At 33.2% G+C, this 288358-nt stretch overlaps 4 protein-coding genes and 2 pseudogenes across 10 annotated transcripts in view; 2 read left to right on the top strand and 4 right to left on the bottom strand.

Annotated features, from left to right (window-relative positions):
* Nucleotides 1-14955: 14955 nt before the first annotated feature.
* LOC143235685 (glutathione S-transferase theta-1-like) lies at nt 14956-18675 on the bottom strand (annotated as a pseudogene).
* Nucleotides 18676-21535: 2860 nt separating this feature from the next.
* On the top strand, nt 21536-58033 carry LOC143233881 (THAP domain-containing protein 3-like). 4 transcript variants are annotated; one of them, XM_076470731.1, is made up of 7 exons: nt 21536-21751; nt 22514-22712; nt 24453-24648; nt 24774-25133; nt 25394-25587; nt 36038-36232; nt 55778-58033. In XM_076470731.1, the coding sequence occupies exons 4-6, from the start codon at nt 24911-24913 to the stop codon at nt 36221-36223; spliced, it is 603 nt and encodes a 200-aa protein (XP_076326846.1). In that variant the 5' UTR covers nt 21536-21751; nt 22514-22712; nt 24453-24648; nt 24774-24910; the 3' UTR covers nt 36224-36232; nt 55778-58033. The 4 variants fall into 4 exon arrangements, with proteins under 4 accessions (XP_076326846.1, XP_076326845.1, XP_076326848.1 ...); XM_076470730.1 differs by lacking the exon at nt 55778-58033 and adding an exon at nt 44170-46820; XM_076470733.1 differs by lacking the exons at nt 36038-36232; nt 55778-58033 and adding an exon at nt 29841-30885.
* An 11946-nt stretch (nt 58034-69979) lies between these two features.
* On the bottom strand, nt 69980-115720 carry LOC143235457 (epithelial sodium channel subunit gamma-like). Its single transcript, XM_076473651.1, has 15 exons — nt 115130-115720; nt 114367-114444; nt 100701-100802; nt 93939-94013; nt 91420-91482; nt 90956-91170; nt 89458-89576; nt 82110-82270; nt 81319-81429; nt 80469-80586; nt 78912-78990; nt 78700-78748; nt 75756-75808; nt 73345-73420; nt 69980-70885 (listed from the first exon to the last, which is right to left on the bottom strand). Exons 1-15 carry the CDS (start codon nt 115481-115483, stop codon nt 70697-70699), a joined length of 1842 nt encoding a protein of 613 aa, XP_076329766.1. The 5' UTR covers nt 115484-115720; the 3' UTR covers nt 69980-70696.
* A 38026-nt stretch (nt 115721-153746) lies between these two features.
* LOC143233880 (5-hydroxytryptamine receptor pseudogene) lies at nt 153747-210045 on the top strand (annotated as a pseudogene). The gene is made up of 4 exons (XR_013018371.1): nt 153747-153826; nt 200214-200393; nt 203782-203864; nt 206202-210045. The product of XR_013018371.1 is annotated as a 5-hydroxytryptamine receptor pseudogene (transcript).
* Nucleotides 210046-219339: 9294 nt separating this feature from the next.
* Nucleotides 219340-275880, bottom strand: LOC143233878 (bestrophin homolog 15-like). Of its 3 annotated transcripts, none has more exons than XM_076470727.1 (10): nt 274936-275880; nt 266508-266642; nt 262505-262671; nt 260391-260560; nt 239520-239597; nt 238653-238811; nt 230022-230102; nt 228144-228295; nt 227476-227733; nt 219340-222243 (listed from the first exon to the last, which is right to left on the bottom strand). In XM_076470727.1, exons 1-10 carry the CDS (start codon nt 275112-275114, stop codon nt 221331-221333), a joined length of 2292 nt encoding a protein of 763 aa, XP_076326842.1. In that variant the 5' UTR covers nt 275115-275880; the 3' UTR covers nt 219340-221330. The 3 variants fall into 3 exon arrangements, with proteins under 3 accessions (XP_076326842.1, XP_076326843.1, XP_076326844.1); XM_076470728.1 differs by having other exon boundaries at nt 260391-260548; XM_076470729.1 differs by lacking the exon at nt 266508-266642.
* An 11250-nt stretch (nt 275881-287130) lies between these two features.
* LOC143235456 (basic helix-loop-helix transcription factor scleraxis-like) overlaps nt 287131-288358 on the bottom strand; it is a 3043-nt gene continuing 1815 nt past the window's right edge. Inside the window, exon 2 of the mRNA XM_076473650.1 lies at nt 287131-287516. Coding sequence (XP_076329765.1) covers nt 287487-287516 — 30 coding nt within the window. The 3' untranslated portion in view covers nt 287131-287486. The remainder of the gene's footprint in view (nt 287517-288358) is intronic.

Here is a 288358-nt window from a genome sequence, read left to right as displayed (position 1 = left end):
GATAAAAAATGATAAAAACAAACCAAATATCCAACTGCACTGATGTCTTAGTCACTACTTCGAAAAAAAACATATTATGCCTCCTATACCACACATAATAACAACATTCACAGGTTACCTACTGACAACATAAAATTCACAGTGGTATATATCAACATCCAAGGTGCACTAGTTTCCAAGAAACACGAGATCGAAAACGTTATACAAGAAACTAACCTCCACATTATGATACTAAGTGAAACGTTAATATACAACAACAATAGATTTAAGATACCAAACTACGCAACAATAAAGAAAGACAGAATAAATAAAAATGATGAAAATAGAGGCATAACGTTGCTATACAAAACAGACCTCTCGGTCACCGAAATCAGTATGAGCAGTAATAACGATCTGTGGATATCCTGCTGGTAAATAGAACAAAAGTCACAACAGCAGGAACCTTTTTTCTTCAACCAAAATTCCATTGTCATTGAAGACCTAAACAACCAAAATATTAATTTTGGCTGTAACTATACAAACCCCAACGAAAGAAATATATTACAGTTTATAAATAATAATAATGTAGCCCTGCTGAATGATAACATCCTCCCACATACAGCGTATGCTACTAACACCAGTGACATACTAAATTTATGTCTTAACACATACAATATGAGCTAGAACCTAATTAAATTTCAGGTGAGAAAAGATATTGATAGCGACCAATTACCAATATGTTACGCCTTCGATCTCGCCCTCCACAAAAATGCAACCTATAGAAAAAAGTTTGATTACCATAAAACACATTAGCATGACTATCAAAAGGAATTAGACAATCAATCACCTAATAACACTTTAGAAGGAGTAAAAAGCCAAATAGAACTGGATAACAACTGTCAAGCAAAAACAGAGTGCCTTCAAAAAACGGCAAATAAAACAACACCGAAACAAAACTATAAAACAACGAATAACATATGGAAACCAAACACTTAAATAATATCCCTAATCACAAAACGAAGACTATTCATGATAACAAGAGACAGAGAAACCAAAACACATAAACAACATAAGAAATCACATTACAACACAAATAAAACTACTTAAACAAGATAAATGGGACAACTTTTGTTCAAAATTAAATGATAAAACTGACCTGAGAAAATTCTGGACACACTTTAGACGACTCACCAATGACAATTCAGCCCCAAAAAAATATCCTACGCTTGAGTATGATAACATAGTAACTTACACAAGTAAAGAAACAGCCGAAGCTTTCAAACACCAACTACAGAATACATTTAAAACACATATTGATCCAGATATTAAGACTTACTTTTTACAACAAACTCAAAAATTATATAATAAAGAATAATTCGAACCAATTTCCCCAACAAATATATGTGAGACAAATACAAGACACATCACCAACTACGAAGACACGATGCTAACGAAAGAAATATCGATACATGAACTCCATGAAGCAACAAAAACACAAAAAAAACAAATCTCTGGGTGAAGATGAGATACAAGCCATCCTCCTTAAAAAAGGGGACTACGAAATTATTTGACCACTTAAGAGCACTTTTCAACTTATCATTATCCTCTGGATACAAACCAGTTTCTTGGAAGCATGCTAATATATTAATGTTCCATAAGGAAGAAAAGTCAGTCAATAAACCTAATAGCTACCGACCAATCAGCCTGTCCAGCTGTGTAGCCAAAAGTTTAGAACGCATAATTAGTAATAGATTGTCCACATACTTGGAAATAACCTCTTAGTTACCTGAAGAACAAAATGGCTTCAGAAAATTTAGACAAACAACTGACCACTTAGTCAGATTAACTGAAGAGGTAATAGATAGCTTTAATAAAAAACAATGCACTCTCGTCTGTTTTCTTTACGTTGAAAAAGCATTTGACACCGAATGGCACAATGGTCTACGGTTCCGCATGCATCAAATGGGACAACCGCGTGGAATTATTCGCTGGTTATCTAACTTTTTGAAAAACAGAAAATGTAGAATAAATGTAGAGGGAATCTTTTCTGAGTGCTTTACTCTAGAAGCTGGTGTCCCTCAAGAAGGGGTGGTTAGTTCTATACTATTCATCATGTATGTAAACATATGTCATTGAAGGATCCTAATCATGGATTCTCCTCACAGTTCGTTGATGATGTGGCAGTCTGGAATAGTGCTTCAACACCAACAATAGCAGCCACAAACATACAACCACAATTAAATAGAATAAGTGAATACTGACAAAAATATCAAATAAAAAAAATCAAAATAAATACAGCAAAAACACAACTAGTCGTATTTACCAAACTGACAAAGCACAAACAAGTGCAGCCTGTAATATATATAAGTGGAACACTACTTCAGATTGCCACATCAGCAAACATTCTCGATCTAACCTATGACTCAAAATTAACATGGATTAACCATTTAAATGAAATCAAAAGTAAAGTCTGGCGAAAAATCAACTATGCTCGGAGTTTAACTGGCAAGAACAGTGGAACATCAACAGAAAATATACCAAAAATTTACAAAACGTATTTTAGACCAGTAATTAACAATACATCTCCAGCTTGGATTACTGCAAGTGACAAAATAGTCAAAACCAAGTTACAAACAATATAAAACTCCTCACAACAGCATACAGAATTCCCAGAACCACATCATCTAGTTTCATACACAAATATTCAAACATTCCAACTACAGCAGATAGACTCCTACATCGTACAATAACGTATTTTGATAAACATTAGATGAAAAAGGATTATTGTGCGAACTAGACAGGTACCTCACATATTATGAAGATAGTCCTAAATATTTCTCCTTGATCAATATATATTTTAAACTCAAAAATAAATTAAAATAAATAATAATAATAAATACATATATACGGAAGGAAAAAAAGGCCACCATCAAACTAGACTTCCTACTGATAGAGCAAATAATATCGATAAATGTACGAAACTAGTACATGGACATTGCCCTGGAAAGGGTCGGAGTAAACTTAGACTACTCTGAGCATAATGCAGTAGCCACACCAACCACCACTACATATTCATGTAAGCAAAGGAAGGAGGAAGTGGTCAAGGTATACCTGACCCTTCAGGGTACATAAGGTCACCAAAATCCCGAGAGAGCGAAAAGGTGACACAACAACAGTAACAATGTCTCCAACAATAATAAACTTACCAATTATATTCCCGCTAGAACTCCATCCTTGCTTGAGACATATTTGCAGCTTTAAACTTTACAATAAAATTTCATCCAGCGTAGAAAACTGTACAAAAACACATGGAAGATTCGAATGATTTTTTTAAAGCTGAAAAGTACCAAAGTATTGAATAATTTATTCTTCCCACATGTCAAAGAGTTTTTGAAAATAGGCCTAACTTAAGACCTATTTTTTTTGTAGACTTGTCGTCACGACTTCATAGTGTTTATTTAAAAAGAAAAAAGAAGAAAAAGATATAATACTCTTTCGCTAGATTACCTGAGGTACCAGTATCCTGGATGGAAGTTATGTAAATTCATGATTAATGAAAGATTATCTTCGGACATGAAAAGCTGTTTCCTTTACATATATATATTAAAAAAAAACAGACCAAAACGCTCATAAATACAGCAAAACACAAAATGTGAAACGGCAAATTTGCACGTATCTTTTCATGTACCCAGCCAAACCTCATGCCAAATTTGGTGAAGATCCATCAATAGAGGGCAAAGAACTGGTAAAAAAACACGCAAAATACAAAAAAAAATAAAATTCATGAGTATTTCTCCATGGACCTAATGAACTTCCATATCTGTTTTGGTGAAGTTCCTTCTACACCCTGCGAAGGGAAGGAAGCTAGACAACATCACGACTAATATCTCTTGAGCTACTCTTTTACCAACGAAAAGTAGAATCAACCAGACTATATAACATCATCAAAGCTGAAAGGGAGAGCATGTTCGATGACGGGATTCCATATCCATAGCTCCCTTAAATGTGTTGAATAAAAGGATAATTATTATACACATTAACAATTATTATACACATTTACTATGTTTTAGACATATGCAAAGCTCCGTCATATTAACAAATAATTTGTCTCTATGGCAACAGGTGCCACTCGCCTTCTTTCGTGCATTAAATTATAAACGCAAACGGTTCCCATAGAGACAGAACAAGTCTTTTGTTAAGATCTAACGTGAGTAACAAGTCTGCCCTAAAGTTTTAGCAAATGCCTTTCTCTCCGCAAGGAAAAAATGCAATTCCGTAAATAACTTCTACTTTTATTAAATTATATTGTTAGAGAAGGCAAACTTATGTGACCCCTCTTCCTTCCCACTATGAACTACTATTTAATCACAAGAAACAAGAACTTCTCTTTTACCAAATTTATGTAATCATTATTACCAGCTATTAAACAATATATTACTTCTGACGAAAGTAGAAACTAAGACAGCGGGTACTAAAAAAGAAAAAAATTACTACATGTATGCACTTGTATTTCGACCTTAATTATTTGTATAACCACGTACCTCTGGTTAGAGTTAAATATAATCGCGACGTTTCGTCTAGTACGATGTATTAAAACTTTGTTATACACTAATTTTATGGCAAATCAAATGATTGCTTTGGTTAATTGTGTACGTCGCTACCACGCGATTTGTGTGTGATAACGATGCTATTTTCTCTTCACTTCTATTGATCATAAGTTTTGTATTTGCCCATATCTTTGATATACATGGAGTGGTGTCATGTGAAAGGAAACTGTCGCTTCCATTGATCAACTTTAAATAATTTAACTACTTTGCATTATTTGTATTAAAATATAACACCAAACTTTTTAATTAAAAATTATAAATCGATGAGGCAGTAATCACGTCTTTAACAATAAATACATAATAGGCAAGGATCATTCGTATTTCTAATTAAATAATGGAAGTTGTTTTAATTTCAAGTCACATGGCCACAGGTAAAGGAGACCACAGCGAACTCTCTTCTAGAATCAGTTAACACCATTATGTGTATATGCATTTGTTTGTTTTTGAATTTCGCGCAAAGCTACTCGAGGGCTATCTGCGCTAGTCGTCCCTAATTTAGCAGTGTAAGATTAAAGGGAAAGCAGCTAGTCATCACCACCCACCGCCAACTCTTGGGCTACTCTTTTATCAACGAATAGTGGGATTGACCGTCACCTTATAACGCCCCCATGGCTGATAGGGCGAGCATGTTTGGTGCGACGAGAATGCGAACCCGTGACCCTCAGATTACGAGTCGCAGCCTTAACCCCCCTGGCCATGCCGGGCCTTTCACACCCTTGGTTTATCGTTTCCTCTAGAACGTAGTACACCAGTTATAATGAATAGTGAGTACCTGCCAACAAAGTGCTACATATTGTAATCAAAGGCTGGATATAAATTCACAGAATATTAAAAAAAAAAAAAATCTAACTGGCCATTTCTTTTTGAAGGTAAATGAAAAGAATTAGCAAAGTTGTTTGGAGTTTCTCAGAGAGATTCCGAGTGAAACAAAAGTACACCATGGATTAAAGGTGGTTTGCCCACTCTGATATCGAAATCAATTGTCTTACTGTTACAAGCCTTCAGACTTGCCGCTGAGTCAGGACAGAATATAGGCCCTTGGAGGACTTCCATACAGTACGGCAATATTGGAACCCCCTTCTTGTGGAATTCGAAACCATTGTCCAGTTGCAAAGGCTCCACTTCCGACACTTCAATGAGCCGCCTGAGTGCGTGGTATTTGATAGAAGCCCTACAGTTGCATGGTTCTACACATATTGTGATAAAGTTCTGAACTTATAGCAAAATAAGTGTCACCTAAACTTACTGAACACAAGATATCTCCACTTTTTACCAAAATGTGGCTGATAAATGAGGATATATCTTCTCTTTTACCTACTGCGATTTTGGTTTTATTTATTTATGATAAAGGTTTTTTCTCATGGTGGGTGTGTGGGTTTGGCGCTTTTATGGCACAAAGCAATTAAGCTATCTGCGCCACTTTTTCTGTGGTGTAATTATTTATCATTTACCAAATGCTCTTATTTCTTTTCACACTTTTTTTAACCTGTTTACATAACATCCAATCAGAAGAAAGATAGAAGTAATCAAATATTACAGATGTTTTATGTCTAGACTAGAGCCAATAGATTCAATTCTCAAATAAACTAGACAAATTAAACTCCCGAGTGAGACGCACTACAAAGAACAGAGATATAAAGAGACATGTCAACCTAAACTATTATACAAATTAAAATGTGTATGCTGTGAACTCCAAGTTTGAATAAATATTACTAGTTATTAATAAACGATTAATTACTGAACAAATATTCAACTGTAATTCAAAGAGGTTCCATTTTAAGATGCAAACTCGAGTCCTTGTTTTTTTTTTTATCAAACTATTTTGTTAAATGAGTTAAGTAAAAAAAATTGTAAATAAAGAACAGTTTGGCAAGAAAGAACGATTCCATTTTCCTTATGTAGTTATAAATTGTTATTACTTATTTTATTGTAAGAGTTATTAGTATTTTACCATACGTTTTACAAATACTTAATGTACTCCCCAAAAAAAATTATCGTATCGACCGATAACAAACTATATTTTTAAACGTATTTTTCTAAACAATTTATGCACCTTGTTTAATGTAGGCAACCCAAACCAATAGCATGGGTTGTGACGTAACTTTGGTTTTAAAAAGGGGAGGGAAGTTTTGGTTTGTTTCAAATTTCGCGCAAAGCTACACGAGGACTGCGCTAACCGTCCCTAATTTAATAGTGTAAGATTAGCGGGAAAGCAGCTAGTCATCGCCACCCACCGCTAACTCTTGGGCTACTCTTATACCAACAAATAATGGGATTGACCGTCACATTATAACTCCCTCACGGCTGAAAGGGCGAGCATGTTTGCCAGCAATCCTGGGATTACGAGTCCAGTGCCTTAACCACCTGGTTGTGCCGGTCCAGAGAGGGAGCAGTACTTTCTGTGTGTGTTTTCTTAGCCACATCAGGTTATCTGCTGAGTCCACTGGTGCTGGCTGTGCACACAAAATATTAATATCGCAGTTGTTCCTTCCAATTACTACTGATGTTTTACAGAGACAAATACTGATTTAGCCTTTATTTTTTCTTTTTCTTTTTTACAAGTTCTTTACTCCAACTGTTTCAACAAGCAAAAATGTATTACCCATTATAATTAAATATTTTGACCCCTGCCGCACTGATGATTTTATAACTTAACCAGTGGGAAAGCGAAACTAAAATAAAAAAGACCCATACGGTGTAAAGTTCTTACACTAATAAAACACGTGTTTCTAATACATCTTTAACATGCTTCACCACCTCTTTAATTATAATTTATGAACCATATGTTCCATAATAAACCGTTTACGTGCGGTAGTGTGATTTCAACAATAACCTATTTTAAGATTAATAAAATATATTTCTATTTAAAAATCATTTTCTAATATATCACGAAATTCAAGTCCTACACGCAAGGTAAGATTTTGTTGTTGTTTTTTTGGAATTTCGCACAAAGCAACACGAGGGCTATCTGTGCTAGCCGTCCCTAATTTAGCAGTGTAAGACTAGAGGGAAGGCAGCTAGTCATCACCACCCACCGCCAACTCTTGGGCTACTCTTTTACCAACGAATAGTGGGATTGACCGTCACATTATATCGCTCCCACGGCTGGGAGGGCGAGCATGTTTGGCGCGACGCGGTCGCGAACCCGCGACCCTCGGATTACGAGTCGCACGCCTTACGCGCTTGGCCATGCCAGGCCCTACAAGGTAAGAAGTGAAACAACTAGAACAATCCTACAAAATAGTTTTTTTAATTAAAAGATTCAAAACAATTGATATATCATGATAAGTTAAAGATATATTTTAGTATACTTGCTCCGAGTTTTATTGGTCAGTTACAACCTCCACGAAGAAATACTCACTTCGCAGGTTATCTACAACTAAAAAATGGTGGCCTACATTGAAAGAGTACAATGTGTTTCGTTTAGATTTCCGACTTCTGCTATTGCTCTTTATTTATCGACAAATGACTCGTATAAAATTATTGTACCAACAGAGGGCTTCACACATATGACGTTTAACGGTTATGTCATATAATGGTGACAAACATCGTTGGATCAAATAGCGAATTGTATTTGAGAATAGCGTATTCAGGGAAGTTGGGTAGTTTATCACAATAGAAAACGATCGTTCCGACTTGAAATTATTGTTTATTCACCATCTTCTAAACTCAGTAGCTGATAAAGCTTAATTAGATTAAACAATAGTGAATTATTAACAACGGGTCATTTGAAACGTTGAAATGTAAAGTACGCCTGTGTCTTTTCAGTATTGAGTTCAAACTTGTCTGTGAATTCAAATGCGACAAGGCCTGGCATGGCCGAGCGCGTAAGGCGTGCGACTCGTAATCTGAGGGTCGCGGATTCGCATCCCGGTCGTGCCAAACATGCTCGCCCTTTCAGCCGTGGGGGCATTATAAGTGACGGTCAATCCCACTATTCGTTGGTAAAAGAGTAGCCCAAGAGTTGGCGGTGGGTGGTGATGACTAGCTGCTTTCCCTCTAGTCTTACACTGCTAAATTAGGGACGGCTAGCGCAGATAGCTCTCGAGTAGCTTTGTGCGAAATTCCAAAAAACAAACAAACGAACAAATCGAAATGTTGATGTCTGCTTTATTATCAAAAGGGTTAATACCCATACCAGCCGTTTTGAGATACATTGGTATATTTTATCATTACTAGTTATGTAATTTAAATGTAAATTTTATGAAAATGCAAAATAAAATAAAAAAATAAAATAGTAGTTTCCTGTATCCCCTCTCAGAGAAAACAAATGCATCTTGGTTGTTTTTTCGTAGTCATAACTCGATAAGCCTTAACAACAACGTTAAATTAAGCCTGTTTATGCTAATATTCATCCAGCTTCGAAATGTCTTGTCCTATCCGGCTTCTAAGTTTATTCAGAATACAATCCATGCCGCTGAAAGAACGCTCAACTCCAATAGCCGAAATTGGTACAAACCACCAGGTGTTCAGTTGATTGTTAAGATTTTCATAACCGATGTTTGTTTTTATATTCACCTCATTGTTTCCTTGCAATGTACGACTTCAAGACAACCAACACAACATCAGCATCCTCTCCATCAAAAAAGCTACGTTCAATCTTCACATCATTATATGTCAAACTGCACATTAACTTGGAGGTATCACGTGCGTTTGTAAGGGAAATAAATGAATCGGTACTCAATTTTCAAAAAGTCATAACGTCAATAAGTTGTTAACGTTTCTGAATGTTTGACTTTCAGGTTCGTTTTCAAGATTTCGTTTCAAGATCTTCTACAGCTGCAGGAATAGTGTCATGATGTCATAAAAACACGAAGTCTTGATGCAAAATGATAAAACCCCTATAACTCGAGCGCTTTCGAAAGATGAATGTTTCTTCTTCAGGGATAAACTGAGATTATACTGAAAGACAAAATGTCCACATTTCGAAAACGCTCGAATTATAGGGTTTTAATCATTTTGTAAAGATATCAGTAGAGTTTGTTTAACTTAAATGTACACACTGAGTCTATATATCACTCAAAATGTGCTATCATAGGTGCCACAAGTTTAGGAACTAAATAGAGGTTAATGTTTTCCTTTTGCTAAACATTGCTGACATTAGATACTGTAAATAATGTGTTAATTAAAACTGTTAGGGTAACAGTAACACTAAATTTCTCCATTTGCGTGTTTGTATGTGTGTATATGTGTGTTTTTCTTATAGCAAAGCCACATTGGGTTATATGATGAATCCATTGAGGGAAATCGAATTCCTGATTTTGGCAATGTAAATCCGTAGACTTACTGCTCTACCAACGGAGGATTTTCCATTTACATCAATATATCTCCTGCTAATGATGCTATGTCTATACCATCTTTATTTAGGTGCTCACAGAACATCATAGTTGAGCAGTAACAAGTTACGATGACATGAAAAGGTTTATAATGATTGACCCAGAACGCATCGACTTATCATAGAATTTTATTTCTGATTCTTCAATTGATCACTGAAACTTGTGCAACAAGTGCTCACGCGTTTATGATTTGTAGAATAGTAAAAATATGTCTTTGACATGAAGAACCCTCTTCACAGACACGATTTTATTTCTTCCGCTGTTTAAGGCGAAAGATAAAAGTTTGGCTTTACGATGTACGTAAGGAATTTTCTTTCCCGCTTTCTCTGATAATCATTTTATTACACCACTTATTGTTTCTAAAACATTAACGACACCATTGAAAGCACAGGAAGTTATTTTATTGTAACCCAGGTTCCTTTTCATCAGCCTTTATCAAGTAAACTCATAATGGTTACAGAATCAGTAGTTACTAAATCGGTAATCTTCAAGAATGTTTATTTTATTTCACTACAGTCAGTCATGAAGCCAGTAATGTTTATTTTACTTCACCACAGTCAGTCATGTAGCCAGTCAGATTTCACAACTGGCATATATTGTTGGTATCTGACGATTACAGAGTGACATTTGTTATTAAATTTCATCAAAATGATCTAGAACTTCGGAAATACTGGTCAACAGTGTGCAAACTGTGGCTTTGCTTTCATTTATCAACCGATCATCTGATTTTCCATTAACTGTTTCAGAGTCGTCTTGTAGCATAAGAAGATGAGACACAAAACATTCGTACTTCGTGGGATTTTTCTTTTGCTAAGATGTAGACATTTTGTACCCAGGCATAACGTGTATTTATTGTTTGTTTGTTTTGAATTTCCCGCAAAGCTACACAAGGGCTAGCCATCTCTAATTTAGCAATGTAAGGCTAGAGAATACAGCTAGTCATCACCAACATCTGCCAATTCTTAGGCTACTCTTTTACCAACGAATAGTGGGATTAACCCACACATTATAACGCTTCAAGATTGAAATGGCGAGCATGTTTGGTATGACAGGGATTCGAACCTGCGACTGTCAAATTGCTAGGTGAGCACCCTAACCACTTGGCCATTTCCAGAGTCGACTATTGAACAAGTAAAGCTTTATCTAGTCTTTTAAGATCCACCCTCACGAACTTCATGTTTCTAGGATTAAGAATGTTTGTTGAGTTTTTTGTTGCTTTTCGAAAGTTAATAAACGGAGTTATTATAAAAACACCACCAACATCTAAATCAGTTTTCAAAAAGTCTCGGTGGCATTTACAAAGCACCCCTCCAAATGATGTTTCAGGAAAGTAGCCATTCATTTTCTATTCTCATCACTTCTGGTATTTAACCAAAGTTGATTAAGATGGTGAAGAAGTTACAGCAACAATAAGGGTTGACTCACACAGGTTTTCTTCTAAGATTCATCTGTACTTTGTACCATAAATCTTACCCTCAGTCCTGACAAGCTTCCAGGCACTGATGATGAAAAGTATCCCCATAACACGATGCCACCACCATGTTTGACAGGTGGAATGGTGTTGCCTGGATGATGTCCAATGTTACGTTTGCCCCAGACATAACACTTTGAATTTACACAAAAAACTCAATATTTTCCATGCCTAACCACATGACCTTTTGCCTCATGTCTAAAACATGACTTACATGCTTTGTCACAAACTCCATACGAGTATCAAAACGATTATTTTTCAGTGATGGATTTTTTCTTGTCACTCATCCATACTGGCCAACTTTGTGTAGGTATCGATATGTTGTCGATGTAAGAACATTGACTCTAATCTCAGACATGGAACTTTGCAAGCATTTCAAAATCACTGTTGGCTTCACAATGACATCCCTAACCAGTTTCATTAATGTATGGCTGTTTAGTTTGGAAGATGACCTAATCTGTGTGGTGAATGGGTGGTATGAAGAACATTTAACTTCTTAATGATGCACTTCACTGTACTCAAAGTAATAATCAGGAACTTTTAAATTTACTTGTAACACCCTCTTGTTCTGTACTTCTCTACCACTTCATTCCGGACTTGTTCAGAAAGATCCTTGGTCTTCATAGTTGGCTTGTCGTATCATTATGTGAGTTGTGACTTGAACAGATGTATTTACTCTAACGCCAAATTAAACCACTTTGATTACACGCTGACAGAGACCATTACACTAATTTTGTTACCTTTACAACTAGCCCAACATGGCCAGGTGGTTAAGGTACTCGAACCCCCGTCACCCCAAACATGCTCGCCCCTGCAGCCGTGGGGACGTTATAGTGTTACAGTCAATCCCACTATACGTTAGTAATGGAGTAGCCAAGAGTTGACGGTGGGTGGTGATGACTAGCTGCCTTCTCTCTAGTCTTACACTGCTAAATTAGGGACGGCTAGCTTTGCGCGAAATTCAAAAACAAACAAACAAAATGTGGAAACTTTGCAGAGAGTGAATACTTTAGCAAGGAAATTAATGACTGTTAGACTCAATTTAGACAAAGTTCCCAGTGAAGCTTGCAACCGATTGTTCAGTGGTAAGATAAATTTAGAGGCTTGATCCTTGCAGTGAGCATCACGTAAGTAGCCCATTGTGCAGCTTTGTGCTTAAATAAAATATTACACAAATTGTCAAATATAATTACATCCCGACGTTTCAACGACTACTGGTCACTTTCAGAAATATATGCCAACAAGGGACACGCATATAGTGGTGGAAGAGGGTTGTTTGAAGTTAAGTTCAAAGTTACACAAAACGCTGTGTTCTGCCTACAAAGGGTATCGAGAGCTGGTTTCCAGTATTGTAATTCTGCAAACATACCACTGTGCCACTAGGGGTAAAAGTATTTTAGGAAAATAAATTGGATTTGTATTTCTTACAGAAGACTGTCAAACTGTATTACTATTCATTAAATATCTGTCGTTTTAAGCATTGTGCCAACATCCGAGAAATTCACGTCTCTTACTATTTCAGAAGGTGTCCATGATTAAAATTTTGTTGCAAACAATGTTATTATCGGCAAGAACAGTGCAGACACCAGAATTCCTAAAGTGGAGAGGAGAAGAGATGTAGACAGGTTAGTTGGGAGTGAAGTTTTTTGTTGTTGTTGTTTTATAGCAAAGACAAATTGGGTTATCTGCTGTGTCCACCGTGGGGAATGGAACCATGGATCTTGGCGTTCCCGTATCCGTTGTCTTGCGCGAATCTCAACGACAAATGTCTAGCCAATTTTGGTCACTGTTTAAAATTATTTAATACTTTTAGTGTATAGTAGCATATTTCGTAAACTAGTTGAAAAGATTTCTCTTTATCACAATTTACTTTCACCGTACTTTTAACGACACTAACTTTGAAGGGTTTATTGTAAAATTGCATTACAATTTTAAACTATTAGTTTTGCGCACGTTCATAACGTTTATGCTATTGTTTTAGAACTTGTAGACCCGGAGTGGCCAGGCGGTTAAGGCACTCGACTCGTAATCCAAGGGTTTCAGGTTCAAAATCCCGTCATACCAAACATGCTTGCCCTTTCAGCCGTGGGGGCGTTATAATGTAACTGTCAATACCACTATGTGTTGGTAATAGAGTAGCCCAAGAGTTGGCGGTGGGTGATGATGATTAGTTGCCTTCCCTACAGTTTTACACTGTTAAATTAGAAACGGTTAGTGCAGATAGCCCTCGTGTAACTTTGCACGAAATTCAAAAACAAACACAACTTGTAAACATATGATGAGATAATTTTAATATCAACATAAACGTGAATTGTTTGCTGAAGCCATATAAAACTTGTATATTTTATTTATATTGTTAGATTTATACTTTTAAGAACGTTTCGGTCACTATCTTTCTCTATGTTTGTTAGTCATCACCACCAACCACTGGGCTACTCTTTTACCAACGAAAGAAAGAGATAACTCACCGATAATTGGCCACATGTTTGAAGGGGGTTGTGTAACAGAGTATAGGAAAATAGAGGGCGTTTCCTATATGTTTCATTATATTTGTTAATTTATGACCTGACGATGACCGAAGAAGGTCGAAACGTTGTTCGCTCCTTTACATAAAAAATTTTCTCAACCCATGTCAGCCGTTATTACATATATATTACTCTACAAGTGGGTTTTCTTGTTATCACTAATAAACTGATTGTAATCGAGGCGGTTTTTATACCACAATATTTAATAAATAACGACTGCTATGGTATAAACTAAGTAAGTTATAATGGTTATCAATTTTATTCACGTCATTGACAAATTATATTTAGGGGAGTAAGGATTATTAACTTAAATGGGTAAAAATTAAAATTCAATCGACGTAAGGAAGTCTGGTTTCGAACACAATGCCTCGTAAGCAGTCCTGTCTACATTCTATGTTTACGGTTAAAAAACTTTAAACCTTCCTTACTTAAAATCAGCGCAGGACCAAAAAGGTTTTACGCCACAAGTTTTGATGTTTTTTAAGTTGTTTTTCAAGGTAAGATCATTTATGCAGCCAGTTCTCGTTCAAACGGTTGTTTGATTATTGACAGCGTTAAATGAAAGACCGATTTCCAGCAAATATCCTTACTTCAATTTTTACTTCTGACACAAAAGTTTGAACATTAATATATGGAGATCACGTCTAAACTATGTGCGTAAAAGAATGAAAATAAAGGAAAAAAAAAAAACCAAGGAGGTTGCACATTCACTTTTCTAGTTAGTGATTTATCAATTGTACTTCCACGCATGAGCATTCTGGCAAATTACAGCAAACTTTTGCTAAACACTGCAAAGTTGAAAGGTATTAATATGGGCTATATAAGGTAACAATCCAACACTTTACACCTGGTAGACGTTTTACTGTGTTATTGTTTTAAATATTTCTTAAACTAAAAAAAATTAATTTGTTTAAAAAAAAGGTCACTTATAAACCCCAGATAAAGTACTGAATTTTATAAAATACACCAATAGAAAATGGTGTAACCATAGTCCAAATGAAAACAAACATACTGGACTATCTGCCTATCTAAACAATTTAAAATTTATTTATTCACTTTTATTTTATCAAATTATAACCCAATTATACAAAAACTTTACCATATTTATCATCATTTTTTTGGTTTTTTTAATAATTTCCAAACTTCTTAAACCTAAACTTAAAGGCAACTTTGCGTTACATCAAACAAATGTCGTAAGCTACAGTTTGGACTTCTCCACATAATTTCTAACCTCTCTACACACTTGATGGGCTTCATTGTAGTGAGCAGCCAGATAGTTTCTTACATTTTCAATTCACACAGCCACGACTGGCTTATCCTCTAACAGGTCAAATCCCGCCGCACAAGGCTGCTCCACTTCACAAGATCCCAGCAAATCAGCAATGGTGATCTTCTCTCTCCACAGGAAAGGATGGTTTTTCAAAAACACAGTCTCTGGTTGTTTCAGATTTGTTTCAAGACTTTCAAAAAACTGGTTCAGTTTTTTTCTCATTAACTGGAGTATCTGTCATCCTAGGCTCAATGACCTGTGAATTTTTCAAAGAATGTTTCTCATTGGTGTATATATATATATATCAATGAGAAATCAATTGTTATATATTTTACCTAACATTTTTTGAAAAGGGGACCTTGCAGCTATTCACAGCTAGACAATAAAACTGTTCAGTTAATAACGACTTTCATTTTTTACTGGTACACTTTAAAATATTCGACAGATTGATACTGGTAGATCAAACATCAAACTATGATTTATTTAACAGTTTTTACGTGGGCAAAGATAATTATGTGGGAAAAAAGTTCCAGATAAATGTTTACAACTGAGTGGAAAATTATAAGATTTTGTGAATGTGTGTGTGTGAACATATTATTTCTATTTAAAAAATAAGAAACAAAAGAAAATCATCCCAAAATAAATGGCTGATTGGACTCCAATATATTTATTGGAGTTACACATGACAAACTATCAATAGGTAATCAGGATAACCAGATACTATACGTATTTCTCTTTGATTTCAGAAGTTCACAGACAAGACAATAAACATCAAGATAAAAATCCAAATCTATTTAATGATTAAGTCATCAAATTAGCAATAATATTAACAGCAATTAAATATTTTATTGAGTTCATATGTGAGGTTAGCACAACGTTGATTTTAGAATGTTTGACTTGTATTAAACTTCAAGACAGACTTGGTTGTTTTTTTCATATAAAAAACAGTTCCTACAAAGTAAAAAGTATTAAGTTTCCAAATACCTGTAAAGTTCATAAAACCATAATTATAGGCTCAGTTACGACGTTATAATAGAGGACGTTGTTTTATTTCACTTATATGTGTTAAAGAACAATGAATATCACATGGTTGACTGGATATGAAATGCATAACAAAGTGAACTCTTAACTTGGTTTGCCAATTAAATAAAAAACAAAATAAGTTGTCTATAATTTTGTTATTATGAATTTACTGTTAAACAGTAGTTCTTAGCTGTTATGTTCCTCAAACACCTGAGAGTTTTTATTATCTTGACTGACAACAAATTAAAACTACCAATATACTAGATAAAGTAATTTGCAATACTTTAGTGGTAATATACTAACTAAAAGAACAGTTCTCTTTAAAAGCTATAAAACCAAAAATATTAGAAATATTTGCCTTTCATTTAGCAGTAATTCTTTTTTCACAAAGTAATGAAAACAACTATACACCTTAGTTGGAAGACCATAGAACCATTAAGACTAAGGTTTAGATGCTGCTAAGCTAAAAATTTGTCCACTTGAGCCCAAAGCTTACTATCTTGGGGGTACCAGTGATCAGGGGTACAAAATTCTCGAGACAAATACTTCAGTATAGCAACGATATAACTAGATAATATGCCCAGTTAAGTATTTATTCTAATTTGTGATAAATCATAAATGTTTTCCCCTTTTGGATATTAAATTCTCTAAAATGAGTTGTGTGTACTGTTGGTACAAATCATACTGAACATAACTGTAATTTAATGGTTTAATTATTTGATTTCTGCTTATTTTGACGATAAACCATAGCTTATTTGATCAGCTTAACATCAAATAATACAACACTGTTTAAATTGAGAGGGGCATACTATTCTCATTGCTGAAATAAATATCTATTTCAACACCTCATTAACAAAGTTATGCATCTGGAGCAAATATTTTCAGAGTGAGACTTCACTAACTGTACAGCTATTGTTACACTGGTTCCTCTATTAAATGTTATCTATGTCAAGCATTGGTAAACTTAGTTTTTTAGTTAATTCTTAAAGTTTGTTTCATGCAAAAAATGTTCATGATGTTAGGTTCAAGAAGTCAATTTATTACAAATTTCTGAAGAAAAAACCACCTTTCAAAACCACACAGATTACAAGTTATTGTGTTTTTATGTGAAGTTACTGCTACTGATAATTTAATCTAATTAGTGACTGATCAACAAAGTAATCAACAGTATATTTATACAAGAGAAAGTAGGTTTACAATCTATGCTTCCTTCTTTATGGAGTTATCCTTGTCAAGTTAACAGCAAGCATTGAAATATACATACATACATGACTGTAGTATTTATTTTTTAAAATAAATCTTTATTATTTTGAAAGTTTGGAAGTAAAACTGTGTATTTTTTACTAAGAATTCTGTGTAGATAATGAAAAAACCTTATCCCCTGTAACTTTATGTCAAACACCTGTTTAATTGAACTAATGTTTCAAATTTCTGAAAAATATTGGTTATCTTTTACTACTAAAGACAAGTTTGAAGATAAATTATATACATAAAAAAGAATGCATTTAGAAATATAAAAAGACAAACACATCTGTTCACAATTTCCCAGTGACTAAGTGTAGCATAGTTCTGATTACAATTTGTAAACACTGAAGTTGGATATATATTACTTATTTTGCTGATGATAATTCAAAAAAACTTTCTCCTTCAGGCCTGTAAGTTAATGTGCTTATTTCTGACTTGAGAGAGAAAGTTTGATTGAAATGTTACTTCGAAAAAAAATGTTTTTTTAAGTGATATCTCTCCACATATCTATTTTTTTTATTTTAACCCCTTTTCAATGTTCTACTTATTATTATAAGTGTCTTTCTGTAAAACAAAACCCATTGTGGTCAATTACAGGTACACTCTGTAAGGGATTTATTTTGGTGAACTCTGGGATGAAGTGCTCACCTAGATTTTAGAAACAAAAGTTTTGTGATACTTTCAAGTAAAGCAGCCCTGAATATATCACTAAAACAAAATTCTGTGGAACTAGTATGAATATCTTTGAAGATTATAGAATTTCCAATATCATAAAACACTATAGAATTCAAAAACAATCTGATAATTCATGGTTAAATAATCTTTTTTGGAAATTTTTTCTGATTTAAAAATTAATTTGAGGAATAATAAAAGGTTGTCATTATTAATACTTGAACAGCTGACTTGTAACTCAATCAAAGTTAGGTAGATATCTAACACTGATTAATACTGTAACAGCTGACTGGTGACAGTGAATTGGGGTTAGGTTGATGACTAACACTAAGAGAACAGGTGTAACAATAACTGCATACAGCATTCACAGTTTTCTCATTAAAGAAACATGTATCTACTACAAATAAGCTCAATATTTAAGACTACATTGATTCAACAAGAAAAGTGTGTGATAGGAGTCTCACATTATGAGGAGCTAATCATGTTAAGCACTCCTTTTGGACTGGGGCTTGCACTTGATGCCCAAGCCAGCCGTAAGGTTAGCCATGGTCAAAAGTTTCTAGTTATTTAACCAGAAAGTATTTTCTTTGAGTAGAATTGATTTTACAAACTAATCATAACATCACCTGATGAGTCCATGTGCTCACAAAGTACAAGATAACTTCATATTTATAAAAAACAAGAGACTTTTTGGTCCATCTTGGCTGTCCAATTCTCTGAGACAAACTAAAACTATTAAATAATAATAAAAAAAGCCAGTTCCTATTATTCAGATATTTATCAAACTTTCTTTCAAGCTTGCCTAAATTCACTACCACAACATCCAAAGACAACTCATTCCCTAGGCCAACTACTATATTTGAAAAATAAATTTTTCTCATCTGAAGATGGCTTCTGTCTTGCTTAAATCTATATTTGTGTTCACTAGTTCTATAATTATTGCTTATAAGTATAAATCTTTTACAATCTTAAATACTTCAATCAGAATCCCCCAAACTCTTCTTTTTTCAACAGAAAACAAATTTAAGGATCTTGTCAAATGCTTATTTGTAGCAACACTAGTATCAGAGACCAGAGGTTTCAAAGCTTTCCCCAGTCCCAGATCCATTTCAAAATTTTCATCCTATTCCCAATTACCATAAACGATAATAAAACATAATGTTGGCTGTTGACATCCTGCAAAAATCAAGAACTGACACATGGAACCAAAAGCAGGTGAATAAATGGTAGACAGATTTTAATTATAATCAATAAACTGGATTGCTTTAATATGTGGTGGATGCAGTTAATTTAGCTTAAGGCTTGAAAAGCATTTGAATATGGATTGGATTTAAGTATTATATTTTTAATATTTTCTTTAATGGATGGAGTGGCCTAGATAGATCAATAAGTCTCTTGCTATCATGTACATGATATATTGGAATATGCTCTTAAATTTCTTCACAAGCCTAAGCGTTCCAAGGGTTGATAAATAGTTAACAAAATATAAATTTACATAAAAAGATAATTCAGTTTACGAAGACAAAGATATAAATTTGTCATTTGTTCATAATAATACTCATAAAAGTCTATTCTGCCTTGATCTTATATATCTTTTTCATGAAATATAAATGTTTTGAAACTTTTTTCTTAGACTATTATTAGTAGTAGTAATAACAACAGATTTTTTGACAACCTGAACCTACTCCAGATCTCTACCCTTCACCCTTATTCACTTTTCACTTGCCACTCACTGATCAAACTAATGCCAGAGATGGATAGTTTACCATTCTGCAGAGCAATAGGGCATGGAATGTATGATATGTTGTTTGTTTTTAAAAATAAAATAACACCTCGAGCTGGTTATGACATCAAATCAAAATAAACTTTTAATCCTCCCACATTGAAACTATTAAAATCCAACTTGCTTTCCAATTAAACTTTAAAAAAAGATCTTTTTTGGTGGCGCTACTAATACGATCACATTAGCAGTTGATATGTTTGTTTGTTTGTTTTGGAATTTCGCACAAAGCTACTCGAGGGCTATCTGTGCTAGCCGTCCCTAATTTAGCAGTGTAAGACTAGAGGGAAGGCAGCTAGTCATCACCACCCACCGCCAACTCTTGGGCTACTCTTTTACCAACGAATAGTGGGATTGACCGTCACATTATACACCCCCCACGGCTGGGAGGGCGAGCATGTTTAGCGCGACGCGGGCGCGAACCCGCGACCCTCGGATTACGAGTCGCACGCCTTACGCGCTAGGCCATGCCGGGCCAATAAATATGGTATAAGAGCTTTGTATATCTTGACAATCTCAAACTCAAAGAAATGTAGTTTAAGAACATTGTATAGCTTCAAAGTCTTGATCTGATACACATGTAGTGTGAGAACATTGTTTTTCTTCACAGACTTGAACTGATATAAATGAAATATTAGAACATTGTATAGCTTGATAATTTTGAAGTGATATAAATGTAGTATAAGAACGTTGTTTATCATTATATTTTGTTCTGATATAAAAAAGTAAAAGAACATTGTATATCTTGATAGTCTTGAAGTGATATAAATGAAGTATAAGGCTTTTGTAAATCTTTACAGTCTTCAACTGACGTAAATGTAGTACAGGAACATTATGTATGTGATATAAATGTGGTATAAGAACAATGTATATCTTCACAGTCTTGAATTGACATATATGTACTATAAGAACATTACATATCTTTATAGTCTAGAACTCGTAAAAGTGTAGTATAAGAACATTCTATATCTTCATAGTCCTTAACTGAAGTAAATGAAGCATACGAGCATTGTATATCTTGATGGACTTCAACTGATATAAATGTAGTATAAGAACATTGTATATCTTGATAGTCTTGAAGCGATATAAATGGAGTGTAAGGTCTTTGTATATTTTCACAGTTTTCAACTGATGTAAATGTAGTACAGGAACATTATGTATCTGGTATAAATGTGGTATGTCTTTTTAAAGAGTTATTCTACGCATAAGTTTATGCGTAGTTACGATAACTATTCAAAATTTAATGGTAAATGAACACAGTTTATTGGATTTAGTACGAAATAAAAGTAGTTAAATTTTTTTCAGGTGGGCTCAGTTGACAGCCCGATGTGACTTTGCTATAAGAAAAACACACACTCTCTCTTTTCAAGTGTTTCACTTTCATCTTTTTCATGTATCACGTAGTTACAAACCTGTGTCATTGTGTTATTGAAAGAAAGTAAAAAAACAAAAACGAGACAAGTTTCATTTAAAACCAATAATAATATGTATTGCTGAAATAACACACTCAAAATAGAAAACCTATATTTACGATACAAGATACCTAGAACTACTTAATTTTACATCCTCTTTGGATGATTGCTATGCGCTGACACTATCCATTTCTAAATTTGCATCAAGCACAATAATTAGTGCGTCTGCATCTCTCGTGAAGTCACCGGAAAGTTGCTAGCGGCCACATTGAGGTTCTCAAAGCGAGATCCGTGTGTGTTAGGTTGTGACGTGATCCAATTAAAGAGGAAAATAAGCAACAAAAAGTGGGTGAAATGCCTTCATGTTCTGCTTTGAACTGTAAAAATCTGGTAGGAATCGTTAGCAAGAAGAAAAATATCACATTTCATAGGTAAGTCGAGCAAGTTATATTTATAATCTACACTTAAATAAGTTATAGCAAGTATAAATCTAGGTTTTGTAAGTCTAACTTGGACTAGACATTAAGTACGCCCATATATGCCACATCCGTGATCACTGGAACCCATTTCTATCAAATAACTGGATATTTGAAAACATGGTCAGATTTCAAGTTAAATATTTTGATGCCATGCATCGTTCAAGTTAGAATACCAAATTACTTTGTACCTGTTGACTTCATTAAGACTGAAAGCAAGATTTAGGACCTACGTTAGATCTAGATCTACTAGTTGAATTTGTTTGGTTGGAATTACCCACGAAACTACACCATGGGCTATCCGTGATGTGCCCACCACAGCTATTGAAACCCGGTTTCTAGCGGTGTGAGTCCATAAACATACCGTTGTGTCACTAGGGGCTATTTTGCTTGTTAAATGTTATATAAAGATGGTGAAAAGGTATCTTAACAAAATTTTCCATAAAAATGGTGGTAACTAAGCTCTTAAAATTAAAACATGACGCATTAAAAGATTTTTGTTTGTTTTAAACATTTAAACATGTTTTTTTCACATTTTAACTCTTCACTGTTGTTGTTTATAAGTTTATGAAAATGGAAGGTTTATAGTTTTTGCACCCTAAATTGCAACTTATTTAATTTATTGAATGATATAGAAGATTGTTAAAATTATTTCAATAACATATATAGTGCTCACCAATAAATACGTTTGTACCCACGATAATTTTTTTTTTTAAGATTTCCCACAAAAAGTGATCCAGAATGCTCAAAGAAATGGGTGATCAACATGTGCCATGATAACTTAAAGCCACATTCACATTCCTTATTGTGCTCTGTCCATTTTACTGAAGAGTGAAATAAGACTGGACAAATCGTTCAACTTAAGACGGGTGCAGTTCCAACAATCTTTAGTTTTCCACGTACTTTGCAAAGAAAGGTACGAATGGGGGAATAGTGAAAGAATCCAACATATAATTATCTGTTGTAATATTACAATGATCCTTTTCTCAACTGTTTCCTCTTTACTATGTCTATATAGTTATATATTAATTACTTTTACTATTTTTATTTTTTCTCTTGTGATTTTGTTGTATGTACAGACTTACAAGTTAAAATATGGGGATTCGATTCCTTGCAGTAGATACAGAAGACTGCTCTGTGTTGCTTGGCCTGAATGGCAACACTTTATGCAGGTTATTTTTTAACAGCAAAAACCTTATGTTTGTCATTTACCATGTGTATGTTAATAATAATAATAATGTTATTTTTATTGCAATTTCTTCTCATTTAAGGTGCTTTGTTGACAATAATGCTAATAGCAAATAATAATATAGGTCATGAGTTAATCATCTTAGTGCATGTGATTTATGATAATATTAGTATGTTATAATAATAACTGATAATGATGGTCATATTAGGGACTATGTTATGACAAAACTGAGGCTGGTATTGTATTATTCCATGAAAATGCTGACTTTCTAAATGGGGCAGTGGTGAAGCTAAACGGTTTCAAATAAAATATGTTGGTATTAACTCTTAATGGTGATTGTAAACCTATTAGTAAGCTTATGGCAATGGATGTCTAAGTGAATGTGACTAAATCATTATAATCGAATGGAATTATAAAGACAATGGTTACTAGTGTAGGCCTGTTATAAGGTTCGGGTTCGGCATTAGCAAGGAGTTTCAAGAATGAAGTTTCTCAAACGTTTTTTAAGGGGAAGAAACATAACTTTGCTTGGGCCCCCTAGTACAGATAGGGGCTGTAAGTTGTGACATCATTAGCATATGTGTTCAATCAACCTGACTAGAAACGTTTCACAGTAACTGTCATCTTCCCCTAAGTTTGGAGATTGCCTTCCTAAATACACACCTTGAGAGTTTTACTAAATATTGCAATTTTAATATGTATTATATTTATCTAATAAATAAGTAAAAAGTGAATTAAAATAAGCAAAATAAACAAAATAAACAAATAGAAAATAAATGAATGTTAAGTCTATTGTTTTCACCATCATTAACTTTCCATTCTTATTTGTTTCAAACTTGTTCTATTTTTAAAAATGTTTCCTCATTCAGAAGGAGCCATGACGAAACCTCTTTTTGTTTCGACTATGATATGACTGCTCACTGGCTTCAGTTTGACATAGATTTGAACCATTCAGCAAAATATTAAAATTGATGGTTAAGTATCAATTTAAGCCGCTTAACAAAATATGAGAATCGATAGCTAAAGTAATACAATCACTGATTATTATACTGAACTGGATTGAGTACTAACCTGTTTACATGAAGTCACCGGAAGTTATATAGTGCTCATCTTGTTGGTCCCTTATTGTACTTAAATTGTTAAGATGTATTGTAGAGGTTAACATGTATTTAATGTAGAAATGCCAATGTGTGTGGCATGGAATTGTCACAACGGACCAAGAGCTGGCCCTGTGCCATTTCACTGGTAAGTTCTTTCTTTTTTCCTCTGTGTGTAAATAAATTACATTGTTAGATGTGTAACTTCGTAAGGCCTAAGTAGTAATGACAGTAATGTCATTAACCAAGTAGAACTTTTCATTTAAGCACATATTATGAATATCATATTTAAGCTTGGAGTTTTCTTTTTAGTTTTAATGTGATGTAGTATTTGCAACTGTGCAGTCAATGGTTTTCAAATTCCATACAGTTTCCCATGGAGACAACCTGAACTGCTGAAAAAATGGATTGCAAATATTTGGAGAGACATTTGGTATTCTACTAAAGCCTCCAGGTTGTGCTCTGTTCATTTTAAAGAAAAATATTTTTGTAGAACAGGACAAAATGTTCATCTGAGAGATAATGCCTTGCCCAATGTGTTTTCATTTCCTGAACATTTACAAAAGGTATGCTATCATTATGACTTAGTTTTAGGAGTATTCACTCTTGATTACTCAAGTATTTATTTAAAATTGTTGAAAACTGGGTTGTTTATTACGAGAAAATTTTTATTATAATTTATATTCAACAGTTGACTCGTACTATCGTAGTTCTGACGTAATCACAGAGCGACAGCACAGTCAAGAGGGTCTAAGTGTCCTATTTGTTTGTACAGTTGTCTGGTTGTTTTTGGTGTTTGACAGTGTTAGTTTAACAGAAAACAACAGTATGCTGCAAATAGAATGTTGCGTTCCTTTGTGCAAAAATCGTGGTGGGCACAGATTTCCGTCTAATACCAGTAAGGAAAGAGATAGTGTTCGAAAACGCTGGATTCTCGCCATCAGAAAAGCTGATCCGAAAGCCAAGTTTCATGTGTGGGAACCTGGACCAAACTGTGTCATATGCCATAATCACTTTGTACCAACAGACTACTATGGTGCAACATGTTTTGGTAATTATCATTCCAGTATATTAAAACAACAACTAACAATGACACCAACTACTTCCCCCTACTACCTCAACCACCACACACACACACACACACCACCTGCCACCATCATTATGCAGTTTTTTGTTTGTTTTGCTTCTAGAGCTTTCATGATTTCATAATGAACCCAGTGTTGTCAATACGTAAAAGTTATACATCATAACATGTACATGTACAAGTGTATTTTAGTAATAACATATTTTTTATAAATAGTTCTCTTTCAGGTTATAAACCTCAAGTGAAACGTTTGCGACCAAATGCAGTTCCAAGTGTGTTTCCGTGGATGGCTTCACAGACATCAGAAGTCAAGGAGAGGACAGCTTGCAAAACAAAACTCCTGAATCGGACTGCAACAGTGATGTCAAGCCAGAGTTCACCAGGATGTTCACATTCAATCCAGGAATGCATGGAGTGCGAGGTAAAATAACTTCAAAGCTGTGCACACTATAACATCTTTTTCATGGCATACAATTTCTGCTCAGTATGATATATCTTTTTAACTTATAACTAAATAAGCATAAGCTGTCCCTGGCATGCTACGATGAATTAATCATTTTCATAATTAAAATACTTATCTGTGACAAAACCCTAGCCTTAGTAAGCATAAAAGTCAAGGAATGTCACAAGCTCACTATCACTATAAAACTGACATTGTTTTGTTTTGTCATGCACCTGCTATATACTTGTTTTTTGTTTTTTTATAGGCCTAGATGACATTGAAATCAATAACAAGGTCTATAATATTGCCCATTTATATATTAGTTATTTCAGGTTCCTAAATAAGTTACATGTGACATATGAAGACCAAACGTAGTGTGTTTACCCGGTAATAGTTCACGTCCAGAGAAAGCAACAACAAACAAGATGAGGGACCCTGACGATTGTATTGCTACCGTGCAAATATGGAAATGTGCTAGTTATGACCTTCCCTCCGTTAAGTTTTATTTGAATTCGTTGCTACGTACGTAATAATAAATTATAAACAGAGTAAGCTATATATTTAGATTACAAACAAACTTCATTCAAGACTAGAATGCATTGTTTCACTAGTTGAGTAACCTTGCTACTAGCAGTATTTTTGGCCATAATCCTAGTAATATTTTACAAAGGTTAGCCAGCATGGTAGATTTTTGCAAGCTATAACAATGCATGTTATGCATAAAGTTTGCTGTAACAAAACAAACTAAGTTAATTTTGTTTTGAATTTATGGTAAACCTACACAAGGGTTGTCTGCTTCTAATTTAATGATGATAGATTAGAGGGAAGGCAACTAGTTAGTATCTTGCACCACCAATTCTTGGGCTTTACTTTTTACCAATGAATAATAAGATTGATTGTCATTTTATAATGCCCCCATGACTGAAAGGGAAAACTTACTTGAGAGATTTAAACCTGTGACCTTTGGATTGGGAGTTTAGCATCCTAACCATTACACCATGCTAGGCCAACTAAATAATCGAAAGAAATAAACTTATTTCAGATAGGTCTGTAGAACTGTCAAGAAACTAACAAAACATTTTTGGCATATATGAAATCAGATATTTATTGTAATGTATTCTGTATCTTATTAAGTGAATAACAAGTCTGTGAAGTTGGTGAGAATATTGTAAATTTACTAAGCATGATATGATATGATACTACTGCTGTTTTTAAAAATATTTGTATATGTATCATTTCTGTAGAAGCTAATAAGAAATATAATAATTTCAGTTGTCAAGTAATAACGCATATTGCCCGTGTAATGAATATTACTTATATTTTGTCTCTTTCTTAAAAAAAGCAAAGCAAAAGTGGCTTTAGTAAATTATTCATTCACTGCAATCTTATTCCACCAAAGCCTCTGATTTTGTGAGGAATAGTTTCAGTTTTGTTTTACTACATTTATTTCTTCTTTTAATGTATTATAAGAAGTGGTAAATAAATGAAGGAAACAGTGAAGTTACTTATACTTTAATATCGGATGAAATGACCTTTAGGAAACATATAAAGAAATTTCTTGGCTATGTTAACCTTGATGCACAAGACAATGCAACTCCTGTCTCCAGTGGTGTTTGTGTATTTTTGGTTGTTTTTCTGAACAGCAACTGGAAGATATTTGTTGGAAATTTGTTTTTTAATTATATGACAGAAGAACAAAAACATTTGGTGAGAATGTATCTACGAAAATTGTCAAGTGGTGAGATTACAACCATGACACTTGTATGGATGGTCCAAGTTGTAAGTTCTCCATGTTGAAAGAAATGGGTGTCAATATTCAAATGTTGTTAGAAAACTTCCACCTATTGTCTACTTCATTTGTGACATGTGCTAAAGCTCCTTCAAAACACTTGCACATGAAAAGAAAAAAATTGGAAATGGTGCATATATTAAATAATAGTTCATTACCATTTTGCACTAACTGCAAGAACAAGAAGGGTTCCACTTGAGAAATCAGCAAGGATCTATGCATTCAATAGCAGGGGAAAAAAATAAAACTTTAAGATGCCATAAAAGTGTGCACCAAAGATGTGAAGCTATGTTTTAAAGGACAGGAACCTGAGATTTAATAGGCCTTTTGGTTTGTTTAACTCCAGAAATCCATTGATTAAAAATTGAGTCCAAAGAGAATTTTCAGAGAGTAAATTTGTAATTTTTGTGATACAAATAAAAAATTATATATTTCAAATAACTGTATGCAACTCAACATGAAAGAACTTTTATTGGTTTTCTGACTGCAATGTAACCTGTGCAGGAATTATAAAAAAAAATAAAACAAACTTTTTTCATAATCTTCACTCTCTGTGAAATACCTTTTGACATAGAAAGTAAGCCAGGATTACTGGAATATTTTGTGTGTATGTGGCTGTTAAGTTGTCTTGCAGTAATTTAACAGCTTATATCTACATATAAATCATTACACACATGTTATGAATTAAAAAGTTCTGTTTAAGATGAAACGTTTATTTTACATGTCACAGAAAGACCATGTGGTATATCCCATTGGTTCTATGGATGTGTGTATTGCATGGGTATGGTCTTGAAGTACACAAGCCTGTATGGAATAATCGTGGTTATGGAGATACTCCAAACCTAACACCAGTTTCTCTGTGAGAAACCAGTTTTTGGATACATTTCTGGTTCTCTTGTCAGCGACACAAAACAGTAAAGCACATACATGTTATTTGGAGGCATAGATGGATGAAAATTGGAGGAACTTGTAATGTTTGTAACAATAAATAGTTTGTTTAGTGAAGAAAAGAGCAAGTGTAATCAAAGTATGTCAGAAAGTATAAAGTTGTTTTGAGAAACTCAAGTTTTTTGTACATGAGAAAATAACCATGTTTACAATTTGATGAAGTGTTTTTGTATGTTATGTAAAAAAAATTGCATATTCTTGCTAAATACCACTATTCATAGGTTGCAGGTGAAAAATCTTTCTAAACTAATTTCATTAGTTTCAAATTGAATGATGTATGAGAGTGTATGGAGTGCTGTTTTACATTCAACTGTATATAATATATCTATCAACTACTTATAATTTGTGACATTAAATGTAATAAAATGTATAAATATATTGTAAATTAACTTAATCTAATTCAGTAGTACATGTATTATATTAGCATACCTGTGTTAACATGGTACTAAAAAGAACTTTATCCTTTATTGATAAATAACTACAGCACTTGATTATTTTATATTATTTCAGTATTGATATTTGCAGTGTGTTTATTCTTTAGCAGAATTGTTTAAATTTATTCAGAAAATTCTTACTTCATTATTAATAAAACAGCACTGTACATCAACCTAGTATTGTCACTTATTGCTGTCTTTATTTTAATAATGTCAGTTCTATAAACAAGTATTTTTTTTTCAATTTACATTGTTATTTTCTATTTGTAGTTACTATAAAAACTAAACAAGCAATGTATAAAGTAAAATGGTCATAGTGAAGTGACAAAAAGTATCATAAAAGTTAAGTGAAAGTGAGTATTTATTCATCACTTACTTGGATGTCCTTGCCATTAATGCAATTACAATGGACAATTTAGAGACAATCAGTGGGGCTACTGCTTTACATGAAGTGTTGATACAGTAACATTAGCCAATACACAATCCAGTTTGGTATAGATCAGTGATTATAGCTAAATTAAGCTGAGCCTAGACCATTGAGTATGTGAAAGTGTTAACACTAAAAATTTTAGCATTTGCTTGTTTGTTTCACATGTGGTCAATTTGCTCAGATAATTCTCATATTGTTTGGAACACACATTGTAAAATTTAGTAGTGGAAAGTTTTGTGCTGTTTATTACTGTTCAAATGAAGAATGCAAAATTAGTGTGAAAAACTTGTGTGGAACTCTGGCATCGTGATAAATATGAAGCAACATGTGTATATGTCATTGCTGTGTAAGTTGTTAGTAGTACAATATCACATGACACTCATAGAATCAGACTTCCTTTTTAAAATTTAAAGATGTAAAAAAAAAATTCTAGCGTGATAATTCCACTTTATGCTTTGTGCAGTAAATATACCAAATACTTTCTCACTGTAAAACTAAGAGAACTTTATTGGTCTGTCCCCAGTATATGTATATTTTACTGTATTGGTAATTGCAGCTATGGTATTATTCTACTATGGGGGTATGCTTAATCATTGTTTTGAATATGTGATAATTTCTGCTGTCTGCATAGCATTAAAGTGACTGGGAAGTCAAAACACTGTTGCAGACTTTTTCCATTTGTCCTCAATGAAGAGGTAGTGTAAAAGAAACTTGGACTGAGGAATGTCATCAAGATGGCAATGAAAGTGTACCAATACAGCTGTGGACTGAGGAATACCATCAAGATGACAATGAAAGTGTACCAATATAGCATTTGCTTACACTATGCAGATTATGTTTGGCAAGTAATACTTCTCTACCCTTATGTGCAGTAGTATTGATTATATGATGATAATATTTTTCAAGAAACAATAATTATCCCTGAAAATAAACCTTGGACTGTTTCATTATTACTTTGCTTAGCATTGTCATCATCATTAAGCTCTTATTTAAACAAAACACAAGGAGGACAGTTGTTTAGTATTTCATTTTGAATTTTTTTTATTCATTTAGTAAAAAAAAACAAAAAACATTTGGACAGGTGAATCATGTATACTAATGTATTGCAATACGAGTAAGAAGAAATATAGCATATATATTTCAATTCATTTTGGTGTGGATGCATAGAATGAGCTATGAAGTAAATATTCAGATAAATAAATAGTTTATCATACACATATGTAAATAAATGCAATACTCCCCTGTGAGTTTACTTATACCCCCTGCAAACATTACACAGTGTACTGTAGACCTATATCATTCAAACTTGATGAAGGATGTCTGTACAAAACATCACAAAAAAATAGTTTTCATTTATTTGTATGATAATCTTTTAGTTTTTCTGTATACTTCATAAGTGTTTTGGAAGATTGTTTACACATATGTGCTTTGTTGTTTAATCAGTTACTTAAAATTTACATTTCTGATTTTTAATTATCTGCAGTTACAAGTATATAGTACTGTAAAGTTTCCACATCCCTAAATAATTGATTTTGAGGTCTAAGTAGGCCTACATTTATAATAGTAATAGCATTTTTGGTGATATGAAACTTTAAAGATATCATAAATGTGGTTATGGCAAACACTGTTGTAAGTAATTGTAGCAATAATAAAAAAAATTATTGAAACTTGAAATATACTCCGTGAGGACAGTCTGTTTACATATAGTTAAACTACATTGCTCATATGAGAACTAGTTGAAACTAGTGAACATTGTATCAAATTTAACATGTGATGTGTAATAAACTTATAAAAGGTATTGTGTTATAATTTGTACATGTCTTGAGAGTTTATGCTATATAATCATCTATGTGTTACTACTTATGTTAGATGGTCACCAAGGTTGTCCAATGATCAGTACCAAGAGATTGCTTAGGTCATCATGTGGATATATATTTACTGTCACAACTAAAGTCGTAGATCTTTTAGCTAGCATTTGAACATGTCTCTACTTCACAGTCCCAGCAATCACTTGAAACCTGTTGGACAATTTTAATGAGTGTATAAGAATATGTTTGGCATTCTCTCTCAAGACTGACAAATTCTGTGTATTTTCTGAAGTACAGAACTCTTGATTGTTTCTTACCGTATTGAATTTGAGACACTAATTTCAAAATATTATAAAATGTTTTAATATAGCCTGAACTGCATACCACTCAAATAACTGATGTGCCTATTATTAATCTAATCTTTCAACACCATAAGAAGACATGTATACATTCTGGTAAAGCCCATAAACTTGTATAAAAGTGGATTTCAAATATACCTTTGTTCAACAGTGTTAAGTTATATGTATAATAATGCCATAAGTACATGTAAGATATTTAAATACAATGTAATACTATAAATAGCTACATGTAAATGAATAGTGAGATAAAAGCATCATATATGTTTAAGCAGCATGCCATTAACAGTGACAAAAATTAATAGCAAATAGAACAGAATGTTAATAGTCCACAGGATTTCAAAATTAAACAGACTTTACTCTTGCTGTATGTTGTTATACCGGTGGCACTTGCCATGGTATTTTTTTATTTAGGTCAAAATTAAAACTTTAGCTTTAAACTACTTATCCAAAATTATCATATATTTTGAAGCCTAGATCCAGGTATTTTTACTAATAGTTCAAAGTTTTTAATCCCAGCATTTTATTATTTAGTAATTTTTTATTCTTGTTATTGCATTCACTTTATTAGCTTTATTGTGAGACAAACATTGGACACAGTATTCAAAATAAATACTGCCTAAAGTCTTCTTCAGAATCAATTAAACTCTTGTTATTTATCCCATCTAAACATTTAGCAAAATGTTTACAAGGTTTATTAGTTTAGTCAGTTAAGCTCTTTTCTTTCTTTAAGAATTGTTTGTTCAATATGTGTTACAGAGTGGGATTGGTAATTTTGTTTGCTAGAAGTGAGTAGAAGCTTTCAAGTGGGAGATATTACTGGAGTTGTAAAAGGTTCAGAGTGTTAAGACTGATGTTCTTGAAAAAAAAGTGAAAACAGTTGTTTCCTGTGATTTTCAAAATTTCCCTATAATTAATGTGTTGGAAATAGACAAATTTGTTGAGCTAAAGGTCAGAGAAAGCAAGTTTCTCAAAATAATTTACTGTGATATGTAATTTACTCAAAATACTAATTCCTTTAATCATTTTGTTGGAAACAGGCAAATTTGTTAATCTACAGAGTAGAGAAAGCAGTTTTCTTAAAATAATATATTGTGGGATGTAATATACATCAATATCTATTCTTGTATTTCATAATACAGGTTCCATATTATTTTTATTTTGCTGTAATCAGTGGTCAAAAGTGTAAAAGGGCTTGCATGTTAAACTTTAAAGATTAATTAACAGATAGATTTTTTAGAAAGTGATCTACTATAGAGTAGGTTTTATGTGTTTTGTTGTTTGTTTTTGGGGTAGTTTTCAAACATTTGTAGGCACACAGTAACAACTAGGCATAATGTCTGAAGGTAAAATTGTTGCAAAGTTGTAACAGTTTTATACTTCAGAAAATTTCGTGTGTTCCTCTTATTGTGGTAGCTAAACATATACAAAGTGGTGAGTGTGTTTGGTATCACCTAGAAGAAAAGTATGTCAGTAAAATATAGAAAATTGGTGGCACCATTCTCATTGTACAGTTTTGTTGTGATTGCTTGGGAATTATTTGGAAGAGTTTGAACAATTTTTTCAGCATATGAATTCATATTCAGTCTAAGAATATAATTGTTGATCAACTAACTTTCCAAATGAAGAGTTTTATTTCTTACATATTTTTACTTATAATGTGTTTAGTGTGTTGAAGACTGTAAAGTTGCAGTAATGCCTAAGTCATTGAGTGTGATGTAGCCTTGTAGAAAACATCTCCTAAATTATATTAAGGATATTCCATACCTTCATTATTCATCCAACTGCATATTAATTAAATTATTTAAGAAATGACATCTAGATTTTTTGGCACACAATAACCTGAAACCATCTACACATCCACAATATGCATTCAGCTGTGGGCATGTAAGTTAGCCCTTATTACCAATTAATACAGAACTATACTGTTCACCAATATAGGTTAAGACAATACAGTATAGTTTGATTAACTACTATTATACATCTTGTAAGGCTTAATTGTTTTACTCTGACTTGAGGGTTCAAGATAACTTTTTTTTCTCCCTATAAGAATAAAAATTATTATTTATAATGTTAAATATAACCAGTACTTACCAACAGAATATGGTGTAAGAACTATTTTATATTTTGTATACATATTGAAGATGACAATCCTATGTACATGTGCATGTGTTTAATAGTTAAGATGCTCACCCTATGATTAATGTACTGTTCAACTAGTGAATATAATTCTCCCACACTATTGGTTTTGAAAAATGTACTATTCATTAACTGAGCATTTATGAATATAAAACACTATTGCTTTGTTCTTCTAAACATAAATTAAGGTGATCAGTTATTAAGCTATTCCAGATTTTGTAAATCAAGGGTAATAGCTTGGTTTACTTCTGAAGAGTAGTGGGAAAATTTGTAGTATTTTGAGGTTTTTAAAAAATTACTTATTGTCCTGGAGTGTGAGGGGTCTCAGGATAAAATATGGGTTTTGGAAATATGTATCATAAAAATCATTTAATACATTTACAGTCAGATAGTTACTGTTCCATGACCATGACATAACTTGTGAGGATTGGCCTTTTCTCTTAGAGGAAGAATGTAGAGATCTTTAATTTGATTCTAAGTGAAATAAATATGTATACATTGTAAAGATACTATTGTGTCACTGATAATGACTTCAGAGAGATTTATAAATTAAAAGGTTCAGGATTTTAGTTTATGAAATAGTCTGTGTCACAGTTTGACTTGTGTACTTAAGGTCAGATTTTGTCAAGTAGTGCTATCTTCTATAGCACGTGTTTGATGTGCAAGTATTATATATACATGTATTTATCAAATGTTTAAAACAGCTAAAATTTGAAGCACACACCCAAGTCATAAGGTAAATTAACCCATAAATATGTAACACTAACCAAATGTCAATTATGCTAAAGAAGTTTGCACCTACACTTTCAGAGTTAGTAATGGTGTTCTTGTTTCAATCTTTTTCATTCCATAAACATACTACTAGTAGGAAGACTGCAGTGATAGCTCGTGCATAGAAAGATATTGGAACACTTCCCTTCAAGTTACTTGAACAAGATTGTTTTTGTGTAAGGAAAATTCAGATTTCCATAGTAGATAATTATTATTGTTATTAGGTCCATATCAAGAAAGTTGTTCATTAGAAAACTGTGTATCATACAAACACATGGCAAAAAGCCACTTGCAGTTCTAGCAAATTTATTGTAGAAGTAGAGCATTCTTTTTATCAACAACAATATATTCACATTTCATTTTACAGGTGTTTTAACATATTGTAGAGACTAAGCATTGGTATAGAGAAAGGTCTGGGGAATTTGAAGTGAAATTACATTATAAAGATGAAAGAGAATTGTCTTCGAATCCAGGTGTTCGTAGGCACTGAATTCTCGCAGATGGTAACATAATGTTTAAGGACAATAAGGGGCCAATTGATCCATCTCAAAACTAAATTAAAACAATTTTTTAAAATCTTAAAGCCAACCTCTATCATTCATAAAGTTCTCAAACTTTCTCTCAAAGTCACTTAAACATGCTGCTTTCACAAAATCTGAAGGCAACTCATTCCAGAGTAAACCTCCTGTTAGAAAAATAAAACTTAGTTGAAGGTGACTGCTGCTTTGCCAAAATTCATATTTTTGTCCCATAGCCCTATTATTATTCCATTAATTATAAAAAAAAAAAATTATGAATCAACATTATTCATTCCCTCAACGATATTAAACACCTCAGTCGGATCCCCTCTAACTTCTTTTTTTCAAGAAAAAATTTCAAAAATCTTAATCTCTCCTCATATGACAACTCTTTATTACAGGCACCATTCTGGTAACTATTTTCTGAATCCTTTCAAATGATTTCACATCCTTCCTAAGGTAAGGAATGTAAAACTGAACATAATACTTCAACTGTTGCCTAATTGATAATCTATACAATGAAATTACAATCCCTTTAGACTTGTAAATATAACCCAAAATCCTATTTGGCCTGCCACTTTGTAACAGCGCATTGCTTGAATGGCTTAAGAGAGTGATCATTCATTATACCAATATCCAATTCCTTCACAACACTGTTAAGGTTATTCCCACCCAAATTATACCTATAATTCAAATTATGATAACCCACATGTAAATGAGCAGCATCCTATTCACAGCTAGCAACATCAAGACCTTAATATCACTTGCAAAATTAAATAATTTATTAACCATTATTTCATTTACATCATTGTAAATCAAAAAAGAGCAAAGGTCCTAAGACTGAGCCCTGAGGTACCCCACTTATAAATCCTGTTTGACTGAGTTCATTTGTAACAGTCACCCTTCTGTCTAATTAGCTAAATTATCTCCAACACCTTTGATAATTTCTTTTACAAACCTTTTGTAACACCTTCAGTCATATTTGTTAGGAGGGTGGGTTATACTCCTCTTGGTAGAGAGCTGTCACACAGTGATTTACATGCAAGATGTAGTTGAACCATGTTGATCATGTGGGGTGTGAGAGTTCAAGTATCTATTGAAAATATATTTTCAGTGTAGAATAAAATTAAGTTGTGTGCTATTCTATGGGAATAATTAATATGTTGGTTTATGTGACTTGTTATTCATGACATTAATGTTAGTTATCTTAAAATGTTAATTATTTATCACATTCAGAAGCAGAAGAAATTTAATGTGAAAACTGTGAAAGAGAAGAAAATTATCAATATGCAGAGAACACACAAAAATGGAAAGAAGATTACCATGTCAAAGAATGGAGAAAGAATTTCATCCCAAAGATGCAAGATCTATCACTGCAATGAAGGAGAGAGAGAGGCAAATAGTAGTACATGTAGAAAATAGTTTGTGAAGGTAATTGAACTTGTAATCAGTTATGTCAAGAAAACCCACTTGTAGAGAAATATATATGCAAAAACGGCTCATTTGGGTCGAGAAAATATTTTACATAGAAGAGCGAATAACGTTTCGACCTTCTTCGGTCATCGTCAGGTTCACAAAGAAAGAGGTAACTGACTGGAAGCTGACTACATGTTTGAAAGGGGTTGTGCAACTGAGTGTTGGAACGTAGAGGGCGGTGTTAGATGTTTGAATATATAATTTTATTTATTTTATTATATTAATATAGGTATAAAGGCATTCCTTTATATTGGTTTATTTTGGGTTTAAGTTGTTGTATAAGTAAGGCTTCATTAATTTTGCATTTGTTTATGTTTTTTCTTTATTTAGTATTTGAGTGTTTTCTATGGTTATGTTGTGTTTATTTGACTTGCAGTGTTCGAAAACATGTGAAGGTGACTTTTTGTGTTCTTTGAGTCTGGTTTCCATTTTTCTACTTGTTTCTCCAATATAGAAGTCGTGGCAGTTATCACATTGTATTTTATAAATAATGTTGGTGTGGTGTTTGTCAGTGTAGTTTTTACAAAGTATATACCTCAGTTTTGTGACTGGTTTTTGAATAAATTTGGTATTAACTGGAATGTCATATTTTGTTACTAGTTTTTGCCAAATGTTGGTTATTTGTCTGCTGATGTCTGGAATATATGACATGCAGCAGTATATGGTTTAGTGATTTTTTAATTGGTGGGATATATTTACTTTTGTTGGTTGATTTTGCTTTCTGTCTAGGTGTGTGCGTATAATGTTTTCTACGGTTTGTGGAGGAAACTTATTGATGTTGATGAAGTATTGTTTTATTTTGTTTAATTCATCATTAATTTTATCTGGTGAGCATAGTTTTATGGCTGTGTTTATTTGGTTTCTTGGTATGTTGAGTTTTTGTTTTGGTTCATGTGCTGAGTCCCAAGGAATGTATAGTCCAGTGTGGGTGATTTTTTGGTGGATTTTTGTTTTGAATTGTGTGTCGGTTTTTGTAATTTTTAGGTTAAGAAATGATATTTGATTGCTTTCTTCCTGTTCACATGTGAAGTTAATGTTGAGATGTATAGAGTTAGTGTAATTGAAAAAATTAAGTGTGTGTTCTGTAGATTTGAATCCCGTAACTGTGTCATCTACATATCTGTACCAGTATAGTGGTGGATGTAATGCTGTGTTAATTGCTTGTGTTTCAACTTGTGTCATAAAAATATTGGCTAGAACTGGTGATACTGGGTTGCCCATGCTTAGGCCATTTGTTTGTATATAGTTGTGGTTGTTGAACATGAAGTTTGTCTTTATCGTGGTGAATTCTATGAGGGTTGTTAATTGGTTGCTAGGAATGTCTATAGTTGGGTTAGGGTCTCGGATATAGAGTTCTAAGGCTATCTTGCAGGCTTCAGTGGTTGGAACTTCTGTAAAGAGGGATATAACATTAAAACTGGCCATTAAGGCTTTATGATTAAGTTGATTTTAGATTAGATTTGAAATTAAAAGAGTCTTTGAGGAATGAGCTGGCTGATGTTACATATTTCTCCAAATCATTATTTATAAAATACAATGTGATAACTGCCACGACTTCTATATTGGAGAAACAAGTAGAAAAATGGAAACCAGACTCAAAGAACATAAAAAGTCACCTTCACATGTTTTCGAACACTGCAAGTCAAATAAACACAACATAACCATAGAAAACACTCAAATACTAAATAAAGAAACAAACATAAACAAATGCAAAAGTAAAGAAGCCTTACTTATACAACAACTTAAACCCAAAATAAACCAATATAAAGGAATGCCTTTATATCTATATTAATATAATAAAATAAATAAAATTATATATTCAAACATCTAACACTGCCCTCTACGTTCCAACACTCAGTTGCACAACCTCTTTGAAACATGTGGTCAGCTTCCAGTCAGTTACCTCTTTCTTTCTTTGTGAACCTGACGATGACCGAAGAAGGTCGAAACGTTGTTTGCTCTTCTATGTAAAATATTTTCTCAACCCAAACGAGCCATTTTTGCAAATATAATTGAACTTGGTTCAGTCATTTTTATGATGAAAATGTTTTTAGCTGTTGAAATATATTTATCAAAGCAAATATTTCTTAATTGTATGATTTTGCTTTGAAAAATAAGAATTATACAAAAGTAATGAAAAGGTTTAATGTTAAGCAGTTTATTTTCAGTGAAACTAATAGAAAGATTATTATTTGGTGTAAAAACAACAGTCTTTAAAAATCCTAAAAGGTACACATCTACAAAAGGAAAAGTAGTACAGAAATACATTTTCTGAATTTTGCAATTGAGAAAATGGTTCATTTCGCTTTAAAACACAATCAACGGAGATCTGTCATGTTATAATGTTATTAATACGGCTTAGAATAACTTTGAGTTGAAAATATAATTCAAAATCACATGTAAAATATGTTGCGAGGAGAGGAAATTCATTATACACTAAATGAAAGTCCAGATGTGCAGGTTTTTAGTGGATTGTTCATTTTTGTTCAACTTTATTACAGTGTTTTGACTATTCATATGGTTATTAGGTAACTATCATCTTTTGTGTGAAATATAGCATGAGCATTTAGATCTGATTTAGTTAACATATAAGGTGATAACCTGTGTTTTGATTTGATTTAGTCTTTAGTTCACAGGTAATTTTCCCTTCATTTATTTTGCTTTTAGTAATGTTGCTTTCACTCCATAATATTTTAGAGTTGCTAGTTGGATGTTAATTTGTTGTGTTGTGTTCCTAAGTGTTGATCCTAATGTTTATGTTGTATTCTTTTACACCTCTGTAAGTGCCTCTCAGTATGGACTCCTGTACGTGGTGAGTGGATCTCCCAGAGAAGGTCCTGTTCTTTCATTTTACCTCCTCTGGGATCTAAACATCTACCCACATGTTTGCTGGGCATGGCAGCCTGTGAAGGGGAGGAGAGGATCCTGGTGACTGAGGAATCCAACTTGAACACACCACTTTGGCCTTAAATTTCTGTAAGCAGGCAGTTTTAGGGTGGCCTCCCTAGAGTCAGTCAGCTGGTCCACTTGGGCTAGGGTCAACCAAGTACCAGTGTTGGGTGTTCTCGGTGGGTGTTGCATACATTGTATCTGTTGCTGGTGTTTGGGTATAGTGCTCATGAAAACATGGCCTTGCCTTCTTTGGCACTGTAGTGTGTCCTTTTTTGGGCTCCATGGTGGGTGGGGCTAGTAGGCACCAAAATATTCTTTTTTTTTTATTATGGATCTCCCAAATAAAAACTTTAAAACAGTGAAAAACAGTCCATAGGTAAAAAACCACATCTTCAATATTCTGAACAGCAATCTTCAACATCTGTAACACCTGTACCTCATTTTCTTATACTACATTCTCTTTCAGACAAATCTTTAGGGCAATTATCTCTTTTTCTTTCAGAAGGGACTACAGGAACTTGCTGGCTCTCCAAAGGCAGTAAAAAAGCTTCGATCTGGGACATATTGGTGGAAACATCCACCTCTAAACACAGTGAACTCCTCTTGCATTCAAAGACATTTTGGGATGTATCCATTGAGGTTACTCCCCATGCTACTTTGAAGAACCATGATACCTATGAGTGTGAAAAAGACCCTTATTGCATTAACTGTAACAGCTCTCACCCATCCTACTTTTGTTCTTGCCCCAAGTGGTTGGAAGGAAAAAGAGGTACAGTATTTGAAAATTATTCAAAACATTACCTACTCTGAGGCTTGAAAGTTATTGTCCACCATTTTATTTTGGATGTATGCTGCTGCACTTTGTTCCACTACTATATTGGGCACGCAGATGGATCTCTGTGCCTCTGAAAAAATCATTCTCAAACCATATGAAAAGTCTTTTGACCTCCATGGTTAAGAAAGTTGATGAATCAATGCCAACCCCCTGTCTCTTTCCCTACCATTCATGCCAGCAAACCTCCAGATCCACTTCCTTTGGTTTTGGATACAGGCATTTCTTCAGGTACATCATCTTCTCCAGCCCCAAGATGCAAAATAATCATTTGTTCACATCCTCAGTTGCTTGAATCTTCTTCCTCCCTCAAGTAAAGAAAATAAAACAGAGGTGGGATTGAAAACAGAAGGGCTCTCCACTCAATTCATGTGGACATAAATAAAAATGGCCACTTTGTTGCAATGGAAGTGTTGAGGTTTACATTCTAATCCAAATGACATTAAAGCACTGATTGCTTCTTGCCATCCTCTATATCTTTTCTTACAGGAAACTTTTCTGAAAGTTGCCAATACAGTCTCCTTTTGGCAGTTTTCTTTGTACAGAAATGAGAGTTTGTGTGATGGATGAGTGTATGGAGGGGAGGGGTGGCAGTGTTGGTCTATCAGCATGTGCCCACCTTGTCTTTGCCACTCAATACATCCTTGGAGGCTATAGCCATTTGTGTTTCTTTGGTTCACACCATCACTGTTTGTTCTCTCTACATGTCTCCTGAAGAGACCCATGATCAATCAGACCTTGATGCACTAACTGAATATTTGTCATCTCCCTCTGTAATCATGGGGTAATTTAATGGACATAATCCCCATCTGGAGAGGAACACATATTGATGGAAGGGGTTGCTCCATAAACTATATGCTTTCAGATCACAACCTTTCTCTCTTCAATACTGGTTCTTATACTTATTTTCATGCACCTAGTCAGCCTACTGCTGTTATTGATCTCTCAATTTGCTCCCCTTCACTATTCTCCCACTTTTCATGGAGGGTTGACAATAACCCACAAGGCAATGATCATTTTCCTATAATTTTGACTAACCATGGTCAGTGCCAACTGACTCACATATGCTGGTGGAAGCTGGATCACAACAAGTGGTCGACTTTCACTGCTCTCACAGAACTTGATACTGCCATCATCTGTAAGCCATTGATAGATGACTGTGTGGCAGCAGTGACTGACTGTATTATACAAGCAGCTGCTTACAGTAACCTCGACACTTTTTCCATGATATTCTTATCCGTGGTGGAATCCTGCCTGCCACATGGCACAGAAGGCTCAAAAGCAGGTCTAGGATACCTTTCGTAGGTATTCCACACTCTCAAACTGCATCACTTTTTAGTAGGCCCATGAACATAGGGCAGGTAAGATGTCAAAGTCAGAAGGAATCTTGGAATAAATTCACAACCAGCATCTTTTCTACCACCAGTTCCAAAGTTTTATGTGGGACAAAATTTGAAAGGTCAGTGGGCAATATAAATCTGTCCTCCTTTTGATCTTGCTTTCTAATGGTCAGGAAGTAACTGATGCTTGGAGCATAACTGATACTCTTGGTGAAAGCTTTAGCTGGGTATCTAACACTTCTGCTTCATCCTACACCTTTTTAGCCATCTAGACTTGGGCAGAGTGATCACCTCTTTTATTTTGAGCTGATTGTTTCTATGACTATAATTGTCCCTTTACACTGGTTGAACTCAAACTGGCCCTTCATCGCTCTGGCAGTTCATCAGTTGGACCTGATGATATACACTATGAAATGCTGCATCATCTACTTCCTGCTTCTCTTGCTATTCTTCTGATTGTTTTTAATTGGATCTGGCAGGAAAATGTTTTTCTTGATGCATGGTGCCAGGCTATTGTTTTACCTTTCTCTAAGCCTGGGAAGGATCCCAAGATTCCTTCAAACTACTGTCCAATTTATTTGATAAGCTGTTTCTGTAAGATCTTAGAAAGGTTGGTTAATGCTCATTTTGTTTTGTTCCTGGAAACAAACAACCTCCTCTTGCCTACTCAGTGTGGGTTCCAACAACAACACTTTACCACCGACCACATGATTTGACTTGAAACATCAATCAGAGAAGCTTTTCTCAAATGCCAACATCTCATGTCAATATTTTTTGACATTGAGAAGGTTCAAGATACTACATGTAGGTATGGAATTTTGTGAGACCTCTACTTATAGGGGTTACATGGCCATTTGCCTATTTTTATTAAAAATATTTTAATTAGCAGTTAATTCCAAGTTTTTGTGGGCTCGACACTTTCCCATTTTTTTACTACAGGGCTGTGTTTTGAGTGTCACACTTTTCAGTGTAAAGATTAATGTCGTCACTGAACAATTCCTTCTTACTGTTGTGAACGGGTTCTATTTGGATGACTTCCACATCTCATGTCACTTGTTGAAAATGAGGTTTATTAAGCGGCAGCTACAGACTGCCCTCATTCGTTTACTGAAGTGGGCCACAGCAAATGGTTTTAACTTCTCTCTAAAACTGTTTGCATTCACTTTTGCTGCCAATGGGGTAATCAATTTGATCCTGAATTCTGTGTTGGTGAAGTTGTGCTCCCCATGGTCCCTTAGACAAAGTTCTTAGGGCTTATCTTTGATCATAAGCTGACATTTATACCACACATCAAGCAGCTGCGAGTCAAATGTATAAGAACACTGAACATCCTCCTTGTCCTCTTTTCCACCACTTGGGGAGCAGATTGATATTGTATGTTAATGATATATTGTGCTCTTATTTGATTGAGACAAGACTATTGGTTTCTGGTCTTTGGCTCTGCCAGGACCTTGACCTTGAAGATATTGGACACCATTTATCGTCAGGGACTTTGGCTCTGCCATAAGGCTTTTCCCACTTCCCCTGTCTAGGGCTTGTACACAGATTCTCGTGAACCTCCTCTACACCTCTGCCATTTGCAACTGTCTTTACTGTGTGCTCAAAACTTTGACCTTTACCTCAGCATCCCACCTGGGGATGTATTTTCCTCTCTCAGTGGGCCATGCTTTTTCAGAATAGACAATCTGCCATTGATCCTTTAGTCCTTTGTAACTGGGTGCAGTTGGATGAATTGGGTCTGTCCTTGGATAACATTGCTGTATCCACTGGTCAGCCCATCCCACTATAGCTTATTACAATCCCCAAATGTGACCTTTCTTTAAGTCATCTTAGAAAAGCAGATACTCCTGATTGGAAGTACCATCTTTTATTTACTTAACATCTTTTGAACCATCCCTCCATTCACATATTTACGGGTGATTAAAAATTAGGTGATCTGTGGGTTCTGCAATGGTTTGTTGTGGTTTGGTGTTTGTGCACAGAATATCCTCTGCAGTTTCTGTGTTCACTGCCAAACTGTATGCCATTTCTTTTGCCTTGGATCACATTGAAGCTAAGCAGTACTCAAATTGCACTATTTACACTGACTCACTTAGTACTCTGCTGGCCCTGGTATCCCTTTATGTTAGTTCTCACCCTGTTCTCAGTGATATTTAAAACTGACTGGTGCATTTCTCTTTAACATCAACTTCTATCCAGTTTTTCTGGATACCTGGCCACATTGGTATTCACAGGAACGAGCTCACTGACACCGCAGCTAAGTCTATCTGCTCTGGTGCTGTGACTGCTGTGTCTGTTCCATACTTGGACTATGGTCCAGTATTCAAGGCTCGGCTCTGTGCCAGCTGGCAGTTGACTTGGAGTGAGCAATGAGAAAACAAGCCTTTCCAGGTAAAACCCTTTACTGGACTTTAGCTATCTTGTTTCCTAAGGATTGGAAAGAGGAAGTTGTTCTAACTAGCCCACACATTGGTCCCAGTTTTGTTTAACTCATTGTTTTCTTTTATCTGGGTCTGATGCACCAATGTGTGGTCTGTGTGACACTCAGGTCATAATAGCCCCTATTTTACTTTCATGCCTTCATTATGACTCTCAACAACAGCACCATTTTAGACATGTTTTGTCCCAAGGTTTATCCTTAACATTGGACAGTGTCATTGGCAATGGTGATACTCTCCACCTTACGTATGTTTTTAGTTTTTTAAAGGTCATTGGCCTTTTTAATGCTATTTAAGTTTGTAATTCATAAATTAGACATGATTTTACATGATTATTTTACATGATTCCCTTTTACAAATTAAAGTAAAATTAGTTCTATACGAAATTAGAAAATGGCTGTGATGTCAAATATCTCGAAACCAGGACTGGAAAGGCCAACTTCAGGTGACTAATGCTTATGTTCGAACTTACCCATTAGACATCCTGGTGAGTTATAATAATTAAAATTATGCTACAGAAAGTCCTTTACAACTTATATTACTGTAGTTTCTCTCTTTCTGCTGTAAACTAGATATCAAAATTGAATTTAACACAATTTGTTTTTAATTCAAAAATTAAATGAAATTTTGTTTTGTTTTACCCTGTTTCCTTTTTACAGATTTTAAGAATTTCACTTTTAACTTTTTCACCAGTTGTATTGCACAGATAACCAAGTTGCTTTGCACCATAAAATACTAAACAACCAACCAACCTGTGTAAATGCTGTCACACTTCTTTGGATGCTTTCATCGGTTGTTTATTTTCTATTGCTCATAATTATCTCTTTCCTGTTCAATGTGGGATCTTAGTTATAAACGTAAGTGGAGGTAACATACTGATCAGCAGTTATTAGTTTTTTATAATGAAAATATATTTCTGATAGATACCTCCAGTCACACTTTCTCCCCTTCCTTTCCACTGAAAATCTGTGCTTTTCTATTTCATCTTGAAGTGATAGTTTGGTTGAATTGAAAAGAGTGAATTACATTTGTTAGGAGGGTGTGTTATATTCCTCTTGATGGAGAGCTGTCACACAGTGATTTACATGCAAGATGTAGTTGAACCATGGTGATCATGGGGTGTGTGAGAGTTCAAGTACCTGATGGAAATATATTTTCAATATAGAATAATAATAACTTTTATTTTAGTGCTTAGCTTTTGCTGTTCACACTGTTTTTTTTTGTGCTTAATTCCAAATGTTTATTATATTTTTGGTTACATAGCCATGATATTGTAAATACATTTTAGTTTCTCAGTTAGTGCATTTTCTTTCCTTTATGAAGTGCATGTTGTTTTTCCTCTGTTTTTTCATGTTATTGAGTTTGTTTTTATATTTGACAAACATTTTAGTAACAATATGTTTAGGGAAGTGATATTTGTCAATAAATGTAAGAGATATTGGTTCTAGATCATGTTGCAGATTACTAATACTGTATATGTTAAATGTTGAGTTATAAATGCATGATAATGTGCTAGGTTTTTGTTGAGTTGAAAGGCCTAATTCCCACTTTGTATGGTTGTTGTTGTTACCAGATCTGTGTAAGATTTTTGTGTTAAAAGTGTTGGAGTTTTTTATATTGTTGAGTTCATGTAATATAGAACCTGGTTTTCATTCTCTTTTTCATGAGTGAATTTAAAGTGAACATTGTTTCCAACTTGTAGAAATGACTGTTGATGGTTGTTGTGTTCAAATCCAAAAAATACATTGGTTGTGTATCTAAACCTGTGTGTAGGAAGTTCTTTCATCAGAAAATTCTGGAATTGTGCATGCTTGTGATTATAGTTACCATAAATTGAAAGAATGGGGTAAACATCAAGTTTTTCTGAATCTTCAGAGCATCAAACAAACAAGGGGTACATGGTTTGTGACATAAGTTATTGCATGTGTCTTCTGTGATGTCATTTTTCTTTTAAGTTTAAAAAGCAGGTTGTTTGATTGTCTTCATTAATGTTAGTTAAAGATTTTTGGATAGTTCTTTGAATTTGGTTAAATTATTAAAAACACCTAAATAGCAAATAATCCACACAAAAGCTGTAACTCTGAACTTTTATATTTTTGCATTTTATTTAGAAAAAGCATTGCAGTTTGTGAGATGGACAAAACTGTAGTGTATAGTATTGGAGTTTTAAGGTTCTTCATAATGACCATTTTTAATAATGCTTTACAGAAAAAAAACAATAGAGAATAAACTAAAACATGAAACTGCACAGAGCTTGTGAATTTTCTCTATTTTCCAATGTTTAATGTGTGTTATATCATATTAATTTCTGTACAAGAACTTAGAAAACTCTCTTACACAGTTTAAGATGCCTTATATTTAGAACCGTGTTTTAAACAGGAGAGAGAAATCTTTTGGTTATGGGTTTGGAAAACTTCAATCCTTGGTTGGTAATTTCTTCATTAATTTCTGAACCAGTTTGTTTACTAGATGTTGATATTATTAAACAATTTGCATTACCTAAGGATTCATAATGTTCACATGTTACACTCTTGCAACTAAATGAAAGATTTTCCATATATTTCCTTTATGCATAATTATTGTTTTAGAGAGGCAGCATGTAAAATATGCATTTTTCTTTTACATTACACTTATTGAATAAAATCACAAGGTATTATGATTTTGATGTAGGTACGAAAGAATAAGAATTTTAAGAAACTTTCTCTAACAAGACATTTACATCACTTTCATTTTTACTGGTAAAGACCCACAAAACATTTATGTGAAAAGTGTATCTTTACTGCAACAGTACTTTTTTAATGTACAAAATTCCTGGAATACGAGCAAATCATAATCATAGACACTGAAATGTGAACTCCACTTGTCTTAGGTCTGTAATGTGTGTACATTATTTACTGTAATTTAGTTAGGACTGAATTTTACTCTATGTAATACAATTGACAAATAATCTTCTAATGCTATTGTACAGCCTAACATCATATAGTTTTGTAAACTAAGATTGTAATGTTGTACAAAATGGTGAGTAAAGTGTATTTACATAAGTTTCTTGTTATTTCTTCATACAGCAGTTCTAGTGGCTTACTTACTAAGCTTTGTAGATCTTTGTCACTGGCAGGCTGTTTGTTGTCAAGTGCAAAATGTACATGAGGATTGGTTTGGGTAAAATTCATACTGTTCATGCTTGTAAAGTGTATTGACAAGCAGAATTACATGGCTTGATTTTGATTTTTATAAGTTGTGCCAAGCTGTGACCTGCAGGTTAAAATTTTAGTGAGTGAGATTGTTCAGATTAGCTGCTACAGGACCAAAAGACAAGAGAGTAAACCCTTACAAGCCCAGATATTTTGGGTTGCATTAAGAAAAAATTTCTGATAACATTTTGATGATGACTACTGTGTCGATACTTCAGGAACAAAACTGAAATCTGTGGCTGAGTTCTTGATTTCCACATGCATCTATTAAGTTGAAGACTTTAAAATTTTATTTTGCAGTTCAATGCAATGGCTTGGTCCCCAGTTTTACATTTTCTGATGGGGTAAGGACAAAAGCAACCTGGTGCTCTTTGCAAGCATTTTAAAGTTCCCCTCAATAACTTAATCTTTGAAAATTTATGGTAGAAAAGAAGTGGCAGTACATTAGATAATTTATTTACTTACATATTTTAAGCCTAGAATCCAGTTAATGCTATTGGGTGGGTCAATCCCACTATTTGTTGGTAAAAGAGTAACCCAAGAGTTGGCAGTTGGTGGCAATGACTAGCTGCTTTCCGTCTAGTCTTTCACTGCTAAATTATGGATGGCTAGTGCAGATAGCTCTCGTGTAGCTTTGTGCGAAATTAAAAAAAAACGAACGAACAAACTAGCAACGTACCATACTCTTCTGTTATAAGCATTACAACCACATGCTTTTTCACATTTTGTAAAATTTGTAGTAAATTACAATATTGTATTATTAATGTTTAAATATTAATGCCAAAATTGATATTTAATTGATTTAATAAAGAAACTCTAAATAAAATTAATGTATTCTGTGATAAATGTAATAATGAATTAAATAAATAAGTAAAAATTAAGGAATTTTTTCTGAAAATTTCAGTTTAGTATTTTTAGTTTTTAGTAAGGTCATTTTAATAAATTAGCAGTACTTTTGTGCAAATGAACACCTTATTGTGTTTAAAGGCTTTTTCAGAGTCTGAAAATTGGTAATTATAGTTAACATAACAATAAGAGATTGGGAATTATACTAGTTAGTTTAGATTATTGGTTGGGACTCTTTATACTAAAATAATATTGCTACTGGGCTACTAATTAGGACCTTACCACCATAATATTGACTGGAATGCCAACTTAGGAGATAAGTATATTTTTCTTAAACCCAAGTTATTGTACCTTATCATTATTATTACTTCTTTCTCTTCTTCTTTACTTTGGAAAGCAGTCACATTCCCACAAATGTTTGCAGATAGTGAAGGGTGATATAGATGTGAGATGTTGTGGATTTGAGCACCCACATCTTGCTCTCATAATTTCTGGTTTTTATTTATTATTTATGAAGTTATTCATGTGAGACTGATGAACAGAGGTTAAGACTGGTAGACAGTGTATCCCCACCACAATGCGAGTCCTACCAGTTACCTCCAAAACCTAGGGTATATTTTAGATTGCACATTATAGACTGTACCACAGGATCCTTTTGATTTGTGCAGCATTTTTTATTTATATTTGTGCTTGTTTTTATTTATTTAAATATATCATTAGTCAGAAGTCTGGATTTGCTGTTTTTAATGCAGTTTTTTTCTTTTGGTTTTATTTTACTTGACTGTTATGTATTAATATTCTATGTAAAACAGATGATGTGCTACTTTGGGCATATACAGTCATGTGAAAAAGTTAGGACACCCTATGAAAGCCTGTGTATATTTGTAACATTTTTCGATATATAGATATTTAATCTCAATTTTAACAATACTGAGAGATTATAGGAATATAACTAAACAATTAAAACTGAAGAAAAGACTTTTCAAGATCTTCCATAAATGTAATTCTACAAAAATGCATATTCTAACTGAGGAAAAAGTTAGGACATCCTACCCCCTAATAGCTAGTGTTACCCCCTATGGCTGAAATAACTGCAGTGAGATGCTTCTTGTAGCCATCTACCAGTCTCAGACATCATTCTGAAGGAAGTTTGCTCCACTCCTCAATGCAGAATTCTGTCAGCTGTGAGATATTTGAGGGGTTTCTTGCATGTACAGCCCATTTCAAGTCACCCCACAGCATCTCAATGGGATTAAGATCTGGGCTTTGACTCGGTCATTCCAGGACTTTCCATTTATTAGTTTTCAGTCAGTCCTTGGTGGATTTACTGGTATGTTTTGGGTCATTGTCATGTTGCAGGGTCCAGTTCCATTTCAGCTTTAATTTTCTTGCAGATGGACTTGCATGTTCCTCAAGTACCCTCTGATGCACAGTGGAATGCATGGTGGATTCTATGATTGTGAGCTGTCCAGTTCCTGCTGCAGCAAAGCAGTCTCAAACCATGACACTTCCATCCTCCATGCTTCACAGTTGGTATGAGGTTCTTTTCCTGGAATGCTGTATTTGGTTTACGCCACACGTGTCCTCTGTTCTGGTGTCCAAATAATTCAAATTTGGACTCATCTGTCCAAAAAACATTATTCCAGAAGTCCTGGTCTTTGTCTACATTCACTCTGGCAAACTTTAGTCTGGCCTTGATGTTTCTCTTAGAGTACAATAGTTTCCTCCTTGTACACCTCCCATGCAAGTTAAACTTGTGCAGTCTCTTTCTGATTGTAGAGGTATGAACTTTCACATCAACAGTAGCCAGAGCTTGCTGTAGGTCCCGTGATGACATGTTAGGGTGTTTGGATACCTCTTTTAGCATCTTGCAGTCTGCTCTCGGGGTGAACTTGCTTGGACGACCAGACCTGGGCCTGTGGGCAGTTGTATTGAAAGTCCTCCACTTGTTGACTATTTTCTGGACAGTGGAATGGCTGATTTCAAAATCTTTTGGGATCTTTTTAAATCCCTCACCAGACTCATAAGCTGCTACAATTTTCTTTCTGAAGGCCTCAGATAGATCTGTTGCTCTCACCATGGTGCTCACTCTCACTTCAGTAGTTAGGAGCATACCAAACTAAATGTCTGAGGTTTAAATAGGGCAAGCCTCATTCAAAATACTGAGTAACAATCTTCTAATCATGTGCACCTGGTGTGATACACCTGTGTGTGAGTTGAGCCATTTTAAGTGGGAATAAATGTGGGGGTGTCCAAACTTTTTCTTCAGTTTGAATATGCATTTTTGTAGAATTACATTTACAGAATATCTTGAAAAGTCTTTTCTTCAGTTTTAATTGTTTAGTTATATTCCTGTAATCTCTCAGTATTGTTAAAATTGAGATTAAATATCTATATATCGAAAAATGTTACAAATATACACATGCTTTCATAGGGTGTCCTTACTTTTTCACATGACTGTAATTAGATTTAAGGGTACATTAATAGAGATTGTAATGAGTAATAAAATTGAATGATGGAAATGTGTGACCTAGGTACAAAAATCATAATCACTCACTTGTTGAAATTCTTTGTTTTTTTGGTTGTCAATGAGACTCACTGATGCAAAATCATCAAATTTTTTCTTAAGTCAGAAATTTTGACTACAACATTAATATTAATGATCCACATCATTTACTCATAACACGTTTGAATTTTAAAAATGCCTAAATTAAAATGTGCTTCTTTAGCTCTGCAGGCTAACAAAACCAGAAAGACAGTCCAAGAAGAAGACCCAGAAATTCATAAAAATTCACTCCCTTTACCATTACAGTTAATGATTTGCAAGGTCAAACAATTTCAGTGTATAAGGGGTTATCAAAAAGAACAAAACTGAAAAAATATATAAAGTCAAAGTGCTAATCAAACAATATTTATAGATGATGAAATATACATACATGCAAAAGTTGTGAAATACTAGAAGTAGGATAATCATCCTACATACACAAATTGTTATTAGATTATAACCAGTTTGTTGAAAACAAGTTTATAAAACATTTTGTTAATTATATATGTTATGATACATCACAATAAATGTATGTAGTAAATTTCTAGAAGGGAAACAAAGAAGAACCAATTACTCAAGCAATAAGCATCAGAAATGAGGAAACAAGGCCCTAACTCAAGAGAAATTAAGAGTTACTATTAATGTTTCATTCTCATCTGATGTTGAACAGCTTGATTCTTCTCTTTTAGTGCTTCTGACAGAAGATGCATATAACAACAAATTGCTAGAAAATCTCAAATGTCCTATGGACAGATTTAGGATATAGTTGTTGAAAGACCATAAGATGAGACTGCTTCTGAATCTCCCACATCAAGTAGGTCACACATATAGAAGAGGCAGGATAGGAAGGAAAAGAGGGATGGGCAAAACTGGAGCTTTTACATATGTGGCTAATGTATGTGAATATTTTTTTCATGAATAATTTTTTCAAGTTATAATTAGAAATCAGAAATATGAAAACACCAACTGAAAATACACAAGATTAAGAATGATAATTATGACAATTTGTATTCTTTGTACTCGGATTACTGAGTACAGTTGCAGAATATGAACAACTTCTTATCCTCTTAAAGTCCTGTCCTGACAACATTTAAAAATGGAATATGTACATATGAGGACAGAAGTACCATTACGGCATTTTGAGGTGAATTCAATGTCATTATGCAAAGAGTATCAGAATCGTTCTAGAAAATTTACTGGGAGAGACTGTAGAGATTCAATGAAATCAGTAATAAAGACTGATAACTAAGGTAAAATTATTGCTCAACAGCATACAGCAATCAGTCTACTGGAAATAAATCCAGAAGGAATCAAAACAAGCACTGTTCTCCATTTTGATGCTACCACCAAATTGAACAAGCTGCAACAACTCTTGGATAAATACTCTTTTGCAATGTTTATGGTTGGAAGTTCAGATACTAGAAATCTTATGGATGCATTTACAAATAGGGTGGAAGATCTGCTCGTACTCTAAATCCAGATCTTAGACAAATGCAAGCCAAACTTACTTACTGTGTTAATATTCTTTTTAACTTCTAAAATAGGAATACGTTATCTAAAGTTATCTCCATATGCAGCAAAACATCAAACCTAATATAGCAATGGTCACTTGTACTTAGATGTTCCTTTGTTTCCACTCTATCCATCATTTCTATATTTGAAGTTAACAAGAAATCCAAAATAGCATTATTTCTAATGGGTTCCTTGAGTAATTGGTGAAGAAGTCCATCTTAAGCAATTTTTTCCTCACGGTTTGACTCTTGCATTTCCCAATCTATATGCCTGGAATTAAAATCACCTATAATTTTGCTTTATGAACAGCTGAAATCTTAATCTCATTGTAAAATTTCTCACTAATATCATCAGTTTTATTTGGTGGTTTGTAACAACTTTCTATTAAAATATTTTTTCCTTTCACATCTGCTTATAAAATCCTTGATTGATTCATTCAATATTCTTGCTATTATCTTTTGTATCCTTAACTGCAACAAGATGTAACTCAAACTTTACATATAAACCACTTCTTTTCCCTTTTTAGTACTCTAGCCCTAATAAATAGCCCATAACCTTGTATTTCAAAGAAATTTATGTAATCAAAATTATTTACATTTAATCATTTTCCAGATATTCTTATTATATCAAAATTTTTTTGTTCCTACCAGTGCTGTAAGTACATGTTTTATTCTTATACTTCAAGCCTTACAAAAGTAACAATTAAGTTTACCCTTATTATTACTGGTATACTCATTTCCTATTTTAAACTTTTCTCTGACTCATATTCATTTTGAATTTAGTTTATCTTGGCCCACACCACTATTTTGTCCTAGTTTAAAACTTTCCTTACAGCTGAGTTAATAGCAGTAACAAAGAAGCCAGCCCATAACCTATTAAAATGTAAACCATGCATTCCAAAATGTTCCATTCTTCAGCAGGGTTTACCCATAAATATAGTTGAGGTTTGTTTTAAATTTTACCTGTTGTCTTATTTCCATCATCAGTCTTGTTGTGTATAAATTCAATTTTTCTTGCAGTCAGCAAGGTTAAACCGGTTCCAATATTAGAAGGTTAATAACTCGTGTGAAAGAACGTACTGGGGCTAGGTCATTAAATCTAACATAGTGACGTCCTAGATGAACGTAAAATATCATTCAGTTATAATTTTTTTTAAGATATTGCATAAGGCCATTGATGAACAAAACCTATGTATTAAAGAGACTGTTTTGATTTATAAACTGTGGTATGAGATCAGTCTTCTTAGATAGGTTTATAATTTACTAATAAAGCTTTAAGATGTAACATTGTTTCTTATTAACAGATTCTAGTGTTTTGCAAATACAAACTGTGTACAGTATTGCTAGAGAAAACAAACTGGTTTTATAAATTATGGTGAAGCTTTGCTTGACCAACTTAGAAATCTTGTTTCAGATACACATGTTTTTCTATCTGTTCATTTTACAAGGAACTGAAAGACACTTATTACTTATTCCTTTGTTGAAACCCAATTTTAAGGTCATAGGGTAAGTAATTTACCATTGAACTACCTGTAGAGAATGGTCCCCCTTTGGAAAGCGCTCGATTTATAGGGTTTTTATGATTTTGCGTTAAGACTTCTTAAACCCACATGTTTTTTTTTCAACACCATGAACATCTTATAAATTTGAAATTCTGAATTTCAAAGGAAGTTAAAACCAAATTAAGTGTTATAAACTGATATATATATCTAAATTCACGATCCTTAATAGAAAGTCCAAGAACTTGTGCTAAAATGTTATCTAAGAGCACTGGACCTGATTGATCTTTTATTTTACAAAACGATACACACGTTGTACCATGGTTGGCTATTTCTTATCACTTGCAGGTTTCCTGTCTCCACAAATATTATTATTCACCATTACAAATATTTATGATGTTCTGAGACCAGTGGAGAAATTAAAAAAAAAGAAAAGATATTTAGCTGGGTGAAGTGGACCTGTTTTTGAAAAAAGAAAAAAAAAAAGTTATAAACACAAAAACGACAAAGCAGCTTAAATACGTCTCGGTACCAGTACCACTTTAAGAATAGGGTCTGGTACTTAGTAATGGTAGAATTTCACCACCTGTTTGAGCCTTTAACATTAGGCCTATTTTATACACTTGTAATTCTTAATTGTAAATTGACATTATTTTGTGGAAATCCTGCAAGTTGGAATGGAAAATGTTCCATTTTGTCTTTTACGCATTACGTGCGATTATTTTTTTGTAAAAACACATTATTTGCTGTCAGATGATAGTAATACAGGCACAGGTAACTTGCTTACAGTCAAGGACTAGTAATAATCTGTGATGACGAGAAAACCCACTTGCAGAGAAAATTGTGTGTAAAAACGGCTGGTATGGGTAGAGAAAGCACATAGTGCTCTCTCTACCTATATCAGCCGTTTTTATATATAAAGGACTAGTAATCTCTTCAGTTTCTCTCTCTCGGGATTTGGATAATCATATGTACCCTGGAGGGTCTGGTGCGCTTTGACCAATACCTCCTTCCTTTACATATGATCATGCAGTTTTGGTTGGTATGGCTACTGCTTTAGGGTCAGAGTGGGCTAAATTTTTCTGACCCTTTTCAGGGCAATGCCCATCTACTGGTTTCATACGTTTATAGATATTATTTGTCCTATCACTAGGAAGTCTAGTTTGATGGTGGTCTTTTTTTTCCTTTCCTTTTTTATGTGTATATATATATATAATTATTACTATTTATTTATTTGTATTTTTGTGTTTAAAATATATGTTGATCGGGGAGAGATGTTTAGGACTATTTTCATGATGTATGAGGTACCTGCCTAGTTCGCATAATAATTCATTTTTCGACCAATTTTTATCAAAATACGTTATTGTACTATGTAGGAGTCTATCTACTATGGTTGGTATGTTTGAATATTTGTATATAAATTTAGATGATGATGTGGTTCTGCGAACTCTGTATGCTGTTGTGAGGAGTGTGTTTTGTATTGTTTGCAGCTTGGTTTTGATTATTTTGTCGCTTACAGTAATTCAAGCAAAGTTGTTTTTTGTTTGGCTTGTTTTTGAATTTCGGACAGAGCTACATGAGGGATATCTGCGCTAGCCGTCCCTAATTTAGCAGTATAAGACTAGAGGCTCTTCAGTTGTTATAAATAATACTCATAAAAAAATTGAAGGATAAATATCTTTATTTTTGTATTTCAGATATTATTAAATCACCAGATGTTGTTTACGAACGTTTATTATGTTCTGTTGGAAAAGGTAGCATATAAATGAGGGTTAACGTGGGTAATATTTTTTTACGGCTACACCTGTCTAAGAAAATGAGCTAAAATACACATAATATAAAGAGTTTGCAAATATTATTTTTCTAGCTCAGGTTCTGTGATACTCAAGTTGAATTGGGTCGGAACAGTGTTTCAATTCTTTTTCATTCAGTTTTCTAGCTGTCATGGCCCTATGTTGAAATAAAAAAGTACTTGTGCAATAAGACAGCAGAACAGTTACGCCAACCTGTTAATGCTAGTATATTTGTTGCTATATAGCAGGTCGATCTGGATCAAACATTTAGTGTGTCTAATTCATCTGTCCAAGGCTTTATATTTACATTTTAAGTTTTTTTTTACTACAAATTGATATCACAAAAGGGATTACCGGCCATTACAGTTTATAGCATACAATAATGAGTTAAATTTTCAAGTCTTATACAAGTTATATGAAGCTTAAACTATCGTTTTACTTTTTCTATATCGATGTATAACTTAAAAGCACCCGGCCTTAGTTAAGACACTGGTCATTTTGAGTTAACACCTTAGACTGTACAGACCTGTAAAACGATATCAATGCCTACAGTTTTTATCGACCAACTAACCAAAGATTATTCTCTCTCAGAAATGTTAAACTTTGTCCATAGGCACAAGCTTAAGGTCCTCTTGCTTCATGAAGCTACAAGGAAACTTACGTATAGGAGGAATTCTTTTCCAACCAAAGACTCTTGAAGACCTACAATATACAGGCCAACCATGGAACTCCGATCTACAGGTGAAATGTAAACATGACTAATCCATAGCCACCACCGGCGAAATACACCAAGCACTAGAACAAGATGCATTCACATGAATCGATACAATACACAGAATTATCTAAGAAAAACAGAAAACTTTTTACATCTCATAAATATGGTGACCGCTTCCAAGGAAACTGCAGAACGTGTTCTTTCTCACTTATGCTTTTTCTGCTTCTTTCACTTTTGAGCCGAAAGATCACGACTAACAATGATTAACCCAGGCAAGCTTACAATCCAACCTTCAAGTCAAACCTACACAACACCCTCCACAGACCACGAAACTTATATGCCTAATGATGAAACTACGGCGAGAAAAAACCAACATACTCAGAAGACAACCAACGAGAAGAATAAAATGCAAGATATGAAGACAGACATTACATGAAACGAAATTCAGGACAAAGGAACATCACATCTTTTTTTTTTTTTAAATACAGTGTCATTAGATCGGCAGGATCAGACTCGAAGAACCATTAAAAACAAGAAAATTCACGCAAACATCCATTCCGAACCTAAGAAACCAACAGAGCCAGCCAGACAATCTTCTTCGCTTTCTAAACAGAGTTATGTAGTAGACGCACACAGTGCTTTTTCACGAGAATCCTTCCTGTTTTTCTGAGTGCTCTCTTCCAGTGACGATGACTAAGACCCAGTCGACCGAGGCCCATTCATTCTGGACCATCGTTTCGCCATTTGTTCAAGAAAAAACCCATCCCATTCTAGTTATTCAACGTTGAATAATTACATGCATTTCTAATAACCTTTTATTTCCTCTATTTTCAGGTCTTCTCTGGCACTGGTCAGGTGAAGCGTTCGGCACCTAACCAGTGAAAGTGGGTTTTCTTGGGATTGTCTCTTCATCTCTATATCCAACTTTTGGGTATTGGAATAACTGATCCCAGTCCAAGCATAGGATTTATAGATTTCCACCCCCTGAAGAAACATAAGTCCTGTATGGGCTGTCGTTTTGAGAAAGATAAGAAATCTATGTATTCAAGAAATAATCAGAAAGAATAACAGTAAACAGGTAACATAAAACACGTGGATTTCCCGGATTTATTGAGGCGACTTCACTTATTTTCCACCTTAATGATCAAACGTGAGAAATACAACATTTCTATTTAACAATAATGAAATTGTTTTTTTTTTCTTTTTTCACTCATCATTCCTGAAACAGTCCTTAATCACGAGTGGGGCGAAGAGAGATCTGAGGATCTCGGGCCACCCTTGGTTTTTGTAATAAACCTTAGTACCTGCCACTGATTGGATTAGATAAGGTACTGGTACATGCCATTATTTGACACATTTTATACTGTATAAGGCAGTATTTACATTGGGATAGTTTGAAACAGGTTCAGTTCAGTTCGCTTGCTTTTACGAATGTGTTTTTTGTACATACTTGCCGAGTTCGTTTGCAAATGAAATGGAGTTAGTTTTCATGGCTCACTTTCATATTTTTTTACCGATACCTTCCAGTGATTACATTAAAATATTTTAAACGAAGCAAATTCAGTTCTTTCACTAAAAGGACCGAGACCTCCAATTTTTGGTTGATCCGGTTTGTTTGCTTATCGAACTTTGTTGTTCACATTGTTTTTCAAATGAACCGAACCGTACCAAGTGTAGAAACAACAAGAAATGTAAAAAGACTATTAAACTGAATGGAGTGATGTTGATGAGTTTAGAAAACCTTTAAGTCTGAGTCACTTAACACATTTTTATGTTATTGTTAGTATCACAAATAGTATAGTCGACTACATTACGGTTTCAGAAATATTTAACTGGTACTGTGGCTTATGTGTTTTCATTTAAATTCCTAAAGGTATTTAACGCCTTTTATGAGGTATTATAATAATGTACTTTGCAAGGTCTCCGAAAGTGTTTTGTTTCAAGAGTTAGTAAAACCAAAATTAAGAGTAACAAATATTTTTCTTTCTTGCTTTTGAAATACATATGCCATACTGAGTTGCAGCCTACAGAATGAATAAATATTGTTGTGATTCATCGCATGCACACATTTTCCTAATGTCACGACAGTAAAAATTGCAACGTGAGGTGTTCCTTATGTGATGTCATTTTAACGTTTGCTGAGTGATAGACAGACAGCACAGTGGTGTATAATAGCGTTGCGTGTGGTTAAAACAGATGATTCCTTCATTTCCCTTTCGGGGGAAAGAATGATACCCGCGATAAAGGTTTTAGTAATTTTTCACATATTAATAGTTTATAGATTATCCTTTATAAATTACTTTTCTGCCAATAATTGTTTTCAAAGTAAATTTGGCTATTTCACTTAACGTAAACATTTCAATATTTTACTGTGACTTGAATTTTCGATAAATCATTGTAATAAGTTCTTGTCTATCACTTGGTTTAGAGATGCATTAAAAGAAAGAGGTGGTTTATTCACGTTTATATGTACATAAGGTTACTTTATAACCGAATCTATTTGAATATCTACCACCCACCTTCTCGAAGTATGCCGATATGTTTGGTTACAGAGTTAACGAGCCTAGTAGTCTGCTACAGTTGTTGATAGGTTTGCTACTTGTACAACAGTTATCAACATTATTAAAAGTAAAGATGAGCTGTTTAAAATTCTTTAATAGCAAACAAACTGAGGTCTGTAAAAAGTTAAAAATATATATTATGATCAACTCAAGTAATCAAATTTTGTAAAATTATAAAAACAAACATAAAGAACCAGTTTGAGTAAAGACTAAGTTCAGTAAGTTTGAGGATCAAATAATAATTGCAAAGAAATTCGGAGAGGGTATCCTCTCCAGCATATTTAACAGTAACCAACCTAAAATATACACTTAAAAATTATCCAACTCAGTATTAATTATATCAAAAAATATTAGCTTAACATTGGTTCTTTAAACTGTATATAATCATTTTCGCTACTTACTTCCCTATATAGATACCAAGCGTAAAGTAACGGAGGTAAATGTTTTTTTTTGCTTTGATGTGCAATTTAAACGACTTAAGGTCAGTCATAAAGGAACATGCTGCTGCACTAAACTTTAAGATAAACTAGTACACATTTTTATTACATTAAGAAACTTTTTTTTTATAATATTTCAATTGCCAGCCATTAAAAAATGATAACTTCCCATGGTTTTTATTTTCTCAATACACAAGGAAATTGCACAAAGTTCACACTATAATAAACAATAATAATAAATTCTAAAACGAGGCTTTAAAAAGAGTTGTTTTTAGATATTTATGCCAATTTCTTCGTTTTCAGAACTACATCAGTAAACTGTTTGCTTTTTTATAACTTGAGATTCAACCCATCTGAACTACTTCCTTACACAGAAATGATAAACATGTAGAAATATATTATAGTTGCCTTCATTGGTAGTTGCTTATAAGTGATTCACATGTACTCGAAATCTGAACTTTGAGAACTCACTCTGTCTCTTACGATATCATATTTATAATTCTTGCTATAAACTTGTGCAAGATAGGAAAGGCATTTTAAGCACTAATTTTGGTTTGTTTGTACTTTAAATATATAAAATGTTGAAGACCAGTTTAAAAGCTTTTACTTCAAATTAATTTTCTTTTATTTGTTGTATATAGATTCCAACGAGTTTTCACAATCGGACTTAATCGTTAAAACTACCCCTTTATAGATAAATTTGGAACGTGCTCATAGACCCTCTTTGTGATTTCATTAAAACAGAAATCAATAGAACAAATACAAAAATTAAACAAGAAATTAAAAAAGTCAGAGAAAACAATTGGCATAACTTCTGTAAAAACTTAGAAAAAACCAAGAACAATCCAAAAGAATTCTGGAAAAAATTCAAGAGTATTGCTTCAGACAAAAACACAAATCACATGCTACAACATATCACACACAACAATAAAATCGCAAGGACGGACGAAGAGAAAGCTGACTTATTAGCTGACTATTACAAATCCTCTTTTAGCGATTTAAACTCAGCAGATTTCGACACACAACACCAACACCATGTCAACAACTACATAAATACAAACCAAGCTTCATTCTCACCAGGATTTCCCGGCGAGACACTAGAAGCATACTCAAATTCAATCAATAGAAAAATAACCACAACCGAACTAAAGATTAATATCAAAAACTTGAAGAACACTTCCCCCGGACATGACCAAATACCAAATATTATTCTCAAAAAAAGGTTCCACTCTCCTACTACAACACCTCACAAACATCATGAACATTTCACTAGCGACCGGGTATTACCCTGACACGTGGAAAAAAGCCATCATAACAACGATCCCCAAGAAACAAACTAACAGAACAAATCCAGATAATTTCCGCCCCATCAGTCTGTTAAGCTGTCTTGGCAAACTGATGGAGAGAATTATCTCCAACCGTCTCCTCCATTTTTGCGAATCAAACAACATCCTTCCAGAATCTCAAAATGCCTCCAGAAAAAATAGACAAACAACAGATCACCTCACACGAGTCACCGAATCAACCTACAAAGCTTACAACAACAATCAATTAACCATCGGGGTATTCCTAGATGTCAAAAAAGCATTCGACAGCGTTTGGCACAACGCCATCATATACAAACTAAATCACCTACAAATAAATCCCACGATAGTCAAATGGATTTCAAATTTCCTAACCAATAGAACAGCACAAGTAAAAGCCAATAAAACCATATCCAAATTATTTAATATAACGGCAGGTGTGCCCCAAGGATCAGTCCTCTCTCCACTTCTATACATAATTTTCGTCAGTGACATACCTTTTCCAAATCTAACATACACACACAATTCACAATACGCAGACGACATCGCAATCTGGAGCACCTCCAGAAACCCAGTAATGGCCACGTCTCGCGTACAAGAATCACTAAACAACGTCTCAACATGGAGCAACAAGTGGAGGGTCGTGTTAAATCCGACAAAAACACAAGCAATCACCTTCTATAGAAAACTAAAGAAGCAAAGAAAAAATCTAGAAAAATAAAACTATCACTTGGAAACACAACCATTAACATGAGCAAAAACATCACATTCCTTGGCGTCACTTTCGACACAAAACTAACATGGAAAAAACACATAAACAATATACACTCATCAATCAGAAAAAGGATTTCATATCTAAAGACTATAACTGGTAAACAATCGAAATGCGCACCGAACACCATTATACAAATTTACAAGGCTTACATCCGTCCACTAATAGAGTACGGATGTCAAGTAACATACAATATGTCAAACAACACACTCCAAAAAATCCAAGTGCAACAAAACAGAATATTAAAATCCGCATTCAGTTTACCATCATTTACGCCAACAAATTATCTACACCAAATCAGTAATTTACCAACTATAAGAGATAGAATGACAAAACTTTCTCTCAAATATTATCTAAAAGCAGAAAATAGAAACAAACTAACGGCATCACTACACAAATTATCAAGTGCACCAACAAAATACACATCACCTTACAACATATTTCAAGAATCACAATCCACTCAACAAAGAATCTAAATAAATAAAATCCATGTTATTAATATGTATTCCTTTTTTTCAGGTACAGGGCACACGACAGGCAAAATTTTCGGCGCCTGTCGTGTGAAAGTGGGTTTTCTCGGGGCACTCCCGTTTCCCCCTACATCAAAATCTTTAGGCATTGGATTTCTAGATCCCAGCCCAGGCAACTCTTTTGCCAGACCCTGAATCGTGCCGTTTGATTTGATTTGGATTTGAATGAATTATATTCATATTCACATCTGCCCAACTTCTTCCTTTCGGGACAAGTCCCGGCCTTTCTTTCCACTGCTGCCTTTGTTAAAAACAGCATTTAGAGAGACATCCTCCACCCAAAAAGTCAAGAATAATAACGATAATAAATTTATTAAAATAATAATAATAAAATAATAAAAAAAATCACCACTTAATCTTAATAACAATCCACGAAAGGGGACGAAGAGGAACTACAAAGTTCCTGAACACCCCAGTTGGAGAGAGAACTCTTCTGATTTCTCTCTCTCTAAACTGAACCCCTGCCACGGTAGTTTAGTTAGTTTAGTTTAGACCATCTTTGTGATTTGATAGGAGTGTACAGCGCGAAACGTATGAAACTGTTAAAAGAATCAAACTTTTTTACTGTCCTAATTCACAAAAATGTGGTCTAAAATACCCACTTTAACTGTACAGTATTTTGTGTCGATCAACATTGGTCAGGAACTATAACTCTTCGGTTACAACCAGTTCTAAATACATTCTTCTTGTCTGCAACGATTCAATCCCAACTAGTTTGGTATAATCCACGAATCTTTGCATCAGTTTCCTGCCTAGATTGTAATCGCATGTGATAAACATATTCCTACGGAGATTCGAATTCAATTGCAAATCGAGCGCCAGGCTATGCTAGGGCCAGTTTATTAGATACTTTATCTCACAGTACTATCTCAGATGGAAATTTGTACCCATAAATCCAAGAGAAAAGTAAACATCATTAAAATTGCAAGTTGTTAGGAAGTGATGCTTTTAACTAGCTACTAATTTTTATACAGAAATTATAAAGCTATGTTGGTGAAGAAGATAAACGTAGTTGCAAGTTGTCATATAGATAAGTTGAATAACCTGTGCACTCTATTGTTTAAAGTTATTAACATATGTTAAATTAAACCGAATACTTTTTCAAAAGTGTTAAAACTATAAAATCTGTCTTACACGAGAAAAGAAAGTTCCCTTAGGTGCATGTTAAATTTACATATTTCAAAATACTTTCACAAATATCTGTAAATGTGAATATGTACTCCGTAATTTACGAGTTAGAACAAATATACTGATCTCGTGAAGTATCAAGATGAAAGTGAGAACAGAATTAATCCAAACGATTTTAAGAAGACAAATGTTACATCAAGTGGCAAATATATGTCATATGTGTATCACTTCAAACGACTGCATTAAAATTATTTTGGATGCTTCATAAGTTATTGTAGATTTTCTAAGAATACGACAAACAGTATTAATCAATTTCATAGTGTAAGCAGGGTTAAAAAAAATCACATAGAAGTTATAGAGTTAATGCAAAACATATAGACACATTTTTTGTATCATAATATTTAACATTCATAATTCCATTTCCCTTTATTGTTTTGCTTAACGTAATTCATTTATTTCGTCTTCCTAACTACCAGATTTGTGCCAAGCCAATTTTTAAGGTCTTCAGAGGTCTTAAGAAAATCAAAGTAGTTTCCAGTAAGATTTTACAGGATATTGATTTTTAAACACGATGTTTCAGCACTGCTGGTTGTACAAAGTCAACTTATAATCCAAGCTGCAAAATATTAATGTCACATGGGGGCTTAGGATTTGTCAGAAGTGGAAGCAATCCTAATGTGGATGGGGAGACAAAAGATTATCGGAAGCGGTCATACACCCTCCCGCACTCCCTGACCCCAGTTCGAGGGATAGCTTTAGTTATTTTCTATTTATCCCTTTTTTTTTCGCAATGATGATAGTAGTAGAGGGTTTGCATTATGATGAATTCACCAGTAATTTAGTAATAGATAAATGTCATATACGAACGTATATTTAAAATTAATGTCAACAAATAGCACAGGTGTGCTTCCTTTGTGCTGTTTCCCGCATTGCACACTTTGGTTCAAGTTAATAATTTTCTAACAAATGCATAAAGTATAAATATTGTTTTCTAGTTACTAATTTCTCTCCTATACATAGATTCGGACGTCACTTGAAAATTGGATACATTAATAGGGTTTAATACGAAAACAGAAGACTTTTTGTTAATAAACAAGTTATTTTTATCAATTATAAAACATATTTCAATTCTGATCTCAATACTAGAAAAATGTTAATATGAAAATATTTTTTAAAACATCAATCTTAAACCCCTCGGTGTGGATTCCTGTACGTGGTGAGGGGACCTCCCAGGGTTTTTCTAGTTCTTTCTAGTTACCTTCTCTGGGATCTAAACATCCACCCACGTGTTTGCCGTGCGTGGCGACCGGTGAAGGGGAGAAGAGGATCCTGGTGGTTGAGAAATCCAACCCTAACACACCACTTTGGCCTCGAATTCCTGTAGACGGGCGGCCTTTGGGTGGCCCCCCTTGGGTCAATCGGCTAGTCCACTTGGGCTAGAGTCAACCAAGTACCAGTGTTGGAAGTTCTCAACGGGTGTTGTGGACATTGTGCCTGATGCTGGTGTTTGGGTATAGTGCTCACGAAACCCTGGCGTTGCTGCATTGTCCTTGCGTGACTTTGTAGTGCGTCCCTTGTAGGGCTCCATGGTGGGTGGGGTCAGTGGGTACCGAAATTTTTCCTTTTTCCTATGGATCCTCTAAAAATTTAAATAAAATTGTAAAAAAGCAGTCAATAAGTAAGCGACCACGTCTTGAATACTCAGAACAGCAATCTTCAACATCAGTAACACACGTACCTCATTTTCTTATATTACATTCTCTTTCGGGAAAACCTTTAGGGCAAATGTCCCCTTTTTTTATTCAAAAGGGACTAGAGGGACTCGCTGGCTCTCCAAAGTCAGTAAAGAAACTTCGATCTGGTGACATATTGGTTGAAACATCCACATCCCAACACAGTAAACTCCTCTTGAATTCAAAGGCAATTGGGGATATACCTATTGAGGATACACCCCATGCTACCTTGAATTCTTCACTAGGAGTTATTGTTGAAAGGGATTTGAAGAACGTTCCCGAGTCAGAGATTCTCGCTGGTCTCTCCACTCAAGGAGTTTCTGCAGTGAGGCGCATCTCCACTCGCAAAGATGGAGTTACACTGCCAACAAATACCCTCGTTTTAACATTTACTTCACCACGTGCACCTGCCACCATCAAGGCAGGTTATCTCATTTGCAGGGTTCGACCATACATACCAAACCTTCTTCGATGTTTCCAATGTCAGAGATTCGGCCACTCAAAGATATCTTGTCGTGGTTCCCTGACATGTGCTCGTTGTGGAGGCAAGGACCACGATGCCTATGACTGTGACATGAACCCACATTGCGTAAACTGCAATGGTTCTCACCCCCTCTTACTTTCATTCTTGCCCAAAATGGTTGGAGGAAAAGGAGGTGCAGCGTTTGAAAACGACACATAACATTAGTTATCCTGAGGCTCGGAAATTGCTGTCCACAACTCCATCTCGGACATATGCTGCTGCACTTCATTCCACAACTACAATGGGAGTGCAGACAGATCTCTCTGTGCCTCCAAGAGAATCGTTTTCAAAACAAATGAAAAGCCTTTTGACCTCCGTGGTTAAAAAGGTTGATGAATCGACTTCCACACCCATCTCTGTTCCTCCCATAACTTCCAACAAACCTCAAGATCCACGTCCTTCAGTTTCAAATACAGGCATTTCTTCTGATACATCTTTTTCTCTCACCGCAAGAGACAAAACAATTATTCGTTTGCGTCCTCAGTCACTGGATTTCCCTTCCAATAACAAAAACCTGCCCATCCGACCCAGAGCAGGATTCATGGAGGTTGATAGACCTCCTCCGACTAAAGACAGTAAAGAAAAAAGACGTGGTCGTAAACCGAAGGGTTCTCCAGCCACTTCACCTACCCGTTCTTAAAAATGGCCACCTTGATACAATGGAACTGTCGAGGTTTACGTTCTAATCTGGATGATATCAAAACGCTGATTGCTTCCTACCATCCTGTTTGTCTTTCTTTACAAGAAACATTTCTCAAAACTGCTGATACTGTCTCCATTCGGCAGTTTTCTCTGTACAGAAATGACAGGTTGTGTGATGGTCGAGTACATGGAGGGGTGGTACTGTTGGTTGATCAACACGTGCCCACCCTGTCTTTGTCACTCAACACACCCTTGGAGGCTGTAGCCATCCGTGTTTCCTTGGGTCATACCATCAATGTTTGTTCTCTGTACCTGTCCCCTGGAGAGACATATGATCAATCAGATCTTGATGCTTTCGTTGAACAATTGCCATCTCCATTTCTAATCCTAGGGGATTTTAATGGATATCATCACCTCTGGGGAAGTGCTATTATTGATGGGAGGGGCTGATCTGTAGAGCGGATGCTCTCTGATCACAATCTTTCTCTTTTCAATACTGGTTCTTCCACTTACTTTCATGCACCTAGTCAGTCCTTTACCGGTATTGATCTCTTAATTTGCTCCCCTTCATTATTCTCCCATTTTTCATGGAGGGTTGACAACAGTAATCCACTAGGCAGTGATCATTTTCCGATCCTTTTGAGAGAGACTGGCCGTGGTCGATGCCACCCTACCCGCGTGCCCCGGTGAAAGCTGGATCACGCAGACTGGTCCACTTTCACTGCTCTCGCAGAACTTGATCCTGCCATCGTAAATCAGCCATCAATAGACGACTGTGTAGCAGCGGTAACTGACTGTATTACACATGCAGCTGCTCAGTGTATTCCTAAAACCTCGACACGTTTTCCACGATATCCTCGACCGTGGTGGAATCCTGCTTGCCACTTAGCACGGAAGGCTCAAAAGCGAGTCTGGGATACTTTTCGTAGATATCCCACACTTTCAAACCGGGTTGCTTTCCAACGGGCCCGTGCACATGCTAGGTGGGTAAGACGTCAAAGCCAGAAGGAATCTTGGATTAAGTTCACAACCAGCATATCTTCTACCACCAGTTCCAAGATCATATGGGACAGGATTTGAAAGGTTAATGGGCACTACAATTCTGTCCCCCCTCTCGATCTTACTCTCTGATGGTCAGGAGGTGACTGATGTTCGGAACATCGTTAACACTCTAGGTGAAAGCTTTTGCCGGGTATCTAGCACTTCTGCTTGTTCCTCCACCTTCCTGGCCATCAAGACTCGGGCAGAGCGATCACCTCTTTCCTTTCGAACTGACTGTTTCTTTGACTATAATTGTCCCTTTACCCTGGTGGAACTAAAAATGGCCCTTCATCGGTCTGCCAGTACGTCTGTTGGACCTGAGGATGTACACTATGACGTGCTGCGCTATCTCTCTCCTGCTTCTCTTGATGTCCTTCTGATTGTTTTCAACCGGATCTGACAGGAGAATGTTTTTCCTGATGCCTGGCGCCAGGCTATTATTTTACCTTTCTCTAAGCCAGGGAAAGACCCCCCAAGATTCCTTCAAACTACCGTCCAATTGCTTTGACGAGCTGTCTCTGTAAGACATTAGAAAGGATGGTTAATGCTCGTCTTGTTTGGTTTCTTGAATCAAATAACCTCCTCTCGCCCACCCAGTGTGGGTTCCGTCGACAGCACTCCACCACAGACCACCTAATTCGTCTTGAAACATCTATCAGAGAAGCCTTTCTCAACTGCCAACATCTTGTATTAATATTCTTTGACATAGAGAAGGCTCACGACACAGTGTATTGAGTGTTACACTCTTCAGTATAAAGATAAATGCCATCACTGAACAACGCCCTCTCACTATTGTGAATGGGCTGTATGTCGACGACTTTCACATCTCATGTCAGTCGTCAAACATGAGATATATTGAGCGGCAACTACAAACCGCCCTCAATTGTGTACGGAAGTGGACTCTGGCGAACGGCTTTAATTTCTCTCTCTCCAAAACTGTATGCATGCACTTTTGCCGTCGACGGGGTATTCACCCTGATCCTGAACTTCATATAGGTGAAGTTTTGCTGCCAGTGGTCCCGGAGACCAAGTTCTTGGGGCTTATCTTTGATCGTAAACTGACATTTATACCACACTTAAAGCAACTTCGGGTCAAATGCACAAGAGCACTGAACATCCTCCGTGTTCTCTCTTCTACCAGTTGGGGGGCAGATCGCTGTTCAATGTTAAAAGTATATCGTGCTCTTATTAGATCGAAACTCGATTATGTATCAATGGTTTATGGCTCTGCTAGACCCTCGGCCTTAAAGATGCTGGACCCTTCATCACCAAGGACTTCGACTCTGCACTGGGGCTTTCCGTACCTCTCCAGTTCAAAGTATATACATTGAATCTCATGAACCTTCTCTACAACTTCGCCGTTTGCAACTATCTTTACAATATACTTCGAAACTTCATTCCTTACCAAAGCATCCCACCTGGAAATGTGTTTTCCTTCCTCGGTGGGCAGTACTTTTTCAGAACAGACGATCTGTCATTGCTCCGTTTGGCCTTCGGGTGCAATTGGATGAATTGGGTCTGTCCTTGGATAACATTGCAGATTCCACAGGTTGGCCCATCCCACCATGACTTATTACAGCCCCCAAATGTGACCTTTCTTTCAGTCACCTAAAAAAGGCAGATACTCCAGATTGGATGTACCGTCTTTTATTCAATGAATATCTTTCAAACAATCATTCAGTTCCCATTTATACAGATGGTTCCAAATCAGGTAATTCAGTGGGCTCTGCTATGATTTGCTATGGGTCAGTAGTTGCGCGCAGAATCCCTTCTACAGCTTCTGTGTTCACTGCTGAACTGTATGCCATATCTCTTGCCCTGGATCATATTTCAGCTGAGCAGTACTCCAACTGCACTATTTATACTAATTCGCTTAGCTCTATACTTGCCTTGGAATCGCTACACGTTAGCTCACATCCTATTCTCGCTGATATTCGAAACCGACTGGCCCATTTCTCATTAGCAGCTACTTCAATCCAGTTTTTCTGGATACCAGGCCATGTTGGTATTCGCGGGAACGAGCTTGCACACATGGCAGCTAAATATGTCTGCTTCAGCACCATCACTCCTATGCCTATTCCGTACATGGACTATGGTGTTGTCTTCAAGGCTGGCAGTCCACTTGGAGTGAGAAACGTGACAACAAACTTTTTCAAATCAAACCCAAAATTGGACTTTGAAAAGTTCGAAAGGAGGAAGTTGTTCTCACTAGGCTACGCATTTGTCACAGTTTTTTAACTCATCATTTTCTTTTATTTGGAACTGATGCACCAATGTGTAGTTTGTGTAACACTCAAATCACTATCAGCCACGTTTTACTTTCTTGCCATCGTTACAATTCTCAACGACGGCAATATTTTAAACATATTTTTTCCCAGGGTTAGTCTGTAACATTGGACAGAGTTATTGGTGATGGTGACTCTGTCCACATTGATAATGTTTTTAATTTTTTAATGGCCATTAATCTTTTTAATCTCATTTAAGTGTTGTATATTTATTCATTATACCTTTTTAATTGTGGTTCTTTTTTTACAGTTTTAATCTCTCTCCTTCAATTTGACATTGGACAATGGCCAGAACATTAAATAACTGGACACAAGGACTGGAAAGGCCAACTTCAGGTGACTAACGCTACTGTTTGAACTATCCGTTTGATCTACTCGTTAGTCGTCCTGGCGAGTTGTTATTATACTTTTTGCTGCATATCATTTCACACTTTTACTACTTAACTTTTTAGTACTGGCCATATTGACTCATAACCCGGAACCAGGACTGGAAAGACCAACTTCAGGTGACTGACGGTGGTTTTTATACTTACCTGATAGTCTTCCTGGCGGGTTATGATCATTACCATTTTGCTAGAGTAAATATTTTACAACTTTGAAGACTGGATGTCACCATTGGTTCTTACACCATTTTCTGTTTTAATTGCTGTTTTGTTTTTACCTTCATTTACTTTTACAAATTTTACTCCATTTACTTGACTTTTATCTTTTTACTGGACATTTGGCTACTCATTGTCACAATTTTGCTATGCATCTTTTAAAACTTCTATTCTTTTACATTTTTATACTGGTTGCTATGACACATAACCCGGAACCAGGACTGGAAAGACCAACTCCAGGTGACTGGCGGTGGTTCTTGAACTTACCTGTTAGTCTTCCTGGCGGGTTATGATCATTACCTTTTTTGCTAGAGTAAATACCTTACAACTTCTTATACTCTGCCTTCTATCTTAACATTGTAGACTAGGTGTCAACATTGGTTTTATACTTTTTTGTTTCACCTTCATTTCCATTTATGTCTATTACTACATTTATTTATTTATTTATTTTTACTTTATTTTTTTACATTTTTACCGAATGTCTGGCACAGATAGCCTCGCTGGTTTGTGCCATAAAACACTAAATCAATCAAATCAATCAATCAATCAATCTTAAAACCATCACTTTATCATTTCTCATTGTTTTAATCCTAGTTTCGTTCGTAAAATCTTGAAGGTTTTAAGGTGCTGAAAGACATACAAGATAATCAGTTAACATAGCCACAAACTTCTTTACAACTTAGTTTGTAACAAAAATTTTTTAAACAATGAAGAACTATTAAATAGTGATGTTACTGAGATAATCATACTCATTTATGTGTTTTAAGTATTTCGTTGGGGAAATAAAGCTATTTATGCTTTATACATTTACGTATGCAATTATATGAATCGAAGTTCACAGCGTGTTCTCATACATGAACTCTGTTTAAATGATATCTCTCATACTCTCAGGAATATCATTCGTACTCCATATTAATTAACCTCTGAAAGTCAAAATGGCTAATTTATATTAAAAGTACATGAGTAATATATTTACTTATATATATGTTTTGAAAGTAATATAATATTACACACAAATATATATGGTTTTAATATAACTGTTCTACTGTATCGGATAAGATGTTACATCTTGCAGTTGGTCTGAAGGCTTTCAGAATATTTTGTGAAATTGTGTCTCATTTAAAATGAAAATATTGAAATAAATTAAAATTTTTGATAACCTGTGTTGTACTCTGTAAAGTATATAAAGTGAGTAAAAGTATTTATTTACTTAGTAGAAATTTCTGTCAATTTAATATCCTTTCTGCTAGTTGTGACTACTTCTAGTTTTCTCTTTTTGTGAAAGTTTCATCAGTGGAGGCTCCATTTTCTTGTGACTTAACTTGTGATCTTTTCTTTATTTTACCAAGACATGTGCGAATTAAAACTTCTATTATTTCATAAACGACCAAGAACGAGTAACCTATGTAAACTCCAAGGATTCCTCCAGCGTTACCAATTAGATTTGGAACCTAGAATAGATAAAATGAAACAGAAATAAATTAGTCAATTTTATACCAAGTATAGTGAAATTAAGAGTTCATTTTCTAAAAGTTAAGCAATCCTTAATGATTCGTATTTTAACTCTTCCGTAACTCGTTGTGTGTTAACCCTAGAATTACCGATGGAGTAAGGATTCCGTGTTTTTGTTTTTGAATTTTGCGCAAATCTAATCGAGAGCTATCTGCGCTAGCCGTCCCTAATTTAGGAGTGTAAGACTAGAGGAAAGGCAGCTAGTCATCACCACCCACCGCCAAATTTTTGGATACTTTTTTACTAACGAATAATGGGACTGACCGGCTGAAAGGGTGAGCATGTTTGGTACGACGAGGATTCGAACCCGCGACCCTGAGAGTGCGAGTCGAACGCCTTTACCCACCAGACCATGTCAGGCCTTAAGATTTCGTTGTCTATTTAAGTAAAGACACGTTTTTCAACTATTTGTGCACCACATTTTATGGCTCTGTTATTTAGAAGGCAGCTAATAAAATGAGTCATACGAGCATTTTAAACACAAATTAATTCCAATAACTACTTATAGATGTTTTATATATTTTACATAGGGAATCAGAATCAGAAATTTAATTAATTTTTCTTGGCAGTTCTTTGTACTTAGTACTGTATTTAAGGGTTTTATATATAGGTGAGGTTGAAATTCTTTTGCAGTAGGTGTTTGTGATTTGTTGGAGATAAATTCGAACAGTAAGCAGACAGCACGTAGTCCACTTATTTTAAAATAATATATGTTAAAAACAAATCAAACGTATGTATAAAAATTCTTTACACTGTAGGATATATAAAACACCGAATAATTATCTTTTCTTGTTACAATTACTTTGGAAACCAATTAAAAAGACGAACTATTTTTCTCTACTCTTATCTCAAAACTACCAGTGGATAATTCACTTTCGCTACCCCATGGGTCATCACAGTTGAATCCTGAATTTCAAATAATTGTCTCATTTTCATCGAAGTCCACATAGACGGATTTATTTACTCAGATTACGAGTCGCACGCCTTAACACGCTTGGCCATGCCGGGCCGTACGTTTTTGTATTCAGCATCATTATCTAAAGTAGAGCATTTATCGGTCACTCAAAGTTTATATCTGTCATACATTAGTATTCTATATTTTTAAGGTTCTTAACAGCATTTGTAAAAAGTAGAATGGAAGTTAGTTAGCAAGAGATAATTTTGAAAATGTATTTAGTTTTGAGAAACAGAAAAAATATCAGCGACTAAATTAGACTTAATTAAATAGTTATCAGCATATCTGTCCTCCGATTAAACGGTTAATCTAAGGGATTATTACAATAAAAAATAAGGTTTGCCTTTAACAACAAATAAATAAGTCTCCCGTTGGGACAGCGGTAAGTCTGCAGATTTACAATGCTAAAATCAGGGGTTCGATTCCCCCGGAGTGAGCACCGCAGATACCCCAAAGTGACTTTTCTATAAGAAAGACACATACACAAATAAATAAATAAATAAAAAACAGTCAAACTACCTAGTGGGCATGTGAATTGGATTAATGGAGAACATATATCTAGACAGCTAATTAAATTATATATTGACCTACATCATAACGTTTTACACAGAACAAGCACATTCAGGAAACGTTATTTTTTCATTATTAAGTACAAGACGCAATGAGCTGTCTGTGCTATAACCTCCGTAGGTATTGAAACCTAATTTTAAGCATTATAAACTCTTATACATGCTGTTGAGTCACCGGCGTCCGTGTTCGGTAAATAACTAAATATATATATATATATACATATATATATTGACCTACATTATAACGTTTTACACAGAACAAGTACAAGTAATATATATATATATTACCAGCCAGGTTAGTAAATTAAACGTTTAAAATCAAATGAAATGTTTTCATTTCATGAAACATTCATTACACTTTGATTCTACAAAAAATCAAATTGCTTAATATATCTGATTATTTTTTAGATCAGTTTGATACAATTATTGTTTGCTAACCTCAGATCAATGTTATTGCTATGACTTTATGATTAATTTCTTTATCTTTATCAAGTTTAATATTATAGAAATACAGTTTATCGCCTTTGAACGAAACTCTAGGTTATAACACGTTCAACTCTTTCTGTTTAAAAACTATATACAATAAATCAGATGTAAAGAGATCTTTACTTGATCTTTAAGTTTCAGAACATTAAAATAGTTTGTTTGACGTATAGCATTAGTTGCGCATTTAGAGATATCAAAATGTAAATATTTGATTTGACATGCAATTTTCAAAGTAACTGATGAAATAAAGTACTAAGATTATTTAAACTATTTCCTATAACTAAAATTTTAAAATGATCCAAAACATTTAGAGCTTTATATAAGAGCCAAAATTACTTTCAATTTCTGAATTATGGGATCGACCTAATACAAAGATCAAAAGTTTTACCGAATACTTCGGTTCCTGCACAATTTCTTGGTAGCTCATAGATTGAAAGTAGATGAAGACCTTGGCTTTTTCAGTACTAATAAATAAACAAATAAACAAATAACAACGTGGTCGAATAGTTTGTTAGATTTTAATAATATTTATTTAAACAACGATATTAATGTTTGCCTTTATGGTTTAATATGTCAGATAAATTAATAATAAAATTAAATTTTGATACGATTTAAACATAACTAGACAATTAGAAATGTTAGCTTAAATAATAAATTAATAATAAAACTAAATTTTGATACTATTTAAACATAACTAGACAAATGTTAATCCATGATGACAAGAAAACCCACTTGTAAAGAAAATTATATATGTAAAAAACGGCTGGTGTGGGTAGAGAAAGCACTATGTAGAGAAGCAAACAACGTTTCGACCTTTTTTGGTCATCGTCAGGTTCGCTCCTCTAAATTTTGTTACTATTTAAACATAACTAAACAATTAGAAATGTTAGCTTAAATAATAACTTTTCTAACTTTAAACAATTTTTCCAACATTTGTGCTTTTGTAGCATATGCGATATAGCTATATAAATATAATAGTACAGTCTGTTGTATGTCCATATAACTGCTTTGCACAGTATAGATAGATAGTCATCAAAATTGGTTTTGAAGTGCATGCGAGGGTACATATAAATTTTCGTCTTTGCATTTTGAGGTTTTATTGGCGTTTTTACTCTTTCTTTTACCTCTATTACCTGTAAATTGATTTTCATAAAATTTGGTATGGAGGTTTGTTGGGTCAATGCGGAGATATAAGCAAAGTTGCAGTTTGTGTTTTACATGTACGAGGTATGTTAAAAAAATACGCGGACTGACGTCATAAAACAAAATGTATTTTACTTAGAAGTTACAGATCTGGGACCCCTTCAAAGTACTCTCCTCCCCAACGCACACACTTATCCCAACGGTGTTTCCACTTGTTGAAACAGTCCTGGTACGCTTCTTTTGTAATGTCCTCCAGCTCCTTCTTCACATTTGCCTTAATCTCGGGAATCGTCTCAAATCTTCTTCCTTTCAAGGGTCTTTTGAGTTTGGGGAACAAGAAAAAATCGCAAGGAGCAAGGTCAGGTGAGTAGGGGTGTGTGGAAGAACAGTGATCGAGTGTTTGGCCAAAAACTCACGAGTTCTGAGGGCTGAATTTCGCAGCAACGCGGTGCATTTTCAATTTTTCGGTCAAAATCTCGTAACAAGATCCAACTGATATCCCACACTCTTCAGCAAGCTCCCTGATAGTCAGACGTCGATTTGCCCGCACCAGGGTGTTGATTTTGTCGACGTGTGGGTCGTCAGTTGACGTGGAAGGACGTCCAGGACGCTCATCATCTTCAATGGACTGTCAACCATCCTTAAAACGTTCATGCCACTTGAAACATGCCGTACGCTTCATATCAACATCACCGTAAGCCGTGTTAAGCATAGCAAAAGTTTCAGTCGCAGATTTTCCAAGTTTAACACAAAATTTCACAGCAAGTCGTTGGTCCTTCAGGTCATTCATTCTGAAATCCGCCAAACGAAAAAATCGCACTTCACTTAAAACCGCGTAGCTAATACACAAATGAAGATATCTCCAATCGGGAAATGGCGTCGTAATCAGCTGATCTGTGCGAACCTAGTGACACCAAGCGGATTCCCCTGGAACCAACTGGAGCCGCGCAATTCAAACAGTCCGCGTATATTTTGAACAGCCCTCGTATTTATGGTCGTTTTTGTAAAACTACATATAAGGAAAGCAACTTAAGATAACCTTTCCTTAGTCACGAATTTACATAACTTCTAACTAGTATTATAATAAAAATGAAAATTTTAAACACTGGTGGTCATATAGATTTTGTACATACTTTAATTAAACCTGTGTTTTCTGATTTTACATAGTTACATGAAATGACTTGAATTAACGTTTTATTAATACATTATCTACAAAAGACTATACTGACTGCGTTTTTTTACTATTCAAGACTAATTAACTCTTTTTGCTCGTATTTGGGTCCCCGTTGTTCAACTGGTTTCATTTTGGATATTCGTGCAAAGTTACACAAGGGCTACTTGCACTAGCTGTTTCGAAGTATAAATTGATAGGCGATAAGGAAAGACGCTGGTCACTAGCACCTGTCAGCCCTTGGAATACTCTAATTGGTCAGAGAGATTTAACCGTTACTCTTATAACACCTCAAAACGTAAAACGAGATACTCCCTCCGAATACGTAGCACGAACCGTGGAACCTTGGATCCACAATCTGATATGTTAACCACAAACCCACGCCTGGACGTTTTTAATGCAGTTCCATCAGTCATAAAATAATTTTATTTATAGTTTGAAAACCACCAAACTTTACTGTTACTTTTTATTTGTTCAGTACTTACTCAAAAACGGCCCGAGACCTTTCATTTTCACTGGAATCTTTCAGTAACTGGCACTGTAAGAAAAGATATTTAACTTCAGATCCACAGATCAGTGGCACGTCTAAACAACTTGAAGTTGTAAACTTACAAGGTGTAGGTTTTTTCCTGCTTCTTACATGTAAAATGTAATGTTAAAGATGGCCTACACTTTATCAGATATTACATACAATCTCCAATAATTAAATATATTTTATATGTTTTCGGGTGAGGTGAGAAACTTCAATTTTTTCCAATAATTTATGTTATATTGACATTAATTTCTCCTTGCAAAACCAACCATGAGATTATTATTGAATATAATAATCAAAAGGCAATTAGCATTATACAAATATTAGTGTGACAATTTGCCTATTAAAATATTTTATAAACGCCCAACGTGTTGTCGCTTTATTTCAAAAAAAAATATTTTTACAACTTGTGTAACACTTACTTCTATAACTTACATAAGCCAGTCACCATATAAAGAATGTTTTCAGATTTTAAATCTTGAAATTCAAACATTGATTTACCTGTTCACGAAGAAACGTAACACTTTATCTGAATTTTACTTGTTTTAGTACATCTTAGATGACCTAGCCTAATAAGCTGATGCCAGGGGAGTAGATCCTGGGGGGATAGAGGGTATACATCCCCCTTCATTTTAGGTGAGGAGTATGGTGCATACAATCATTTTCCCCTCCACTTTGAATTGTTTTATTGCATCACAGGCCTACAAATTGTGTGATTGTTCTTGTGATTCTCGTGTTCTTACCAATCAAATTACATAATTAAGCCTAGATGTAGGCTTTTTCAGTAGCTGAAATGTACATCTTTAATATAGGTGTACCTCTGAGCTTTTCGATCTAAGCGATAGTTCGTAAGTATCAGTTACTAGGCCTAAGTATACATGCAAGTATCGTGGCAAGAAGATTACTCTGTGACTGCATGTTTACAGCTTTCAGGTTCACGTAATCAGAGATTACCAATTTGAAAATTGAACAGTCCACATAAGTGGTTGCAAAAATCATCCCCCCATCAGGTGTAAAAAAATCTACGACCCTGGCTGATGCTATTATTCTTTTTGTTTGTGTGTTTGTTTTGAATTTCGCACAAAGCTACTCGAGGGCTATCTGTGCTAGCCGTTCCTAATTTAGCAGTGTAAAACTAGAGGGAAGGCAACTAGTCATCTCCCCAACCGCCAACTCTTGGGCTACTCTTTTACCAACGAATAATGGGATTGGCCGTCACATTATAACGCCCCAATGGCTGAAACTTTTATTTCGCTAATATAACGTAAACTGCGTTTTTTAACACACATGGAGATTAGTAATTGCACAAGGGTTTCAGTGCCATCTTTTAGTTACCGATAAGCGCGAGACTGGTTAATAATACGATTTCTAAAACTTGTCATAAGTTTTGTCAGTTACACTGTCTTGATCAATGAGTACTGTGTACGTAAAATATCCTAAGTTACGACCGTAGAAGTTGATGTCTAATAACTGAACAATGTATAGTACAAAACAGATCAAATGTACAAAGTTATACAGTTAAGAAATCATAATTCTAAAGCCAATTGGAGTAAGGTCACAATTATCAGTCGATATTCATATGCCAGTTCTGTCTTTGGTTGGTTTTTGAAGCGCAAAGCTACACGAGGGTTATCTGCGTTAGCCATCCATAATTAATCATCACGGCTCACCGTCAAATCTTGGGCTACTCTGTTACCAAAGGCTAGTGGGATTGACTGTTATTTTATAACACCACCACGGCTGAATGAGCGAGGATGTTTGGTGTGACGGGGCTTCGAACTCGCGACCCTCAGAATACGAGTCGAGCGCCCTAACAACCTGAACGTGCCTGTGAGAACTGAGTTAGCAATTAGATCAAACCGATTAGATCTTGATTCTGTTTTTTTGTTTTTTTAAGACGCAAAGCTACACTATGGGTTATCAGTGCTTTGTCTACCACAGTCATTTGAGCCCCGGATTTTAGAGTTGTAAATTCGTAAACTTACCGCTGGCTTACAGGTAAAGATTCTGAAATTCTTGAAAAAAACGTTCCTAAAATCACATGAACGGCTAAATCTTATGTATTTTAAGTCTTTGTATATTTATTACTATTTTTTTTATCATGATTAGCTATTAATCTTTTATCAGCTTTTACTAATATTAAGGGTTCAAACTACATATGTTTGTGTACTGAGATTTGTATAACAAAACAACATATATTTTAGTAGTACGATTAAACAAACTGCACATATTATTTATAATAATGAGAAACGATAATTGAAATGTCGTAGCTAAGTTAGGTAATAAAACGAAACTTAAACTAAAAGCTATCTGAACTGCACAGTCTCTGTACAGAATTCATGTCACGTAATAATTTTGTTGCAAGATTTAACGATGAAGTAATTCTACTGAAATTACCTTCAATTGATAAATTAAAAATAATAATGTATGGTAACTTGTTAGTGTAATTTATTCCTCTTTGCTTACTATTCTATATTAATAGGAAATTGTTAGACATTGTGCTCGTGCTTGCCTTTCATTGAAATATATGTGTAAGTCATGACTAGAGACGCGAATTTAGCAGCAACTTGTCTTCTCATTTCATTACGCGCGTTTCAAGCTTTTTTATGTTGCAGTTGTAAACGTTTGTTCCTATTTTGGATTTTCTTTATAAATTAGGTTCACTAAATCACTTCACACGGCTAACGACGAATATATTTGAGTCTTGTTTCGTAGTTGAAGTTTTAAAACTGGTACACTATCTTTGTACCACTGGAAATCTCGTGTAAGGAGTAAAACACTTTAACTAGTGGTTTTCTTGGTTGGAGTTACTTGCATATTTACTGGTTGTTTAAACTAAAAAAACAAAAAACGTGATCTGTAAGATAACTAAGAAAATAACATTAATAAATTTTTACCTGTTTCGTTTCTTTCCCAGTTGATACAAACTTCTGATAGGACATTTCGCTGTAAAAGAATAAAAATGTAAAACATATCTGATATTTATATATGTAGAGAAATATTATATTTTCTATTAAAATACATACATCGTCCTTCGAAAGTATAATGTTGTAACAAGACATGTATTCAATTTTTATGTTTATAGAATGCAGAAAACTGTTAGTATTACTTGCAACGTGGAGGACAGTTACATCCCATTTTCCCATCATAGTACATTTTCTTCATCTTTTCCAGACAAGTCTTGTTACCTTTAAACCAGAAATGTTTCAGTAACATGTAAAAGTTGGTAATTAAAATATACAGACTGATAAAAGACAAAAACTTAAAATATGGAGAAATAACTTAAGTATGTTAAGTAAAATCAACAAAGCTAAGTATTTCATGTTAAGAATCTCAAACATGTTTTTTTAAAACAATTTTAACAGGCTCCTCACGAACCAGTGGCAAACATTTTTATTGAAAAATACTACACAATAAGTTTTTTCTTAATTTGAAGATAAAATTTTTAGACATATTTATTGGCTAAAAAAGAAGGAATTTCCCGCACTGTTTTAGCGTTTAGGCTGCGAAAAATGAATTGAAGTGGTAAGGTTGCTGAAATTCGTCAGCGCCTCACGAGCTCAACAGCCAAGCACAAGCTGTGTTCCCTCTAGTCTTATACTGCAAAATTAGAGACGGCTAGAGCAGATAGTCTTCGTGTAGCCTAGCGCGTAATTCAAAACAAACAACACTGAATACGTAAAAACAAAAATTTGTGTGCAAAAACTTTTAAATAAAATTAATAAAACGAGACATTAACGTTTTTATCTTACACATTAATATGTTTGTGAAGTTTATAAAGTTTAATAAATGAGTTGTAAATGGCGCCACAGTAAAAAGAAACTAATTATACACGCACATAAGTTTATAAGAATTGTTTTCACCGAAAGATGTAGGATTTTTAATTTTTTTAATTTATATTTTTTAAACTTTACAAATAAATTATTGTGTAAATAAAAATGTTGATGTCTCGGTCTGTTAATTTTATTTAAAATAAGGGATATTCATGTGTGGTTTCATACTAACGTACAACCAGGACAAAAAGTAACTAGTCGACATCACCCGCTGCTACGAAGGCGTTCTTCAATTTTGTTTGTGTTTGTTTTTGAATTTCGTGCAAAGCTACTCGAGGGCTATTTGAGCTAGCTGTTCCTAATTTAGCAGGCTAAGACTAGAGGGAAGGCAGCTAATCATAACTACTCACCGCCAACTATTGGGCTACTCTTTTACTAATGAGTACTGGGATTGACCATCACATTATAACGCCTCAACGGCGGAAAGGGCGAACATATTTGGTGTGACGGGGATGCGAACGTGCAACCCCTCGAATTCCTTATACACCTGTCCATGCCGAGCCCATTATTCGATTTTTAAGTCGACTAAACTCAGTGAAAGTGAAATTATAAAAGGTGTGCGTTTTTATTCATTTGGATTTTGAGGTGATATTCCTTAATTGAATGACGTGTTTAGAGCTTTTGAATGAGTTGAAAAAATATTTCACTTCGGTTAGATAATTTGATAAAATTAAACTACCTAAACTGACAACATACTTCTCTCTCTCTCTACATATGTATATATATATCATAAATCCTATTCTTTCAGAATTTTATAAATCAAATACTACATAATTTTTGTTTTTTTTAGACTTATATTTACAATACAGTTTTTCTTATTCAGACATATTTACCTGGTATTTCAAAACTGCACTGAGGGATTTGTCCATAATAATCTGGTACAGGGGTTGAAGTAATTAAGCACTTGCAGTTCTCTATAACCTTTATGTGGTGACAAAACTTTAAACATGTCTATATCAAGAAACAAAACAAATAGATGAAACTCGTATATTAAACCTTTTCATTCATTTTTGTACAATTTCATCAAATTCTTAAATGAGACCTAATTTTTATAATGTTCACATTGTTTTAACGTAGAGTAACAAACATACTCTTCTTAGATTTGAGTACAGTGTATAGTTTGAGTAAATCTTGTGTTGTTTTTATGCAGGATTATCGTTCTGCCAGTTGGATCGACTTTAGGTTTTAGAGCTAACCATTTTTATTGCCACAGTATAATATAATTCTCATAAATGTATGAATCTGTACAATATCGTGGCCACGAGATTCAACGTTAAAACTTTTACCATAATGTGCAGTATTTTCAAAGTGCTTTACACCGGTATGTGTAAGACATTTTTATATGATTTAAATGACTAAAGTAGGTCTTAGATTCTGTAAAGTGAGGTATTTTTGCAGTGAAATGTAGAAGAAAATAAAAGCCACAAGTTTGTAAAGAACACATCAAAAATAAAATATGTAAACAGCAGTACTACTAATAAATAAAAACATGAATGAAATGGTAATAAAACGATTTACTGACACAAGAAAATACTAGAATTTATAGTAGTGCTACATCGATGTAATCAAGAAGTTTTATTGAAATATTTAAACAATTTTCCCCGCAGTTTCAATGACAATAACTACCTGGAGTTAATACAGAATAGCTTGACTTGTGATATAAATAACTGTTACTTTACTTACTTGGGCTGTATACCCATAATTCAGACTAACGGACCAGTTTTTTAATTCAGCGTCTTGCCAGTCATTACTACATTTGTCAGGGTAAGGTTTCTGTAGTCTTGTGATGTTCACCTGTAACGTATGTACCATTTTCGTCATTCTTTTTGCGTGTACTATAAGAAGTTATTCATACTATTTACTACAGATAGGGTTCACACAATGCATTTGTTTGTTTGTTTTTGAATTTCTAGCAAAGCTACACGAGAGCTAGCTGGACTAGCGGTCCTTAATTTAGCAGTGTAAGACCAGGGAGAAGGCAGTTAGTCATCACTACCCACTGCCAACTCTTGGCCTACTCTTTTATCTACTATTAGTGGGATTGACCGTCAGTTTATAACGCCCCTATGACTGAAAGACCAAACATGTTTGGTGTGACGGGGTTCGAACCCGCGACTCTCATATTAAGTAATTTAAGTTTTTCTTTCTTAAAACACTGAGTGCAAAGAACTGACTAATAAAATGGGAAAAATAAGCATTTTAACTTAACAAACACGGGAAATCCCAACAAGAATTAGTGAAATGAATTATATTATTGATTATATTTCTCTTTAAATTTGTGTGACTCACGTTGTTATGTCTTTGAAACCAACAAAGTTAGAAATACACAATAGTGTAGAAAAGTGATTTTAAAAAGCCTATCAGTAGTTAAAAAAATTAATTTTAATTTCAAAGCACAGTAATATCATTATAAATATGTTCTGTCTATACATAGCATAGATAAGTAGAATAATAAGGCGTTTATTAACACTAACCATCTTTACTCCAATATACGTCACGGCTTCCGGTGGCACGTGAATAGCATCTTGATCAGCGTCTACTCGTAAAAACGGGCTATGGATGACTATTTTGGCACCAGCTTCATTTGTGGTGGGCATATACTGACTGGTGTTGAGATTCAGTTTAAGCTCAAGACCTATTTAAGAACAGGTCTTTAGAAAAGAATACATAGGATAAAATGTTAGGTTATCTATGGGTGCCCGGCATGACCAGGTGGTTAAGGCGCTCGAGTCGTAATCTGAGGGTTGCGAGTTCGAATCCCCGTCGCATTAAACATGCTCATCCTTTCATAATGACGGAGTAGCCCAAGAGTTGGCGGTAGGTAGTCATGACTAGCTGCCTTCCCTCTTGTTTTACACTGCTAAATTAGGGACGGCTAATGTAGATATTCCTCGTGTAGCTTTGCGCGAAATTCAAAACAAATAAATAAGCTTATGCATGAAAAGCCCAAAAATTCAGTCGCGTGTTTTTCTTTCTTCCAATTTCGTGCAAGACTAGACAAGAGCAGTGATAGGAAAGGAAGCTGGTCAACATCATCCACCACTAACTCTTGGACTGCGCATTTACTCAGGAATAGTGGGATTTACCGTAGCATTTATACCCCCTCTGCTAAATGGGCAAGCATGTTACGTAACGGGGATTTGAACTCGCTATAAAGCCCCAAAAAGCTTATAACGATTAAAATGAACACTTCTCGGACGTCTATAGTGTTCTTGTAGTAATAGTAGTAACATTAGCAGGTATTGGAGTTACGAGAAAAGCAGTTCGTCTGTCTTTTGAATTTTGCACAAAGCTAAAGAGAGTTATCTGCGCCAGCCGTCCCTACTAGATGGAACGCAAGTAGTCATCAACACCCACCGCCAACTCTTGAACTACTCTTTTACCAACGAATAATGGGATTGACCGTCACGACTTAAAGGACAATTATGTTTGGTGTGACGGAAATTCGAACCCACAACCCTCAGATTGCAAGTCTAGCGCCCTAACCATCTGTACTCAATGATACGTTTTTAAAATTTAACGATAAAATTAAACACATGTGGTCGCATGTTAGTCCGCAGATATACCACTGTGACATTGGAGGTTTTCGTAAGTTAAACTTGTTTGTTGTATAAATAGTCTTCATTATATGCAAAAACGGCTCGTTTGGGCTGAGAAAACACTTTACATAGAAGAGCGAACAACGTTTCGACCTTCTTCGGTCATCGTCAGGTTCACAAAGAAAGAGGTAACTGACCGGAAGCTGACCACATGTTTGAAAGGGGTTGTGTAACTGTGTGTCGAAATGTAGAGGGCGGTATTAGATGTTTGAATATATAATTTTATTTATTATATTAATATAGGTATAAAGGCGTTCCTTTATATTGGTTTATTTTGGGTTTAAGTTGTTGTATAAGTAAGGCTTCTTTAATTTTACGTTTGTTTATGTTTGTTTCTTTATTTAGTATTTGAGTGTTTTCTATGGTTATGTTGTGTTTATTTGACTTAATTTGAATTAGACAAAATAAAACAATACTTCACCAACATCAATAAGTTTCCTCCACAAACCGTAGAAAACATTATACGCACACACCTAGACAGAAAGCAAAATCAACCAACTAAAGTAAATACAGCTCACGAATCAAAAAAACACGAAACCATATACTGCTGTATACCATATATTCCCGACATCAGCAAACAAATAACCAACATTTGGCAAAAATTAGTAACAAAATATGACATTCCAATTAATACCAAATTTATTCAAAAACCCGTCACAAAACTGAGGTCTATACTATGTAAAAACTACACTGACAAACACCACACCAACATTATTTATAAAATACAATGTGATAACTGCCACGACTTCTATATTGGAGAAACAAGTAGAAAATGGAAACCAGATTCAAAGAACATAAAAGTCACCTTCACACGTTTTCGAACACTGCAAGTCAAATAAACACAACATAACCATAGAAAACACTCAAATACTAAATAAAGAAACAAACATAAACAAACGTAAAATTAAAGAAGCCTTACTTATACAACAACTTAAACCCAAAATAAACCAATATAAAGGAACGCCTTTATACCTATATTAATATAATAAATAAAATTATATATTCAAACATCTAATACCGCCCTCTACATTTCGACACACAGTTACACAACCCCTTTCAAACATGTGGTCAGCTTCCGGTCAGTTACCTCTTTCTTTGTGAACCTGACGATGACCGAAGAAGGTCGAAACGTTGTTCGCTCTTCTATGTAAAGTGTTTTCTCAGCCCAAACGAGCCGTTTTGCATATAATTTCTCAACAAGTGGGTTTCTCGTCATCACTGATTATTGTTTCATCGCGGCGACTGTACGAGAAGTGTAAGTTTTGTGTTTTTCTCAGTGTATTTGTACTTACCTGTTACCTGTTACCATTATGTCTGAACTAGCATACCGTACACCACTATTAACAGTACACGCTCACACGATCGTTAAGAAACTAAGGAATTTAAACCAACGAATTATTAATAGAAGAAATGACATTTATTTTATTCAACAATGTAGAAAAGAACAACTAACCCCTAATTTTGTAAAGGTAAAACTTTCAAAAAATTTTAATACATACACAAACATTATTCAAAATTTACAGAAAAACTACTGAAAGCCATGTTGAACACAAAATATAAAGAACTACATGACTTACAAAACAAAAAATGAATCTAGACCATCAACTGGCATGCTGCATTAAACCAGAGATTTACGGACTTATACAACGAAACATAAACCAAATCAATACTAAAAAACGACAGAGACAAAAGATCTGCCACAACAAAAAACTAGAAAAACTAAGATGCAAACAACAGAAAAGACACCAAAACGACAAACCGTTGACTAACCTCATAATTAACAGATCCGACCGTCAATTAAACACAGACGAGATACATCTACTTAACAAAGGACTCAACTTCGCTATAGCACCTAGGCACATTCCAACCATAGAAATCAAAACATGTTTAGAAGACCTAGCCAGGAGACTTGTGATACTTTCTACAGAGAACAAAAAACAAGGAAATAACCAAAAACAACCAACAGAAAGAAGACAACTTAGATAATTTTATTGACATCCAACAGCCAACCTTCCCAGGTAAAATTACAAATTTATATTTTCCAGAAACACCTAAAAACAACATCTTAAACGATTTTTCAAAGAATTTTCTCACAAAACCATCAACATAATTTCACAAAACAGAAAACTGAAAAACAACCTTACAAAAATAGACATTAATTGCATAAAAACCTAAAACAAGACAAAAACATAAAAATTCTAAAAGCAGATAAAGGTAACGCTATAGTCATAATGAACACGAATGAATACATCCAAAAATGAATAACATCCTATCAGACACGAACAAATTTAAACCTATACACACAAATCCAACAAAGACACACGAGACGCAACTGAACAAATTACTACTACAAATGAAAAAAGCCAACACAATTTCACAAACACTTTATTCCTACCTACGTAAAACCGACTCACGCACACCACAAATATACGGCATCCCCAAACCTCATAAACCAGATTGTCCATTACGACCAATAATGTCCACATATGAATCGTTTAATTACAACCTTGGTAAATACATAGCATGGGCATTCTCCAAATATGTAACATCAGCCAGCTCATTTATCAAAGACTCTTTTAATTTCAAGTCTAATCTAAATCAACTTAATCATAAAGCCTTAATGGCCAGTTTCGATGTTATATCCCTCTTTACAGAAGTTCCAACCACTGAAGCCTGCAAGATAGCCTTAGAACTCTATATCCGAGACCCTAACCCAACTATAGAAATTCTCAGTAACCAGTTATCAACCCTCATAGAATTCACCACGATAAAGACAAACTTCATGTTCAACAACCAAAACTATATACAAACAAACGGCCTAAGCATGGGCAACCCAGTATCACCAGTTCTAGCCAATATTTTATGACACAAGTTGAAACACAAGCAATTAACACAGCATTACATCCACCACTATACTGGTATAGATATGTAGATGACACGGTTGCGGATTCAAATCTACAGAACACATACTTAATTTTTTCAATCACATTAACTCTATACATCCCAACATCAACTTCACATGTGAACAGGAAGAAAACAATCAAATATCATTTCTTAACCTCAAAATTACAAGAACTGATACACAATTTCAAACAGAAATCCACCGAAAAATCACCCATACTGGACTATACATTCCTTGGGACTCAGCACATGAAACAAAACAAAAACTCAACATACTAAGAAACCAAATAAACACAGCCATAAAACTATGCTCACCAGATAAAATTAACGATGAATTAGACAAAATAAAACAATACTTCACCAACATCAATAAGTTTCCTCCACAAACCGTAGAAAACATTATACGCACACACCTAGACAGAAAGCAAAATCAACCAACTAAAGTAAATACAGCTCACGAATCAAAAAACCACGAAACCATATACTGCTGTATACCATATATTCCCGACATCAGCAAACAAATAACCAACATTTGGCAAAATTAGTAACAAAATATGACATTCCAATTAATACCAAATTTATTCAAAACCCGGCACAAAACTGAGGTCTATACTATGTAAAACTACACTGACAAACACCACACCAACATTGTTTATAAAATACAATGTGATAACTGCCACGACTTCTATATTGAGAAACAAGTAGAAAATGGAAACCAGATTCAAAGAACATAAAAGTCACCTTCACACGTTTTCGAACACTGCAAGTCAAATAAACACAACATAACCATAGAAAACACTCAAATACTAAATAAAGAAACAAACATAAACAAACGTAAAATTAAAGAAGCCTTACTTATACAACAACTTAAACCCAAAATAAACCAATATAAAGGAACGCCTTTATACCTATATTAATATAATAAATAAAATTATATATTCAAACATCTAATACCGCCCTCTACATTTCGACACACAGTTACACAACACCTTTCAAACATGTGGTCAGCTTCCGGTCAGTTACCTCTTTCTTTGTGAACCTGACGATGACCGAAGAAGGTCGAAACGTTGTTCGCTCTTCTATGTAAAGTGTTTTCTCAGCCCAAACGAGCCGTTTTTGCATATAATTTCTCAACAAGTGGGTTTCTCGTCATCACTGATTAATAGTCTTCATTATTTGTAGAAAAAACTACGTTTGATGAACTTTTGTTCAGACACCACAACAACACCACATATATCTATAAAACACATAATTTATTCTAAAGTTATTTCCACTTAGATCAAACCATAATCCAAGTCTGTGGAAAAAATTAGATTTCAAAGTTTTCATTGACACTAAAAATTTGACATCACTAATATTAAACCTGAGTTCGCTTATTCCTTATATTTATGGGCTTACCGTTATAAGGGCTGAAATATGCGAACAAACGGACACAAACGTAGCTTGAAGAAAGTTTTGCATCATTCTTATCTCCTTCATTTTTTAAAAAAGTCAATTTTTTCGCTGAACGGTTAATAACAATTTTAACTAAAAAGATTTTTTATTAACTTGAAAATCAGAAATTTTGTTCCTTCAAACTCACAGGAACTCTAAGAACTCTAAAATGATAAAAATGCAAAATATCATTCAATTCAACTTTTTGGTCGATATTATTTGAAGTTCTCTTATATAAAGTTTTATTTTAAAATCATACCTTTTTAATAAAATTTCTTAACCTCAAACACATTTTTGAAAATATTTTTAGAGACAAATAAACAAACACATGTTTAAATATAATAATTTCCAACAACAATATGAATTATATCACTTTTATGCGTTTTATCAACCTATTGTTACAAAAGTGTTATTGTTTTACATTATTGGTGAAATTCATAATATGAATTGTAACAATTTTTACGTGATTTCTTAAAACATCCCCCAGGTAGACCAGTTGTAAGTTTACTGATTTACCACTCTTAAATCAGGGGCTCCATTTCTCTTGGTGGACACAGCAGGGAGTCAGGTGTAGCTTTGCTACATATAAACACACACAAATTCATTTAAAACTAAAAGTTTCATAACAACATGTTTTTATAAAAAAATTGTATATGCTCTTTTTACAATGTGTATATAGAACAATAACAGTTTTGTAGCAACAGGTTTTTAAAAAAAACTACGGATTAAAACCTAAGCTCTTCTTCAGCCCTTGATTTAACAATCACTTTGTCAGCTAGTCAAACTACTCAAAAACGTTATTTAATTTCTATAGTGCATACTGGTGTATATAAGTCATATTAACACTAGAAATAGACGACTTTATAACACGCTATTTTATATATATATAGACTCATCGTTTTGCTTTACAACTTATTCAGAAGCGTTTACTGAAACACAAACAGTATATATGTGGTTTCGATGTCAAATTATTTGAAGTAAAATATTCCTTTATTTTTTTCTTTACATAATACCTATAATGGTATTTTCTTTATTTTTTGTGTTTTAGTGAACGCTCTTGATGAAGCTGTAAAGCAAAACGTTGAGTGTCTAATTAAAAACAAAAACAGTATTTGGTGTTATAAGGTCCTTTACCTTTATTTATGGTATTAATACTCAAACACGGAATTTAAAATCACAGACAATACACAGAAACTTACGTAAGCACCATAAATATGTGGTTTGGATGTAAACGTATTTGAAGAAAAATATTCTTTTACTATTTTTCTCTACGTAATACCTATCATTGCATTTTCCTTATTTTCTTATATACAGGGTGTTCGGAAAGTCATTGTGCACTTATATATTTATTAACAGACAAAACTGCACAGTGACTTTTCGAACACCCTGTAGAAGCTATAGATTTATATTCTATATTCATTATAATTTTACGTATTTAAAAACTTTAATACCAGATGTCTGTTATTGTTACGAGTGTTGTGTTGCTTAAATATCTATTGTAAACACAGTTTTATCGCCCAGCACCGGTAAGCGGGCTAAAAGCTTGTAAATTAAAAAAAAAATTGTTTTAACGTAGAAAAAAGTCCGCATACAGTAAAATACTACCCACGTGCACACCATCCGAATTCCCTTAGTATATATGTGGAAAGTTTCAGGTTTTTAGGTTCTTTCCTCTCGGAGTTACGGCGCTTACTAGCTGATACATAAACACAAATAGAGGCTGTTTTATTAGTGTATATGTTGAAGTGACAGTAATTCGTTATCAATCCGAACACTTATATAACTCATAAAACGGCAAATTTGAAGACTTACTATTTTCGTTCCTTAAAGTAGACATAACTATGACACTTACGAACAAAACATATAAACTTAATCAAGCCTTACTCACCGTACTTTGGTCCTGTAAATCCTGATACCTCGACTACTTTTTGTTTTCGATTATTATCTTCATGAAAATTAAAAGTGTAACAGTTGCCGTATGATGAGTAGAACACTTCTGTAAATAAACTTTTGAAAATAAAACCCTGTATTAAAAATTTTGTTTATAAAAGGATACGTGCAATTTATTTTTCAATACAAGTAATTATTTCATTAAGCTAAACAAGCGTTGCACTATATAGAGCTGTTTATTTATTTAATCCATTACAATATTGAAGGTAGCACCGAATTTAATGTGCATACAAAATTAGTGAATTGGATAAATTAAGCGAATAAATTAATTAAGAATATTTACTTTAAAGTATAAACCTTAAATCACTAAAGTAGTAACAGAGGTTCTTCACGTACTATGTTTCTATCACTATGAGATTGGGTTGTGTTTCGAAAATATAAGCAACGTTTAGGCATAATTATACTGTTTTATTTTTAACTAAGCACTCTGTAAAATACAAAAATAACTTCACAGATTAACGCTAGTTAGCACGCTTGCTAGTGACTTTTAAAAGGTTTAACTAAAAATATATTACATGACGCTCAAGTTCACGTTTTACAAAACCATTGCGTGACGAGAGAAGTGTTTGAATTTCTTGGAGTTAAACTACGATTATAGTTTTATATGCAGTACTTTGTCCATATAATTAATGGTACTCGATCTTTATGCCTTAGAAAGTTCTGACACAAATAATACTTTGCTACAATGTACGCTGTTTCACATTCTACAGGCTCATATACTTTCTATCACACATTCAATAAACCTCTTCCCACGACCTTTTATATTGCCACGTGCCTAACCCGGAGAGACATCACATTCTGTCAAGCAATGACAGATTTAAAGATACTGTGGAACGATCATGGATATTGTAGTAAATTACAAGCAACGTAGCTTAGAAAAGAAGCATCACTGGTGTGTTGTCCTTGTTCGTAGTAACATCATTAGCTATAAAGTCACCGTTTTCGAAGTAATCCATTCACTATTATAGGTTGAATGACCAATCATTCGTATATCTAGCCACGTCATAGAATTCCAGAAGCTGATTTGTGAATGGCATTATTTTATAACAGTGGTTTAGTCTTTTCATAACTAAAATATTACACATTTCAACTGTTTTAATTCTTTAAAAAACTAAAATATTCGCTTTCTTTTAATGATTTTTCTTGAGTTAATGATAAAATACGCTTCAGGCGATGTAAAAAGCACAGACATTTTGAAGGAATGACTGTTGAAAACTTTGAAATATAATTTTGTATTATAAGTCGGGAGTAGCATTTCATTACTTTTAGTTTGTTATGAACAACAAAGTTCCTGAATTGTTAAGTGTTAAACCTCTTGCTTTATAATGATTTTCTAAAAATCTTGTTGCTGTCTCTTATGGAGCTTAAAAGCAATAAGCCTTCGAACACCCTATGTACTAGATAATATAATAAATAAATTCTTTAAAAAGTCAAACCTGCTATTTTTGCAGTCTTTCCCTTGAAACAAACACGATAAGATAAGATTTTCCCAGGTCTGGCTCAACTCTTTGGCTCTTTCTGAGTTCATTCGTTGTAAGTTAAACAGAAACGAGTTCAAAGAATCAGTCAACGCCCACAATGGACTTTTACCATCTTCGTTAAATTTAAACTTCTTCATAATAGAGCTAGTACAAGTAGAGAGCTGGTCTTTCTGTAAGTACATGTGCCAATTTGATAAGAAAAAAACTGATGGAACGTTTACTTTTAATGAATGCTAGTTACTTTTAAATTATTAACTAGTTTTCATTATACTATGTCTATTAGTTGAAATAAATTAAATTAATCCTGCTTTATTTCGTTATCATATTTGAGGGTACAAAAATACGACACCAACAATTTGCGTCGTATTGTAAAACAGTAACCGACTGTTGCACGACAATGAAGAGAACACGAAACCTACCAAATTGTTTGCAAGACTTTCAAGCACCTTTAATCCGTCAGGGGTCAGGAGACAGGCAGGATTCTGTGGGACGCACACACAAAAAAGAAAGTGCTATTACTTCGTTTATTTGTCCTTATTAAGAATCAAAGCTCATTTTAAAGAACACATAGTGCTTGTACGCATTGAAGTAATATTAACTTTCAAATTTATTTCAACAAACTCTTCATCTCATATATTTAAAATTGTTTTGAATTTCGCGCAAAGCTACTCAAGGGCTATCTGCACTATATATTTAAAAACTAATATAATCTAATAAGTTGAATTGGAAACATCATTACAACCATAATTAGATCGGCCTGGTGTTTTAACGAGCCGGGCTGAGGCTCTAAGAGTGTTCTATCTACCACGGACTCATTGAAGATCTCTTTCTTTGATTATATATCACTGGAGGACAGAAGTTTATTCCAACATGCTGAAATATTTATCATTTTGAAAAGTACTGTATCAGTGGGTGTATAATATTTCCTGGTCTGACAAAAATCTTATGGAAACATCGCGGTGTTACCATACGAAGTATTAACACATGATAAGGTCAACCTATGAGCATTCTGTAAGTCACTAGATGAACAATAACAGTTGCTAGAAACATACGCACTTACACAAAATAGACAGCAAATTCAGTGTGTTTCTCTTACTTTAGGGTGCACACAATAGTTTTGTCAATCAATAAAAGGTTTGTTCTATGTGTTCTAATTTGTGCTTAAACACTAAAAATCGGGTTTTTATACCTACGATGGTCAGAACAGAGAGAGCTATTTCTGCTTAACATTGAACAAACTATTCAGTACGTTGAATAATATATTGTCTGTTAAACATAGTTTTTGTGATCTCAGTTTTTAAATTAGATAATAATTAAGTATATTAGCTAAATGTTATAGTGGCTTTGCATAGCCAAGTGTTAAGGCGCTCGACTCGTAATGTGAGGGTCGCAGGTTCGGAGCCCGGTCACAACTAACATGATCGTCTTTTCAGTCGTGGGGGCGTTATAATTTGGCAGTTAATCCCACTATTATTTGGTAAAGAGTAGCCCAAAGGTTGGCGGTGGGTAGTGATGACTAACTGCCTTCTTTTTTGCTAAATTAGGGACGACTAGCGCAGATAGCCCTCACGTAGCTTTGTGCGAAATTTAAAGAAACAAACAAATAAACACAGGTATAGTTTTACTATTCGATCAAAAACAAAACAAAATAATTAAGGAGACTTTAAGTTTTATTGCCAAACTATTTAAAATATTACTATTCTAAACACTATGGGCCCGGCATGGCCAAGTGTGTTAAGGCGATCGACTCGTAATCCGAGGGTCGCGGGTTCGAATCCCGGTCGCACCAAACATGCTCGCCCTTTCAGCCGTGGGGCGTTATAATGTGACGGTCAATCCCGCTATTAGTTGGTAAAAGAATAGCTCAAGAGTTGACGGTGGATGGTGATGACTAGCTGCCTTCCCTCTAGTCTTACACCGCTAAATTAAGGACGGCTAGCGCAGATAGCCCTCGAATCGCTTTGCGCGAAATTCAAAACAAACAAACAAACAAACAAAACACCATGAGTTGAAAAAGAAGCCTAACCCTAGAGGAAATTTCGAATCAATCTCAAACACTATTCAACACATCCGCATGTTAAAAAAAAGGAAACCCTTGCGCTTTCGACAGGTGGATCTGTCTTTATGAGGGGCAACGGAAGAACCAACCTGCAGAAAGAACACAAAACTTATATTTCTTTCATCAGGAAACTTTTCAACTTTTTCGATATTACTTGTCTTTCGCTATCACACGTGAACATTGCATAGAAATCTATTAACCATGGAAAAATAATCTTGCAATAAAGCGGAGTAAGATTATAAACATCAATTACCAATGTTTGTGGTTCTCTGATTGAACAGTAAGATTTTAAAACGTTCAGGCCCTCAAACTTGCAGAGCGTATTTTCTCAGTACTGGAACTCAAAACGGAACATTTATATTCACACTCCGGGCACGCTAACCAATAGGTCAAGCTCGACTCCTCTTGAAAATAACCTATTTATGGATTGTATTCTCAAGACGGCTGGCATGGGTATTAGCACTTTAAGTAAAATACAGTACTAATACCCCTATCTTGAGAATAGATTCTTACTTTAAGTGGAATAATGAAGTACTTATAGATTGCATGTCGTATCTCTTGTATAATCTGTACACTTGGCAACTTCTTTCCTTTTAATGATTTTTATTTTGTCGGATGTTTAATTCTAGTGTAGACTATATGTCTATTTGCTATGGGATAGCAATCATAAAAATTTTCACCAAACAATACTTCTGTCAAGATAAATGTTTAATACTTGTCTGTATATTCGAAACAGTTATACGAATAAAAACTTACAATCTACGTATATGTTATAAATATTTATTACCTTTGTATTTACTCTGAGGTTTTTAGTTGTCTGATGTGCTTTATATCTACTTATATTTATATTTTAATAGATCAATAAAGCTTTGTGCATACCTTCATTGATGATATTATATCTTTCAGAAGATTTGTCAGTTCTTCCGGAACCTCGGTACTTCCAAAACTACATCCCTGATATATTTAAAACGGATTTAAATTATTAGCTAATAAATGGGTTGAAATTAAGATACATGTTTTTATCAATTGAATACTACATACAGATTACTTTTACCTTAAAAACTACGTAGTTTATCTGAAATATTGTTGGAATCTCATAACACAGCTAGTGATTAATAATAGTATTTTATAAACATTTTAATTATGATTTGGTATTATGCTAATATTGACTATTTTCTTAAAACAAGTGGATACAAGAGCTAAAACCTTTTCTTTTATAAGAGACCCAATTTAAACTTTGTTACGAACTTCACAAGTTTCAGTCAAATCGAACTTAACCTTCTCTAGAGGTACAGGTCAAATATTATGTAAGCACGTTTGTAGACTTACATTTACAAATTTATTGAATTATTATTTTATGACTGTATGAAAACAAGTTTGGCATCAAAATATAATTCAAACTTGAGTATTATACATTAACTAATTTTTAATTTAAATGTCAATATAAAATCATACCTAAATATCGATTAGGTGTGTTTTTCATATTGACATTTGGACATCACAAACTGTGGTTAAAACTTAATGTTTGTGATGTCCAAATACAAAGTATATAGTTTCTTACAAATAAGAAAATCAAATTAACGATATTGAAAATATAAAATATCAACTAAAATTTTCTTTCTTTTCTATTTTCTGAGGTATTATTGTTTTTAATGAATCAATCAAGGTGGCTCTGGTCACCTCTTCCATTTTTGAAATTACTCGCTCACACGCAACTACTCAGAGTAACCCCCACGTGGTTTTCTCAGTCTCAACATAGTGTTACGCAGGAAAGCATTCCTTTACATGGGAACTAAAGTGAATGGTTAAATGGCAATGGAGCTCGAAATATCGGAAGTTCAGTGCTGCCCTCTATATACGAACATTTTTTATGAATATCATAAGGCTTGTGCTCCCTCCCCTTCGCTGGAATTAATATATTCCAACGTGTCGCTCTTGCAAATCATCATGCGTCATTAATCAACCAGTAGTAGCAGAGCGTGCTCATATTATTCCCTCTATACTTCTCTGTAAAACCTTCACTGAACTACACCGAGCCACGAGTAACATCCATCCTTTCAACTTTTGTAGCCCATTTATCTCGACCAGAGCCTTCAATACCACCTCTTTACGTTTCCCTTCCTTTGATCTACCATCCCTTACCTACTCCCTCTAATCTCGACACTTTGTTCAGTTGTGGTCATTGTCAATGTATCATCTGTTGTCAACTGTACCGGTGGCTACCTAGTTGGTTTAGGGACTGTGGAGTATGAGTGGTGGATTTTCTTGCTCGCTGGCTACTATTTATCGAGAATCAATGGGTGGCAAAGGTTTTTTCAGAGGGACTGACTCTCAGATTTCGTTTCCTGCTTCTGTTCCCTTCTCCTATCGACACTGTGACTCCCCATAGTCTGTCAGAATTTGTTCAGAATTTGCTTTTGCAGTAGACTATTGAATCGCTTCACCAGCTCTTTGAGATATTTTACTGCTATCTTTTTGTGGTATCTAAGAAACCCGGGAAATGGTGACTAGTGATCGATTTGTCATACCTCAGTTATTTCACTGCATTTTCCAAGTTCACTTTGGGGTCCTTTTTCATCTTGATATCGGTGTTTTTGTTAGTTTTGGTTTGCTTTTGTGATTTTTGTGCAAAGCTACACAAGGGCTATCTGTGCTAGTTGTCCCTAATTTAGTAGTGTAAAACTAGAGAGAAGGCAGCTAGTCATCACCACCTACACCCAACTGTTGGGCTACTCTTTTACTAAAGAATAATAGGAGGACCATCACATAATAACGCTCTCACGGCTGAAAGGGCGAGCATATTTGGTGTGACGCGGATTCGAACCTGCCGGGTCTGTTTTCAATGGGATTGTGGATGACAAAAATAAATGTCTCAAATGTCCCTTTTCACATCCTGATAGCCTGCAATTTCAAATTTATCTTTGGTTCGTTCGTTTCGGGGTGGTTTAACAGTGTATTTCTCTCCCCCTTTGGACTTGTTTCAGCTTCGTTTGTGTTTTGTCACGTCGTTCTAGCCTTTGCTCATCATATTCATATCCTGGGGCTGTAATTTTACCATTAAATGGAAGACTGGTTTCTTCTAGCAAAAGTCGACCAATAACATTTGCCAACTCCTTTCTGAGGCAGCTTGAGTGGTCTGGCTGATAAAATTGGAGAATTCGATTCTTTGGCGCACCCAACATGTGATGTATTTGGGGGTTTCCTTCAACAATAATATTAGTCAAGGTTTGTCTTCTTCATTATGCCTCACTTTCATGAAACTTTTACTTCACCATGTCTTCTCAGCTTGGTCACTTAATACTTGAGAAGTTGTGTCGTTTTTGGGAATGTGATCTTCCATATAAGGTCTCTGCAGTGGACACTTCACGAATGATGAAACTTTGCATGGAACTTCCTTTCTGCTACCATTTCCTGTCCTCCTTTTCTGATATATTTTGTGGTGGCTTGACATAGCTCATACGTTAATGGGTGTTCCACTTCCTCCCCTGTGTTCAGATCTCCGTAGACACTTCCTTTCAGGAAGTGGGTTAATTATCACAAAGCCTCGGACCATTGACCTGTAGATGAATTCGTCTTCTTTTGAACTTCTGACAGTTAATAGGGCCATATCTCACCTCCTTTTTCTTAACTGTCACTGTCTGGTGATAATTCATTCAGACAACTCTACAGTTGTGGCTCATATCGAACACTAAGGGGGCATCCAGTCCAAAGATATTTGTTTCTAGACCTAGAATCTTCTATAATGGCCCCAGGCACCCCACATTCGTCTTCTTGTATATCACTGCTGATTGCATTCAATCTGGTAGTAGATCATCTTTCACGTCAAGATCATATACATCCCACAAGGTGGCAATTAGATCCTATAGGGTTCTCCACAGTTGGTTGTATTTGTTAGTGACCTCAATACCAAGTTGTCTCTCTTTTGGTCACCTGTTCCATATCTATAGGCTCTGACTGTCGATGCCTTCTGCTGTTGTTCTGCAAGTAACTTATGAATATAAGACAACCCTCTTCCATTTCTCCAGATACGAACAGGATTTTTAGTTTACCTGTTCCCACTAGGTTCATTCATTACTTTTGGATTGAGAGGCCTCTCAGGCATCTTCCATTTTCAGACTGGAACATTAATGTAGCCCTTCATACTTTTACTTACCCTCCATTTGAACCAGTTTTCTCGTACTCCTTGTTTCAGTTTTCCTTTAAGAACTTTCAGCCTGTGGACCTCATCAATCCGATTTATTTCTCACTGACGATCCATCTACCCTTTATCGCCCTACCTACCTTCTCCCCTTTTCTGATCATTCCTTTCTTCCCAAGACCACGACAATTCAAAAAGGTTGCTCCTCCTTTTCTTCTATTTCCCTAGCTTTTTGTCTCCCATCTTTATCCTCGCCCAGACTCTGATAAACTGTTGTTTCCTATCAGGGTCATACAATGTTGTATTGCATATGCATCTACCTTCCAGGTTATGCACAACCACCTTTTCATTTTCTGCCATTCCAGTTGTCTTTATGAATTTTCTTCTTCTATCCTATGGATTATGACTGCCTTTAAATCCATTTGGTCTGCTCCTATTTATGTTATTTATTGGAGGATATTCTCCCATTAGCTTCATCACATTACGCTTTTGTCCACGTCGGAATTTTGTCTTCTATCTGTGTCCATGATCTAGACTTTAATGTGACTTTAACTGAAAAGTTCTATTATTTCTTCTTTTATTGAGGGGCAATTTTTTATTCTCTCTTTTCCACATGGATTCTGCTCTGTGGCATTTGGTGCTTGACCATGTATTCTTTAACTTAAAATCCATAATTTAAGCCATGTTGATTCAAGCTTTTTCGTATATGTCTCTGCACAGTCACTGTAGAGATTGGATCCGCCACAGGATCACTGGACTGTTATTTAACCTTGCGATAGTTGCTTCATAAATGTCTGTTCTGGACCACACTACCCACAGACTGCATGCATAAAGCAGAATGGGATAGCTGCTCATCTCTACTATGTCTTAAGTGAATAACTTTGTATGAACTACTTTTCAAAATAGGGCATCATGGTCACCCATTGCACTGTTTTTAGTGATAACACTTCTTTAGACTCCAACGCATTTTCATTCTTCTTTCTTAAGTGGAGTATGAGAGGCTTTGTCACTTTTCATTTCCAAGCCACTGGGGTGGTTCATCATGGAGGCGCCTTCTTCAGGGTTGTGGTTTGGATACTTTCGAGGTTACTTACGTTATTCCCTCACACAAATCATCCTCTTTCTTAGTATATAGGATTCTGCCTAATATTGTATAAGAAGATAGGTTTGGTTTGTTTTGAATTTCGCGCAAAACTACACAAGGGGTATCGGCGCTAGCCGTTCCTAATTCAGCAATGTAAAACTAGAGGGAAGGCAGCTAGTTATCACCACCTACTACTAAATCTTGAGCTACTCTTTTACCAACGAACATTGGGATTGACCGTCACTTTACAACGCCCCTACTGCTGAAACGGTGAGCATGTTTAGCGTGACAAGGATTTGAACCCACGACTCTCGGATTACGAGTCAAGTGCCTTAACTACCTGTTCATGCTGACTCCAAATTACAGTAGAATTCTATGGTAAGGATGTAATAATTTGGGATTCTTTATTATTTCAAAATTTGTATATACACTACATGGCCAAAATATGTGAACATCCCTTCTAATTAGTGGGTTGGACTATTTCAGCCAGTTTCATTGCTGAAGCGTAGCACGTAAAAATCGTCTGTCCACAGTTGCAACATTCACTATCGAGTTCCAAACTGCCTCTAGAAGCAAAGTCAGCACAAGAAATGTTCGTCGGGAGCTTCATGAAATGGCATTTTATGGCCGAGCAGCCGCACACAATCCTAAGATCACCATCCGCAACGCCAAGCGTCGGCTAGAGTGGTGTAAAGCACACCAACATTGGACTCTGAAGCAGTGGAAACTCATTCTCTGGAGTGATGAATCACTCTTCACTATCTAGCAATCTCATGGACGAATCTGGGTCTAGCGGATACCAGGAGAACGCTACCTGCCTGAATGCATAGTGTCATCTGTAAAGTTTTGTAGAGGAGGAACAATGGTTAGGAGCTGTTTCTCATGGTTTGGGCTAGGCTCTTTAGTTCCAGTGAAGGGAAACTTTAATGCTACAGCATACAATGACATTATAAAGAATTGTGTGCTTCCTACTTTGTGGCAACAGTGTGGGGATGACCCTTTTTTGTTTCAGCAAAAAACGAGGTCCATAAAGGCATGGTTTGCCGGGGTTGGTGTGGAAGAACTTGACTGGCCTGCATAGAGCCCTGACACCAAAACAATCAAAATCTTTGGGATGAATTGGAACGCCAACTCCGAGCCAGATCTTCTCGCCCAACCTCACTAATGCTGAGTAGGAGCGAATGCCTGCATCCATGTTCCAAAATCTAGTGAAAAGCCTTCCCAGAAGAGTGGAAGCTGTTATAGTAGCAAAGGGGGGATCAACTTCATATTAATGCCCATGGTTTTGGAATGAGATGTTCAAGAAGCACATATGGATGTGATAGTTGAGTGTTCACATACTTTTGGCAATGTAGTGTATATGTATATAACCTTAAAAGGTATTTTATTTTACATTCTACATGTGCAAAATGTCACAAGACTTAGCAAATTGCAGGAGTCAAGTATAAACTTCGTAAGTAGAAGAGATTATTGTTTTTATACTATTTTGTTTACTCTTTTATATTTTACAAGAAAATAACTAAAAGTTAAGAACTTATTTGTAAATAGTAATACTATATATATATAATTCATTATAAACGAAATGTAACAGTATTTTACAAAATACTGATCTACTAGAACAAAGCCAAGACAGGTCGCTTTGTTAAGGTTAGTTTGACACTATTAGACACGGTAACATGAGTGCAAGTGCACCGCATCATTGCAACTTCTATAATGTTAGTTAGAAATGACTGAAAGGTCAATAAAAAGTAATAACTATATGTAAAGGTATAGAGCTATGAAATTTAAACTATGTAGAATAAACATTTGTGATTTTCATCAGTAGTAATTTGAGAATGAAAAAATGCGAAATTTATATCTCTTTCTCAATTTTTATAGTGGTTACGAGGTTGATCAAATCGACCAAACCCATACAGAGATATAACAGTGAAAATCACGTACAAGATGTTATACTTTCTCGAAAAAATTGTATAATTATCTGGGTGTTATTGGGAAGTTATAGAGATTGCGCATGTGAACTTTTGCAAATGCCTATTCCAAAGAAGTATTTTTAATCTTTCAATCTAAAAGGAAAAAATACAAGCGCAAATCAAATCATTACATTAAAAACTTAATAAAACAAATGCTGATATTTTACATACAAAATCCTTGTAATGTCTATTCATATTCTGTAAAATTTCGTGAAAAAACACATACTTTCCTGAAAGTTATACTACGAAAATTATAACAAGAACAAATTAGCAACGAGTCTACCTGGACCGAGCCCTTAGTGGGAGTTTTGCCGACAGACGGACATATCATTTCATATGAATAGATGACTAATAACTCTTTAGGAAAAATTGTGATATATCAGACTTCTTAATTCATGACAATCGAAATAAGAACAACAAATAAAAACATTAGTTAAATCTGAACTTACCGTGGTTTTCTGCAGTGTATTTTGAAAGATAAGAAGTACAGCCTTGACTATTTTCGTGATGTTTGTATTGAAAAGATCATTCACATCCAGTTTGTCGAAACCCTTGAAAATATATAAGAAAACGTATTTCGAATAGACATATACGTATATATTCATCTAAACCTTTAATTCTATATATGAAAGGTATTTCAGCAAATTCCCGGGTTGTATCATTTATAAAACACATTTTATGAAATTAGTGTATGACTTATTCACGCTGTATGGAAGCAACTGAATCGTTATTAATTAAACCTTCTCAACCGAATTGCAAAAACTGATATATATATTTTTTTTACCTAAGCTTAATATCGTGTTCTGTTGTGAATATTAATTAAAAACTGTTGTCAGTATGAATCGAGACGTGGCTACTCATGGCTGGAGCAGATGATTAAATTTTTGTTCAGTTTATAATTCATGAAGGGACAATTTCTGAAGTAGCATTGGAGCATTTTTCAGGTATGTATATATGATAAAATTAGTTACTTCTGGTATAGAACTTTAAACTCTTAGATATACGTTTCTCTTTCTGTGGAAGATGATATTGCAAATTACTGCAGTGGTTGCTGCTCTTAGGTGACACTCATCAATTCTCTACAGAGCATTCATTCCTGATCGAGAGATATTGTTTGGTGGCTCACAGTTTTAAACACTAATTTAAAAAAGTAAAATTATGTATAAAAGTCACTGTAGCTTACAGAATAAAGAAACACTAAAAATAAATTTACAAACAAATCAATGGAATAATAAAACAAATTAATTTAAGTAGCACCTATCAAAAACTATACACAAAAATACAATTGTATTATAAAATTACAACATATAATTACATCACCTATAGAAAGTGTAAAAATAAACAGAGAAAAAGTTAAAACTATGGCTTGTTACAATCTATTCAAAATGTATACAAGTGGAAAAAAAAATTAAAGTATAGGAATGGGTGCATCAACAAGTAGAAACAAGCACTTCGTCTGTACAGCCTCATAAGTGGACATATCTAACATCGTGTCCTTGCATATTTCGTTCATTTTATGCATCTTTTATATAAAAAGCCAGAGGACTTAACTAACCGAAATAAGTTATGGTTATAAAAGAATAACTAGATATTTCTGCCAATAGTATTAAGATAAGAGAATATATCGTTATTCTTTTTGTTTTATGAGGCTAGTTTTTCCATGCCAGTATATCTTGGTAGAAGCGCTCGTCTTGCTCCTCTAAGTATGCTTTCATGTTCTCCTTGAATTTATCAAGATGAACGTCAAGGATATGGACTTTCAGGGACATCTTGCAGCTCATTTTGCCGTAGTTTTTCACCGGAGCCTTAAACAGTTACACATAATTTTCGGCCTTGTGATTGCCTAAGAAACCCCAACTACTGCGACAAAGCTGCCCCAATCTTTCTGTTCTTTCTACTGAGCTTCTTGGGGAATTCTGTGCACTCCAGGATCTTCTTTATTTGTGGTCTAACGAAGACACCAGCTTTGACCTTTGCCTCAGACGGCATAGGGAAGAAGTCTCGCAGGTACTTGAAGACTGCAGACTCCTTATCAAGAGCTGTGACAAATTGTTTCATAAGACCCAATTTTATGTGCAATGGTGGAAACAACACCTTCTGGAGGTCCACTAGTGTCTCACACTTGACATTGTGCCTCCCCACAGACAACTCGGTCTGTTGTGGCCAGTGCTTCCTGCTGTAGTGCGCTGCAGTGTCCCTGCTGTCTCAAAGGCAGAGATAACAGGGAAACTTGATAAAGCCTCTTTGGAGACCCATCAGGAGTGCCACCGTTTTGAAGTCTCCGATAACCTCCCATCCATACTCATCATACTTCAAGGCTCCTAGCAAGGTCTTGACGTTGTTGTATTCCTTTTGAGGTGCACCGAATGAGCCAGAAGAAGAGACAGATACTTATTCCCGTGATGGAGCAACACAGCTTTGAGGTTTCTGGATGAGCTATCAATGAAGAGACGCCACTCGTTCGGGTTACAGGCAATTTCAATTGCCTCGCACAGGCCAGATACATTGTGGCAGAAGCAGAGCCCGTCTTCATGAGTGAAGAAGCTTGAAAAATGTCCGTGAGGCTTCCTCTGACTTGCGACTTGCACACTTTCATCTAACAATTCCCACTAATTGAGCCTAGATGTCAAAAGCTCGGCATTCGACTTTGTTAGACCAAGATCTCTGATCAAGTCATTGAGGTCTCTTTGGTTGGGGTAGTATGGGTTTTTCTCACCAACTGCACCTCTGAAATTGTCATCTGGATATTCAACGTCTACCTCCTCTTCTGATTTGCTACTCTCTTTTAAGAATGGCTGCTTTCTCTCTGGCGAAGTGGGTACAGGGAACTCAGGGCAATGTGGCACTGGGGCGATGGATGATGGAAGGTCCGTATACGTGATAGCAGATGCATTCTTGCTAGCCCGACGTTTGGAAGGGTCCACCATGCAGTATTAACAATTGCTTGAATGGTCAGTGGGTTCACGTCAAATTCTTGGAATAGTGAACTTCGTGGCTCTCTTTTCCCCTTTGTACCATCCTGCAAAAGAGCAAAATAAAATTGTTATTATGAAGAATAAATTTATTTTATCAACAGCTAATGAGTAAGAGGCTCATGCAAAATATTTTATACGTGATATTTTTTCTATACTATTTGAAATTTTAAAAATAAATTAAAAGATATTTACATTCTAAAAGGTTTATAATTTGTATAATATGAAATCGTACTATTCAAGCAAGCAAAAATTGTCCGTCTTACCTTCTAGAGTTTTTTGCAGTGCTCGCAGGTAAAATGAGGTGGTCAGGGTTTTTCTTCATCCCCGACAGGCATGCCGAAATATGCCTTGTGGGTTTCAGACATTTTAGCAGATGCTGTCATAGAGTACTTTTTCGCTCTTGTCTTGATAAATTGGCCACATACATAGCAGAATGCGTCTGGAGAATGCTTGCAGCTTCTTGATGCCGTCTCTGATAAAATCAGATAGGTCTATGTGTTCACTTAGGTAGCTAGAACTAAACTGAAGTGTTGAGCCCTTGTATATATATATTACTATGGAAAGTTCTAGAAAAGTCTTGTAAGTTCGTGAAAAGTCTCTATCAACTACTCAGCACTGAATCTACCTGGAATGTTCTGGAAAATGGATAAGTTTGAAAATTTCATTACCCAGGTCACAAAAGCAAAGTTTGAAGAGGAAAATAGGTATTTTCCATTTGCTTTAGGCATAAGCAATTGGGAAATACACTTTCTGTTCAGGAACAAGAAAAAGTAAAAATTTTGTTACATAGTGTAATCAGGTTATTTGCAACAATAAACAAACAGAATTTCTATAAAATAGAGCATTATAAAGAGACATCATAGAGAACACTTATTCAGGAATGAAATGTGCACATATTTTTACCTGTTGATGATATGAGCAAACAGACAAGATGATACTGTGCTATTCTGATGGAGTATTCTTTTCAATAGCCTGTATTGTAAAATAAACGTTTAGACATTTGTTTCGAATGCTATAGGGTTAACTGCATGTTATTACGGTATACAGTAATGTCAATGACAGTATGGAGTCCTCGTAGACCCTAGATAAATATTAGATTATAGCTGAGTGGCACGTATGTCTGTTTCAAAAACAATAGTGTCATATTGATCTAGAGTTTTTGTTTGACAGTTATATGAATTGATATATATTTGTAACATATAAGTAAAAAGATATACAACTGAGAAAGTCGTTTCGGTCTCTTTGGGTCCAAGATGTGCTGACGTGGGTTAATATATTAAATTAATTGATTAGTAATAATAAAATAATGTATGCTATGTTACTATACATATCAAAAGTTTTTGACACAATTTCAAAAGAACGTTTTATTTTAAAAAAAACTTTATAAAATTGGAATAAGAGAGACAGTTTTAAGTTGGTTAAAATTATATACATTAAATACAATACAAATTGTTAAAATAAACAATGTTATAAGTGATGAAGTGAGCTTAACTGCTGTTTTTATTGTAATTTAATGATTTCTGAAAAATTAAGTTTAACGAAGAAAGAAAGTTTTGCAAGAGATTCAGTATTAATCTATAATGAAAAATCTGATAATGAGGTTATAAAAATATATATAATAATTAAAATGCATAAGGTGTGATTTAATAATAATTCATTATGTTTAAATGTAAAGTTAGGATTTTTATGCTATCTTCAAACAACCAAATAAGATAAAAGACATCATAGGAAAGAATAAAGCATAACTAACAGAAGATACGGGAATTTAAAAAATAGAATGCGAATGTTATGATACTTATATTGGTCAAGTTAAAACAAATTTAAAGTAAGGACTGAATGAATATAAAGGTTTATAAAAAATAATAACAGAAACCTCAGCTATAGCCCAACATGTAAAAACTAACCAACATAAAATATTATTGGAAAAAAACTAATTTTAGCTTAACTTCATAGTAACATAGTATTAAATATAAGAGAAACATTAGTAATTATGAAATTTAAAAACAAAGAGAAGTGTTAAATAGAGACGAAGAACCAGCAAGTCAATATCTTGATATATGGCAAGATATAGTATAAAAAAAGGAGGCCAAGAAAATATGTAAATAATAGTGAAGCAATGCGACAAGAAGTAAATATATGGTTAGTAAGTGTCCTCTGAGTATCTCATGAGATGACATAGGCCATGTATAATGGTACTTGTACTAGTAAAGTGTTGTTTTAAAGCGAAAACCGTATGGCTTTTATAAAGTTTTAAATGTATAAATAAAAACTTTTTTTTTCAAATTATGTATTATAAATAAAAGACAAATTGTATCTGAAGCTGTCTACATTCACTGTTTTGCTGTGTTCATCGTAGAAAGTATGAAATTTGTTCATTCCGTGGTTGACTTTTTATCAATGTTTTATACTTGTGACCATATCTTAAGTTGTTCTAATATTCGCAAACAATAACTTGTTTCACAAAGTAGAAAAGATATACACCCAAACTACAATCTTGTATAATGTATGTGTGTGTTTTCTTGTAGCAAAGCCGTATCCGGTCATCTGCTGTATCCAGGGAGGGAAATCGAACCCCTGATTTTAGCGTTGCAAATCCGTAGACTTATCGCTGTACCACCGGGGGGCGTATAACTCAAGACAATGTTTTAAATTAGATTAGGTCTGCCAGGTGCGTGCTGTTAAAACAATTTTAGCAAAGTTTGACTGTTTGCTCTGCCATGTTGACATAAAAGAGAGCAACTGAGACCGTGAATTAAATGCCAAATTTATTTTAGTTCAATGTGACCAGACGTTCATATACTATATGTGGTTCTGAATTACATCTTACGTTAGATATGCTGCAAAGTACCAAGTTAAGTTAAGTTACTCAAAAACAACAGATCTCATTGGCGTCTGTTATATTGCTCCACGCCCTCAAACATAGACAACTTAGTAATTCTAACCAACTTTGAAAAGCAGGACACCATACGAAATTCGTCTGATATGGAACAAGCCATCTTGTTTCCAAGTATTGACACTTTTCTTGGATAACTAAACAAACGATTCAGCGAGTAAAAATCTCCAAATACATAATCTGAAATATTCTTCAATTTCGAAACTATTAAATCTCTTGCAATTCATTATTGGCTGAATCTCGAAGACATGCAAATGGAAATGAAGCAAGTTAAGAGAATGAATAAACGTACAGATATCACATGTGGAACAGTTGAGGAGAATGAAGAACACTTCAAGCCCATATTTATGGCTTTTACTGAAATTTACAAGGTTATAGATATAGGAATAACTCTGCAAAAGAGCTTTAGCAAGCTAAAACTGATTAAAAACACCCTTAGAACCAATATTGCAAATAAGAGACTGAGGGTCTAACAATAATTAGTGTGCACAGAGAGCGTGCTCTTTCCATTCATTTTGATGATGTTGTTGACAGGTTCTTTACAAAGTTTACAAATGCAAGTTTAACGTTGGTTTAAATTTGAAGAGGAAGATCGTTTTGGTTGATATCTTGGTAAGTTCATGTTTTTAATGGTCAAAAACCCTCTGATCCTTTTCAAGGTCTGTAAGAGCTGTGGGACTTCAAAACTTAATACAAACTACTTTTCTGAAACATAACGTTGGCTCAATGTAACTTAGTACGATAAAACTTGGGGTGGAGGATAATGAGTTTTTTTATAATTACACATGAGTACAAAATGTTTGGTAACCGAAATTTTGATTAACCCCCAATTTGATTTCTCAACTTTTTGCTGCTAGTGAAGCACGTCATCGCTATCGTTTACCAGTATTTCTATTTCCTGCATCTTGTCGTCACTCAAATCATAACTCTCGAGACATTCAAGCAGACTAGATTTGTTGTTGAAATGCAGCACGACATTATTTGATAGTGTTGTAGGAAATGAGAGATTCTCGTTGGCAAAGAGCTCATATAAATCTCCGCAACAATTCGAGTGTAATTAGAGTGCATAAAACTCACTTTTGGTAACAAGAAACTCTGTTTGAGGCGATAAAATTTGAAGAGAACTTGAATGGGTAATGAAAAATACTTTATCACAGGCTTAATATGATAACAAATGTAGAACTTTACCAAAATATTTCGTCATAATCATGAAATTTCTGAAATATATATAAACAAAGAATAAAAAATAACTTTAAAATATTAATTTCCTAAACTGTAGCCCAAATTTGGAACATAATTGGAAATTGGACTAATGGTTTCATTTAATTGATAGCACAACGTTTTACTTGAGTTACTGATACTTAGTCTAACTACACTATACCATTTCGAGTATAATGATAACAAATAATCGAATGTGCATCATATATGATAAACACTAGTTAATAGTATACAATACTATTGGGCAAAAGTAACCTAGTTTTGTGGAAGATTATTTCACATTCTGAATAATACAATTTACAGTAGACTAATCAAAATCATCGTTTAATGGCTATTATAACTTGAACCTTTCGTTTATTGTTTTTTTATAAACTCAAGAGCAGGAACGATGAAACAATATACAATTGAGCCATTATACAAGTTCTGTTGTACTTATTGTAATTCTAGACTACACGTTAAATTACATAAAAACCACCTTTGTGAGTTATTACATCTTTAGTCATCTTGCTGCAATGTGTTCTTGATAAACCAAATTATGTAGTGTAAACATAAGTCTCACTATAAATCTGTTACTCAATGTGGGTGGTGCTATTTTGTTGGTGTGTTATCCACGTGATATCTATATTGATTAAGTAATAATGAGCTTGACTTTCCTGGAAATACCAAGTAGACGTTTACTTTCCAAATCACTCCCACATAAATGAAATCTGTATTCAGGAATTCGCAGTAAATAAATTATAAATAAAGTCTGATTTAAGCAAGTAAAACAGTATAATTAAAATCAGATATCGTAACCTAAGAATAACTTTACAAATCAATATTATTAATTAGATCGTAAATATCTGAAATAAAACATAACGTGAAATAAAATTACAACAATATTTTATTGGTCATCAAGTTGTTAAGGTTTTAAGGACAAAGTGCAACAAAAATTCTTTTAGAAGCTGTACCACACTACATCATGATGAAAACGTACGTGCTTTACTAGCATGTTTGTATTTCTAAAAGTTATGAGCTATATTAAGAATAATTGTAAAACTGTCAAACAAAATAATAACTAATTCTTCCCTACTGGAGCAACAGTAAGTTTACAGAGTTACCAAGCTAATATTCAGAGTTAGCTTCCCCACATCGAAAGAGCTTAATATGACTTAAATGTCTCGCAGCCATACTATAATTCTTAGTTCAATAGATTGTCATATTTCTTCCGATAGTATAGAGTACTTTCAACTGTATAATAGCACAGAATGTTCTAGTATCACATTCACATAGCACAACAGTTTAAAATACTATGTATAAATTTACACATGTTCATTTTGAAATCATCATAAGTTGTGTTACGTAAGCTGGTCGCGCATTTGCTGACGTTATTATGCTTAATTAGAATAATGGCACTAACCTTAAATACTAGTCAACTATGTGAAAACATTGAGGCTATGATGGAATGATGGGTATATGAGTATATTTTTTGTGATTTTACAGAACACTGTATTTAATTCAAAGCTGCCATATTATATATCAAACATTTTCTACATAGCAATCTATAGCAGTTTACGTCAACAAAATATTGAGTGAAAGTTTACATGTTGGCAAAAAGTACGAATCCGAAAATACGGCTGTTTAGTTTCTTAAAGCACATTTGTTTATGCACATCAATGAGAAAATTTACATGATCAGATAAAACGAATATAAACAGTAAACATATATCATGACGGAGTAACTTATTAATGGTTGTATATGAAACTGATTAGACTATCAACTTGTAAAGCCATAGAATGTTGCGTTTAAACTGTGGAAGAAATTACTTTAGAAAACTAATGTCTTCTAGAATTTTGTCCGTAAAACAATAATATAAATAGCACAAAGACAGGAGATCTATTCAATATCAAAAGAAGACCCGAAAAATGAACCATTTTATACTTACATTAATAATTATAAACGTAGTCCAGATTTCTGTTTTAATGTTACAACAGATAACATTGAAACCTGGTAAGAACCAGGTTCTGAAAATAATGTTCAGAAGACTGTTGATAAAGGATTATTGAATTTTCTTCAATATTTAACAGGTAAACCTTACAAACTACTGATAGTTAAACACCCAACTGTGATGAACTCTATATGCTTTTGGTTGCAAAACTGGCGGGCGGGAAAACAGTTCAACTGATCAAGCAGAGAAGCATATTATTTCAGGTGCTAAGCAGCATTGCCGTATCAAAATTACCGTATACATCCCTTCAGAAATCGTGAAGCACTTTGCAATTACGCTCGAAACTAGAAAACTGGACGACGGAAAAACGTGGCAAAAAGCGATATGAAGCGAGAAGAAAAACACTCAGAATGGTGAACGGTGGCCAATACTTTGGTATTAATTCACAACAGCCAGATATTCTGCATGGAAGTAAAAATGAAGAGTTTCTTGACAGTTTACAGTTGAATGAAGACAAAAGAAAACAGCTGGCTGATCGTAAAACAACAACAACACAGCAACAACAATAACTTGCTCTAAAAGAAATAATCTGCTATGAAAAATATGTTTAGAAGTTACAGTTGGCAAAATATTTCTGCACCTTCTATGATATAATTTAAATATAGTTAATTTTATATAAAGACCCTTATTGCGTTATGTTTGTTTGAAGTCAAGTCTGTTTGTGCTCTGCCTGACAGGTATTGAAACCCAGTTTCTGTCATCGCAAGTCTGCAGACTTTCGGCTGTGTCACTGGGGGACTACTGTATTGTGAATTTTGTTATTATATTCTCTAAGAAGGGACATCATAAGAAAGAGTTTTGACAATAATAATTCTTTTTGGAAGACTCCACTAAATATGCATTTCAGTCAACCTAAGAATGAATATTGCGATATAAAGTTATTTCATGTCTTACAAGATCAAGTTAAGGATGAATGTATCTCAAGACTGTTGATATGGGTGTTAAAACTTTTATTAAAATAAAGTAGAGAACAACATTTCGACCTTCTTTGGTCATTTTCAGGTTAACAAAGAGAGAATTTGTAACTGAACGTTGCCGGGCACCACATGTCTTAAGGAAGAGAGTATAACGGGTGCGGGATTATAGAGGGCGTTGTAGTTAGATATTAGTTTATTAATTAGTATTGGTATAAATGTTTCTTTATATTGGTTTAATTTTGGTTTTAGTTGTTATATAAGTAGGGCTTTTTTGATTTCGCATTTGTTTATATTTGCGTGTTTCTTATAGCAAAGTCAGATCTGGCTATCTGCTGAGTACACCGACGAGAATTGAACCTCTAATTTTAGCGTTGTAAATCCGTAGGCTTACTGTTGTATCAGCAGGTAAATTGTTTATATTTGTGTCCCTACTTAGTATTAGGATGTTTTCTATGGTTATATTGTATTTATTTGAGTTGCAGTGTTCAAAAGCGTGTGAAGGTGTTTTTTGTATTCTTTGAAACTGGTTCCCATTTTTCTGCTTGTTTCTCCAGTATAGAGTTCATGGCAGTTGTTACATTGTATTTTATAAATTATGTTGGTATTGTGTTTGTCAGTGTAGTTCTTATATAGTATGGACTTTAGTTCTGTACTTGGTTTTTGAATAAATTTGGTGTTTACTGGAATGCTCTGTTTTTGTTATAAGTTTTTTCCAAATGCTATTTATTTTTTCGGGAACATATGGTATGCAGCAGTGTAAAGTTTTTTTTAGTTTGTTGTATCTTGGGATTTATTATTATTTATTTATTGTTGATCTAGATGTGCTCTGTGCGTATAATGTTTTCAACAGTTTTTAGAGAAAATTTGTTGATGTTGATAAGTTGTTTTATTTTATTGATCTCATCGTTAATTTTATCGGATGAACATAGTTTTGTGGCTGTGTTTATTTAGTTTCTTAATATGTTGAGTTTTTGTTTTGTTTCATATGCTGAATCCCAGGGAATGTATAGGTGATTTTTTTTGTAGATTTCTGTTTTGAATTGTGTATCAGTTCTAGTGATCTTGAGGTTAAGAAATGCTATTTGGTTAGAGTTGTTTCTTTTTCACAGGTGAGCTTTATGTTGGGGTGTATAGAGTTAACATGGTTGTAAACCTAAGTCTGAGTTCTGTAGATGAAAATCCAGCGATCGTATCGTCAGCATATCTGTACCAGTATAGTGGTGGCTGTAAGGCTGAAGTGATTGTTTGAAATTCTATTTGTGTCATAAAATTGCTGGCTAGAACTGGTGACAAGGGATTCCCCATACTTAAGCCATTTATTTGAAGGTAGTTTATTTGCAGTTAACCAGAAGATGACTTAAGAAGGTAGAAACGTTGTTCTCTACTTTATTTTAAAAGTTCTTGTTCTCATACCAGCCGTTTTAAGATATATTTTTACTTCATGTAAGTTTCTCGTCGTCATGAAATTAAAGATGGCATACTCTGCTTTGTTTGATATATTTTACAAAATTAATGAATTGTTTTTATTCAACAAAGATAACGATTTTCTTAGCTGTAACTTAAATATAATCAACATTTTTAAATACCTCAATAAACATTTACAATAGCCCCAGTTTAAAAAGAAAACCATGATCTCGAGGTGGAGGTGATGTAGGTCATAGCCTCGAAAGCATATTTATAATTATAGGTGTGAAGAAGTGATACAGAAGCCATATTTAAAAAAATATGAATTCATATATCTTGTAAGAAAAAGTGTTTTCCCATCCACTTTAGTATTATGAAATACTAAACAATATAATTTTAAGAAACCATATTTGATAGAAGTGTAAGATTAATTGTAGTCATATACACTTCAGTTACAATTGCTTTTGAAAAATTATGCTTATAACATCTACAGTCATGATAAAACCATCTCTAAGTGATTTTGTTAACAGTTTTTTTGTTTATATTTTTATTTTTACATAACACTTACATAACATTCAATTTATGAATTCACTCTTCATTCACATTTTCGTAAACTGTGAACTTTTGGGTGTCCTAAATGTACAATTTCAAGATGTTTTGGTCAGAATTAGTTCTTATTCAAGTTCCTTTTTTTTAGAATGTTCCTTATTTGAATTTTCCACAACATATTGTCCTAACCACTCCCTGATGTTTTGTGTTTAAAGGTCCTTTTCTCTTATAAAGTCTGTTAGTAGTGTTTTTCACTTTCACACAGTGATCTCGTCCATGTATAAAATATTTTCTTATTTCCACTATTCTCTTTTGCTAAGCCTATTAAGGGAGGTTTTCTCATCACATTTTAATCTCGTCCATATAAAATATAAAATACTTTCCTGAACAGAGGAGTCGCTAGGCACTGGAACACTGGGATCAGGTCCCGATTTTATTTGACAGTGCCTTGAATCTCTAGTTGGTGTCTTGAAAAATCAGAATATAAAACCACGTTTCATACTGGAACGCTGAAAATAGGTCCGATTCCTGAATCTTCTCAGTATTTAGCAATGTTTCTGCTCTGATCTACACTTAGTTTTATGTTTTATTTTCAGTCATTTCATGTTAGGTGTGTATTAGAGATTTTGGGAGTTCATCTGAAAAGCTAGCGAACCTCATAAACTCTCGCTTTGTGCTTTAAATCCCTCACGATCACAATGCTGTAAAATTTATTAAACGCTAAATTATATTTAGATATCATAAAACAAGGAATTAGGAATACAGTAAAGAAGAAACTAAAAAATATTAGCATTTAGCGGCAGTGGCTTATATTTGAATGCTTTGAATTTGCATATTTGAAGAATGCTTACTCACACAAACTAACTTAGAAGAAAATTAAACTTTTAGGCCAAGCTTTTAGAAACTATGACATTCAAAAGCACATATTACGATGCTAAAGAAGCAAATGCTAAACCCTAAATAATAACGTCATAAAACTATTCAATTATAAATAAATAAACACAAATGATAGCCCCTACATGACAAGATAACAAATACGAAACAGTTAGATGCAAATGAATTTCATAGCTCAATGTTTCAGTAGGCATGTTTTAAAATATATACAAATGTAGTTAAATGGAAACTAAGAAGAAATATAAAATGTATAATGTAGTTTTTATGACCATGAAGTCAAAGTTGTAAATTTAAAAGGGGTATTGTTTTCTTATTCGATGTATTTTTACTTTAACATATTTTGCATGGAGAAAGGAAGTGAAACTTAGAAATAATTTATAAATTTACGAATTAATGGGAGGAAAAGGAAGAAAAACCACCACCAACAACAACAGAGCATTTAATCGGTTGTTTTTATAGTTTAGATATTATATGTTAAAATCTGCAAAATCTGCAAATAAAAACAACAAAAACTAATGTAAATGAATATTAGCATGTACTACATGTAAGTTTAAATGATCCCACGATGTGGTGTTAGAAACGTAATTTATTAATTTAAGAGGAACGCGAATTTATATTTAAAAAAAAGACCCATTTTGTTTAACAATGAACATGAAAGCTAATCTTTCAAACCAATGACAAAGATAATTTTTAAGGAAAAATTAGGGTTATTACGAAACATAAAATTAAAGATAATCACATTTGTGCAACAAGATGTTTCTGTTAGTTTAAGTTTCTATAAATCTGAGAAAATAACTTTTAGTAGAAACTATTTACTGTTTGTTTCATCTTCAAAATGCATAAAAATCTACATGTAAATAATTGATTTTAAAAATACAAATGCATTTCTTTCATTAGTTCTAAAACTTTTGCTCCCAGTTCTCGCTAAGTGGTAAATTTGAGGGCTTATAACAACATATTTAAGAGTTTGAAACCAGTCTTCAAAATATAAATTGAAAATACTTCATTTTTAGTACGTGTTAAATAAAGCGAAAAAAATGTTTTGGCTGGATATTTGTATTCAAAAAGAGTTTTTATTATGTGTTTCACACATTGTGAATGATAGAGAATAGTTCAGGTTACTAACTACAGTTGGTCTAGTAACACATATTCATTACACTTTAGCATTAATTCAATTAAAACATTAAACAACAATATAATCCTGTTTCAAACGTACTGCTTCTGAACATTTAATAATAGTACTGAATGCAAAGGACAAGTAATATATTGGTGACATACCAGTTGCCGTTTCTTACGTTTTCTTTCTAATGTGAAAAACTGTGAACTGGATGAACAGGTTGGAGCTTCTACATTTGTCTATTGGTATACAAGAAATAATAATAATCAAGGTATTACATTTATGACTCATGCTGTTTTATTCTAGACAAAGAAGATTGTTTTAAGTAGGTATTACGAATGACAATTTTAAAATGAAACTTTTATGGAATGCTTGATTATTCAGCTCTTTATAACGTTAAATGTTAATAAGGAAATGATTTGCACAAAGATCGATTAAGTTTTAAGACCAGAAAAGTTAAAGGGAAAAATATGTTAAAAAAACGATTCATTTGTTTAGAATTAAGCACAAAGCTACTCAATGGGCTATCTGTGCTCTGCCCACCACGGGTATCGATTCATAATCACACATGTTATACAAATACAATTTCAAACAACTTTGAATTATATATATATTAGTCAGAGGTTTGGATTTGCTGTTTTTAACGCAGTCCTTTCTTTTGATTTTGTTTACTTAACTTTATCACTATTAATTTTCTCTAAAATAGATATATTTGTATATATACAACGAAAGAAAAGAAGTTTATTCTGCTATTTTTGAAAACATGGTTTTGGTTATTTTTTTATCTATTTTTGAAATTGTACATAGCTTATAGTAACAGATTTATATTTTTCTAGACAAGGCAATGAACTGTGTTTAATTGAAGAAATAAAAAGGTTTTATATAATACACAGCTGTAAATAATGAAGCACGTGTTTTGCTTACCAGTTCACAACGTTCATCTGACAACAAGTCTGTCATATTTACACACAAAAGTCTCTCCAAGGATTCCGGTTTTTTAAAGTAACGGTTTAAACAAAACTTGTCCTTCTGGACTGGGTTTAAATTACACACAGTAACAGCTGGGAAGGGTAGCACCCGCGAATCGGCTTCTCTTACTGTCACTGTTACAGGAAAACTGATATAGTCTTGGAATAATTTGAATAGATCGTGACACAAAAAGCCAGAGAGAACAATAAACACTAATAACCATAATATTCGACGAATACCCCCCGTACCAGCTATATTAGCCAAACCAGGAACACCCGATTTTGCAAATAAATCTAAGAGATTTACCATTATCAAAAGATTTATGTAAAAATATATATTTTTATACCCTTTCTTACCAGGGGTTAACTATTAAACATCCACTGTTTCTCTTTCCCTCACTTGAAGCTTAAATGTTCAAACTGTTTTATAATGATTATTTTTTAACAATAAAAAAGTATACGTTAAATTAAAAACATGCGAAAAGGTTTTGATATATTGCTTATTTTGAGGATGGACAGGCTTAACCTTTGTTATGAAATTATTGAAACCATACACTTTCTTCAGATCGTGCTTTCAGGCAATGGCAGCGCAATAAATGTTTAGAATAACTACGTCATATTACTGAATAGCCAATCACACCATCTAATTTATACATTTATTAGCAATTGGCCAAAATTTTATCCAATTACACTTTTCAGATTTAGTTACCACAGGAATCTGTATTGGCGCAGATGATTACGGCTCACGTATTTTTCACATCTATATATTTTTTTCTTTTTTTATTACTGTAAAATATCTTTTACCTATTCATATAAAAATGCTACAGCCACTGAGATTACTGTAATACGTTAATGTTAAAAAATATGATTCAGTTTCATTATTGTGTACCTTGATTGATATAATGTTATAACAAGAAGCGTTTATCTTAGTACACTGTCAATAGTGGCATATACAAATAAAAAATGGTGGTATATAACAGCATTAAAGTAATCCATCAGACAGATGGATTTACAAAAATAAAAGTGTATACGATATGAAAGTTGAGTGAAAGCTATGTCTCTTTTGTCACGAAAACGAACAATACAGCCACAAGGTACAAATCAATCATTTTAAGTGTATCAAAGAAACATTCTCTGTTTCCTCGGTGTTTATTTCAAAAAAGTTCATTCATTATCAAGTCCTACTGTTCAATACTGTCGTTTAAAATACACACACACACACACACATATTTCTATATGTAATCGTGTTTTAAATGCTAGTTCTCTGGCTGACTGTGGGAAAACAGTGACAATTTGAAATTACTTACGAACGTAATGTTCCTTAAACAATACTGTATATAGGATCCTTTACCGTTTCAGTCTCTCCCCACTTTATTTTCTTTCTTGGATATTACAATAATTTCCTTTAATTAAACTTCATAATATCTATAAACACATGCCTATTAATCAACACTGGAAATACAGTACGATCCTAACGTGGACGAATTAGTGATTTTTGACTGTTGATGTTTCTCTTTTCCTTAAAGCTGTTTCTTACAACTAGTTAAATTACATACACACATTAATTATGACAAAAATAACATATTTTGAGGCTACAAACTATCCAATTTGGTACATTCACACACGTTTACATTAACATACTTTAAATACATACTTTTGTGTTAATAATTAAAATTCTTATTACTTATCTGAACGATCTATTTCCTAATCTTAAAAACAACACAGAATTATGGATTCATTGAAAGTAAGTCTTTCTTTTCCTATACTGCGAATATTTTGTGATTGAACATATGATTATAAAAAACATGTCTCGCATTATTAATAGCAAGATTGCTTGAAGATTGTGGCGTACGACATTGGTAAAATGTGATACAATACACGAGTATTTCTCACGCTTGCTATCTCTGTTTACGAGAGACAACAAATTAAATGAAAGTAGCCGTAACCATTTCGTACACTTCTGATTCCAGTAATATTGTATACTTTGTGATGCCCACCACTATAGTGCTGCCAAATAATATATATTGACATATATAGGATAGATCTTTATGTGAAGTAAACTGTTAACATTTTCTTTATTATGTTTATTTCAACATCATGGTGTATAAAAATGAAGCTATGTACAGGTGTAAAATCCATGTGATTCGAAAGCTATAAATTACTTTTTACCTATCTTTGGAATTAAAAGAAAATATTTATTTATATAAGTAAGTGCAGGAACATTATAATTATAAGTTATGCATTACTAGAAATGCTATTACAGTGAATAGATGCTGTTAAGTCTACCTGATTATATTTGTGTTTCTGTATAATCTTGATATTTACTAGTACAGTTATAAGAACCAAATTCTGTAATTTCGATTGCTTAAAGTCTTGTGCCACAAACTAAACAATTTACTGACACACCGAAAGCTATTTTTATGTAAAGCAAAAGTATCACCGCCATAAATTTTCATGTTCGAGTCTGCAGCTAAATAATTAAAGTTAAGTGAATGGTCCCCTAAAGACAGTGAATATTCGTTTATATTGTGTTATGTGTTATAAACAGATTACGAAATTTTAGCTATTTGTATCACCTGCATGACATTATAATGCACTATAGTGCGTAGAATTTGATCTTCAATGTACTTTTGTTATGCAAAAACAGATATACAGTGTTTACAATGTCAGTTAGCGTAATGATATTTAGATGAAGAGGTTTATAGTCTGCAGTAGATATAGGAGCAAGGAAAGTCTATGAGAAATGAATGACATCTTTGTCCATATTGCTCTAGGAAAAAACTGCAATCATTTTTCTTCTAGTTACATTAAATAAAAGTAGATATTGAACTGGAAAACAACTGACACTGCAACACCTAGTTCAAGCCAATGTTTTAGAAAAAAATTGCAAAATTCATCCAGAATTACACTTTATGTGCATGTAGGTTAAGTGGCCAGCAATGTCAGAGACTACTGGGGCTCATCTAATTTTGAGCTACTGACAACCCAACCAGTAGTACCCGCCACCACAAGGGCTTTGAAAACTAATTAATGTGATAGATTGAGTGCCACTTTTTTGATGCATTCACTGTTAAAAATGCATTGAATGTTTAATGGTGGCATGTTTTGAACCTTGCAGCCATTGATCCATGGCCTTGCAAGTTACTTACTAGGTCACGCTCTGATCACTTTAAAAGGGAAAATGACTTGCGATTATTATTTTTATATATTGTTATTGACGGATGAAACGACCGTTTTCTAAACACAAAAACAACTGTGCCTTAGGTGTAAGCTGGGCGTGATTTAAGTATAAAACCTCATACCAGTTGTTGTCCATTAAATAATTATAATTTAGCAGATCTTGTTGTCTAGCTTTCTGTATTTCGAATGTGTATCAGTTCAGATCATTTAACTTAAGTAATATTCTATCATGTATTTTATAAGAACGATTTCAAGATACAACACGTAGAGCTACAGGAGATACGTATTTGAATATCTATTGCGTTCAGTAAAATATTTTTACGTAATTGAGCCATGGTGAGCTCTCAACCATTCAACAGTACAGTGCTTCTTGATCAGAATTATGGTTGGAGGAAGAGACGTTCAGTATTGAAAATAATTAGAGAAAGATTATGCATGGTACAAAAATAAATCGTGCCACAACACAGTCACATGCTGATAGTTTACACTGTTATTGGTTATAATCAGCCCAATCAGACAGAACTACATCAACGTACTAGGTATGAAAGTACAGACAATTATTCTTTTCGTATCAGTATGTGATGAATATATATGGTGAAGGCTACTCTGGAACAGGCGGAGACAAAACTCTGGAGAGGATTCATTAAACTATTACTATTAATAACAGAAACAATCCAATTAGAAAGTCCAAAATCATCAAAACTAGCTCATAATATGTTCCAATGAGGGTTTTGCAAATAACTTAATTGTAGGTATAGATGTGATTGTTACCTCTAGAACGATAAGATCTGTATTAGCACGAAGTATTCTCAGTGTAAGTGTATCCGTTAAATCTCCAAGAGATAATCAAATAACAAGGTTGAAATCAACACCAGACTATAAACAGTGGAATGATTAAGCCTGGAGGACAATTATAATTACAAACGAATTGAAATTGTTTGCTGACAAGTAACAACGACTGGCCCATGACAAAGAGAAGAATGACATTATGGTCAATATTCAACAAGTGTAGCGAAGCATGTTGATGTTCATATAAAAGTAAGGCCCGCCACTCAATCAGTAATGTTAGAGATCTCAACACAATTGACAACTAATGGCAGCTTGACTGCTGACAGCTACAGCGTATTCTTATCTATGACGTCATTCCATTAGGAACAAGACCTATTGTTTAGAGAATAATACTGCAGAAAGATAGTTATCCCTGTTATACAGTAAATACGATGAAACGACATCTGACAAAATAAAGAGGACGATGGAACACCTGAAACCATATCGTAATCTTCCCAAAGTCTCTATTAATTCGGCCAAGCATGACCAGGTAGTTAAGGCTCTCGACTCATAATCTGAGGGTCACGGGTTCGAATCCCCGTCACACCAAACGTACTCGCCCTTTCAGCCGAGGGGCGTTATAATGTTATGGTCAATCCCACTATTAGTTGATAAAAGAGTAGCCAAAGAGTTGGCCTGTGTGGTGATGATTAGCTGCCTTCCCTCCAGTCTTACATTGCAAAATTAGGGACGATTAGCGCAGATAGCCATCGTGAAGCTTTGTGCGAAATTCAGAAACAAACAAACATCTTTATTAATATTAACAAGGTTAGACAGTCTAATTTGGAAGCTTAGAATCAAACACCAAACAACTTTACTAGCAAAGAGTAATACTGAATATTTGGAACAATATTTCACAATAAACAAGGATAAACGTGTGCAGCATAAAGATAATATATGCTGTTGTATTTTTAAAATGTACAGTAACAGCGCATCGCACAGTCTTTTCGCTTTTCTTTTCTATTTTGTGAAACAATGTATTGTGCTAAAGATGACGTTACAATTTATTTGCAGTTACATACTTTTGTTCCTCTATATGTATCATTGTACATTTAAATAATTATTTCCAGTACTCTAGCGTTAAAACTCTTTTCGAGAAAGGATATTCTTATAAACGTATTGTTAGGCAATAAAAACTAAATAATACAGCCTGGTGAAGTAATTCTTGATGACGAGGAACCCACTTGAAATAAAAATGTATCTCAGAACGGCTGGTATGGTATTAACACTTTTATTGATAAGCAGAGAACAATGTTTCGACCATAGCTGAAAATAATCTAGGAAGGTCGAAACGTTGTTTTCTGGTTATAAATAAAAGTGTTAATATCCAAACCAACCGTTCTGAGATACATAAGTAATACAGTATTTTATTTTAATGAAAGGGAGCCTTTCATATGTTCGACGCAAGAGAAAAACTCCCACACAAACTCTAAAACAACGTGTCAGACCAATTATCAGGAAATGCCGTTACCTGAAAATTCAAATTCATAGCTACGAAAAAAAGTTTTCTAACCTAAACATTTATTGTGATGAAACAAGGTACATTTCATAGTTCCGTTAACTAGTGAAAAAATATTTGAAATAAACTTCCAACAACACCAGAAATAAACTGTTGTTTTTAAGAGGATATAACTCAAAAATAAAACAAACTAGAATTACAGTCTTTTTATTTGGATGAGCTTATCTGTAGTTTGTAAAAAAAATGTGTTTTAAGACTGAACTCACCGACTTTCGCAGAAGTTTTTTTCTAATAAAAAGTAGGTGGCGTACCCGTTAAATGCACGGAGAGGATACAATAAGGCGATATAGGGAATGATGGCAACGATTCGGTAGTTCCACATTTATAAGCTGACTCAGAAACACACGCGTATGGATGTGTAGTGTTAAGTTTTATATTTTCATAGCTCTTCTTAAAAAATTCAAATGTATGACGTCATCATCAAGGTAAAGATTTCATATTAAAAACCAATTTTTTATTTTTTTGGTCCATTTTAGACAAAGAAAATATATGCAGCACTAATTGTCTGAGAATACTTACATGACAAAAAATTCAATATGCACATATTACTAAGATAAAACACGCAACTCAACTGCCTTTAAATCAAGTAGCAAGGTACATAAAAATAACAAAAACTGGGTACGAAACTAAGATACTTTTAGATTTCCTTCAGTTACAATGTTAGCAAACAGTATTAATAACTTTGACGTTTATAATGCTTTGCACACCTCCTATCACGCCAACGCCAGTAACTAGGAAGAAGCAACATTCGTTGTACATTATTTAAATAATAACTCTTTTAAACATGCGTACATTTTAAACACATAATACAGGGCAATCTTGTATAGTCATGTGTTTCTTAATTTTTTAATTCAAAAGTGGTAACAAAATGACGTTAACTGATCGAAAGAAAAAAATTCACCCATACCTAGGAAATATGTTTCGCTCGAGTACTTTCGTGAGTGCAGTGAACGTCTCAGAGAAAATAATGATTGGAATTAAGCACAAAGCTACACAATGGGTTGACTGTGCTCTGCCCACCACGCGTATTGAAACTCGATTTCTAGCAATGTGAGTTCACAAACACGCCGTTGTACCACTAGGAGGTAAAAAAATAATGAAATACATTTTTTGACAGTATAAAAGATTTAAAGTTTCTATCAGATATTGTTATTTTCGGACGATAAGTCCAGACTAATGTAGAATTATCATGTGTAAAATGGTTGAAGCCGAGATATTTATAATAATTTGGGATGAGAGAGAATGCACCACAAAAACAGCCATTTCTTTGTTCTTGTGGTTTTGTTTGCTTGTGAACTTTCTCTCAGAGCTATACAAGAGCCTCTTGAAGATATCTTTTAACAGACAGACTAGAAAGAGGACATCTAGATAACACTACCCATCGATACTTTTTGTGCTGTTTATGTTTGACCAAATTGGAAAACTTGAACGTCATTCATATAGCACAGCCGCGGCATTAGATACAGAGCGTATTTTTGTGACAATCAAAGGAGAATTCTTGGATTCACAGTCCAAGCACGATAAAACTGTTTTGTCATTACTACTCATTTTAAACCTGCAATTTCATATGTACATTGGATGAAGAAGTTTGATTACACATTAATAAACAAAAATAAGTTTGTTCACTTTTCTGCTCACCACTGATATTTAAACTCGATTTTTAGCGTTATAAGCCCCTACATTTACTGCTAAGCCAATGGAAGAAGGGTGTGTAAGGAAAAAAAATCATAACAATTATTCTAACAAAAAAAAAGTGTCTGGAAAAGCCCATTAATATACAAATTCGTGCCATAAATATAGTGTAACAGTCTCTCTGTATTAGGTGTACTAATGTACTCTACGAAACTGTAAACTCTTTTTTTTTTTTTTTCAATACACGTCAGCGAAAAGTGGGGATTTAATCTCTAGGAAACACATTTGTCTTTGGAGAGTAATTTTAAAAGCATAACGTACCAGAAGGCCTAAAACAAAATAAAGATATTTGTGGATTCATTGTAAGGAAAACACGCAACATTCGAATTTGTATGACTGACTACAAAGGGATGTCAAAATATTCTCAGTATAGTAACAACTGAAGAGTAATTTCGGCCATAAAGTTAAAAAAATGTTCTTTTGTTGATGTTTTCTTTTCTACGCTATACTGTTAATGTATTACGGAAAAGGAAAACACAAAAACAGACATGTAGTGTTTTAAAAACATATGGTTAATTATTTTATATCAATTCAGAATAAAACTACTAAGGTATAATGGTTGAACCATATTCAACACTAAAATAAAGACCTTGAGTATACGTTTGCATACAACACTGTGCAAAAATGTTAGGACGAAGTCAAAAATTAAACTTAAGGCTACTTACAAAGAATAGTGGAAAGTAAATCACAGGTGAAACATCAAAATCAACATAACATAATCTTTAGGTGAAACATCAAAATCAACATAACATAATGTTCAGGGACAACAAGGAAACGGTTGGTCCAACTCGTCTATCCTATCCTTTAAATCAAACTAAAACTATCAAATAAAGTTAGAAAATTAAAGTCACCCCTTTTTATTTATATATCTATCATTTTTTCTTTTAAATTAACTCAAATCTACTGCCTCCACATCATCCGAAGACAACCCTATTTGAAAAGTAAGACTATTTTATCTGAAGACGGCTTTTACCTTGCTTAAGTCTCTGTGTCCCCTAGTTCTATAATGTCACTGTTAAGTATGATTACGAGTCGCACGCCTTAACACGCTTGGTAATCTGACTCGTAATCTGAGGGTCGCGGGTTCGCATCCCGGTCGCACCAAACATGCTCGCCCTTTCAGCCGTGGGGGCGTTATAATGTGATGGTCAATCCCACTATTCGTTAGTAAAAGAGTAACCCAAGAGTTGGTGGTGGGTGGCGATGACTAGCTGCCTTCCCTCTTGTCTTACACTGCTAAATTAGGGACGGCTAGCACAGATAGCCCTCGAGTAGCTTTGTGCGAAATTCAAAACAAACAAATGAAAGTCTTCCGCAATTTTAACTTATAAACCAGAAAAACAATTTTGGCCGAGTTGTTAATGTTTAAAATATCCTAATCATAAATATAGCATTTCGTAAAGTCAAAAATGAGTTGTAGATTGGTATGCGGCTATAAATTGCGAAATTAAAATCAAGGCTATAATAATAGCTGAAAGTTTTATTTCTCTCAAATAGTTTTTTCTAGAGGTTAGGTTTGTTTTTTTGTTTTTTGTCGTACTTACAGCCCCCCGCCAGTACAGCGGTATGTCTTCGGATTTACAACGCTACTATCAGGGGTTCGATTCCCCTCGGTGAACTGAGCAGATTGCCCGATGTGGCTTTGCTATAAGAAAACACACACCGTACTTACATTAGATATTTTATTCTCGACCTATGGAAAGCAGTGAAGGCCATAAACAAAGCTCAGGCTTCAACTGTACATTTATATTTCAACTTTATTTTTTTGAAAAGTGACACTTTTTTCATCTAATATGTACAGGACTAGTAACAAATTATTTAAAAAATTAAGAATATTTTTGAAAATATGTTTATTTATGAACTATGGAATGGATATAAGCATTTATAAACATCGAACAAATGTAAAAATGCTCATTACACGAAGTCGTGATAGTTCTAGCTTTTAAGCTGATTAAATTTCCTTCACAAACACGTTATCTTGCAACACAGATCAAACTCATTAGAGAAACGAATGGGTATAATAAAGTAATGTATAAAGACCGTTACAGTTGTAGTATTGTGAATAGTACAAGAAGTAGTACAACTCTTTATAGAAACACGTTTCTTATATGTAGTTTATATAGCTTTTGTTTGATATTAAACTCGCAGCTACACAATGGTTATGTTGTTATTTGTTCACTAATGATACGACTGTTTGTAGTAGAACTTGGAACATTTTCTTGTTACAATATACTGAAAATATTTCTAAAACTTAAGTGACTATAGAATTTATCATCGAAACATTAACGACTTACCTGACAAATAACTAAATAAAAATTTTATATGGCGTGTTTAAATCTTGAAAATACATAGTACTAAAATACATTGTAGCACCGTTTATGCAAATATTAATATTTTCTCTAACGTACGTACACGCCATCTACTTCCTAAATTACCGTAATTTATTATTACGTACTTATAATATATTTATTATAATATATAATACTTATTACATCAGGCTATCTGCTGAGCCCACCGCGGGGAATCGAACCCCTGATTTGAGCGTTGTAAATCCGGAGACATACCGCCCTACTAGCGGGGGGTAGGAGCAATAATCTCCCTTCAAATAAACTTAAAAACAACAACACTGACGCTTATTTCGTTAATTTTTATTAGTCACTACAGAAAGATGGGTAAGTTTTATGTAAATGGTTTTGAATAAGTAAACCAACAACTCATGTGAAAGCCACAGTCAATATAAAGTTGCAGAGGAACGGATGGTATCATAATTAAACTTGGGTCACCAGAACCACCTAGAAAGACACCTGCCAGAAGTCACACCATAGTCATAATAAGAAATTGTAATGTATTTTAAAAGACCCAGAATCCACAAACACATACAAAATGGTAAGCAACATAAAAACTGACACAAATCCCATATCTCAAATAGGTGGAGAACGAAACGGATGTTCATACTATCAGTATGAAGACATGTTAGTCATGTAATAGGGCACAGTATGTATGTATACTTTTGTATGAGTTAACTGTTTAATCTGGTGCTGAAAAATTGTTGTCCTCCTACAGTAGATGGAACAAGGAAAGCATGGAAAAGAAGTGGTGTGTTTTGAATGTGTAAGTCTTACAAAAGAATCATTTACGATAAAAACTACGCTATTATGAAGATATCGTATTGTCAGATATAGCATGACCTGACATAACGTCATAGGCTGTTATGATGTGGTCTCTAAATTAGTTTTAACGTAATGCCTCTTACTTCTATATTTTTAATTTACTATTTCTTAAGCTTGGTAAAAAAATAAAAGTTTCAGAATAGAAATTTCGAAATTTTTACTATACTTATAGTTTGTTTGTAGTAGTTGAGAAATGTTTGTGGTTTTTAAAAATTCTCACTCTTTTTAATATATTGATCATCATCACATTTCATTACCTCAAGACAAGGTATAACTATGATCGACAAAAACATCCAGTTTAATTATCTGGAGAAAGTACAACTTCTGGTTTAATACTTGAGCTTGCTTTTAGTGTTGTAATTTATTTGTTTTGAATTTCGCGCAAAGCTACACGAGGATTATCTAATTTACCACTGAAATACTAGAGGGAATGCAACTTGTTATTACCACCCACCACCAATTATTAGGCTACTCTTTTACCAGAGAATAGTGGAATTGACCGTAACATTATAATACCCCATACTGTGAGGTCAAGCATGCCTGGCAGAGTAGAGATTTGAGATTGCAACAATAGACGGGGAGTCAAAACCCTTATCCACTTGGCCATAGTGCTGGGATTACTTACTCTATATCCACCTTACGACAGAGACCACATCCAAGGTGGCAATTTAACCTGATTACACCTCTTGGTTTTTGTTTACAAATTGTCATTATTCAGAATGATTTCAAATTTAAAGAGTCTAAAAATACTATATTAACTCCATCTATAGCTATAATTCTAACGTGGAGAGACATGACAGTTTTTGCTTGATCTCTTTAACTTAACAGTGTCGCAATCAGTTACTTCGGACTCCGATGAGACGGAAATCTAACTTAACTTCAAAGATTGTTGCTTATTAGGGCTATTCACCATTGTTAGCTTTTTTTTCTTCTAAAACCTATATACAACCGTACCAATGAATTAAATAAATGTTTTCTCGAGATAGCAAAAAAAAATTACGTTATTAATTAATTCCTTAAAGTCGCTAATTATTATGTTTTTCATCTTAAAGTATAAATCTCATTACGGTTCAATAATTTGTCAGCGCCAAGATACGTTTTGGGCTTTGGTTAAACAATAAAAGTGATTCACAACAGATGGCAGAGATGTAATATCGAATGTTGTCGTGATAACACAATGTTTTTGTTCTTTTTTCATTTTGGTGAACATTTAAAAATTGAGTGTTCTTCTTCTCATTGTTTATAAATAGTAACATTTGATTATGACAACCTAAACACCAACTGTTTAAAACAAAAACCATCAAATGCTGACAAACATTTTTATTGCATTGTTTTAAGTGCAAAACTAAATAAGCTACGTGTCCCAACCACAGTTATCGAAACCCGACCTATAGTTTGTTTGTTGTAGTCAAGCTCAAAGCTACACAATGGATTCTCTTTCTTTTGCCAACCACTGGTATTTAAGCCCGGTTTCTAGCGTTGTAAGTCCGTAGACTTACTGCACCTTCCCAATTTAGTGCGTCATAAGCTCTTATGCTCAGAGTGATAGTGAATATAATTAGCTCATTTTTGTTTTGTTATCCGATTTTCAAATAAAAAGAAGAAATTGTGAGGTCCAGTCATTGAAAATTCACATTTATTGTTTATAGAATATAGAAGAAAAGCATGCAATTTTAACAAATTTCGAAATTGAAAATTAATTACGTAATATCTCACCACTTTAATTCAAATAAACCAATATCCGTATTATTACGTACCACTTAACTATTTGGTTTCTTCGTGTATAGCTGAACACAAAGGTATATAATCGTCTGTCTGAGATGTGCTCATCTAGAGTATTGAAACCTGGTTTAGAACATTATAAACTCTCAGACTATCTGCTGTGCTCAGTAATATCTGTAGAGATATCACTATGCTTTGGTAGTTCAGCGATATGTTTAAGTTAATGGCTTATGATGATAGACATTAGGGCTCGATCTTTGTGACAGATACAGAGCAGAAAGTATATTGCATAATTTGCGCTCAAAGAAGCAGGTATAATTTCTAATAAAATGAATCATAAGAGTAATTTACATTTAAAAAAATGTAACAGAAAATTGGAAGTTTTCTTGATAAATTCTTTTCGTCTGCCTTGATAATCGTTGAATGTGAGGTTGAAAAACGAACATTAAGATTAGTGCACATATACAGTTTTATATAAAAATAAAGTGAAATATAGAGTATTAAGTCATTGAAGTTTTGAAAAAAAAAATATTTATGTATAACAAGAGGTGTTAATTTATGAGAGTCCAAACTGATTAAAATTTATATGGATCTTAAATTACAGTGCAATAGAGTCAAAATATGTTTAATGTATGTTAATGTGATGAAATACTATCACTTTATAACGTACACGAAGTGTTGGATTTGAATTGTAAAAATAAAGAATGAAAGTTTTCTAATAGTGATGTTATATATTAGTTTTCTGTTTCTTATTTACGAAAAATATGGTACTATGGACTTAAAATGTTTCATTTAAAATTGGTTTATGAAAATGCATTAACTCAGACAAAAAAAAATTATACTTTATAGTAACATGTCAGTTGACAGCTCTTGTATCTAATGATTTCTTAAAACATAACATAAGTTTATTTATCTACAAAGTACCTGCATTAGTTCAAAGGTTTGTGAAATTCTAAGCTACATTTTATTCGATCATAAAGTTCGAAAGCACTAAACAATGTATAATATCTAAAGAGATTTCATTCAGTTAGGCTGCTTACTAAATAAACATTAACTGAATACTAATAAGTAAGATGTTTAAAATGTTAACTATAAAAACTGTTATTGTTGTACTGTAAACAGATAACGAAAAAAGAGAAATATGTGAGAAATTTATGTAATTTATAACCGTGTTCAATAATTCACTAAATTTTCTTGAATCACTAGAAAAAAATTGGTCAACTATTTTACTAGTAAAATGATGTATCTGCTTTTCAAGGAGTTAATGATTATAGCTTCAATCATTTTGCTACTGCAACTAAATATTCTTATTATTAATGGGCGTATTAAGTCCTTTTCAATCATCAATAAAAGAACCTAAGATAATTTAACTATTTGAGTATTGTTTGAGTTCTAACCTAGATCATTATTTTACATTATATGTCGGAGCAAGTATTTATTGGTTACATACATATTACAGATATCTTTTCAAGTTCACCATGGATAAAATTGAAAGAAGAATCTGTGACGTAAAGACCTAATGTTTTCTTTGATTGACAGTACCCTCTGCTGTGAACTGGAATAAAAGCTCATCAGGATAAGAAACTTTGTGGGATGACAGTTTGTAAAAGGACCTTGTTATTGGTGATTCACAGTCCCTCCACCCCATTACCGATGTCATTGAGCGTGTGTTATGTTTCAGGTAAGTTAACATTAACTGAATTCATAGATAGCACCACGTTCTTATACCAAACAATAAAAAAATACTTTATATAATTCTTCCTACTCCTGTGGGACGGCGGTAAGTTGTTAGATTTACAGTTCTAAAATCAGGGGTTCAATTTACTACAGTAGATACACCAGAGTGTCAGTCTGACGTGGCTTTGCTATAAGAACTCACACGCACACATCCATTACAAATTCTTTAACACAACATACACACAATGTGAGGGAAGGGGGAAGACACATGAAAATCTTATATATCTTAGTTGTGGACTGTAGTTACAAATCAAAGAAGTGTACCTCAGCTTGTAGAAAACAAAAGTATTACATTCATGCATAGCCTCAAGAGTCGTACCTCAAAAACAAAATTAAAGAATTATGTGTCGCCATCTGGTCTCTGAAAATTAGAACCTAAGAATTAAATCTGTGGTAGATATATATTATTTGAGAGAAATATATTAATTGATTGTGACACATTTAAATAATAATTTTGTTACTTCATATTAATAGTCCAAATATTTAACATGATATTAAACATGTGCCATAACGACTGTTTTCTAAAATTATTTCGTACAATTAACAAGTTTTGTCTAATTATAAAGAATGTATCACCAGGTTTTCTATATAATGATTTATTGAGTTTATGAGAATATTCGGCACGCATGTCGTTTGATTTTTAATTCGATCTTTATAATGAATCTGATAAATGTTCTAACCATTCAAAATAACTATGCCCATATTTCTTTATGAGTAACCCCCAGTGGCACAGCAGATTTCTAAGGACTTTCGTCGCTAAATACCGGATATTGGTATCCGTGGAGGGCGGAGAACAGATAACACATCGTGTAGTTTTATGCTTAACTACAAACAAAAACTCTGATGGGAATTTTTTCCTCATTATGGATACTAATCATAATTAAACATAATCAGAAAGAATAAAGACAATTATGAAAAAGACTGCCGAAAAGTAGTCCACCAGAATTATACGTCTTATAACTTATAAGCTGTGGTAACCATCCTTTTTCCGTGTTATGAACCAAGAAGAAGTGGAATGAATGCTAAGCAAAATAATGCAAAATTCCAACTTTCACACATTTTATTTATAACATTACGTATTATTACAGTATTCATTATTACCTCACCAAACGTTTTGCATAAACGTTGAGAACTTACTATGTATATATTTTAAACATGCAATGACTTTGTAGGAAGTGTCTTACGTGATGATGTTTTAAAGTTACAGGTCAAAGTAGAAAGTGGGTAGAACTCAGAAATATGTCCCCACATATTAGTGTTATGGTGGCTGTTGTGGTATCAACTTCATCTGAGTTTATATACATATCATTGCAATTGTGACAGCTGCCTTTTTTCATTGCTTTCCTTCACAGAGTGCTAGTGCTCTCTCTTTGATAAATAAAACGTTTGTTTGTCCTTTCTTACCGAATGTACGTTGTATTGTACAAAATTTAATAAAAGTTTTTCGGCACAAGAATGGGGCACCATTTTTGAATATAGTTAATATAAACTAACGTCAAACAGAATAAATGCTCAGTAACAACATTAATAGAGGTGTTTTAAGTCCCAACTAACATGTCACTTGTCCCAGTCTATCATCTCAGAAAGTTTGGTTAAGATTGGACCAGTGACCTAGGCTTAGTTAGATAAGGGATAAACAGAGAGCTTCACATCTTGATTCTGTTTACACGTTGATGATTTTTAATCACAAATAAAGTTAGAGTTAGAGATGATACTGATGCAAAATTGAAACAAACGATACGACGAACTGATATGAAATAAATGTTTATGATTTTTAAGTATGGAGTTATGAGGTGTTATGATTTATATTATAATAATATCTTGGTGGAAAACTGTAAAGCTGACGTAATTAAAACGCTAAAATTCGACGTTCGATTCTCTGCAGTAAACAGCGCGTATAGCTTAATGTGGTTTTTCGTTAAAACAAAAAAATGTAGTTTAATGATACCTATGATGTAAAGAATATTGCGGGTTGCAACATATTAATTAATGTGAGACAAAATCCCACATAATTAGTTACAAAAGTTAATTTACTATCAGCTTAATATTAGTCATCTTTAATTGAAAACTGATTAAAACACGATGTTCTTAAAATGCAGAATAAAACAAATCCAGAATATTATTTTGTTATATTATTATATCATGTTACTAGACCATTTTCGTTGCTTTAGTTAGTTAGTTATCACCATTAGATTCCATCAAGGAACATAGGGCCGCAATTGCTTGCGGATTCTTCAACAGGTATTTAAGTGAGTAGGTTGTTAGCCCACTGCATCGAGCCGTCCCTAATTTAGCAGTGTAAGACTAGAGGGAAGGCAGCTAGTTATCACCACCTACCGCCAACTCTTGAGCTATTCTTTTACCAACGAATAGTGGGATTGACCGTCACATTATAACGCCCCCACGGCTGGGATGGCGAGCATATTTGGCGCGACGCGGGCGCGAACCCGCGACCCTCGGATTACGAGTCGCACGCCTTACGCGCTTGGCCATGCCAGGCCTTTCGTTGCTTTAATTGAGTATTATTTCATTATAACATCAAGTTATGTGGAACATTCTAGACATCTGTCAAGGTATAAATATGCGTTGAAAATTTAATTTCGAGATATAGAGCTATACTGCGTAATTGTGAGTTTAGCCATAACGAATGTATACTGGAGATTTTTATAATGAAATTATTAAAAATTGTAATTTAATAATAGAGCAAAAAGAATGATTTATTTTTCATATTGTGTAGACATGAAAAAAATACAATTATTTAATGCTCAAGATACAATTTTTACAATTTAAAATGTAACAACCATTTCTTTATATGCTTAATTTGTTTTAATATATTATTTTCAAACAAATGGACTGCATGCTGTTTGTTTATTGTTAATATTTATCGACATCATGTCACTGAAACCTATCGTAAAGAATCGGGCTCATGTATAAAAACTGATAATTACTACTATGTTACTACAGACTAAAAATATTTTAGTAGAAGTATGCAAGGTCAAGAAAGTAAAGCAAGTAAAATAAGTGATCTAAAAGAGATTTCTCTTAGATTTGTATCTGTTTTTTTGAGTTTCTTCATTCGTTTTGTTGTTAAACACGAATTATACAATGAACCATTTGTGCTGTGCCAATTGCTGTGATAGAAACACGAATTTTGACATTGTAAGTACTCACGCTTACTGATGAGATAATGGAGTTGTTGTTGAAAGAATGCTTATTTTGTATATTTTTAACTCAATCACAAACAGTTAGATCAATAGGGTGTCGTCGAGCTTGTCATAGATGTCTAAATGTGATTCAACATACGATTGCATCAATAAACATTGTAGTTTTTATTTAATTATATGTCCTACTACGTTACAAATAAAACCAGTATTTTAACCAGACAATTATTACAACATAGTGTATTTATAAATGTCGTTTTCTTTGTACAGACTGTTTTATTTTATCCATTATTTCAATAAAACAAATATTATAGTCAATAGTTTAGTTTATATATTTTTTAAAATTATGTTTAATGTGTTGTTTTTATAATTACTGAGCGATACAGTTACAATATCGTGTTTTTAAGAATTCAATATAAACTAAATAAGTAATATTTCGGTTTGTAGGCTTAGAAAACTCCAACGAAGAGTGGTATTGATCGTGATACTATAATGCCCTTAGGTTGAAAGGGCGAGCATGTTTGGTGTGAGGGGGATTCGAACTCACGACCCTCAGATTACGAGTCGAGTGTTCGAACAACGTGGTCATGCTGGACTGGTCATATATAGCATTTAAGTTTATACTTTTGAACTTTAGGATCTAGGCATTCGGCCCACTTGTAGGTTATCCTTAATACTTTTGTCCTACCAAAACCTCAAAGTTAGTACTCGTAGCAAGATTGCGACTTCAGTATTTTTATTTCAAACCTATTTTAAATACTAACTAATAAATTAATATTAAAAAGGCGATATTTAACACATTTCATTTATGGTTTATGAATACTCTAGCCCTGTCATGTAATGAAATTTATAAAGGCAAAGAGGAAGGAAGCGAGATCTCGTTAATTAGGATTACGTTAGGAAACATGGATGTTAATATTAAAAGCTTTCAAAGGCTAATCGATGCTAAAATATTTCATTCATTTGGATTAGTCTTCTGCCACTTATCAGTAAAAATGTTATATTTTAAGCTTGGAAATATTAGTATAATTATTCATGTTGGTTCTTATTTTTGAGCAACCTATATCGCAAGGAAGATGGGTACTGATCGACTTTTTCTCAAAACAATTGTTATTATATATGGTTTCCTAAGAACTTTGTACATCTGTAATATATGTACAACTCAATAAGAATAACAGAATCAATTTTTTTATATTAGAACACAGCCTCGTTATCTTCCTGCTATAGTACGATACTTCTGTAGAACGTATTCAATATATTGCACCATTACTGCGATCGCTGAAAGAACAAATTGGACATAATATAAATCAATGTATCATATCTACTGTGTTAAAACATATGTCTTGATATTTTGTCAGGCTAATATTCATTAGCATCCGTATATTACCTGCTAAGCAGAAGAGAATCTCCAATACGTCGATTATTTTTTTTTTATCTTTCAGAAAATAATACGTAGACATGGAATCGGAGAAAGATACATCGAGAAAATATTAATCCATATAATAAGGTGTAAATGGACAGACAAACGAGACTGATCGCTATGTAAATATGTATATATACACATTTATAACTAGTACACTAGACATAAATATGGAAAGACAGTTCTTCAATAGACATGCCTTTAAACGGTATTTACTTGGGCTTAATTTTTTAAAATATCGAACCACTTAGAATTTGAAGTGCAAATACTCTGAGTAAAACTTTGATAAACGGAGATTTTCGTTTGTTTCCAAAATTAAAATGTTAGACTAATGAAACTTTCATAAGTCTTCACAAACAACGAATGGATGATTTTACTAACAGATAAAAATAATTCCAGTACATTTCCATGTTTTTTTGCAAAGCAAGTTGTTAGCATATAACTACTTATATTTTGTGGTATGTAAATACAGAGTGAAACTGTAAGCGTGCGAGTGTAAAACCATAGTTAATTAATCAGTAGTCAATGATAGGAAGCAACACCATCACTTCCAATTAAACATCCCCATCACATAATTGTGCACGTATACGTCGAGAACAGTCGTGTTTTAAGATTAGAAACATTATACATGCATGATGTGTTTCTGTTACATAATAAAGGAGCTTACTGCTTAATTTTGTTCTGGTCTACCAAAGTTGACTTCACTGCATATCATTCTTCTTCATTATAAGTATCACAAGTAATTCACTTTTTTTTTGGCTCAGTTAACAATGAGAAAACACTAAAAGGTTTTTGAAATTAGGTGTTAGGTACTTTAGAAAATGAAATCAGTTAATGAAGGATACTTTCAGAAGAACCTAGAAAGAATAACTGGAATGCGTTGCTTAAAATTCCATATGAATTGAGATTTACGCCCACCACGTTTTTAAATCTGAGCAAGTAGTACTGTATAATTAATTCTGTGTTATAAATGGCTATTAGTGAATTATTAATTACTAACTAAACAACATACGTTATTAAAATCTGACCCTTTTTATGGGAAAAGTTTAATTTTCTAAACACAGAAAAAATTTGTTGCAGTTTATTTAATTGGAATCATAAATGGATAAAAACTATTCTCTTCAATGTACATAATATCTGTATTTGCATAAATCACTGTTTTACGAAGTGTAAATTTACGTCTTCCTTACACCTGTAAAGTAATTGATTTAAGTAATGTTGCTTGCCAAATAAAAATAACGGTATCTAATTCATAATATTTTATGTGTACAAAAGCAGACATGTTAGAATAAAAGGTCAGCCATATAAAAATGTGATATCACACAAAGAGCCAAGTTATGTCTGATAAAAACCATTTTTATGTTCAGCTTGTAGTTCTAATTTGATTTCACATTTGGAATTTGCAAATACCATTTGAGTATGGTAGACGATGAATATGTGTCTAATTTTGACAATTCCCCTCTTACTAAGGTATATTTACATTTTCCCACATTATAATTTGTACCATAGTTTATTTGTACATCCTTTATGTGTTTGTATATACAACTGACATTATTGAACGAAGCTCAAGACTCTAACAAAACACGGTTTAGTTTCATTGAAATATCATTATAATGTAATAACACTCATAATTCAGATACAGTGTACACATTTCAATACTGCTAGGTGACAAATCTTATACTGACCAGTGCGTCACATTAAGGGTAAGATTCTAGTGCTGACTATATTGCTTTCTGGCGGCACATAGGGTACGTGCCAGGTTTGGTTATTAGCGGGTGAACAATTCGGTAGTTTGTTTGTTTTTGAATTTTGCGCAAAGCTACATGAAGTCTATTTGCGCTATCCGTTTCTAATTTAGCAGTATAAGACTAAAAAAAATGCAGCTCGTCATCACCACCCACCTCCAACTCTTTTACGAACAAATAATGAGAGTGACCGTTACATTATAACGCCCCCACGGCTGAAAGGGCGAGCATGGTTGGCGTAACAGGGATTTGAACTCTCGACCCTCAGATTACAAGTTGAGTGCCTAAATCACTTGGCCATGCCGGGTTAATTCGGTAGTTATAAAAAAACAATACATAGGTCATCATTCAAAACAATAACAACTGGTAGAAAAGCTAAAGTTACGCGAGATACGCAATTACTGAATAAATATAAGCACATAGGTATATCATACATATAACTTTGTGTAATTATACGCTAATATAGCTCTTGTGATATGTATATATTAATTCAAGTTGAATGTATTAATATTTGATGTGACATTACGTATAATTGAAGATGGTTTTTAAAATGTTTCTCAGTCAGTCACTTATGGATTCTCAACCAATCTGTTAATAGTACAACGTACTGCTAGATAATTATTTTAAAAACGCTTGATAATAAATTTTACTCTCAAGACTACAGATAGACACGAGTGTTAAAATTCTATACATGTACTAACACAAGACTTGACAATTAATTTATGCTTTTATTCATCCAAATATCCACCCAAATTACATAACACTATTTGTACATGATATATGACCGGTCATTTTATTGAATAAATTATTTAACATTTTATTCGATAAAATCTAAAATTCTAAACAGCAATAGCAAAAAACAGACGTTTTGGATAATAAAACATAATCAGTCCATTTGACAAATAAGTCCATTTCTTGCCAAATATTTTCAAGAAATAATACACACGATCCAGATGAAGATCGATTCCAATAATAAGACACAAATGTTCAGTACAAAGATTCAAAGTCAGAACATTTTTCATTGGAAGTTCAGCACTAAGATATGTATTAACTCTTCGCTACCAGCTCGGTATGCCCAGGTGGTTAGTACACTTGACACGCAGTGTCAGGAGTTCGAATCGCTGTCTCACCAAACATGCTTTCCTGTTCAGCCGTTATCACGTTTCTCTCAGTTTTAGTTTATGTTGATAAAAAGAGTAGCCAAAGAGTCGGCGGCGGATGGTGATGAGCAGTTGTCTTCCCTCGAGTCTTTCACTGTTCAATTAAGGGCGGCTAATGCAGTTATTCCTCGAGTAGCTTTGCGCGTAATTGAAAACAAACAAACAAACTTTCGTGTGTGTGTTTTTCTTATAGCAAAGCCACATCGGGCTATCTGCTCAGCCCATCGAGGGGAATCGAACCCCTGATTTTAGCATTGTAAATCCGGAGACATACCGCTGTACTAGCGGGGGGCGCAATCTTTCGTCGTATCATAACTTTTGTTTAGAGTTTCTCATCTTCATCATTAATGCTGAGATTTTTACTAACATATTTTTTCGTGATGTAATGCGTATTTGAAAGTGTATGAGAATATAATCAATAACTGATGTGAATATCGATTTATTTATGTGAAGAATCACCATCGGATCCGAAAGACATTTCAACATTAGGTTGAAGGAACTGCTATCGTAAAGTAATTTGTTATTCTTAAACGTTTAACATTTTTAACTTGTAAATTGACAAACAGGGAGCCTTTCGTTGGCTGCTCCCCTTACATTTTTTTAAAATGATGATTGGACTTCTTCCCCTATGAACATGTTTGTCAGAACACCTGTACGTCCCTCTTTTCTTTTTGTTACTTCACTTTTATTGGCTTGTCTTAGTCCAGCTTTCTTTATATAGTCGTATAATTTTCTGGTGATACATAATCTATATAAGCTGCTATAGCTGTTAAGCCTGATGATATCAGTATTTGTAGTCAAACTTTTTAACGATCAAATATGACTGTTAGGGTTGTAAAGCATTAATAAAAATACATGTTTACTTTGAGAATCGTGAAACTTTACGAGGTGCTTAATATTGAAATAAAAATTACCATTCGTCATCCAACCTGACCTGTGTGTTTCACAGATGCAACTGACCGATCCAAATCGTATAAAATTATCACTGCGGGTCACACGAAGAAAAATTAGCACAAAATGGAATGCTATTTTAATTGCAAATGCATAAAGCGGTTACTAGTTCTTCTCCTTCAGAAGTCATTGGCTCTACTTATTTCTCAGTATTAGGAGGTTCTTGTAGAATGATGGCACCTGTTTCATCATAGTTAATTACATATCGTGGACCGAATTCATATTTATCTAGCATACTACTCACATTAGTAGCTCTGGATTCTGAAGTATGTTCAGAACTTCTAATCAACGGAGTTCCAAGTGTCTTTTAAAAAACACAGGATCACATCTTCCCGCCTTGATATTAGTTTATCGTTTTCGTTTCTCAGTAAAAGTTAATGTGCTCATTTACGGAAATCGTAAAAAAATATTGGAAAGATCGGTTTCCATATTTTCCTGGAACACCAACATATATTTTTCAAAAACAGACATCAAAGATGAACGAAAGAATTGTTGAAGTTTTTTTTCGACATTTTCTTACATTTGTAGAAAACCTGGAAATTCTACTGCAATGTATTGCATAATTTTTGGCCACGCTACAACTAGAACTCCCATTGTACTAACTTCAAGTACAACTCCCCCATGTATTCTTTTAGATCATTATACGACATTTTTTTGTAAAACCCATGGCCTATCACACTTATCAGGTTTAGTGATAAAATGAAGAAATTCGTTAAAGATACACCAAAAAATACAAACATATGTATATACATATATGATAATAATATGTTAATCAGTTTTAGTTATTTTGTTAGAAATAATTAACTTTTAATGTTTAGGAATATTTACTTAAAATTCTTCAAGAATCCGGTTTACAAAACATGACAGAAATACGTTTTGTTTAGGTAACCTTTAGACTGGTAACTTATATTTATTCACGAACTAAAGATATTGAGATATTTTTATGTTTGAAAGGTTACACCTCTGTGTGTATGGATTGAAAATAACTGTTTCACTGGATTCAGATTAAAACTATGTTAGTTGTAGAAAATTAAAAGTGATTTTGTTAACCGTAAAAATTTAAAGCACATCTCTTTTTTGTTTATTCTAGAACGACATTTAATTAACTTTTAACTGCATACACAGAGAAAGGAAAAACATATAGCATAAATAAATAAATAAATAAAGTGAAGTCAGGTGAATAAAATTTTGTGATAATAACTCAAGGGTTAATGACATTGAAAACGTTTCAGAAGCACTGAGCTAAGATATAAAAAAATCATCAGATGATTTGACAATAAGCAAATTTAAATAATGAAGAGAGAAGAGATGGGTGTTTATAAATGTCATATCTTTTAATAACAAATAATTTGTATATGATATAAATATAGACTGTTTCATTCTTCCCACTCCGTTTTTCTAATTGGTCATAAATATTTTATATTAGTAAATTATGGTTCACATTCGATAGCTTTTAAATGTACTTGTTGTGTAATTTGTTTAACAGCAGTCATTTCACAGTTGCGACATTATTAATATTGAAAAGTGTTGACACGTGTTTCGAGTTGACCGATACAGTGGATTACACTTTTAGTTTAAGTAATTTAACATTTATGTTTATTCTCTTGATCTTGTATTTAATTTTTAATTACCATAACTGAAGAGCCCCAAGTAGCACAGCGGTATGTCTACGGACTTACAACGCTAGAATCCGGTTTTTGACACCGAAGAATAAGTAAAAATGTCAAGTTGATAATATGTCAAAAATTATATGGTATATAAAGAAATTTCGATTACAAAGTGTTTGAAAGAGTAAAGACTGAAAAAACACATCAAATACAATTATATATCTTTAAGTACTGTATAAAGTCAAAAGTCAGCGCTCACGTACATTTTAAAGAAACAACGCAATTCTCAGAGTAAACATTACCTAACTGGTTATATTTTGTTGTTATAAGAAATAACGTTATTTTTTATGTCTGCTAATGTTATACTGTTTGAATCATAACTATAATTAGCTTGGAAAACAGAAAGAAGATAAAATTTAATTATAGAATTTGAAAATATTCTTGGTCAATACTGCATCAAGGGAAACCACCATAACTCAGACCAACAAAGAACTCACACGCTTAGTTGATGAAAAAAAATGGCTGTAACGACTATGACAGCTTAAGTGTGCATTTATCATAAACTTTTGTTCTTGCTCAACTGAGAAGAACAATATGCTACCTCATTACATTGTTTTTACCAAACACTAGCTGAGGATGCCCGATAAGAAAGCAAAAATTATACAGAGCATAACATTAGATAATGTTCTCCTTCATTATTTCTTTTGTTATTAAATCTCTAATGACCTCATTGGATGCTAATTACATGTCATGCTTTATGGACAGTAATAATTGGCTTACTTAATCGATAAAACATTTGTCTTTAAACTCAAATTCAAAAGGTTATAAAAACAAATGGTAATGCCTTATTTCACACTGTTTTTATTTCCCTTTTCGTGCAAAAAATTGTAAAATAATACATTCCATTTATACAACAGTTTCTTGTTTGATAACTAAAAACTGCTCAATGATATACTTGGATTATACCCATGTAAATTGCCGTACAATTTCTAGTTACCATATAAAATATTATAGTAGTCAAGTCACTCAACTGTAGGTGATAGAAGCCAAAAGCTTATTAAAAAATTAAAAAGGTGTAAATGTGTGCTATTCCACGTAGCATTTCTTAATATAAGCATACCTCGTACAAAGTCAGATAGATTGCAGCTATGATACAAACAGTTATGAAAACGAAGCAAGCCACTATGGGTGATGCACACATACATACGTAATGGATCTTTCTATAATAAGAAACATTAGAAATGTTTTATCTCGAAACATTCTTCCTCTTTACAGCTCTAAAATTTCGTGTTTACATTTTATAAGTTTAGGGCTCTTGTACAGTGCTAGGTTTAAGGAATCAATGGATTTTTAATTTTTATAATTTGTCTTAAAACATAATTTCTCAGTTATTTGTTATTTTGGAAATATGTATAAGATGCATGTTTTAAGATATTGACAGTACAAAATTTAAATTAATAAAAGTCAAACCTCTAATATTTATTTTTTGAAACCTGTAATGATATTTTGGTATTGCTGCTACGTTTTGTTTCTAAAAAGTAATGCAGCATACATTTTACAGAAAATAATTCATAATTTTAACGCTTTGTTTAACAAACAATACTAAATACAAAAATAATATTTTGTTATTATATTTGGTAATATTTTTGCAGTTTTTAGAAGTTACAAAGTTTGATGTCCATTATTACGTTTGTACAATTTTTTTCTTGTGTTTATTTTTCTACAAGTGGATTAGCAGTAAGTTTGCGGATAAAGATCCGCGATCGATTCCCGCTGGTGTATATGGCGCAGATAAATAATTATGTAACTTTATGCTATATGTAACCCCTGCTATAAGTAATAAACCATATAATTTGAAACAGTTTCACCTAAAAGGCCTAGCTCATTAACATCTAGTTGACTTGTTGAACTCATAGTAAACAAAAGGCTTGATGGTGGTTGCTTGAAACAGATTTTTCTTAATATGTTACATGCAGTCAGCTTTTCATAAAGCTGGAATCCACTTTCGTGTAATTTCTTAAGAAACTAGCATTAACAGTTTTATTGCTGACAAGCAAGTAAGAAAAATTTATGGCTGTGATTTTATTCTGCGTTGTTATACGTAACTTTTATATTTCACCGCGCAAAGTTTTATCACTTCCTCTTAGTTGAATTAATAGGATCTTCCAATAAATGTGAATTAACAACATTTGGAAGCAATATTCTCTGTTTTATTTCCTAGATCGCTGCTGATAAGACTTTTTGTTTAATATCAGAATTCATGAGGTCGCCTGAGCTTAGAGTAGCCATTTCAAATTATTCATTACATGCGACAAGTTTTAACGCGTACAATGCCTCTACTGATGAAATATACAACTGTTAAAAGTAGAAAGTGTTTTCAAAAACACTGAGATAATAAAAAGGCTAAATACAAGGCCCACATACCAACTATATTATTCTCAAGTGTTTACTAGCAGAAATACCTCCAAGTGAAGTGTACAAATTTTTGACGAAAATTACTCATTAATAAGAATATTGCTCATTATTTGACGTCCTTAGTCCTATAGATGCAATAAATAAATAATATTTTCTTTTAATCTTCAGTCCTGTTTGGGGTATCATTATCTATCAGTTCTTTTGTATCTAATCCGATCTGATGTAGAGGCGAAGATTTAAGATATAAGAAAATGGCACTACGTAAAAGGTAGATTATCTTTGCATTATCAGGAATATCAAGTATGTCGGCAACATTTCAAGACTCGTATCGGTTAACAATCAGAGAATGATAGTGTGAGTTGAGGTTGTGATGCTTAATAAAACTAAATTTTATATCATAAGTCTGTTTTGGTTTGTTTGTTCAAGATTAATTACTCTCTTGTTTTAAAAGAACGTTTTGTTTTTCTTTTTAGTACGTTTGAATAAATCAATAAATGTTTCATATATTATTTTATAGGACTACAAATTCTTCTGCTAATTTTATCAGTTTAAAATTTTTACAAACAAGTTTATCAGTAGAACAAAACTCTCATAGTTTTTGTATTTTAGTTATATTCTGACTTATATATTTAACAACGACTAAAGAGTAAAATTCAACAAGCCAGTATACTTGGGACTTTTAAAAATAAATTTCACAAAATCGCAAAGAGCATAATATCAAATGTTTGACGCGATGAATAGGAAGTAATACAAGAAATTCCTTACAGATAGAATAGTCTGAGCTACAAGCTTTTTAAAGTGTTAAAATTACCCTTTGATAGATTTAGTTATGAAGTCATTACTATAATCAACTGTGATTTTAAAGCTTCGAATTATTGTAGTTCAAATCTTTCGATAGCAAGAAAAACAACATTTTGGTACGAGTTAGTTTTAAGTAGGATCTCGGAAAGCACTTTACGGTATTTGCAGAGTACAGTTTGGAGTGTGAAATCTTCCAGATTTTTATTCTTATTTAACTGGGATGTTTATACAACTTCATGGTTTGCTTCGTTTCTATAAAGCGACACCTACAGTGGAAAATATTTGACTAATGAAAAAGTAAATTTTGTTCTCTAGTATTTGTATTTTAATGTTAACATTTTTCAACTAATAGAAACAATAATTCTTCTTTATCGGGATAATTATAAGTCTGTGCCCATTTTAGTAAAATGAACAGAATTATGTGGCTCAAAATAATTATTCGTTTGACTAATGTGTAATCAAAACACAATAAACCCCCCCAAAAGAAATGATCGCGCGCTCGTACCAAAATAATACAAACAAAAAACAACAACCAAAAAGAAATAAAATTGAGCAATCTATTTTACACTCATCAATATTCACTATTAACCTAGATACTCAATGGTGTACAATATAACATCTATGTCTAGATACGTACAAAAAATGCGAAGCAAGATATTTTGAATTTAGGCTGATGAATTAATCCAAAGAAGAAAATGAGTGAAAACTGAAATATATTTTCAAAATGGGTCCGGCATGGCATGGTGGTTAGGACGCTCGACTCGTAATCTGAGGACTGCTGGTTCGAATATCCGTCAAGCCAAATATGCTCGCCCTTTCTGCTGAAAGGGGCATTATAATGTGCAGTCAAATCCTGCTATTTATTGATAAAAGAGTAACCCAAGAGTTAGTGGTCGGTAGTGATGACTAGCTGCCTTCTCTCTAGTCTTACACTGCTAAATTAAAGACGAGTGACGCAAATAGCCCTCGTGTAGCTTTGCACAAAGTTCTAAAACCGAATCAAAAACCATTTTCAAAGTGCGTCGTACCATTTGTGATATATAGTAAAAATTAATTTTTCTAAGAAAATGGTTTCATTGTCGAATTACCATGTTTGGTTCTTGGAAATATATATAATGGTGAGACACCTTGCGTGAATTATGCACGGATTTTAGATAAAGCCTAAAAATGAAATATTAACATTATTTGTTCGATATTGAACAAATAGATTTCAGTTTGTTTTTTCCAAATTATCATGCGAAAATTTACAAAGGGATATACCCGCACAACCATCTCAAACATTCAGTGATGTCGAGAAAACCCTCTTGTAGAGAAATATATATGTAAAAAACGGCTCGTTTGGGTTGAGAAAATATTTTACGTAGATGAGCGAACAACGTTTCGACCTTCTTCGGTCATCGTCAGGTTCACAAAGAAAGAAAGAGGCAACCACAGCTTCCGGTCAGTTACCTCTGGCCCAGCATGGCCAGCGTGTTAAGGCGTGCCACTCGTAATCTGAGGGTCGCGGGGTCGCATTCCGGTCGCGCCAAACATGCTCGCCCTTTCAGCCGTGGGGGCGTTATAAAGTGACGGTCAATCCCACTCTTCGTTGGTAAAAGAGTAGCCCAAGAGTTGGCGGTGAGTGGTGATGACTAGCTGCCTTCCCTCTAGTCTTACACTGCTAAATTAGGGACGGCTAGCACAGATAGCTCCCGAGTAGCTTTGTGCGAAATTCCAAAACAAACAAACAAACAGTTACTCTTTGTGAACCTGACGATGACCGAAGAAGGTCTAAACATTGTTTGCTCCTTTACGTAAAATATTTTCTCAACCCAAACAAGCCGTTTTTACATATGTACATCCCAAACTTTGAACTGATAGATAAGACAAAAAGTATGTAGTGAACAGTACCCACAGCTAATTCATGGGCTACCTTACTCGAATAGTGGGATTTGATTGTTATTCTTATTGTGCATCCATGGTCTCGCAGTTCGGAGTGAGTTGTTGTGACAACCGGCTGCGAACCGTGCATCATCGGATTCAAACTGAGCACACTAACCATAAGTCCACATATGTTAGGAAATTAGTAATGCTTGATTGTCGTCAACCTGAACAGCACTTCATAGCCAGGTCAATGTACAGCTGTCTCATATTTTTTTAAATACTTAGTAGATGAAACGTAGCTAGTTAGAAGTTCGCCACCACGATGGCGTTGTCTAACTTTGAACCGAATAAAGGGTTGACTGTCACTTTAATAATTCACCAAGAGCTGAAAGTACACAACATGTTAACTAGCACTTCGAAGCAAACTTTAAACTTCCCAATTCACATCTTGACATGTTAACCTTATTCCAGTTCCTGCCCTGGAAACCAATAAAGATTTTAACGTCTAAATGTACGAAGATCTGTGAAATATTCTGTATAATATAAAGATATGTCGATGATTTTTTTCTATTAGTAAAGACAAAGACGTTTATGCTTCATAACAGATAAAATAAATGTTTTCACTCACTGTACTTGATAGTGCTTACTTCAATTTGTAAGTAGTTATAATAATGAATTAAAGCCACTCTAAAGGGAAATCCAATTCAGCAAGGCATTAGTGAAGTGTACTCTAGTCAAGCGCTATCATGAAAACGTAGAGTTATGTTGAATTAAAGAAAAACGTTTTACACCACACTTAAAAAAAAGTACCTAATGTGCTGAATATATAAACTAAAATTTTGATGTCTATACTTTCTGAAAATCCTTTGATACCAAATGAATTAATCTTAATTTTATATAGACTTAACAGGCATAACATAAAAGGAAATACAAGAGAAATCTTTATATTGGCTGCTGTGATAGCTCAGCTGATATGTTATCATTTTTTTACTCTATAATCACTGTGTTATTCATCAAAGCCTATAATGAAATGACCAGTTTATTTAATTCTCGAGAGCAGTATATGGTACATGAACTGTAATTTTCTGTAACACACCTGTTAATGTTTTGATTAAATCAGAAAATACATTCAACACATAGGAGTAAATTGAACGATTTTGTATTTTCCAATTAGAATTATTTAGTAGACAATAATACACATGAAATATAGCTTGAAGAAAAAGTTCTTTATAAGGTTAATTGTTTAAATATTTAACTTCCTACTAACTTGTTAGTGCAAATAAATGAAATTAATTATTTTATGACATATAAGTAAATATTTACTAAACTAAGTTAAACTTATACATTTCGTGAAAATTCAATGGTAATGAGAAGGAATTTCTTTTAAAACTATTTTCGATGGGAAGCTATGCAAACAATTTTTTTACTCGTTATTTCAAGAAGTTAAACTTGTAAATCCCAGCGAGTGACGTGAAAAGTTTTCTGACTCTACCAGTTCCACATTAATTATTGCCATAAGAGTTTAATTCTATGACATTTACAGCCCGAATTAGGTATGAAACATCTGCCTAGTCATGTTATACGACTTGTTTTTACCTCTGGATTCCAAGTTTGTGTGGGTTCGACAAATTCCCATTCTTTCCTACAGGAACTTGAAGTCCCTCAGGGTTGTGTCTTAAGTGTCACACGTTTTAACATAAAGATTAATGCCATCAATGGACAACTTCCTCTTACTGTTGCAAACTGGCTCTATGTTGATGACTTCCATATTTCGTGTCAGTGATCGAACATGAGGTTTATTGAGCGGCAGCTACAGTCTGCCCTCAGTCGTTTACTGAAGTAGACTACAGCAAACGGTTTTAACTTTTCTCTGTTTAAAACCGTTTGCATGCACTTTTACCGCCAAGGGAGTATTTACTTCGATCGTGAACTCCGAGTCAATGAATTTGTGCATCCCGTGGTCCCTGAGGCAAAGTTCTTGGGGCTTATCTTTGATCTTTATACCACACATCAAGCAACTACGAGTCAAGTGTACAAGGACACTGAACATCCTCTGTATCCTCTCTTCCAACTCCTGGGAAAAGATTGATGTTCTATGCTTTAGAATGTGCTATAGTGCTCTCATTCGATCGAAGCTGGACTATGGGTCTCTGGTCTGTGGCTCTGCTAGGAGTTTGGCCTTGAAGATGCTGGACCCCCGTTCATCATCAGGGGGCTGTCCACACTTTCCCAGTTCAGAGTCTCATGAATATCCTCTACATCTCTGTCGTTTGCATCTGTCTTTACTGTATCAGTGATGACGAGAAAACCCACTTGTAGAACCTGTGAACCTGGCGATGACCGAAGAAGATCAAAACGTTGTTCGCTCCTCAAAATAAAAAATTTTCTCAACCCAAACCAGCCGTTTTCACATATATATTTGTCTTTACATGCTTCAAACTTCGATCCTCACCACAGCATCCCACCTGGGGTTATATTTTCCTTCTTTAGTGGGCCATGCTTTTTCAGAACAGGCGATCAGCCATTGTTCCTTTTGGCCTTCGTATCCAGGTGCATGTGGATAAATTGGGTTTGTCCTTGGATGACATTGCTGTATTCATTAGTCAGCCCATCTCACCATGGCTTATTACCAACCCTAAATGTGACCTTACTTTGAGTCATCTGAGAAAAGCGGATACTTCCAATTGAAAGCATTGGAAGTCACAAAATAAGGTGACTCTGTTGGTTCTGTTATGGTTTGGTGTGATTTAGTGGGTGCATACATAACCCACTCTGCTGTTTCTGTGTTCATTGGCGAACTCTACCTCATTTCTCTTGCCCTGGATCACATAGAAGCTAAGCAGTACTCGAACTGTACTATTCATACTTAGTTCTCTACTGGCCTTAGAATCACTTTACGTTAGTTCTCATCTTGTTCTCGACAATTTTCAAAACTGACTGGCCCATCTCTCTTTAACATCTACTTCTGTCCAGGTTTTCTGGATACCGGGCCACGTTGTTATTCGGGGGAACGAGCTCGCTGACGTTGCAGCTAAGTCTATTTGCTATGACACTATCACCGCTGTGTCTGTTACATACATGGACTATGGTCCTGTATTCAAGGCTTGGCTCCATGCCAGCTGGCAGTTGACTTGGAGTGAGCAACGCAAAAACAAGCTTTTCAAATAAAACCCTGTATTGGACTTTGGCCGTCTTGCTACCATAAGGATCTGAAAGAAGTTGTTCTAACTAGACTACGCATTGGTCACAGTTTTTTTAACTCATCGTTTTCTTTTATCTGGAACTGATGCACCAATGTGTGGTCTGTGTGACACTCAGTCACAATATTCCACATTTTACTATCATGCTGTCGTTACAACTCTCAACGACAGTACAAATTTAGACATGTTTTGTTCCAAGGTTTGTCCACAACGCTTGACGGTGTCATTGGCGATGGTAGCACTATCCTCCTTACACATGTTTTTCATTTTTGTAAGGATCATTGGCCTTTTTAACGCTATTTAAGTTTAATTAAAAAATGAGTTTGTTGTGTTTTAACATGATTCTTTTTTCACAACTTTTAATAATTTTACTTTACTTTTAATTTTTTTTACCGATTGTTTGGCGCAAAAAACGCCAACCAAATTTTTCTTCTGTCAAGATGCATTGCTTCTAAAAAGAGTGTGACGTGGAACTATAAGAAATGCATTATGAACTTCTTTGTTTTTCTGTTATCATAATGTTTAGTAATGTAAAACGTATACATTTCTTCTCTTATCGAGATCCCATTAGCAAGAGAAAACTGCCCTACCTATAGTAACTTCTTTTCAGCTTTTTAAAATAAATATTGATTTTAAAATTACAAACTGCTTGCTAAACAAACGCTAATTTTAGAAAAATAATGCAGTTTCTTAGTTTCGAACTTAAAATGAATTGTTATGAATAACTTCCTGTAGACATGTTTGATTGTTTGTTTTAGAATTTCGCACAAAGCTACTCGAGGGCTATCTGTGCTAGCCGTCCCTAATTTAGCAGTGTAAGACTAGAGGGAAGGCAGGTAGTCATCACCACCCACCGCCAATCTTGGGCTACTCTTTTACCAACGAATAGTGGGATTGACCGTAACATTATACACCCTCACGGCTGGGAGGGCGAGCATGTTTAGCGCGACGCGGGCGCGAACCCGCAACCCTCGGATTACGAGTCGCACGCTTTACGCGCTTCGCCATGCCGGGCCAGACATGTTTGAAGATCTCTGTGAAGTGTTTCTATAATGTCTAAAAACCTTACAAAACAAAATGTTTCACAATTTTGATGTTTGCTCTTTATTTGAAAGATTCCATAACATATATTTAAGTGTTAACTCTTATAACAAACTGCGATTGTAATAGAATCTCATATTGGATATTCTTGTTATTTCAATTTGTAATTTAGAAAAGAACAGTAAACACAGTAAACACAAAGTTTGGAACACACATGATCAAGAAACGTTTGTTATGATAAAGCTCTTACAGATTCTTATACGAAGATTTAAACTTGTTGAAATTAATTCCAATATGATCTTGGTATACATAAATAATATACGTTATAATAAAGGACTTTTTACTTTAGCTTGTAAAATCATCCTTTTTGGAGATGTTACTAAAATTTTCTAAAACTTACTAAAATGTTGTCATATATAAGGATTTTTCATTTCAATAAAAACTAAACTAGAATTTATTGAAATGCATCGAAATTAAATGAAAGGTAATCTCAAAATCATTTTAAGCTTGGTTAGCTTTAAAAATAATTAGTGCAACCATCAGAGTCAAATTTGCTGAAAGAAAATCAGTTAACCAAATTTGCCACCTTGGTCAAAAAGCTAACTGATTAGTATCAGACGCAATATTAAAAGCAAGTTAAGGGTTCATTTTCAAATTTAGATCACTTATCATGAAATGGAAAACTGGTTCAGAAACAGCTTTCCGAAGACGTAAAAAAAGGAAACAATATGGAAATTTATGAGGTAAAAATATTAAGACTTGTTGTAAAACTCGGTAATGAGATTGATCTGTTGTAATAACACCAAAAACGGATCCATCTGCATCACCGAAGGAAATAATTGTTCGTTGTAAAAAAAATCGTAATTTTTTCCAGCTTATCTACAAAATGAGATTTCATTGATTTTATAAACAATTGTCAAACGTAACGCTACCAAAAAGTTGATTTGCTGTTAATTTTATGAAAGTAATTAGAATAAAATCTAGATCACCATGATACCTAGTTGTATGATTGACGTCAGGTTTTCTCCAGTTTATATGTATAAAATTTGTAAATATAATTTCATTTACAGTAACTACATAATGCTGAGAACCTGTATTGTCATTATTATTAGGTTCTTTTTATCTTTGAATTTTTGGTCGTTTTATTTGAAAACATGGTCATAGGTAACGGCCAACATTATTTCCAGTCCTCTGTTTTTGAAATCACATTAAATAAAATTATGTTAACATAACTACTTTTACTAATTGTTTTCCTATAACAATTGTTTTTCTTTTGGCTCTGACTCACCACTGATTGTAACTGTAATTATTGTAATATAATAGTCTTATTTTTTTTCTTATATACTTTCATTTTTATACTATATTTAGACAAATTCTACATCTAGGCGTCGCTAGATGCTTCTAAGATCTGGAGCACTGGCCATAGGCGCAAGAATTTTCGGCGTTTCAGTATGATAAAGATTATAATTTTTCCATCCTAATTTTTCGAGGCACTAATTGGGAGTTCGAAGAAGTATGGAATAGAATCGGTGCACCGACCCCGTATGCTAGTGCCTAGCGACGTCTCTGTAACTATAGAGTCTATTTTCATATTGGCTTAAAGGTTTGAAACCACTGCAGTTAAATATACTACGCTGATAAATAAATGTAGGTGTTAATTAAATTTAGCAAGGAAGTCTTATTCGTTTAATTTGTTCACCATTGGCCTGGTATGGCCAGGTGATTAAGACGCTCGACTCGTAATCTGAGAGTCGCTGATTCGAATCCCCTTCGCACCAAACATGCTCGCCATTTCAGCCGTGGGGGCATTATAATGTGACGGTCAATTCCACTATTCGTTAGTAAAAGAGTAGCCCAAGAGTTGGTGGTTGGAGAGATGACAAGCTGCCTTCCCTCTAATCTTACACTGCTATATTAGGAACGGGTGGCACAGATGACTCTCGTGTAGCTTTGCGTGAAATTAAAAATACAAACAAAATTTTTTACCATTAAGCTAATATTGTTATCTCGTTAGGTTCAAATGATAAATCAGTAAATTCCGTTACGAATTTGTATACGTCAAAATATTTCCAAGATCTTACAGCACTTTTTTCAACAATAATATACGGTTCCGGCATCACAACTATAACGTTCGCAGCCATTTCTGAAAATTCCTAATCCAGCATTGATAGGCTCTTGATTTACCGACTCGAACAGTAGAATAAAACTTAAATCGGAGAACAAAAAGGTACTGCAAAGTCAACAAACACGTTTTTCTCTTTTGGAACATTTTTATTGACAAATGTAATGAAGACAGTGTTATATATCAGGACTATTGTTGCAGGAAATTATAATCCGAAATATTCTGTGTTTAATGTCGGGATTATTATTCGAAATATGCTAAACCCAAATTCGATTTTTAAACTTTCGAAGCAAGTGTGTTTTTTAATAATATGTTTTATTTGTACTAAAAGTTCATATTTTCCCAGTTACGCCTTCAATATAACACTTGGATCATTTTGTTTTGTTGTTTTTTACGTTACACCATACAAGGCTCGCATGGTAACTTAAAGGTAATTTTGAGGACTTATAATACTAAAGCTCAGGTTTCGGTCCTTGAGAAAGTCAGAACACAGAAAGTCCACTGTGTAGTTTTGTGCTGAACAACAAAGAAATATGGAAAATGAACACTGATTTAATCTCCAAAATTCTATTAATGCAATATCTTTTTAGCTGGTCAAAATAATTTAATAAGACAAAAACTTATATTTTTAAGCTTTATTATAATAAAAAATATCATTATTTCTACAGATATTGGCCTTAATATTCCAATAAATGAGCAAGTCAGTTTTTTCTTTTACAAATTTGTATTTTTCTGCAAATTGAACATTTTTCAACATCATAGAGGGAGTTAAATATCTTGTAACCAAGATCATTCAGTGTCTTTCTGTTTATTCACAAATGTAAACAAGAGAAGTAAATATCGATACAACTTCAGTAAAATTTGATTTGCTATTATTCTATATCAGCCACATGATAAAATACAGTCTGATTTTTTTTATTTGCTTGTTGCCATACTTAACCCCAGTTCAAACCTTCATATAAGGAGAACATTGAATGGAGAAAGAGAGCTAATTAAAATTGTCAAACCTACTGGGTTTTTAGATACTTATATTTAATGATTTTACTCACTCAACAGTGTATTTGTGCGTTTTTAATTATAGCAAAGCCACATCGGACTATTTGCAGTGTTTACCGAGGGTAATCGAACCGTTGATTTTAGCGATGTAAATCCGTAGACTTACCGCTGTATCAGAGTAGGACACACTTAATAATGAGAAATAAACATTTCAACCACGTTCTTCTTTAGCTACAGATCCAAAATTCGCGATAATTTTCAATGTTTCAGTATGATATCGATAACTGTTTTTTATTCTGATTTTTCAAGACACTAATTGAGGATTCGAGTCACTGTCAAATAAAATCGTGACACGGACCTTGTGTGTCAGTGCCTAACAACGTTTCCGAGCAAACAAAGCCTTTACTTTTTGATATTATCTTCAAATATCTTTGATATGTGGTTTGGACAATAACAAATAACACTATGTAGCACAAATTTTGTTTCTGGATAGTATGTGTTATTTCTTAATTGCTTATATTGTAAAAGTACAGAAAATAGTCATTATTCTCTTCAAACTTTGCTTTTGTGATATGGATAATGAAATTTAAAAATTAACCTATTTTCTATGTAAAAACGGGCAAATTTGCACCTTTTCATTTACATAAGGTCTGAATAAAACAACATATGAATCAAGATTTACATATATTTATACTAAAGTTATACAAAAATGTATATTAGAAGTGAGTAGTTTTTCGAGATTTGCGACTGTAATGTAAATCACTTTCACGTATCATCCAACAAATATAGTCTCTCATCATGTTTTCGTTATACGATCCCAAGTCACAAAAGCAAAGGTTGAAGAGTAAAATAGGTCTTTTCTAGTTACTTTATGCACAAGCAATTGGGAAATAACACTTTCTGCCCAGGAACAAGAAAAAGTAAAACTTTTGTTACATAGTGTAATTTAATGTGAATAAAATTGAAAATTTGCTTATTTGATTAACAGAAAAACCACATTAGACTATCTGTTCTGTTCAATACAGATTTTAACAATGTAAGCCCAGAAATTTATCCTTGTTCCACAAGAATGAAGACACATAGTGTTTGTTTGTTTTACAATTTCGCGCAAATCTACACAAGGGCTATATGCACTAATCATCCCTAACTTAACAATAAAAGACTAGAAAAAAGGCAGATAGTCACCACCAACGAATCGTGGAATTGACCATCACATTATTAAGCCTCCAAGGCTTAAAGGGCGAGCATGTTTGGTGGAACGGGGATTTGAACCTACTTCCCTCGGATTATGAATCGAGCGCCTTAACCACCTAATTCTAAGTATAACGAGGTTCCAACATTTAGTGTTATTTGTCTATCTATTATTGACAAGTAATTTCTGTTCACCCTGTAATAACGTTAACTGGAAGTGGTTTTAATAACAAATTATGATTTTATAATCACTGGTAGTTGCTAACAATTACAGAGCGATACTAGTTTTACATTATATCTTCTCAGTAGAATTAGTTGACACTTGTTTTTGTTGTTGAGTTATCATGTAATTGTAACAGAAGAAATTCAACGTTTTTGCTATAATATTTACAAACATTCTCAGAACTTGTGACTAGGTCATTGCATAGATATTGTTACAAAAGAAACAGTGTATAGTATTGTAAACTTCTGATTAATAATCTGGAGATATTTCAAATATCATTGTGATGAACAATCCGAACTATTTCTACATATGCAGTGCTGCGGCTTGCCTAATTAAACACAAATTACAAATATATTTAGTTCATAGGATGTTTCTTAAACATACTTTAGCGTCTATTATCGTAAACACAATAAATTCTATTATTTAATCCTTATAAAGCATGCTTTTTTACTGTTTACTTTTCCCATACTTTAGTATTTTTAACAAGTTAAACTGAATATACACAAAGCCGTAAGATCCGGTTCTAGTAATGATTTCATGTTACTGTTTCAAGCCGTAATTTTGATATAAATATAGTTTATAATTTTTTCACACATTCTCCAAAGTATTACACGTTATTTTATTCATGATTCGTGCATTTATTAAGACTTTTAAATAATTGTCTATTTTGTCAAATATTGATGCGAGACATAATAATTCGAATTTTACATATTGTCAAACGTAATTAAGATCAAGCTACACGTTCGCGATCGATAAATATTCTTGTTGAAATGTAGGCTTGCGCCAATCGCGCAATAGAAACCGTCTCGAGTATTATTTCATCAGGTCGCACGAGCCCACAAAATCATTCACAAGTCATGAGGAACACAAAGTAAAGCTGAATGTACTCTACAAGTAGCAGTTTTACAGGTAATTGAGATTTCACAAAATATAGTGTCTGCCTTAGCTTAGCAGGTATGGTTGTTATATTCCCCTTTTATAGAGATTACTTCCTAATCAAGCTGCAGTGGTATTATTAATATAATAATAATAAATATTCCTGTATTTATATATTTATTTTTCATTTATTCAGTGTGTATAAAATATTCCAAGTTATACACCTCACCTCCACCGCCTGGTATCTCAATAGCAAATTGAAATCTTTTGACGTTAAAAACCGGGTGGACAAAGCATTATGTAGGTTTGCCCTTCACAACAAGCTCGCAATTGAAATGTTTTGATCATATCATAAATGAAAACTTTAGTTGTTATTTTTTGCGAAGAATTTTACTTTTAAAAAATTTAGAAATTTAATTGTATTTCAAAATCAAATTTGGAAAAAAAGTTTTCTTTTTGTTACAAATAAGAAGAGCTACTCTGATAGATGTAATATTAGAAACAGCTGAGAATAGAGTAAAAAAAACAACTTCAAATTTAGAAAACCAGTATCGACATTATTTTGGTCGTTTTATGAATCTTTCAAAAGGAATTTGAACATTAAACCTTTTAGTCCACTTGTGACTTAGTACAACTGTATTTAGTATGCTCAGAGTTTTGAATATGCACTTCGGGTTTGCATGTGGATGTTAGAGTGATTGTCAAGTCTTTCTACATAATCTTGCAAGAATTGGCAATGAATATTGTCTGTTGACCACCGTCTTTTAATCTATCAGTTCAAACTTTGCGACGATTATGCGCATGTAGCCAGCCGTTATGTTGTTTGTGCGAAATTCTAAAAAAGAAATCTTGCAAAGCCATCAAGATTTTAACTATAAAATCCTTTCTTTTAAAAGTAAAATTCGTTAAAGTTATGGGAAAGGCCAAACGTGCAAATATATCTATAAAACGTATAAAATATCAGTGTTTAAAATATCTAAGTTTAAGCCATAGTAATGTATCCGAAAAAAATCCTGAAATTTAAGTTAATCGAGGAAACGCTCATCCAGCCATCAAGAAAAGACGTGGAAAAGATGTTCACTTTGGTAAACATATATCGACGATCAGCATAGTACAATATTCAAATAAAATTTACTTACAAATCGATCAGCGATCGTAAAAATAGGCACTAAGTTCTTAACGTTGTTCAGGTCAATATTAGAAATATTAAATAAACCATAGCAATAATAAAAAACGGTAAAAGATAATTTCATTCTAAATAAGGATGAAAATCAGAATGTAAATAATGACATGATTTACTTTAAATATGTAAACTAGTAGTTACATTACCATGACTCTTTCATACCAATAAGTTGAGCAGCATTTGTACATACGTACTCCCGAGATGTAGAGTGCCGTTCATACGACCGTTGATCGGTTTTTAAATAAAATTTTAATTGTATTTTGTACAATGTTAATTGTTGAGTATTTTAACAGGCCCCTCACGAGCCAGTATGGGATATTTTTGTTTTAAAAAAACTGTCCAATCCGGTTTTTCTTAGTTTTAGCTGTTTTTTACATTTCTATTGGCTAATAAGAAGGCACTCCCCATACGCCGTTTTGGCGTTTGGTCTGTGAAAAATGAATTGAAGTGGTAAGGTGGCTAAAATTCGTCAGCGCCTCACGAACTTAACGGACATGCACAAGACACGTGGAAGTTCCCAAATGACACGCAGAGGTATTCAGGAATCGTTTAGAACAACCTTGTTAGATATTGTGGAGCAAGTCGAGTACAATATTATTCTTGTAGCTACCTTCAAAGTGTTCGTGTTTGTTCATCCTACTGCTGATTATTGTGATGCTTCGACTTTCCCTACCGAATCACAGGTGAAATCGTTCGTATCTCAATTGAAAGCTAACCATAGAAAGGTGATAGCATAAGTGTAAAAGGTTGACAATCACTTAATTAATGATGCTAAGAAAGTAGCGGCATTGATATATACTGAATTTGCTTCCAACGAGTATACATTACTACTAGCTGGTATGGAGACTTGAGGATTCTGTATTTCACTTAAAAATTTATCAGTTAACAAAGAAATATTATCTCTAAAAGATACGCCTAAACCACCCAAATACGTGTGTGTACGTTCTTTCACCCTATTGTTTCGCTGCTTTGAATCAATCGTCTTTAAGCAAATTGACAAAGAATTATAACCCTTTCTTTTTTTTACTCTTAGGTAAATTTGAAGTAAAAATTTTAGAATGATAGCTCTCGTGACTTTTTGTGTATGTATGCGTACAAAGTTTCGTTTAATTAGAGAGTTCTTGTTTGAATAACTTTACACATATAACTTGTAATTAGACCAAAATCGGCACGTAATTGTGCGAAGAAAAACAATACAAATTGGAGATTTTATATCAAGTGTATTTCTCAATGAATTACCTTGAAATTTAGTATGTAAAGTAAGGGTTCAGTAGAGTACGCACATCTACTGAAAATATGTGATAGCTAAACTATCATTGTATTAATAATAATGTTTCTTGCAGGTTGTTTTTGACGCATTACCATGCGTCTTCATAAAGCATAAAAAGTGTAGTTTGTTATAAAGAGGCCTAATTAGTTAACAGTTAAAACTTGGAATGATATTAACTCGTAAAGAGAAATGTAATTATTGATTAATTTTTGAGGTACTACTCACATAAATTTAGTACTAATGTAGCGCAAAAATATTACATCCTGCTAGAATTCGTAATACATTTCGCTGTCTTCAGGGTTTAATTGAGAGTTAAACTGTAAAGTACTTATGCAGTCAGCATGTTATCACATGCTCTGGAGTTTCTAAACCATGGCTTCAAATGTTTTGTCTATGCGGGAGACAGATAGTGGGTGGTAAAAGGATTCACTGTTGCGATATATATTGCAAGGAAGGAAGGAAAACAAAACTTCTTGCAGTAAATACCTACACATAAAGGAAAGGAGCAAAGAGTGTTTGATATGATGTATACTGCGAAATGAAAGCAAGACGAACTTTTAGAGGCAAAAGGAGAAAGGGGATAAAAGCAGGCGTTATGTATTTTATTGGTAGGTGATAAAGATAATACGTCTTGTAGTATTTATGTACAAAGGAAACAATGGGAAGCGTAATTCATGATGACGAGAAAGCCGCTTGAAGTAAAAAATCTATCTCGGGTCGGCTGGTATGGGTATTAACACTTTTACCAAAATAAAGCAAAGAAAAATGTTTTGACCTCCGTAGGTCATCTTCAGGATGATTTAAGAAGGTCGAAACGTTGTTCCTGCTTTATTTTGGTAAAAGGAGGAGCGTAGTGTAGTGGTTATGATAATAGATGGGGAAGGGAGGATAATATACCTCTTATGGTTATATAGCAATAAAAAAGGAAATAAAGAATATTGTCTATGTGGGGGAACAAATAACTTTATAACAACTAGTTGAGGATATTTATTAATGGTTCGAGCACAGTTACACAAAGTACAAAATGAAAACAAATTGTATATTTATGTGAGCCTTTTATTTAATGTAAAGTATCACATCTAGTTTTCATACTGCAATATAATTCATAAATTGAGATTGTATAATATTATTTCAAGTGTTGTGTAATGCTCCCAACAATTCAGCCAAGTGGTTTGGTCAAATTTTATCTTTTCAGTTTTACATAAGTAAGTATAACCTCAAACAAGGTTCTTATTGGGATTTTATTAATGGCATGCTATAATTATATTTCTTTATTGTCTTTACCATCAAGATATCGTTTCACCACATTTGATGTATCCGTGATATGATTCTCTTTTTGGATTTTGACACGATGGGTTATATTTTCAAGGCATAATCTATTAGAATTAGTATGTACCTGTCTGCAGTCAAGGTGTCATTAATTTTGAAAAGATTATTAAAACTATTGTCTAGATATAGCCGACACTTGTACTGATCTTCCACCATATTTCATTTTAAATGTTGTACATTAAATAAATATTGTCCTTCTCTTTCGTTTCGAAAATTCTCGTTGATTGTTGACAACAATTATTATAGTCTTCAGCTCTGTTCGTACGCTGTTGTTGTTTTTGATAAGCAGTTTTCGAGATATGCTTTTTGAGACCATTTCTTGCATATATGTATATTACACTACCTGAGATAACGTTCACATCAATATTTACATGAAGGTTGTTCGCAAAATATTTATTCTTTCAAAGCATATCCTGTAAATAAGATACCCTGCGGTAGTTCACTTGCGGAAAGTTTCGATTTTGTATCTCGATCGCTTCTATTAATGGTGCCAGCAGCTTCACTATTCCTTTCCAAAGTTTGAAATAGAACTGAAACGCAGAGACTTGCCATAATATTTCGTAGGAATGGTTCTGACTATCTAAAATTTTTCCTATGTGTGTTTCTTGTGGTATTTTAGTCCTAGAAACCATAACTAGAAAGATGCATACTATTATTGTTGGATATAGTATATGAATGTTCGTACTTTCTTAGAACTTATATTAGGGAGGTGTTTTCTGATTGAGTAAAAATAAGAAAAGACCTGTGGATAGCAGGAAGTAGTTTTACAATAATTTACAAGTAATGGAAAATGGTCATTCTGGTGATTCCTGTACCATATTATATCGTTGACTCGGTTGCTTTATATGGATATGAATTCTGAGCAATCAATAAGGAAACTAAAAGAATTCGGACATTTAAACTTTGCTGTTCTATGTGAATACTATAGATTCATGAATATTCAGGAGAAGAAATAAATTAATATTTGGGAAACAGAGCTTCAGAGAAGGCTATTGGAGCTTGCACATTAGAAAAAAGCTGAACTATTTTGGGTATATTGCCTCAGGAAATAAAAGCCTGGAATGCACCATATTGATCTTGTAAAGAAAATGTGGAGGAAAGAGAAAAGAAAGACCTCCATCTATATGGAAGGACAAATTTCGAAATACGATAATATTTTTCGAAAGAGCAAGATGCATTGAAGAAGATTTGCTTGAGATGTCGTCAAATCCATTGGATACGTTGAATGAATGAAAGCAAGGAAGCAAATCATAAATGTCAGTGTTTTTACTGCAAATTAAATATTTGGCTTGAAAGGAATGATAGTCTACGTTTTATTTGCAAGCAGAACTAGAACTACAAGGAGTGTTTCAGAGATTTTTTATCTTACGAGTGATTTGCACGTGGCAATGATCCCAATTTCCGTTGATAACCTGACACTGATAAACGTGTGCCATTACAGTATGAACTAATAAAATATTTTGAATGGTACATCTAAAAACTGATTTCGTTTCCAAAGACTATCATTTAAAGTATGAGAAATTTAACTAAAAACTTCTCGTAATGACAGTATGATACGCAATACTGGTAGTATACTTAACCCATCTTTTTAATTACGTAGTTGTTTAATAACTTGGTAAGTTGTTGGTATATGTAGAACATGAAACATAAGTCAACTTAGATAAGCAAAAATGATATGTTTAACCTTAACAATACTTTACACATGCGCCACATGGTCAATTCAGAAAGAGTTTGTTTTGTTTTGTTTTTTTGGAATTTTGCACAAAGCTACTCGAGGGCTATCTGTGCTAGCCGTCCCTAATTTAGCAGTGTAAGACTAGAGGGAAGGCAGCTAGTCATCACCACCCACCGCCAACTCTTGGGCTACTCTTTTACCAATGAATAGTGGGATTGACCGTCACATTATACACCCCCACGGCTGGGAGGGCGAGCATGTTTAGCGCGACGCGGGCGCGAACCCGCGACCCTCGGATTACGAGTCGCACGCCTTACGCGCTTGGCCATGGCAGGCCATTTCAGAAAGAGACCCTTAAGGATTAGGGATAGACGTTCCTAATTTAGAACTTCTTGCCTGTCACCAGCACTCGTTTGTACGATATATTAGGTACAACAAATAATATACTTCCGCAGCTGTGGGTACGAAGCGTTTTCAATGACATATCCAGAATAGAACCTTGGATTAGTTTTAATCTACAGCCCAGAACTTAATTTGGATTTTGATAAGCGGATTGGTGTTGTACAATTGGAAATAGAATTTCGACTTTGATAAATAAATACACAGAACAGTAAATTCAGTTTTATAAGTGCTTAGTTGTCATTACAAATGTAACATTTCCCGAGTCACTTAACAGCATCAGTGTGTAACAATTTGGATCCCTATCGTGTGTAACCTGCTGTCTCAGTAAATAAATAAAACTAAATATTAAGAGCGGTTGACAACCTCAAGTTCTCCACACGTAGAGAAGAAAAGTAAACGGCAATTTCAAGATGGAAAGTAAACAGTCAACAAAAACTGGTCGAGCAACGTTGTAAAGTTACAAAAGTGCTTAAAACTTTCAAGTGTTTGTTGTAGTGACACACTTTTTAAAAATGTAATTGAAAGTTTTATCCTATTCTTTCAAGAACCAAGTTAATTTCAGTAATCATGGTAAAAAAAGTCAGTTCGAAAAGGCTCTTAAAGATTTGTCAGCTTCGACCATGATTTTTTTCGTTTATTTAAAAAATTTAAAGAAACATTCTAGCTCACTTATAGAATATTTTTTGGAATTAGTTATGTTTGTTTGAATTTCACGCAAAGTTACGCAATTGCTAACTGCGCTTAGTTAAATATCTAATGTAAAAAAAAAATCCATCACGATCTTTAACTTCAATGGTATAGCCGTTAGATTGTAACTATGAAAGACTGCCTGAAAGCCCGATACGGAAAGATACTTTACAATTAGACTAGAGACAAACATGTTTGTTCCTGTAGTTATTTTTTTTCATGGCAAATTCAAAAGTAGAAAGGAATGATTATTTCGTGAATCTTCTCACTTGTATTGGTTTGATGGATTGGGATCTATGGATCCACAATACAACCATAGTGGTGTTGAAATGAAATCTAAACTTCAGGGGAACATTTATAAAAAAAAAATATCTATTTGTTAGAAAGAAAAAGGTTTGGACTTAACATCAAAAGGTCCAAGTTTGAAGCATTTGTCGAGTTATACATGATACACAATCTATCATTTAGTGTTTAAAATAGTAGTTTACTGTTGTACGAGCTTGAATCAATTCTAAATTTGATCCTAGAGATAGCGAACCAAAAATGAAAAACAAACAGATCTCAAGAACAGTGAACTTTTTTCAACTGAACAAACTAATGGAGTTTCTGGTTAACAGGTCAATGAAATTTGATTAATACAGACCTCTGTGGTTTTCTTATTATTTATTCAGTAACCTATAAACTTTGTATTAATGTGTCTTTTGTCATTATCTTTACATAATTATTTCAAAAGGAAAATATAAAGCTTGCAGTTTCATTAGATTCAATTTCTTTGCTTTCTGGAAAAATAAATATCTGTTACAAAGTATATAGTGACTTCTCTCCAGTTATTCTTTATTGAAAGAAAACTGCTCTTTGTAACTTCGTAGTTGGTGGCCCAAAACTTGAATATATTTTTTTTAAGTGGCAAACCATAATTTGGTACTTTGAGCAATACCAGTTAAATCATACTAGAAAAAACAAACAAGGAACCTATCGAAAATTTATTTCTTTTTACTACTGTATGGTATTTTTATGAACTTTGTTTTCAAAACCAGTATCGTGTTTTATTATAGTTGATACAGTATAAAAACAAATCATTCCGTACTGCCTGTATATTTGAAGATAATGTTGTATAATTACGTAATACTCCGTTAGTTTTATGAGATAAGTAAAATGGTTGTTTCGGTACATTCCTTTGGATATTATAACTTTACACATGAATAATTAGGAACTATTAATTTTGATCTTTCAAGTTTGATTCTGTATATTAAATTAAAAACAAACAAAAGTAATCTCTTATTTTTCAGTAAATCGTGTATTGCACGTTTAAATTTAGGTAAGTTCTTAATTCGTGTCCTACAAACATGTATCCTTTCGTCCTATTGTCTTTGTAATCCAGCTCAATGAAATCGGAGGTTTTATTCTTTTTTTTCTTTTTAACCTTCAATACGATCATCTAACCTTAAAAGAAAAATCAGCTAAGAAGTCGTAACCTTTATCGATAAAATAACATTAGATTCCTGGATTCAAACTAGTATCCCTACTCTAGCCATTCCCAATAAAACATCTATAAATAAGGTTACAAAAACTGCACAAAATGTTCCAGTATTTTAAGTGTGGCTTGATATTAATTTGGACGAACAGATAACTAGAAGTAATTGATTTATAAATAAAAAATCTATAAATACATCCTAAAAGTTGACAAGCTTTACTACTACTAACAAGTAATAGTTTCAAAGAAAGTTAGGGGGTTAATGAAGCAATATTCTTCTCTAATGAATCTATACTGGCTGTTTTTATAGACTATTTTATATATCTTATATTACTAGGTTTTCAATATTCATTACGCAACAAAAATAACACTGACTGACAATTTTCAGGGCAACTCTTATCACATCTTTTCATAATAGATGTAACGTTAGTAACTCCCCATTCTTCTGGTATTTGCTCCTTCTCTATTGACCAATCGAACATGATAAAACTGGAAAAGTACTGCTTGGTTTTATGATTTTATCTTGTTATCGGGGTTATATCCATTTTGAATGTAACAATTTATTTTAAGTCACAAATCTGTACTGCATCATCTTCTAACCCATTGTCCTAATTTACTAATGATAAATTCTTTCATGATTCTTAAAACTGGCTTTCTAAAAATATTATGAATTTGAATTTAACTTTCTTGATCTCAACATGTGTGTATATATATAAAATACCTCAAACCCATCTATGCAATGATCATTCTCTGACAAGTGTTTTCAATTATATTATCGGTACACTTACTGGAAAAAAACTGTCATGGCAGAATTGTTCGTTTAAAATAATCTGTGTTATGAGTGGGCCCAAAATAACTTTATATTTTTATAACCCCTGATTGTAGTTACGTACGAGTATTTGTCAGTAGCATAGCTACTTAATGGGCTATATGATTATAACTTGCATAGGCTTAACTTTTTGGCTTATCTATCACAGCCTTTTTTAAACCAAATAAGTAACTAATCCTCGGATATTTTACAAATATCAAAGGAATTATTTAATTCTTGAGTTATTTAGTATTTTCATTTAGTAACATTATTTAGCTAACGTTTGTGAGAAACATTTAGCCTAACTTAGAAAAAGACATCCATAAAATAACTGATTAAAACAAATACCACAAGTAAAGAATTAATTAATATGCATGTTAACGAAAATAGCAGCAACAATAAAATAAACATTATTTGAAGTTCTAGCCAAACATCGAGTGTTGGTTTTTCACATAACTTTAGCTCTAAGTATTGTAAGAAATTTATAACGTTAAGGGTAAATTAAAATACTTGCCGTGTTTTATTTAGGAGAGCAGCAATAATCATGCATATTTTACTTATAAGAAGCAAACTATAATAACAAAAACTACAGTATTTTTATTTCTTTTTCTATTCCTTTTGCATTTCGGCTATAAACCTATTGCTTTGGTTGATAACTTAAGCTCACCAAGTGATCCGTTTATCGTATGATGCTCTTATGTAGTACCAAAAGTATATTTTCCAAATGGTTGTGGACCGGCATGGCCAGGTGGATAAGGCATCGACTCGTAATCTGAGGGTCGCGGCTTCGAATCACCGTCATACCAAACATACTCGCCCTTTCAGCCGTAGGGTCGTTATAAGTTACAGTCAATTCCACTATTAACTAGTAAATAAGTACTCCAAGAGTTGGCGGTGGGTGGTTATGACTAGCTGCCTTCCCTCTAGTCTTACACTGCTAAAGTAGGGTCGGCTAGAGCAGATAGTCCTAGTGTAGCTTTCGCGAAATTGAAAACAAATCAACCAACCAAGCCTTATGATTTTATATAAGGAAGATAAAAAAGACAAATTCCACAATATTCTTATTAACTAATAAAATGATCATTTATTTGAGTCATAGAACAATAAATCTAACAACTAAATTTTAAACTAAATATATTTAAAGTGCTCTGGAAAAAAGTCTTACTTTGCAAGTTAAGAAAATTACTAGTTTCAAAACGTAAAAGTAATGAGTTGATTAATATATGTCAGTGAAAATTATTTTTAGTTTCCTTAGTAAATTTTTTTTAATGTTTAAATGAATATAAATTTCTTAAAGTAAAGCTATCTAAGTAATGTCATCGTAGAAGGCCTACAAAGACTGGGCACTTTACTATAACTATCACTTAGTATTTTTGATGAATCACCTTCTCACCTGGGCCCAGAATATCCAGGTTGTTAGGATGCTCGACTCGCAATCTGAGGGTCTCGAGCTCGACTCTCTATCACACCAAACTTGCTCGCTCCTTCAGCCGTGTGGGACACTATAACGGTACGGTCTATCCCACAATTTGTTGGTAAAATAGTCCAAGTGTTGGCGGTAGGTGGTGATGACTAGCTGCCTTTCCTCAAATTTTGCACTGCTAAATCATGGACGGCTGATCTGAAATAAAAAAAAGACCTTCTTGCCATTATAATAGTCTGAAACCGTAGCACAAACTTTAACAGATTCCACAAGGTGTATTGCTTTACTGTAATCTATTCGTTAAGGAATGTGATTCGCAGTTGAATATGTGGTAAGAGAAGTGCTCAAGTTAATCCTAATGTTGAATCAACTTAACTCGGATACTCTGTGGTTAAGGAAGATGACAGAATCCATTATCATAGTCCTTGAACTAATTCTGGAGAATACGAGGGCTGTAAATCGTTTGATTACTGTTTAGAAAAGGCTATTGTCCATCAGAGTGGAAAAGTAATTTTGTGGGATGGATATAGTAGACGACAACTTTAAGGTACACACTGGATTTTATTCATCATTCTAAAGAGATCAAATTATCTAACCTTTGTCGTGTATGTTTGTGATAAAGCACAGAGCTACATAATAGGCTATCTGTACTCTGCGCATCTTGGTCGTGAAAACATTGACCACATCATTACAGCGCATCTAGCAGCTTGCACTATTAAAAATGTTTCTGGTTGTTTATGACTTAAGCAATCATTCGGTCTGAATTCTAAATGAAGTATTGTACGTGTGTGTAAATATTCTCAACACAAAGGCGGGGCACTGCATAATTAACATGACTTATTTCTCATTTGTAAATGTAAAAATTACATTGGCTTTCCACAGTGTTTTTTTTAGAGAATTCGCGTCCTTCGATTTTTATATAATAAAAGGAATAGCTTCAAAACTAATATATTCTTTACATTAATTGTCAATGTTGCTGATCAAAATCAGCAACATCAAACAATGAACTTTATATGAGAATTTCAGAACTTTATTTTAAATTATTTGCACTTCCCGATTGTAATCTAAAGATTATTACGGAGATTGTCTGTGGTCAAAGCACCGAAAAGCGTTGCGGATAATTAATCTATCAGACAAAATCCAAATACTGATGAAACATTATTTGACAATCATGGAAATTGAATTAATGGTACAGAGTTGAGTTCTTACACCTCGACTCCTTCTGCCTTTCCATTATGTGGAGCCAGTTGTGTGAAGGCAGTTACAGTCACTGTTAGAGATGTAATAAAGTGAAAACTGAAAAAATATTTTTACTAAATATTACCTACTATCCTCCACCCTTAAAAGTTCTGAAAATTTCTAAAATAGAATAATAACCACCCGAAAATTCTACTACCAGTAATTCCCAACCACTATCCACATTTGTATATGACATATTTTGTACATGGTTTTAAAGTAATAAATTTTATGTTAGATTTTAAATGCTACAAGTTTGTTTGTTTTTGATATTCGCGCAAAGCTACACAAGGGCTATCTGCGATAGATGTCTCTACTTTAGCAGTATAAGACATCAGCACCCACCATCTACTCTTGGGCTACTCTTTTACTAACAATGGTGAGAGTGACCGTCACATTATTACGCCCCTACAGCTGAAAGGGCGAGTATGTTTGGTGTGACAGGGATTCAAATCTACGACCATCGGATTACAAGTCGAGTGCTTTAGCCACCTAGCCATGCCGGACCGAAAATTACAAACTCTACCTTAAATACTAGAGGTAGGTCATATTTTTCTATGTTGTAAAATTATTCAAATATAGCGCGGGAAAGATGATACACCCCCGGCTTATGGAAGTTAGTTTTCTGTACTCAATAAAATTGAATGTGAAGTGTGGTGATCAACTACCTCTAGTGACAAAAAGCCCTCGCTAAGTATTTATTTAAAAATATACTTTCAAATTTATTTAAAAACCCTGGTAAAACCTTTTTTTATTTGATAGTATTTATAGCCGTTGTTTTCTAGTTTATTTACGAATAGTATAACATTATTCTTAATGAACTCATTGTTATTACAGACATCTCTTAAATTTATGATGTTGTATTTTATGTTCAGTTATTATAACTTGCTAGAAACGTACTGACTAAAAAAATCACTTTTTGCTGAAACAATAGGTAAGAAGTGGACATATAAAAAAGAAGAAAAAATATGGGCATTGTATCCGGTGTTTTTCAAAGAACTAAATGTTTATCAACTGCGAAGTTTGCAAACGTTTCGTCTTTGTAATAACACTTCTAATCTGCACGGCCTGTTTTATCAGCATGCTTTTTTATATGAAGGTTATTGCATTTTTTGAGGAAGGTAAAAAACTGCATTAGCGTTACAAGTTTCAGCGTCTGAAACATAAAAAGATAAGTGTGTCTCTACTCATTTTTATTCTGACCAAACAACATCTCCTTAGGGAGTACATTTCAGTCAGAAGATAAGGCTGAAATGGATTTTTTTGCAATAAAAGCTTATAAATATAACCAACAATAACATGAAAACGAAACAAAGCGATACGAACACCTGCTGTGTGTGTCCGTGTTTTGGAGAGTGAGGTACAACAGTAATGTATGAAGATATATATTTCTTCACAACAGCTAAGTGATAGTAACTAGTAAAGCAAGTGTGGATGGTAAGAATGGCGATCAGCTTTTCTTTCAACTAATACATAGAAAACAGTTTATTTTTCGTTCTGCACATGTAGCGCTTCTTTGTTTGTTATGCATGTGTTTATAATACTTTATTGTTTACTTGGCATGCTTCAGTACATGTGTAACGCAATTTTGTTTATTTTTGCATGATTAATGCATATGTAAAGCTTTTTCATCATAGTTATAAATTATTTATGGTTTTATTATACGAGAGAATCTAAATACAAAAGTATCATATATAAGATTACGTAAGAATTTTTGTTTTTATTTAGCTTCATCAAATTCTAAGCGAACATTTGTTAACATGTGCTTCATAGGTTGGCCATTGAAGTTAAGTATAATGACACAACGAAACATTTGAAATCGGGCTGAGCTCTACTTTTCGTTGAATTTTTATTACTGTTTATTATATTCTCACATTATCAATTGTCTTAATAATGAAAAAAGTTAAGATTTTTACATTCTAATGTTTCTGTTTTATTCTTTATTCAGCTGGCACGTAAAAACAGAAAATGTAGGATAGGTTGCAAAATTAGTTGGGGTCTCTCAAGTTTTGTTTGTGGCTAAACAAAAAGTCGTATATTAAGAATCTTATTATGTTAGATCATGGTGTGAAGAAAGAAAGACATAACACTGTGAATTACATAAAGTTTAAATAAATAGATAGTTAAGCAAACATATCACACAAACATATACTCTTTCTAAAAACGGTAACTGGACAAACTGTATAACTAATATGCAAAGTAAAAAGTTTGTCCTAGGTGTTTTAACACTTTTCTGTTTAGTCTGGTTGGTTGCCTGTAATTCTAAATTATCCAAATTACGGTTATGTTGTTGTAGAAGAAAAGATAACAGAACAAATGTCTGTAATTTTCAGTTAACACCGGTGGTAATTATAACAACGTTTGGATGAGGTACATTAATTAAGTAGCAACAGAAACATTTATTTTGATTCTTGACTTTTTGATTTCACCATAAAGTCAGTCAGCAGAAAATGGGCAACCAAGGGATTTTTTAAGAATATCTTGCTCAGTTCAATATTACCAGAACTGTGGAAAAATGTCCGTGATGACGAGAAAACTCACTTGTAGAGAAAATTATATATGTAAAAAACGGCTGGTATGGGTAGAGAAAGCACTATGTAAAGAATTGAACCTGACGATGACTGAGAAGGTCGAAACGTTGTTCGCTCCTCTACATAGTGATTTCTCTACCCGCACCAGCCATTTTTACATATATGAAAAGATGTATAACGTGGAAACATTTCTTTAATTATTCAAAAAAAGACTCCCAGAAGTGCTAGCAATAGCGCCACAAGCATATATTGTGTAACCATGTGAATTAACATCTATTTACTAGTTCATTTACTGTACAGTATAGTCAGCACATTTGTGTTCAAAGACGCAAACACAGAAATAAAACCCACGAACAACGATAAAACAAACCAGTACCTCTGTTACATAAAAGCTCTTCCTTGATATACTCCAGATTTACTAAACAAATCTATATTTATGATATTTTACAATACTGATACCGAGTGTCTGTTATTACAGAGCTTATAAGTATAAATTATGCTCAAGAAAAAAACCTTTTCCAAGAGTTTTCAGACATTATTCAGCATATACATAAAATATTTTTAACAATTACAGAACGTATTCACAAGAAATATAAATGTAAATGGACCTACGCATTTTTAGTTTAGTTTATTGAAAATGTTTATGTAAATTTGTAAATTTTTCTGCTGTATGTTTCATTTTTTGTTTTCTAGAGTGCTGGTACCACAGGTTTAAACATTATATATATACATATTATTTGGTAGAAGCTCTTACTCTGAATAAATGTTCTGTGTGTGGTTTCTAAAGCTAATAATTGAAATTAATTTAACTTTTATATGTACGAAATTAGTGGGTTCTTTTAAATTGTGTCAAAATACATAGGCACTTTATGATACTGATAAAAAATTAATTAGAAAGTGAAGCCAATATATCCAGAGTGAAAACCTAAATTGTCACTCTTAACAAAATTCAAAATTGTAATATTAATCAAAATAAATTGTAATAGCTTTTCACGATGCAGATTGTGTGTTAATGTAGGAATGAAAATAGGTTTATAATGACAAACCTATATTATGACGAGAGTTTTATCATATTTTTAATGTTTAAAGAATAATTACCGTAGCAACGAGTGCTTTTCTTATAGCAAAACTACATTGGGCTATCTGCTGACTCCACCGGGTGAATCGAACCCCCTAATTTTAGGGTTGTACATACCCACGATCGATTAGGGTCAGTGAATACTATACTAGAGTTTGGGATGATGTAGGTGAAAGTACCTTACATCTAACCTTGACAGCTGTAATTCATCAACACTTTTTAGAGTATGTCTGATAGATAGGATATCCTTAACCCTCTTGCTGCAGATCTTTTTTTTTTAATTGTTTTCGTAATTTCTTAAGTGATAAATTTTTAATATCGTGTTTTCGTGTTATTATCACAATCGAGAATTTATTTGTTTTGATAAATATTATGATTTTGAATTTTGTTGTGAAAAATGAGAAAACTGCATTATGAACAGTGATAAATATAACTAAATAAAAGAGAGGGATATGGGAGTAGAATTTATACAGCGATAAAGATTCTACATACATCAGATATAACATTTGTAGAAGAAAATTAAAAACACATATGAGCGATAAAGCTTACCACATCTCTTGTATAAAACTCTCACTCGCTATCTACAGTAACTTATATTTACTCTGTATGAAATTGAAGTAAAGAAAATTAAAACAAATTACGACAACCACACAACTGGAAAGGGGATGTTAAGTAAAGCTAAGTTGTTATTTAAGTACCGTGAATGAAAGCGAAATTTACCTTTTTAAATAAATGAAATGCAATAAATACATCCAACCAACCTATGTGGTGATAAATATTTATCAAGATTAAACAATATAATTATATTTATATTAAAGCCTACTTTTATATCTGTTGAAATTTATATACAATTATATACAACTTCTAACGATAACAAATAGATTGAGTCACAAAACTCAGTTTTGATATACAGTTTTCCAATAACTTAATTTAATGACAGATGGGAAGGTAATGTCATTAAATTAACCATCTCTAGAGGCAAGTACTGAAAATAGTGCCTATAGTTTGATTTAATATTTAGAGACTCCTATATGAATCATAAACATTGCCTCCTCCAATAATATAGGTATTAAAACTTTAATTCAAATAAAGTACAAAAGACGTTTCGACTACTGGTCACTGCATATATTAGTTACGGAATGCTTAAAGTTCAACGTTCATATTGTTAGCATCTACATATGAATCATAAACATTGCCTCCTCCAATAATATAGGTATTAAAACTTTAATTCAAATAAAGTACAAAAGACGTTTCGACTACTGGTCACTGCATATATTAGTTACGGAATGCTTAAAGTTCAACGTTCATATTGTTAGCATCTACATTTATTTTGTAATCCATACTGGTAAAAAAGTGACAAAAGTGAGGCAAAGGTTTGACGGCTACTCAACACTTGTTTGTTTACTATGAAGATTTGCAGTAAACGTCTGTTTGAAATATATATTTTAACAAATCGGATCCTAAAAATATAATCAAATTCAACACAACACTTTGGAGCAAGATTAAAGTTTACATAGCTAACGAAGTTCCAAGTTTTTTCTTAAAGTTTACTATCTACATTAGATAAAGGTAATGACGATTTCCTTATATTTTCATGCCTTTTTAATCTAAAGAACAAACATAGACACAAGAAACTTTGAAATAACTGCAACGTATCTGAATAACAAGAAGCGAAAAGTTTATGAACTTTGAAGTTTCAAATACAACGCTGCTACATGATAAAAGTTAAGTCGTTTTTTTTCTTAAATGTCTTCGTAATCTAGAAAGTAAATGGTAAATTCGACTCAAAATACATATCTTTAAACAAGTGGAATGAGGATCACCTTAAAAAACGTATGTGTTTTATTTTTCTTCATATCGGTTTGTTAGGTATTAGTTTTTTTAACTAGTGGTTTATTTGCAATATTATATAATCGTTATCAAACAATTGCCACAACATGTTTACATGTGTTTTATGCCTCAATGTTTACTGAGACTTACTGAACATTTACTGGAAATATAGCGTTTACTTAAAATTAATTTTTCTGAAAGTATTTTTAATTTCAAGTTTGAAGAAATAAGATATTTTTAAAAGATCTTCTGCGTTCTGTATTTGAAGTTTACCAACTTACACTGCTGAAAGATGTATTATACTTCGATACTCGTCGTTTGGTTTGTTTAGAATTTTGCACAAAGCTCCACAAGGGTTATCTGCACAAGCCGTCCCTAATTTAGCAATTTAAGACCAGAGAGAGAGTAGCTAGTCATCACTACCCACTGCCAACTCTTGGGCTACTCTTTTACCAATGAATAGCGAGACTGACCGTAACATTATAACGCCTCCACGACTGAAAGGGCGAGCATGTTTGTGATGGGGATTCGAACACGGGACCCTCGGATTATGAGTCGAGTGCTTTAACCACCTGGCCATGCCGGGCCGATTATCGTGGCGGACACAACACGGATAAACCACTGTTATTATAAAACACACATACCACATGTTCACATCACTTTCAAATAGCCATAGTAGGATCCTAAATTAGGTAAAGTGTAAAAGTATGTTACACACCTTCATGTTTATATCATCTAAGTTTTTCATTTAACATTTTATTGAGTTACCTTACTATATCTATTCAATAATAAAATTGTTCATAATGAAGTGTTAATTGATCTTTTTAGGATGCTTTATCTATTTCGTTTAGTATATGTTGCAATTTAAAATATGATTCACTTCAAAATATGTATCTTAATGCTCTTAACTTCTTGAAATATTAGACATGAAATGGAACGGTCTCAGGACATTTTAAAAACACGGGTTGGGAAAATAAAATATTTTTACTATCTTTTTATTATTATTTACACGTTATAGCTATTACAGTAAGAAAGATTTGTTTTTGTTACAGGTACTAACGTTTCAATCGCTAATGCAATCATTCGTAAGTATACAAAACTTGTGCACATAAGCATGATCGCACCAGAGATTGAAATGTTAATAGTCTTCTCTAAATACAAATCTTTCTTACTGTAAAAGTTGTAACTTGTGATAAAATATACTTAATCAGTAAATAAACTCAAAATGAGACTGTCAAAGGAAAAGTTTTATTTTTTAGTGCTTACTATGTTTGTAATTTACCTGAGTGTTGTAATATATTTACTGTTGTACATTTATTTTAGTGCCTACATTTGTTCAGTGTAGCTTTCTTTTTTGCATGCGAGGTATGTTCTTGACTGTGTATTGCGCAAGTCGTGATTGTTCCCGAAATTTATAGAAGATTCTTGAGAGTAATAATCAACAATTTTTTTTTTTTTTACGAAAACTCGCTATAACATTGTTGTAAATTTGAGACTAGCGTGATTGATATATAGAACCCGTCGCACCGAGAGACAAGAGCTATTATTATTATTATTCGTCAGGTACAGTCAGTGTGTAATAGGCCTCAGAAGCTATAATTAATTTCTATTAATCGGAAAACTACAGATTGGAGATATCGTTTATAGATATCGAACATTACAAACCTTTCAACTTCAGTGAATTCGAACGTTTGTATTTCTACGAGGACATTAGATATTGTCGGCAAAAAACTTATGAGTGCTTCAAGTTAGCTAGGCCATCAATAAATAATTAAATAGCCCGTCGTAGACCTGGATAATCGATAAAATATCCAGTTCTAGACCGGATACAAGACTCAGTATTGTTTGTAAGTTTATATGTCTTTTATATAAACCATAATTTGTAATAACTATTAGTAATAATAGTCTCAATCTTGGTGACAAATATCATAAATTTAATAGTTATTAACATTTAAGCAACTTCTAAATTAAAATTAAAATATCCGGTTATTTGAAATAGTAATATGTTAATGTACCTAACATAATAAATCGGAGACTCGAACAAAATAAATTATAACACGTAACAGGCTTTCTCTTCGTTAGGCTACTTTTTGGTCATCAATTTACCACATGAAATCCATATCTACAAATGAAAATATGATTTTTATTATTATTATTAAGGCGTGTGTTTGTGGGTGTTTTCTTATAGCAAAGCCACATCGGGTTATCTGCTGAGTCCACCGAAAGGAAACAAACCCATGATTTTAGCATTGTAAATCCATAGACTTACCGCTGTATTAGCGGGGGCATTATTAGGGCACTCTCTTCCTTGATAGTTTTCCTACAAAATAGTATATCAGTGACGGCACATCTCTAATTTGTTGTCTCTCAACTTTAGTTCAAGCAACGACGCCAACATAAACTTGGGGAATCGCTTGCCTTATATACCTACATCACTGACTTATCGCTCAGTCAGAAATTACAAAAAAAACAAGAATCAGTTTTTAAATTTTGCAGAGCGTACTCGAGGACTGAAACCAAGTTTGAAAAAATTGGTGGGTGAGCTAATCACATTCTAGAAATAATTTTAAGTGTTGATGTTATTTTCGGTTATCAGTTTGTACACTTGAGTTATAATATAACCCTAAAGAAAGACATAAAACGAAACGTTTCATTATAACTCTCATACAGCAGAAACAGCGAGCATGTTTGGTGTGAAGGGGTTGTTTGAACCTTCATTTTGCAACATTGTACTGAATAAAACAAATTCGTTTAAATGTGGAACATTTTTAAGGCATGTGTTTAAGCAACAATCCTAATAATATCTGATATCTGGTGTTAAATTTATTAAGCGTGTAGAAAATGCTACAAATGAATTATGATAGGTACAAAATTAACAGACAAAGGTTTAAGATTTTACATAAAAGTTAAATCCTCGTTCATTGGAACTTCAAAAGAATATAAATGCGCCATACATTTAGATCTATATAAATGTTTAAGATAAAAATTGCTTGGACATAATAAACATGAAAAAATATTGTTATCCAGAAATAAATGTTTTTAAACTGCGAAGTTTGGAAAAGTATAAATCAGTGTTGTAAAATACACTTTAATCAAAGTCAGCACCATTTCCTTCAACATACTTTTACAAACGTGTAACGATTCTGTTTATGCTACTGCTGTAGAAGTCAGAGTTTCTATGGTCAATGAACTCCCTAAAATCTTCTTCTGCTGTTGCCTGTTTCTGAAAGCGTTTATTGTTCAAAAAGTTGTCAAAGTGCTTGAAAAAATGAAAATCTGTAGGGGAAAGGTTTGCGGATTAAGGTGGATGAGGCAGAATCTCGATTTCCAATTCATTCAATTTTCGAAGCGTCATCCTTGACATTTCTCATAACGCCGGTTTTGTTGATCTTCACTCAGCTCATGCAGAACTCACTTATTAAACTTTTCGTCTTTTCAATCGCACTCAGGTGGTTGGAATGCCTGATTTGCTTGTAACTAGCCTTTCTTCAAGTTAAAATAGTGTTGTGCGAGGGTCTATCTCAACTGCTTCCCTTGATGTGTTTTCATCTAGGGATGGCTTTCTTCCATGACCTTCGTGGTCTTCAAGACCTTTATCTCCATGTCGAAACCTTTGGAACCAATTCTGAACTGTACGTTTAGTAACAGGTTGATGTTCCGTCTAGTTTCGGTAACTTTTCATCCAAGTTTGAAGTTGTACAGGAAGAAAATCAGATAAAATTTCTTCTTTTCCGTGCTATTTTGGGAGTTGTGAAACTTAATCTGAGTAGAGTTGAAATAGCAGACAATTAGACACCTTGTAAGTGATAAACGTTAGATTAAACCAACCAACCAACGATAAGTTACCCAATATTCAGCTTCTAAATGTCATCGGGAGAATTCCGAAATTTATTTTTGGACAACTTAATACAATCACCGGTAAATAACATGTTCAGATTTGAAATAATAGATTAAAGAAGTACAGGCCATGAGTAAAGCAAATTTTTTTTCTTCAGATTTAATTTTGTGACAGTATCACAACAAATTACACAGCATTTGTTAATACTCATGGGTGGTCCATTATCTTGTTCTATGCGCTTTGATTTCTCTCCGTTAGAAAATTATTTAATCTAAAGAAAAGTCCAAGTACACTTATTTTACTTATTTAATCTGCATATGTTATAATTTTTTAAAAAAACAAACAATACACAATCTTGTTAAATTTACTGAGACGTAGCATTATTATGCTCTAAAATTTAGTAGGATCTAAAAAGTCAGAACAAATCACTAGAAATTAACATATTCATTATGGAAGTGTAGGTTTAATACTAGATAACAAATACGTAATGGACAACCGAATTAAGAAAAGTATTTCATAAACTGTGATGACGAGAAAACCCACTTGTAGAGAAAAATATACATGTAAAAAACGGCTGGTATGGGTTGAGAATTAGACAAAATAAAACAATACTTCATCAACATCAATAAGTTTCCTCCACAAACCGTAGAAAACATTATACGCACACACCTAGACAGAAAGCAAAATCAACCAACTAAAGTAAATTTATCCCACGAATTAAAAAATCACGAAACCATATATTGCTGCATATCATATATTCCCGACATCAGCAGAAAAATAACCAACATTTGGCAAAAACTTGTAACAAAATATGACATTCCAGTTAATACCAAATTTATTCAAATACCAAGCACTGAACTAAAGTCTATACTATGTAAAAACTACACTGACAAACACCACACCAACATTATTTATAAAATACAATGTGATAACTGCCACGACTTCTATATTGGAGAAACAAGCAGAAAAATGTAAAACAGATTCAAAGAACACAAAAAGTCACCTTCACACGTTTTCTAGCACTGCAAAACAAATAAACACAACATAACCATAGAAAACACCCAAATACTAAATAAAAAAACAATCATAAACAAACGCAAAATTAAAGAAGCCTTATTTATACAACAACTCAAGCCCAAAATAAACCAATATAAATGAACACCTTCATATCTATATTAATAAATATAATAAAACATCTAAGCACGCCCTCAATATTCCTATACTCAATTACACAATCCCCTTCAATCATGTGGTCAGCTATCTGCCATTTACCTCTTTCTTTTTTGTGAACCTGACGATGACCGAAGAAGGTCGAAACGTTATTTGCTACTCAACAAAAACAAATTTTAACACACACATATTTCATAAACTGAACGAATACTGTATTAGATACTGCATTTCGTGAGGGGTTATAATTTCATAATTTATTTATTTATGTATATGCATGCAAAAACTTCTATAATATGTAGAAATATGTAACCATCGACTTATTTCATCCCACTATAATGAAATGTTTACTGGGTATTTATTCTTGAAGTTTATTATTTGCTTTAATGCAAAGCTACACAATGGGATATATACATTTCATTAACCGCGGGAAATGAAACCTTGGATTTTAGCATTGTAAGTCCGTTGACCCACTGTTCTTGAATGTTAGCAGTAGTTGCTGCAGAGCTCGACAAAACAAATAGCCAGTCGCTTGAATATTTGATTTCATTGTTTGTTGATTTCTTTCAGTTTTCAATTACGGCCTTAAACGGAAAATGAGCTATTGAAAAACCTACGTTTTATTTACTGTTAGGCTTTAGGAAGTCTACCTAAAGTGAAAATATTGATTCCGTTTCTTCTAGTTTGCATTTAATTGTTATCCTACTGAAACACAAATATTACCCTCGGAATTGGAGGTCAGTATATATATACCTTGATGTCATTCGAATCGAATACTTTAAAGTCCACATACACAACTTAGATTCATGGTTCTATGCTTAAGTATACGCAGAATACCTTTTTGAAAAATACTAAATTGAAGATAAAGTATTTTAAACTGCTTACGTACATGATTTTTTCACTTCCTAAAGGAACACATTATGAAAAAAACCTGAACTACAGCAGAAAAAATATATCGAAAAGAAAAATATTTTTATAATAATAATACCATAAAAACTTCTTTTAAGTACAGTACCTTCACAACGAAGTAATAACATTTGGTAGTTGGAGTAAATTAAAACTTCGCTGATTTCATTGCAATATCTTGTACCCCCATAACAATATCCAGTTTTGACTAATATCACAATATCTCTTTATGGCTACAAATGTAGTAATATTCAGTTGTGATTACTAATATAGCAATATTTGGGTGTGACTTGTTGTACAGCAATATCAAATTATATATTAAAGTAAGTTTTTTTAGTACGTGTAAGTGAACTTATGGCTTAGTTATATTCAACTTACTGGTAACTCGTAAAACAGGTTAACTAAATTTTTTCATTGAAATAAATATAATGTAAAAGCTAGTTTATTGTCGTCTCTTCGAACTTTAGGAATTAACTTTTTTCATTGAACTTATAGCTATTAGTTTAAATTTAGCCTATAGTCATACGTAGGTTGTAAAACAAATCAGACTAAATAGGTTGCAAAATTATTATTACGTATACACCAAAGACTAGTTATTTTTACTTCTAATAAAGTTCTTTTTTAATTCTGTATAATAAAAGATAAAACGTTTTACTATCGTGTGAAGACAAACTAGTGATAAAAACAACTAATGTTTTTGGTCTTAAACATCAGGCTTAATAGAAATAATGCTGACAAGTCTACTGGTATTTTGTATTGAGTATTTATTTTCAGGCTATAAGTATTAGTACAATAGTTAAGACTAGGGAAGAAATTAAGCGTTCACAGTTAGTTAGGTGTAATAGGTAAAATGAGTCGAATTTATTTGAGAACTCTTAGTTGGAATGTATTTTTAAGGAATCTAACAACGAATATATACAATTTATATATAGAGTGTGTAGGTCGGAGGAGAAATTAAAGGCTATCATAATTAAAGTTGAGACAATGGATGAAGTGTAGACAGTAAAAAATGGCAGCAAGACTTCAAAAGGAGCTTCAGCTTTTACGTAAAAGGAATATATCAGCTAACAATGAATTTCATGAAGTTAAAGAAAATACTGTTAGGGATAGAACAAGTAAATTTATGTAAAGAATTTATTGTATATTGGTTTCACTTGTTTCGAATATATATGTTATTATTTTGAAAAGCAAATGGAATGGGCGCTGTTCGTTTATCATCAACAAGTCAGTGGAAGAATCGTAAGTCCAACAACAACACAGTATATATTTGTACTATTAAGAACCACAAGGAAAACCTTTAATTTTGTGTGTGTGTGTGTGTGTGGCTGTTATTATAACAAAGTCACATGGAGCTACCTGCTGTGTCTACCAAGGAGATTAAAATAAAAGCGAAGACTTATCGCTGCCCAACCGGCAAACATAACATAAGGGACTAGCAGAAATAAAGTTATAAGTAACGTTTTTACCGATAAGTATTATACCCATACCAGCCGTTCTGAGGTACATTTTTATTTCAAGCAGGTTTCTCGTCATCAATATAGTTATAAGTAGGTCACTGAGGCTAAATGATAAACTTCGGTTTATATGTAAGGATAAGAAGATTAGCTACTTGTGGGATGAATTCAATGGAAGAATGGAGCATTTTGAAATAGATGGTTTACATTTAAATAAGATAGTGGCTGGGTTGTTTGCTACGGTCATTAATTCAGCTGTAAGGGAAGTTTCAAGCTAGGACTAGATAGTAGTGAAAGTAAAAAACAAATGTAAAATGAATAAGAGACAGAGAGGATTGGCTAGCATAAGAAATAAGTATAGAAGTAGTTTTAAGGGTAGACTTAGTTGTTATTGTTGTAATGGTAGAAGTACAACAAACAAAATAGATGGCCTTAGAGCACTGGTAGAAATGAAGAATTTTGATATAATATGAATAAAAGAAAAATGTTTAAATGTAAATTATTTTAATGACAGATATTTTTTGAAATACGAGATTAGAGGCTATTTAATAGGAATAGAGCACTAAAGAGAGGGGAGAAGTGGCTTTATACGTACAACTTAAGTTACATTCTGTTGAAATTGAGGATATCTAAAATAATGCTAAGGAAACTGAATCCGTTAGCGTTTTTACTAGCGGATATAAAGGGAAGATTCTTTTAATGGAAATTTGTTATAGCTCAACAGATAATATTGATGAAATAATGAGTAAATTTAATAATGAGATTAAGATTTTAGCTGTTAATGAAATCATTCTTATAGACAATTTGAATTCAAGGCATTAGTATGGTGAAATACTAGTGTCAAATCATGAGAGAGTAAAATGTTTCATATTGCTTTCTTCACCAATTAGTTAAGGAACCCACTAGGAACAATGCTATCTTAGATTTATTGTTAACTTCAAATATGTAATTAAGAGAGTATAAATTAGGGAGCATCTGGGTACAAGTGATCAATGTTCTATCTTATTTAATATTTTGCTACATATGGAGAGATGATATTTTGGTTACAAATTACAAGAAAGTAAGTATTGAAAGGATTTGACAAAAAATATCTCTTTGGAATTAGGCAGCTGAGATATTTAGACACTGATTAGATGTGAGTGTGTGTGTTTTTCTTATAGCAAAGCCACATTGGGCTATCTGCTCAGCCCACTGAGGGGAATCGAACGATTTTAGCGTTGTAAATTCGGAGACATACCGCTGTACTAGTGGGGGGCGATCAGATGTGAAAACACTTCAAAGATAAATTCTTAAATATTAGAGGCAAACATTCGTTATAGAAAGAAAAGGGTAGCTCCAAGTAAAAGCTCAGGTTAGCTCACAAAGAGTACAAGAGAAAATTAAAGAAAAACAAAAATGTGAGAAATTTGAATTGAGTGGTATTACAGAAGACTTAAAAATTATAGAAGATCAAGAAACATGGTGAAACAGAAAACTAGGACATAAGTATTTATAAGGAAAGGTTGGCTGAAAATTTAAAAATTAACAGTAAATATTTCTATATATACATTGAGGGTAAACAAAATATTAGGATGATTGTTGGACTCTTGAAGGGCGATTATCAGATATCTTGGGTCATTAAATAGAAACAAGACCGAACAAGATGTCTGCATTAATTCTGAGCTGGGTAAGAAAAAATTTGAAAGTTTAAAGAACTATAAGCCTCTTGGGCCAGATAATATTTCACCAAGGGGGCTAAAGATTATATACGCGAGTTACTTGCTACTAGTTTCGTCAGGTGGGAAGGTACCAGTGGATTGAAAGTTATCTAATGTAATCTAACTCCTAATTTCAAGAGAGATGATAAAAACTGTTCCAGTAATTGTAGACCCATTATTCTTGCAAAAGTTGTGGAAAGTTTTGAAAAGTGATAATGTTTTCTAATGTGAAGTGATTTAACAAAGTTTAGTATTTTATTGGATAGTCAACATGGTTTCATTAAGGGAAAATATCAATTTACAAATCTTTTGACACTTTTTGAAAAGGTTACTGCTTACATAGGGAAGGGTTAGAGTGTAAACTTAATGTATCTGGATTTTCTGAAAGCATTTGACAATATTCCACATAAAAGGCTTGAATTGAATTGAACTGAACTGAATAGAAAAGTAGCTGGATGGATGAAAACAGAGATTTGTAACAAACTGAATTTAGTCAGACTGGATTAATGTAACAAGTGGGATAACTTAAAGTCTAGTCTAGACGTTTGCTAATTTAGGATTTACATCACTGACATAAGATATTAAGGTGTTGTGTGTTGCTTACAAAATGATTCATATAATTTACTGAGTTAGGCAACTAAATGGTAAATGCGTTTTGAATATCAAAAATGCAAGAAAATGCATGTGGAATATCATAATTTAAATTATAACTATAATTTGGATGGTAATAGCCTTAAAAGTGCCATGAAAGAAAAAGATCTTTATGTAATAGTTGATCAGACTCTGAAGCCATCCAACCAGTATTCTGTTGCTAGTGGTTTTACCTACAGAATTATCGAATACAAGCCTAAAGAGGTTATAATTTCATTGTACAAGGCGCTGGTTAGGCTACATTTGGAATTTTTTGTTCATTCTTAGTCTCCTTACATTAGGAAAGACATTGAATTATTCGAAAGAGTTCTGAGAATGATTAGTAGAATGAAGTGGTTGTTATAGGAGAAGAGTTTGAAATCTCTCATTTTCTTTCTTTTGAGAAAAGATGATTTAGAGGAATATGAGTGAGGTGTTTGTAAAGATTGTAAAGGGAATTGATATTTTGGTGTATGATGCATTTTAATATTTTAGTGAGAGTAGTAGGACTAAGGGACACAAATGTAAATTTTGGTAGATTTTGAGTCATCTTCATTTAAAACAGTCTTTTATCTTTTTAACAAAGCTGTCAGCTTTTGGAATAGGTCGCCTTCGGATGTTGTTGAGGCAGTAAATTTAAGTGATTTTAAGAGAAAGCTTGATAAGTGTATGAATGATAAAGTTTGCCTTTAAGGTTTTTAAAATTTAATAATCAATAGTTTTAGTTTAGTTTAGATGATGGAACAGCCGTGAGGTACTAATGTATCCCATCTTGTCCTAGAACGTTATGTTAATATCCAACTGCGACTACTAATAAAGCATTATCCAGTTGTGACACATAATTGAATCTCTTTAAATTCTTCTCAGTGTTAAATAATAGAAACTCAGTTGATTGACCTGAAACTTTGTTATCAAATTCTTTTTATAGGTTAATTAAACACTGTATATCTGTAACAAAATACTCGGAACAACAAATAACTTGTGTTTAAGCAAACATCTTTCTTCTCTTCAGTGTGTGAATGATGTCCAGTTTTCTTGTAAAGTATTTTTCAGTTATCCCGGTTCTTTATTAGCTTACAAATTATGATCTTCCTTTTTAATGCACTGTTACAGTGGGTAGCCGTATTTTAAAACTGTGGTGAATAGCACTCCATTGCTCTTCCAAAAACAATACAATAAAGTGTTTTAAGTATTCTATTTATATTTACCGCACTTTAAAGATTATGTAATTTAACTGCCGAGTAAGAATTGATTTAATGGCACTATATGAAGCCCCCGAGTGCACAGTAGTTTGTCTGCGGACATATACTGCTAGAAACCGGGTTTTGATACCCCTGGTGAGCAGAGCACAGATAGTCTTTTGTGTAACTTTGTGCGTAATACCAAAACAAAATACAAAAATGATATTATACTATATTCAATATTTGTAATTTATCTGCAGAATAATAATTGTTAAAACATGTACATTATATGTACATGGTGTTTTCAATTTAGTAAAAAAAAAAAAAATTATACTGATTTTCAGGCCTGGCATAGTCAGGTTGTTAAGGCGATCGACTTGTAATGTGAGGGTAGCGGGTTTGAATCCCCCTCGCTCCAAACATGTTTTGGATTTTGTTTGTAAAAGATTAGTCCAAGAGTGGGTGGTGATGACTAGCTGCCTTCTCTCTAGTCTTACATTACTAAATTAGGGACGGTTAGCGCAAATAGTCCTTGTGTAGTTTTGCGCGAAATTAAAAAAACGAACAATACTGGCGTTCAGTCCACCTGAAAAAATTGTTGTTGCTTGACTGGAATCTCCTCCGTGCTCTCCTGTGAAAAGCAGTAAGTCTTCGGACTTACAACTCTAAAATCAGAGGTTCGATTCCCCTCGGTGGATACAACAGATAGCCAGATATGGCTTTTCTATAAGAAAAATACAGAACACGTAATTAATTCACTGCAAGTTTAATGTTATCATACTATAATGTATTTACGTTCGGAATGTGCGAAATATTTTTACACAGGTTATATTTGATAGTCATAATTTGCTGTACAAACACTAAGTCTTTTAAAGATTATATATACTATAAGTTTCCAAACTTGAACAGTTTCCTTCAATTTATGAATTCAACGATGTGTGTGTGGTTATTTTAAATTTTGAGCTTTAAAACAAAGCTTTTCATTTTTCAGGTTTAAATTTACACAAGAAAAACTATTACACGTTCTAAATATGTGATAGTAGATTTAATTTATGATTTTTTGAGCGGAAGAAATGTGTAATATAAATTAGATTTGGATATCTCAAATATCTTGGTAACTTTCTCGTTGTGTGGATTCCGTCATGAATTGAGATTCCGAGATGATCAATTATAAAGTGAAATGTTGTATTTGTAATTATCCTAATAAAAAGAATGTTCACCTTATCCATTTTTTTCTCTTCTTTGGTTAGTAAATAGTTTTATCGAAATTTTGCATATGGCTCCTAACATCCTCTTATAACACAATACGGTGAAATTCTTTTCTCCCATTCAATGCCTATTTCACTTTGTATTAACCCCCTTTCCCCACAGTTTTATCATATAAAAATAATCAATGGTAATCACACTCTTGTCTAGTCAAAGGAAGTTCTACATACTGAACGTTAGAATGCTTGAAAATTTTAACGGGTATCTTTTGTTCGAGAAACAAATAATCGCAATGGTGCAACCATAAGAAAATCTGTTCATTAAAATTTATTCCTCCAATCTACTTTATTCTCAGGTCTCATAAACCAACTCCAGACTTTATTTAAAGTGGTTAGTGACAGTGCTATTATCTCAAAACTATAAGAAAACTAACAAGTTAAACAAATCTAATTTCTTCCTTTATTTTTTCTTTTTTGCGATTCTTTAACATTTAAAGAAAATGAAATCCATTCTATTTAAAAGTTTGTGAAAACTACTTACAATGATTGTTTGCTATTTCTTTTCACATAAACTTCTCTTTGGCTACGTATAAAGTTGGTGTAATTTTAAGGAAAAAAAATTACTTTGGTGGTGCTCTTATGTTTTAGTTTCACCCTAAAGTTAGTTTAAAAAATTACGTTGTAATGATTCCTATAATGAATCTTTCAGAATTTTAAAGGCTAAACGCTGATGTGTAGTGGTGATTAAACACTTATTTGATTTTCTATTAAATTAATCGATTGTGTAACATTAAAATATTTAACTTTGCTGAAACCCTGAATCACTAGTAATATCATATACGTTATGTACTGTGTTCCTACAAGTAAAGGAGAGTCTTATACTGGCTAAGAAAAGAATCATCACATATTTGGTTCTTAGAATATTGATTTTTAATAAAACTTGCACATAAGGAATTCCGTCATTAAATACCTACGTGCGCTTTGAGAAGGTTTATCCAGAAAATAACCTTTCCGAATGTTAAAAAAACAAACAAAAAGAAACGACTGAATGGCTTTTAGCAGTAAAATGCTACACACATGTGAAAAACTTCAGTACATGTTTCCTTAATGTAATAACTCTGTAGTCTCTGGAACTTTTTGTATTAATACAAGTATATTCGTGCTTATGTTACCAGATGCAATAACATCTGTAGAAACTGTTGGTTAAAATTATTTTTTTATGAATATGCAGAGTCCATTTCTACTTCCGTTTGGCATCAGACAACTTTGTTGAATTATTACATGAAGATATTAAATTAAGACTGATTCTTTAGTTGCCATAATAAACTTTGTATATGTATATATAATACATATGATGCAAAAATACGTATATTTAACAGTAATGAATCAAAAACTACTCTGAAGTTTTGATTACATATAAAAGGTTTATACAAGATTGTATTCCAAGACGAAGGGTGTGATCAAATGTGTTTAATTTTATTTTTAAGTTAAAAAGTAACTGTATAACGTACAATTTCTTGTTGGTCCGGCATGGCCAGGCGGTTATGACACTCGATTCGCAATCTAATCTAATCCTCGTCACACCAAGCATGCTCGCACTTTCAGTCGTGGGGGTGTTATAATGTTACACTCAATTCCACTGTTTGTTGATAAGAGTAGCTCAGGAGTTGACGGTGGGAGGCGATGACATGCTGCTCTATCGCTAATCATACAATGCAAAATTAAGAACGACTAGCGCAAATAGCTCTCGTGTAGCTTTGCACGAAAATTAAAAAAAAACCGCCAAAAACAATCAAATAATATTGGCTGTACGATAAGAACAACACGAGAAAAAGATTTTATGGAAATATGGATATGTTGAATTCAGAGGAGATGCAAATTGAATGTTTCTACAAGGTTTTGAACCACGTGCTTTATACAACATCTAATATGGAGCTAAACAATTGTCTGGCAAAATTAACAATCGTAAATTACTTCCAGTAACTTTGTTTATAATTAAAAAGCGCAAAGCTACACAATAGGCTATCTGTGTTCTGCCCACCACGGGTATTAAAAGTCGGTTTTAGCGCTGTAAATCAGCAAACATTCCGTTGTGTCACCGGGAAGGGGCTTTTAAAAAACAAAAGGACGAATATAATTAACTAATTTTAATTATGTACACAGTTTTCATACGTCACATAATCCAAATATTTAATATTTTCACCTAATAACTTAGTTTCGTCTCATTTTCAAGTTTGTAAGAAAATACACTTCTTTGTTTAACGAAGCAAAGAGACATCTGGTTTTTAAAAGAGCCATGTTTTAATTTTACTTTAAGATTAATCTTGTTCATAAACTTGCATCGGGACATGATCAACTCTTATTGCTTTGAAATATAGCATTAACATTAAATTATCTGATTCCGAGTTAAAGATTGCGCATTCCATTTTCATTGCCTTCTAGTGGCACGGTGGTATGTTTGCGGACTTACACCGCTAGAAACTGGTACCTGTGGTGGGCAGAGCATAAGTTGCCCTTTGTGTAGCTTTGTGCTTAATAACAATCAACAAAAAAACATTCTTTTTCACATCGCCACTGCTTGATAGAGTTTATTCTGGAGTATTACTTTTCACTCAGTTTCTGACTATCTATTTTTAAGTAACTATATTCTTACTGCAGGCAAAGATCCTATGGACTAATTACTTATTTTATAAAGACATTATAATGCACGTTACACTATCTTAAATACGTACCCCGACAAATCTGCCATTATATTTTAAGCGATATAACATGCTTAGTTGAGTTGACATTAAATCTTCTAAGAATGACATTCTCATCAAATGTTATAGTGAAGAGAGTTTCAATCACTGTGGTGAGACTTTCCTCAGGCTCTACCAAGATCCAACACCAGTGAAACTTATGATCTTTTATATCCAGTGTATTACCAAGACGGGTTATGTTGCTTTCGTTTCGTCTACCCTTTCTAAGTACATAATTATGCCTTATTTAAATATGATGATAACTCCAAGTTAACTCGACCATAGAAATATGTTTAGAAATTTATCCAGTTACATGCGTTACATAAATAATTATTATGATTTTGTATTTAAAAAGGATTTTGAAAAATTAGATTGCTTTGGTACTCTTACTTGGGAAGTTTGGTATGCCACAATCAGCAGGGCTTCCAGGCATCTAAAGTGTTGGTATCGATTTCCTCTATGCTAACAAAGGTGGCCCGATATACAGTTCTTTATACTGCTTGTTGTCTTAAAAATTAAACATGATAGAAATAATTCAGTTTGCAGTGTTTTTATTTTCAAAATTGCATGTAGCATGTACAAAAATCTATGTTGTAGTTTCTATCATTTCCTGAATATTTTTTTGTATAAAACATACTTTACTCTTAACTTGCCAATAATAATGTTAGTACGTGTTATAGTGACTTACAAAGTCCAATATATTCTAGTTAACATTCCGAAAGTAGTGCATCCGCATGAATAATTCATTAGTTTTACAGCTGTTTTGGAACGTCGGATAACGCCAAATGAAATAGTTTCATTATTTTAGTCCAATAACCAGTAGAAGCAACTGTCATTTTGCAAAACAGATATATATGTTCTGCTGTTGAAAAATCAATTTTGTGTGTCTGCATCAATTCCTGCTGTTTTCTTTGTTCTTCAATATCTTTCTAAGGTAAACACTTTTCTAGAAACTTCTCGTACTGTTGGAAATAAGACCGTGGACCTTATAACTAATCTCATCAGAAGAACATAGTTATTGCCAACAAAAATGACAATATACAGTTACACAAGCAGCAAATAAACAATATATTATCTACAGTTATGAAAATTTAACTATTCTAGAGTTCAATACTTTGGTACATAAGTCATGATTGAAAACACGTAATATGCACATTTTGTGAAAATGTTAAAACGCGTTCTTGTTAAAAAAACACGAGAAAAAGTTTAACTTCTGTGACTAATGCTTTTTTCCTGTTTTTTTTTATTAAAAATTAGTGAAAAACTTTGATTTCATTTACTTAATTGAAGACATAAACATAAGACTTTAATTCAAATGTTTAACCGACTTGACTACGTCGTCATCAGACATCACTGAACAAACTGACAGAGCCTGCAGATTGCTCATTGATATTGATTTATATTTTTCAAGAAAAATGGACTCTTCAATTTATATTTTCACTTCATATTTTACATAAACTGAAACTTAAAGAGGGTTGATTGTGACAATTTAGCTTAGCATGTTAAGCCTGTATTTAACCCGTAATAAAGTTTTTTTCTCATTAGCTAATTCATACCGTATTTAAACATAGTTTCAAAAATCTTAGGTATGATAAAAGCGCGACCACAGAAGAACCGAATTTGCGACTTAAAGAAATGAAATCAAAATTGGCGGCCAAACTGATACTCACACTTTTAGCTTTGAGTGTATCAATATCTCGCGTATTTCTAAGTGGATTGCCTTTAAAGCTGATATGTGAAGTAAGATCGAAGAACAGCACATCGACTGAAAATATGTGATAGTTTGGATTATACTTGACCCGCATATAAAAACACGACAATCACAGTAAACTTGGTATTCTGATTCAATGTCGTGTCAATTAGTGCCTCTACCATACTCGGGGAAGGAATGCTGACATCAAGAGGTAAGTTTCATCTTACTTACCCCCAAATGGTAGTACCTTATTTCCTCATTTTCCTTATTTTTTACCTTTATCTTTTTCTTGTTCTTATTTCAACTTGGGAGAGCAGTCACCTTCCCACAACTGTATGAAGGCAGTAAAGGGTAATATAGATGTGGGACGTTGCTGGCTTGAGCACCCACATCTCGCTCTACTAATTTCTAAATTTCTAATCATCTTATGTGAATTCAAGGTTAAGACTAATAGGTGTATCCCCACCGCAATACCTCTAAAACCTAGGATATTCTTCATAATCCCACATTGTAACTTATACCGTAGGATTTTTTTTTTAAAAAAAGGCAGATTATTTTGTTTAAATTTTTAATTTTAATATATTTTGTTTTGGCTTTTAAAATTACGGTTATAATTAATCAGAGGTTCGGATTTGCCGTCTCTAATACTGTCCTTCCTCGTGGGCTCGGCATGACCAGGTGGGTTAAGGCGTTCGACTCGCAATCTGAGGGTTGCGGGTTCAAATCCCCGTCGCACCAAACATGATCGCCCTTTCAGCCGTGGGGGCGTTATAAAGTGTCCATCAATCCCACTATTTTTTGGTAAAAGAGTTGGTGGTGGGTAGTGATGACTAGCTGCTTTCCCTCTTGTCTTACACTGCAAAATTAGGGACGGCTAGCGCAGATAGCCCTCGTGTAGCTTTACGCGAAATTCCAAAACAAACAAACCTTTCACATGAATTTGTTTACTTATTTAACTTAACTTAAATGTATTTATTTAATTTCACTATGTACACACTTTTCTCACACAGCCACAAAATATAATTAAACTCCTATACTATATAGAGATAAAAGGAGTGAAAAATGCCGTAAGTTTTAAATCATGCGACTAACCAAAAACGATTATATTAGTTTTAACTCATTTTATGTAAGGATAAAATATGGCAGAGCTACACTAGTCCTGCTAGATACAGATCGATAATGACAGTCCTAGTGACGTACTACATACACAAGGACCTAAGCATGTGTAATGAGCCAGCAGTGTAGTTTAGTGGTACTCGTCTACTATATATGTATGTTATGAAATAATGCTCAAGTTTTTGACTAAATGTTGTTTCAAGGATTCAAAATTACATGTTTTGTTATATTTTTGATATAGGTAAAAATATTTTACACTTGTTAATTTAAAAATATATTTGTAACCCACCAGTGCTAGGATTCCAACATTCACTTATTTTACTTGGTAAAAAGGCTAGCACAGTGTATTATGAAAGGTATTTTGTAGTTTTATTTATGGCAAAGCTTTTAAGGTAACCTGTTACTACTGTAATGTTGAACTATTGATAAGAAGGAAGGCATCGGTAGCAACTTGCCACCCACCATTCACTTTAAGGACCTGACCGTCACTTTTATAATGCTCTCCCAGCTTAATGTGTGTGGAACATTTTGTAGTATCACACGTTTTCGAACCCAGCTAGCTAGATTCAAAATCCTTAGCTCAATCACAGGGACAGACAATAGGAAAGGAAATCGTACCATTTCTTCTCGTTTAGAATTATTCTCATTTATAAATTCGTAATTAAGCCATATAAATTATATTTCAGCCTTACTCAATGAAGCCTCATATAAAACAGCAAATCTGACATATTACTTTGGTTCTATTTAATTTATTTGGGAATTTTCCACATTCTGCAGAAAATTTAATTTTAAAGTTTTCCATGATCTTAAATCTACAATCTAACGTTGTCTGTTGTTTGTTTCATTAAGTTCCAAATATTTGTATTGCCTGTTCACGTTCTATATTAGATTTAGATATTGGAATTCTTATTCGATTAATACACTTTACTGAATTGTAATTAATATATTTTATTCTATTAGAATAAACCTAGTGAAAGTGTTTAGACTAATTTTAATTAAAACCATTTAATCTGCAGAGAGAAAAACAAATATTATACAATGTGGATTTCTCCCATCAGTGCTAAAATTACTCCACCTGTTCTAGGAGCAAGTGAATTAGCTTACTGGTTAGCAATATTTTGTAATTATACTAAAGTTAATGAAAATATAATAACAATTGATATTAAAATAAAAAATATATAAATTATTAATTTTTTTAGTTTAATACTAGGTTTGCATTTTAGTATGATGGTGTACTGTTTGAAAAGGCTCGGCATCGCCAGGTGGTTAAGGCACTCAATTCGTAATCTGAGGGTTGTGGGTTCCAATCCCCGTCGCACCAAACATGCTCGTCCTTTCAGCCGTTGGGGCGTTAAAATGTAACGGTCAATTCCAGTATGCGTTGGCAAAAGAGTAGCCCAAGAGTTGGCGGTAGGTGGTGATGACTAGCTGCCTTCCTCTCTAGTTTTACACTGCAAAATTAGGGACCGTTAGCCCAGCTATCCCTCATATAGCTTTGCGCAAAATTCAAAACAAACCAAACTGTTCGAAAAACTGTTTCTTTTTGTTCATATGTTGATTTGAAGTCGGAGAAGATTTCTGGTGTTCTTTCAATTCAGTGTTCAAATTATCTTCTGTTTCACACATACTTAAGCTTTATCTTAATTTGTTATTTCAAACTTTTGTCACGATGTAACACAGTTTAGTACAGAAATTATTTTACAAGTCCGATTAAGAAGACTCAAGATAAAACCGGAACAAATAATCGCACTGTTACAATTACGGTTACCACACTTATTTGCTTCCAATACCAAGATTTACATTTACGTTAATTATATGACCTTTCCATGGGAAATCTTTAATCATATATCTTAGCCAATCTTTTCTTATCCGGCAAGGAAAGCTTTCGGCAAACGACTTGTTATATTAGCTTTCATTTTGGCTTAGATATTTAAATTATCTTCTGAAAAATAACAAAAAATTCCTCCGACATGAAAACAACACACAGAAATCCGCACGGCTCACAAATTAAAGTGAAAAAACTACATAATATTTTCTTTTTAAATCTTAACATCAAACGAACTGCCAAGCTTTTATTATTAAAATTTATACAAAAACACATAAAGAAAAATTACGTAAACTGGTTTTATACACTGTTAATCCATCACAACTACACTAAAATGTCTCTTAAACTTAGCATACATCGTATGTAACACTAATTACACTTATAAAGAAATTACATACTTAATGAATGCTTCACAAACACAAACCGTCACATTAATTACACAAATCCATTAAACTCATATGATCGGTGGTATTATCCCGCTTATGGAATACATTAAGAAACATCTTCCAAATGATTAGTTTGTAAACACAACCTTAACACGAATCTGTCAATAGCATAAGAAAAATCATATTATAATAAAGACTCTCGCAGACAACAGACATCAAGTAACGACTCTATATATTTATGATCATTATTACTTCCAACATTCCAAATTTTTCTCATCTTCCAAATACGTACATTTTTGTACAAGATCATAACTTCGTAACTGTTGAGATCTTTCTGAAGTACACATACTGTTATAGCTGTAACCAATAAAATATTAACATACGTTTATACATATTTTCTTTGTGATTTTAATTACTTAATGACTTTTATTTTTAGCTAGCTTTTATAAAATCGCCAGTTTCATGTTTCATCATTGGTTGCAGTTGATAGTTTTGTAATATAAGTGGCTAAGGACATATATTTAAAACAATGTAAATCATGATTTTACTGAAGTAGCTTGAGATTAAATTTATTTTTTCCTTCATTAGTACCACTGAACCGTTTTTGAAAGTTACTTCAATTTTCGATAGCTGACGAAAAAACTAATAAAGAATTTTCGTATGAAATATTAGAAATACTAAATTATCTATATATCTTGAAATGAAATAAAATTTATTTACTTCAAATAACAAATGTGTCAGTTGGTCCGTCTATAATGCAAGTTTTCCAAGATTCCGATGTCTGATCACTATGAAAATTTCAGTGATCTTTGTGTGTTCTCCAAGAAAAAATATAAAACTTTTTGATTTTTAGAAGCAGAACAGTCATTTCAATTTCTCGCTTTGCTATTTATTGCCTTAGTGGTAGTTAGCGTGTCCGAGTATAAATAGTTTGTTTGTTTGTTTTGAATTTCGCACAAAGCTACTCGAGGGCTATCTGTGCTAGCCGTCCCTAATTTAGCAGTGTAAGACTAGAGGGAAAACAGCTAGTCATCACCACCCACCGCCAACTCTTGGGCTACTCTTTTACCAACAAATAGTGGGATTGACCGTCATATTATAACGCCCCCACGGCTGAAAGGGCGAGCATGTTTGGTGCGACCGGGATTCGAACCCGCGAGATTACAAATGGAATGCTTCGTGATTCGTGTCCAGTTATCGAAAAACGCGATTCGTACTTTTCTCTTTCGTATCAGAGTTCGGTGGTTATTTAAAGTTTTTTTCTCTTTCGCACTACATTAATATTGTTGTTTGTTTAAAATTCGTTAATTGTTTTACTAGAAATTAAAAATATTTCACTTAGAAAGAAAATATATAAAAACTGTAAGATTGTAAAAGCACATATTTTGCGAAGCCCTTGGAAAGTAAAATTTATTTTTGTAAAACTATCATAGTATACGAAATAAGAACAGCATGTGTTGTGGGTCCCATTACTGCTTTATTATAAACATCCACATGATAGATTAGTAATAAAGATATAGTTTTCACGCTTTGATGATGTCATATTTGATTTCTAGAGTTAAAACGATAAATCCTTCTTGTAATTAGTGTTTTCAAAACATCAATGAAAATCTATATTTCATTTCGTGAGTAAAAACTACGAAAACCTATTTCTTAAACAAAAAGGGCAATATATATTATCATTTCAAAATAATTTTCGCAGATATCTTGTACGTGAAAGTTCTAATTAAAGGGCATTCTTGGTTATGTATAGTACAAGTACTAATTAAAATAGTAATTTAAAGCAGTTCATTACAGGCCCAAATTCCCCTTACTAACTCATTTCTGGAAGTCAAAATTTCCATATGAGCAACTTCTTTTACAGGGTATTATCGGTAATTCCAATAATCCTGTGTTTCGTGTCGAATCAAATAGTGTTGTCAGCATTTCATTCAAACCGTACGTTGTATAATATATTTAAATAGTTCGTTTGTATTGAGCGTGAACTGATTATTGACCTTATGAGTCGTTAATGTACCTGTTCATACGTGTAATGCTTTTTTAGGCAACACATAGGACAACTACAAAAAAATCACTAAATTACCTATACCGTATTCACATCTTTGCTCTCACAAGTTTCCATTGCTGTCTTCCTCTTTATAACAGTGTATTAATTATCAACCCCACAACAGTGTTTAAAAATATCTAACAGGATAAGTTTAGTAATGATGGGTTTGATTAAACACTTAATTGGAAGTGCTATTATAAAACTAATTATACTATATAGTATACTATGCTGTAATTATAACTCGCATTATTTTATCTTCACACATCAGTCAGTGTGATTTAATATACCGACACAGATATTAGAGAAAAAAATCAGACACAAATCATAACATTAAAATTTGTTTACTTGAAACAGTACCCCGCTGGTACAACGGTATGTCTACAAATTTACAACGCTAAAATCAGGGGTTCGATTTCCCTTGGTGGACTCAGCAGGTACTTCGATGTTGCTTTGCTATAAGAAAACACAAACGCACATACTTGAAACAGCTTGAAGACATCTTTGTTACAAAGCTTAGAAGTTTCAAGATGAGTGAGAATTTCGGTCATATTATTTACAATACGAGATGACCATGAACGATAATCAAATCAATGTGTACACTATGTTTTAAATAATATGTATATATTATTCATTTAGATTCCAGCAAGATTTAAAATGAACATTGTCCATTGTTTACCATCAACTTAAATCTTTCTTATTATACTGACATGTAAAGAACAATTTGAAAAAGAAACTGTTTCTACGAGGAAATGAAGTCCTGAATCATTGAAAGCATATGAAAACTTCAATAAGGACACGATACAAAGTTAGTATTTTGACCATTTAAAGAAAGGTAAGATTGAATATGCAGTTTTTTTCGCAGTTACAGTTTTGGTTTGGTTTTTGTTGAGCGTAAAACTACAGAGTGTCCAAACCTGTAACTACTGTTGTCGTGCCATTTATAACTGCTACACCTTCCTTGACTACTCTATTTACACCATTTTCTCATCAAGATACTCATTTTAGCAGGATTTAAAACAATTAGCTTTAACAATATTAAACAATCTTTCAACAAAGAGCCATAACAACTATCAGCATCACTGGTCTCTTTATCAAACATATTTGGAGTGTCTCAGTGAATCGATATTTTTAAACCAAAGTAAAGAGAAAAGTCGATGCCTAAGCACCTTCTAGAAATTGTGAAATTGTTAGATCAAATTATTCCAAAAATCAACTCTCACTGATGGAAATCTAGAAGAACCCAATAATTTAATCAGAAAACTGTTCACTAAAGAAATAAAAGTCAATATTGGCTCCAACTGAAACTTAAGAGAACATATTTGCAGACAAGTAATAACAAATTGTTTTAAAAGAAAACTAGTAAAATAAAAGGGAATTGCCTACAAGTATTTCAGCTGAGACTGTGATGAATCAAAAGATGATGATAAACCAAGAATGAATTCCAGAGCTCATATACACTAAAGGAACAACAAAGAATTAAATATATTTCGGCTGTAAAATTTAGATAGAATTAAGATGTAAAATGTAGCTGATAACTTCATTTGATCCAGATGAGGTTAAGATAAGATTTTCATTAGTTGAGAAAAACAACCAATGAGTCAAAGGATACAGGCTTTACAACAAGCAGGCTGATACTGTTTCTACAATTGCTTTTATTCAACCAGATCTGGTAGTGAAAGGTAGGAAATTACTTGGAGAGATGGCGCAAAAGAATGGATTGTTATATGACATTTGAGTAGTCACGAAGTTCAGCATATTTTCTATTATGTTTTTCTGTAGTTAAGCACAAAGATACATAATGGACTATCTGTGTTGTACCCACCATGAGTATTGAAACCCAATTTTCACAGTTATAAGTCCACATATTTATTGCTGTGACATTGGGGAGCAAATGAGAAAGGAAAAGTGTGTATTTGGGATGAACTTCACGCAAAAACAAAGATGTAAGGCTATTATTATTTTAAACAGTTTCATAATATATGACCAAGAACTCCTTGTATGTTACATGATCTTTACAATACTCGAGTTGAACATCCAGTGGCAACAAAGTTGACATTTATTATATAACCAAGACATGAAATAGTCACGTCAGGATTTGTTAAGAGTAATTTTAAATATATTGACTGAGTATTAGAAATCAAAGTTTCCGGTTTGTTCTAAATGGTTATTGGTTTATAGACTTTTTGTGCACCTGAAGAATAAGAATGTTTTAAGTACAACGTCGAATATAATGAACCCGGAAATTTGAGTCAATTCTAAATGAAACACTTCAAGATGTAAAACTGTACTAGTAGCACTTGCACATTGAAGAACACCTTACAAAAATGTAGACATTCTGGTATAAAATCTTCACATAAGAGGATTTTACCACTTCAGTTGCAAAATCTCTATGACCAGAGCTATGATAGTAAGAATCTGAAGAATGCCCCAGATTACTTGAATGGTACATAGAATACTGAAATACATTCTTTAATGGATCTCGTGGCTTAGGTCTCACAAATACAAAACGTTCAGTAAGACTGATATTAAGGATATAACCTCAAAACATCAGGTACAAATTGAATATTATGCTGAATCTCTCAAAGAAAAAGGCAACACAAGGTATTATTTAGACTAGCATCAGGTGAATAAATAACAAAAAGATGATGCCAATCCTTTTCCATGGATTGACTTTACTTTGGATTCTGTATTTGGCTCATGTTTTTTTCAATATTGAATCTCAAGAGCGATTACTTGTAGTTAAAGAAATGTCACTATTTATCATAGGTTTGGTTAATGCACCTGTTACCTTATAAAACTAAAAGAAATTCGTATTCAATTACTTAGATGACATAATCACACTTGGTAAGACATTAAGTGGTATGAAAAAGAAAGTACTAGATTAGTTGAGAAAAGAATGCTTAATCTAAAGCCTAAGAAATTTGAATTGTTTCATTAAAAGTTAAGTTTTCTGAGACACATAGTAACAAGATATCTTGAGTTGGTTTTTTTTATAATAGTGTTTAGAAACAGTTTTTTTATATAAACAACTGGAAAGAAATTTAAAAATTAATGGTATGCTGATTGTGAATAAGCATTCAAAAACAGAAGAAATAATTCGCTACTGCTAATACACAGTATTAACATGTATAACATTTGAAGATCCCCTCATAATATATACAGTTGACAGTTACTTCACACTGGCATCAATATTGTCCCAAGTACAACATGTCAAGAAAAATGTAATTACTAAGGTAGTGGATGCTTCTGAAAAGAATATTGTACAACTGTCAAGTGTAATTTAAGCTTTAAACTATTCTTGTTATTACTTTTCTGACGAAATGATCACATTCTGTACAGCTCATGCAACACTAAAGTTGTTGAAGAATTTCAAAATCCTTGAGGTTGAGAGGGTGGAAATTGATGCATATGATCATTGCTGTATTCGATTTAATGTTTTGCTGCATATGGAAATCAGGGATATATAAAACGTTTGGACAGGGATAGAACCCTTAAACAATGATAAAGCTTGTAAGTGATGATTATGAAACTGCTAGGCTATTAAATTTTGCTTTTTCTCCAGCTTTTATTAAAGAAGACTTAAGCACTATTCTCATCTTGAACGTTTGATAAACGAAACCAAAGTTGAAACTACAATTGCATAAATTCTGGACTTACTATAACAGAACTGGGAAGTTTAAAGAATGACAAAGCTCTTGGACAACATAATATTTCCCCGAGAATTTTAAAGAAGGTCAATTGCTCGATATGTGAGCCACTTGCCACATTTTATTTGTAAGTTCTTGTTAGTGGACTACCCACAGATTTGGAATTAGCTAATGCCATTCCTATCTTTAAGAGAGATAATAGAAATTGTCCCAGTACCAATAGATCTCTTAGTCTTTTGTTAGTTGCTGGAAAAGCTTTGGAAAATCTGAAAAATATACTTTGTAAAGCCATATAAGAAAGAATTTTATTGGATAGTCAACATGATTTTACTAAAGGAAAATCTTGCCTTACAAATCTTTTGGCATGTTTTGAAAATGTTACTTGCATATCTAGATAAGGGTAACGGTCTTGATTTAGTGTATCTAGATTTTCAGAAAACATTTGAGAAAGTGTCATGTAAAAAGCTTTTAGAAACTTAGCTCCACAGGTCTAGTGGATAAATTAACTAACTGGATGACTTGATAAAAGAAAACAGATGCTATAAATGTTGTTCAGTCAAAATAATTTTGCAAGGAGTGTAGCTCAGGGGTCAGTCTCAGGATCATTTCATTTTTGATTTACATTAATAACATAGATAAAGAAATTTGTTCAGGATATCAAGATTTGGGTGTTACTGGCTGCCAAGGTGTTGCTGCTTTATAAAAAACTTAGATAATTCAGTGAGTTGGGTAAATAAATGTCAGGTAGGTTTTAATTAAAATCAATGCAAAAATGCATGTTAGATAACACAATTTGAATTAAAATATAATTTGTATGGCAATAACTTTAAAATTGTCAGGAAAGAAAGGGATCTTGATGTAATAGTTGATCGGTTTCTGAAGCCATCCAAGCAGTATGTTGTTGCTAGTGGTTACACCTACAGAAATATTGAATACAAGTCTAAAGATGTTACAATTTAATTGCACATATTACTAGTTAGGTCAAATTTGAAGTATTGTGTTCACACTTGGATTACTTACCTTAGAAAAGACTGTATTGTTGGAAAAGGTCCAGAGGAGGGTTACTAAAATGGTTCCTGGAATGTAGGAGTTGTCATTTGAGGAGCGATTAAAATCCTTATAATTGTTTTCTTTTGAAAAATAAGGGAGTTAGGAGAGATATGATTGAAGTGTTTTTAAAATTGTAAAAGGAATTGATAATGTTGAAGCATTAACAATTTTTACACTTAACAGCGAGTATTATAAAACTAGTAAATAAAAATATAAATGTAGGCAAGGTAGAAGCTGTCTCCAGTTAAGGCAGTTTTATTTTTCAAATAGGATAGTTGGCCTTAGGAATGGTTTGCCTCTGCATATTGTAGATGCAGTAAAGTTAAGTTAGTTTAAAAGAAAGCTTAATAGATATATGAATGATAAAGGCTGGCTTTATTTTTTTTAGTTAATAGTTTTAGTTTTGCTTAGAGGATGGAAGATGGAGCAACAGGTCTCTTGTTGTCTCACGCCAGTGACACAGCGGTATGTCTGCGCACAAAAAGAAACCCTTGTTGTTCCTAAATATTTTTATGTTAATCCAGAAAGCCATATAGTGGACCATGTCCATTAACTACAGGATTACAACTTTAACATTAAACATCACCATAGATGAAAACCTTGTATAAATGAATCATGTAAACAGTATGAAAAGAGTGAAAAAACAAAATAGTAAAGACAAATAACCTAAGCTGCCACAGAACATAATCCAATATGAGACATTGAGAGATGATGCAAGCTGACGTCCTCAGGCAAAATATATCAGTTTAAATCAGTTAGCCATTTAGTAGACCAAGAATAACATAGACTCCTACAGCAGACAATGGCTTTATAGGTTTCAAAGACAACAAAATACGGGGCACAGTATTAACTATTACAATTATAGAAAAGTTTGTTACGTCAAAAATAATAATATATGAACGTGTAAAAATTAAGATTTTAGTTTTTACTTTCATTGTGATAAAAATAAAAAAACACTTAAATGCTAAGAAGACATTGGAGAGCATAAGAGAATGTTTCTAATGAATTGGATAACTGAAACTTGTAGAGGACTGTTGCAAGTCATGTGAATTATACTGCGTATGTGTGATAAGATCCACGAAGGGAATAACCTAAGAAATTACCAGAACATTATATTGGAATGCTGTTTGAGTGGGCTGGCTCTGTTTATATGTTTTGTCCCCTACTACAAAGTTACAGTAAAAGTGAACACTTCTAAGTTGTGATGAATTATTTCATCAAAAGACAGGTGCATACAACATTTGTAGACAAGATGCAGAAATTCTGTTAAGAAAGCTTGTAAGTTTGGGAGCTTTAGAACCAGGATTGGATCTTTCTTTGCAACAATGTGTCATATTTTTAAAATCAAGAAAATCTCAGCCCTTAGTTTCTCTTCATATAGAAAAATGAACGTGAGTTAATTAGCCATTAATGTAGATTAAACTCAGAGAATGTGGATCAAAATCTTCCAATCCTTCTCATGAGTTATTGAATAGCAATGCAAAGAACTACACAATCATCACTAACCTTTGGAAGCGACTTGAATATGCCATAGGGCTATCTTTTCTCACGCGCTAAGAAACAACGTCTTACAGAGAATGTGTGGGTAAGAGACTAAACAGCATTATTCACGCACATGAGTTTACTTGAGAAATACTTAAATCAGCTAGCGATAAGATGAAATGTTACTGTAGTATATTTGCTGGAAAGACTTGATTTTATTTTGGATACATACTAAGGTTGTACTCTCAGTGCTGTAAGAGAGAACGGTTTTCAAATTATGTAGATGTTTGGAAGTGTTTTAGTTCTTATTTAAATTAATCAATCATGTGATGTATAAAGTCCAAAAGATAAGTTATATAAGCCAAAGTTTATCTGCTGTGATCACCTTCGAAATTCGCTGGTAAGAGAGTGAGTAACTAGTTAATTTCGAAGAAGACTTTGCCAGAGATAAATCAACCAACTGTTGCTGTTACGATCATTTGCAATGTATCACCTACCTATTTCCACACACCACATACCTAAATACCCCTCACAGTTTGATGACAAGAAATACAATAGAAATAAAAGACCACAGATCATTCTATTATAATACCACATACCAAATATATGATGACTCAATAATTTAGAGACTCTAAATGAGTGAAGTAAAAACATTTCATTAATAAAAATTTTGATTTTACTTTGTTTCACGCATTTATTTTAATGATTGTGATAACTTTGTTTATGAGTATTAATGTTGTTGATTGTCAGGTGTTACTGTATTTTTAAATGAGAAAATTTAAGTGTCACGTATAACTTTCGTCTTTTTGTAATAGGGTTATTCTAAGGACTTACTCCAGCAAAAGGTCAGTTTTTAGAAAGTGTTTCTTTCAGCTTAAATATCTATATGGTTGTTTTGCCAGGGCAATATTTCGTATTATGAGAAACCGTCTTGAAATAAAAATGCATCTCAGAACGGATGGTATGGGTATTAACAGTTTTATTGATAATTAGAACCCTTACAGAAGTGTAAGAAATATTTTGAGTCTCGAGTTAGGCTAGAGCATACTACAACTGCTTTATACGTCTGATAAAGTGGTTGAGTTGATTATTGAGTTATCTAGTTTGTCAGGTTGCTAGTTGGTTGACGTTTGGAATATTGATTGGGTTTATTTTTCAACGAAGCACCAGAGACACGAGAAACTGCTGTTGGTTTGAGATAATAATTACAAAGTGGTTGTTAGCGTTATCTACAAAGTTATATCTGCCATTGGTGAAAGTTAATTTATTTGCGCAAAAGTAAAATTATTAAAACAGAGTAATTGATTCTAAGTGAAATAAAATGTTACTATTATCATTACGTGAAGTGAAAATTATATTTTTTCATTTTACTGAATAATCTAAAATAACCAGTCTAACAATATAAATCATTAAAAGAATGTGGTATTTTCAGATAAAGGTGATTCTCTTAACAAGTTATTCAACAGACCTAACAGAAGATCTGGACCTGCCGCCCTCCCAATAAAAGGTTCTTTGTTCACATTCTTGCATGGGTGTGTTTATTTTGCCCCTTCGCCAAAAACTGTTTTTAATCGAATTTTATATTTGAAGTACGTTTGAGAACAATTATTCTGTAAGTATATAAAAAATATATTTCCAGTTTTTTTTTTAATATTGTGATAAAGTTCCAATATTTTTATTAAATCTAAGTTATTTCTTATGATTGTATGAAACCCCCCGCCAGTACAGCGGTAAGTCTACGGATTTACAACGCTAAAATCAGCGGTTCGATTCTCCACGGTGGGCTCAGCAGATAGCCCAATGTGGCTTTGCTATAAGAAAACACACACACTCCGTGATGACAAAACTAATAGGAAATATAAGCAGTTCTAAATTCTCTGAACTTGACATTGTGAAATAATGGGACAGGAAACAAACATTTAGGGAAAATCATACAATGCTTTTATTTACTAACACAAACAACAATTAATGCAAGTTTCTGACATGGCGGACAATTACCTTTACTGGAATGAGAGAGATATCTCAAAATATTTGATTTTGTATTATAACACCCACACATAACACTTTCTAAACTTAATTTTTAGTTTGCTTGTTGTTCAGCACCAATGGGCTAACAGTAATGTACCCATCGACTTTGTGTGTTTGTTTTTTAATTTTTTGCGAAGCTACATAAAGGCTATCTGCGCTAGTCGTCCCTAATTTAACAATGTAAGACTAGAGGGAAGGTAGCTAATTGTCATCCCTCACCATCAACTCTTGGGCTACTCTTTTACCAACGAACAGTGTAATTGACCTAACATTATAACGCCTCCACAGATAAAAAGGCGAGCATGTTCGGTGTGAAACTCAAATTATGGGTCTAGCGCCCTAACCACCTAGCCGTGCCAGGCCACCCATCGGGTTTTTTTTAGCGTTACAAGCGTTCAAACTTACCACTGAGGACCTGTGGCTAAATTTCTAAAATACTATGATATATATTTTATTAAAAAAATTCCTTTTGCTAAAAGAGTTTTGTTTATGAGGTGATTATCAATGAAAAACAGATTGCCGAACAAAATAGTATAGTTTAATAATCCAGTTAATGTTATGAGGTGATTAACAATGAAAAACAGATTGCTAAGAAAAATAGTATAGTTTAATAATCTATTTGATACAACATATTCTTTAAAGCTGTATAAACTTTCAAAACCCCAAATCATTAATTATTATCATCTAGAATGTTCACCTTACCAATTATAGTTATCTATATATCATTTTTGTTAGCTATTTGAATTTTATGTTATGTATGTTTTGTTTTTGTTTTAACTTCGGACTAGGGGTATTCTTATTAAATGGTTAGGTTCCTTTGTTCTTTTTACTAAATTTTAGGCAGTAACAGCTATTCAGCAAAATATAATTTTTTGCAACATTTTAAAGTTTAAGAAAACAGGTATTAGTTGTTGTTGAAATAGCTACTCTATTCCACGCGCATAAACGATAAGACCACCAGATACTGTCATAATAACTGTGTTTATATTGAATTCTTTGGAGTGCTTTAATTACGAGTCAGGTTTGGTTTAAATTTCGCGTAAAACTACACGAGGGCTATCTGCGCTGGTCAACCCTAATTTAGCAGTCTAGGACTAGAGTTATCACCATCCACCACCAACTTTTGGGCTAGTCTTTTTACCAACGAATAGTGGGATTGACCGTCACATTATAACGCCCCTACAGCTGAAAGGGCCATGTTTGGTGTGACGGGAATTCGAACTTGCGACCCTCAGATTACGAGTCGAGTGCATCAGCCACCTGGCGATGACGGGCCTAAAGAGTAAGGAATCCAGAGTAACAAATCTCGTTTAGAAAACAACCATGAGAGGGCACCTTGATTTTCCTTGTTTTAATAATTTGTCTCTAAATAGCAAAACTCTCGAAAAACAAAAAAGTACATTTAATTCACGAATGACTACTCTTGTTATCTGTTTAGATAGATAAATAGATTTAAATAGATAAATAAATTTTTCTTTATTTTAGATTGAAATAAAACAAATGTGGCAAGAGAAAATGTTGCATCAGTAAACCTACTACCAATTTGATACAAATCAGAGTTTTTAATAACTTTTTTATTTTCTAGTAATAATAGTCTTGTTTTATTTAAAGTGAAGCAAATAACATTATATCTTAACGTCATAAGTTACTTTGTTTAAAATTACTTCTTAAACTTAGATTTTCGAAAACAATAATTTTTTTTTCGTTATTTGAAATATTTGAACATTTATCGCTGGATAAGAATGACAGCGAAATTAACTTACTTTTAAAGTAACGAATTATTTTAACTTGATTTTTTAACATTTTTGTTGCTCTAACTGAAAAGTAGTTTGAATAAAATAATTGATCTGTCTCGCTTTTTAACACATGTTACACGAATCGCGTTTCAAATGTTAGAAAGAAAACATGTTTATTACCGAACTCAATGAAACTAGTATTAGATTCCAAACTAAAGTTATACAGATTTCATTTATTAATCCACCCAGTTTGGAGCATGGAATCATGTCGGCTTGTTGAATAGCTTCTAGTTTTCAGACGCATTAGATTCAATATTTAGTACAACTGATATGTGTCTAGTAGTTCTACTGGAATGTTTTAGATACTAGAATGATTTCAGTGGCAAAATATATTTTATAGTGAAACACGGATTATGGCCTAGAGTTCATTTCTATAAGTCACAAAAAATTTAATCGTATATTTTTCTTTTGAATTAAGATACTTTTCACAAATTTTGGCACCCGACACAACTTTTAACTCTCAACTATGAATAGCATCATAAGGGTATCATTATTATGATACCCTTAAGTATCATATTATAAAGTAAGTAAATTATATTAAGTATAATCACTATTATACTTAATTAGGATGTTACATATCCAACTAAACTGACAAATGAGAGGACACGAAAGCTATCACATAAAAGTGATCGTGTTCTTTCTCTTTACTGAGCGTCTTTCATGCATCTCAGTGGCACAGTGGAGATTACACATTATGTAGCTTTTTGCTATAAACAAATATTTTTATTTCAAAATGTTTGAAATAGTATACATATACTTTTACTTCAAAATGCAAATTAATAAAAAAATTCTGCACGTCGAGATTTAAAAAAATATTGTCCGATACGTTAACACATGCAGTGGATTTTTCAAAACGCTTACAAAATTGGGTTTTGGGTGAATATTTTTATGATTCTTGAAGAAAATTTTTGTAATGTTATTATATCATTTTATGATACACAGATAATTATAGAAATAGCTTAAAAAACGTTGATTACAGCGAATCCCTCTATGAACAAGAGCCTATATAATGTTGTGTGGATTCCTTTTAATGTAAAACTCGAACCCTGATTTCTTGTCGACGACTTGCGTATAGCCATTAAAATCAGGTAAATAGCATAATAAACTATATTTAATACCAAACTGCTTGTTACTACAGTTTTATCTAAGTTTTTTATATTTATTTCCACCAACCAGGAAGAAGCATGTCAAGTTGAACTTCACATAAGATATTTCCGTTAATTCCGCTCAAATGTGACTACAACAATAGGAGCTAAAAGGTAATAGATATAACCTACTTATTCCTAACAAATGTAAAACAGATCGAAAAGAATTGTGTTTATAGCTTTTCATTTGAAACTTAAAATTTGACATAATAACTTGTATACAGTTTTTAAATACGAATCAAATTAACGATTGTACATTATGTAATCACTTCATTCCTTTAAACATTAATCTATATTGGGTATAAATACAGTGCACAGTAAACCAATAATCTCTGTGCCTTTGTGTCTTCCATTAGTCATTCAATAAACTCGGTGTTTTACATTATAAACAGTATTGTGATCTAAGATGAGCCTCAGTTGTTGCAATGTTGAATATTTGTTGTATTATTAGAAACTACGATCATAAAAAACTAAGGGAAAATATGTTCTAAAACAACGGCAACATTGGTGTTTTCAACCTGAATGTCATCTGATGTGCACATGAGCTAAACAGCCGTCAACGATATAAAACTGCTGACTAGAGGGAGGAAAACCAATCATCGATGTCGTTCCTTTTATATACGAACAGCTGAAAGTGCAAAGTTTGTTCAGCGGCATCGTTGCGCGAACCTTGGATCTTCGTTCAGTAGATTTACTTACTTTATTTTTAAGTAATTTTTACATCATTCTAATCCACTAGAAATAGGTTTATAGTTATTTTACTCAAAATATTCGTTTTGTGAAATTCCCTTCATAAATAGTTACAAAATAATTATGTTCAGTATAATTTGTATATATTGTACAAAGCATTGAATATCATACATGTTACAGTCATTTAATATTTATCATTATTGGTTAGTAAATCCTGCTTAACCCCGCACTTAAGTTTCTTAAAGGAACCTCAAACTTCTGTAAAAAAACTTAACTTCAAGAGATAATGATAGCGTCGTTTATACTATAATTATGTTGTTGTTGTTGTTGTTTTCTATTTACTACTAGTTAATAGCATTTATAAAAGCGGATAGTCTGTTTGAAGCTATTCAACCTTAATGAAACTGCCTGATACAAAACTTTTTGTTTTCAAGTTATCACGTGATAGAAAAGAAGCAGAAGAACAACAAATTCAAACTTTATGTTATAATATGTACAGACATTATCAAAACTTGTGACTCAGTCATTACATAGATATTGTTATGAAAGAAAATAGTGTATAGTATTTTAATGTTCTGATACCATATTGAGTAGATATTTACAATATAATTTCGATTATCAATCTGAACCACTTCTACATGGTCAGTGCTGCTTGAAGTAAGAGAGCTCAGATTTTTTTATAAAAGAAAAAAGAAATCAGTGAATAGTTATTGGTATATGTTTTTATTTTCCTAGGCAAAAGGTCAAAAAGGAGTTAGTTACTGAAAATTCAGATATCTGATAAAAAAGGAAACAATAGTTAATTGATATAAGTATATGTGTTTTTTTAAGTTCTATCGATAAAGAATTCGGCCACTCATTTGCTTTGTTTTGTTACGAGAGATTTGTTTGATCTGCAACAAGTGGAGGCTTATTGCTCGCATATCATAACCCAGAACAATTTTATTTGGTGTTGAAATGCCGTAGTAAGGATTTAGCCTTTAACAATAGACTCAGTTTACGTTTAGATTAATAATGGAGGGAAACCATTCAATCAAAAATACTTTGGATTTTTCTTTTGTTAGATTATTTATTCTAATAAGTACTTAGAGTGAAAATGTCCTAAGGTTCCTCCAATTTATAATAAACGTAATTTCGTCATTTGTTGCTTGGTTACAATAATTTAAATTTTTCCGTAAAGGATGTTTTGGAATTTCGCACAAAGCTACTCGAGGGCTATCTGTGCTAGCCGTCCCTAATTTAGCAGTGCAAGACTAGAGGTAAGGCAGCTAGTCATCACCACCCACCGCCAACTCTTGGGCTACTCTTTACCAACGAATAGTGGGATTGACCGTCACATTATACGCCCCCACGGCTGGGAGGGCGAGCATGTTTAGCACGACGCGGGCGCGAACCCGTGACCCTCAGATTACGAGTCGCACGCTTTACGCGCTTGGCCATGCCATGCCCTTCCGTAAAGGAACGAGACAGTGGCGATACAGATCTCTGAAGCTCCAAAAGTTTGTAATAATACCAAAAGCTAGGTCATTCTGACTATTTCATTAACCTGCTTTTAAAGTCTTAAACAACGAACTAAAGTTTGTATCTAACGTGTTGTCGAAATACTTTCTCTAGAGTACAGACGTAACGAAATGTTTTAGTTCTTACAGATAATAACTGTTACTTTTTTCGACATGATTATTATAACATTTATAAATAACTTGCTTGAAATGAGTTACTACCCAGTCTTTAATGATGAATATCGGTTTTATTTTCACGTAGGTTTCCTCGTTTCTTAATGGATGCTTGTCACCGTCTGCAGCAACTCTGTAAAATATTTGCTGCGTTCATCATTCAGATTCTTCTAATCTTCAGTGGGTTATCAAAAGATTGTTTCATCGCAAATCAAATAAGTGATACTGATATACTAACTTTAATAAAAAGTAAGTCTAAATACGGCTGGGTCTGTACATTTTGAATAGGTAACTTTCAAAGTTTTAAGTTCCAGCTGAGTTATTTTTCTTCCCTCTGTTTTCTATTTCAACTCCCAGCTATCAGACAGAAGATTTATAATAACATTTCTCAACACATAAATCACAGAATATCCTGTGTTTTGGTTCAAATGACTGTAAATAAGTTGTATCGTGAGTTATACTGAACAAAACTGCTCTCTTCTCTGATAAATCTTAACCAAATCACCAAGGATTTTTGAACCCTTCACATGGAAAATATGAAGTTTTCTCTGAAGATTTCTCATCAGGACTGTGTTCAGAAGTCTGTCTTTTCACTGGAATATCTACCCATCACGAATCTTGCTGATATAACATTAATAAGGATGACTACCAATGTTTTTTACTTTATTTGTCCGTCATTACTAATTTATATAGTGCATTTGTAACTATTACGATAAAATATGTTCACAGCTATCTCAATACAGAGGATGAAGAGTTGAATAATAAAATATAAAATAAAAGCCGAGGAAAGAAGAAAGTTCACAGAATAAGTTTATCTTCAATTTACCTACCCACTGACTTTTACCAAACTCATGACCTATTGAAACTAAACAGTCCTTTAAACTTTTATAAATTTCGTCTTGAATTTGTTTAAAGCTTCATTATGTAGCCAAACGTTATTCTCTGTTATCCCACCAACTTCAGCTATGACTTTAACTATTTATAAGAACGTAACAAGTAGAGGTCTTAAGGATACTGAGCTGCCTGCTTTCAACGTCACTCTCACTCCAAACATTACTAACAATATCTCAGACTTCATCACAAACCAGATTTTTGATCTGAGACGTAACATTGTGCTTGTTATATCTCTTTCTTCTTTCTTAAGTCTTCTCATCCTCTTTACTGTCGCGGGTAATATTTTTGTCATATCTTCCATCTTGCTTGACAGAAACTTACGAAGAGTTGGAAATTACCTGATTTTATCCTTGGCCGTAGCGGACTTAATGGTTGCTTGTTTGGTCATGCCGCTAAGTGCTATGTATGAAATTGAAGAAAAGTGGCCACTAGGTCCAGTACTTTGTGACATGTGGACGTCGTGTGATGTGCTTTGCTGTACTGCGTCGATATTGCACTTGTTAGCCATAGCAGTTGACAGGTTTCGAGCAGTCACACGCATTGATTATGTTCGACAGAGGAATATTCGGGATATCAGTATCATGATTTTCTTGGTTTGGGCCGTTGCTCTTGTTATTTCTGTCGCTCCAATATTTGGATGGAAGGATCCAAACTTTGAACAACGCATTTTTAATGAACAAAAATGCTTGATTAGCCAGGATGTGGCATACCAGGTTTTTGCCACCTTTTCTTCTTTTTATGTACCTTTGGTAGCCATTCTCGTGCTTTATTGGCGAATATATCAAGAGGCTCGAAGGAGAATTCGCAATAAACCTGGCAAAAATACGCAGGTTACCGAGAAAAAAAAATGCGGGAAATCTTCAGTGCCATATGCTGCTGAGCTATCGACACTTCCAAACACTTTAACGTCTACAAATTCAGATTCGCCTCAAACGTCTTATTCTGTTATTGAAAATAGAGACCCTGGATCTTCCCAGAGAAGGGATCGCGGCAAACAGCTAAAAGACATTGAAGTAAAGCGTGAGAAGAAAGCAGCAAAAACTCTAGCTATAATAACAGGTGTTTTTATCGTTTGTTGGCTGCCGTTTTTTGTCTTAGCCGTGATTATGCCGATCTGTAACTCGTGTGAACCAAACGAGAAAATATTCAGCATGTCACAATGGCTGGGCTACACCAATTCAATGTTAAATCCCATTATTTACACGATATTCAGTCCGGACTTTCGGCGTGCCTTCAACCGAGTATTATGCGGAGGTAAACGTCAAAGAGCGAACATAATGTAGTCGGAAAGACCAATTAATAATTTCCAATAAGATTTCAAAAAGTATGACAAGAGGCTCAGCTGAGTTACACTGATATTGTACCAAGAGAAACCAATTTAAAATCTATGACACAACAAGGTGCAGAGCCGGAAGAGTAGTTTCGTTACTATAAATGAATTAAACGAGCCATTACTACAGACGTAATTCTTATGTACTAAAGCTAGTTTTCACAAAGTAATGAAACATCGTTTTGAGTTTTCTATAACCTGTGGTCAAAGTGACTGCAACACTCGTTGGAAGCGTAAATTAGTTGAAGACAACTACTGAAAACCAATTTAAGGAAAATACCCTAACCGTACATGTTGATAAAGAAGAGTCGATATAAACATCTACTGAACCATTAATTAATACATAGTTAAATTCTTGAACAATTAAACAGTACTTATAGACGAAAAGATTCCCAAAATTTGCTAATCAGTATTCCATGTCTACGTTTGTCTCATCATATTTATCTAGAATTACCAACAAGTTTTCCGTTGTCTATGTTTGTCTCAACATGCTTGTCTAGAATCCTTTCATATATAAAGATACGTTGATGTTAACTACAATAATCATTTTGTACGCTTTGGAAATTTGAACAGATTAAAAAGGGAATGTCAGTTTACCTTTTGTATTAAGAAGGCGTACTGCACTTTAAAACTGTGGGTGTATTATAAGTTTGTTATTGTTTATTTTACTAACTTTTCTTGCAAACTACTCGAGAATCGTCTGCGCTAGACGTGCCTAATTCATCAGTGATAGGCTAGAGGGAATGCAACTATTCAACACGTCCACCGCCAACTCATGGGTTTTTTAGTCAAATAGTGGTATTGGCTGTCATATTATAGTGTCCACACAAGCATGTTTCGTGATGGGGATTCGAACTCATGATCCGCAAATACAAAATTCGTATAGGCCAAAATTTTATGTAGGGCCTGGTCTGAAGTCGGCATAGCTTGACTATAATTAACAAAGATGATTGAAAACAACATAGCATAGGTCAAAATGTGATATAGCAAATAGTACGTGATGTTAACATCGAAGTTAGCTGCTGCAAATTGTGAGTTAAGGTGTTTAAATAGTCAAACTTCACTTATACAAAGTTAAGTTGTATCGCTATGTACAACAAGACGACTGTGAAACCTCATATGTATTAAATGATTTATTCTGAAAGTGTCTATCGTATCATGCTTTCGAATGACAAATGTCGGATACTTTCATGTTCTATATGATAATACCAAGATGAAGGAAACGTGCGTTTAATTAATAGTTAATATGAAACAAGTCAAATACAATGTTCAATTTAATAGTGCATGGCTTATAAAAATTTGTTTTATTATTGTATTATGTATCTTCAAGATTGTCGCTAGTCGGATATGTGCAAGAAAATCACATAAAATCCACTTCTTACATTTAAAGCTCAAAGAAATTGTTTTATTTTACTCGTTAGTTTAATTACCGAGAAAAGCTTATTTACAGTATGTAAATGTTCAAGATAATTAGTACCAGTGTCATAACCAGTTTAAGATTGTATATATGTATGTTGTAACACAGCAAAATTAGGCATCGCCCATAGAATCCAGTGACAATAGATTATTTGATATACATAATATAAATAAGAGGTTCATTTGTCGCAAATTCCAGCGAGTGCATGAGATGCTATTTCATATAAACAAATATATGTGTATGTGATTTCAAAATGTACGTTGAAAGGCATTTGATTCAAATTAAAATGCTTCGGGGCATAATTTAGAAGCTATACTTCTGTAAGCCTTTTATTGATATTTCTATGTTACCTGTGTTTATAGACTGTAGTCAAGTGCAAAATAAATATGTATGGTAATTGACAATAAGATGAGTTATTCTTTTTGGCCGAATTTCGTTCTAACAAAATTAATGCAAGAACACAACACGTAATTCTTGGTATCATAAAACAATAGTGCATAGAATACGAAAAAAGTGACATACGAGATGAATAAACCTAATGGATATTAATTTGTTTTGGATGTTTTTATGTGATTAACAAAATATACTTATGTCATATTAACAAAATACAAATTTAAAAAATACACGTAACATATAGCTTAAATCTGGACTAAACGATAGGATGTCTTAATTAAACGGAAAAGGCAACTCACTCATCCTTTCTTCATATGCCCCCAGTGGCACAAGCGGTATGTCTGCGGACTCGCACCGCTAAAAACCGGGTTTCGATACCCGTGGTGGGAAAAGCACAGATAGCCCATTGTGTAGCTTTGTGCTTAACTCTAAACAAACACAAGTTCTCTTAATTTTCATATAACAAACAGGCTTAGCTTATAATAACATTATCATATAACGAATGTGGGTAGCTCAGTAATGTGTCTCAGGCTGTTAAAATTTGGTTTCAATACCCGCAGTGGGCAGGACGTATCTTTGTTCTTAACGTAAAAAAATAGGCACTTGCGATATTTGCTTTTCATCTCATTTTGAAATATGTAGATTATTCAATGTTCACGTGAAAAACATTGTCGAACAAAACACTGAGTACGTTACAATAGAATTAAATAAAAACACACGAAATATTTAACCTAATAATACTCACGATGGTACAAAAACATGTAGGTTCAAGAAATCAATTTAACACAATGGTTATATGGTATCGTATTTTCTTGCTGAATTGACCTAAGTTACAAATAGCCCATAGTGTCGAAAACATTATAGTAGAGTTAAACATTTCACATGTTCATCCGTACAGCTTAAATGGAAGATAAATAATAACCTCCTATTTAACGAGACCATTGGTACACAGTATTAAATATAAAACAATTGGTAAACATTTTGGAATATTAACCCTTTTGATAGCAACTAGCTTCCTACTCTCTGTAGGTAATACCTGGTGATAATCAAAAGTTGACTCCTATTTTGTTATTAACAACATGGTGAACACCTGTTTTGTTTTGGTTTTCATTCATATTTATCTTCGATCAAATACTTTTTCCTGGCTATCAACATCTTAATGGAAGCTAAATGATATTCATGTTGGAGCACCAGAGGCAGAATGAGATTCGCAGATCAACCTTCTCTCTCCAACTTGTCAGCGTCAAACACTAAAGAAACAGTTTGGAGCTACAATTGTTATAATGTACATTATTTGCATTGTTGAACTTCTTAGTTTAATATATGAAATAAGTTCAATTGCCAAACATTCTACACATATACTGACACACGGTATCAAGCTGAACAACACTGTAATCAGGTAATACCAAAATCAATGAAATGTAATTGTGATGTTAAAATTACTTTTTGATATTCCAAAAACCACACCCTTATACAGTTCCAGGAAAGTGTTAATTAAACATATGACTTACGTTTATATATGTGTGTGTGTATACATATATATATATATATACACATATGATAAACAAAAACAAGCCCAAAAGAAAATCAAATCAAAGACGTTGCAGAAATCAAAAGGATGTAAAATGTACTCTAGAGTTTCGAGGTGACTGCTTTGAAATAGTACCCACATTGCAGTGGAGATACACAGTCTATTAGTCTTAACTTCTGTTCGCTAGTCTCTCATGAATAAATTCATGAAAATAAATAATAATAATAAAATAATCAACATTAAATAATAATAATAAAATAATCAACATTAAATAATAATAATAAAATAATCAACATTAAATAATAATAATAAAATAATCAACATTAAATAATAATAATAAAAAAAAAAACAGAAATTAGGAGAGCGAGATCGGTGCTCAAGCCCACAATGTCTCATATCTATGTCGCCCTTCACTGCCTGCAAACTGTTCTTGGAAAATGACTGCTTCTAAAGTAAAGAAGAAGAAAATAAAATAAAAATACTTGAGGGTAAGCAGACTCTATGATGACGAGTGACTGTAATAGAACTAGAATAATTCATATAGAACCGGTTTATGGAGCCATTATCATGCCTAGTTCAGGTTATTATCACAATAAAAGGTGACACAGTCCGTTATTATTGGAAGTTATAGTAAACAAGCCAGGCAATATTCAATAATCAGTTTTGATAATATGAAAAATGCCAAATAAAACAAGATAAAAGGCGAAAATCTTAAACATCATTCACACCATTTTATCGTTTTTCAGCTTAACACGATATCCAATAACATAACTCGAAATACTTACTTCATACAAATGCAGTCTTACGCTCAGTGTTTTAAATAACATCCATTTTCAGTTCAGTTTTGCGTGGGACGTTTTAGATTAAATGAAAGTTGTGCTACAGTATATGAGAACAGAAATAACTAAGTTCGCTTCGCGTTGCACCTTTGTCTATGATTATAATTATTTTGTATTATTTTCACAAGTTCTGTGAAACAATAAAGCCTGAAAGAGTCCAAAGCAAAGAGAAAAGGTGGGTACAACATAGAACAGAGTGAAAACAATATTTATTGAAAACATAAATACAATGAAAATTAAAAGTGAGAATAACGTCTTTAGCAAAGCTCTCAGAAATCCACAAACCTCTGTGAGATTATAGACTGAGTCTACGCACCTATTTTTCTCAAGACGCGTGCGCTAACTACGTCACTGTTGATCATTTCATTAGAAAAATAATGTAATAGTAGTAAAAAATTGTCACCCTACTATACTTTACAGAAATTTTTCCCACGAGAAACCACATGTTATTAGAACAATGGGTAATTAGATCAAAACAAGTTTATGCCCTTCTTCGATTAACATTCTTCTTTTATACCTATGTTAGTAGGAATGAAAAGTTGAAAAAATGAATTTTAAAAATTGCTTTACTAAATAAAGGAGTTAAAAAATACCCAGTGTACCAGAAACATACACAATCTGTAGTAACTCTTTAATAATATATATAATTACGTTAACATGCTGAAATGGTTTAAATCATACATGATTGATATTTAAACATTATTTACTAATATATCTTTGAATATAAAATAAAGATACATTGTTTGTTTGTTTGTTTTGAATGTCGCGCAAAGCTATTCGAGGGCTATCTGCGCTAAGATACAGTGAAAACTGTAATATAGAACATAGTAAGACATAAAATGCATTTGATTAATCCTAATTTAAAATTAAACATCTTGTATCATATTGTATTATTAATAATATGTTTAAAATTAATTAGCTAAATAAAATTCTCCTTAGCATAGCTTTCGAATAAATAATAAAAAAGAAATTCAGATTTCATGCGAAATAATTTTTAATATTTAACAGAATTAAACACATGCTGAAGTAACAGCATTTCTATGTATATATACTCTTCAAAAAAAGAAACGCAAAAGGCAAAATACGAGACAAATTGTTAACAAGTTTATTCCGGGTAGTTCTGTATGACATGTGTGAAACTTTGCACATTCACTGCTGAATATCCAAAGTCTGCAAAGGCGAAGTCCACGCTCACAAGTTGAAGTTTAACGTCACTCAACGTCAATAACGAGTATGCCCCACGTGAGCATCAATAACTGCTCGGCATCTCCTGCCCATGGAAGCGATGAGATGACGAATCACATCCTGTGAAATGGCTGTCCACTCAACCTGCAAAGCTGCTGCAAGCTGAGGTAGAGTCTGCGGTTGAGGTTGTCGCCGTCGCAGACGTCGGTCCAACTCGTCCCAAAGATGTTCGATGGGGTTTAAATCTGGTGATCTGGAGGGCCAGGGAAGAACGTTGATGTTGTGGTGTCTCAAGAAGACAGTGGTGAGTCGGGCTGTGTGAGGACGAGCGTTGTCATGTTGAAAAACGTCGTTGACGTTCACCATGATGGGTTGCACATGAGGCCTAAGAATCTCGTAGACGTTTGCGAGCGGTCTGATCGGGAATCCTACGCAGCCCTGGTAGGGTTGAGACAATAAACGTCGAAGTGGTGGTCCTATCCCGAAGGTGACGTAACCGGATGTTGCGATCTTGGTCTGCCAGATCGTGGACGGTCACGGGTTGATCCATGTTGTTGGTGACGATTCCATAGACTTGTGATGGTGCTTGGGTGGTCATTCACAGCTCTGGCAACATCTGATCGAGATTTGCCTGCTTCTAAGCGACCAATGGCGTTGTTGCGTTGTGCTTCAGTCAGTCTTGGCGTGACTGTATTGCGTGTCGGTGGCTTAACACTGAGCTATGGAAACCGAGAACCCGTCACTTTTATACGGATTTTGCACATGTTGCACTTGCAAAACATGCAGATCTCTCAAACAAATTTATTGGACACGCATGCGTTTTGGCGAAAAATCCGATGTTTTCCTCCGTTTTCAAAGTGCACAACTTTTATTGTCATTTTGATATGAAAATCAGTGCCTTAACACGAGTAACATCACATACTCTGAGCTTGTAACGTTATTACATATATTTCTCTTTAAAATAACAAAAATATCCCTTTTGCGTTTCTTTTTTTGAAGGGTATATTATATAGGTGTTAAATGGATCGTGATACTTGGATCATTTCCAAAAATAATGCACTGTTTCAAACGATACATTTAAATTTTTTTTTTATTTCTATTGCTCTCACAATCTGACGTAAAGGCTTTTAACTTTTATCTATTGTTCTACATACTATTATTGACTGTTTCACTACAGTTAATCAAACCTTTTTAATACTGAATATTAAAAAAAAAGATAAATCTGTATTTGGAATTACTTGAAGGCCTTACTAATTGTCTCTCTTTCCCGGCATGGCCCGTTGCACCAAACATGCTCGCCCTTTCAGCCGTGGGGGCGTTATAATGTGACGGTCAATCCCCCTCTTCCTTGGTAAAAGAGTAGTCCAAAGTTGGCGGTGGGTGATGATGACTAGCTGCCTTACCTCTCGTCTTACACTCCAAAATTAGAGAGGGCTAGCGCAGAGAGCCCTCGAGTAGCTTTGCGCGAAATTAAAAAAAACAAACAAAAAATACTAATTTTCTAAATCAGGAATTCTCATATAAATTATAAAATGTTCTATATGTAGCTGATTCTTTTTATTAATTACTCTAGAAAATTATTCTTAGATATTGCTCTAGTTTAAAATTTATTGACCCTTTTACATAAAGCAGCAGAATGCGTCGATTTAGAATATAGTTAGTTTAATCAGTAAGGCATTTTTTTTCTATAGAAGTAATTATGCTATACATATATATATATTTCTAATGGAAAGCGTTAACTGGCGGATTTAAACATCACAAAGAAGAAGTATTGTGCAACACAGATATAATTTCTTTTGTTGCAACTTCATACTTTTAGTTAGAATTTCAATCTATTAAAAATCAACTGGTTTTCAGTGCACCAATAACTCAAGCGAAAATTTTACACAGGTGGTGGTGTTATCTAAATGGACAGTTTCAAAGATACATAATTGGCCAGTACTGTGAAAGAGCATCGAAATACTATTCTTGCATATAAAAACAATGATATTAGTGAATGGTAAATTTAAAGTAATATGTTAGAACATGAGGTGCAGAGGGACAAACCTTATTTGTGTTAGTACCTGTTTATGTCCATATATGAACAGACACAGATAATTTACACATGCTCACCATGTTCTCTAAAGATTCTTTTCTTGTGACTCACATTATGACTTACTGGATTCATATATCCCATTTCAATAATCAAAATTATAGATAGGTTGTTTATAAATGTTGTCATTTGTATTTTTTAAGGTTGGACTTTGATAAAAGTGCCATATGCAAAAATAGTGACTATTTCTTTTCCTCTTATCAAATATAAAAGTTTCAATTTTTGTATGTGTTAAGTATGTACTTTTCATACAGAATGCCAGTCAAGGGAGCCATTAGATACCTACCGACCTTGTAACCTACTGTACCACGCACATTCCAGTGGAAATAATTTCTATAAAGTGGGTTATACTAAATTGAAATACACATTGATTTTTATAGTGAAAACTCAGATAATGTATCGATGTTCAAATCTCCCTTATTTTGCAGTGAATTACGGAGACAGAGACTGTAACATGAGAAAAAGAGTATTATTGGAATAGTAACAGAATTTGGAGTAGTATAGAATAAGATTCATGAGAGATCTCTCCAGTGAAACCACCATGAGATAGTCTTGCTTAAAAACTGATTTAGGTTAAACAACAATCTATGCTACATTACATCCAGTCCTTCTCTTAAAGACTTCGTTTCTTAAAGTCCTGTTGAAGTAGGAGAATTCCAACTTTACTCCATGAAACATTTTATGCTAAAACTCCTGTTATTTTACGAAATATATTCAATTACGTTAAGGTATATCAATGCATATAGAATACTATATATGTATTATCTAAATGTTCACCTTCCTTGATTGAATATAAATCTTTATGGCGTCTAAGCTATGTAAAACGACGTTTTTCACTAGTTCAACGGTCGGCTTGGATCTTATAACACTAATATTCGATGTCAGCCGAAAAGATAATTTTAAAAACGCATAACTAAATAACACTGTGAAAGGCGATCAAATATTCTTGCATACAAAGAAAGTAAAGCTGTCGTTTTCGTAAATTTGATGACGAGAAGTTACAGACGATTTGAATGGTTACGAAAATAACGTTATTTACAAGTTTAATACAGTAACAAATGTACAGTGTTTCAACAAGATTTTATTATTATCAAGTGCATATACTTTACTTAGACACAGGAATATAGGTAAAGTAGTGAAACAAAGAGGTCACGTACCGGACATTGCTTAACGTTGGGTGTGTTTTCTTATTGGAAAGCCACATCGGGGTATCTGCTGAGTCCAAAGAGGCTTATTATGTTTAAAATGACCGAATCTTTAATAGATATGCAAGAATCTTTATAGTTGCAATATTTGTAAATAGGTTTTTCTTTTTTATTGTGGTCAGCAAAATTATTTTCCAGTTTTCTTCTGGGTCATTATTACACACTATTTTATAAATAACATTGATATTTTTGATATACACAATTTTTATGTAGTAAACGTTTTCAGTTTAGGACCAAGTATAATGAACGAATTTAAAGTCGACAGGAATTTTACATTTAGAATAAGTTTTGTCAAACTGGGAATCATTTTCAACTGATGTCTTGTTAGATGGTACGCTTCACTCCTATGTTTGGAGAGGACGGTCATTATTAAGATTGTGTAGAGGCAATTAATGGAATCTCCTGATTCAAACTTACCGATATCAATGAAATATAATAAGCATATATTTAAGTGTTAAAACTCCGAAATATCATGCAGACATATTAGGCCTTCATTCTTTGTATTGTGTTTCAATTTATCTAGAAGTAACCGGCACAGTTCGTAAGTTTTGAGATGATAAACAAGAATAATCAAAAGACATTCACAAGAAGTGAACACCAATACAGTGAACTCATAGCTTGTTATTTATAATCCATTTATGCGCTTCACTAATTAGATGATGAGGCTATCGATAAATCAAATTACCCAATTTTTCGTCAGGGTCGACAATACCGACAGATGCCGGTTGTTTTCTGCATGAATAGATTAAAAACGTCATACTTACTCTCGCCATTTACCTGCGCTTGGTTGAATTTCTTCACTTTGAAATTCAGAGCACTGGCCAGAAATCACATTACTTCGGCACCGTCCAACGCCCATCGCAATTCTTTGTTTTAATTAGATAGTCGGATTTCATGGTATCGTATGTTGAAAAATTATGTACAGAGGGCATCGTTTTGGAGATTTTATATCTTTGGATATATCGATGTATATTTATGTTTTTGTGGGTTTTTTTCGGATTTATAGTTCATTTTGGCTAATAATCTGTGAAAAAGTACTAAAGAACTAACATAAGAACATCAATGTTTTTGGATCTAATGAGAATTTGTTTCTTTATGCTACCACTTGAGAAACCTATGTCTGCATACATGACAAGCATAATCATTCTATTGTTTGCATCATTTTAATCTGGGAAAGATTGGATTCCATCATAGCGAACTGGATCTAAAAGACAGACAATCAAATACACACACAGGGTTTTGCTGTAGTAGATATTCACTCAGGTGCTTACCAAGAAGATAATCTAAATCTTGTATGTTGCCAGAGACATTGAGAAAATACAAGAAGATAATTTAAATCTTGTATGTTGCCAGAGACATTGAGAAAATACTTCTATACTTGCACAGTTTTCTTTTTAATGATCTGGTATGTTGTTGTACCAATAGATAGAGCATGCCTTGCTAGCCTTCTCTTCATATTTATCAGAAATATTGTCATAGCTGTCAAACACCTTCACTAATTTGTTGGAAAATTTGAACTTTGAAGAAGATAAAGCTGAGAAATTCCGAGCAACTTACGAAATATGTGTTATTTGTTTCCATCAAATGACTGGATAACTCATCTGGCTTCTTTAATATATACATTTAAACCATTGCCAAATTAAGTGATATATGTAAACTTGCAAATCAAATCCCAATACTTTGACCTGTATAAGGCTTTTTGCATTGTTTCATCATCAAGGAACAGTAACAAAGGTATAGAACTAACTGCATGTCTGAATATTGTTTTTATGGTCAAATTTTTCCCACATTATGTGAGCTCTAATGTTCACCTTAAAACAAGTTCTGGGTTGATACTCATTTTCACTGCAAGTGATTTGACTGGTATTTTTGTCTTCTCCTGAATGTCTGCAAATGTCATAGCTTCATATTCAGAAATGTCTGCATAAAATGTTTGTCACGGTTCACTGTGAAACAATGTTCTAGATTTATATGCACCATGTAAATGTATGGCCAAGAGTGTAATTTGCGACTGCCTTGGTTTTATTCCTATTTATAAAGGAAATTTCTTAGTTTTGTTTCTGTTACATTTAACACATTTTATATTTAAATCTGGGATGAGTTATATATATATATGTATATTGTTAAATGATTATTACTGTTCTTAGTGAAACTACTGGAAGAACATAAAAAGGCAGGAAAAGATGGTAATGGCAGATTAGATGCATTGCAGTAATTTTTGTACAATAATTTAGTCTATACATTCACAAATATTAATACTTTGTTTTATATAGATCACTTTAAAAGATTCTGCAAAGTTTGTCGGTTGTTCATGTTATATAAATAATTTTCATCGTAGTAGGTAGATAATGCATTTTATTTGTATAAGACAATCAAGATAAAGTGTACCATTGAACGTTAAGCTCTTTTAAATGTTATTGAACATTGGTTCATGTTACATAACAAAACAATATATTTAAAGCTTTTATTTGGACTACTGAAGAAATAATCCAGTAACTCTTAAAATAATGTTTATTACTTTGCTTGTAATAAGATTTTTGAGAAAAAAACCTGTTTAAACTGTACCTAGAAATCTAAGTCTTAGGACTACTTAAAAGTAGGGCAAATGCATGGCATACACTAAATAACTTTCATTGTTAACGACGTTCACATTCTTTTCTCTTAGGCTAGGTATATAAACCTTTTGATTTTTTCTGTATCAATAAAAGACATAGTTGATGTTCTACTATATACATAATTTGAAAAAAATTAGAGACAAAGCTCAGTATGTTCATTAAACATTTAATAATGAAACCTAGCAATTAATTGATGATAGTTGAATGTGCCTTTTTGTATTGTACTTAAAAGACTGGTTAAAATAAATAAAATTCGTTAATTTTCATGAAAACATTTATCAGAAGTTATTGTAGCTTGAATTGAAGCTACATTAATTAAATTGCATTATAACAAACTATTTATATCTCAAGGTAATTTACAGATCCAAAATAGGCATGTTATGTAAAAATAAAATTCATAAATGAATCGTATCTTATTTTGTTTCTTCTTTAGATTCTCTCTCAGTGGCTCAGCGATAAGTCTGAAAGCTAATAATCCATAAACTGGCTTCATGCTGAGTAAACAAACAAATTCCTGTTTAGTTTAAATGATAATACAACAAAAATGTATTAATCTATAAAGTTATTATTTCAAATAGACTAATGGATTAAAGTTAGAGGTCTGTGAAACCAACATACTGCACCTATGCTACAATAACAAGTAAATTGTCGTTTCAAGTGGAAAGACCAATAGTACTTTCATACAAAACCAAAGATACTTACTTTTCGAGTACACAATTTATTATAATCCATAATTAAAAACATTTACTACTTAAAATATTTATTCACAACTTTTATTTTTCAGTTTAAAAGAAATATTGTTAGTCAGTAATTTATAGTTTAATTAATATATAAACAACTTAATATTATAAGCTCAACATAATATTTATAAAAGTAAATTACCTTGGTTTTGAATGAAACATTGTTCTCAAATCTGGCCCATGCCTAAAACAATTTGGCTTCCGAGAAGCAATGTACTATTAATTCTACAGTTATAATATTATTGTATTTACATTTTTAAGTATTTGTTCCTGAACATAACATTACTTATACAACTCTGATCTTAATTTTCTAACTGAATTTCACGGATAATGCGTGTTCTTTAAATTTCTCTGAACCAACTTTCAGCTTAGGTCCGAAACCTTATCGTTAATTACGGCTAGGTTACTATTTTATTCAATGCTGGTTGTAATTTGTACAGCTTAATAATGTGCTCTAGTATTGTGTTAGTTCATACTCCGTTTTAAGTAACAGAAGACATTGCTCTATTCATGTTAAGAAAGAGAAACTACCATAATATATTTTAAAGAATCTGGTTAGTTCTGTAAAGTAAAGAACTATTACGAATAATGGACTTGTGACTCTGAGGCTAATGTTGGTTATTATCGAGTGTCACTTTCTTACTTGGAGTGATTTGTTAGTGTATATTGACAAAAGGCTGTGATATCTGATCAAACACATCTTTGGTTGAAATAAGATGCAGCCAAAAAAGATTCAGCGTACACTTTAAAGAAAGAAACCAAAATGGGGCCAAATTAATAGTTTCACTTATAACACTAATAATACTTTTAAAGCAGATATTCATTTATTAGATAACTAAGCTGTATATATTGTTTCATTTACAATCATGCTGCAGTCTGGCCATCAATTTTAATGTAATACCTTTAAGTTGCACACTGAATCCTTTCTGGACGCACCTTTTTACCACACATAAAAAGTTCTCGATTAGATATTTTATTATTGGGACCACGGTTTGCATTGAAGTTCCTGAACAATTTTTAATAATGTTTTAGATGAAGATCTGTTGGAAGATGTAGATGGCTCAAGAGGCTTTGCTCTTTCTGATGTTACTACAATATCTTGTGGACCTCTAATGTGTTCCTGAGTAGAATATTGTTGAGGGTTTTTTTCAGACTCAAGGTTATCATTATTTTCAACACCTGAAAGATCAAAAGTCCAGCTTTCGCTTGGCACTGAAGGAACAGTAAATCTTGTGTCATCATTTAACACTCTGCTTGCACTTGAGCAAAACTCTAAATTAAATATATTAGTTTTCTTTGTAAACTTTTTATACAAATCACCAGTACACGTTTTGTCACTGGTTTCATTTTCACATTCTCTTAAATTTGGAAGACTAATATATCTAACCATGTACTCCTCTGTACCAGGAATGCTTGATAATTGTGTAGGCTCCCCCTCTACAAGTTTACTGTCTGGCTGTGCATCAGAATATGTGAGGTTTGGTGTCGAGGAGGCCAGGCTAACATCTGAGTCTTCTTCAGTTGGAAGTTGGAGCACAGAGCTTGAAAGAGCCTTTTTTGATGATGGAAATTCTGGTACAAATCGAACACCTTTACGAGCTTCTTTCAAACTGGCATCTTGTTTAAATTCAAGCTTTTCTTGCTGGTAAGGATTTGATGTTTTGTGTAAAGTGAATTTTCTGGAGTGTTTATGAGGTGTTTTTGGACCAACTCCAAGAAGAGCATTTCCAACAGTGGAGAGTTTCTGAGTAGAAACACTAGATGGTCTTTGAATTTTAAATCTTACGTTTGCATCTGGGCAATTTATATTACTTAAAGTCGTCTGACCTGAAGAATCCTTGGTTTTAAGATCCGGTAAGCTACCATCCACTTCATCAGGACGAGAATATCTACAATATATTATAAAAAAATAACTTCACTACTTGCTGAAGTACTGAACATTTTGCACATTTACTATTTCTACTTCTGAAGTAAGGGTAGAACTGCGGTTAATGATTTCAAAAGTAATATCATGTAATATATCTGTAAATATATCGTCAGTGAAACACTAATATCTATTTTACAAAGGGTTATTTCTCTTGTTTTCACAGGAAAAGTTAAATTATTTTATTTTAAAGAAAAATTTATTGTTAGTTTTGAAAACTGTCATAAATAGATAAGAAAAACAAAATAGTAAACTTTCTCATTAAATTTAAACTGTTCGAGAATATCTTTTGGCAACTTTTTCTTTGAAAAAAAGAACTTTCATGAAGAAACTGGCTAGCTACATTGAATTTCTCTTTTTTAGAATTAATACTTCTCATTGCTGCATTTTTCAAGACTAGCACTAGTCTAATTAATTACACGGAACATTAGTAAATTCACTTATAAGGTAAGCTTAATGTCTGAGTTTGTAGTATTTTTTTTCCTTCCAAATTAATAGCTCCAAAGCAGAACAACGAAAAGCTGCTGTTTATTACAACGTATTGAGTGAAAATAATATGTATTTATTAAACAATTCTGTACAATAAAATAGCCAGCAGGATAGCAACAATAAACGAGGAGAGTACAATAAAAGAGCCAACAAAATAACAACAATAAATAAGTTGAGTGCAAGAAAATAGCCAGTAGAGAATACACAAGGTGAGTACAATGAAATAGCCAGCATAACAAGAATTTTAAAAACGGTGAGAACAATGAAATAGCTGACAAAGCATCAACAACAAACAAGATAAGTACAATAAAATAACCAGCAGGATACCAACAATAAAATAATCAGCAAAATAACAAAATAAATAAAGTACAATGAAATAGTCAGCAGATTAATAGAAACAAAAAAGATAAGTACAACAAAGTACTTAGCAGAATAACATCAATGAACAAGATGAGTACAATAAAATAGGTAGCAGGATAACAACAATAATAAAAGTGAATACAATGAAATAGCCAACAGTAAATAGTAACAGTAAATAAGATGAGTACAATAAAATAGTCAGCAGTATAACAATGATAAACAAGATGAGTACAACAAAGTAGTCAGCAGAATAGCAACAACAATTTTATTATTTGAAGATTTGATATAATACTTTGTTTTATTTATTGTAGCTTTAAATCTGCATATATTTGAGTTTTCTGTTGTACTATTTTATTTATTGTCTTTAATATTTATTGTTTTCAAACTTAACTTTAGAAAAAGTTAATATCGTAATGAAACATAATGCACTTTCCTTTGTTAGCTCTCCTTGTGCAGGTGTTCAGTTTTATATCATTTTACGATCCATTAATAACTATGGAATACCTTCAAAATTACGCTAGAAAAAATCTGCAATCTATGTGTTTTTTTAACATGAATATATGTCTTCTTGGATTTCTATCAAGTATATTTTTTCTTCAACTTAACTGAAATTAGAAAACAGCATATTTTAATGTCTCTATTTTAGTAATCTCTAACTATTCTAGGTTCTTCGTTCAAAGTTCTTCTACGTTTGGGAGCAGTACAAAGTAAAAAGCCCTTAAGCAGTCTTAAAAATAATTATTGTAACAAAACATGTGAACACGAAATTCGCGCAGTAACGATAGTACTTGTGTTTTAACACCATATGAACTGATGAAAAGTAATATTTTATATTCTGGTATATAAAAGCTTCGTTATTCTTTCAGAGAAAACTTGTAGAATAGTTCAAAGTTTATTAGGTCATGTGAAGCGAAAACACTTTCTTTTAACGTTCAATGTTTGGTATCTTAACCCTTAAATCATCGTCTTGTTTCATACAGTTTATTATCATTGGAGTTTGGTAATTCTACGGTTTTTTTTCATGTTACGATAGTCAGTGTTAAAAACTGACCAAAACTCATATTCTCTACCAAATAGCTATAGAACACCAGCAGTAATTAAAGGAATTAATTGTATTATTTAATGTAGTTTGTATTGACAAGTTTATGGGCTTACAAAAATATGGTGCATAACTAGATTTTTTAAAAGTGTGTTTGAAAACGTATGTGATTCATATGGATTATCATCAGTAATTGTAGGGTCAAGAGTGTAATTTGTGACTGCCTGGTGAGTACAATAAAATAGGCAATAGAATAACAACAATAAAAAAAATGAGTACAACACAATACCAATCAGAATAACAACAATAAACAAGGCGAGTACATCAGAATAGTCAGCATAATAACACTAATGAAAAAGGTGTGTACAATAAAATAGCCAGCGGAATAGCAACAACAAACAAGGTGAGTGCAATAAAATAGCAGCAGTATAACAACGATAAAAAATTGAGTACAACAAAATAGTCAACAGAATAACAACAATAAAAAGGTAAGTACAATAGAATAGTTAGCAGAATAACAACAATAAGAAGGTAAGTACATTAGAATAGCCAGCATAATAACATCAATGAAAAAAGGTGTGTACAATGAAATAGCTAACGGGATAACAACAATAAATAAGGTGAGTACGATAAAATAGCCAGCAGTATAACAGCGATAAACAAGGTGAGTACAACGAAATAGTCAAGAGAATAACAATAATAAACAAGGTGAGTACAACAAAATACTCTGCACAATAACATCAATGAAAAACGTGAGTATAATAAAACAGCCACCAGAATAGCAACAATAAATAAGCTAACTACAGTAAAATAGTCAGCAGATTAATAACAACAGAAAGATGAGTAAAACAAAATATTCAGCAGAATAACAATAATAAACAAGGTTAGTGCAACAAAGTACCCAGCAGAATAATAGCAATAAAAAATTGGAATAGCCAGCAGAAAGATAACAGTAAACAAGGTGAGTACAACAAAATAGTCAGCAGAATAACAATAAAAAAATGCAAGAACAATAGAATAACCAGTAGAATAACAACAGTAGAAAAGGTAAGTACAATAGAATAACCAGCAAGAACGTGAGTGCAATATAATAGCCAGCAGAATAACAACAATAAACAAGGTAAGTACAATATAATAACCAGCATAATAACAACAAGAAACAAGGTGAGTAAAATAAAATAGCCAACAAAACAATAATTTTAAAGAAGGGTGAGCACATTGAAATAGCCAGCAAAACAGCAACCCCATAAACGAGGTGAACGTAACGAAAAGCCGAGAAAACAACAACCATAAACAAGGTGAAAAGTCTTAATTTAAACATATCTACAAATACTATTAAAATTTTATTTGCCGACATATGTCTGTAATGCCATTTATGATTAGCCCATAATATTTCACTTTAGAGGCGTTTATAACATAGTAGGTTACAGTGGCATTTAAACTTCTATAAATTGTATCTGACTAATTACCTTAACATGATAATTTTCATTAAATCAAAGGGACCAAAGAATGAGCCTCTGTCTTCCGTAAGTTACTACATGATTAAACAAATAGTTCACTATTTAAGTCGACAACGTTCAAGTATCTATAAACTGAATTATGTCTAACTAAACCATATCAGCACCCATAGAAAACACGTGCTTTGGTTGTAGTACATCTGGTGGTCTTTCTTCTTAATTGTTTAAATACAAAGTGAGTCTTGTTTTTTGTTTGTTATTGAATTTCACGCAAAGATACTCGAGGGCTATCTGCGCTAGCCGTCCCTAATTTAGTAGTGTAAGACTGGAGGGAAGGCAACTAGTCATCACCACCCATCGCCAACTTTTGGGCTACTCTTTTACCAACGAAGAGTGGGATTGACCGTCACATTTTAAGGTCCCCACGGCTAAAAGGGCGAGCATGTTTTGGTGCGGCGGGGATTTGAACCCGCAACCCTCAGATTACGAGTCGAACGCCTTAACCCACCTGGACATGTCGGGTTAAAGTGAGTCTAAAATGTGATCTTCAAATAAGGATTTGTTATAAAAGTTATTATAAAAATTATCGATACTAAACATTGTATCTGTTATTTCTGTTTGTTTTTTTTAATTTATTCGCAAGGCTACTCAAAAGCTATCTGGACCATCTGTCCCTAATTTTCAAGTGAAAAACTACAAGGAAGGCAACTCAAGTTACTTCTAATATTAACTTTGATCATTACGCTATGCGAGCATGTTAATAATGTGAAGGAATAAGAGTCTTTCAGAACCATACAAATTTTAAATTTTCAAAGAAACAAGAAGAGACGCTGCAAAAGTATTCCTACTAATCATTTACGCCATTTCAAGTAAACAAGAACGTATAAATAATAAAAGCAGTGCTATTTATTTTGTAATTCATTTTAATTTTAAACTTACCTGGGCAACTTATATTAACATAATTGCATCACGTATGAGTCACCGCACTCCTTCCTTCGAGCAGTATAAACAAAGGTTGTACCCCTCACATCATTATGTTCCTATACAAAGTATACATTATATCCCTGGTCGAGTATGGTTGCATGCTACTCTGTAACATGCTCGACTCTCTAATTAAGAAATTACAAGCATTACAACACAAGGCTGTCAGGACTGCCTTCCGTTTACCATGCTACACTCCCCATTGCTACCTAGATAAAATATGTGGCATACCACCTAATAAAACACGTTTACTTCAACTAGCCACTAAATTTTTTTAAAAAAGCAGTAAACCGTAACTAGCTTACAGCCGAGTTTACCGATTTATCATCTATCCCCTCCTCTTGGCAAAGGCACATTTCACCCTTTAATACACTTAACCCTATTTACTAGTGTCTTATATCTCAATTTAGTTATGATTATCTTGGCTGACTATCTTTTTCGTTTACAGCTCAGGTATTAACCAGATATATTTTTCCGGCATCGGGTTAGTGAAAGTGAGTTTTTCTCGGGGTACTCCCGTTTTCCTCCCACAGCTAAATTAGGGTATTAGGATTTACACATCCATACACTCATGTTGTTGGTGTTTTTTTTATTTTTTGAAGTCAGTGTTTAACCTCTCGCGGACCGCCAACAAACCTTTGCCACGAGATCACAGCATTATCTCGTTAACTTTAAATCGTAAATGTTTAGGCTATTAATCACTATCCAGTTAAATTTAACTTCGCGTGTAGGGCGAAGATAAGGTCTCTTCTGAGCGCCCTCGATTGTTTTACATCTCTTTTTGAGATGCTAAGTGATAAATTGGAATACCTGCCACGATTTTTAGCTTAGCTTTTATTGTGTAGATAAATAGAAAGGAGGAGAATCTTACCTCGTGATACCTGGGGATTTATCATGGCCACTGTCTTGTGTAATTTCATCTGTATGCGATGATATACCAAAGGATTCTCGCTCAATATGTTCAAGGCTTCCACTTGAACTCACGCTTTTTCTAATTTTGCCACCATATATCGTACATATTGAAGGTCTATGTTGATTGGTTCCCTGTTTTTGCCAGGTGTCACAGTCATCTTCCTGCTGTTCTTCAGTTCTATCAGGCATAACTAAACCTTGTTGCTCAGAGGGTACTCTGAAAAACACAAACTTGTGTTTTAATTAAGGCTTCATAAAGTTATAACAATAAATAGTTGTTTCAATTCTAAATGGTATGATGTATGAAGTTTATATATTTTCAGAGAAATATATGTAAGTTATTAAACTAATGTTTTTCATGATTTGTTTCGGCTTATTAACCGAAAAAAACAACATATTTTTGGCTAAAATTTAACTGAAGTGTTTAACAGATAGTAAGTAAAATATTTATTTAGATTCCAAGTTGGGCCTGTAGATCTGAAATAATAAAAAAAAGAAAGTTGCTTGTTAAAGTTCGTATATTTATCCCACATTTTTAAGTTAAATATATTTTAATTGAAAATGTGATGTTAAGAGTTTCTTCCAGTAAGTAGTTCTACGTATAACAAAGTAAAGCCCATTACTTACAGCATATATGCCACAGAGCCTCGATAAGTCTTCTTTTTATAAGCGACGGACGCCTCTGTGTAGGGTAACTTCATGTCAGTTTCATCAAAATAGCAGTCTCGGACTAAGGGTGGTGGGTCACGGCTTAGCGTGTCCACTCCAAGGTAAGACACCTAGATTAAAATCATAAATAGTGTAGATGTTTGTTTCTATTTTAATTTCGCGTAAAGCTACACGAGAGCTATCTGCGCTAGCTGTCCCTAATTTAGCAGTGTAAGACTCGAGGGAAAGCAGCTTGTCATCACCACTCACCGACACCACTTGGGCTTCTATTTTACTAACGAATAGTGTGAATAATTGTAACGTTATAACGCCCCCCGGCTGAAAGGATGAACATGTTTGGTGAGACGGGGGATTCAAACCCGGGACCCTCAGATTGCGAGTCGAGCGCCTTAACCACCTGGCCATGCCGGGCTTGGTGTAGATGAACAGAGAATACTTAAGGTAACACAACTGTGACACATTACATTGTGCTTACTTTAGCCCCCGCTAGTACAGCGGTATGTCTACGGATTTACAACGCTAAAATCAGGTGTTCGATTTCCCTCGGTGTGCTCAGCAGGTAACCCGACGTGACTCTGCTATAAGAAAACACACTCTTACGTTATTTTATTTACTTTTTCTCTCAGCGCAGATATTGCGCTTATTCTACTGTTTTGTTTTTTTTGCTTCTTATGCTTTCCACTATTATATCTCTTCAATGTGATGCGACGTTTCATTCTAGAAAAGAAATTCCTTCATGTGATTGATGGTTTAGTTTTTTAACTTGCTTGTTTATGGAATTAGTACAGGCGACTTTCTCACTGGAATATACCTATCATGTTCGTATAAATGTTATTATTCTATTTTTCAAAGCTTGTTTATATATTTAACATTCCTTTAATTAAGAAATCGATTGTTTTACTTTTCAAAAAACATATGGAGAAAAACAAAAAAACAATGAGTTATTAAATGATTTATAACACATTTGTGTTAAAAACGACAAAAATAACATAATTCAAATGACACTACAAACAACGTTTGTTTGCTTAGTTGGATTTTGTAGTTTGCACTTGCTGCCCATGATGTTGAAGTGGGAGACAAGAGAGAAGATTAGCTATGTATACATGCCACATAAGTGTAAACGGAAAAATAAGACCAAACCTCTTAAACTGATTAACTCTACGGATGTACGAGTTGTACACCACAAGTAATCCATTTACTTTAATATTTGAAACATAACAAGCATTAATATTAGAAATTTTATACTTCAGAAATGCTAAACTTGTTCAGGGTTAAAGATTGTGAATTCCTGGACGCCAGTATAACTCAGTGACAAATAGTAAATTTAAGAATATCTTGGGAATTACGATTTCTTCGCACCAAAATTTACAGTTTTGGTTATGATAAAAATTATTAAACAACGTACTTAATAAAAGCTTAGAGGGATAAATTTGTAATACCAATGATGTTTATATAAATAGGGATTACTTGTAGTGAATTAAGGACAAATCCAACATTAAACATTGACATTACAACAATTCTAACTCCACTTTAACACTTTAAATTTATCGTTCTTTTGTAATAAAATAGATTCTCAACTGCTATTTCAATATCATAATTAGTATATTTACGGGCTCTTTCGATGATTTACTTACTAATTATTTTTATTAGTGTCTCTTAGCTATAACTTTCGGGTAGTATTCTAAAGCAATCTCTCTATTGTGTACACAATCACGTAGGAAATTAAATCATAACTTCAGACAAAGAAAACTTGTATTGTATTTAATAATAGCTTGATTGAAATCAAAATGCCCAATTAAACACAGGTTTAATTCAACTGGAAAGAAAGCAGCGCACCTTGATGTGTCGATCTATAATCCAGTTTAGTTCAAAATCTTCATCATCGTCACCAAATGGATTAATGAGTTGTTCAGCAACCTGCACATGAAACAGCTGCCTTAGTTTTGAAAGATTGAAAGTTGTTCTTTATTACCCATAACAAACCTTAAGTTCCATATGCAATGAACTATAATAATTCCTTTAGATACAATTTTCTTCAAGCAGGATTTTTAAAATACTTTAATATTGTTTTTTGTTATGTTATGGTGCAGTATTATAAAATAATGTAAAATATTACTGTATGAATTAGTACTCTGTTATTACAATGCAGCAGAGAAGAGTATAAAAATATACTATAGTGTAGAATAATGAGAGTATTACACTAAAACTTAGTATAGTGTGAGTAGTTATCCCGGAACTGTCGCGCCCAAGGAATGCCGCCTTACACATTGCTAGGTCGCCATGACAAGCGGTCATGATGAATGATTGCATCAGAAAGAGAAAACATGTTTTTTGGCTGTTATGGCAGGTGACCATCATTCATACAATATATGTTTCATTTTATCTATAATTAAATTGTCCTATAAAGGATACTTAACATTAATTTATATATAACTAATTCGTCTTAAAAAGGAGAGTGAATGCTAATTCATTAGTTATTTATTAATTCATTCATCTTACAATGAAGAAGAGAACGTGTTTCTAAACTGCCACGACTCATACAATACATGTCTCATCACATCCATAGTTACTCGTTAATTCATTTATAATTAAATTGTCATGAAAAGGACAGTGAATGCTATTCACTAGTTAGATTATTTATCCTTAAAAGGACACTTGATGCTAATTCATTTATAATTAATTCATTCTAAAATGGACGCTTAACACTAACTCATCAGTTAATTAAGTTTCCTGTCTTATAAGGACTATATCTTAATCAAGTAATTAAAGATTTTCATTGATATAGTAAAATGTCAAAAACAGTATTTAATGTAATACAATTATATACATTTACTATGCACACAATATATGTCTGTAATTTTAAATCACTCTATAAAAGCGATATCATGCAATACTTGTTTGTTTGTTTTTTTGGAATTTCGCACAAAGCTACACGAGGGCTATCTATGCTAGCCGTCCCTAATTTAGCAGTGCAAGACTGCAGGGAAGGCAGCTAGTCATCACCACCCACCGCCAAGTCTTGGGCTACTCGTTTACCAACAAATAGTGGGATTGACCGTCACATTATACACCCCCCACGGCTGGGAGGGCAAGCATGAACCCCGGATTACGAGTCGCACCCCTTACGCGCTTGGCCATGCCAGGCCCATGCAATAATTAAAACTTTACTTAATACAGTAATTTACATTGTCAATTAAACGATTACTGTGTAATAACATTTTTTACTCATTTGTGACAAAATAATTTACACATATTTTACAAAGGCAGACCTTCATATATACTTAATCGCTATTATTACCATAGAATTTTAACAAATATACTGAAACAGTAGAAGCCATCAATGTCTAGAATTCATTATATTAAAATAAAATCTTAACACTAACATGTTTTTACAGATAATGATTTGTAATAAAAAATAATAAATGATTGACTTACTGTATTCGTCCATTTTCTAAATAGCCATTGATCACCTCCAGAGGCACATAAAACTTGTGAAAGTACGGAATATATTTCTAATCTGTGTATAGCTTCTTTCAGACAATGCTCTTTAGGACATTGTTTCATAAATCATATCTTAACCAATAATAATCCTAAAACTACATGAATGAGTTACTGATTACCAATATTTAAAACAACACAGCTTTCACACTGTCTATCATTAAAAATCATGGAAATCTCCACATGTCATTTCTAACTTCAGGAAACTAATGAACTTGTATCAGATGTTCAAGGATATAGACAGTTTGCGACAACACGTGATCAAATGTAAATCTTGAAGATATTGACTCATCAACAAAATACAAACACACACACACAGGTTATCAAGTATGTTATTTATACCTTTCAGACTGTTTAAATCTAAGACACTAATAGCAAATTGCATACATACAATCTGGAAATGGATGTTTAAGAATTACAAACGTCAGACACAATAAATATGGACACTAACAAGATTGTTTTCAGGATTGTCACACATACAATGTAGGGCTGTGACTTAGTCATTCGACGACCTTTGCTTATAAGTCACATTAATAAGAATATTGCATGTTCTTTTCCAGATCTTTCAAAACATTATGCACTTATAAACTTATCTAGACTAAGTACTGTGCTGCAGGGTAAAAGCAGAGTAGAGGTTGAATGTTTGATATTCTTGGTCATGGACCTTCTTGGAAAAGAAAATATACAAAATTAGAAAAACCACATAATTAGAATTATCAAGTCTATTTCACAATAACTGGCTACCTGGTACAAAGACAAAGTAATTCAAGTTTTTGGTAATAATTTAGTGTTTGTCATATACACAGCTGGCCAAAATTTTAAGGCCAATGAACATAAAGAAAAAATATGCATTTTGCGTTGTTAGACTGAACCACTTACTTGAGTAGAGCTTTGAAAAATGAAAATAAAAATAAAAACTTTTTAGCATTTAATAGGGAAAATGTAAACACTATGAAGTTAGCCTAAATACTAACTGATCAAAAGTTTAAGATCATACCAAAAATAAGTCATAAACAGGGTAGGAAATGAGTTGCACGGCCGTCATTGCGAATAACTGCAAACATTCGCTTTGGCAGGGTCGACATAAACGTTTGCAGAAGGCTGGCTGGAATGTTATTCCAAATAGTGGAGATGGCTTCACGAAGATCATGCACTGTTTGGAATTGACATCCATGTCTACAGATTTCCCTTGCTACCCACCCCCAAACATTTTCAGTGGGGTTCAGTTCGGGCGAACACGCTGGATGGTCCAAAAGAATCACGTTATTCGACATGAAAAAATCCTTTGTCTTGCGGGCATTGTGGATCACAGCGTTTTCCTGCTAAAAGATCCAGTCATTTCCACACAAGCGATGGCCTTCAGTTAATAAGGATGCTCTCTCCAACATGCCAATGTAGCCAGCTACTGTTTGACGCATTTGTATAACCTGATGCTCCATTGTTCCATGGGAGGAGAAAGCACCCCAGATCATAATGGAACCTCGTCAACTGTGTCGTGTGGAAAATGTCTCCAGTGGGATATCCTTATCGTGCCAGTAACGTTGGAAGCCATCTGGACCATCCAAGTTAAATTGTTTCTCATCAGAGAACAAAACCTTCGTCCACTTTTCTACGTCTCATGTTTGGTGTTTCTCAGCAAAGTTTAACCGAGCTGTTTTGTGGTGTGGAAAGAGGAGTGGCCTTTGAAGACGTTTACGGTTTTTAAAGCCTTTCTCTCGTAGATGCCGTCTTATTGTTCTTGAGCTGCATTCTGCGACCGTAAGGGCCTTAATCTGGTTCGACGATCGGCTGGTATCTTGCCAGACAACCCATCGAATCCTCATGCTCAAAGCCGGCGAAATTTTCTTGGGCCGACCACTTGAAATTCTCGTTCCGTATCCTTCAGGGTCTTTTAAGAAATTTGCAACAGCAGTTTTACTACGCCCTATCTCACCAACGATGACATGTTGAAAGAGACCTTGCTTTCGCAGCTCAACAATTCTGCCACGTTCAAACTCTGTCAACTTTTTAGCCTTTGCCATGTTTTTACCCAATGTAGCACAGGAGATGTCAGTGGGAGATGTTGACAACGCTAATGCTTGAACACAAATGACTGAATTTCGTTACGTGTTTACCGATTAACGCTTCGTTTCAGTCGGGTCTTAAACTTTTGATCAGCTAGTATTTAGGCTAATTTCATAGTTTTCAAATTTTCCCTATTAAATGCTAAAAAAGTTTTTTTTATATCCCTTTTCTTATTTTCATCTTTCGAAGCTCTCCTTAAATAAGGGTTTGAGTCTAACAACGAAAAATGCATATTTTTTCTTTATGTTCATTGGCCTTAAGATTTTGGTCAGCACTGTATGCACATAGTTACTATAATAATCAATATTTACTATTACAAACCACTAAATATAATCAATTAGACCATAATTATAATACACAATATATTTAATAATAAACTTATGTGTATACATTATACTTTAATTGCTGATTCACTTCTAGGGAATTATCTTGAAGAGTTTACAGATGAGCTGGATGGACACTATATAAAATCATGGGTTCGTTGATGGAAAAAAACTACAATTATTTATGCAACAACAGAGAGTCATGTTGTAATATCTGAGAGTTCACTCATATTTTTATCAGCTGTGAAAAGTTAAACTCTTCATCAATGAAATGTAGGATAACTTATGTATTCAGTCCTTTTCGGCCTTCTATAACAGTGACTAATCATTAGAATATTTACACAAATTTAAAGACAGACCATTTACAACAAAGAAAACAATTACCGCTCAGTTTACGTCAAACACACCCTTCCAGAATTTAACATCCTACCATATGGATACTTTTTTTTTGACATTCCAAAACACTAACCCCACGCCATGGTCTAAAGACTAAAAACAGGACATGTGCAGAGCCTTGGGGATGGTTCACAAGTTCACTTCAACATGATCTGTATAAGGTGAGTCACATGCAATATTTCTCATTATATTTCAAGATGGATAACCATCCACTACGTCCTTTTACATGTTTACTCTCAGGTCCCACAGGAAGTGGTAATAATGGAGTCCACTATAGCACTGTTAATATGCATGGTGGATTTTAGTTCCTCTATGTTTACTCAGATATTGTAGACTCTAGTACTGTGGGTGATGCATATGTACCACATGGGCCTGTATTGAAGATTTTTAAACCTTTCAGTTATCATGTCTCAACAAAATTTTAGACTATAGAGATCGATATAAAGGACGACACTAGTCGATCTATCTCAGTTGGACAGGGATGAGTGATTGTAATGGTTCACTTTTGCAATCATGGGAGTTCCTTATAATCAAGAACCAGTTGTCTATGATACGTATTATGATTATAAAGCAGGAAATGGTTTACCTTATTTTACTGGAGTCAATGGCAGTGGTAACACAGTTTGAAAGAGGTTTTAAGTAACTATTTTGTTGTACTATACCATTTCCAGAAAAGGATCATTAGCCCTAGAAAAATAGGAAGTTAAATCAGGTCTAAATTTAACATCTGATGTCATGAAATGAAAAACCTTTTGTCAGATATGGAAAACTATGAGTGATACAATGAGCTCAGAATCTAGCTAGAGAAGTTCTACATAATTAAAACTAGAAATATACTCTTCAAAAAAAGAAACGCAAAAGGGATATTTTTGTTATTTTAAAGACAAATATATGTAATAACGTTACAAGCACAGAGTATGTGATGTTACACGTGTTAAGGCACTGATTGTCAGATCAAAATGACAATAAAAGTTGTGCACTTTGAAAACGGAGGAAAACATCGGATTTTTCGCCAAAACGCATGCGTGTCCAATAAACTTTTTTGAGAGATCTGCATGTTCTTCGAGTGCAACATGTGCAAAATCTCTATAAAAGTGACGGGTTCTCGGTTTCCATAGTTTAGTGTTGAGCAACCGACACGCAATACAGTTACGCCAAGACTGACTGAAGCACAACGCAACAACGCCATTGGTTGTTGGAAGCAGGCGAATCTCGATCAGTTGTTGCCGGAGCTGTCAATGTCCACCCAAGCACCATCACAAGGCTATGGAATCGTCACCAACAACATGGATCAACTTGTGACCGTCCACGATCTGGCAGACCTCGTGTGACCACGCCCGCACAAGATCGCAACATCCGGTTATGTCACCTTCGGGATAGGACCACCACTGCGACGTCTACTGCCTCAACCATACCAGGGCTGCGTAGGATTTCCGATCAGACCGTACGCAACCGTCGACGAGATTCTTAGGCCCCATGTGCAACCCATCATGGTGAACGTCAACGACGTTTTTCAACATGACAACGCCCGTCCTCACACAGCCCGACTCACCACTGTCTTCTTGAGACACCACAACATCAACGTTCTTCCATGGCCCTCCAGATCACCTGATTTACACCCCATCGAACATCTTTGGGACGAGTTGGACCGACGTCTGCGACGGCGACAACCTCAACCGCAGACTCTACCTCAGCTTGCAGCAGCTTTGCAGGCTGAGTGGACAGCCATTCCACAGGATATGATTCGTCATCTCATCGCTTCCATGGGCAGGAGATGCCAAGCAGTTATTGATGTTCACGGGGGGCATACTCGTTATTGACGTTGAGTGACGTTAAACTTCAACTAGTGAGCGTGGACTTCGCCTTTGCAGACTTTGGATGTTCAACAGTGAATGTGCAAAGTTTCACACATGTCATACAGAACTACCACGAATAAACTTGTTAATAATATGTCTCAAATTTTGCCTTTTGCATTTCTTTTTTTGAAGAGTATATAAAGGTCTCATGTTCAAAATATCTAAAACTAAGAGATGGAGAACATCGACTCCAGACTTTTTGACAAATAATCATGAATATCTTACCTAATGAAAAGTCCTGTTAGTGTACAAAATCTGAGCTAAACTTATTTTCTCTCTCTCCCAAACAACAGTGACTGAAAAAGGATCAGTGAACTGAATGTCATCCTCTGTCTTCAGTGATAGAGGACCTATCGAATTTTCTATATTGGGATTAGGTGATGGATATTACCTCCAGTCCAATCATCATGTAAAGACAAAAATGTTCACGCTTGATGGTATCAATATGAAAAAGATGAAGTACCTTTGCACTTGTAAACTTGTTATTTCATTCTTTGTTTTATCAAGCAAATGTACACCTTAATGATAAACTCATTTCTTCATCTCACAATCTTTATCCATATAAAGCCTACATAGAAACTTTAATAAGCTATAATTGTGAAGCTAAGAGAAGTCATTTAATATCACTGATGTGGATAAAGACAGGAAGAAATTTTGATGATCTCGATTTTACTGATGGCTAGAACAATGAAATTAAAGATCGATACGTAGATATGGTAGTAGTCAAACAGTCGACACGATCGGCCTTTGATACATTCAGAACAGGTTTTTAAATAATTGGGTAAATTTAAAACTCTGACTCTTATGAAGCAAAGATTCGTTTTATATTATGTAAAATGATGAATTGAGATTCAAAATTGTACTACAACATGTTTTTATCTAGCGGCCTAGTAACGCTTCCATGACGACACACTATTTAGTACAAAAACATGGGACTATGACCTCATCATATTTGATGACAGTATACACACATTTGGCGCCAAAATCTGTAACTATGATTTCATAATTTTTATGACACCCCTCTCCCCCTCATCTGAGGCAACCAATTAGCGTGAGATGGCTTCATCTGGGTGCGAAAGTTCCAGGCTTACCACTAGCGTGGTATCTATTATGTAACATCGCTTTTTATGTAAATGATCTCTATATTGTTTTCACTGAATGTATACATAATTACAAAAAGTATATTTCATTTTATGTAGGTACAATTGATAAACTTCATGTATATAAACACCTAAATAATGTTATTTTTGAGGTATGAAAATTAAATACTTAATGTTCTCTCAGTTGTACTGTCAGAGAACTGTACAACGTTGTAGTGTAAACAATAACTGAAATAAAATAAACGTTTAATAACTATTTACTTGCAGAATAAATCAAGTTTATCAAGGTATTCTCTATAGTCATACATTTTAGTTCTATCATAGACGATAACTACCATCTAGCTGTTCGTTATTAATCATTAGCTTTTTAGTGAGAAACATTATGCTTGTTTTATGCTTGAGACCATAACCTTATTTCAAAGATAGTAATATAAAAATTGACTTCTAACAATTTGTTATCAACCAGTAAAGTTTTACTGAGGAATATACTTTTTATTCTGTAGCTAAAGGCATAACAACAGTTTATATATATTAAAACAGTAAGTGGAACACATTTTGTTTTTTTATTGCTCAGTTTATTACATTAGTTAAAAATTATTGATGCAATAATTTTACGAATTGTAGAAGTAAAGCAAGAAATGAAAGAGAAAAACTATCCTGAGCCAACTTGCATAATAAATTATTATTATTCAAGTTTTTTTAAAAAAATTAACCCCTGCTAAATGTCATATGAGCTCTATCTCCCTAATTAGATAATTTGTATATGGTTTAACCTTAAAATCACTGACAAGGGCACCATCATCTTTTCAAAGGAATTTTACTGAAATATTTATTTACCAATTTGTTTGGAGAACCACAGTCTTGTATCACGCAAAAAACATCAATGTTGAATTACTGCATTTTGTTACTAATAGTGTTTTATTTTCATGCTACACAGAAAAGGATTAACTTTATACATCTGTAGTCAAAAACATGTGAAGTACAAAGAAATAATCTCTTGAGAAATAATTTATTTTATTTTTATACCAGTAGTATTTAGATATAATTAAATATAGCACTCGATTAAACGTATATTTTTTATAACTCTTCTCTCCCAAGGATAGAAAGTGTCAAAGTGTATACAATTGTTTCATGTAAAACCAAACAATTTTAAAGCTGCCGAATTTGTTCGTAATTAAAATGATTTCTAATATTGCTGGAAGTAATATTTCTAGTAATGATTGGGCTTACCTTCAAAAGTCCCATATACAAAAGAAATTCAAAAACTGTGAACACTGGTACGTAGTAGTCGAAAGGTCTTTTACCTTGGATGACAGGATCTGGGCTGTTGACGTACTGTCGACCAAAAACACAGGCAACAAAGAAAGTATAGGTAGCCAACGTGACAACCTGAAAATTTCGATACTGTAGATATAATAATTAAATTTTCAATAGGTTTTATAAGCTATAAGATAGAATATCTATATATTCTATATATAGAATATATTCTATAAGATAGAATAGTTTTTTTTTGTTTACAAGATTTGTATTGTAATAATAATAATCATGTCCTTTCTCTTTTTCAATTTGTTATGAATCATTATATGTATTTACACTTACAACAATTATTGTATTCAAAATTTATTGTATTTTCCGCTTTTATTTTACAAAGTAGTTATATTTGTTCTAAACCAGAAATAAAATTCTGTACATTTGTATCATGTTTTTCAGGGAGTGCTTTGATTTTGTATTCTCTTTACTTGCCACGACTGTGAGTCTAAGTTAGTGCTCGTAAAACTCGAACTACATAAGTAACTTATGAACTTCTTGTTACATTTTTCATAAAGTTGTAAATGAACTTTATATATAACGGCGTGTGTCAAAATATCGAAATAACATTTTCTTATGTTAGAAATGTAACATAAATATTCAAAAGTATTCAAAATTCGACTCTGTAGGTTACTAAATAACATCATATTCCTATTATACGAAAGATATTTTCCTCGAACAAACAATGGCAAATGTTTAAGTGTCATGAGATTTTATTTCTGTAACTTAGAACAAACAAAACAACATCAAGGGAGCGGTGCATTTGAAAAAAATATATCACAGGCGTACTTGAGTGTACACAAGAGGAATACTGATCCAGTCGTAACTCCAAAGTAGTCCACACTTCGATCGAAATTCATTGAACTCCTGTACGAAAATAGATATAAAATTTGTTTAAATTACTCATTCATATGAGATAGAATCCACCGTTGTAAATCTAAATTATTTGATAGTCCAACAGATTCGCTACCATATATTTACAAAATGTTGTTGTTGTTTTGAATTAAGCACAAAGCTACACAATGGACTATCTGTGCTCTGCCCACCACGGGTATCGAAACCCGGATTTTAGTGTTATAAGTTCGCAGACATACCACTGGAGGGCTATTTACAAGAGGAGTTGTGTTGTGTTTTTCTTATAGCAAAGCCACATCGGGCTACCTGCTAAGCCCACCGAGGGGAGTCGAACCCCTGATTTTAGCGTTGTAAATCCTTAGACATACCGCTGTACTAGCAGGGGGCCTTTACAAGATGAAAGAATCGTTAAGCTTCTGAATATTACATTGATTTAGATCAACTTGTATCGTGAATTTTAAAAATTCTATCAAAACAGCTGATAAATGTATATTTTACTTTACCAAAACGCACAGAAACTATTTGTCTTCAGAAACATATTATTAAAATAAACTGCAGAAACTCCGATAATTAATATTTTTCAAGAAAAATATCAATTATGAAAATAAATATGCGAGATTAATAAAAAAAACTATATTTTGTAGCTTTTTCAAACAACATTTAACAGCCTCTTTTCTATATTGGATAATAAACAAGACATCCGGTGGATTAATAATAGTATTTAACAGCAGGTCAAAATGATGTGTGTTGGAAACACATCTAGCTCAGCATTTAATCTGCTATATTTTAACTTCTCATTTATGAAAAATTTAAACGATATAAATCCAAAACCGAAGGTACTACCTGATTATATTATTGACTTTACGAAAAAGGAAAGATCTGAAAACAGAACAATTCCGTTAACCCAAAAATTAAAATTGGACAGAAACGAATGCTCTAAATAAAATTCAAAAAAACTTCTCAATGATAAATATTATCACACTTCTACCATATGTGTTTGACATTATTCTTTAAATTTGGTTTTACTTGTAAACAAAAAACTATGCGAAAACTTAAATATTATAGATAAACATCGAATAATTGTAAAAAGTTTCTTATATTTAGAGTGTTGCCATATAATTTATACACAAGTAGTATAATGTGAAATCTAACGTGGCATCTAACATAAAAGCCAATGTGTGTCATGTCACGCCACGCTCAGTTTCTCAAAATAGGAGGAGTCATAAGAGCCAAAATGTATTCATCCAGATAGAATAGTTCGATTATTGTCTGTTCATTATTATTTTAGTAACGGGGATGCAAGAAGGACGGGAGGGGATGTTGTGAAACCTTGCAAATATAGTTAATGTTGGTATAATAAGCCTAAAATTAAAGATGTAGTGAAGGATCATCTAGCCTAAAACCAAGTACATAATATTTATCATAAAAGTAAAAATATTGCTTCAATTTTAAACTCAAACGTCTCTGAATTAAGCTATTTTCTTTTATGTCATCAACGTTTTAAATAAACAAAAACAATCTGTTTAATCAACGGAGACTCAAAATTAAGAAATTAACAAATATTTTCCAGTTTTGTTGTCTATATATTTCATTTTATACCTTCAGCGACATGACATAAAAGCCATTGCTGGAACATAGTGTTATCAAATCGCACTGGCTTTTCTGTATATTAGAAATGATTAATCTGTTTATTTTTTAATTAATAACTATGCTATTAATACGACACGAAGATAGGTTATGAAATGACTCCCATTTTTATTAGGATTTAAAAACTGCGATAGAAGTCGCTTAGTACTGTAATAAGAACGCCGATTAGTAACTGAAAAAAAGGTACAACGTTTAAGTGATAATTGGTACATAAAAGTCTGTTCAACTTCTGTTTAGTATAAACTTTCTTATGCGTTTTAACGTCTATTACATCTAGAAATATATGCAGTGGCGTGTCATCTCGAATACTACATCAAACACTTACAACAAATAAAGTCCTTAAGAGCCATATTCTACTAGATGATGTGTCTTGCAAAACACTAAGATGTTAAACAAATTCCGAATTAGATATTTAAAAAAGGCATTGACAGTGTATTGTATGAAATCTGATGTCAAATGTGATCAATAAGAATAAGCTGTACTTGGTTCACAGTTATATCAATGACCACTTTCCAAAATAAAAAAACATAATAAATGAAACCTTTAAGTTCGTATTCCAAACGTATAATGTGTGCGAGTGAAACGGGTTTCCACAGAAACTAATTATTGCTTTCTATTTTACTCTAAAAGATAAAACCCTCTTATAATTAAAGGTTCAAAAGTTTATAATTCAGGAGTTGTTCGTAATAAGTTTAATAACAAAAGAAAAATGGAAATATTATCTTACAGTGACTTTTACACGCGAGTTTTGCTTCCTTAAAGGTGAGTGAAACTAAAAACTGCAGAGGTTAAATCAATCACAAGTTTATATCTTTGTTGATAAATTTGTAATGTCAAATATTTTTCATTCTCTAATTTTTGAATTAATTAACTATAATCAACAGCATTGGAGGTAAAATGGTAACGCGTCTGACTACAGGTCAGAAGGTTGCGTGTTCAAGTCATGTCTAGGTCAAAAATTGCTACTCTTTGTAAAAAAAAAAAAAAAAAAGTCTATTTGTTTAGTTTCTCATTCATGAAAAGTTTGAAGTTGTAGAATATAAAATTGTAGCACGAAATTGTTAAACGTTTGTCTGCAGTAACTTATTATGAAAAAAGCTTTAGTAATAGAAGTGAAACTAAAAACCATCCTCGCCGTAATATAGCTGAAGACTTATACTCGTTTATATGTGTTACTTATAATGATCAGCATGCATTGTATCACCAGTTAGGTAACTTCTATATTAACGATATTTTTCGGCCGTAATCCAAATAATAACTAGCAAAGTTAGATTAGTTTAAAACAGTTAGTCCTAAATACAAATTATAACCAAAAAATCTCTATAATAAAAGTAAATGACAACAAATAAATCATCGAAAAAGATACAAACCGCATATGTGCAACACTATTATTTAACCATAAATTAAAATTTCTATTTTTTCAGTAAAATTTAACATAAATCAACAGCATTAATATAAATATGATATGTTTCAGTCATAAAGTAGTTCTAATTTCGAAAAAAAGAAACAACATAAGATATTTTTTAAATATAAGTTGACACTATTGTTTTATAACATACTTTGGAACTGCTCAATCACGAAACTGTCGTTTCAGAACACAACATTCATCTTGGAGGATGTTACTTAACAAAAGCTAAAATGGTCACCAAATAGAAATTCATGTAATTTTTTATGATATTTGCGACTTTGTGGTAGTAAAAGTATTTTGGTATTTTTCTAACAATAATGTGACATCCGTATGTACACTGCATATATCAACATTTATTACATGCAGTGTGTTGAAATTTGTCTTTAAAAACATGACGCAAATGATCTTGTCACTCGCTAACACGTGCTGATATCTATTTACCTCTCATAGTTAGAGAAACCTTTAGAGTTTTGATCTCCAATTGGTGATCCGGTTTTAATATTGTTAAATATGTAATAAACTAGGTATTGATACAACATAATTTCTTCCCAAATTATAATATTAAATTATATATTAAACAAAGTTACTCACACACTGCACCAGTGTTCCCTCTCCAACCCTTTTTTTGGCCTCTAACTTACAGATCACTATAATTAAGAGGCTGACGGCAAGTACATAACTGGGGACCAATGTTTTGTTAACTGATATGTCTATCTTTATACTTTGTTTTTTCATTGCAACAATAAACTAAGTGATGAATCTTATAAGTAAGGCTTTTAATCATCTCTTTTAGGCATGTTTACGTCTTTTAGATACTCATTTCTCGTAATAACACTGAAACACTTTAGTACATTCCTTAAGGAAAACTTTCAGATAATAAAAAAACATTGTATTATATTACACTCAGCATTTCTGGCTTACTAGACATCGTATCATATGGAACCATTCAATTAGAAGTTTACTAACTTATCCTTACTAAACACTATATCATTTCAAACAATTTACTTTGGCACCCACCAAAGTAAACTCTCTTTAGTAACATTTGTATTGTATGAAGCTATACATTTATAGGTATACTAACTTATTCTTACTGAATTTCGTATTGTGTCAAACCCATGTTAAGGAATATTAACCTATTCTTACTGAATAACGTAACACATTAAACTACGAATGTAGTCTTTACCAAAAACCGTAACAAATCAAATTATCTCCTAGGGACCTACTAAGCTATTCCTATTGAATCTCGTAATACATCAACATATCTACTTAGTGACCTTCTAATCTATTATTATTGAGTAGACGAGGGATCGGTGTGACAGACAGTACAAAAAGAATACTCATATTAATATGAGTACTTTTGTTTGTTTGTTTTTTTGGAATTTCGCACAAAGCTACTCGAGCTAGCCGTCCCTAATTTAGCAGTGTAAGACTAGAGGGAAGGCAGCTAGTCATCACCACCCACCGCCAACTCTTGGGCTACTCTTTTACCAACGAATAGTGGAATTGACCGTCACATTATACACCCCCACGGCTGGGAGGGCGAGCATGTTTAGCGCGACGCGGGCGCGAACCCACGACCCTCGGATTACGAGTCGCACGCCTTACGCGCTTGGCCATGCCAGGCCCAATATGAGTACATACAATTTTAAAAATGGCCCCTAATACGAATGTTTTCGAGTAGTTCATTATTATTGTTATACAGAAAAATATAAGAGTATATAATGGTTTAAAACCTTTCTAGAAATATAATCCATTATGAATGTGTGCGTTAGTATCCCTCATCCGAAATTATGTTTTTATCTTTTCTTATAGCAAATCCACAGCAGACTATCTGCTGTGTCCACCGAGGGGAATCAAACCCCTGATTGTAACGTTGTAACTCCAAATATATACCGCTGTTACAGCAGGGAACACCCAGAACTGACTGGATCGATTATAGTAATGTTTTCTACTGTAACTGGAAGCTGTTTGGCTGTTCATATGCGCTATCTGGTTTCAGGATTTTTACTTCAAATGACTCAGTTATTCTCAAAGCATATTACGTAATTATCATGCAATGAGGTTATAAAGGCTTTATTAATGAAATAGAAAAGGAAGGGAAATACTATCTAACAGTCTTTTATACACGTTTTTCTTCCTTAAAAGTTATACTCAGTGAGTAAAGCTAAAATCATGACTGCTATTCTAGTTTTGGTGTCCATACAATATCTGTACTATTTCATGTCTTCGTTACCTGACAGTGACTAAATCAAATCAATATATCTCGCTTATTGGGTGAAGCTAAAGTGCCTTATATTTTCACTTGTCTGTCTATCATTGTATTGAATTAGAAAAAAAAAACACAATTAAATCGGATTGTATCCTAAATCGTAATGGTAGAGCGTCTGTTTCCCAATCAGAAGGTTGCGTATTAAAGGTCGTCTGGCTCAAGGTTTATTTTTTTTATATAAACATCGTGTATTCATTGAGTTTCTTATACATGAAAAGTTTGGAATTGTAGGATATAAAACTGCGGAGCATAACTTATAATATGAGTGAGGTTAATATAAAAACACATCTGAACAGATTATTCGATCCAGAAATCATATCACGATGCTACAGTACGTTTGATATCATATTCAAAACTTTTATACTATATCAGTTTAAAATATTTTCCAAATATAAACGTTATTATACTTTTGCCATACGAGTATCTGTTTAACCTTTGATACTTTTAGTACAACTCGGTCTTTAAGTGCTGAAAAAATATTATTGGGCAACAAGAAATGTTTGTACAATGTTTATTACATTTTGAGTATTAGTAAATTCCTCATAAACAGTCACGATACATCAGTGATAACGAGAAAACCCACTTGTAGAGAAAAAATATAAATGTCAAAACGGCTGGTATGGATAGAGAAAGCACTATGTAGAGGAGCGAGCAACATTTTGACTTTCTTCGGTCATCGTCAGGTTCACAAAGAAAGAAAGAGGTAACTGACCGATAGCTGACCACATGTTTGAAGGGGGTTGTGTAACCGAGTGTAGGAATGTAGAGGGCATGTTTAGATGTTTGATTATATTTATTAATATAGGTATAAAGGTGTTCCTCTGTTTCTTCAAACATGTGGTCAGCTATCGGTCAGTTACCTCTTTCTTTTTTTGTGAACCTGACGATGACCGAAGAAGGTCGAAACGGTGTTCGCTCCTCTACATAAAAAAAAATCTCAACCATAACAAGCCGTTTTTACATATATAGTCAAGATATATCATTTTATTTGATAATGCGTCAAAGATCCTCTTCATTGTAAGATGAAACATAGCTACCAGGATTCTTTTCTTTATTGGTTAGATCTTAGTATATTAATGGAAAGTGCAGAATTCACGTTACACTTTTTTGTAGCTTTTCAAATATTTGATTGCAATGATGTTGGATTATGTAACAGCTTTTTCAATTTGTTTAAATTTGTAACTGTGTTAGAAGCTGCTTCATACTGTATTAAGTAGTTGGTAGCATTAAATGCATATTAACAACTGAAACACAATCTGCAATACTTATACATTTTGAAAGTGTCACTCTTTCACAAAACAAATTATTCTCCTTACCTCTACTAAACTGTGAAACTCACTTTAAAATATCAGCCTTTACTGCTAATCATTCACACGCTGACTAACTTCACGTTTTTTAACTTTTTCTTTACTTCGCTTAACTTGCTCTCGCTCGACCACTTCTATATATAGTTTGCCCAATTAAGGCATAGAATTTTCTTACTAATACCAAAGTATTACAGGCGTAATATATCTATCTGATGAAACTTTACTCCTTGTTCTTCGCTGATGGCACTGAGACCTTCAATGAATTGTCAATATGTGATTTTAAGAAATGAACTTTCAAGTTCATATTACAACCGAACTCTTTAAATTTATCGAGCATGTGACTGACAATATTTTGCACATTGTGAGTTAATGTACAATAATGAATATTTTTCATTATTACGTTAGTTAACACAATTACTGCTTTTTTAACATAGTAACCTTACAGCTCAAAAACAACAATAATCTAATAATATCTAGTATGTAAAAGTTTTAAATTTTGGTTAATGCAGTCTTCTTCTGTATTTTAACATTTAGAAATAGACGCAATGATGTGTGCGTGTTTTTTCTTATAACAAAGCCACATCTGGCTGTCTGCTGAGCCCACCGAGGGAATCGAACCCCTGATTTTAGCGTTGTAAATCCGAAGCGGGGTCGATGTAATAGTGTGTTAGATCGAGCATTACATCAAACATATTTACAACAACAAAAATCCTTAAGAACGATATGTTGTTATCTGATGAAATAGTAAACGAATTCCGTTTGGATATTTTTAGAAACATTGCCTTCACAATGTCTCCTTTGAGCTTCTATGACGACTCTAAATGAAGGAATAGGATATACTTGAACTAATTTTAGAATAATGAGCACGTTCCAAGAATAAAAAAAAACACACAAGAAGGTCTTAAATAATTTAACCATATTTCTAATATACATTGTGTGCGCATAATGGAGACTGCTTAAGTTCATAGCTTTTACTTGCTATGTTACCCTGAAAGAAAACATTCTTCTAAAATTAAAGTTTCGAAAGTTTATAATTCGATCGTTGACTAAATACGGATAATTAACTAGTTTCCATCGTTGTATATTATTATGCTATATCAGTTTATTCCAATTGCAGAAGAGAAAAGTATACAATTGTGTCAGATACGAAATGAGCAGTAACTCTACTCCTCTTTTGTACAAATTACGTTTTATTAGTCCATTCATACTAGTACGTGGAGTAATTAATTGTCCTTTTCTGGCCTGTCAGGTTCCAGAGTTATTTATTTTGACTGCACACCTGCTATCTCAAGTTGTTTCAAAATAATTATAACACAATAGAGATATTACATTAGTAAATTATTTTATTTTTTCGTTTAGTTCATATTCGTATTAAATATTTGGCGCTGATGTCATACCCTAATTCTTTCTTCTGATCATGTCACATTGTGATCGAACTTCTGATACGTATACAGACAATAAAACAATAACTAATTCACACCTCTCCCTAATTTTTCACAACTATTTGAAACATTGGGAAAATGATCATACAGATAGATTAAATAATATAATTGCAACATAAATATGCTTTCACTTGTGGATATTCTGCTGCTGGAAATTAAAAAACAAAAAGTAGTATTTTCTTTTCTCTTCCAGTTTCGCTGAATTTCATGCTAAAATTTTGCAGCCAAAATTATCTGTTTTGTTTATTTGTTCCGATTAAGGAAAAACTACACAATGGGATATATATATATATCTGTGCTCTGCTCACCACGAATATCGAAACGCAGTTTCTAGTGTTTTATGTCTGCAAACTAGCCACTGTGCTATTGGGGACCTTCTCAGTTTTCATCAGTACGTTGTGTAAGAAATACGTATCGAGCAATAAATACTTCACACTGTTTCATGTTAATACGTGAGTTTTTGATATATTGACAAGATGGAAATACAATTATCGCATAATAAATAAACCTCTCAAAATGTACTTTTTGTTACTAGTTTGTTTTTAAACACAGAGGAACAAAATGACAACTTTCCCATTGACATTTACCTTTCTTTTAATTTCTTAAATTGTTCTCTTCAGCCAAAAATAAAATCAACAGTTCGTCTATGTACCAGTCAATCAGAAATGAACACAAAAGAGTCTCTAACAGCTTGCACAACAAACTAATGGTCAATAAATTCAAGAGTCTAATAGAAACAAATAGACTGCTCAGTTTAGCTTTTGATAATTAAGGAAAAATTCTACAGGTTGATAAAATCAGAGGCCCAGTAATATATTCGAAAGTGAAGTCAAATTAAAACATATATAATAGAAAAGTGATGTTAGTGATGTAAACATACACTCAGTTCTAAATCCTGCAGTGTGTTTTAACGCTTAAAAACGACATTTCTAAAGAAAGTAATAAGAAAGTTACATTTTGTAAGAAAGTGTGTTGGTAAAAATAGCTCAATATCAGTATCAGAAAATGGCAAATTATATACCCGAAAAGTAGGTTTGGTTTTTAATATGTGATATATCAACTACTTCTGACACATTAACTTATTGGTCTTTTATAAATTGTGCTCATCTGCTTTTATACAGCCATGTAGACAACCTGAAACAGTTGCAAACTCACTTTTTTGACCAGAAGATGACCTAAGAAGGCCGAAACGTTGTTCTGTACTTTATTTTAATTAAAGTTTTAATACCTATACCACCTATCTTGACAATACGTTTTTACTTCAAGTGGGTTTCTCGTCATCACGGAAAACACGTTTGTTTTTAATAATAATTTCTGATCAAAAACCTTGGTATTAAAAGCCAAACTAAAACTCATCCCGTCCATCAGGGTAATTAATTTTTACCTCTCTTACCTCTCCAGTTACCGTGATCAGAGTTGTTTTATTAGTTAATTGGCTTCTTTGGTTTAGTTTGTTTTGAATTTCACGCAAAACTACTCGAGGGCTATCTGCGCTAGCCGTCCCTAATTTAACAGTGTAAGACTAGAGGAAAGGCAGCTAGTCATCACCACCCACCGCCAACTCTTGTGCTACTCTTTTACTAATGAATAGTGTGGTTGACCGTCATATTATAACGCCACACGCCTAGAAAGGCAAGCATGCTTGGTGTGATGGGGATTCGACCTGCGACCGTCAGTGCTTTAACCACCTGGCCGGTCAGCATAAGAGATTTAGGTTAAACCTAATTATAAATTACGAGCTAACGATGGGAAACAATATTTATAATAAACGTATAGTGACAATGTGTTAGTTGAAATTGGGTATTGATAGTAAGAAACAATAAATCAGCGTAAAAAGTAGTGGTATTCGATACCATAACGCTAAAATACAAGGACACTGCATAGGTAACTCATTTTGCAACTACGCGTCAAAATTACCAAAAATACAAACATCTGTGTACGTTTTATGTATAGTATGTCACTAATATTTAAGAATTGATAAAAATGAAATAAACAGACAAGATCAAGATAAACATATATTTAGTAATGGGCTTGCAGTAATTTGCAAAAGAAAAGAAAGAGCTTTAGGTGGAATTTTAAGAAAAGTTGTTAACATTACTTTATAACATACTTTGTAACTGCTGAATTGAAAATTCTTGTTGTCAAGCTCAGTTTTGCAAGTAAAATTAAAAATAAGATAAAATGGTCGCTAACGAGAACTTACGTCATTCTGTATCGTCTTGGTACGATTCGTTAGATGGGTGTTGTAGTAACAATGGTATATCTACATTATAGTTTGTTTTTCTTAGATTTGGCTCAAAAGAGTAGAATTCAAAGAAATCAGCACAACTCAGTGACGTATGATAAGATGGATATTAAACTAGGCTTAATAATACTATTTATTATTTCAGAAAGTGTTGAAGCAACAGGAAACCAGTGAACGTACTTTGCAAATAGATACCAAACTACCCTAACTATCTAGCTCCATTATATGTATTAATATACACATATATGAAGGTATTGTAGGCAACAGAATATTCAGATTTTATATCGCAGGGATCCTAAATTAATATTCGTTTTTGAATAGTATATAATCAGTTGAACGATGAGGCACTTTTCGGATCAACCACTATTATTAACTATCTCTCTGAGAGTTCTGAAGATGTTATCTAGAAACTCTTCAAACAATTCTAAAAAAATCATGTAATATCTCAATTTCTTTATTATTTAAATATTGTGTCAAATACTTCTATTTAAAAACATAGTAGAAATTTGCAATTACAGCCGTTTTTCAACTCGTTAGGACATGTTTATATCTTCCTGCCTTTTTTCATTACATCAAAGAAGCCATTACCGTCTTGGTAATCAGTTTAATATGGCTAAATATATAATAAATTAGCTATTGGTAAAACGGAAATTACTTTCCAAATTGTAATTTTTCAATTGAATTAAACAACTCTGTTAATATCCTACACCAATATTTCCACCTCACGTCACTATTTCCAGCCTCTGCTTTACGATAATTGTAATTAAGCAGCCTGTCATTATTATTATTGGGGACCACTTTTATTAACTAATACTTTATTGTTGTGTTGATATCGTCACTGTAGTAAGATTTAAAACTATTTATGTACTCTTTTTGTGTGTGTTAGCGTCCATAATCCAGAGATGGCTTGCTCAATTTCCATAATGTTTGGTAATGTAACTGTAAAATGACTTACGATGTACAAGAGGTATCATATATTAGACATTTTAATTAAATGACTCAGTTATTAACTTCCACAAAACAAAGTGAGTATTTAGCAAGTAATAAGGTTATCAAGGATTTAATAACAGAATATTGTTTTGTTGTTGTTGCTTTTCTAATTCAGAGCAAAGCTACACGAGGGCTATCTGCGCTAACCGTCCCTACTTTAGTAGCGTAAGTTTAGAGGGAAGGTACCTAGCCATCACCACCAACCGCCGCCAGCTCTTGGGTGACTCTTTTATCAACGATTGACTATCACATCATAATGCATTCATGGCTGAAAGGACAAGCATGGTTGTTGTGACGAGATTCACATTACGAGTTAAACTCTCTAACCACCTGAACATGCCGGGCCAATAACAAAACAAAGAGAAATAGTAAATTCTATTTAACAGTGTCCTGTATACACTCTTTGGTGGTCTTAAAGACTATGTTCAGCGTAACAAAAACAAAAATATAATTTTGGATCAGTGTTACTAACTTATACATTTAATTCACGGTGTTTATTTATTTCAATATTGCATTAAGTTATGTAACTTTCAAGTATGGTTTAAATAATAGATTCTAAACATGTTTATTTAGAGATATCCCCACAGTATCTCCCCTCCAGTGGTACAACCTTCAGTCTGAAGGTTTACCATGCTAAATATCTGATTTCGATATCTGTGTTGGGCAGATACAATCAATTCTCATAATATGCTCAGAAGAATTGCTGTTTTGGCATTTATTGGGAAAATCTTCACTTAAATAAAAGCTTTAACATAATAATAAAAAAGCATAATGTTACACTGTTCACTTAGGTACTAATCTATTCTTAGTGAACGCCACATTATATCAAACTATGAACTTAATATGGTGTTCAATAAAGATAGGTTCGTACCTGTACAGCTAATATGATATGATACAGTGCTTATTAAGGAAAGATTAGTACATAAATAAGGTACTAATCTATCCTTACTGAACACCGTATCATATCGCAATATATGCTTTGGAACCTCGTATCATTTCAAACTATCCACTTAGGGATATTCTAACCTATGTTTACTGAACACCGGTTGAAGTCAAACACTACACCTAGATACTAATTTTTTTTTTTACAAACTGGGAGGAAAAATTACTATTTTGTTCACAATGATGGACATTTTTATTATGTTTGTTAACAAAAATACAATCAAATTGAGACAAAGGGAAAACATTGGCGCTAAACGAATAAGTGTCTTCATTAATCCTATTTTTTTGTAAAATTTACGTCTTTCTACGTGTTGTGCTCTTTCTTTTGTGTATTACATCTGTATCTCGTTTCAACATCCATCAGTAATTAGTCATCTTGCCGATGTTTACCTTCCCTAACACCTCCCCTAATGTTGTGATGAATCCTTTCCCCTTGTTCTTTGTTGACGGCACTGAGATTTTCAAGGAAATAATCCATGTGTGGGTTATAATAATGAACATTGAAGCTCATATTACAACCCAACTTTTTTAAATTTATCTAGCATGTTATTGACAATATTTTGGTAACTTGGGTACTTATTATTTCATAAAAAATTGTTAATAACATATTTAAAGGTAATCCACGCTTCTGTTTGAACTTTCTTCATACTCATTCGAAGTCAGTTTCCTAACCTGAGGCTCATCAAAAATCCCTTAAGTTTCTTTTCTGAAAGACTTGGTATTTGCCCACGTGGATACTTGAAACAGTCACTATCTTTATCTAAGACGTTTACAAGCTACTTCATCATGCCCAGTTTTATGCAGAGTGGAGGTAATGGTACTTTCTTTGTGTCAACCAAACTTTCACGTTCAATGTTTTTCGATCCTAGGATCAGACTGACTCTGTATGGCCATTGTTTCTTTACCCAGTCACGACTTTGTGCTTTGCAGTCCCATTCACACAAAAAACATGGGAATATGCCGGGCCTCCTATTGGTTAGAAACAACCATATTTAAAAAACATTTAGATTTTTCTTTTAAATTTATCTCGGTTTTAATACATATTTATTTGTTTATTTAAATGTTTACTATAACAATAACCTTTTAATATTCATCCATTATAATAACCACATAACCATGTAAAGATGTTTTACAGGAAAATAAAACCGTAGTTACTGTTGTAGTTGTGATGCCTTTCCTACTCGTGTATTGTTGGCTTGTTTTTGTATTTAGTAGTTGATATTTATTGAACCAATTCCTGAAAACAGTGTTTGTGGGGAAAAGTTTAACGTTACATATCTATAGCCACTTTTATAACTCTCAACATACTGATTTGTTAGAAACAGAAGTTAAAATACATTCAGAAATGTCTGAGCCTCTTTAGATAACAGATCGCAAGGGGAAATGGTAACACTCCTCTCCTTAGATCAGAAGGTTATGTGTTCGAGTCGCAAATCATTTTGTATTAACGATGAAACTAAAACCAATAAGTTCTTCAAGAAGTCACGTGATTTATTTCTTTAAAACGTTAAACATGGTAGTGTGTATTTATTATTGTTATATGCCACTGTTTTATTTTAGTTTATATTCGACCACTTACATCAGCCCTCCAAGTGTGTATTTTTTATTATTTTTTGCCACTGTTTTATCTTATTTTATTATTAATCAGTTAAGTCAGCCTTTCAAGTGCGTATCTTTATTATTTTTGCCTCTATTTTATTTTGCATTATATTCGATCACTTATATTAGCCCTCCAAGTGTGTATTTTTTTATTTTACCAACGTTTTATCTTACTTTATATTCGTCCACTTACAACGGTCGTTTGGCAGTTAAATCATATATAATATATGAATATGTGTCTTTTTGTTTGGCGATTCATATCTATACTACCTTAAAGACATCTAAAACTTTTTGCGTCGAGAAGGCTTCTTAAGTAAATAAGTAAGAGTTATGTTCTATCCTCTAGCTGTTCACATGATTAAAATGTCGTAAATAATTTGACAAACTAGATGAGTTTCATATGGAATTAAATTTAAAAGACACAGGCTTCAAACTATATTTCCTCCCAATATGCCGTTATATGTTGAAATAATCTCACAACAAGTCATTATTTTCCAAGGCTATATAACACATTATAACATCAAACCTTCCCAAAACTGTAGTCTAAAAAACCTACAGTGAATATTTTTCATTTGGATCACAATAATGATTTGCGATACATTGAATTTGATCAAGACTACATTCATGACAATTTAAAGGAGCATAGTGTTAAAATAACTGCGCAATAAATACTTTATTAACAACAGGGACTACAGGCGTAACTGTTCTTACGTCACCATACATTGAAACATTTAGTATTTTTAGGACTGGCCCCTGTAGTTATTAAAGTATTTATTGTGCAATTATTTTAACATATGTTCCTTTTAATAGTATATATATATATATTTCATGCTCAAGTGTCTTTTTTAATTTATGTGTATTTGTAACACTTTTGTAATCACAAGAATGAACAATGTTTGTAATTAAAGCTAGGTTTCTACTCAGCAATTAAAACTATTTGGAATGAATGCAAATGTACGGAGTAGTGCATATTAAAGGGCCTGGCATGGCCTAGCACGTTAAGGCGTGCGCTTCGTAATCTGAGGGTCGCGGGTTCGCGCCCGAGTCGCGCCAAACATGCTCGCACTCCCAGCCGTGGGGGCGTTATAATGTGACTGTCAATCCCACTATTCGTTGGTAAAAGAGTAGCCCAAGAGTTGGCGGTGGGTGGTGATGACTAGCTGCCTTCCCTCTAGTCTTACACTACTAAATTAGGGACGGCTAGCACAGATAGCCCTCGAGTAGCTTTGTGCGAAATTCCAAAAAAAAGCATATTAAAGAAATGTGTTAAATATTTTATAGAAATAACAATGGATCTCATTCTGCAACCATTTAAAAATTTAAAAACACACCGCTATCTTTAAACATCTGTCCCCATAAATCATCTAGTTTAATATTTTGTACTTATTTCGGGCAAAAAAATCCAAGTGTAAATATACATGGATACATACACATGTATATATAACGAAATAAACAGCTCCATCAGTATAAATTACATTAATTATTAATAGACAATTAAAATTAGCACTATCAAATAACAATAAACTTATTAATTTTGATAAAATTCCCATTGTCAGTCTCAGTTGTCATATTAAGACCATAGCGACTCATGTCTGTGGTAATAGCTCCCAAATGTGTTGAGATTATCCCATCTATCAGACAAAATTTAAACATTGATGTTAAACTAGCAGCAAATATGGAAAATCAATTAAGCGTATAGAGTAGAGTGTCTACACCCACACGTCACAACTCCCACTGCCCTTCACTATTTCTAGCCAGTTGTGGTAAGGCAGCATTACCTTTCAAAGTTCTTATAGTTTCTAAAGTTGAAACGAAACCACCTTAAACTTTCTATTAAATGAAATATACCCAACCCCCTTACAAAAAATTAAATAAGACTAAATAAGCATAAATAGAATTACTATAGTAGCGATTTTTATAATAATACAGTAATTACTATATTAGTTCTATTTAAGATCATTCTGTTTTTATTTTTAATGCTTATTTTATATAATATCTATACGAAATCTTAAAAATATCTCTAAATATGTAATGTTATTAAAATTTTAAAATTACTTTGCATATAAGTAAATTAAAAGATATTGTCAGTGAAAATAATCATTGCCAGTAATGTTACTACTGATATAGTAAGTTAGAAAAATAAATCATTGCCAGTAATGTCATTACTAATATAGTAAGTTAGAAAAATAAATCATTGTCAGTAATGTCACTACTGATATAGTAAGTTAGAAAAATAAAACATCGCCAGTAATGTCACTACTGATATAGTAAGTTAGAAAAATAATCATTGCCAGTAATGTCACTACTGATATAGTAAGTTAGAAAAATAAAACATCGCCAGTAATGTCACTACTGATATAGTAAGTTAGAAAAATAATCATTGCCAGTAATGTCACTACTGATATAGTAAGTTAGAAAAATAATCATTGCCAGTAATGTCACTACTGGTAGTGTAAGTTAGAATTAAATTTAATTTTCCATGAATGTTTGGATCACTAAAGATATCAATGATTTTCAAATGTTTTCTCTTATCAAAATGTTTTATATGCATTTATAAATTAAATAAAATAGAGGCAACAGCTTACCAGTTCTTGTTGTTTTTAATATGTATTTTCTGGTGCTTTAGAATGATGCTTAATTTCGACATACTTTTGTATTTTAAATTTCACGTATATATGTACTTTGTATATATATACAATGTACTTTACGCGTTCAAACGTAACTTTGTTCAGGACAATAACTTCCTTTTTTTTAAGTCATATGATGAGACAGTTTTAAGAAGAAGGAATAGGAAATTCCTCATGTTATTCCTCTGCGGGAGAGATGCTAATTAGAATATATGATACAAAGATGGGTGAATAGGTCTAACATCACAGACAGTGTTCTTTGTATTAGGTCAGTGCTACAAGAGGCCTATGCACAGTACAGTGAAAAGAGTATTGTCCCTCCCTCTATACATGCTTTCTAAACTTCAACTACCTTACAACGGACGATGACTTCAATAGTTCGTTTGAATAACCTAATGTTGTCTGTATATTATGAAGTTCCTTGTTTGGATAATCGATGAATGCATTTAGTTTTTTATGTGAATTTCTTTAGGACATGCATGAATGTGTGTGTAGATGTGATGTTTAATTAGCTGTTACTATTTTGCTAAGGTATATTTTCTGTTAAAAGTATTGAATATTATTCTGCAAAGTTAAATGCACAGTTTACTAAATCTCTAACCTCCTTACAAAGTCTGTGACTTTACCAGCTGATTAAGTGCTTATGGTAATATTGTGGTTAGTATTCTATACTAAGTCTAATTAATAACACGTACCTGTCAATGTAACCTTCATGCCCCCCCCCGTGACTCAGCGGTATGTCTGCGGACTTAAAACGATTAAAATCGGATTTTGATACCCGTGGTGGGCAGAGCATAGATAGTCCATTGTGTAGCTATGTGCTTAATTCGAAACAACAAGAGTAAACTTTATAAAAGTTGTTTTGGCTTTAATAATGATTTTTCCATAATTCAGCTACACAGACTTCGAAAATAATATTATTTTTTTATATAAATCGTGAAGAAAAACAAACTTTTATTTAGATCAAATAATTATTTCGTCTATCACAGTGAACGAAATTTAACAAAATTAGAAACAAACAGAAGAAGATGAAAGAACATTGATGTCAAACAAATACGCATCTTCATTTATCCAGATTTTTTGTGTGAAATCTGCGTATTTTAGTCTCAAAAATAGTGTTGTGCTCTTTTTTATATGTATTGCGTCTGGAGCATGTAGACCAACAGTAGTCAGCCATCATGCTAGTGTTTCACCTTTTCTGATACCTCCTCTCTATTTCCCTCATGTCTGGTCTGACATGGGTAGGTGTTTAGGGTGCTCGACTCGCATTCTGACGGTCGCGGGTTCGAATTCCTGTCCAACCAAACATGATCGCTTTTCAGCTGTGAGGGGCATTATAAGTGACGGTCAATTGCACTATTAGTTACTAAAAGAGTATTCTAGGTGTTGGCTGTGCGTACCTTCCTTCTGGGCTTTCACTTCTAAATTAGGAACAACTACTACAGATAGCCCTGGTGTAGCTCTTTGCAAAATTCCAAACAAACCAGCCCCGATGTCTTTATGAAATCTTTCTCCTCAAGCCCATATTAGAACTTAATTTATTGAGCATGTTATTGACAGTAGTTTTGCAATATGGATACTTATTGTTTTCTAACAAATTGTAAATAATATTATTAAAGGCAATCCACGCTTCTTTTCCAACTTTTCTCAGTGTCTTTTTAAACTGTGAAACCGAATTCAATTTCCTAAGCTGAAGCACAACAAAAGTGCACCACAAATACAGTACTTTGCAAAAACATTTAGGACAAGAGAATATTTTGTCATTTTATTTTCATTTTATGAGGCTAATTTTTCCATGTCATTACAGAATATAATTTTCAACACTATGATAGTACTTCACTAATTCATGTTGACAAGGTGAGAATATTTACCATTTCTTAAAATTTTCATATACTTGTACCAAGGGCTTGCCATAAGGGTTCTGCTTGAATGAGCATATTGCTGAAATTTAGGGTCTTAAATAATTGTCATGGTGTCCCATGCAGTATCTTAACTACATAGAAAGAAGCTAGCAAAGACCTGCTATATGATAGTGGTATGTGCTAGAATAAATCAGTCTATTAGCATTCCACAAATAAACCTTGGTAAAAACAGTGTTTGACACTATATATTAAGCTTCGTCGTTATGCCACGATCGAAAACGCGTAGAGAATTGTCATTAAAACATAGAGTTCGCATGAAAACTTAATGTGATACTGGTTGAACTCTCTGACAAATTGCTGCAGTCTTAAAATGCTCCCCAACCACTGTAAATATCTTGAGAACAAGAAAGGTAAACTTGAAAATAGTAAAGGAAAGGGTGGAACACCTAAATGTAAATAGAATACTTGGTCATGAACAATTTTAAAAAAAATTACTTTGAACTCCAAATATTGTCAAGAGATTGAAATTTGCTAAATAGTACAAAAACTGCACTGTTGACGATTGGAGAAGGGTGTTTTGGACGGATGAGTCCAAGTATAAAATATTTGGTTCAAAGAGCAGGTTGTACGTCCGGCGGAAGAAATGTGAAACATACTTACTTCATTGCATAGCACCTACCAGAAACATGAGGGAGACAGAATGATGGTTTGGAGATGATGTAGATGTTTCACCTGTGATTTACCTCATTGGTTTTTTAAAGTAACCTGAAATCTAATTTTTCACTTTGTCCTAACAGTTTTGCATAGTACTATATATAACACAATATTTTTGGGTCATTTACGCAACCTCTAGTTGTCATAACAACGAATAAATGATACTTAAAAGAAATAAAATAGCATTAAAGTGCAAACATAAACAATACTATCCAGAAATGACACGCCGGGTGGTCTGTTAACCGTTTATATGCTAGCGGTGAATTCTAGAACGATTGATAATCATAAGCTATATATTCGCGACGTCAAAGTCTTATCAATCGTTCTAGAATTCACCGCTAGCATATAAACGGTTAACAGACCACCGTTTAAACATGAGATGAAAATCATTCACTTATGTAAAATTACATATGATATTTTGAGAAAAATCTGTACGTGATGTAGAAAGATGGACAATTTTCGAATTCAGTGCACAAGAATTACTGTAGAGAACGTAAAAATTTCAAAACAATAAAATCAGCTCAGGCCTATGTAATGTATTTATGTTTATATCGTATTCCTTGAAATAGAAATGAATTGGGTGTAATAATACAAAGGTTTAATGTCCTTATGTTTAATAATGATAATTATTATACCTGCTATTGTGCCGCTACATTATATGGAGAACCGAATAGTGGCCAGTGACACTTTTTCTTAACCTATCCAGTGTACAGGTTTTTCTCATAATGACTATAAAGCGCGTTCACATCAACAGTATGTTTGATATATTTGACCCTCATGCTTGTTTTTAATCCTTCTACAATCCTTTAAAGAATTTGGACATGTTTGCTGTTGTAAAATAGTGACTGTGTAATTCGTGCTTATTTCTTCACTCTCATGAGGTATCGAAAATTAGATGCATAAAGTCATAGCATGAAGTATTATAAATATATAGACATGTGTTACGGATAGTGAATCTAGATGTGGATAATTGTCCTCTTGTTACCACAAAACAGTGATCTGCCTATTAAGCACATTATAATTAAGAGTAACGTTCAAATCCCACTAATAAACTAGAGTAGCCAAGAGTTGACAGTAGGAATGCTGAACTAATTGTATTTATCTATATTAAGGACGGTTAGCGTAAACAACCCTTAAACAGCTTCACGCAAAATTCAACAGGTAAACAAAACAAAAATACTATAGTCTGTTATTATAGAAACGGTTATTGCACGAATATCAGAAGCAAACAAATAAACGAAAAACTTAACATGCGTAACATTCAGTGGTCGCCTCGTCAGGGTATGTATTAAAATGAATTCTCTTGGTACAATATTTATTCCTATAATTGAATATAAAATGTTCTTGCATGCTTTGAAATAAACGAGAACAAGCACAAGTGTAAACGAACTAACAGGTTTTTTTATGAGAAGTTCAACTAATTTTACAAGCTAGGAATAATATTACAGAATCAATAAATAATTTAACAGGATTCACTAAAACAGTATTTTGGTAGAATAGAAAATTGAATTACTGATGAGTGGTACTAAATTTCATAAAAACGTCCAAACTAACAGAAAAAATCTAATTTATTAACAACTTAAGCCTTTTAACTTACTTTTTCATAATGAAATTCCTGCAAGACATCAATGAATTGATATAAATAAATAAACAAGTTAACTTACACACGTGTATGAGTGTGTATACATATACATCTTAACTCAAATGTTTCCATTGTTTGAGCATGATAATTTTAATTTTGAAATAAACATACCTCCATAATGAGCTTCAGTCCGTTTGAGTCAGTAATTCGACATTCTTGTCTGGCCTCTCGTAGCAAATTAATGAACCATGTGCATGGAATCCAAAAGGTGTTAAATTCTACTGAGGGCACAGAGAGAAACATTTCTAGTTCCGCTTTCGTTAGGAATCCTGAAAGAAGAACTGTTTGTTTAATTAACTTTACTGTATGATTGGTAGATCGTCTTCAGATAAAAAAATAGAGAAAGAATTAACAACAAAATTTATTTGACAGAGAAAAATAACGGCAGGTCTAACTGTCGTAAAATGAGCTATTTTATTCCAAACGTTTTACTCTTGATGTTACTTTTATTTGACTTATTAGTCAAAAACGAAAAAAAACAAAAAAACAACACCACTAATTTTGAAAGCGGTTCTTTTGATATTAAATATATTTTAATCTCCTAACTGTTTCGTATTTCGACAGCTTTAGAAAAAGTGTTTAGAAGATCACTTATAAATAACATTTGTCTTTTTATGCTAACTACATATATATATAACAAATTAATGCACAATTGTTTAATTGTTGACTAACGTGGGTCATACTAGAAGAATTTTAACGTTTGCTTTTCCTATCTTATAAATGGATATAAGACGCTTAAGGAATTCACCAGCACTCTAAATTTAGTATATAGCATATTTTAATGGAAACAAAAATCCCAGAGGTCGCTGGAATTCCAGTCGACGTAAAGACGAAGATCTCACAATATCCAAGTAAAGACTAAGCATATGAGCACATGATAAATTACCCCATGTATAAATACCCTGCTGCCAGACTGCAGTCCAACCATTTCAGTCAAATAAAGGAAAAATAATCACGATTAATGCCCTTCCTGTGTATCTGGTCTGACAGTCGAGGCAAACTCTCGATGTTTTACATCTATACTCAGTAAATTACTGTTTATGATGTGCCATTGTCCTTAAATGTATTTTCTGAAATGGATAAAAGTACTATTACCATTATGCTTCTGTCTGAAATAGTGTAAAAAAGATAACTTTTTTCTGTTAACTTACAAAGATGGTGGTTGGATAAGAAACGAGTCAGAATTTGAAACACGTGCGAATGTAAAGGAATAAACTGGTATTAGGATTAACACTTAACTATTATCCTTTTTTTATATGACACGTAAGTGTTAAGAATATAGTTTAATAATCTTCATTTACGAAAAGACTGATAATAAACACAGAAAATGTAACCTAATATCTCACAGTTACATTTTTTAATTGTCTTTGTTTAATATATTTGAATTATCGCTCAAATGTAAGAAACTGGTAATTATATCAGTATAATAAAGATATTTAAGTTTATCATCCATTGCTAATTATAATAATTTAGAAGTGGGATTAAACAAAAACATATAACAATATGCCAACGATATTGTATCTACTATAGTCACTGCCGACAAGACCTCTTACCCAATACCAGAATTCAAGAGGTTGACTGGGATATGACAGACACTATAAAGGTTGATAGATTACATTATATCGTGAAATTATACGAACAACAACTATTATTGTGCGAATTAAATGAATTTCATGAAGTACATTGTTTCAACTTTATATTAACCATTTACAAGAATTATCATTTATTCATTTTAACATCAGTTACTTATCATCATTGTCTATTATATTTTATTAATATTATCTATTTGGATTAACTTTACTCCTCACTCAGAAGTCAACCATCAGGCTACAGTTATCGTTCCAGAAGCGAATTAAGTAACCATGACAGTTTTTATTAAAGACTAGAGAATATGTACAAACATGGTTAGAGGTATAAAAATAGAATTCTCGTTCTACAAAAATACAAATATCACAAACGGTCTGACTTATTGTACTTTAACGAAAATAATTAATCAATTTTTAAAGCAGTGAGTTTTATTTTATAACATTCATATGTTATCAAAGGTGATGAGGACAGAAATAGAACTTTTTAAGAGATAAAAAATTCTCATATTCAAAATTCTCTACAGAAATGTACAACGAATAACATTTCTGCCTTTTGTTGCGTATTTTGCACAAGTCACATGTTTGTCAGCCCAACTTCTTACTAACCTATCCTCAACACTGACTAGAATCGTTCCTCACCGGCTTCTATTAGATGGTCCTTAGTAGGAAACCTTCTTTTCACTGCCATGCTAATGGAACGTAGCACCAGAACGAGGGAGAGATTTAGGTAGCGAATCAACGTTCGGCGCAGCATGCGGCTACTCTCATCCGCTCCAGACACATACAGTGCTATTATGTTCATTATCCTACAGAACAGAAGGTAAAAAGTAGTAGAATCAAAGATAGTGACATTTATTATCACAGTCATTAGAGTAAAAAAAAGAAATGAATGTTAATATCAAAATTTTCTTTCTGTTTGAGAAATTTGAAGTATTAACTTTTCATTTATCTTTAGTTTCTAAAGATGTGAGATTTTTGTTTGTTTTGTTTTGAATTTCGTGCAAAGCTACTCGAGAGCTATCTGCGCTAGCCATCTCTAATTTAGCAGTGTAAGACAAGTGGGAAGGCAGCTAGTCATTACAACTCACCGCCAACTCTTGGGCTACTCTTTTACCAATGAATATTGGGATTGACGGTGTCATTATAACGTCCCCAAGGCTGAAAGAGCGAGCATGTTTGGTGTGAGATTTGAGAATTATAATATGTATATTTGTTTACCACACTAGCAAGTGGATCAAAGAGCGGATTGAGGGGTAAAAAAGAAACTGATTTATTGCCAGTTAAATGTAAAACTAAAGTGTGCAAAAGTACATTTAATTCATACTTAAAAACAATATTAAATAAAAACGACAGATGAAAAGAGCAAGAAAGTTAAATAAAAAACTGAAAATAGAAGTTATAATGTTGAATGAAACTTCAGTTTGAATTCTGAGAACATTAAGGCATAAATATGTAGCACGTAGCTGACGAGCGGACAACAGCGTCAGAGTATTTAAAAATATACAACTCGGTTTTCACTTTCTCTCAAAACTAAAATTAATCTTTCCAAACATTCAAAATTAACATTCTTCGTATAACCAATCATAACTTGGAATGTAAGAACCTAAAAGTGTACTTGTTTTACTCCATGCATATTACCGTAACAAAGTAATAAACAACGAACAAATAAACAACAGCTTCAAAACATCAAACATAAAATATATATTCCACCATTATTTGAAGCCTAGGGTTACTGATGAGGGATTTAATTCTCTAAACCCGGTATAAAGTAGTGGGAAATCGAATTATTGATTGTACCTCATATTTATTTTTAGTAATTTAAACAGTTTGTCGGCTGAATAATATGCTTGAATAAATTAGGAACATTACTGCTACACGACCTGGAAATCCTGTATAAATATAGGTCTATCGTGATGAGCGAAAGACGTCTCGAAACATATGTAAAGTAGTCTCACACTTAAAGCAATGTTGAATACAACACAGTTATCTCACTAAACATCAGACAATATTTTTAAGAACTGGACGACTCTTGACATCAAGTGAAATAAATCTTCATTTCCCAGAATTTTGTACAATAACACAATAATATTTTTTTAAGTTACAACTGACGTCTTACTTCTACCGTGAAAGTGTATTAAACACGAGAGTTTGTTGTAATTTGTTCTTTACTGCGTTTTATACCACGTAATGGTTAAATAAGAAAAAACTTGTTTTTAAATAATAAATAGAGGATTGTGAGTAATTGTTAAAAGCTAAATATCTTAGTAGTTTTCAACATTATATATATAAAAATTCCATTGTTTCAAACTGTAAATTTTATAAAGTGATATACAAATTGGTGTAAACAACCTGTAAGTCTTATCTTCGGTGGAAGAAAGGCATACTGCTGATGTTAGGTTGTTGTGGTGCTGATGAAAGTTTATTCAGTCTGTTTCCTTCGTTGAAGTTTTTTGTCTTTGCTAGAATTTGATGTTGAAACAGGAAGGCTGATGGAACACCATGGTTTTGAAACAGGAAGGCTGATGGAACACCATGGTTATATAAATAATGGTGAGCTGAAGTGTTTTGTATTCAGGGTATTGAGGTGTTCGTTAACGAAATTATGTTCGGGTCGTTCTGTTTCACCTTTCTATGTCTCTGCTTAGGTTTTGCATTCAGATTCATGAATTATGTTTTTTGGGCTGTAATATATCGCCAATCCTGTCATCTCCAGTAAAAAAGGTGATTTTTTTCAGTTATTTAGAGTGAAAGCAAAATGGACAAACTGTCTTTTGACGGTTTTTCCTGTTGGATGAATTAATCTAGTGGTGAGTAAATATTGTTTCATTAGTCTTCTTACGTTTGCAATATTGTGTCCCTGATGTATCTGTTGTTAACTTCTGGTCATAGCAAGCTACTTACTAAGACCAAAATAAAAATAAAAACCTAAATGATAATGAGTATAGTTAGTTAAATATACCACTCTTATAATCTTACTTATAAATACTATAATCCATTGTTTAATAAGTTGGATATCCTCGCTATTAAAGATATTTTAGAGTAAACCAAAATAACGTCTAACACTTCAGAGCTAGCTTGAGAGATTTAGGTTAGTCTGATGCTCTCTCTTCTTGGTCCCAACTGATCCACGGAATATCACTTTTACGGAAAATTTATTGTATGTAGGCTGCCATCTGAGATTTTTTACTTATGAGTCATCAGTGAGTCCAACCAATATAAGGTCTTTAAATATTGATTTTCGGGTGCCATAGAATACTACAGACTTTCAGAATGGCTGAGATAAGAGACCTCTTAAAAGTAGCTTTCAATCAGAATCTTCTTTATGGTATGACTGTAAAAGACTGGCTGACATAACCAGAGATTTAGGATGACTTGAGTTGTGAACAATCTTCTCTTAGCTCACACAAAGATGTATATCTGTCTCCTCTATTCTACTAAACATAGGTTTACTATACAGATATATCTGTTGGAAAACACCTTACACAAGAAATATATCATTTCACTTTGACATAAAAAAAATGATTCCTAACTACGGCACCAGAAAAGTTTAATCAATGAAATTATAGACTAGAGAGAAGGCAAATAGTCCATAACACGCACTGTCAACAATTTGACTAATATAATCAGAGACTGGAATTTGATCATTACTCTTATAGTCACGACGGCTCTAAATTTCAGAGTGAAACTTTCTTTGTAGCCTACTAATAGGTCGCGAAACCAGTACCGTCAGATTCGTAAACCAACATACTAACCACTAATCCACTGTAGGAAATAAGGTAAAATTAAAATAGATACATTAAAAAAAACTACAGAAAAATAAAATGCCGACAACACTGAATGCAACCGGAATTTAAATAATATGAAAACAAACACCAAAGTACAAGACTGTAACATATCGTCGATGAAACAACAATAGAACGAAGATGCAGCACAGAACAAGTCCGTTTTGATTCTAAGAGTTAAAAGTAATCTTTCCAAAAGTCCTAAATTTCTCTGTAAACTACGAAAAGTGTCAAAACTACTCTCATAAATATATACTTTCTGTATGCCATTTGTAAAGTGGCTATGCACATAGAGTCATTTAGGTGCAATACAACAGTCCAATGAAACAACAGATATTATCTTTTACCAACTTAAACCACAGAGAGTGTTATAGAGCTAATTTTACACATGAATAAAGCGAATTTATCAGGTGCTGAGCTGGAGCTTTTGAAAATTTAAAATATTTTTTTAGTATCTGAATAATACATATTGTAAGAGAGTAGAATACGTAACATCTGTATTGCATAAAAAAATAAGCTAAACCTAATTTGTACATATCTTATAATCACCATCATTATTAACAAATGTTTTAAATTATTAATAAAACTCTTAAGCTATCAGTTATTGTTTATTTAATAACTACTATTTACAAAAGTAAATATTTAAATACTAAATATTTTGGATTTTTTTATATATATATTTTTTCTGAGATATAACCAATCGTGTTGGGTTTATTCATACCTTTTAATCCCTGACGGAGAACTGTTAGTTGCAAATATTTCAACTAAATAAATATTTTTGTTCCTTTATATTAACGCGAGTTCAATGTAAACAGTTTGTACATATTTGCAAATTCATTGTCTTATGGACCTTAACTTACTTGTCTGGCCAAGGGATGGCCCTGTACTGACTCCACCATCTAGTACCCGTGAAGGATACATAAAAGCCGAGAATAAATGACAGTGGGATTAGCTCTACAAATGTTGAGAAAAAATGCACGATCTTCTCGAAAATCCTAACGAAATGAAGAACAGGTTTTGAGTACAAATATAAATTGTCGCTTTAATTTCTTCGTTTGTTTGCTTAGTCTTAAATTTCTTACTGTTCTTGGTTAACTTTTAAATAAAGTTACTGCATTTTTAGTTGAGTAGTTTCATATACTGGTATATTGGAATTACAAACCAATAACGTAGGAACAAAACATTTGTAACGTGTTATTGGACAGAACGACTTACGTGAAGTAAGTACGAACTTTAACGTTCAAAGTTATTTTCTGACGATGATTGAATTTTTTTTACATCGACACATGTAGAAATTTAATTGTATAGAATCTTAAGTTGTATATTTTATTTGTAATTTTATACAATAAATTATTGTGCATTTTAAAACGTTGAAGTTTTACTTAATTTATGAAATCTATCCACAGGAATTGTAATAGGACGTGTTGAATGACTTGCTTCTTTTCAGTTTTGATGTTAGATCCCAAGATAATCTTCATTATAAAACATTTTTGATAGAAATTCATAACTGTTTTAATAACTAACTGTTAACGAACCGTTGATGACAATTTACGTGCCATTAAAATAACTTTTATATTTCAAGGTGAGAAAGATTAATGTATCTGCATACAACCTTCCTTGGATTTTTTCCTTGTTTTGCTTTTGCTTTTCGTATCAGCTTTACAGCTAAAACTGTTTGGTTGCTTTATGGAAGTTTTTTATGTAACACAATTTGAAAGGTTTCAAAATAACAATTCGCGCTTAACAACAAAATCAACAATTATATTGCTCTATCATGGTCGGCCAGCACATTTCTAGGATAATAAATAACAAAGACCTGCGAAAGTAAACCTCATAACTTTTTTTGTTTTAATAATGAATTTTTCCATTGTTTAGCTAAACAGATTTCGAAAATAATATTAATTTTGTTTATCACGTAAGATTTTTTTTTTACAAATCTAGAAGAAAAACTCTTACTTGGATCAAATTATTATTTCATTTACAAAAAAGAACATTTCTTTAATATTATGTTTGGGTTCTGTAACGCTAGAGTAGACTCTCGCGTTTACTTTGTGTGTTTACATATGTGAGTTATTTTCATTAAAACCGAGTCACATTTTGAATATTTGTGAAAATTTCTATACCTGATGGAGAAAAATGGATAACATTTTCGTTTTCTGCGTACAGGAATTACCATAGAACATGTAATACTTCGAAAAAAATAACACAATTCCAGGCCTGAGCAGGCACCACGCGAGTTCGAATGCTTAATAATTTACAAATTAAATAATAAATAAAATGCTATAGAAATCACAGCAGCAGCTATAATCATAAAAATGTTTTATCCCTGTAGTGATGAAAACCGAGCATTCAGTACACTGTCCATCTGATTCCACTTTCCAAATCTGGGTTATTAAAATAATCGCTGATCTTGTTTCTTCTAAGTTGAATACAAAAGATTTTGATTTACTTTACTGAAAATAAATTTAATAAATGTTCCTTAATTTTTATACAGAAATAATTCCTAAAATACATTTAAATACATTAGTTTTCTGTATATCTAATTGTGTAGGTTATCGAAATTACAAAAACAAAGCAATAAACGTTAGAAATTGTTATAATTAGTTTTAAAACATTATCAATATTTCTAAAATAATGTACAATAAACAGAATGTTTCTTTATAAAGTGCCTAGCCACAATGCAGGAGTTGATTTTAATTGTTATAACTCTTCAAGCTTTCCGCTGACTTACTTGAAAACGAACTTGATTGAAACATGCGAAAACTAAAACTATTTCTGTCGGAAAATTTACTCTTTACTTTTAATCAATCTGGAAAGTTGACGAGATTGATCCGTGATTTTCTCCTTGTAAAAGTATTGAACTTTCAAGAATAGATACAGATTTTAGTTTAAAATTATTAGTTAGCCTGTATTATTTTGGACGTCTGTATCGCTACAAGCCCTTCGGTTAATATTTATCTACCTTCTCACTAAAAAAATTTACATAATTTGTAAAACTATTCATTAATATTTCTGGCTAGACTCACAATATATTATATTTAATTTGAGCCATTCGTGGTTCTAAATATGAGAATTAAGTGTCATAAATTAGTACTATAACAAGAGGCCATTTTAAAACCTCCTTTTAAAACACGTTTATAGAACGCTCTGTTTACTACTACATGCATAAAAGAATGATCGTTTAATATAACATGTACCGTTTGATAACTGTTACCTATGTACGAATAGTGGCAATTTAAAGTTTAACAGGTCTTCCAGAAACTGAACCTGTGATTCTCAATTGCTTTTAACAGACTGAGAGTTAAAGGCAATTGAACAGGCATCGAACAAGCTGTATAGCGTAGCATGTGTTAGATTCTTTCCCAATTGACCACATTCTTTAACAGTGCTCAGGATTTAACAATCTACAAGTGAAACATGGAGTCAACTATTCTTAGAACTACGTAATTAAGATGCTGACAGGAAAGCAATCTTTGAATGGTGCATAAGAGTCCAAGCTATAAACAACGAATAAATAAAGGCATATAATACTGTCTTATTAGATGCTTTCATTCTTTTCCCTAACCACTTTGCAATTTGATTTCAACCTGACTGAATATTTTTTGGGGGGGTAGCCTTGAATGTCATATCCTCAAACCTAATTATCAAGATAATTTGCCATGAACCAGTTTCAGACCATACTTCTTGAATAATTCCCCCTCTCCAGTGGTATTTCTGCAGACTCACACCTTTTCAAACAGGATTTTGATACCAGTGTAGTTTTGTGCTTAATCCCAAATAATCAATTAATCAACCTTGAATAATGGCCTACTCTCTACACTCTACAGAGTGTACAACCATGATCATCACAGTCACAGGTGCTAAGACAAAAACTGGAATGCTGCTGTACTGTTTTCACATAAGTTACCTCGACATGTTTGGTATTAGAAGTAATCTGCCCTAAGGAGGTAGTGATCAATGTGCCATCATGAATGAGGATTATAAGAACAATTTCTTGGCAAACATTGTCAAATCTTTTGCTGATGACATTGGATCTCTTTTCATTCTGGATAACAATAATGCTTGTCCTAACTGTTTATGAATTACCTTTCCCTATTTGAGTAAAACTATTGAAAGAATTGAATAACTGGCACTTTTGTTCTGGCCTATAATTCGTACAACATACGTTAAACTATTTATTGGGTGGATATCATATCTACAGCATCCACCAGTCACATGAATTAACTGGGAACTAAACTGATCAGGAATAAACATTCCTCAAAACTACATCCATTGATATTGTATAGACATGGGGCTAAGTAATGCAATATGGCATATAGAAAGAAATAGATGGATAAGCATCGATGTTTTCTCAAAACTAACCCAGCATCCAGCATCTTCATGATACTGAGTTAATTCTGATGAAATGTCAACGCATTTGTGTCTACTTATTTTCCCGAAAGAAGGGGGCCGAAGGACACCTGGAGGGATTACCTTTTTTAACCACTCGCACAACAATATAGTAGTGTGTTGTCGGTCACTCAGTAGACACTAAAGTTACATTATACAAGAGACACTTAATGTTGCAACTTGTATAGTTTTAACGTCAGTAACACGTGTGCATGCCATGAATCACGAGAAGGGCTACATACTCAGTAGGTTACAACAGAGCATGACATATGAACTTCATAAACAAGAAATAAAAATACGTGCTACTCATAGTTTTAATTATATTTACTTTTGGAAAAGAACACATTCTGGGATCCTGCTTTGATGTTTCTTTCTTTCTTTATTTTTTAATTTCGGTCAATGTTACACGAAAGCTATCTATGCTAACCGTCCCTAATTTAGCAGTGAAAGATTAGACAGAATGCAGCTAGTCATCACCACCTACCGCCAACTCTTGGGCTACTCTTTCATCAAGAATAGTGGGATTGATCGTCACATTATAACGCCCCCACAGCTGAAAGGGCAAGCCTATTTGGTGTTACAGGGATTCGAATTCCCGACCCTCAGATAACGAGTAGAGTGCTCTAACCATCTGGCCATGTCTGTCTTCAGAATCCTACGCAAATACACCTAGTTTTATACTCATGTTTAGTTGCTTTATATTTTATTTATTTCCCAAGGCTATGGATCATCGCCACGAGAACTTGCTCGCTATTCAAATGTCATAGACCAGCTAAGAACTTTAATTCTTGGTGTCCCTCAACCATTGTATTGGTTCAGGCACTTACAAGTCAATAGGTGGTATTAACTTCTGATCAAATCAAGCTACCCATTTAGTTGAATACTCTGGCTGCTGAAGATACTTCAGCACACTATAGGGCTTTTCAGGATAGTTTCAAGTTATACGTTGCTTTAATAAAATAAAACATTTTACCTACAAGAGTAGATTTTGATTTACAACCCAATAACCTGTCGATACCTGATTTACTTTCACCAATGAATATTGTCATTTGTAACGTATTTAGATATTAATAAGAAAGAACAATTATTTTTTGGTTAAACGTCAATGAAAATAAATTAAAGCGGCTTACTTTACTTATGAGACACTTTAGGTGGATTTGACTTCTTAATGTCGTATACAATAGATTAATTTATACTATTAAGAACAACTTGCATACGTTGATGCAATGGAAGTTACCAAAGATGCAAAATGTATCACTACGAGTGACATTTTAGCACTTATGTACAATTTGAAGCAGTTGGTATAACACTATTTATAATAAAGAAAACGTTACGAAGACGATTGGGACTAATATAATTACAATTCTAAAGGAAATAAGTGTGGGGAAATCTTCCCAAGAGTTAACATTACCGTCTGTCTTTCACAGAAACAACAGGAATTGTAGCTTTTGACATTACTGTAATCATGGCCAATAGACTAAGTACAAATGAGCCTGAAAAATGTTTCAAGAATAGCACGAGGTCTGGAACATCGTTGTTATGAAGTGTGTTTAACCCTCAGTAGGTCTTATCTTATAAATAAAACTGGGTTTAGGGCAGCAAAGAAACATTTTTTTTATGTGTACTGCATGTCTTAGTCCCATTTAAATGATAACGAATGGTAAGCAAAAATGAATAAACCGTGTTTTAAAACAAAACTACTAACCTACTGTTATTGTGAATTTAAATACCATATGCATTTCTTTCGAGAGTCTTCCATTACAATTACAGTTATATTACTACATTTTATTTTGCTTTAAATATTATTGCAGGAGTCATTATAATTTGTAAAAAAAACACACTACTTTTTTTCTCATTTATAGCATTTCTCAAATCAGTTTCTATCCATCAGTGAGCATAATAAAACTACCTCGGATGAAAAGGAATGCTAGACTCGACTCACTGTCACCGGCTGGCTTTTTTATGATAGTGCTTAGACCGAAAATACATTGGTATTTTCTGAAGTATCTGACAAGACGGAGATCCGTTTTTAGATTTTTTGAGGAGTTAATATTTACAAAGAAAAGAGCTTACTTTTTTTCTCTACCTGTTAACTAGTTATAAACAGGAATACAATTGTGTTTGGTTTAGTTTGTTATGAATTTCTCGCAAAGCTACAAGAGTGCTGTGTGCGCTAGCCATCCCTAATTTAGCAGTGTAAGACTAGAGAAAAGGCAGCTAGTCATCACCACCTACCGCCAACTCTTGGGCTACTCTTTTTACCAATGAATAGTGGTATTCACCGACACATTATAACGCCCCATCAGCTGAAAGGGCAATAAATGTGTAATACTAGAGGTTTGTAGATGTCGCCTTCTGTTTATTAAATTTTTATTATGATAATTTTGTTTGTTTGGAACTAAGCACAAAGCTTCACAATGGGCTATGCTCACCACGAGTATCGAAACCCAGTTTCTAGCGGTGTGAGTGGTTCGCAAAGGGGAGGAACCATTATAATAATAAAGAAATAAAACAACAGCTTAAAATATATTTGTATAAAATATTTTTAAAGCAGTAAAGAATAAAATTTTAAGCTAATATTCGAAAGTTTTAACATTATTATCTATTTTTTAACAGACCTTTATACAAAAAGAGAAATTAGAATATTTATATTGATACTGTCTGTTGTGTGAGCGATGCGTTGGCAACGTGAAATTTCTTCAGATCATCTGCTATTGTACGCATCAGGAATTTCTGTTCATATGAGTTGTTTACACCTTTTTAATATCAGGAAAACAACAATTGTTAAGAGCGTACCGATCCTTCGCGCGTGACTATCTTGACAAAGCGTATCAACATTAAAATTTTGATCTGTTTGGTACATTTCGCGCAGAGCTGCTCCAGAACTATCTGCGTTAATCGTTCCTAACTTTTAAGAAGTAGACTAGAGTATAGTAGTTGTCCAGCACCACCAATCACTAACTCATGGTCTTCTCTTATCGAATAATGAGATTTGCCCATCACTCTTATAACGCATCCATGGCCAAAGAGTTCGAAGAGCAATTATTTGTTTTTGTAGTAAAGAGAAACCCGAGATCTCAGATATACAACTCTAAACGTGTAAAGAATATTATTTCATTTACGAACTGGCTAGCTTATACTTTCAACACACGGGAAAGGTGTAGGTGTTTCCATAAAACTAGTACGAAAGCTCTACCAGAATGGTGACCTCTCCTACACCTACGTCACTCCCTTACAAGGCCTTAAAGGCACATGCCAAATTTAGTTGAGATTTAAAGACTTAAATGTGATCAAACTGTCACAGATCGGACTAATAGACAGAAAGATCAGACAAACAGACACACAGATGATACTTTTGCATTTTATATTAACGCTATATTTTTTCAAGAAAAAACTGTATTTATAATAATTAATATTTTCGTTTACTTCTCCTACGTTTCCCAAATATAAAGGATCAGACATGGGCGCTCGACTCGTCACCCCAGGGTTGCGGGTTCGAGTCCGCATCACACTAAACATGCTTGCCATGGGGGCGTTATAATGTGACGGTCAATCCATTATTCGTTCATAAAAGAGTAGCCCAAGAGATGGCAATGGATAATGGTAACTAGCTGCCTTCCTTCTAATCTTACACTGCTAAATTAGGGATAACTAGCGTAGATGGTTCTTGTGTAGCTTTGCGCGAAATTCAAAACCAAACCAAACCAAAATAATAACCTGTCTATCACCAGTATAAATTATTTGAGTTAAAATAAATTAGAATAAAAATACATATTTTTAGGTGTGAATCTATAATTAAGATATATAATTTTCTTATTATTTATTTATAAAGTTATATAATGAACTCCGGTTTAAATCCCCTTTCAGTTGTTTGTTTGTTTGAAGTTATGCACAAAGCTTCGCAAATGGGCCATCTTTGCTCTGCCCCCCAGGAGTATCGAAAGCCATTTTCTAGTGTTGTAAGTCCATAGGCATTTCGCTGGGCCACTACCCCCTTTTCGGTGACTTAGCGGCAAGTTTGGGGACTTATAAAGCTAAAATTCAGATTTCGATACTGATGGTGAACAAATCACAGATTGTTCATTATGTAGATGTACATTTAGCAACAAGAACAAGAAAACAAAAGTCAAGTATTAAACCCAAACGTGTTTCTTTAATTGTGGAAATATTGTTTCATATTCATATATATACTACTAGAGGATAAATGAATCACTAATTTTATAACTGATCTCTAGAAATGCCAGAGAAGGATGTTAATAAATATATTGATTCAAGTGTCCTGGTAGTCACAATGAGATATGCAATGAAGATGATCTTAAAATAGAAATAATTTAATTGAAAATATTAAAAATATATACTCAAATAAAGATATTTAAAATTACGATTTGTGATAATATTTTGAGATTTGCGTGTTATATGTAATTAAGCAATTATGTATGTTAATATCACATTAATTATTTAGGTGATAATGAAAATTAATAATTTATAAACTAGAAATGATAATAACTGATATTTAGTATAAAAATTAACTAATTAATGGTTAGGTATAAGTGATCGTATAAGCTATTTGCCATAATTACAATCACCATTAATAACTTTGAAATAAACTGTAAAATTAGAATAATATACAAAAAGGTCTTTCCTCGTTCAAAGTTTCATTTTGATAAAATTACAGTTAAGCTGTTTAAATTTTGTAGTGATATAGCCAGACCATTTTATTTAGGCATACACTTTAGTTGGTAATAAAAACAATTAATGGTGACTCTTTAATTTTATGCGTCATAATATTTGTTTTGTTATGACATTTATATACCACATTATATTCGGAAAACATTTTAAAGTTTGTTCATCAAAATATCTTCTTACATTTAAAATATAGAAGGATAAAAGAAGTCTTACCTTTTATTGTGCTCGTCTAACACAAAACGATATAGGACTGTCAAAATCAAATAACTAGCAGAAAAAACTATTAACTCTCTGTAAATCATCTTCCATACACTACCTCTCCATCGTAATAACAACTTCACCAACCCTCCTGATGTAGAAGAAGCAACGTCGTATTGATAACTCACTGTCATTTTGTCTGGTTGGTCAGGGTTTTTGCAGTCAATCAAATCTTATTACCAACCTGTGTCGTCGAGAAGACACTCCTTATTGCTAATGTTTAACTCTACTAGGTTAATGCAATGATTCCAGCTCACTTTAGCGAACTCCAGTGTTTATTTGCTGCTTTCTTATCGTTTCTTTACTAATCAGTGTCCTCCCACTGCAACAAGAGTTAAGATACGTTAGTAGAGGAACGTGAACTAAACTTATCTTAGGGGCTTGCTTTTGTTCCTTACACAAAAAGTATATACGATCTTTCTCTCGTTTACAGTTTTTCATTAGGTTCATCTATTAGGCTTTAACATGTTTCTGTAAACGACGTGCGTTAACAGCTGTCTGCTTACTTATTGTCGTTTAAAATCCAAGAAAAAGTGCGACGAAAAGTTGAAATGTAAATTGTAATTTTATGAATAGAAAATGAAAGATGGAATGTTTTTATCTACGAATTTTGGAATTCCGATAAAGAGAAAGACACGAAATTCTTGTAGGAAACTCAGTTGCTATCCTCAAGAAAAAGATACTCAATCTAACATTTCACTGAGACTAGAGTAGAATCACGCATTATACCAACTGAAACTAGTCGATTTATCACTTAAAATGTAGGTATGTAAAAAGTAGTTCCAAGTCATGCGCCTGAGGATAATTTCAAAACACATATATCATTTGAAAACTGATTGTAACAACGATTATTTACTTTTCTTGGTGTTAGTTGTGAAGTGCAGGTACCACTGTGCTGCTAACCCCGTGCACGCAAAGACACTACCGTTTTTGTTTAACTTTCTAAACTGAAAAAAAAAAGAAAAGACAGAAGGTTGCTTTGAGCTAAAATTATGTTTGGCACAAAACACTGGTTAAGAAGAACTGGAGTGTTGCAGTATACTTTGTTGATAGATATCTCAGGCTTATAAGTATGAGCTATGGTATTCAAAGAAGTATTGTATTTTAATATATAATATTACATAGAAATAAATGTGATTTCAAACGTAACGTAATATATATAACCTTTGACACTGGCTATCTTACAACCTGATGCTAAGAGTAACAGTATCATGTTATTTAAATGCAATGAACTTCATGCTGTAATGAAACCTGAGTTAATACAACAGTTTTTGAGTTCCTCAGTAATCACTCTCTAAGTTTCTTTGGTTATCTATTAACATAACATACACTTATGAAAGTAACACTAGTATCATACTGGCTCACAAAGTAAGTTCAATAACCTCGTTATGGTATCTGATTTGATTAACTTTGTTGCTAACCTTGATACCATAGATACATTGTCCATAATTCTCTGGTCAATTCATATACATCAAATATAATGTTATTGCTATCAGGCTAATTCAAATACACTAAATTCAGTTACCATAATTATCTATAAAGATACAGAAAGGAGTTACAAGTATATACAAAATACATTAAATTGTATAATAAAGTTATAACTTCTTTTCTTCCCTAACGTAACGTCATAAAATATGTTCTTGTTTGTAAAATATCTTATTGATTTATAAATCAACTGATACCACATAAACAACCTTGTCACGACATTTGTATTCTTTATTTTCTCAGGTCAGTGTGTACAACACATCACTTTTTTGTTGTTGTTATAAACATGAAAAGAAACACTAAAAGTTTTAACAGATATTCGTCGATAAGGTTATTTAAAGAGAACTTAAAATGCATTTTCACATATTCAAAATAATTTCTGATAAATTAAGTGTTTTAAGAGCTCAATGAATTGATTTGCGCCTTTCTACCCACTGAAAAGTTTGATAAGAACAAAGAAATGGTCACCATCTTTCGTGATGTGACAACACAGTTTATCTTTGAATTTCTTGCTCTTTTGTCATAACTCTGTAATGGAGAAATGTATCTTTTCTTTTCAGGAAACCATTTCGTAATCTAAAATAAAGCTGTTTACCAGCTGTGTGTTCTTCTTTAAAATGATACTTTCATCACATCACTCTAGTCCGTCCCCGCATCTAGTCATGCTCCAACTACTGTGCATTTTGCCAATAACCTTACAGCATGGTATCATAGCAAAATTCTCTGTCATAAGACTAACGTATTCAAAGCACATTATTCCCGTCTTGGTGCCTTTCATTATTCATTTAGCTTACGAAGATGACTGTTTCTCAGCATTCGTTTTAACAGTATAATCGTATGAAGTTCCAGTACCTTTTCATATGTAATAGCATTTCATTCTTCAACTGCTTGAAATATGTGACGATTGAAGAGCATGTTTTACAAGCAATTTGTGTACATGTGACTTCTGTCGAATTTCCAGAAATAGATCTTTCTTGATTGTGTTGTGTACTGTTTCTTGGAGAATATGGGCGTCTTTTGCCACTGATATCTGCATACGTGGATGCTCACTTGTTAAAAGACCCCGCAAGTTACTTACTCAAATGATTCCATATTCTTTTTTTCACAGTTTCATGAAATACAAGGAATATCCCCATCTTGGAAATTCTTAACCTCTGATTTTAGAGCATCTTTATAGGTCTAGAGCTGATTCTTAAAATTTGAGTTTGGCTCCACCACTTGTCAAATATATGTTTCTTAGTAGTTCTTCTTTTTGTTATTGTTTTTTGGATCCACAAAAACTAATTTCAAATCATTAAACTGTACTTTTGTCCGTTTCCATGAAACCAATTAATCTTTTTTTTTCTTACTGACAAAAAAAATTTACTTCAATTAAATTATTATTAATATGTCAAATTATTGTTCAGAAACTTTGAAACTTACCAGGTTTCTTCTGAATTAATGACTACACAATAATTAAGCCATAAAAACACTAGAATGGTTTCTTATGATAATTTATTAGCATCTAAATGCGAAAGAATAAGCTTTTTAACAGTTTTTGAACAATTTAAATGATATCTATAAAAGTATCTATAGTTTTTTAGATATACCTTTAGATAAATGTCAGTCCTCTTAGAGTGAAAACACAGGATCAGTTAAAGGACATGTTGGACTACTATTTAAAATTATTTGGATTAAACGGCTTAGAAGTCCAATAAACTAAACACGTCTGTTCGAAAGTACAACTTGTGTTTGCAGCCAATGCTCAACCAATGATAAGTCATTCAATGTCTGAATTATCATATGACACTAGCTTGTCTTTCAGCCACCAGTAGCTTGAAGGAGCTTACATTCTTCTCCAGAGGTTACATAATGCAGCATTTTACGTAGTTTTCTTGTATAAGCTGGCTTTTACCATGTTCTCGTTAAAAATTGGTCAACTCTGGTTATAACTATAAACTTTTTAAACTGATGATCAAGTTTCTGGTCAGAGTATTTAAATTTACTTTTCAATTATCGTGTTGTTATTGCATGATATGTACGTTTGACATTCTTGTTTGATATATCTGAACATTATCAACAATCCAGTCAAGTCTTCGAGATACTTCTGTTTCCTGAAGAATTACATCAAGCACCAATTAAACAAGTTAACTATAAGTTATGACAGAAGAGTCTACCTTAGTGGTTTGTAACACTACCATGACATCAAAATTCCATGTGATGTTAGGTGATATCACATCCACAGATTCAGTAGACTTTTTCTTATCATTCAACAGTGTTTCTATTAGTTAATTAGAGTGTGGTAATCAGTTTATAATGTATCTTCCAAGCTTCAAAGTATTTGAACAATACATTGATATATTACTAATAATTTAATAAAATTTATTTGACTGGTACAAAAACAAGAGTAAGTGGTTTCAATAGCAGATCTCTAAAAGTTTGGTCAATATTTTGAAAGTAGTTGTTGAAAAACCAAAAAACTAATGAAAATCAAGAAACACATGTTTGATTAAGGGTGGAGCGAAATCCTTTTTTAGGGACTTTTCGAAATAGCCCGAAGGGTTATTATGACCTGAATGTATTAATAATTTACGTTGGCCAGGGTTGTTATATGCCCTTCCTAAAAGTCATCAGTATTTACTGGCATCACATAAACAATATCAAAATGTACCTCTGACACATGTCGTTTCACCGCGAGATTATATCGGTTGTGACTGTCATAGGCTTAATGATATACATATCCCAGATTGTTTTAATATAACGTTATCAGCCTTTTCTTTGTTGACAGATAAAAACCAAGCAATAGTTATTTTTATAACTTAAAACGTGCTTACGTTTTCTGACTTACTGTATTTAAATTTGACAAGTTTTTATTCCTATCACAATCTCAGATATTTTGTATACTGGTTAACCCGAGGAAATGTGGTGAATCAGAAGAATAACTTTGCTCTGTATATTTATTTCTCAACAAAAATCATTTTTTAACATTTTGAGCTCTTTCTAACATTAAATATATTTCACGTTTTAGAAACTATTCCAACGTTAAATTAAATAATAATAAAATTTTAAAATAAATCTTTCACTCAGATTCGTATTTAGTTTGTCAAAAATTTATTTAGTTTTTAACTATTTAACTACATAGAAGAAATATGGAATAACAAAAAAAAATTATTTTATGACGTAAATTTCCAAATATAACAAACTTACACAACAATTGGTATTTGTTCTGTTATAATACTTGAATGTTCATTTAATTTTACAATTTTACTTTTTGTTTTGCGACGGTTCAGGTAAAACCAAATGTATGATTACAATAAGATGAAACTTCAGCTCAAAATTCTTGTGAATACATTTTGGTCTGTGCGTGGAGTGTAAAATAAGTTTTAGAGTGGCACAATAATGGATTTTTGTCTATTATCGAATATTTATTACTCACATTTTGAATTATAAACAACACATATGAAATACTACTTTTATATGTTTGAATTTTTACCAGTTTTTCTGTTTTTATTGTCTTAGTCATTAGATTTAGAGCAAAGGTTGGTAACAATTTTCTAAACACATTTTTTTTCACCTGAACACTTGCCATAAAATCTCCAAATGTTTATCACATCAGTTTTTGGTGATAAGTCATGAACTTCTTCGTGATTATATTTTACAAGCACGTGTAACATCATAGCTGTATTTTCCAAGCACTTTTTCTTCATGTAGTTTGTTTATCAGCCTTCTTCTGCTCGTACTATTATTCAAAGCTCTATACGCTCGAAACAAGGATAACACACGTCTCTATTTCAGGCCTCGATATATATTATTGGTTGCTTAGAGCAATAGTAATTGTTTTTTTTTATTGGTGAACTAACTGTCTTTCTTGTGAGCTGCTGTAATATGATTGTGACGACGTAGAAAATCTTCAAGGAGAAACTTGGTGTTTTGTTGGTTGGAAAATATGGACCTGTAGATCATAAAATTGTATTACGCTGGACAAAAATACGAAGTAAAAAAAAAGGGTATTTCTTTTGAAAATGCTCGGTACTGTTCAAAGTATTTACAGTAAATATTTATATTGTGATAAGTGATGGAATACTCTTTCGTAAAATTGCAGCCGTTTGGTTTTAAATGTTTCACTTGAATATGAACAATCACTTCCTTTCAGAGAGACTTTCGTCCCAGAGATGGATATTGTATGAGGCTGTTACATATGAAATGTGAGATTTTCAGGTGTGAATTTGAAACTGATTTTTAGGTCCTGAAAGAGAAACATTATCGTAAATTTGTCAGAATAATATATTTATTTTTATTATTTCAGAAACTAACTCATATTTATATTGATTTTTGTCATCATGGATAGAATTGATGTTCGTGTCATTTTTCAAACGAGCTCAAGCCTGATCACAATGCTACGACAGCAGCTCGTAATATAAATCGTGCGTTTGGTGATGACATAGCTAATGAGCTCATAACACAGCGTTGGCTCAGGAGATTTTGCTCTGGTAAAACAAATCTTGAAAATGAGCCTTGGGGCTGTCTTCAGAAAGCCTTTAATGAGGAAGAATTGAAGGCCTTAGTTGTATCAAGTATCTGCCATACCGTGAGAGAACTTGCCGACAAATTTCATGTTCATTATTCAACAGTTTCTCAACATGTTGAAGCAATTGATAAGGTGAAAAAGCTCGATAAATAGGTACCTCAGGAATTGACAGAAAACCATCAAACAAGACGAGTTGAAATTTGTTCCTCACTCGCAACAAAAAAAGGCCCATTTATTCATGAAACAGTCACCTGTGATGAAAAATGGATTCTTTACGACAATCGACGACGACCCGAATAGTGGCTTGACTATGAAGAAGCACCAAACGTATATGAAAACCAGCTCTTCACCCTAAAAGCTTATGATCTGTTTGGTGGTCATCAGCAGGTGTGATCCATTATTCATTCTTAAACCCAGGAGGAACAAATACTGCAGAGAAATATTGTTGTGAACTAGAAATAATGCATCAAAAGTTGTCACAAAAACATCCAACAATAGTCAATCCCAGTAGACCCACATTGTTTCATGACAATGTTCGACTTCATACCTCACGCATTATTGTCTAAAAACTAAACGAACTTCAGTATGAAACGTTAACTCATCCACCATATTCATCAGATCTTTCCCTTACAGATGATCACTTTTTGAACATTTTTGAAAAGGAAAAAAACGTTTGCAAACTAAAGGTCAATTCAAAGTGCGAAGAGTTCATTGCATCAAAGGACGTCCAGTCCTTTAATGATGGCATTTATAAACTTACAACTCGTTGTCAGGAGTGTATTGAGTCTAAAAGAGCTTATTTGGATTAAGTAAATTAGACAACAAAAAATGTAATGTACTTGCTTCACATTTCCCTTTAAAAATTCGACATTTCATATGCAACAACCTGATATATGTCTGAGTCACCTTTCAATGATTTAAAAGTTCACTTGAGCGTTACCAATCACTGACTGTGTTTTTCAACTGGACTTCGACATATTTGGGCCATTCAGCAGTGGTGTGAGAATGTTGATATTGAATATGAACAGTCTAACCTAACTGAAGGAATCACGAAAACTGTTCGAAAAAGTTACACTGTTGTTTCGTTAGTATCTAATTACATATTTAAAAGGACTCGCGAGCATAACATTAAATAGCTATTGCGTATTTCTGTATTGATATTTACAAATATTGTTGTAAAGAAGCAGGTGTGAACACAATTAAAAATATATCAAACACGTATAAATTCCTGTTTGTGAACAGGTTACATCATTGATACATTCTGTAATGTTTTGTATCCTGACACTGTACTAGTTGTTCTTAGCTTTGACTATTACACAAGTTTAGTACATACAAACTCCTACTTAGTGCCTACAAAATGTTATATAAATACTGTCGTTTAGTAACTACAAACTCCTACATATATTTTAACACTTCCTAACGAACTAACACGATTTCTCCTTAAATTTCAAAGGAATGACAATTTTTATTCTTGTTACTTTGATTGGAAGTTTTTCCACAGTGTTCCTTATGCTAACAGTGGATAGTGTAAATTCGTTCCTTACGATAACAGTAAATACTGCACATTGTTTAGCAAAGTTCATGAACTTAAACAATTCTCGCAGGTGCAGAAGGATTTCTTTAGTTTGTTGTTCCTAGGCTCTAAATGCAGGAAACTAAGAAAGCAATATACTGTGTCGTATAAGCAGGATGAAATAAAATTATAATCACAAGAATAATAATGAATTTAAAAACATTAATATTTCTAAATTTCATTTGGATAGCGTTGAGCTACTTTCCAACTCCTAAATAATTTTGTTCATGACTCTATGTAAATATTTAACCCTGAAAAGCCTTAAGAGATGGGGAGCCTTAAGAAGTTAATTGAAGAACTATGTTTATCGATTAATAGGATTTCTTAAATGTAATACTCAGTGTAAAACGTCCTTCAAATTAGAATGTAACAGAATTCAACTTGAACAATGTCTATCCATTTGCCCAAGAGTGTAAACACAGAAGTTTGACAGCTTAAATATGGGGTATGAATAGATCACATTTACCTTGACCTACCTAAAAACATAGCATTTTATCTTTGCTATTGTGATAAACTTTATATTAAATAAGATTTACAATGACTACTAACTAATGACACAATTAAAAAGAACATAATATTATTGAAGTTATGGTGATCAAGTAAAATAACTTCAATATTCTTCAAACAAACCATTATTTTGTATTAAAAGTACGTTTTTAAAATTTTCCAATTTTTATACATTAGTGCATGTGTGATCTCATCACACATAATTTATGTTGACAATGTGTAGAAGTCATCTACTGTTAGTTAATAACCAATTTAAAATATCTTTTCTTGTTTTATTACTTTAATTATTTATGGTGTATAAATGAAATGTGGCTTTTTTCCTGTGACTTTACTTTTTTTCACCATGAAAACACCCGTCACTCCAAACATGCTCGCCCTTTCAGCCATGTGACGGTCAATCTCACTATTCGTTGGTGAAAAAGTGGCCCAAGAGATGCCGGTGACTAGCTGTCTTTCCTCTAGTCTTACACTGCTAAATTAGGGACGGCTAACCCAGATAGCCCTCGTGTAGCTTTGTGTGAAATTCAAAAAACAAACAAACCATAAAAACAAGTTGAGATGTTACTCTTTCTAATTTTTATGCACTGTCATTGAGTGGCAAAGTGGCATGTTTGCGGACTTCTAGTGCAAGAAACCAGATTTCGATACCTATGATGGGCAGAACACAAATAGCCCTTTGTGTAACTTTGTGCTTAATAACAAACAATAACAAATGTTTATGTCTATTGTATAAAAGTCACAGCTTGAACTTGATTCGAAATAAGTTAGAGTTCTGGTACTGAAACGAAAAAAGTCCAGAATAAAAAAACTCGTCTTAAAAATCAATCTTTCAGAAAAAGGGCTACGTTAGAAAACAAACAAACTCGGAAGTCCAGTAATCCGCCGACAAATATTGTGGATATCGTATCAAAAATGTTCTTTTATTGGATTATATACGTAATAAAGATATTACCAAGTGCAAGAAAAAAATAAAAAACATCAGAAATATTGTTTGTATTAAATTATGTAATGGTCAGATATATATATATATAATGGTCAGATATATATATATATAATGGTCAGATATATATATATATATAATGGTCAGATATATATATATATAATGATTTTAAGAAAGTATATAAAAAAGTACAGTTTTTATAGACTGATTAAATTTTTACCGTGTTTTCCAGTGTTTAATGACTGTGAACAGAGCGAGTTTGTTTGAAGATAAGTACCATGCCACACAATATGCTATCTGTGCTCTGCCCACCATGTATATCGACACCAGGTTCTACCGTTGTAATTCCACAGACATACTATTGTGCCACTGGGGGCAAACAGGGAGAGAAATAATTTCTGCTGAATTTCTAGTGGATTATTAACATTTTTTCCAACCATTATTCATATCTGATCTAATTTATGATACGTTTTTATTGCATAAAATGTACTCTAAACGCTGAAATATAATTCATGTCTATAAAAAATTACCAAATAATGATATCAGGTAATTTAAACCTTTTACTTTCATCCTTTAAACTTTGAAATAGCTTTGTTTACATACTTACACATAGGTAATTATCGAATGTGTACTTTCATTACGCTTTTGCTTATAAACTTATGTTTGTAAGTACTAATTTGTTGTATGTAAATATATATAAACGAACTCAGATAGTTATTTATTTTATTCAACTAATAAGGTTATTAACCATATTAAGTGACAAATAGATAATCTAGTTTCTGTAAATTTTACTTTGAACGTATTTCAATGCAAGTTCGGTCCAATCTGCCATCTATTATTCCTAAACAACAACGTACTGAAGCAGATTTTCATGTTAGTGGCGACACTTTTGGTAATATGTGTGTGTTTTTCTTATAGCAAAGCCACATTGGGCTATCTGCTGAACCCACCGAAAGGAAAAGAACCCCTGATTTTAGCGTTGTAAATCCAGAGACTTACCGCTGTACTATTATATATTATGTTTCTATTATAAACACATGGTGTATGTCTTCGGTTTCAAGCGCGAATAATAAAATAGGTCAGTTTACAGTCACAAAATGTCACCACAATTTTCACAAAAAACAAAATAGTTTCAAGAGAAAATTTTTTCATAATTTATTTTTAATAATTGTTTAAGATTTTTTTTTTAAAGATAGACCTTTAATTATTAATGTTCTCATATGTAAGACTAAATAGCAACTAAAATATTTTGTCTTTTACTTTAGTAGTATTGGTAATATATAAGGTTCACTTGCTTTTAGTTGACACCGCTGCAGTAGCGTTTTGTTCAGGCCTTTACAAAGTTTAGCGTTTAGATTATTCAGTTACAATATTAGGTTTATTTTTACCAGTATTATTACTTACCAAATTTGTAGACTTTTCCAAAAATTACTTGTGTCTTTTTCTTTATATAAATCCTTACAAGTGTTAACAATACATTTTAACTTTCTACATTTTCATTAATACTTTTTTGTTTTTTATTAAACAAATTTCTAAAATGTGAATTATGATTTCTCAAATGTTATTCTAAACCTCCTTCTTCTTTTTTTATTGCTCTTTCAAATTCTTTTGTAAATTTCCATTGAGACTTCTTTGATATATACTTTGCCAGGCCCGGCATGGCTACGTGGGTTAAGGCGTGCGACTCGTAATCTGAGGGTCGCGGGTTCGCATCCTCGTCGCGCCAAACATGCTCGCCCTTTCAGCCGTGGGGGCGTTATAATGTTACGGTGAATGGTGATGACTAGCTGCTTTCTCTCTAGTCTTACACTGCTAAATTAGGGACGGCTAGCAGAGATAGCCTTCGAGTAGCTTTGTGCAAAATTCAAAAAACAAACAAATATACTTTGCCATAATTAAAGATGCCTTAGTCTTGATATCTTCACTGACAATTTTATAGTATACTTCTAGTTACTATTTATTTATTTTCTATTTAAAACTAACTCATAGTCACCTAACGTTCACGTGTTATTACATGGTAAAATTGTGTTTCAAACTGTACTTAAACTTTATAAGGAACTTCAAATACTTGTAAAAAAGCTAACTATAAGGGGTGCTGAATTATGATATTTTTAAGCTTTTGTAAACTACACAAGAAACATTTTTTTTTTCAATAGCATTCTACAAAAGATTTTGGGTGCAATATACAAACATTTTTTGTTGTAACTTGGAAAAAAAAATAATAATAATAATTACAAATGGGCCGTTTTGAGTGGATTTTCTTTTCCTTGTAAATCTCACATGCGCACTTTTTGTGCATTTGTATATGTGAACATATTTTGTAGGTAACAGTAAATGTTTAAAAAAGGATCTTTACTGTTTAAGGTGATTTTCATCCGCACGTTCCATTAGGATTATGTGCAATTCCTTGCGATTATTATTATGAACCACTATCATGGTTCATGATAACTTCATTTTTTATTTCTACCACGTGATAGCCAAATAGAAATAAATATATATGTTTTCTATTTATATTATTCTAGTAAGAATATGAAACAGTCAATCCCTCTATATTTAACTAAACTTGAATGTGAAAAAAGATGAGTAAAACTTTTCACATTCTTTTTTGTAAGTTTATCTTAAATTTCTTGAAAAGGGCAGCTTCATATATATTGATTTGGTTCGTCAACTGGATTTACTAACTAGATAAATCCGAGTTATTAAGAAAGCTATGAAGTTAAAAGTCACGATGACTAACTGCCATCTAGTAACAATTTGTAGCATTAACTGTACATTGTTAACAGTTCGTATCATCCTATACATTGTTACTGCTACGCTTTCTACTACATTTTTAACTGTTATACACTTATATTAATATATCATTATCGTATCTAAAATTTTTATCTAAAAATATCAGTAAATATCAGTTAATTTGCTGAAAAATATTGTATTTCAAAAACATTATGATTTTCAAAAACTTGAAATTTTAAAATGGCATCGAAAATATGTTAGTAAATAACATTTCTTTGGGAAGTCCTTAGAACATCTCAGCTATTGATATGCGCATAAACAATTATTTTATAACATTTAATTATTTGTCAAAGTACATATCATATGTTATATGGTACTTAATACTATTTGAAAAAAACAGCTTTATTTAGAACAAAATTTCATATGATGGCAATGAAAGGTATTTAATCTCAAACACAAACATTATTTAACAACGACTACAAGTAGTACAGTGGTTTGTCTATGGACTTATACCGCCAGTAGCTGAGATTTGATACTCGTGGTGAGTACAGGATAGTCCTTTGTGTAGCTTTGTGCATAACAAACAAATAATTATTTTAAAAATATTTATTTTATAAACAAAGTAATCAAGTGCAATAGTACTACATGTGTGATATACTAAAATTTCATTACTTCGTTTCTACAATTAAACAGTTGAGTTGATAAACTGCACAATGAGATCATCTATGTAATTTTATCTTGCGATGTTCGACTGAAGTGTTGTGTCACGTTGAAAACTGGTTTCTTGATAGTTTCTAGAAAACAATCACATAAAATGATCAAAAACATTTAGTTAGAATCATCTCAAAACTACATAAGCATGTGATTAAAAATGGCAATTACAGTATCTGTAGAAAAAATTAAATTGTTATTGTTTATTAACCATTCACACAACTATTCCATACAATGCGACTTACCGTAACAAAAATACATTACAAACTTTGGAACTCTCTTAAACCACTGCTTTAAAAATCCAACTATCTGTATAATAACAATGATGTTACTTCATTTTTGGTGAAAGACATGTTCCTGCAGCTAGACCTCGATCAGCACACATGTGTGCAGAACATGGTGTATAATGTTTTTGTCTTAGGAAAACAATGTAGCTTGTATTGCTAATAATTTGCATTAGAAAAAAAAATAAACTGTTTAACATAAGCGGATTAACATCGGACGTTAGTATTTTTTTAGAAAGACATTATATAAATAACTTTAGCTGTAAAAAAAATCACGCGTGATCAGCAAATAGCTAGCTAGCTCCTCATTAAGCAAATTGTACCGATATCTTCTCGGAATTAATTTACTCATCGTGAACCATCGATAGGATATCAAGTATGTTCCGGATTCAATAGAAAACTCAATATTGTTTGTATATAAATCATTATTTATAATAACCATTATTAATAATTATATTATTGTTTGTTTGTTGTTATGCAACAGCTACACAAAGGACTATCTGTGCGCAGCCCACCACGGGTATCGAAAATCGGTTTGTAATAGTATAAGTCCGCAGACATATCACTATGCTACAGGGGGAGTTATTGTTTGCATATTTGTATTAATAAAGATAATTGTGTATATCAATCTTGTTGGCAAA

Source organism: Tachypleus tridentatus, chromosome 12 (assembly GCF_004210375.1).
Source record: "Tachypleus tridentatus isolate NWPU-2018 chromosome 12, ASM421037v1, whole genome shotgun sequence".
NCBI classification, from domain to species: domain Eukaryota; kingdom Metazoa; phylum Arthropoda; class Merostomata; order Xiphosura; family Limulidae; genus Tachypleus; species Tachypleus tridentatus.
Note: the sequence above shows the minus strand (reverse complement) of the source record. Positions and strands in the feature narration are given on the sequence as shown.

Excerpts from the sequence above, each read along its gene's own strand:
- LOC143233881 (XM_076470731.1), top strand. The coding sequence starts at position 24,911 with ATGCTGCAAATAGAATGTTGCGTTCCTTTGTGCAAAAATCGTGGTGGG. Across the intron at positions 25,134-25,393 it reads CTATGGTGCAACATGTTTTG|GTTATAAACCTCAAGTGAAA; the intron begins GTAATTATCATT and ends GTTCTCTTTCAG. Across the intron at positions 25,588-36,037 it reads AGGAATGCATGGAGTGCGAG|AAGCAGAAGAAATTTAATGT; the intron begins GTAAAATAACTT and ends TATCACATTCAG.
- LOC143235457 (XM_076473651.1), bottom strand. The coding sequence starts at position 115,483 with ATGGTAAATCTCTTAGATTTATTTGCAAAATCGGGTGTTCCTGGTTTG. Across the intron at positions 100,803-114,366 it reads AACGTAAGAAACGGCAACTG|GGTTTCGACAAACTGGATGT; the intron begins GTATGTCACCAA and ends TATATTTTCAAG. Across the intron at positions 91,171-91,419 it reads AAAGTCTTGCAAACAATTTG|AAAGACCAGCTCTCTACTTG; the intron begins GTAGGTTTCGTG and ends ATGTACTTACAG.
- LOC143233878 (XM_076470727.1), bottom strand. The coding sequence starts at position 275,114 with ATGACAGTGAGTTATCAATACGACGTTGCTTCTTCTACATCAGGAGGG. Across the intron at positions 239,598-260,390 it reads GACTGAAGCTCATTATGGAG|GAGTTCAATGAATTTCGATC; the intron begins GTATGTTTATTT and ends ATTTTCGTACAG. Across the intron at positions 222,244-227,475 it reads AAATCCCCAGGTATCACGAG|ATATTCTCGTCCTGATGAAG; the intron begins GTAAGATTCTCC and ends AATATATTGTAG.